Here is a 288358-nt window from a genome sequence, read left to right as displayed (position 1 = left end):
TGTTTTCTCCATGTCTTCTTCTGCCATGAGAATCTAATTGTATCCCGCATATCCATTCATGAACGATAGAAGTGCATGATTCGCTGTATTATCTACCAAAATATTGATGTGTGGTAAAGGGAAGTCGTCCTTTGGACTTGCCTTATTTAGATCTCGATAGTCGACACACATTCTTACCCTTCCATCCTTTTTTGGAACTGGGACAACGTCGGCCACCCATTCGGGGCATTTGGATACCCTGATAAAACCTGCAGTTATTTGCTTTTGAACGTCTTCTTTTATTTTAAGAGCTACATCGGGTTTCATTCGACGCAACTTTTGTTTTACAGGTTTCATTCCTGGAATTAGCGGTATAGTGTGTTGAGCTATTTCTCTATTAATACCTGACATATCTTCATATGACCAAGAAAATACATCGATAAATTCTTTAAGTAGATTAATTAAATTGGTTTTTTCTTGTTCATTAAGTGTTAATCCAATTTTAACTTCTCTTTTAATGGTTGAATCATTTGAGATACCAACCGTCTCAGTTTCCTCAATTATCGGTGTTTTCTTTTCAAGTGTTTCCATTGCTTTAATAATTTCTTTGTCGTTTTCATTGTTAGTTAAGCAATGCTTGTCATCTTGGGTTAAGGAAAAGCACGAGGAGTAAGCGGAAGAAGACATATTATTAAATTCAGAAATCATTACATCAAAAAGAGAGATGTCCTCAGGGACTTGATTGCTAACTATCCTAGGGGAAGAGGAAGAAGGAGGGGGTGCTACAACTAAAGACTTGGATGACTCTATAGGAAAAGACTCTGACTCTGACTCTAACTCAGACGACTCTTCGAACATCGGTCCTTGCCCTGTCGTTATGGAGATTTTCCTTCCACTTGGAGTAATCACCTTGATTGTCTTGCTCCACCCTTGTAATGATCATTCTGCTGGAGTGATGAGCTTTGAGGGGTCAAAGTTCTCTCTTTGTAGGACCGTTTGGATGAGCAAGGAGTTATCCTCTATGTACTTCGGCTCATCTTTTTCTTGCCCAAATAGTAATCCCATGACATTAAAGTCAAAGCATGGGGGTGCTTTCTCCTTATGGATAGGAGTTGGGATTTCATCTAGAAAATAGCAATCTAAGAAAATTTTGAATCTCGGTTGCCTTATGCCATTTACAAAAAAAGGTTAGGGAAATTCATAGCACGGATAGTCCTCTCCTTTTTTATGAATTGTCCATTGAGAGTCAGAGGATACTGATCCATTGGGATTGCTTTCTTTTGGGTGCGAGCGTTCATACGCGCCTTAGACCTTTCCTGGGCTCGCTTGAGATCTTCCCGAGTCGGTTCGAAACCAAGTCCAAAAGTATCTAACTTAGGGAGGCCAGGTAATTCCAACGGTTTTGCTATTCCTTTCTTCTTTCCTAGAGTCATTCCAGGAAAATGCCCTTGTTTCTTTAGAATAGCGTTTACTGTCATATTGGAGTGGGGGTCGTGGCAGAGAGGGGTCCTTTCATCCTCCTCGATTAAGGAGACCTCTTCATTAAAGCCCCTAAAATCTTCATCATCTTCATCGTGCTCCACATTAATGATTGGATTTTCTATAGCTTTAATCCTCATGGGTGAAGCATCGATCGTGATAGGAATTCCTCCAACTATGGCCTTTTCCTGTTGGTGGAGAGATGAAGGGACGGCCTTTAGGTCATGAAGCCAAGGGCGTCTCAACAATAAGTTGAATGAAGCTTTGGTATCTACCACTTGAAATTTAGTAGCGTGTTCTATTGCTCCCGTCGTTATATTCATGGTAATCTTGCCAAGAGCTTGACGACGAGTGTTGTCATAAGCTCTTATTCCTTGTGTAGACGGGGTTAAATCTTCATCCCTTATGCCTAACATCCTCGCAGTTCTGAGTGGACAGACATTAATTGATGATCCATTGTCTACAAGAGTCATTGGGACGTTCATTCTCTTGCAAACTACTGTAAGGTTTAGTGCCTTATAATGCTTGTCACCTTCTGGAGGTAAATCTTTGTTAGAAAAGGTGATCAAGTTGATAGGACTAGGGAGATCACTCATAAGGAAGTTAGCCAACCCCTCAGGAGTGGTGTCAAAATCTATCCCTATCTTATCCAAGGCATTCATTACTGCCAACCTATGTTCTCGAGATGTTGCTAGAAGCTTCCATACATTCATCTCAACCTTGGTCTTCTTGAACTGCTTGACAATATCATTGTCTTCTATGATAGGTATGGGAACTTGTTGCGTAGTCGGCATAGGTTGTGTTGAAATGGGAGGTTGCGTTGTCCCTGAACTTGTGAGGACGTCTATAGATGAATCCTCTTCATCCCAAAAATCGCTTATTGGATATATGACTGAAAGTGGAGGTTCTTCCATATCCTTAAGATAGACGTCTTCATCATCGCTATCCCAAACCCCATTGATGCTAATGTCTTCTTCTTGTGGAATTTGGACTAGATTTTTATCATCAATCATTTTCTAAATTAAATCTTTAAATTTAAAACAGTTTTCAATAGTGTGACCCCCTGGTTGATGGTATTGACAATATAATCTATCTGTCCTCTTTAGCGATTCAAATGGTCTCGGTTCGAGAGGTTTGACCTTACCACTCTCGGAGAGCATTTTGAACATTTTGGCATATGAAGTCCCAATTGGAGTATAGAGTTTATTACTCTTCTTGGGTCTTTCAGTTACTTGTAGAGCAAAGGGTTTCTTTTTTGTGGGTGGAACCTTATCACACTTTTTCTGAAGCTCCTCTAATTGTTTCTTTGCGACTTCGAGAGCTTTACGTAGAAAACTTGATCCCTCCCACATGGACCATATAAGCATCCGTACATCTTCTTTGCTTGCTGGTTCAGGAAACTCATCCATGGAATCGAAAAAGATCTCCTCCTCTTCTTTGATAGCATGAATTTCCTTAATAGGTTTGATGAGAGATAAGGGATCAACCTCATTTTCTTCATCAGAGATGGCCAAGGAATGAGTGAGAGGTGCATTGTCAATGCTTGGCTTCTTACTGGCAGGAGTCAACAGCAGTTTATTGTTATCAATTAAATCTTGGATAGCTTCCTTAAGCTTCCAACAATCTTCAGTAAGATGGCCCCTACCTTGGTGATATTTGCAATGTGCATTGGGGTTCCAGTTAGCTGTCCTTTTCTCAACTGGTGCGTCCCCAAATGGTCCAATAGGATTTATAAGACCTTTTGCATTTATTCGGTCAAATGCGGTGTCATAACTCATACCTATAGGAGTAAAGTTCCTCCTAAATGGTTTCTTTTGTCCTTGGTTGTTCATAGCAAGGACTTCACTTAAATTAAAGGTGCTAACATTGTTTGAGTGGGTGGTTTTGGAAGAAGAAGGATTGTCATTCTTCTTGCCTTTCCAGCCACTATTGGAGTTATTATTAGTAGCTTTCAGCTTAGCCAGGTCGTCTTCAATATTAATTCCAATGTCATAGACGGCCTTGAAGGTATGGATATTATTTTGGTATTTGAGATGCATGGAGTACTTCTCTTGAAGGTTCTTGATGAACAACCTCACAGATTCCTTCTCACTTCGTACTTCAATCATCTTAGCATAGGTTTCTCTCCATTTGTTAAAGAAAGAAGTGAAACCTTCATTTTCTTTCTACTTGAGTATTTCAAGTTCCCTATAATCAGTTTCAACTTGAATGTTGCACTTGTACCTATCAATGAAAGCGTTTACTATTGACTCCCAAGTAGAGGTTCTTTCTTTCTCAAGAGAGAAGAACCATTGTTGGTAAACGGTTTCAAGAGATAGAGAAAACAAAGAGGGAAACACTTTCTTATCAATACCCTTAATACTCATTATTGTTTCAAAAGCTCTTAGATGAAAGTAAGGGTTGTCAGTTGCTTTGAATTTCGGGATGTCGTTGGCATTGAACTTATGCGGAAGAAGATCCTTGTCCACCGAGACCCCTTGTGAACTAATGCCTTGAAACTTGTAGTCACTAGACAACTTGCTCAAACTTTCTTGCATGAGGTCCATTTGTTGTTGCTTCACACGGTCATCAATCTTGAGGGTTACAACCTTCAACGCCTCAATCACAGTAATCAATTGGTTCCTGAGTTCATTAACTTCCTCTTGAGTTGCCATTATCTTCTTAGCTTTCCTTTTTCAAGCGATTGGCTTTTTGAAAAGTTGAACTTGAATGAAAATGTTGTCTTTGATCAAACGTCTTTCCTTTCTTGACCACACATTATAGATTAAACCATTTTTGTTTTAATGACTTGACTCAAATTGACTTTGACTTTACGGGTTTTATAAAGAAAAAAAGAAAAAATAGGGTGTATATTTTTGGGAATCAAGTTTTGGGTTCAAACAAGTGGTTTAATTGGAGGATTAAAATTCGACTTACCCCCCTAAAAAAATGACGGAAAAACACGCGCATACAAGACTCTCTTAGACATGGTCAAAGTGTGCATACATATTAGTGTGTGCTTTATATGGTGAGTGCAAGTGACATGCTTTGACTCTTGTGTAAGACCATGGGACTTAGTACCTAGACTCGATTAAGGACTTAACAAGGTATTAATAAAAATTAATCGAATTGATTAGCAAACTGTTCAATTAGACACAAAATGATGACTCGAGCAATAAACTGAACTGTCGTCAAAACAAGAGGACTGGCGCCGCACTGTGAAGCGTAGCGCCAGACGACAGAATTGTCGCTAGGCGCTGCAATCCACAGAGTGGCGCTGCAGTCTTAATCTCGGCGCCATTGCTGGAACGTTGATCTGGGACTGCTTTCGGTATTATTACTCTACGGGGTATGCCTAAAGTCGTACTAAGTCAACTCTAATTAAATTATTAAACTTTGATTACTCAAATTAATTAATTAATGAATTAATTAGGCAAAGTTCTTTTAGTCATTAATCAGTTTATTTAGTCTCAACACAAGTCAAACAAACGATTAAGAAAAAACACATAGAGTATGCACAACAAATAATGCAAAATTAGTCAAGTAGGCACAATATGATGCAATGAGTTTGCAACCTAACCATGGCTCTAGTTATCTAAAGTTCGGGATATGGGTTAGTTAAAGAGGGTCCATGGTTGATTGTCCGGATGCACCGAGCGGAAGCCTAACCGTGAAGGGTTGACTCGAGTGGATGGGACATCGCGAGTTAAAAAACTCACTTCCATGGTTTGGTGAATTCAACATTCTCAGATGTACCCTTTGTTAGACAGAGCGTTCAATCAGGTAGATGGAGCATGAATTCCCAGAGGGTTATGTCCATATGTAGAACACATATGGGTTTCAGAAAAGTGAGAAAAACTCAATCAGGAAGTAGGATCGAGCAAACAGTGCTAAAAACTGGTCAAAATTAGAACGCATATTTCTGGCTCGGTATTGGAAGAACTTGGCGCCAGCAAACAGAGGCCGGCGCCGCGATTTGGATTTGGCGCCAGGCGACAGAAGCTATCGCCAGGCGCCAGAGTCAAAGCATCGGCGCTAGACTCTATTTGCTTACGCTAGTTCCTACATGCCTCAGCAGCTTTCTGTGCTCGATAAAATTTTCCAGTTTCGCGCAGCATTATTTCAATCCTAGTTGTGAAAGATATTCCTCAAATTTCCTACGTGTAAAAATCCTATGTTTTTAACTCATTACGGATGCTCTTTCCATTGAGATCTTTTTTGTGCATATGACATTAATGTTAATCAAAATTACGCACATGATTTTCGAGTCTCATCCACTCATTCTAAATCATTGCCAAAATAAATTTCAGGAATTAAAATAGAAATCCTCCCCAGTGGAGTCGCCAAAAACTATAGGGAATATTTGAAGTATTATCCCTATATTGAACCCCACTGTGATCATACACTAAAGTACGGTGGTGTCCAAAGGGAAAGAAGATAGAGCAAAAGAGTCGCCAACAAGTTTTAGGAACTTGTAAACCGTTCACGAGGTGAAGGTTACACCCCTTAACGATCCAGGAGATCGTTAACTCTAATAGGTCTGGAACCAAGACTGGAAGTTCGGGGATGAAGGTACAAATCCAACCTAAAAGAGATTGAACCTGCCCTAATAATAGGCCTCTACTTTATTCTGGTCGTATTCATGTGCGCTTTCTGATTAACATGCAATCAATAGGTTTATCCTAAACCTGTTTAATCTATGTTGGTTGAATATTAATGCATAAATAAAACTATTATTGGCGATCACTTGAATTATTATCAAATTTACCCTAAACAAGATTATTAATTATCTTATTAAGCGTGAATACAAGTACCAATTCCCTTTAAACAGGCATAAAATCATGTTAAAGCATAATATTAAACATAATAATCAAATAACAATAAATATATAATCAAGCAACAATAATAATAATCTTAATCATAGCAACAATAATAATAATCTTAATCATAATTAAAATCATGTTAAAGCATAATATTAATAGCAAGATCCTAAACATGATACTAACAAGATTAATAACAAACCCTAGCATGTCACTAAACAATAAAAATCAAAGCTTTAACCCTAACATGAATATTAGGAAAGAAAATAGGAAGCATCACAATAATCATAATAAGCATATTTGATATTAGAAATTATAGTTATTACCCTAAACATGATACTAGGAATCATTGTTGTCATTCAAAACATCAAGCATCCTAACATGATACTAGGAATCAAAATAACAACCTAGACATGATTTCTATATCATAATAACAATAAAACAATTAAAGCACTTACTTGGATGCCTCGTATCTCTTTCTAATAACAAAATACACGCGTTAGTAACTTCAAGGAAAATATAAAAAAAATAATTAAATTAAATAATTGAAAGAGAAATTTGGGACCAAACCCTCAGAAATTAAAACCTTTCTCATCTAGAGTGAAGGCAACTTTGAACTTGGCTAGGTGTTTCTAGATCTTGTGAATGCGGAATTTTATTTGCAAAAGCTAGAGAGAGAAAAGAGAAAGATATCTTGAAAACTAGAGAGAATAAGAAAATTAATAGTTGTTGATGATTCTTGATGAGAATTGATGATAAAAAACGGAGGTTTTAGGAGGCTATTTATAGAGAAAATCAGCCAGACGGATAGAAAAACAAATCAGTGTTTCGAAGAGAATAAAACATATTAGCACCAGACGCTGGACATTAGCGCCAAGCGCTAAGGCTAGCGCCAGACGCCAAGCATTAGCGCCAGGCGCTAATCCTGTCGTCAGGCGCCAGACACCCGCTTCACGTGTTTTCTTAATTTTGATAAAATTTAGCCGTACAGAAGAGCAAAATCGTATTTTCCTTAAAAACACTTCTTTTATTCCGATTAAAACTCTAAAAAGTCAACCAAAGTCAATTTATCAATGCTAATTAAATTAGGAATGAAAAGAACCTTCTAGAAGAATCTAGAAGACTAAATCAATTCTAATTGCATTAGGAATGATAAATCAATATTAGGCCCTCCTCTAGATCATTGGGCCGCAAATAAAAATCAAAACGGGCCCAGTTTAGTAATTTGACCATAACTTTCTCATTATTCATCGGAATTGGGCTTATAATATATCGTTGGAAAGATCTTTTCAAACCCCATCCAACTACGCTATTATTGGACCGTTGCCATGGACCAAACCAAACTGGATTGGCTGCTTTCTTAAAATAAGTTTTCAAAAACAGAGAGAAAAAAAAAAGAATTAAAACTAAACCGCAACACTAGACTGATATGACATGAAACTCTTGTTGCAGATACTGCAGACATTCTTCTGGCACTCTTCAGAGGAAGAAGTTTCCATTGCTGATTCACTAGCCCTTGATTTACATTTATCAGTTTGATAAGCAACTCCCATATTCTCATGGTTATTTTCTTTAATCACAGGATTAGTGCACTTTGGACTCAACTTATCAACCATTTTATCTTCTTCTGAAACCACACTAGTCTCATCATTGATTTTGGCATCAAACAACACAGATTCTCGCTCAATATGAACACTAGGTTCAATTCCAACATTATCTTGATCTATTGGACCACAAATTCTTAAAATCAACTCATCATACATTTGATCATTAACATCGACAGACCCATACTTTGTTTCTTCAGTAGTAGGAACACGAGTAATAGCATTCGAATTACTAAACAATGTACCATCAATAAGAACCCCAATAACACCATCCTTAATTCCAGCAGAATATCAGACTGAACCTCAACATCAGAAACAGGTCCATGTTCAATATTCTCAGGCTGATTCAAAGACAACCCACACTCAAAACCCTGAAAATCTTTTCTGTTCTCATTTACAGAATCACCCCCACTACTCAAAACATCAACATATAACCCTGATTTAACAGCAGCAGCGTGCTCGTTAGGTTGTCATATTTATATAAATGGGTTGAATGCATAATCTATAAATTATTAAAAAAAACAAAAATTACGAAAATATGGCAACATATTTTGTTTATCTCTTTAGTATATAACTACCCAATCGGATGATTTGCAGCTCTAAACAGAGAAAAAGTATTGATCATAGAAAAATGAGTAGAAGAGTTCTATCAAATGATAAAAGCATTCAAAATCTAACCAGTTGCCAAAAGTGGAGTTCTCATATTTTCCATAACCCTTAAAAGCCAAATTCAAGGTTTAAGGTTGCATTTTTTTTACTTTTGCTTATGAACAGTAAACTACCGGTTATTCCCTTAATTCATGTCTATTTTTTTGCTCAAAATCCTTATGAACAGTGATTTGGCATTCCTGCCCTTCTTATTTTTATTTTCTTTCGTTTTTTTTTTTTTTACTTTTTCTTGATTTCTGATTATCATTTTCTTTTTTGTTGTTTTTTTTAAATGCAGGTTGCACATGGAGCTGTTGGTTAATGTATTTGATGAGCTGTTAGATTGTGCAGATGAGAGAGGAATTTTGTAAATATTTAGGCAGAGGAGATTGTTAAGTGGCAGTTGTAAATAGATAGATTAGTTTTGGGAGTTTTGATCATAATAATAGTTGGGTTGTAATTAGTTAGTTACATGTATTGTAATGAGAGTGTGTGAATTCTTAGTTAATGTAATTTGGTTTTTAAAAATTAGTTATTGTGGTTATTATTGTCGGATTACTGTTATACATTGTAGTAGGAATTTGTGGATAATTTTAATATTAGTTGCTGCTTCATTTATTATATTAAAGTGGTGGTTTTTTTGTGTGTAGAGGGAAATTGATTCCATTAGTTTCTCTTAATGTTGATTAGCAAGTTTACAATTATATAGAATTAATGTTGATTATTTAGTTATTGTCATCTGTTAGTGTGAAGATTGATGTGATACGTGGGTTGTAGTTTATTGTTTGGTGGGTAAAAGGTGGTTACTTGGATATTAGGGTGATTAGCTCAGTTCAATCTAATATCCAATAGATTTTAAGGTGATTGCGCATGGTGTTGTTGTGTTTGACGGTGTGGGTAATGATGTTTGGTGCCTTTTCAATAGGTCTTTAGTTTTTTTTTTTTTTTTTTTTTTGAGGGAATCAATACTTTTTTAGTTCACAAGTTGAGGTATGCATTTCAGGATTATATAAAGGGTGCTGTGGGACTGATTTTACATCATCAAAACAAAAGCAATTTAACTAGAAATATAGAAGGAGGGGTTTAGATATAGGTAAGAAGCTTATCAGCTTAATTAGATGTTTTTTTTTTGGGTTAAAATATGTGGAGATTAATATACGGTTGTCTGCTTTTTCTGCTAATTGCAATGGATTGTATAACCAAAATATTGTACTAAATCTTGACAAAAAAAAAACTTGGACATTGTATGCAAAGATCAGACCAGATTTATTAAATAGCCCATGGATTGTATTTAAGAATTGTAAAGATCAGGACATATTGGAGTAATTATGGATTGTATTTAAGAATTGTAAAGATCAGGACATATTGGAGTAATTTTGGGGTTGAAATTGTAATTTGGATTTTAATTAGTGTCAAAACTGCTATGATTTATAATACAGTGAAAATGATGATCATGAATTCTTTAAAATTATAGTATTCTGGTTGTAATGGTCTTCATGTTGTTTGGGATAGCTAGAAATTAGATTGTGTAATGCATAAAGTGACATACAAAAATTAGATTATATGGTGTTATGAATTAATAAAATTAAATGTTTCTGTTTGGTTTGAATGTTTTATATCTTATTAGCTATGTTGATTAGAGGCTTGAGATAATTATTATTATTGTAGCTACCTAGGATATGTGACTGTTGGTTTCAAATGGCTTGTTATGAATTTTTTTGGATGTTAATGAATAATTTTGAAATTTGCAGGGTGATTAATTATTTAATTTTTAATCTATTTTAATTTCAGGTGTAGGTTTTATAAATGAATAATTTTGGATGTTTGGTTTGAATGTTTTATATCTTATTAGCTGGATTCTTGCTATTGTTGGAGAATCTGTTGTGAGTGTTCATGATCATTTCTTTTTTTATTTGTTTAAATTGTTGGGTGATGTTTGTTTGAAATATTATTGTTTAGTTTGTGCATGTGTTGTTGTGGATGGGTGTGGTTATTTTTTTATATTATTGTTGTGTGTTTTGCAGCTTGTTTGTTGTATGTTTGTATAGAGTTGTAGTTGTTGGTGTTGTGGGGGTGTTAGGAGGGTGTATGTTTATTGTGGTTAGTGTAGTTTAGATTATTGAATTCCAAGTTGGTATTGGGTTAGAGTAGCAATAGCTTTTGTTATGGGTTTAATATACTTGTAAGGCTTGCTAGGGTGTAAGGGGTAATAGGCGGGTTCCGTAACTTGCTGTCACGGTGCATTGTAGTTACTTAGGTTCTGATGATATATATTGGTTATGCACACAGGTTATGAGGCCAGAATCGTTGAAAGTTACCATTTCGTTTCAGCGCTTGCTGAATCAGGTTATTGGGTTCTTGAAGTTGGCAGCCCCTACTTACAGTTTGGCTGGTGTTACTGGGAATGCTGTTAACCTTACTTTGGTTACTGATTGTGTTCTTTCTCCTTACATTTTTGAGGGTGGGCCTGTTGTTACCCTTGATGCTTCTCGTGAGAGTGCTGCTGAACAAGCTACTCGCTTCCTGCGTGCAGAATATGGACTGCAGATATTTGATCTTAGTTCAGAGGTTATGTACAGGCTTGAGCTTTGTAGTTTTTTGTATGAGATGAAGCGTATAGTTGTTGAGTCGTTGAACAAGCCTTCTCCTCCAAAAAAGAGCAAGTGGCCTGTTCCACCGGTTAGGCTTCATGGTGATAAATACATATGCATTGATTATGTTGATGTGTTGCGTGTTGTTACTGTTGCAACTAAGGCAAGGGTTTCTACAATTGAAGTGGCTGAACTTGCTGCAGCAAAGTGGGTTTCTTGGTTGACAGTGTATCCCCCTGATAGCAATGGAATGAAGTGTATTTATAGCCAAGTTGTCAGTACTTGTAAGGCTGCAAAGCAGGATGCTGCGAAGCGGGCTATTCAGTTCTTACGTGTTTGTTACAATGTAGACATAATTAATTTGAACTATGAGAAAAATGTCTATTCTGGTATTAAGTGTGCATTATCTAGGGAGAGCTACATGTGTGTTAGGGAGCGTGTTATTGGGAAGCAGGGAGATTTGCATATGGCTCCTTATATTGGTGGGGATGATTGCTTGACACCTAAATCTGGTTATCATAGGATTCCATCTCCGGCATTGCCTCCAGCAGCTCCTCGTAAGCCTAAGGCTTCATCTTCGTTTGGTGAACATGTTGTTCTGCGTTCTGTTCCAGTTCCTGATGAGTTATTTGTTCCAGTTCCTAATAACTTAGAGGCGGTGTTTAAGCGTAGGAAGATGTAGCTTGATTTAGTTAGCCCTAACTAGCTTAGTAGGAGTCTATTGGTATTTGAGTTTATCAGTTCAAGCTTAGTTAGCGTTATTTTGACTTTCAGCTAGATGTGGCTGATTTGGATTCAAGTTGAATTTGCCTTTTTTGTAAGGTTGTTCCATGATATGTAATGCTTAGCATTTTATGCTATGAACTGTGTTGGTTTGAATGAAATGAATTATGGAACATTTCTTTTGTTTGGTTATGTTTTCGTGATTGCTTATTATTAGTCTGAATATATTTGTTGTTTCATATTTAATTGCTTACTTAATGACTTTCATTCTGTAATGTGTTGCAGCATACAGTTTATGTTAGTATGTAGCATTTCAAGTTATTGGATTTGTGACTTTTGAAATGGGTATGTATTGAACCAGTTGTGAGGTTAGCACCTCTTTCAAAATTATTTGTTAAAAGGATGTAATTTTGATTAGAAGGAAAATATTTGTTTGGAAGTAGCTATGCAGTATATATTGTTGATTCTTATGTAATGTATGGTTCCATTATAGATAAGGTTACATATTATGGGAGTAATGTGAAGCAGCGTGCTAGCAAGCGTTCACGTGCTATTAGTGCACTTTTGGAGTCAGATAAACACAGGTTGTGTTAGTTTAATATGAATGTATTTTTTAACTGTTAGTTTTTTGTATGTTAATAGGCTGTGGTTGTGAATTTAGCAAGGTGATTGATAGTGCAAGAAAGGCAAGTAAAAGTAGTGGTGAAAGTAATTCAGTTCCTGACAATGATGCAAAGAAATTGTGTAAGAGTAGTAACCAGGCTAAATCAGGGTCAAGGGCAAAATCTGAACATGCTGCTTTAGAGAGAGATGGTAAGCATGTCTTCTTATTTTGTTCCTTGCTTTAATATGAGTATATTTTTGTAATGAAATAGTGTTTAGAATACCTAAGTCAATTGTTGAGGATATAGTTAGATTATGAGGCGATAAACATGGTTTTTCTATCATAATAAAATAATGTGTATTGCAAAAAAACATATCACTATAATGTGAATTGCCGATCCTAGTGCTTTGTTATGGTTAATTACAGATATGTTTGGAAATGGTGGAAATTATGTCAGACAGCGTGCTAGCAAGCGTTCACGTGCAGTTGGGGCACTTTCAGATGTAGATGTAAGGTTGGAATAGGTTCTTTATAGTGTGATTTTGTTTGTTGGTTCTAAGATTGTTAATAGTTCATGGTTGTGAATTAAGTTTTGTTATTGACAATGATGCTAGGCAAGGACAAATAATCAGTGGTCAAACTAAGACAATGCAAATTACAATGCGTAAACAGCTTCCTCCAACAAAAGATAGTAAGCATGTTGCTTTATAATGATTTTGAATATTTTGTGATCTATTTGTGGTGTTTAATATGCATTTTCAAAACAGAAGGAGTGATAGTTGCTGTTACTTATTTAGAGCGGATAGATGGACTTTCAAAAATCAATTCAATCAGGTTGGGATAGTCATATTTTTTGTTAGATTTGTTTTTGGGATATGATAATGCTTAGTTATTTAATCTATTCATTTTGGTGTATTTAGTGAAGTTGGTGAAAGTAGTGCACAGGGTGCGCGAAGGAACAGTAAGAAGAAATCACAGCAAAAGCCAAAATTGCCAAAAACTACAGTTCCAAGAAAGAAGAGTAAGCTTGTTTTCATTAGTTATTTTTATTGTAGATACATATGTGTTGTATAGTGTGTGATTTTAAAAGCTGTGTTGTATAGAAGAGCCAGTTGCTGTTATTGGTCAACCTCTTCCACAGGCTCCTTTACAGTTAGAGCCTGCACATGATTGTGTTAAATACGGGGCTAAGAAGTTTCAGTCTGAATGGCTTCATTTTTGATGTGGGAATGGAAGTATTCAGATTGCTACAAATGCCTTGCCTGCTGAACTTTATCGGCTCTTTACATCTCAAGATGATGATGCATTGCATTTCAGACAGTATATTCGCATGTACAATAATTTATTTGCATTCTGCTCTCTTGGTGGCGATTATAATGCTAAGACATACAAGGGAATCTATGTTTTCTTATTGCATGGTCAGATTTATCACAACTTGCCTGATTTGTTACCAGAAAATGAAAAGCCTAAGTACTTGCAGTTGTATTTTTATGATGCACATTTTGAAGCCAAGCATAGAACAGAAGCTTTTCCCGAGGTTAGGAAAGAGATAGTTGACATTCTAATGCGCGTCACAAGTGTAAATCCATATGCTCGGTTTTTCAAATCATTGAGTGAGTTAACCATAACTCATAGTACACAAATAGCTATTAATCAGAGCACAGTATTAGATCAACGAGTGTATAATGCACCATCTACTGATGAAGTAGCAGCTATATGGCCAGACAACATGTCTTCTAGTGATTACAGCAGTCCTCATATTGTTGTAACAGGCAAGTCCAATGATCCTCATCGGATATATCATTATTATGGATGTTATGATCCTTTACAGTATCCTCTTCTATTCCCATATGGTGAGTGTGGGTGGACTCAAGGTATGCGGAAGATTTATAAGAATTCGCGAAAGGAGGCTTTAAAGGATGTCGATCCTATTGATTCATGTGTTGTTCATTCAGAGGAGAGCTTTATAAAAGAAGAAGCGAAACGTGAGTGGTTAGTTATGGGTAAATTGATTTATTAAATGAGTGCCTTAAGGTGGTATAGTTGCATTTTAGATCTAATTTAGTATCTTATTTTAACATACAGGTGCAGCAGACTCATCCGGAAGCTCTAAGAGACATATTTCTGCCAGGGAATATTATGCTTACAAGTTGCAGATTAGGCCAGGGAATATGCTTCTTCGTGGAGGACGGTGCTTTCAACAATACATTGTTGATATGTATGTCAAGATTGAAAACACAAGGCTTGATTTTTTTAGAAGAAATCAACAAACAATACGAGCAGATTTGTATCAGGGAATTTTGGATACTGTTGAGGATGGGGAGAAAAGTTCTAGCAATGTTGGTCGGCGTGTTATTTTACCACCAACTTTCATTGGTGGACCTCGTGATATGAAGAAGTGATACTTAAATGCTATGGCTCTTGTGCAGCGATTTGGTAAGCCTGATCTCTTTGTTACTATGACATGTAATGCTAGATGGCCAGAAATAACAGCTGAGCTTTCTGAAGGAGAAGTTGCAGCTGATCGTCCAGATCTCATTGCTCGTGTTTTTAGAGCCAAATTAATTGCTTTGAAAAATAAGATAATAGAAGATTAAGTTTTTGGAAAGGTGGCAGCCATGGTATATGTTGTTGAGTTTCAGAAAAGAGGTTTACCACATGCTCATTTTCTTATCATTTTAGAAAATGGTTATAAACTTTTTGGTCCTTCAGATTATGACAGGTTTGTAAGTGCAGAGATCCCTTCAACTGATTCTCCAGAATTGCGTAAAATCATTCTCAGGCATATGATGCATGGACCTTGTGGTAGTTTACATCCTAACTGTGGATGCATGAAAAAAAAAAAATTGGAGATCAAATTGTCTGTAAATATAACTATCCTAAGTCTTATTTAGAAGAGACCACTACTAATGAAGATGGTTTCCCATTGTATAAAAGACGGAATACAGGAGAACATGTAAGGATACGTGGTGCTACTCTTGATAATCGATGGGTTATTCCTTATAATCCGTATTTATCAATGTTGTTTGATTGTCATTTAAATGTTGAAGTATGTTTGACTATTCAGGCAGTGAAGTACCTTTATAAATATGTTTACAAGGGCCATTATAGGGTGTCTTTCAATATTGGTGGGGAAAATAATCAGGGTGTTGATGAGATTGAGAATTTTCAAGCTGGTAGATGGGTTTCTCCATGTGAAGCAGCTTGGAGGATATTTGGTTTTGACTTATTTGAAATGACTCCATCTGTTATGGTGTTACCAGTGCACTTTCCCAATATGAAAACTATTTATCTAAGGTCTCATGAAAATCTTGATTCAGTAATTCAAAATGAAAAAAGAAGCCAAATTCCTTTAACAGAATTCTTTAGCTTGAATGCACGCATTGCTGGGGACACAGGTTTACGATATACTGAAGTGATTTCAGAATATAGGTGGGATGGCAGCAAGAAGGTGTGGATTAAAAGGAGCTATAAAAAAATGTTGGCCGGATGGTCTTTGTGGTTCCTGCGGAAGGAGAACGTTTTTTCTTGCGGTTGTTGCTTAGTAAAATTATTAGTCCTGTGTCATTTGAACATCTGAGAACTGTTAATGGAGTTTTGTACCCTACTTTTCAAGAGGCTGCAATCAGACATGGTTTATTTCAGGAAGACAATGCCACTACTGCTTGTTTGGAAGAGGCAGCAGAGGCACAGATGCCTTCAGCAATGCGTCAGTTATTTGCAACACTGCTAATATTTTGCCAGCCAAGTAATCCAGGTGCACTTTGGGAAAGCTTTTATAGTGCTTTGTCTGAAGATTTTAAGCATAAGTATCCAAACTGTCAGGCTAAAGTTGTGAGATTAATTGTTAGGGAAGTTGAAAGCAGTTTAGAAGCCATGGGTAAGTCATTGGAAAATTTTGGGTTGGGTCACTTAATAGAGGGATCAGATGATGGGATTCTCGTTACAAAAGATATTGTAGATGCTTTGCAAGCTCAAGCAGATGCATTTAATAACATTATGTGTCATGTTCAAGATGGCAAACCTAGATGTTTCTTTGTGGATGGACCAGGTGGAACTGGGAAAACTTTTTTGTATAATGCCTTGTATGCTGAGGTACGCTCATCAGGGAAAATCGTGTTGCCAACAGCAACATCAAGAATAGCTGCTTCTAACATTCCATCTGGGAGGACAGCACAATCTTGATTTAAGATACCTTTGGATTCTGAAATATCTCTTGCATGTGATGTTCCTAAACAAGCGAGTTTGGCTGCTTTAATAAAAGAAACTGCTCTTATCATTTGGGATGAAGCTTCCATGGCACGTAAAGAAAACATTGAATCTTTAGATCTATTGCTGCGGGATCTCTGTAACCCTGATATGCCTTTTGGTGGGAAAGTGGTTGTTTTTGGAGGAGATTTTAGGCAGATCCTGCCTATTTTGCCTCGTCAAACCCAGAGAGAGGTTGTTGGTGTAAGTGTGGTTAGTTCTCATATTTGGCCTCTTCTGATCAAATTTCGATTAACAGAAAACATCATAGCTAGAGAAGATCCTGTGTATTCATCATTCTTATTGTCTCTTGGGAATGGACAATTACAGTCAAGTGAAAATTCTTATGTTCAGCTTCCAGAGCACATAATTAGATATTATGCTCCTGATGAAGATTCTATTTCTATACTGGCTGCAACAATATTTCCTGAAATAAATGTCCCAAGATTTGATAGCAACATATTTAATGAAAGAGCAATTATCACACCTATGAATGAAGATGTTGATATCGTAAATGAACATCTTATTAGTATGTTTCCTGGTATATCTGCTATATATGAAAGCTATGATTCAGTTGTTGATGATAGTTGCACACTCTATCCTACTGAATTCCTTAATTCACTTTGCCCGGGGGGAATGAGTCCTCATAGACTTGAGTTGAAAATAGGCAGTCCTGTTATTTTATTGCGCAACTTGGCGCCTTCTAAAGGCATGTGCAATGGAACCCGTCTTATTTGTAGACGGTTCCTTCCTAATTCTATTATAGGTGAAATATCATCAGGTCATTATAAAGGCACGTTTTACTTTGTACCTCGTGTGAATTTAAGGCCTTCAGTTTCTTCTAAGTATCCATTTCAGTTTGAACGTGTGCAATTTCCATTGAAATTAAGCTTTGCAATGACAGTAAACAAGTCTCAAAGTCAAACATTAAATCGAGTGTTAGTGTATCTTCCACATCCATGCTTCTCACATGGACAACTATATGTTTCTCTTTCACGTGCTAAATGGTCTGCTATGGTTACTGTCTTCACACCTCAGCCACCAGTTGCTATTCCTAAATCAAGTGTTAAGAATATCGTGTCATATGATGTTTTACGATTAGCAAATATTATTTAAGGGTAGTTTCCTAGGTAAGGTGAGGTGCTTTAAAATTGCTTTGGATGTTTGAAATTCAAGCAGCTTACTTTATCAAGTGTCATTTTGTTTTTTACATTCACTTAATGTTATTGTGTTATTTTGCAGCCTTTGTGAAGGTCGGATTGTACAGGTGTCCTGTTTTGCTAGGAATTTGGCTTATGCAAATTATAGTTGCTGTGTTTAATGGGTTTTTGGAAGAGGCGTCACAAGTTATACATATTTCTTCAATTAGTAGAAGAATTAAGTCGTTTTTTATAGACATGGGAAGGTAAAATGTTGATGCATGTGTTTTTGTAAAAGTGCTTATTGTATTTAAATTCTAATTAAAAGTTCACTATTATATTTTGTTACTTTCTTTATATATATTATTATTGTGTATGCATGGCAACTTAATATACACAGTTATCAAAAATAATCTATTTGAGTATGTAGTACGTTTCTATGTTATTCTTTACAGAAAAAAAATGAAATCAGAAAAAGAAAAAGAAAAGAACACTTTTAAAAAGAGAATTGTAGCTTCATATGTCAATATAGAAGTCAAAGTCACATTGGTTATGTATATTTGAATTAAGTAGTTTACAGCTATGTTACTTATGTCATTGTACAGCTTGAGGTATAAGAAACTTGCAATTATCTAGATAAAGTGAATACATGTTTATATCAAGTAGATATTGAACAGTTTCTTCTTCTGACCAATCAATATCTTACAGCTATACAATTAAGCCAGATTTAAGGTTTTTTTCCCTCTATTTAAAGATCCCTCTTCTTAGTTAAAATTTATTTCTAGGTTCTCTTTTGGAGCTAAGTTTGTTTGTGGATTATTCTTCTGATTTTCAGTAGCAAAGGTCAGTGCATTAATGGATGACTTCTGATGTTCTATAGTTACTAATTTTAAGTTGTGTTGCATTTATTGGTATGTTGTGTTAAATTTACTTTGTTGTCATGTCTTATTATGTATGATTGTTGATGTTCTTTATAATGTGCAACAGATTTTAAGTGAACAATAACAAGTTCAAAGTGAGTAATGTAAGTTGAATTAAGCAAGAATAGCATGTCATATTTAATGTGCTTTAGTATAGTGGGTGCATTTGAGTCTTTCCCATGTTATTGTCTACTTACAGTATATGCATTTATTGTTGTCTATATTTATTGTATTGGGTGTCTTGTATATCTTGTTTATTAACACTGACTTTAAGAATGCTTTTTAAAGGATTCAGTTGTTATTTTCTTACATTTCTTAGTACTGCATCAAGGTCTTCTCTGCTGATTAATTATAATAGTTAGCTTTAAATGCTTTTTTAGACATCTTTTTACACTGAATGAAGTTTCCATTTTTATTTTATGGTTAGGATTTTCTAATTCTATCAACTAAAAAACTCCTTACCAGTACTTTTTATACAGCCTTCAGTTAATAACATGATATGTTAAATATGTTTTAGTATAGTAGGTGAATTTAAGTGCTCATTAGGTTGTTTCTGACTGTACAAGGTGTGCGTTTGTGATTGTTTATGTTATGCTGAATATGTTATGGACTTTGTCAGTTGCAATTGACTTGAGCATCAACTTTACCTAGGCTACAATGATATTGTTTAGATTTGTGATCAGAATATTGATGTTTTGATTACTGATTTATTGTAATAGTGAGCTTATCATTATTTTTAAAACATGCTCTTATGCTAGATGAAGCCTCAGTATGTTCCTTTGGACAAGCTAACTCCCAAATCTAAGAAATACAAGATCAAAGTTAAAGTCAAGGAAAAGTCTCCTGCAAAATACCCTGAAAACAAAAAAGCTTTTCAAAAACTTGTATTTGAAGATGATGAGGTATAATGCTGTGATGATATATCTTTATCTTTAATGTTAGTAAATAAAATTACATTCAATGTAAATTTATTTATGCTATTTGTATAGGGCAACAAAATCAGGGGTACTTTGTTTGATGATGAAATAGAGAATTTCCAGAATATATTGGAGCATGAGAAAGAGTATATCATAGCAGATGCACCTGTGAGGAACACTAATCCAATGTATCGTCACAAAGAAGGTGACTACTACTTGTCATTTGGAGGGTCAACTGCAATTCAATCATTGAATCCTAACACTGGTCCTGTGTTGCCAAACTACATCCCTATTGCTGAAGTTCCACCCACAAGTAGTCCTGATGATCGTTTTGGTATACTTTGCTTTTTACTTTGCTTTATGTAATGTATCTATATTATCAAATGTTCATTAACTTGGTGATTTTTATTATAGACATCCTTGGAGTTGTTGTCTATTTGGAAGAGACAAAAAAGAATAAAGCTGCTGGTGGTTATGAATTGATGTGCTCGATGTTATCGTTGTTGATGATAGTGTGCAAAAGTTAGTTTTTAACATTATATGTAATTATATGTATTACATATCTTTTGTTTAATTATTTGTAACAGTGATAAGTTATTGGATCTGTAGGGTTGGTGATGGGCTTGTGATTTCGTTGTATGGAGAACTTGCTACTAAAGACTGTGCTCAACTATCAGCTTGGTGTGAATCTTTCATGATAGTCAGCTTCCGGCATCTGCAGCCAGCAACCCATACTGGTTTAGTGCTGTCTTTTTACTGTGCATATGTTTGATAAACTATATATATGCCTTAATTGATATTTTGTGATTCAGGGTTCTCATTGTCATCATCTATGTCAACTACTATTGATATTAATCCAGCTGGTCCAGAAGTTAATGCATTAAAGGCTTGGTGAGTTCATATAATGTGTAGATTAAACAAGTATTGATTTAAATGATGACTACTTAGTTTATGTTTAATGTGATATAGGATATTAGAAAACCAGGACCGGGTTTCTGATCATATGGGCCATCACCTATCAGTTAGGGAGGGAATCAGCTCTGATGTTATTATGAGTGTTAAGGACCTAAATAAAAAAACAGTAATTATTCTCTGCTTTAATATATATATAATTTAATTATGTTTACAAACATTCTTATTATTCGTATTACTTGTAGTCTGCTACAGCTACTGCATATGAGCGCCACTGGATCCAGGTTACAATTTCAGACGCTAAGCTGGAAGATGTGAGTGCCTTTATTGGATGCAGTGGATGCAAAAAATGCTGCGATAATGTGGATACTGTTAAATTTTATTGTGATGTTTGCAGTGTTCAGCGCATTGCAGAAAAGAGGTAAAAATATCATATATAAAGCACTTGCTGTAAGTACTTCAAATCACTAACTGAATATGGTTCCTTTTCAGGGTTAGTTTTAGCTTCACTGCAACAGATGATACCGGTATTATTCGCTTAACTGCATATAGGAAAACAATGCGAGACATTGTTTGGCCTTAAAGATGCAGAACTTGTACAGAAAAAGGTACAAAATTTTAATTCAGTTCTTGCAATTATTATTCTATATTGCAGTGTTGTTCCTAATATCAATGTATGAGATTTTTATGCTCATTATAAAATGTGATGTTACATGCAGATGACAGAATGGCCTAAGTTTGAATCTATTGTTGCTGGTTTGAGAGAAAAACCAATTAAGCTTGAAGTAGGTCCAACTGATGCAATTAAGAGAGTTGGCTATCTAAAGTGGGTTGTGAAATCTGTTTCAGTGTAGTGAAGTTGCAGCTGGGTAGACATTGGGCTTTTGGTAGGAACATGCTTCTTCGGGATCGACTACTTGGTCATTTTGGATGTGTTCCGACTTGACACCTTTTGCAACAATGTTATATTTTCAGCAGTTATTCCATGTTCTTATCTATTCCCTAACTTTTGATGATTTAGAACTATTTTAATCATCCTATTTGGTTGTCTTTTGGATTTTCCAAGGTTACTTTTATTTGTTCATATGGACATTGATTTCTTCTTGATGTATTTGGTATCTTATATATTTTCTGCTGTAAGAATGTTCATCATGATTTCTGCTGGTGTATTAATTTATCAATGGATCAAGATTTACTATTATGCATCCTTGAATGATTAATTTACTATAAGCTTATGAAACAATTTATTTGCAAATTGTTAGAATTCAAATGCACATCTTATAAATACCAGCTCAATAACATTAATTTAGAGTTAGAAATCTCATACTTTACTACAAAAATACATGGATTCTTATATAAGCATTCATTGCAACACAGTGCTCCACATAATCTACCAACACTTACATAATTAACTTACATGTGAACTTTTCATACCATTATTAATACTAATCTAAGAGCTTTACCAAAACCAGTAATCAACACTACCTCCTTCATTGTTTTTTGAATTTTTATCTTGATTCTGATTGATTGGTAATTTCTCACTAGGTTCTTGTACTGCCTGAACTGCATCATCTTTGGCTAACATAGTCTCTTCAGTACCATCTGCTCTGCATATTAGAGTTTCTCCTGCTTCAGCTTTAATCTTTTTCTCTTTTTTAAGCACTCTGATTTCAGCAATCTCATTTTCAATTTCATGCAATTGGATTTCTATATTGTCTATTCTTTTTGCAACATCTAAGCAGATGATCCTTGCATCTAATAATTGACCTTGTAAATGAGCTTCTGTATATAAAAGTTCTTGTAGTTTAGCTTCTAAATTGCGCTTCTGGCAAATAGAAGTTTGCATGTGTATTGAAGACACATGCTTTTCTGCCATGTTAAGGGATAAGGTTGAGAGGAAAAACAGGTTTCTCTAGACTAAATAGCATTATATGTTGAGTACAAGTTATTTTTAGATGCATATATAATACTATTTATATCTGAAGCCATTCAAATCTAAGCAGTGCATCAATTTATTATCTGGAAGATAAACAATATCATTTATACTACACCAGCTTTATACACTACAACTTCAATCAAATTGATTGTAAGTGAAAAAAGCATTTGTTGTGTCACACAATAGTTCTTTGTTATATAAAAATAGCATTACATTATTTATTGGATATTTAAGAAAACCATCAGTCAAGTAATAATAGATATCAATATTGATACACAGGGCTCTAAAAAACAAAGTTGAATAAGCCTACACAAGTAATTAGAGTAGTGGATTACTCTTTACAAAAAATTGCTTTTCTTTTGGCTTATGTAAGACTCTTTTTTTGATATATTTTATCTTTCAATTTCAATAGGTGCATATTTTAGTTGAATTTTTTCCCCTAAAGAGCAATTAAATTAGAAATGCATTACAAATATCTTGTAGATAAGCTTCTCTTAACTGATGTCCTAAAAACTAATCTTACATGCTATTCTAATGCACTAAAAAATGCTGCCAATATAAGCTTTAGAAATTCATGCTTTTCTGCCATTTTATATCTTGTTGCAGTAGATTAATAGTATGTTTGAAGAAATCAACTTATTATCCATAAGATAAAACACAAATTCCCACATGTAGAAGCATAGCTAATGTAGTATATACACATTGCTTTTTATCTAACTAAGATGTAATTTAGGTAAAGGTAAAATTCACATCATTTTTCAGAATACATAGAATCAGAACTATATTAACTTATTAAACCAGGGACCCAAGGCAATATTATAGCCTTGGTAGTTTTATAAGCTACACATTGAACTCATTTCTTTTCAACCCAAAAAATCACTTAATATGTAATACATTGATGCTAAATGATATAGTGAATGAAACAATTCAAACCATAAAGAATATTCAAACAAACTTATATCTTGAATATCAATATTAGAACATAATATGTATATAACCACAATAGCTTTGCTTAGACACTTCCTTTTCATCCATATGAAAATCCATATCTATCTTAGTTCAATTTGTATATTTTTAAATTCATATAGTACATTAACAGTTAATTATATAACAAGAGAACACTACATGATAATCAAGAAGGTAATATTGATAATATAATCTATTAAAGATACATACAATAATAAAATATAATTAATCATACTTTAATAACATCATTTTACACTTAATATGTATCAAATAGTTACTGCCAGCATATAGGAGATCATGAGACTAATCTAAGCATTAGAAGAATATAGCCATTATAAAGATACAAAAGAAATCATGAAGAATTACTCATGATCTGTACATAGCTTTGATTCTTAAGATTTAATTATGTAACTCATAATTTATACTTTCTCATTATCATTTTTCAATTCATATTACTCATATAGAGTATTTATATCATTGAACATTGTAAACAATCCCTGCCAATTAAACTCATTCACAATTGCATAAAAACAGAATGCAAAGTAATTCAATAATCAACAGCATAATATATAAAATTCAAATTGTCAAATTTCATACACAATCGTCATAAAGATAATTAAGTTTAAACAAAATATGCTAATTAAAACTTACTGACCTATAAATTCTAATTGTTAGCTTACAAAAATATCAATCTAAAAAGATCAAGACCAAATCTTCCAAAATATTTAACAACTAAATAGCCTTTAAATTTATATATATTCTACTTAAATGTTATAAAACTTTAACACATTAATTAATCGGAATCAAAACCATAAGCACCACTATCAGAGTGAGAAACTTCAGGGGAGTGATAGTGGTATGGATAACCAAAATACTCCTCTAAATTATCATTGTACCATGAATCTTCTTCCTCTTCGTTCTGCTCCTGCTCACTTTCTTCTTCTTCCTCCTCCTCTGACTCTCTTTCTTCATTAGGCACGGGTTGTTGTGGCTCCTACTGCACCAGACTAGCATCTTGTTCAAGAACGATTGGTTGCTGCTGGACCTGCTCGCCTGAAGAGAAATTGTTGTGTCAATAACATGCTTTACATGATCATCTTCATCGCTGATTTCCATATCAGCCTCGCCTTCCTCCATGCCAACACCCTTAATTTCTTTCCCTTTACTTGATTCGCCCTTGCATTTAGATGACTCGCCTCTCAACCCCGCATATCTTCTCATTCTAACTAGTTCATCAGCATCACTGTCGTTGTCAACTTGTATAGCAGTATCAGAATTGCTACCAACTCGAGGCCTTTTTCTATTTTTTTTTTAATTGCTCAACTTCCTCACACTTTTGCACATGTTTATCTGCTTCATCCATCTTTTTCTGTAGGATTTCCATTTTCTGCGTAGCATCTAGACGGACCCTCGCATATGCTGCAAATTGACCTTGAAGATTTTCCTTCATTTTCACCCAAAAATTCTTGCACCAAGTAGAAACTGAGGGCTTATCACCGTTGTCAGCCATAGTTAATTGTTGAAGATAGGATTTTAATGGAAGAAAAAAGGATATCAAAATACGGAGGAGAAAAGATTTTCAGAGAATAATTTTTAGATTTTCACAATTGAAAGAAACTTCCTATTTTTGTGCAAAGCAAACCGTCACTTTGTATTAATGTCTTTTCAATGTGACTAATAACATGCAGAATATGAAGAGATGCATTGCTTGACTCATTTCACATTGACCGAGGAAGTACTTGAGTATTTTTAATTTTTTTTTTTTTTTTTTTTTAAAAATTGTACAAATAATCTTATGTTTTAGTTGATGTTTTGTATAAATGCTACCTATGAATTTGAACGTACTTGAAAATTTACCATGTAATAAAACAGATAAAATACGAGATATTAATTGTAAATAACAAAATACTCCCTCCGTCCCTAAATTACATTCCTCTTTCTAACATTATTCCTCACATAATAGAGAGAAAGAGGAATGTAATTTAGGGACGGAGGGAGTAGTAATTATATTTGTTTTGCTATTGGTATTGCACAATAAGGTAATAGTTTACTACTATTCTATAATAACTTAATTTCTTTCACAAACATAATCTTGTATCTTCTCCTTATTATTTAGTTTTTTCAAGGTTTGATCAAAGAATTTTAATCAAGTTATTTCGAACTTAGTTAGATCTTATATTAAGTTAATCATGTAATTTCGAACTTGGTTAAATTCACCATCTGTACTAAGATATTTAAAAAAAGAAATTATGAATGAATTAACTCATAAATTTTGGATTTGGTTAGTAGGAGTACGAAAAATTTTGAATCGCATAAAATCTATTAGGTAAGATCAAGTATTTTTGGGTATAAATGGTTTTGAAACATTTCATTTTTGGGTTAAATTATATTATAGTTTTCAATTGTCATGTTTAATTGATCTCGAATATATAATTAGTCTATATTAAATTGAGATTGAATAGTTAATTTTTAAATAAAAACGATTTTCTATTAGCTTCATATTGATTCTACACCGAATATAAATGAAATATTTTCATGCTCAATTTATTTGTAAACAATTTATTTTGAAATAATCCTTTTGGGTTAGGTAACGTTTTCATTATAGGTACTTATAATATTTTTCGTTTAAAGTAGCTTATACATTGAAATTCGTTAAGTAATTATATCTTAATAGTGCAATTATTATAACATTGTATACTACATCAAAAGTCATTATTATTCTTTATTTTTTTGTTAATCTAATTTCCTTACAAAATTACTATTCATCAGGATTAACAAAGCAACATGAAAACATTAATTTCTTACAAATTAGTCACTGTAACGGAATTGGACATCACTTTTGCTTTTGAGTTAACTTTCAGTCTTTTTTTAAGTGCATTTAAAATAATCTTTTTTTGTATGTGTAAAAAAAATGTCAATTTTTCTTCAATAAAGGTTGTTGATTTTATGTCAAAAATAGATTGTAAAAAATTAATATGTCACTTTCAACCTTTATCTTTAATATGAGATCAAGGCATACCTAATATAACTTTACAATTATTTAAGCAAGATTCATACATATGCAATATAGTGCATTTAAAGTGCTTTAAATATAAAAAAATATCAATCCCTAAATAAGTCTATGTACTTAAGGTGACCCACACAATTTTAATACATTTAATTTTCACTAAAGAAACAATAAAATTAGATTTAAGTTAAAAGTATTAATTCATCAGGAATGCACTGAAATGGAAATGCGTAAGCAAATTAAAGAGCAACTAAAATCATACAAAAATTAGACAATATAAATCATATACATATATATTTTTTCAATAATAACAACAATTGCAACTTTAAAATGTATATTCCATACCAGCTTATCTTCTTGATTTCCTTCATAACATATTGTAAACGTGGGTGCAAAATTAGCCATCCAAATGAACAAATAGATAGTTAATGTATATGTCTCCACTTAGCTTGTAACAAAAATTTAGTGGCTGATTTCTATATGATAACAGATAACAAACAATTCTATTTATAAAACTCTAACATTACTAGGAATTCATATAACATTAAATACAATTAAATATACCATTGACAAGAAAAGACCTAAGTGATATTCTGTTTTCAGAAATTGAAGCAGAGCTAATATCCAATATTCTTTTCTAATAGTCTTACAAGTCATAATGACAAGTCAATTATATAGAAAAGAGGTATAATAATCTATAAAAATATAGCATTAACTAATATTTCTCTTGGCATACTACAAATTTGTTCAATATGTTACGTAGATTTACATGAAAAATAGTTGTTCATACTTGGTGACTACTATTACTCTACTACTGAATTTTATAAACAAAAGTAAAAATCTATGCATACAAGGAAGGTAATGTTCCTGATGATTTAGATAAGACTAAGTGATTACAATCTATGCATGGATTGTTATCACTTACTATTATGTGTTCAAATACATATCATTTAAAGTCATTTAGATAAGACTAAGTGAATACAACTTCTTCTAAATACATATCTTGCAACTTTCAAACACAATATAATAATACATAATCCAAATATATATTTAGTGCTTCCTAATTAGCATTCTCGATTTGATTAACACCATTAGTCAAAGAGCTTAGTTATGAGTAATTTATATTTACATTTAAAGTCAATGAAAAAAGTTGGAATTTTTAATGACATTAAGTGCATTTTTTTACTTGTGTTTGAACTTTTTGTGTATATATATACCAAGGAGCAGTTATGATTTTATACATAAATAGCTGGTTCAAAATGGTGAATAGAGGTGGTAGCAGTTCTGGAAGGCGTGGACGTAGGCCTTTTCAGAGAGGGTCTCGAGAAATAGTGGCTGAAACGCATGCTTGGTTGAATGACATTACAACGGAATGGGAAGGAACGTATATTAAATTTGTGTTTTCTAAGGCATATCATTCAGAAGGAATTATTGTATGGTTCTTTTTTTAATCTGATTTATATAGTGAATGTTTATTATGAATTAGTGTTTTTTCATTATAATGATAATTAATATTTGAATTGATGCAGAATGTTCCATTGGATTTTGCTAAAGCACACTTTGGTTCATTTCCAAAATCAACCGATGTTATTGTGCAGCTTTACGATACTCGATTTGATGCTCAACTGAAAATTAAGAGACGCGATGACTAACTTATCCAATGTTTTATTAAGAATGGAGTTGCTGCTGTGATTGCCTATTATGAAATCCAAATGAATGAAGGGGCTATTGTAAATTATAACCATGGAAATCCTATAGTATTTGATGTAACATTACAATTGAGTGCTGATTTTTAATATATTTGTGCTATTAGAAGAATAAGCCCAACATATTGGGCTAAGTGAAATAAATATGAATTGAAAGTTTTTAAGAATATTGATATGTTGAATTTTTGGTTTTCTATATAAGGGACAAGTTTTTAAGAATATTGATTAGTTAGAAGTGTGTATTGTTGATTTAAAGTTTATTTATAACATTTGTGTAATTACTATATAATCCAAATATATTTTAAAATAACTTTCAATTAGCACCTAAGGTTTGATTAACAACATGGTGCGCACGCGAGGTGCACCCGACTAGTTAAATAAAAAGTCTTAACTAACAATAATTATTTTTCATCTCTTGAACAAAAATACAAGAACCGGTGCAAGTGGTTTGTTCAACATCTGAATGTGGCTGCAGACCCATTTATCTGCTGGTAACTCAGCTGCAAACGAGCGGACAATTTCATATTCTTCCCTGAATAGAAGAGGAAAAAAAACAATAATATGAGATTACATGTATTTGTAAATGTATACTAATCTGTCGAAAGTAACTTTGAAGAGGCAAAATGGTTTCCATTGATGAATATATTAGCAAAAACAGATGAAGTGTAATTGTATAGTAAAGAAACTAGGCATCGATACTGATGGTTAGGAAGCTTTAAAAAGCGAAAAGGAAAGGGACTCGGCGACATCTATAGTAGTTACAAGTATTGAACAAACAATCAAGCGCAGAGTCTATGTTGTTTTGATTCTTCATTGCTCAAGTACTTGGGTCAAATAATTAACATTATTGGAAATTGACATTTGGTAGTTATTTTTGGAACAAATAAGTACAAACCATTTCACAATATGGCTGAGGCTACATTCTATACTTGGGTCAACTAATCGATACTTGACATGGACGTTAATACTTCACGGTTTATTATGGAACAAAGCTTTGCGAATTGTAGTGTTATCTTCAGCAGAAATATTTGAATGCAGATGCAGATCAAATGCTTTCAATTACTCTGAATGAATACAAAACCGAGAAGGTAGACTCAAATCAAATGCTTTTATTAATAATAACGGTACAGGAAAATCCAATGGTGGGTGATTTGGATATGCAGCACATGGAAGGCAATAGATGAAGAGAGTAGATAATTATGGTCTATAGCTTCTCAAAAGCATATGAGCAAGGTAAGTGTTGGACAGATATAGACTTACTCTTGCAATGACCGAGAGGACGACCCTAGTCCGAAAGCTGAGACAAGTAAATGAGCCAGTGGGGTAGCATCTCAAATGGCAACCAAAATGAAACTAGCAATTTGCTGTACTAGTGACATTCCGTGATAAGATGGAGATTTCCAAGCGTAAAGTGAAAAGAGCTAAATCTAGAGGTGGCAAAAGGGCCATTTGGATTGAGTTTGGATTGGGTTGAATCTAACCAGATACTACATATATACGTACTCCGTATAAGATAAAATAAATACAAATTATTTTAATTTAGAATGGCAACGGGTTGACAAATAACAAAAAGGTTTCTGAAGAGGCACTTTGAAACAACATCATAAAAATATTAAGTGTTCGTAGTAGTTCAACAAAAACACTTAGAATTGCCATAGGTTGCTCCATTTTCCACCCTCTATATCACTTAAAAAGTTAAAATTACTAATAGAAGCATTACCTTCCACCAGGGTGTCCAACATAAGCAACAACACTAATAATTCCTCCAGGAAGTAATAATTCCTTTGCTGCCTTGAGTGCTAGCAAGGTTGTGGCTGAATTTGTGATTAATCCCTTGTCACCTCCAGGAAGGTAGCCCAAATTGAATGCAACAAGCCTAAAGTAAAGTACAAAGCCATTCAAGCATTGTTTAGTAAGAGCTCCAATCTTCATTGGCAATTTTATTAAAAAAAAAGAAATAAACAATAATAATAATAAAAAGAAAAAAGAAAAAAGAAAAAAAAAAAAAAAGTGAAAAAAGAAAAGAAAAGAAGATGATAATTTTAACAATATGCCAGCCAGGCCATTTTTAACATGCACAAAGTATTACATTAATTGATATGGCTAGTAATACAAAAATATCACGGTAACATAAATGGTAGTTAATTATTAATATAGGTACGAGATGGAGAGCTGAATATATAGTTTCAATATTTGAACATCGATTTTGACTAATACAACACATAAATGCATACTGTCTGCAGAGACTACCTCACAGAGATATTCTTAGGAAGCACATCCACCATTCTACTGTGACAAGTTGAAAATAGCTTCACATATCTTCTCTGCATAAAGGATTGAGTGAATATCACAATGCTATAGCAGTTCTCGTGATAATTGAACAGCATTTAATAATGCATTTGAAGCAGAAGCAAACATGAAAGGCACATACATAAACTAAACCAACACTTAATAAGCACTATATAAATTGGATTAATGACAAGCTTCATTTGCATTAATGACAAGCTTCTTTCTGGCTTTCTACTGGACATAATTAGAATCAAAGACTAGAACTTTGCTGTGTGTAAATCAGATGAACACAATCTATATCAAACCAATGACAAGGAAAAAAGTAGGTTTAGTTTCCTATCAAACAGCTGATACAAGTTCAAACTACAAATAAAATGAGTATAGAGAGAAAATTAAAAGAAATATAATGATTTTCTCTAATGACAGCTAGCACTACCCAAGATAAGAGTTTAAATTGTAGACAACTGCACTAATGAGGAGGTGCTTATAGTTTGCAATCAACAAGAAAAGAGCAAATGAAAGCAACCAAAGCAATGTAATCATACCTGGTTTGGATCAAGTGATTGGTCAAGTAAGGATGAAGTATTCTGTACAGCATCTTCCTGAATATCCATCCCATATACGCACCCTTTAGCTTCATCATCTACCACCAACTTGGCCAATGCCAGGGTATCATTGCCATTACCACAAGTAGCATCAACAACAGAATCACCCTTTTGAACCACGAGTTTCCATATCCTATTTTAAGATGATATATTAGCACATGAAAAATGTAAATGGTCATAGTTCAGCAAAAAAATGAAAGCACACACACTCTCAATAAGAGGTCCCAAAGTTCACTAATGAAATAATAGCCTAAAATTGATATTTGAAAGCTTACACGATATACATTTCAGAAGTGATGAAAAATATTATATACTTCCTCCGTTCCATTAATATTGCAACAATGGACTTTTTGCACTATTCATCACTCTTGTTTGACCATATAATTTGAGTTATACGTTAAGCAAAATATAGTCAAGTGGGATCTTGTTGGATTCGTCTCATATAATACTTTCACAATATCAACTTTTTATAATTTTTACTTTTACACAATAATAGATATTTAGCATATAAAAGGTGTTTCGGGATGCGTAATTTCCTCCTTGTTGCAATATTAACAGAACGGAGGAAGTATTTTTTAGGAAATTTTAATTTTTACCACCTTCAAAAACGACTTTTTTGCTTTTACTACCTACATAAAAAAAAATTAATAAAAAAAAATTAATAATAATAATAATAATAATAATAAAAATTATTTTACCACCAATAAAATTTCCAAAAATTGGATTTCACCACCAACTAACGGATTCCGTCCATGAATCCGTTAGTAGGGCCCACCTTTTTGATGTTTCCTCTTCATCTCCCCCGATCTTCCATGTCAACCAGCCGGCAGCAGAATCAACTCACCTCGGTTGGTTAATATTTCGAGTGGGGCTAGGGACGATCGGAATTTGGTGTTGGCTAAGGAGGAGGTCGGAATTAGGTGGTGGTTAAGGTTTAGGAGAGTGCAAAATTTGGTGGTGGTTAGGGTTTAGGAGAGTGCAAAATTTGGTGGTGGCTAGGGTTTTATGAGTGGTCAGAATCCGGTAGGAGGGGGCTTTATGGGTGTTTTTTATGCGGTGCGGTGGCTGGTGCATTGTGGGTGTGGTGGCTAGTGCGTTGTGGGTACGGTGGCTGTGCGGTGTTTGTGTGCGTTGTGTGGTGGTTGTGGCTGTGCGGTGGGCGGTTGCTGTTGTGTTGCGAGTTGGTGGTGGGGTTGGTAGCCGGTTCGGTGGTGGGGCTGGTAGTCGACTCGGCGGTGGCTAGATGTCGGTTGGTGGCTGGGTTTCTTTTTTTACCAATAATATGGTAACATGTGTATATGGTAGGCCCCACTAACGGATTTATAAACGGAATCCGTTAGTTGGAGGTGATTGGTGGTAAAAGTCAACTTTCATTTTTTAATGAGGTGGTAAAATAAAACCTTTTTTTATGTAGGTTGTAAAAGCAAATAAGTCGTTTTTTGGAGGTTGTAAAAATCAAAATTGTCTTTGGCATAGGTGTAGAAGCATGGGTAACAGAACTTAGGTCAAATACCTACAAATGAGCAACTTCAGTTGCCTTTTTCTGGCCAAACATATAGCCCTTCAAAACATCATCTAACTCTGCAAGGAATCATTGAATACATAAATATATGACATTTTTTATTGAATCATTGAATACATCATCTAACTCTGCAAGGAATCATTCAACATAAATAGCATATGACGCAAGATCAAGGGAAATATATGACATTGTGGGGACTAGGGAAGATCGAAAGAGTCAAGAAAATCAAGGAAGAAATAACAACATTAATCCAAAGTTCTCTACTAGCAATAACTTTAACTTGTGTCTATGACTAACGGTAGCTCATCATCTTGTAAAAGTGTTAACACACTTATAATGCTCATTTCCATTAAAATTTTTAAAAAATCAAATTGACATGTCTCATTATGGTTATCAAATTTGTTCTCTTAATAGTATATGGGGCCGTTTGGTTCACTAAACTAGAATAGCTCGGTATGGAACCTCATACCAATCCCATATTAGTATAGAATTCTCCTGCCAGATTGTATTTCAAGTGTTCAAAAAAGTAAGGACGTTAACATTTAAAGCTAACATTTTAGTGTTCCCAACATGTGAAAATTCTATCGGGGATACAAGGAATGTTACCTAAAGGGTATCAATTCTTTATTTCTTTTTGTGAGACTAATCACGACATCTATTACTTGGCTTTGACATGTTCTCACAAATTTTTTCAAGATACTAAGCCATCAAGTTATATCCTCTACATTTTTCTTAGTTCCAATTGCTGATTAGCCATTGTAAGCCTCTTTTATTCAAACATATTACGAAGTACAAATCAACTTACACTGAGTTTAATTTAAAGTTGGCAAAGTTTTGAATATAATTTGCTTATAGCATCAGAACTCCACCCAAAACACATAAGCAAGGCCTCAAAAGAGAGCATGTTTGAAAATAAACAAAATCTTAGTAACGGTAGATACAACTTAAATTAGACGAATAGACAAATAGACAGTTAGACAGCCCCTGAACCATTAGAATAGCCTAATGAAGTTTTAATGAAAATTTGACTTCTGCAACATGGAGCAAAAAGTTTATAAGTTTGGTGTTTACAATCCATTCACTCCTATGGATGTCATCTAGTTTAGTTGGTAAAGTCTTGGGGGCCGTATCTGAGATCAAATCTCATCTATACCATAGATCATTGTGACTCATTAAAAATAAAATTATCAGTGTAATTATTAGTCTCAATCTCAAGAACACTCTAAAACAATACAACTAAAACCAATCATACTATTGCAAGAAATAAATACTCCATAGATAATAATTCCTCGATTTTTTTTTTTTTAAATTGTCACATTGGAAATTTCATACTTACCAATAAACATTTTGTATGATTAATATCTCTGATTATATGTTAATTAAAGTAATAAATATATGTTAATTAAAGTAATAAAAAGTTCTGTAAGAAAAATGATACGAGTATTTAGAAGGTATAAATTGAGACGAATTAACAAATAACAAGATTTCAAGTGACTATTATATAATTAATGTATAAATCACAAAAGAGGGTCAAATGAGTATGTATAAATAGTGCAAAATTCCAGTGCAATTAAAAAAGAACGGATTAAGTATTTCACAAACACATAACAGACTATGATTACCCGAAACACCCAGTTCCAAAAATCAAAAGTACAACAATATAAGACGAAACAACAAACAAAACAAAATAAAAGTGCATTAATGTTGAACAAATAACTGATAAATCGAAAGGGAGGAAAGAAAGTAGAAGTTTTACCAGAAAGATTGGGGACAAAATCAGAGGAAACATTGGTTGAAGACGATGATGATAGTGTTCTACCTTCAAGTGAGAATGCCTGAGATTGTTTTCTTATCCACAAACAGGGAAATGACAAGTTGAAGGGGTTTTGGCGAGCAAAAAAGAGCGGAGTAGGAAGAGGTAAAGGATGCAGCAGACTCCGGAATATTAACATCTTTCTCAATTCTCAATACTACTATTTGTCTGCCACAACAAAAGTGGAAATACAAGAAAATCGATTAGCTATGATAGGGTTTTTTTTTTTTTTTTTTTTTCTTTTTTTGGTAATTGTACAACTTGAGAAGGATAATTTGGGGATAGTGAAATTTATCACCCAAGAGGTCATTTCACTTTATATATAGGATATAACTGATACGAGTAGTTGGTGTATTAAGGGATATATTGGTAATTCCGCAATCAAATTAGGGGTAAATATGTACTCGTAATAAGTAATTGAAATCCTTGTCTTAATGAAATCCTAAATTATTACTCTGTATTAAAATAGTACAGATTACTACTCGTAATTTAGTAATGTATGACAACATTACACGTTGATCGATGGAGTTAATGTTAATTTTACATCACTAATTTTGCTTCTATTATTATCTAATGCCTCGAGGGCGCTCGTTAGCTTTTGTCATCTGATAACTACTTAATTTATAAATTTATAAGTTGTTTCGGACATAAACTTAGCCTCATGTGTTTTTATTGATATATTAGTATTAGTAAATTAGAGTATTTCTATTTTAAAAAAAAATTAGGGTTATTTTTGTTCATAAAGAGATCATGATGATGTGCTTAAGTGAAGGAGGAAGAAAGTAAAAATCACTGACATTTGGTATATTTGTTTTGATGGGTTTTTATTATTGATTTTCATGGTTAAGGTGATAACCAATTTACATTACTTAGTACCTACATTATTTATTATTGTTGATTGTAAATTTGATGGTTTTTATAGAATTGTTTGATACGGTGCATATGTAATTATTCACAAGGCAACATTAGTCAAAGTAAGTCAAGTGAATAGTACAGAAAATACTAATGGAGGACTTATAGATTATGGAGGAAGTTTTATACTTTTAGTTAGTACAATACACTTTATTTAATCTTAGCTTGATTAGTACTCATGAAGCCATTAATATGGTAACAAATACTCTTTCGTCGAGTACCAAATGCATTACGTACATATAGTCATAAACAGAGAGTGAGGGATAGCTCAAGTGGTTAGAGCTTCCCTCCCGATTTCAGGAGATCCTGGGATCGATTCTCACCCCCGCCGTTGTGGCTCTCTAAACACCATAAAAACATATAGTCATAAACAAAAAAAAGGAAAATTTTGACAAGGACTAATCTTTAAGCAATTTGGTGTATTAGTATCAGAAAGATTTTGTTATGAAATAGAACCTTTTTTGGGACTTTGAATTTGATTGAGGAACAATGCAAAGCTAAATGAGAAAGCAATTAAAAATGAACAAAATAAAACACACAAGATTTATAGTGGTTCACTCAAAATGAGCTACATCCACTTTTGGGGAGATTGGAGCTTGTATTACTCTTCAATGGAGGTAGAATTACAATGGAGAAAGATGGTGTTCTTTGTGAGCTAATTTAAGGTCTAAGTCTCACTTGTGTTTCTCTCTCATACTCTCTAAAATGAAAAACAAGAGTATATATAGTGCAAGATGAATCGACGGTTAAGATTACATCCCGAGCAAAATAAGAAGAAATCGCAGCGCTGGAACAGGGGCTCGAAGGTTCGACCGAACCTACCCAGAGTTCGGTTGAACTTAGTGTGGTTCGGTCACACCTCCATAGGTTCGACCGAACCTACTCTAGAAATCAAAAGGGCATCAGTTCTGCCAAAAGGTTCGACCGAACCTATTAAATGGTTCGGTCGAACTCCCCCTGCGCGAACAACACTTCTTTAAACAGTCATAACTCCCTCGATTCTTAACCAAATCAAGCTTATGACCAGTCGTTGGAAAGCTCTTGAGAATAGCTATCACCTCCAACTTGAATCATCTCAATATCACTTCTAGATCTTGAGATATGCTCATTTTAAGTCAGCCCTTTCCATGCTTCTTTGCTTAAAGCTCCAAACACCATAATACTAAAGCATATATCAACATGGAGCATTCGAGGCACACATATAACAATTCTCCACCTTGACTCGCAATCCTCCACACTTCCTCTTAACTATTAATCATCAACAATGAAGCTCCATCCCCAAACAAGCCCTTTAAGGGCTTACATCGAACATAAAGAGAGACCAACTAAGTCCACGCACAAAGTGAACTTAGTTGTAGGCAAAGATTTTGTCAACATGTCCGCGGGATTCTCCTCGGTACCAATCTTTTTCAAGAGTAACTCTTTCTTTGCAATCACATCTCAAACGAAGTTGTACTTAACATCAATGTGCTTGGTTCGTTTATAAAATGTGTTTTGGTTCTTGGCTAAGTGAATTGCACTTTGGCTATCACCAAAAACGGACACCAAGCTTGAATATGAACTAAACTCACCCACTACACCCTTAAGCCACTTTGCTTCCTTGAATGCATCGGTAATGGCCATGAACTCGGCTTCCGTAGTTGAAAGAGCTACAACATCTTGTAGCGAAGATTGCCAACTCACGGCCGTACCACCCAAAGTAAAAACATAACCGGATGTAGATTTCCGATCATCCAAGTCTCCTCCATAATCCGAATCACAATAGCCAAAAAGTCCGTTTGCATCCCTTCCAAATTCAAGGCAAACGTTTGAGATTCCTTTCAAGTACCTCAACAACCACTTCACGGCTTCCCAATGGACCTTTCCCGGTCTTGACATATACCGGCTCACCATGCTCACCGCATGAGCTATATCCGGTCTTGAACATACCATGGCATACATCACACTTCCAACCGCACTTGTGTACGGAATGTGAGCCATATCTTTCTCTTCTTCTTTGGATTGAAGACAAAGCTCTTTTGAGAGCTTAAAGTGAGAACCCAATGGAGTGGACACGGGTTTTGCATGCATCATGGAGAAACGCTCAAGCACCTTCTCTATGTATCTTCTTTGACTAAGATACAATACATCCGCACTCCTATCACGAATGATCTCCATACCAAGAATCTTCTTGGCTTCACCGAGATCTTTCATATCAAACTCACTACTTAACAACCTTTTCAAGTTGTTAACCTCAATCATATTCTTGCAAGCCACCAACATATCATCTACATATAAGAGTAAGTAGATAAAGGAACCACCTTCAAGTTCTTTGAAGTAAACACAACTATCAAATGAACTCCTTGTGAACTCATGTGCCAACATGAACGAATCAAATCGTTTGTACCATTGCCTTGGAGATTGCTTCAAACCATACAAGGACTTCACAAGACGGCATACATGATCTTCCTTTCCAACCACCTCAAACCCTTCCGGTTGTCTCATGTAGATCTCTTCCTCCAATTCACCATGGAGAAATGCGGTCTTCACATCAAGTTGGTGTAGCTCCAAGTCTTCAATAGCTACCAAGGCAAGCAACACCCTTATGGATGAGTGTTTCACAACCGGTGAGAAAACTTCATGAAAGTCAATGCCTTCAATTTGCGTGAAACCCTTTGCAACAACTCTTGCCTTGTAGATAGGACCGCCCGATTCCGGTGTACCTTCTTTCTTCTTATACACCCACTTGCACCCAACAATTCTCTTGCCTTTTGGTGCACAACATAGCTCCCAAGTATTGTTCTTACTCAAAGATTCCATCTCTTGCTTCATGGATATTAACCACTTACCGGCATCGGATTGAGACATTGCTTCTTTAAAGGAGCATGGATCATCATTGTTGGTCTCAACTTGACTTGCAACGGTGAGAGCATATTGGACATAATCACACTCCTCGATGTATCTACTTGGAGGCTTGATTTGTCTTTTTGCTCTCTCTTCGGCAATGGACTTCTTTTGGGTTTGGGGTGTTGCTTCACGAGGTCTCCTTGGAGAGGGACCATCTTCATGATGTGGATGCTCATCATCAAGCTCCACCTCCTCCTCAGTATCATGGTGTGTACCTACATCATCATTACATATAGAAATCTCCTTTTCGGGAGCAATCATACATGTTTCATCAAAGACTACATCTCTAGAAGTTATAACTCTTCTAGATTGGGTACACCATACTCTATAACCCTTAACACCTAAACCATAGCCTATAAAAATACATTTTTTAGCTCTAGGTTCAAGTTTACCATCATTTACATGAATAAAAGCCGGACAACCAAATACTTTCAAAGTAGAATAATCAACGGGTTTTCCGTACCATACCTCTTGTGGTGACTTGAAGTTAAGGGCCGAGTGAGGAGAGCGATTCACCAAGTAACAAGCCGTTGACACGGCTTCCGCCCAAAAAGATTTCCCCATATTTGCTTGTGAGAGCATACACCTTGCTCTCTCTAGGAGAGTTCTATTCATCCTCTCCGCAACCCCATTTTGTTGAGGTCTACCCACACAAGTTCGATGTCGCACAATGCCATTCTTGGAACAATACTTTGTGAACTTCTTTTCAACAAACTCTAGACCATTATCGGTCCTCAAGGTCTTGATTCTTTTCTCGGTCTTCTTCTCAATCATGGTCTTCCAATCAAGGAAAACATCAAATACATCATCTTTATGCTTGATGAAGAATGACCAAACTTTCCTAGAAAAATCATCAACCATAGTGAGCAAATAATTGCAACCACCAATAGAAGGGACTTTAGAAGGACCCCACAAATCCGAATGGATGTAGTCAAGAATCCCTTTGGTGTTGTGAATTGCGGGTTTGAAGCTAACCCGCTTATGTTTACCATACACACAATGCTCACAAAAGCCAAGGTTCCCAAGCTTCAAGCTTCCAAAACGACCTTGCTTACAAAGCTCCGACATACCGTGTTCCCCCATATGGCCAAGTCTCGAATGCCATAACTTGGTCTCACTATCACTCATAGTACCCGTGGAAACATTTGCCGAGCCAACCATGGTGGATCCTTGTAATGTATACAAGCTACCCACTTTTGAACCTTTCATCAACACAAGAGCACCTTTGACAATCTTCAAAACTCCACCTTCCGCTATGTACTTGCACCCATTAGTGTCAAGGGTGCCAAGAGATATCAAATTCTTCTTGAGCTCCGGAACATGACGAACTTTAGTTAAGGTTCTCACAACACCGTCAAACATTTTGATGGCGACCGTCCCAATTCCAATCACTTTGCAAGTAGCATTGTTTCCCATTGTGACATTACCTCCATTATACTCCTCATAAGAGCTAAAGAGATCCTTGTTGGGGGTCATATGAAAAGAGCAACCCGAATCTAAAATCCATTCATCCTTTCCCTTGAATTTCCCATGAGTGGCAACCAATGCACCACTATCACTATCGGTGTCAACATAACTAGCCTCGGCGGTAGTTTGAGAGTCTTTGCCCTTTGTGTTCTTAGCATCACCATTTCCCAATTGTTTCTTTTGCCACTTCCAACATTCCGTTTTAATGTGGCCCTTAATGCGACAATAATTGCAAGTCTTGTTACGATTAGGATTCGGTTTCTTTGACTTAGACCGACCCTTATTCTTCCCCCCATTACCATTACTAGTAGAACCCTTTTCAAAGGTTCTACCTCTCACAAACAAACCATCATTGGAGTTATTAGATGATTTAGAAATTAATTGATTATCAATTAAGTCCCTTTGGGTCAAAGCATCTCTAACATCATCTATACTCAAGTCATCTCTACCATACAAGATAGTTTCACGAAAATGCTTGTAAGAAGGTGGTAATGAACATAACAAGTAAATTGCAAGATCTTCATCATCCAATGTCACATCAATATTTTGAAGATCCATGACAATCGAGAAAAATTCATCTAAATGAGACTTAAGTGAATTACCTTCCTCAAGGCGGAGATCATAGAGTCTACTCTTGAGTAGTAGACGGTTGGTGACACTCTTTGCCATGTAAAGAGACTCCAACTTTGTCCATAGCTCCTCCGCGGTAGTTTCATTGGCAACTTCCCTCAATACTTCGTTCGAGAGACAAAGTTGTATAGCGGACAAAGCCTTCAAGTCAATCTCTTCCCACTTTTCTTCCGTCATGGTTAACGGTTTTTCTTCTTTCCCATCAAGGGCCTTGTGCACACCATTTTGTATCAAAATAGCTTTCATCTTTAATTTCCAAAGGCCAAAATTAATTGACCTATCAAACTTCTCAATGTCTAGCTTCATTGTTGGCATGAGTACTCAATACTCAAAACAAGAAATCAAACAATCAACCCCAAAAACAACCTAAGCTCTTGATACCAATTGTTATGAAATAGAACCTTTTTTGGGACTTTGAATTTGATTGAGGAACAATGCAAAGCTAAATGAGAAAGCAATTAAAAATGAACAAAATAAAACACAAAAGATTTATAGTGGTTCACTCAAAATGAGCTACATCCACTTTTGGGGAGATTGGAGCTTGTATTACTCTTCAATGGAGGAAGAATTACAATGGAGAAAGATGGTGTTCTTGGTGAGCTAATTTAAGGTCTAAGTCTCACTTGTGTTTCTCTCTCATACTCTCTAAAATGAAAAACAAGAGTATATATAGTGCAAGATGAATCGACGGTTAAGATTACATCCCGAGCAAAATAAGAAGAAATCGCAGCGCTGGAACAGGGGCTCGAAGGTTCGACCGAACCTACCCAGAGTTCGGTCGAACTTAGTGTGGTTCGGTCACACCTCCATAGGTTCGACCGAACCTACTCTAGAAATCAAAAGGGCAACAGTTCTGCCAAAAGGTTCGACCGAACCTATTAAATGGTTCGGTCGAACTCCCCCTGCGCGGACAACACTTTTTTAAACAGTCATAACTCCCTCGATTCTTAACCAAATCAAGCTTATGACCAGTCGTTGGAAAGCTCTTGAGAATAGCTATCACCTCCAACTTGAATCATCTCAATATCACTTCTAGATCTTGAGATATGCTCATTTTAAGTCAGCCCTTTCCATGCTTCTTTGCTTAAAGCTCCAAACACCATAATACTAAAGCATATATCAACATGGAGCATTCGAGGCACACATATAACAGATTTTCAACAAAACTCAAGGTAACACTAAAATTTCATTAATTTGGCCGAGGACTACTACTGTTATACATGTTAATCATCTGAACTCGCGCAGAAATGCTCAACTAGAATATCTTGAAGCAGATTCTAGTTTCGAAGCTACAATTTCTAATCACAAGACCAATATCATTCATATCATTGTTTCACCAAACCTAGGTAGCACCATCAGTTTGATTTCTTCCAGTGAATGAAGGAATTGAAGCACGGGAAGAAGGAAATAACACGGTTTCAAAAAAGCTAATGCTAAATGCACCGAGCAATCTCCAGGCTATTCTGAAAAGTATTAAACACGGCTGAGATTGGGCTATTCAGAATGGAACGAACGCTGCACCTAACTGCCAACACCAAACCAGATGGCTGCAATGCTAGATGGAAGTGATCAGCCTCCTACTCTTTGCAGAAATGCCTGGACCTTAATTGGTAGTCACACTCCAAATTCCACTGTTATAACTGTTAACTGTATCCGAAATATTTGCAAGCTTTAATTACTAAAGAAGCAAAGGTCTTGCAGGAAATCACTTTTGATTTCTTTTGCCCTCTGTCAAAAAAAAAAAGGTACAAATACTGTAGATACACAAGAAATTGCAGGACCAATAAAATGCAATAACCAAAAAAGTTCATCAGGTAACTAATAAACAGAAAACTTTCATTTAAGAGTCTAGCTCATCAAACTACATCACATAGCCGTCAACCAGATGTTACAGCAACATTTAACTACAAACGAGAAGAATTCACCAATATAGTTTCTCAATTTTGGATAAATTTGAATTGCTAATCAGAACAGCAAGACTATAACGAGACAAAAAGGAGACAATTTAGAACGAAGTGTTCCACTAAAACAGTCAGAACCTAAGCAACTAGCAGTGTTTCGCCTCCTCCTATCTTTACAAAAACAATGTTGGTAGAAATCAGTCTCACAATTATGCTAAAACTAGACCATCAAGGGTATGTTGCCTTGGGGCACGATGATCATTTGTCTTTCCTTTAATGACTGCTGAATTTTGTTGGAGCAAACATCATTCTCTTGCTTTCTTAGATCTCTGACTGCTGCTAGGATTTTATCATCGTAGGCATCATTCTCTTCTTTTCTATCTTCTTCGATATCTGCCAAGTTTTCTTTGTCACAAGCCACATTTGCTGCCTCGCTGGCCTGATCTTTGCTCTGATAATGAGCCCTCATATGTCCACCCAAAGCTTGGCCTGAACGAAAATCTTTGTCACACATCAGACATTTGTGCTTCTTCCATCTCTTCTTCTTATCATTGTCGTGGTTCCATCTCTTCTTCATTTTGTTATCCCCATCTTCGACACCATCTTTCTCACCAAGCGTAATGTCAGTACTGGTGTTTGCATTCATGTGTGCTTGGTTTTCCAAACGACAAAGCCTCTGACAGTGCAAACGATGGCCTCCCAAAGACTGATATGACAGGAAACTCTTGCTGCAGATACTGCAGATATGCTTCTGGCACTTTTCGGAGGAAGAATTTTCCATTGCTGATTCACTAGCTCTTGAATTACATTTATCAGGTGTTTGATCAGCAACTCCTACATCCTCATGCTTCTTTTCTCCAATCACAGGATCACTGCAATTTGGACTCAATTTATCAACCATTGTATCTGCTTCCAAAACCCCTCTAGTATCATCACTGATTTTGGCATCAAACAACACAGATTCCTGCTCATTATGAACACTAGGTCCACTTCCAACATGATCATGATTTGTTGGACCACAAATTCTTAAATTCGACTCATCATACATTCGATCACTAACATCAACAGACTCATACTTCGTTTCTTCAGCAGCAGGAACACATGTAATAGCATTCGAATTACTAAACAATGTTCCATCCACAAGAACCCCAATAGTCCCATCCTTAATTCCAGCATCATACAGCAGCATATCAGATTGAATCTCAACATCAGAAACAGGTCCATGTTCAATATTCTCAGGCTGATTCAAAGACAACCCACAATCAAAACCCTGAAATTCTTTTCTGTTCTCATTTACAGAATCACCCCCACTTCTCAAAACATCAACATATGACCCTAAATCAACAGCAGCAGCGCACTCGGCCACATGATCATCACCATTATCACCATTACTAACAGAGTTAATAGGCAATCTAGGTTCTATTTTTACTGAAGCATCATTATTATCAGAAACATGATCAACAGAATAAAACCCACCCTTAGAAAGCATCAACAAAGAAGCAGCAATATCTAATAATTCTTCATCATCAGTAACAGCAGAATTTGAGCCATACAAACTACACCAAGAAGTGCTATTAGAGCAATTAGTTTTATCTGTATACCTTCTTCCTGATCTTTTCTTTCGAGGCGTCTCCGGCTGCTTCATTAGTTCTTGCTCCAACAATCCCTCATTGACAGAACAATCCTCAAATTCAGCCTCAGATTTTCTCTTTGAATGACATCTCAAATGCCCAAACACAGCTCTAGCAGACTTAAACCCTTTTCCACATAATTTGCAGACGAATTTTCTGCCATTGTTGTACATTTCAGAGGATACCCACGAAGATTTTATGGAAAATTCTCGCAATTTACTACTCAAATGATGATTTTTTCCAATACCCAGTTGAATTTTGTGTACATTTTCTGAATTTTTTGATGAATCTAAGGGTAGAAGTTGATCTCTGACAGACCCTTCTTTTGCACTGATTTTCTGTAAAGACTTCTTTTTGATATCTTTCTTCTTCATTTTTGAAGTTCTTGGAATCAAAAATAACTCAGAAAAATTAAACAAAGTGATTAATTTTTCAGAAAGATCAGAATGAAATTCTTGGCTCTAACGGGAGGAACAGAGGATACCCAGAAAAGGGTTTGAAAAATCAGAAAAGATTTGAGTTGGGTATTATTTCAGAGGAAGTAAATTCTTGGGTAATAACAAAAATTGGAAGCAAATAAAATCTGGGTTTTGATTCATTTGATAATTTGAAGAGGAAAATCCCAAGAAAAAAGGAGAAGGGTTTCTAGTTTAGTGTAAGAAAAGAGTGAACGTTGGAAGTGAGTGTCAGAAGAGAGGGTGAAAAACTTAAGCTAAGTCGATCAAGTACTCGGCGTCTTTTGATGATACTATGTTGTTGTTATAGGGTATTTCATATTTGGGAGGGAGACTTGTGCATGAAAGTATATAGTGGATTACTGGTACTTTTATTGGGTCAAGGGTCCATAGTTTATGACTCACCTTATTTTTGCTGAATTGAAATTATTTTTGCTGAATTGAAATTATTTTTGCTGAATGAAATTATTTTTTTGCTAAAATTGATACTCCGTATTATATTACTTTCTTTAAGTTTACGGATTTTTTTTAATTGAAATTATTTTTATTGAACTAAAATTATTTTTGCTAAACTGAACTAATTTTTATTGAACTTAAATTAATTTTGCTGAATTGAAATTATTTTTTTACTGAATATTATTTTTTTTTAAAGGTGAAGTGAACAGGACCTTATTCGGACGATCAGACCCCTATTGAATGGTTTTATGGGCGAATTAGTTACTAAGGGATGTTTACTTGTCCAAGACTTTAGGGTTAAACTAAACCGAACTGAACTGAACTGAACTAAAAGCCGAAAACTTAATCAATTACATTATACTAATAGCGAATTTAGCGGGACACTTGGCAATATAATATAAAGAGTTTTCCCTCCAAAATAATTTACTAAAAAACCTTATTTTTATGTTTGTATCTAAATTTTACTTTTGATTTGTACAAAATCTAAAATAAACTTCTTAATTAAATATCACATTGCCCATTATTGTTATTACAATACATATCTAATTATTTTCTTTCACATATATATCATTTTTTTTTTTGAAACAATCAATTACATTATACTAATAGCGAATTTAGCAGGACACTTGGCAATATAATATAAAGAGTTTTCCCTCCAAAATAATTTACTAAAAAACCTTATTTTTATGTTTGTATTTAAATTTTACTTTTGATTTGTACAAAGTCTAAAATAAACTTCTTAAATATCACATTGCCCATTATTGTTATTATAGTACATTTCTAATTATTTTCTTTCACATATATATCTTTTGTTTTTTTTTTTTTTTTTGAAACAATATATTTCAACTTTTTTTTTTTTAAGAAATATATTTCATACTTTTTAATTAATACCGAGTTATACTTTTTTTTTTATAAAATTTATTGTAATTATAATTATTTGAAAACCGTGCATTGCACGGGATTTAATCTAGTTATGTTACTGTGGGTTATTTACTGGTCTAAGATCAAACTAATATAAATTGGACTAGAGACCAAAAAAAAAAAATTTAAAAAACATGAATGGAAGATTGAATTGATTATGCTATGATTATACTTGGTTGGTTTTGATTTGTTTTATATATTTATAATGACTTTAACGCTTTATTTGGATAGCAAAGAAGGAAGGAAAAGAAGGGGAGGGAAAATGGAGGAAGGGAAGGGAAAAGAAAGGAAGGGGGAGGTGAGCTCCATTTTCTCTCCAAATCTCTCCAATTTTGGAGAGATTATGGTTATTGTAGAGAGAGAGAAAATGGATCCCTCTCTCTCCTTCCCCTTCCTTCCCCCAATCTTTTACCCAAACAAGAGATTTTGTCCCCCTCCATTTCTCTTCTCTTCTTTTCCTTCCATTTCTTCCTATCCAAACAAAGTGTAAATGATGAAAAATCTACCGTTATGGAAAAAAAAATGAGATAATGCAAATAGCACATAATACTTCGTATAGAATTTTTGAGATTATATTGAAGATGAAATTGAATCATTCTAGAGATTTTAAAGTATAATTTAAAGCAAACTATCTATTAAGGGCTTGTTCTCTTCAGCTTAAGTTTATTTAGCTCAGCTCCAATATATTCAGTGCAATTCAGTTCAGTTCAGCTCAGTTCAGTAAATCAGAACAGGCCTTAAGTCCAAGACCTTTTTTACTCTGCAAAATATTTGCACTCAATTGAAAAAAGAAAAATCAAAGGCAAAATTGTCGCTTAGCTTGGGCGCGCACAATAGCACAAACTTTAAGTGGAGCAAAATATAACACAAACTTAGGGGTTGGGTGTGGTAAATAGTATGAACTTTAAGTGAAGCAATTAACAACACAAGCTTTGGGTTTGGGTATGGTAAATGACATCAACTATTTCCGGTGTCGTACATTCCACCGTATTCTAACCACTATTTAAAAAAAAAAAAAAAAAAAAAAATCTCACGTTACTACTATAATCTTTGTAATTGATTATTCAGAGGTTTACTAAGATATCAGGCGAACAACTAAACTTGTCCAAATCCTTGATTAAGTTTAGCCCGAATATCTGTACGTCTGCTCAGGAAGGCTTCAAATCTATTTTCCAAATGAAGCATGTTCAGGTGTTCGATCATCATCTAGGAGCTCCAATTGACTTCGTCGGCAGAAAGAAAGATCAATTTCAGTTTATCATCGACAAAATCGCTGGCCAAATTCACTGTTTAAATGCTATACGCCTCTCTCAATCGCAGAAGTTAATTTTTATTAACTCTATCCTTATTGCTATGGCTTCCCACACTACTAGAAAACATGCGAATTACGACGGAAAATTTCCGTCGGAAACACCTTGTTTTCCGTCGGAAAACTGGTTTCCGTCGGAACTGGTTGTCGAAATACATGTTGTCGGAAAAAAGGCCTTTTCCGACGAAATTTCCGTCGGAAATGTGTTTTCCGACGGAAATTACGACGGAATTCTGTCCGCCGGGAGGGAATTCCAAGTTCGGGAAGTCCGTCGGAAATTTCTGACGGACTGTATTCCGCCGGAAATCTTCGACGGAAATTCCGTCGGAAAATGGTTTTAAAAAAACAAAAAAAAATGCCTCCCACCACCCCCACCACCAACCCACACCACTAGCCCCCAAACCCGTACCACCAGCCCACACCAGCATCAGCTCACACCACTAGCCCCCTACCCCGTACCACCCGCCCACACCAGCATCAGCCCCAAGGACTCACCTCACACCAGCCCCAACCTCCACCAGCCCCACAGCCTCACCTCACACCAGCCCCTAACCTCCGTCCACAAAAAATAAATTGACATATACCACAAATAATACGAAATTAGCACCAAACCAAATCGAAACCAGTAGATCTAATACCGATATTAAGTAAAAAAAAAAATCGAAACAGGGGAAAACGAATTACAGTAAATTAAGTAAATAAATATACAATTATCCATAAAATTTATAACCTAATATTACAATTACTTCAAAATTTAAACACAATCAGAAATTAATCAAAAAATAAAACTAGATCTACAACCTATTCTGAATTAAACAAGATCTACAATACTTGTGCAATTGTGCGGTTGACGGTTCTCGCAATTGACGTTGTTGCGCGTAGCCGATGTTGTTGTGGTCGTCGTTGTTGTTGCACGGTGATTGTGGTGTTGTGGTCTCCGTTGTTGTTGGTTGTTGGTGGTGGCGGTACGGTGGTGTTGGTTGTTGTTGGTCAAGGATAGAAGAAAGAGGGGAAAGAAGAGGAGAGAAGAAAGAGGCGGACAGAGAGAACAAAGGAAATAGGGGAAAGAAGAGGAGAGAGAAAGAGAAGAGAGGAAAGAGAAGAAAAGGCGGACCAGGAGGAAAGAGAAAAACTGGAAAGAAGAGAGGGAAAGAAAAATGGGGCGGAAGAGAAAAGGGGGTTAGGGTTAGGGTTTAAATAATTTTTTTTTATTTATATTCCGACGGAAAATCCGTCGGAAATTTCCGACGGAATATTTATCCGTCGGAAATGACCATTTCCGACAAAATATTCCGTCGGAAATTACAAATATTCCGACGGATTTATATTCCGTCGGAAATTTCCGACGGATTTGCGACGGATTACTTAAACTCGTCGGAAATATACGACGGAAAAAAAATCCGTCGAAAATTTCAAACTTTCCGACGGAATTACATGTCCGTCGGAACCAGTCCGTCGGAATTTGCCTGTTTTCTAGTAGTGCCATGTCCTCGCTTGTTATGAGGTCCCCGTCTCTGTGACTGGGAAAATCAAGTCCTTACTGTTGCGCTTCTTCTGGGCGCATTCTAATACTAAAGGTATGCACTGGGTAAATAAGGATACCATGCACCTACCTCGAGGCCTCGGTGGTTTGGGCATTCGCTGCTTGTCTTCCTTAAACAAGGCTTTGCTCATGAAACAAGTTTGGAGACTCTTTACTAACCCGCAGTTGCTAGTGTCTAAAGTTTTTAGTGCTCGAACGACCTTTCTTTCCAACAACCCTAATACTACGCCGCGTTTTTCTGGCCGACACTCTTACGGCCTCCGGGGTTTGCTCAAGGCGGAAACTCTGTTGAATTCTGGTTGTAACTGGAAAACAGGTAATGGAAGGTCGACCCTAGCAGGGTCAGCTAAGTGGGTTAATGGTTGCATTCCTGAGTTCAAACCAGGAATTACTTTGCCAGATTCGGCTCCTCATACTTCAGTTTTTTCATCAATCTTCAGACCAAGGGCTGGGATACTACTAAAGTTCTTAATGCTTTTGTTCCTGTGGATGCTTCTACAATCCTGGCAATGGAGGCCCCTGATACGACTCAGGACGATTTCCGTTATTGGTCGGGTTCCTCTTCTGGAAAGTACTCGGTTAAAACTGGGTATGCTATGCTTCAACAACAAATTTCCCCTCCTTCTACACCTTCCGCTACTGACTCTTTCTGGAAGGTTCTTTGGTCTCTCCCGTTGCAGCCTAAATGGAAGTTGTTCTTATGGAAACTGCTACACCGCGCTCTTGCGGTCAAGGTGGAACTCAATCATAGAGGAGTTCCGATCCTAGACGTGTGCTGTGACCTCTGTCATATAGAACCGGAGGATTTACAGCACCTATTCAGAATGTGCTTTTCTGCACGTTCGGTTTGGAGGGGTGGATGCCTCGGCATTCGCTTAGAATGTAATGGAGACCTTTCTCTCTCAGATTGGATCCAAGATTATATCCGACTTTTTATCAGTTAGGATGGTCTTTCTAGTACTCGCTTATGTACCTTTGTCGGTACGCTGTGGAGCTTGTTGTTATGTCGTAATTCCAGAATTTTTAGGGATTCTTATGTGACTCGACCTTTTCAGGCTTTGTTTCAGGAGGTCATGGATAGTCATTCAATCTTTGTCAATTCAAATGGCCCTACTAGTATCCCTACTACTGCGGCGTCGGATGGGGGAGCCTCTTCCCCGCCTGGGTTTTATATGGCTCAGCTTGGCCTGACTCCCCAGGGGAGTGCTTTACTTTATCTTCAAATCGATGTCTCTTGGTTCAAGGATTCTTGACGAGCTTGAATGGGTTGGTGCTTGGATAATGAGGACCCGCTGGATGATCGGATCAGTGGAGGTAGTAACTTCGGGGTTTGTTCCTCTGCTTTACATGCGGAGGCGTTGGCGTGCATGTATGGGCTGCAGTGGGCGTTTGATCGAGGATTTATGTCTATTGCGGTTTTTTCTGATTCCTTTCATCTTGTCACCCTGCTTCGTGAGAAGGGGCAAGGTAATATCGCTTACATTTGGCTCATTCGGAGAATTTTACACCTCGCCTCAAGGTTCCGAGTCTGCACTATCCATAAGGCGGATCGCCAGCGCATCCACAGAGCTCATCTAATCGCAGGAGAAGCGGCGGTTAACTCTATTTGCTTTAGTATTAATATGTAATTTGCTGTTTGTATCCTTTGTCAAAAAAAAAAAAAAAAGAAAGAAAGAAATTTGTGTAAGCAAATTTTTTTCCCATGTTATTATATAATATGTTAATTTATTTAACTTATGTAATTTATTATGCATACGAGTTTATCATTTTTGTAACAAGGAAAAACTCAAAAAGTACAATCAATTTCATGCATTGCAACCAAATTTACCCTAATCATAATTCAGCAAACAAAACCCAAAATTTACCCCTAAAGTAATCAATATTAATTACAAAAAAAAAAAAAAAAAAAAAAAAAAAAAAAAACAAATTTACTCCTAAAAATCAATAAGAAATTAATCAAACAAAATCCCTATTTACAATCAGTCAAAATTAATTACACCAAACCAAAATTTTTACCGTAATTCAATAATCAAAGGTTTTTTTTTTAAATCATCAAAGTTAATCATACAAAACCCTATTATTATAGTCTTCCTCATCATCTTTTATAAGAATTTTATAGTAGTATAATAATATAGTAGAACAAATAACCATGTATGTTTATTTCTTCAAATTATATATTTTTGGAGTTGGAATCAATAAATAATGGAAATAACCATGTTTATTTCTTCTTTTTTTTTTTAAATAGTGTCCGAAATCCGATGGAATCCACGACACTGGAAATAGCTGATGTCATTTACTGCACCAAAATCCAAAGTTTGTGCTGTTTATCGCTTTACTTAAAGTTCGTGCTACTTACCGCACCCAACCTCAAAGTTTGTGATTTTTTGCTCCACTTAAAATTCGTGCTATTGAGCGTACCCAAACGATAGTTTGTGCTGTTCTAGCCAACTTTGCCAAAATTAAATTATTAGACTCAAAGAATTATTAGTTCTTATTGACTCACTAAAAAAGGTCTAAACCTTAAAAATTCTTTTTACTCAAGACATATATTTAGGAGGGATTAAGGGCCTGTTCTCTTACGTTAAAATTAAGTTCAGTTCAGTTCAGTTCAGCTCAGTTCAGTTCAGTTCAGCTCCTAATTTCCTTCTCTTATAAAATATTCAGTTCAGTTCAGTTCAGCTCCGTTCATTTCATTTCAGTTCAGTTCAGCTAAGTTCAGTCAATGAGAACAGGCCCTAAGTGTACCAAGAGTACATGTACTCTTCATTTTTTAGTGACAAAATATTTCCACATGGAGATTTAAGAAAAACATGTAGTGTTTCAAAAAAAAAAATGTAACACCCCCAAATCTCCCTCTACGGAAATACCAGTATAATACGTATAATTATACCGTAGAGATAGACTTGGGCATATTACCGCCGCGTGATTACGCAAGGCTACTCAAAATACTTAACTCAATAACAAAAACTTGCAGCGGAAACTCAACTTTCTTTTATTAATACTTATGAAATAGTAACATTGTTATGAGTACTCTAAATAAAGACAAGACCAACATTCCTAAACTAGGTGAAGCAAATCCCGGGACTCCCATATGCTCATTCATGACTCCACCTGAAAATAGGCAACACTGCTTACCATTACGGTAAACAGGGCGAACCAAAACAAATAGGAAATACAGATTAGCAAAATATGCTAAGTACGATAAGTGCAAGATAATGTAATCTCAATTTATTTGCAAACATGCTTTTAAAATCGATTCCAATAAATAATCCACTAATTCCAAAACTCATGATTCAAAACCAATTCCAATGATTCAACATTCAAAATAATTGATAAACCATCTATTCCTTTAAAAATCCAATTCCTTTTTGAACCAATTTCTTTAAATCCAATTCCTCACCCAAGTGTGCACACCCCCCAAGCTAGTCTCCTTATATTACAAGGCTATTCTTGAAGAAAGACCCGGTCATACAAAATCCAAGGTCTTATCAATAAACCAAATCCGCATAGTGGGATTACCAACATGCTTATAAACCATTAATAATAATAATAATTCAATGGTTCAATAAATCCTTTTAAGATCCAACAAATCCAATATAATTCAAACTCCTTTTTGATAAATCCACATACTTTCAAAATCAAAACATTTTAAATAAATACTTGAGAATAAAATCTCATATTAATAGCTTTCCAAAATCAATAACTCTTCCTTGAAAAACCTTTTATTTAATTCAACAAACCTTTTAAAAATCAAATCATTTATTTAAACACGATAAGTAATTCAAACCATTTAAAACATGATTTAAAAACCAAAATACTTTTATCAATACCTCCAAACATGATTTATTTCAAAATCATAATTCAAATCAATTTAATTCAATCACCAATCAAATCATATAAAACATGTTATTCAAACCAATCACTTTCAAAGGTATCTAGCCACCTAATGTACCTTGATCCTTGCTTAGCTATACACACCAAAAGAACCTCAAGAATCTTGGTCGAACACACCCTACAAATAAATATAACCTTAATCAATATAAGGTTAACAAATAATTAAAAACCCCCAACTATATGTACATGAACCTTTTAATTAATTTCTCATAAACATCATAAAAATATGATTTTATATAATTAAAACTACTCATAATAATTTTTATAAATCCCCCATAATAAAAATAATAATAATAATTGAATAAGATAAGAGAAGAAGAAAAGATAAGAAACCAAGAAAAAGAGAAGAATTGGATTTGCGTAGGAAATAATAGACAGAACTTGCTGAGGCTATAACTCCTTTGATATAGCTTGGAATTGGGTGATTCTTGAGCCTAACCTCAAGGACTTTTTGAGAGAAACAACTTTCTGTGAAACGTCCATACCCCAAAAACTGAGCAGAAGTGCCCGAAAATTGGCTTCAAAGATAAACGAGATGATTTGTGTAAAATTGAGGAGAAGAAAAGAAGAGAATTGGTGTGAAGAATGTGAGAGGTATGAAGGGGTATTTATAGGCTAGGTGTAGAAAAGGATAGAGTTTAAGGTGTGATATGATTACTAGAAAATGTGATAAGTTTTTTTTTGGGTTTGTTAAGGTACTTGAATCAAATTAAGTCTAGATTAATAGTTGGGTTAAAAGATAAGAAAATTTAAATGGATATACATATGGTCGGGAGAAGAAAGATAGGAACAAAATGAGATAATGAAGAAGAAAATTAGAGGATAATTTAAAATATAATAATTAACAAACTAAAGTGATAACAATCAATAATAATAAAATAATTGAATAAATAAATATTTCAGATAATATCAAAATTAGTTAAATACATAATGTATATTAAATATTTCTCTTGAAATAGTTAGTAAAATATGGACCGACCTTAAAAAGATAATTAAACCTATATTATTAATTTAAAAATCCAAAAATAATTAATTATTCAAATGATTAAATACTTATATTTGGCGCTAAAATTCAAATATTATTTTGGCCCCAAATAATGAAATTACTAAAATACCCTTTTTATAAAATAATTCTTAATTAATTAATTATAAAACATGTATGAAAATACGGGGTATTACAAAAAAAAAAAAAAGAAAAAAAAAAGGAATAACATGTAGTGAACATGCACTTAGGGTTTAAAAAAGTTGGAGTGTTAAAGTAATGTTGTCTAGTTGAATAACTTGAATTGATTAAGTACTCTAAAATATCACAATCTTGCCCCTTAAAATAAATAATCCTAATTTTAAATTATTCTTAAATAATTTGAAGGAAACTTTGCGAATAACTACCATTTAAATGACCACTTTTGATAACAACTACCATTTAAAATTTCTTTTGAAAAAACTACCACAAAAACACAAAAAATTTGAGTAGCACTACCACATTTATTGTTTCCGGCAAGAATCTCCGTTTTTGGGGCATATTTTATAAAATTTCCATCAAAAACCCCAAATTAAATGATAATATTGCACTATATAAACCCTTAATTGGATTATACACTTTAATTGCCCCAAATCCCCCAATTTTCGTAAAGCCCTTAATTCAATTTTTTTACCATAAACCCTAATTTTAAAATTTAATTAAGAAATTAAATAAACTGTAATGCAAAATTAAAGATAATTGACCTATAATTGTGTTTTGCTATTGAAATCTCTTGTGTTTCTATACCACAATTGATTGAAATTTTATAAACTAGGCTTTCTCAACCGGAAATTCTTCCCGGAAAATAAAACATGGTAGTGCTACTCAAAGTTTTTGTGACTTTGTGGTAGTTTTTTAAAAGGAAAATTTTAAGTGGTAGTTGTTCTCAAAAGTGGTCATTTAAAAGGTTGTTGTTGGCAAAATTTCCTAATTTGAACTTTAGGAGTCTTTTGCTTTCTTTGAGGCAGTTGTGTCAAGTTGTCAACCTTAGGGGTGTTCATAGTGCTGTCAAATTTCAAAGCGAAACCGTTTAACTGCCCGAAACCGACCGACCCAAATGAGAACCGAACCGATTAAAAACCGATATTGTAAAACCAAAAACCGACCCGAACCGTATTTAAGTAAACCCGAAACCGAACCGATCCAAATAATGTCAAAACGTATAAGAACCGAACCCGTTAACAAACCGAACCAGTTCTAAACCGAACTGTAATCAAACCGAACCGAAAAGGAACCGAACCGTTTCTAACCCGAAACTGTTTCCAACCCGAAACCGTTTGAACCGAGGTAAAAACCGTTTATACCGAACAGTTAACAATCTGCAACCCGTTTGCACCGAACCGTTTATAAACCGAACCACTTACAAACCAAACCGTCTATAAATCAAACTGTTATTTCGACGTCACAATAACTCATCATATCATGATTATGACACATCAATTAGTTGATTGAATAAGAATCAGCTAATAATGTGATAGTAAAACAATAATAATTCATTAATACACTAAACTTTTATAATCTATGTTACTTCGTAATAAACTAGTAAGATCAGTATGACTAAACTTGAAATAACATGATATGTATTTTTGAAATCGATGAGAATTTGTATATAAAATAATGATTAATGCCTAAATATGAAGTGATGAAGTCTCGGCTTGATATAAAACTTGTTAACCAGCAAAAGGTTAGCAAGTACTATGAAACTTCAAACCAAAATCGTTTAACTGCCCGAATCCAAACGACTCGATTAAAAACCGACTTTTTGAAATAAAAAACCGTTCCGAACCATAATTTAGTAAACGTGAAATGGAACTGATCTGAATAACGTTAAATCGTATAAAAGGCAAACCCGTTAACAAACCGAACCAAAATAAAACTGAACCGAAAAAGAACCGAACCGTTTCTAACTCGAAACCGTTTCCAACCCGAAACTGTTTGAACCGGTATAAAAACCGCTTACACCAAACCGTTAACAAACTGCAACCCGGCTGCACTGAACCGTTTACTTTCCGAACCATTTACAACCTGAACCAAATTAAAACCGCTCAAGAATAAACCGAAACCGAATCGAACCGATAACTATTTAAACCGAACCGAAACCGACCCGCGAGACACTTAAACCGATTTCAAACCGACCCGATTTAATACCGAACCGACTTCAAACCGAACCGAAACCGAACTGTCAAACCGTTTTGACAGTGCTAGGTGTTCATCATTAGATACCTTTGTTGATGGTGGCATATTACACTTCAGAACCTTTGTTGATGGTGGCATATTACACTTCAGAACCTTTGGCCTTCATGCTACGTCACAACTGTTTAATTGAGAATTTGAGATCTACAATTAAGCAATATTTCTCCTTCGTCTATCATTATTTTTTTATTTTCATTATTTTTCTTGCGATCAACCGGTATAAGCTCATTGCATTGGTGAAACCATTGCACTCAAAACTCATCCAAGTCTTCAACCATAAAAACAAGTTTGAACATCTAATTATTTTTTAACTGAATACAAATTACAACAAAATCCATAAATTGGAGATACATATTTCTATCAAAAGGCTGCAGCATCAAAAATACAATTCAAGGTAAAAGATAGGGACGCAACCAAGTCTGCAAAGTTGGTTGTGTTCCTGGTTAATGAACAATTTTTGGGGTACGTCGAACAATATAAAAAAGAAAATTAAAAGTACAACAGCTTAGAAGAGCTCTAGATATGAATGAATGAAACTAAATTGAATCCTGATATGAACTCTCAAATCTGCACCCCAGCAAAGACCTCTTAACCGAAACCTAAGCCACAGCAGGCATGTCCTTCAGCCAGGGATCCAAAGGCTTACCAATCGAGTACACGATGAACCCAATCTGCCTTAGCTCATCAGCATTCACGATGTTCCTTCCATCAAACACAAAAGCTGGCTTCTGCATGTTGTCAAAAATCCTCTTGTAATCAAGTTTCTTGAATTCATCCCATTCTGTCAAAATGCAGACAGCATGAGCATCTTTTGTGGCCTCATAAGCATCCCAAACCACACTGACTTGCTTCACAGTTGTCGGACTTGTGGGTTGGAGGTGAATGGGATGGTCCCAGTCAAACTTTTTCATGGTGAGATCACGCTGAATCTGATCCTCTGTAACTTGCGGGTCATAGATGCTCAACCTTGCCTTGTCTCCCAACAACCCCTTGCACACATCAATGGCAGGTGTCTCCCTAGTATCACCAGTATCCTTCTTGAATGCAAATCCAAGAACAGCAATCTTTTTGTTTGAAACAGTGTTGAACATGGAGGCAACAACCCTGTTCACAAAACGGGTCTTCTGGTAATCGTTGACCTTGATGACCTGTTTCCAGTACTCAGCTACCTCAGGGAGGCCGTTGCACTCACAAATGTATACCAAGTTCAGAATGTCTTTCTGGAAGCAAGACCCACCAAAACCGACACTAGCGTTCAAAAACTTGGAGCCAATCCTAGTGTCCTTACCAACAGCATATGCTACTTCGGTAACATCTGCACCGGTTGCCTCACAGAGTGCTGACATTGCATTAACAGATGAAATTCTCTGTGCTAAGAAGGCGTTGGCAGCAAGCTTTGAGAGCTCAGCAGACCAAAGATTAGTGGTCAAGATCTGGTCCTCAGGAACCCATTGAGCATACACTTCCTTTAATGACTGGACTGCCTTCAGGCCCTCTGGGGTTTCCCGACCACCAATGAGAACTCTGTCAGGGTTAAAAAGGTCCTGAATAGCAGTACCTTCAGCAAGGAACTCGGGATTTGAGAGGATCTGGTATTTGATTCCTTTGCTGTTGTGTGTCAGAATCTTTTCGATTGCCTCAGCAGTTTTCACAGGGACAGTTGATTTCTCAACAACGATTTTGTCAGATTTAGAAACATCAGCAATCATACGGGCAGCACTCTCCCAGTAGGTCAAATCAGCAGCTTTGCCTGCTCCAAGACCTGTGGTTTTGGTCGGGGTATTGACAGAGACAAAAACAATGTCGGCCTCAGCAACGTGCTTTTCAACATCAGTGCTGAAGAAAAGGTTCCTCCCACGGCATTCCTTAACTACATCTTCTAGACCTGGCTCATAGATCGGAAGCTGGTCACTGTTCCATGCAGTGATCCGAGACACAGAGATATCAACCACTACAACTTCGATCTTTGGGCACTTGAGTGCTATCACGGCCATAGTAGGGCCTCCCACATAACCAGCCCCAATGCAGCAAATCTTCACCATTTTTACTATCTGCAATAAAACAGAACAAATTAATCATGCATGAAAATCACAGAATGTAAAGGACAATACAAAAAATACCCCACATGAAAAAAATACAGTCTTAAATTCCAGATTTACTTGGACTTTCTTTCATCAATAAAAATTACCAATGATCACTACATGTTTCACAATATAAACACGATGGATCCAATTTATTTATCAATTTTCACAGGTAGAGAGTAATGATCAACCAGATCTCTAAGCCATCTGACTCAAACGGTCATATACCAACATAATCAAACAAATCTCACCTAATACATTAATTAACAGAGACTACTAATTAATAGCATATACTTTATTCCATGAAACACCAACAACATTCCATAATATTGTAAGCTACAAGTACCACCAGCATTAGGGGCATCATTGTGAGTGAATCAGAATGGATCAAATCCATCAATGTCGGTCAAGCCCGATCAATGCCAATGCTCAATTGAGCATTGAAATTTGAATTGTGATCCAATAAAAGCACCAGGGTGTAAGGAAACAAATCAATCAAATAAACACCTATAACTCTAAGATTTCCAACATTATGGATTTATAACATAACATTCAAGATCCAACATTTACTTCAATATAAACGGAACCCAAATTGCAAATCAACTAAGATTACCTTATTTGTGATTCAAAACAGAATTTCATTCATTATATTATTCAAAATCATATCATATGACAGATCTAAACAGAATGTCAGCATCCATAAATTTGCAATACTTTAATACATCCAATGCATGAATCAATACTAGATCCACAACACTAAATCAAACCAACAATAACAAGCAATAAAACGAAAACAGAACAAATCAAATTCAAATTCAAACAAAATATTCCAAAATTAAGAAAACCCATGAAGCTTAAGATTAAAAAGGTGCATTTAAAATGAAAAATAAGCAAGAAAACAAAAGCTATAGATCAAAGAAGAAGAGAAATTACCTGTAATAAGAGAGTATAGTTGACTAGAGAGAGATGCGGGAGAATAGGAAGAAAGGTAAGAAGGGCGGGGTGAAGAAGTGAGTATTTATATGCAAAATTGAGGAGAGGAATGAAATGCAAGAAAGAGAGAACAGATCTACCCACTGGTAGGAGAAGTGTGGGGACACCTTTACTTTGGTTTCAGCATTTTTGATTGAAACTGTAGCGGCAACCATTACGCGTCATTTTTCTATTGCACGTACATTAACTATTGGAATACTCCCTCCATATTTTATTACAGCACTACTTGCTTCATCTTTCAAAGTTTTAGGGTCTATTTTAATTAACTAAACTTAATTAAGCTGAACTAAACTGAATATTTTATAATTTTTATGCGAGAGGGAAATTATAAACTTAACTGAGCTAGAATGAACTGATTGAAGCTGAATTGGACTGAATTGAATTAAAGTGAACTGAATTGAATTAAAGTGAACTGAATTGAATTAAAGTGAACTGAATTGAAAATAAACTAAAGAGAACAGTACATTAGACGTATTAGTAAAAAACAATAACTCTGGTATAAGACGAGCTTACAATAATGTTATTGTAAGACTTCATGTTAAGGTAACTTTACAGAAATTTATTGTAACTTTAAGGAAAGTTCTCTTTCATAACCCCTAACATCTCTTTTTCTCTTTGATAAATTGGGAAAAAAAAAAAAAAAAAAGAAACAATTATCTTGATAATATTATGTTATTGATTACCAAATATAATAATTATTTGAGAGTGAGGGGTAGCTTAAGTGGCTAGAACTTCCCTCCCAATTTCAGGAGATCTTGGGATCGAATCTTTGACTATAGTTAGTTAATTTTTTTAATAGTTAAATTATTACAAAAATAATTGGAAAAAAAAAAAAATACCAAACTCCCTTCCCCAACTCCACTAAGCCAAAGAGTATCATTCTCTCTCATCTCCCTTCTCTCTTTTTAGTATTTTTAATTTTTTTGGTCGTTAGAACGGAAATAAAAATTAGACTATTCCCGACCCTCTTTCTTGTATTTAATTCGTTTTTTTATTATTTGATTTATTTTGCTTTGTTTTGTTCTCTCCGTTTGTGAGAGTCTATCCCAATTTTTTTGGGTTTTTCCTAATTTTTTGGGATTTTGAATCGCATCTATGGATGAGAATTTTATTTTTAGGATTTTAATAATAATTGAGAAGGTGATTTGGATTCATATGAGTTTAGAGCTCGTCATCAACTCTACCATCAAAACATCAGCGCAGATTGCGAAGGTCTCTCTACTTGGGAAGATGCAAAGACGTCGAAAATCATTGCTCCCGTCAAGTTTGAAGCAATGGAGTGTGAGTTATGCCCGGCATGCAAATTAGTTATGATTTTGATATTAAAAGTTATGTTATTTTCTCTAGATTTGTGGTTTACAAATCTTTATTATTATTGTAGATGTCATATGCCTATTTATTAATGATAATATTTTTCTTCCTATCAAAAAAAAAAACAAAAAAAAAACAAAAAAAAAAACTCCAGCCTCCCCAACCCTGCAAAAGCCTCCCCACCTACTGCTGGTTGTACCCAACCTCTTTCCCCTTACCCCACAACGAATATCCTCTCCTCCCATTTCCCCCCGACCCACCACCCTCACCTTGAACCACCCCGAAAAGGCCCCCTCCCTAATTCACGACCCTTCTCCCCTGTTTTCGGCCCCCAAAACCCTAAAACCCACTCAAACCACCTAAAAACCAACCACCCAAACCGATTTCTAGGTTGTTTAATGGTTTCTAAGTAGTTTTGGGTGGGGCTTAGGGTTTAGGGGGCGGAAAATAGGAGAGGGTGGTCGATTCAGGGAGAGGTTGGTTTTTCGAGGTGGTTTTGGGTAGAGGTGGTTAGATTGGGGTGTGCAATGGGGGGAAAGAAAAGAGGAGTGGGCGGGGGTTGGGGGTGCTGCCAGCCGGGGCTTGCTTGCTAGGGGAGGCAAGGCTAATGGTTAGGTGGGTGGGGGTTGGGATTTTTTTTTTTTAAAAAAAAAAAATTGTAATAATTTTATTACTCATTCCGTTTTTTTTTTTAATTTATTTACATCACTTTCCTTTTATGGTTCGTTGTTTTTTATTTGCATTACGTCTATATATAGTAACTTTATACCATATATTATTTATCTCGCTTACTTTCAATTTCACTCAAATTAATTTATCATTTATCTCTCTCATGGTCCCCACTACTCTCTCTTTCTCTCTCTCTCTCTCTCTCTCTCTCTTACATATACTTTTCACTTTCATGGTCCCCACATTACTTTTAGCATAATAAATTATTCATCCACTCACATTATTATGTTATGGGAGGGACTAAAGGTACACATAATGTACCAAAGAATATTGTACACAAAGCTCCCATTGGTGGAAAGGGTATCTTTTTTTTTTTTTTTAATTATGTGGGTCATCCCTCTTTTCATTTAAATTTCAAACCTTATTTCGAAAATTTTAAAGTTGAATTTCTAATTTACCATAACCTTTCAACTACCTAATTTAATTTAGTATATAACTAGCATAGTGCCCGTGCGATGCACGCTTTATAAATCAAACTATTAAACCCGTAGGGAAAATAAAAATAAAAACAAAGGTAATTCATTTACTATTAAAGGACTTGGTTACTAATGGTCAATAAAAAAAAATTAAAGGAACGTTATTTGAATAGTATTTTATGTTATTTGAATTTCTTTTAATTTTTTATAATGTTATTTTATTAATTGAAAAATAATTGAATAATGCTCCACATAGCTATATAAGAAGTGAACTAATTTATTTATATCTCCCGTTGAGAAAAAACTAAAATTTTCTTATCATACCATCCGCATCAGTAGCTACAATAAATCTAATATATACATGTTTTATTTACCCGTCACACTCATTAAATCTATAAACACAATAATAACCTTATATTTGACCTACCAGAACATATATTTTCCTAAGTTAAGCATTGTACCAAAAACTATATATTATAGGAAAATTGTAATCTAATAATCCCACCTTTAGTCGGTCTTCCATAAACAATCCCACCTTTTGAAATTTCAGAAACAATCCCACCTTTAACATGGATCTTCCATTAACGATCCTTTTGACCTATTACCGGTTAAACCGGTCAAACTTTTTTTATTTTTTTAATTCATCTCCTCCCACCTCCCTCCATGTTTACCACCTGAGCCACCCAAACCACTACCTCCTCAACTCCTCACTCCTTACCAACCACCAGTCACCCAGCACCAGGCACAACCCTCACAAAACCCCACCAGCAACCCCTTACCAGTTACCACCCACGCACTCCTCCACCTGCAACCCTCTTACACCCACGCACTCCTCCACCAGCAACCCCCTAATAACACCCACGCATTCCTCCACCAACCATGAATTCTTTCGCCGCGACAAGTTCAATCCACCATCCCAACCATTTCCCCTGGCTGCAGCCCCACCCCGCCCTCACCTTAGCTGAAACCCGACCCCATTTGAAACCCTAACCCCCACATGAACTGAACATCATCACCCAAAACCATATTTCGCTTGTGAAATTGTACGGTATGAATGAAATTGAATCAATCCAACTGCCATGATTGAGCTTAATTAAACCATTGATGAAAGATGTTGATGATGCGTGGTGATGATGAAGTGCACTACCAAGAAGAAACACGTGTGGTGATGATGATGCGTGGTGATGATTGAATCAATCACTCGCCCATTAGGGTTGTTGAGGAAGAGATGATGCCTGAGTTGGGTTGCCGGGGAATTGAAGGAATGCGGCTGCTACAGTGATGTGGAGGGGCGATGATGACGCCTGAGTTTGGTTGCCGGGAAGGGATGCGGCAGTGGTTTTGTTTTTTTCTTTTTTTTTTTATTTTTTTCTCTTTTTTTTTAATAATTGGAAAAAAATAGAATAAACCTATTAAACATCGACACGTGTCATAAAACCTAAGAAAACCGGTTACCAAAACGATTCAATCGGTCAGGGATCGTTAATGGAAGATCCATGTTAAAGGTGGGATTATTTCTGGAATTTCAAAAGGTGGGATTGTTTATGGAAGACCGACTAAAGGTGGGATTATTAGATTACATTTTTCCTATATTATATAATAGTCATATATATAACCAACAGCTGATTAAATATAGTATACAACACAAATACTTCGTATATAGGTATGGATACTGATAATTTTATATAAATAAAATATACGGAGTATATATTACTAAGATTTATCCCTACCTTAATTATAAAATGGTTAACAAAACTCTTATAATAGCGTATGGACATTTATATATCTAAAAATGTTCTTTTTACATATATTTTCCCCTATTTAATTTTAAAAGCCTTAAAATTGTCTCTTGAATTCGCTAAATTGATTTAAAAGGTTATGTTTATTTCAATATTTAAAGCCATTTACTATTTTCATTTCCTTTTGTTTTAATTTTTCTATTTAGAATTTATTAGACTATTAGGTTTCAAGATCGAAGTCAATATCTTTTTACCGTACAATCACTAAATCAAAGTCACTCAACTAAAGTTTTGGACATTGCATAGCTACACAACATCCAACACATTTAATGATTACATGCAAATAGTTTTAATAAAACTACACATTTGATATAAGTTATTAAACAATTTAACTATATATACATTTTGATAGGTTTATATCTTTCATATTAACAAAAATTTACAAATGTTATTATTATATTTTGAAAAAAAAAAATTAGACTCTGGAGTTTTGTATAAGATAGATAAAGGATAGGTTAATTCCCGTCATATATGCATTGAGTTTTGGGTGTTCTATCCGGTTCACCCTTTGGGCTAATCCAGATTTGAGGATCTGTTCTAGGCTATTAGGTTCCACTCCCCTTCCGATTGTTGTTGCAGGGGAGCGAACACAGGTCCTCCCTACCAAGTGTAGTCTCAATCACCACTACACCAACAACCAAACACTTTGTATGGAGGACACGTGTTATAAAATATTATATTATATACATATAATTTTTATATTATATACACATACTATTATAATTAAAAGTATTATTATAAAACAACATAAATTATTGCACATGATTGTTGTATATCTAGTATAGTACATGAGCAATGCACGATTTTTAAATCAAAATGTTAGTTTTTCTAAAAAAAATTCATAAGTAATAGCATTGTTAATACGAATATTACAATTTAAAACACGGGTAATAGTTATAATACATTTTATATCTATCCCTTTTCCGTCAAATGTCTAATCAATTTAACTTTTATTCTTCTTGTTTTGATTGGTTATTGGTTCAGGTTTTTTTTTTTATTTATTTATTTTTTTTTTATTTATTTTTTTTTATTTATTTTTTAATTTTTTTATGCAAGAAAAACAAAAGGTCATTGTAAAAGACATTGTATAGAAAATGAAAGGCCGATTAAAATTAAATTTATGTTCAAGATTATGTATTTTTTTCCAAGACAACATTTCGGCTCAGCATTCAGTATTTGTCAAGGAGCACAACAAACGATAAAAGTAATTTTTACACTATTTTGTATCTTTATCAAAAACTTTTGTATTCATCCGATTACTTGAATTGAATTTAGGATAATTTGTAGACTATTTGGATAACTTTTATCAATAAAGCATAAATAACTTTCATTCATTACAGGGTAGCTTTTATAATAGGTGCACAATATTTTATTGTACATCTGATTTTTTTTTTAAATGTTTGTATTGATTTCATAATTGACGTCAAACTAAATTCTTATCGATTTTATTTAATTTTCATAAAAAAAAATATTAGCCTTTCAAAATACGAAATATTTGTTTCCTTAATTATGCCACTTTAATCATATTGCTTCAAATTAGTTATTATTCTTTAACTTGACTATAAATAAAGATTGGAAAGACTTTATGGATTATTTGTAGTATTGGAAAGTATATATTTATTATAAAAAAAATTAAATCAATATTTGTGTTAGGAAATCATGAAAATCTTATGCATGTATAGAAACTTGCTTTTATTGTTTGGAGTTTAACAAAAATAACTATGCTTGAATATGTAAACAGTAATTATATAGATATATTTAATACTTAAGATAAGCCAATGAGAGAGTGACATTTGTCATCCTCACATTGAGGCGCTTGTCTTTTAGTATAATATATAGATAGATAGATTCCTAAAAAAAATTGCCTCTGACTTTTTTCTCCTCATTTTTTTTCTATCCATTTTTTTTCTTTCTCTAGTCCTTATAAAGAGCAATAACGAATGAAAAACATTCCAAAATTCCGGAATTCTTAGTTGCGTCATGAAATCGTTTTCCCCACTACGATGGTTGCGAGTTATTTTGCCGTTGATTTGTTTTGTCCTCGGCATGGTTATCGGTCGTTTGCCGTGGTTATAACTATTTAAGATTAGTTTTAACGGAAATTTCACCATATACCACTGAGTTAAAGCTTAATTCACCATATACCACCAAAAGCTTTCTGATACACCAAATACCACTCAGTACTGTACGTCTGTACATTAACACAAAATGCCTTTTTTGGTAACTGTTGTTAGTCTACCGTTTGGGGTAATTTACTAATTCACCATATATCATTATTTTATAAGTTATTTCACCATATACCATTTAGTTTAAAATATACCCATATTTTTACAACGGCTTTTATTTTTAAAAAAACTAGCCGTTGAACAGTTATAACAGCTAGTTTGTGTTTATAAATGTAGTGCTTGAGGGATTCACGTAGCAAGTCACATTTCTAAAAGCATTTGCAAAGATATGTCCACACACTCGAGATCATCATCATCACCATCTTTCGATTCTTTATACGTAAGAGTAATTTTTGTAAGGTCTTAAGGGTTATGTGTTTAGACTTAATGGAACTAACCAAATAAAACACGACACCTGTCAAGACCTTACTTCCAAATAAAAGGGAACAATAAACTATTTAATCATATTCGATTGTAAATTAATCCATTGGGTAATTATAATGGGATATAAGCTTATTTTTATGGAGATGGATAATTGTTTCAACCTTATACACTAAAAAATTAATCTTAAACCTCATGTTTGGAAATGAGGCCATAACCCCATATTAACTATCATTAATTATTAATACAAACAAGCAAAGTTATAATTCATTCTTGCGTCGCGAAAGGGTTTGAAATAAGAAGATTCACAAAATTATAAAAAAATTTAAAGTTTGTTAAAACTCTTATTTTTGAAGTCATCTTTAAAATAAGATTAAAGATTTTAAAACGTATTTTTAGAATTAAAGATTGTGAAAAACTCTTATTTCTAAAGTCATCTCTAGATAAAATTAAATTTACTTACAACTCTTAATAATTAAGGTTCTATAAATATAAATTCATGATATAGTGTAATATAGGTTCCATGACACCATTAGTTTTTTGAAAATAAATTAACACATTTAAAAAAAAAAAAAAAAGATTAAGAGAAAAAACGTGCCTTCTTCACTCTTGAACATCCTTTACATAAACTCTTAATTCCTTAGGTCTGTAAGCTCACTTTAAGAAGAAAATTATTTTTAAAAAATATATCTTAGACAAACACATGAATGTATTAACCTTTCATATTTAAAATGCATTAGAAAAAGATGCAATGCAAAATGCAATTAACCCCCCTCTTTGTAACCTATCACCTCACCAATAGGCTTGGCTTTCTAATGCGGAGTAATGAAAGATTTAGGACTAATTTAGCACCTAATATCGTGATTACCCCTATTGGTATCATCACATGGAAACAAACACATTAATTATCATAATAATAACAATTAAGGAAATTAAGAAAGGAATAAAGATAATACCTTGAGCTAGATGTAGCAATTTTTTGGATAACCTCTTTTGTTTATAAAGGATGAAAAGATGATAACTCCTAAATTAAAATGCAATAAAAGAGACTAAGTGATATTTTTTTGGAATTTTGAGATATTAAAAGAAATTAGTGCAAAATAAAGCTAATGAACTTTTTTTTTATTTTTTTTATTTTTTATTATAGAAAATAAACTTGAAAAATAAAACTAAATCTTAAGAAATAAACTTTTTTTTTTTTTTTTTTTTGTTTTAATATAGAATAGGAATACTTAAATAATTAACTAATTTTTTTAACAAAGATGAAAATAACAACAATACTTGAACTTGAAATATTTTTTTTTACAGGAATTGAAGATAATAACAATACTTAAATAAAATAACAACTTAATTATATGATGCTTTTAATAAGCTAATAATTTAAAAATAAAGCTAAATTAGAGAGATTTTAACTAAAGCAAAATATTAGAGGAGAATTTTTTAAAGAAAATTTTTAGAGAGAGAATTTGTAGGAAATTTTGGTGTGTTAAAATGAGAAAATTAGGGGGGTATTTATAGGAAAATAAAGGGGTTAATTTGTAAATAAAAAAAAGTAAATAAAATATAATTCAAGGATTATAAAGGTAAATATCAAGATTTTGGTGATAATGAGAATCTAGATATTAAATTCTTTCGTTTTATATGTAATAAACTACTTAATTTGTTTTGCAACACTTAAACTGATAAAATAAAGAAAAGCGTAATTAAATCAGACTCTAATATTCATATAATAAAAAGGTTCTAAAATGCCATGGTATTACAAAAAAGAAAATATATAACCAAGTTATGTCACAACTCAAAATTACTCACATGGTGTACGTATGGCAGAGTGGTTAAATTTATTTAGTGACTATTATACTCACCAAGGTACTAAAACAATACTTATAAAATATATATCTCCCTAATATGTCAGCTCTAAAAGTCACACAATGACATTAGGTTACAATACTAGTAGGGTTGGACAAAATATTTTCAGAGCTTAAAAAAAATAAATAAAAAAACATTTGCCCTTACTTAGACAGTACATATAAATTACCAAAGAAACATCTAACCATACGACAAAATCTTATAAATACGAGCATTACAAACAATAACCCTTACTAAAAGTATAAAGTAAGGTAATCATATAAAATCGTAAGATTGACATGGTCAAAGTGAAAATACACATGTAAAATCATATAATATCAAGTCATACGACATAAATTTAAGGTAGTTAAGAGTAAAATATATTCCCTTAATCGAATGACCTTTAAAAAAAGAATAAACTCTTATCTTGCCTCACTCTACTAAACCACAAATTTATATTTATCATAGTCGTAAGAAAAAAAAGATACAAAAGTAGATCAAAACAACAGGAAAACGAATAAAACAGAAGACCAAATTCACATCAGCAAATAAGAGTAACGGAAAATACTATTTGAATAGTGGTATGCAATATGTGACACGTATGAAATCTAGCTGTCCCAATTAGCGTTAGATAAATATTGATACAATTGATCCAAATTGAAATTTATTGTATATAATATTAACCTCGGGGGATAAAAAAAAGGTAACGTTATTTCACTATTGACAATGTTCATCAAAATTGACGAAAGGATACGAAAACTAAAGTGAAATAAACAAGTCATAAAAAAAAAGATAAAAAAAAGAAAAAAAAAGGAAAAAAAGGAAATACCAACCAAAAGAAAGATGTTAGAGCCATGCATGAATCCAGTATCAAAGATGAATAAATGCAGCGAAGGGGTGATAATTTACAGCGATGGAATACGATCCTCAATTAACGCTGAAAAAAAAACTATTCATCTAAAGCTATGCGTAACAAACATACACAATTATACATATGTTTCCCTCTTTTACTCTCGTCCATACAACACCTAGATAAAGTATCGACGAGTTTGGTCTGAACTTGTATTTATCGGACAAGTATTAACTATGGAATAAAAAGACAATGACATTATAACAAGTGTATAAAAGGAGGTCCCTTTAGCACTACAACATGTACTACCTATTTGGGTGTGTGAATGTTTGTCATTTCCCTACATTGGTTGGGCATGAATGTTTAGAGTAGTAGACTTTATAGGTAAACTAGTCATATAATAGGATATTGCACAAATTGCAAAAATCACTAAAAAAAAAAAAAAACTCTAACAGTCTAAGTGAACATACAAATATACTTATTATACTCTAAAGGAGTAAACAATGATTGTTTATAAAGAAAATGACATATTCCCCCGGCGATTCAAAAATATTGTACTTTATACTATATGATTATTATAAATATACGTATAAAAATACGATATCAAATACACACTTTTAACACCAACTTTAATGCACACATAATCGCATACTCAAGTTTCAAACAATTTCAATTCTTTTTATTTTCGAAAATAATAAATATGTACTTGAATCAAGATTAAAGGACGGTCGAGCCCGCGTCTCCTAGGAAAGTTACCTACGACGTTGAGGCGAGCCTTTCCTAGACAGAGAGTCGTACCCATTATAGATTTATAGGCCTCCGTAGAGAACTCAAGAATCATTTTCTCCTTCATCTTTCCACAAATAGGAAAATAGTTTTTAAGTAAAAATAAGGCTTTTGACTCACACACAAATGCGAAACTCTATCTATCCTATATGCCCTCTTAAGTCTACCCACAATTTTAATTCCTATTCCAATTTTAATCTTTTTAGGACCTTGAAATCTGATACCACTTTGTAACACCCCCAAATCTCCCTCTACGGAAATACTAGTATTATCCGTATAATTATACCGTAGAGATAGACTTAGGCGTATTACCGCCACGTGATTATGCAAGGCTACTCAACTTACTAAAAATAACAATACTTTGCAGCGGAAACTCAATTACTCTTCTTTGTTAATAATAACCATAATAGTAACCAATGTTATGAGTACTCAAAATAGATACAAGACCAAATTCCTAATTTAGTGAAAACCAATCCCGGGACTCCAATGCATCATTTATTGACTCCAACCTGAAAATAAGCAACACTGCTTACCATTACGGTAAACAGGGCGAACCAAAGCAAATAAGAAGTACGAGTTAGCAAAATATGCTAAGTACGATAAGTGCAAGATAATTAAACTCAATTTATTCGCAAACATGCTTTAAAACCAATTCCCAATAAATAATCCAATAATACCAAACTCATGGTGTAAAACCAATTCTCAATAATTCCAATATCAACAATCAATAAAACCAATTCCAATTATTTTAAAAAAAACAATTCCTCATATTAAAACCAATTCCTCTCCCAAGTGTGCACAACTGCACACCCCCCAAGCTAGTCTCTTTATGTTACAAGGCTATTCTTGAGGAAAGACCCAGTCATGCAAAGTCCAAGGCCTTATCAATAAACCAAATCCGCATAGTGGGATTACGAACATGCTTATAAAGCATAATAATAAATCAATGATTCAATAAATCCTCTTTTAAATCCAATAATTCAACTTTTAATGAAAACAATCCAAACTCCTTTTCAATAAATCCAACTTGCTTTTAAAATCAATCCTTTTTAAACATGAATAATAAATTAATTAATCAAAACATGTTATAAAAATCAATACTCCAATTCAATTATTAAAACCATCCTTTTAAACATACTTTTATTTCATAAACCATAATTCAAGTCAATTTAATTCAAGCAACATATAAATCATTCAAACATTTTCATTCAAATCGCTCACTTTCAAGGTATCTACCCACCTAACGTACTTTGATCTTCGCTTAGCCAACAACACTTCAAAAGAACTCTCAAGTAGCTTGATCAAAAATACCCTACAAATAAATATAACCTTAATCAATATAAGGTTAACAAATAATCACAAATAATTAAATTAAACCCTCCCAACTATATGTACATGAACCTCTTAAATTAATTCAATATGAACATTATTAAAATATGATTTTATATAATTAAAACTACTCATAATAATTTTATATTAATATCCCATAATAATAATAATAATAATAATAATTGAATAAGAGAAAAGGAGAAGAAAAGAATTGGATTTGCGCAGGAAATAATAGGCAGAACTTTCAGAGGCTATAACTCCTTTGATATAGCTCCGAATTGGGTTATACTTGATCCTAAGCTCAAGGATGTTTTGAGAGGAACAACTTTCTTTGAAACGTTAATACCCCAAAAACTAACCAGAAGTGCCCGAAAATTGGCTTCAAAGATGAACGGGATGATTTGTGTAAAATTGAGGAGAAGAAAAGAAGAGAATTGGGTTGAAGAATGTGAGAGGTATGAAGGGCTATTTATAGGCTAGTATGAGCATGAATTATGGTAGGAAAGTGTAGGAAGAATCATGGTAATTAGGGTTTAAGAGATTACTTGGAGAAGTGAGCAAAGATTTAAGGAAAGTTTTGATATTTGAAGGGATTGTGTATAATTGAATATGGAAGGTATGTATGTCATGAAAAATATTAAGGAAATTGGAATTACTTGGGGAATAATTAAGAAGAATGAATGGCAATAAAATATAATGATTGAATATCAAAAAGATGGAGAATTAGAATTATGGAGAATAGGAGATTTTAAGAAGATAATTAAAAATAAAAATTACCAAAATATTTTCCCAAAATCTTCATGGGATGACCGAAATTTTTGAGCTTTCCTAAGCTCATATTTTAGGCCCTCCTATTTAGTATTTAGGAATATATTTTGCTAGTTTTAAGGAATTAAAAATAATTGTGTAAATAATATTTATTGTAATAAATAATTAAATAATAAAATACCAAATATTCACCAAATAATTTAACTAAATAAAAATCAGATTTTCACATAGGAATATTCGAAATTATTAGCTAATTAATTGGGATTTTCGGACTTATTAAAATAATAATAAAATATAGCTTTTGCCTTAATTAAAATATCCGAAATATATAAATAATCCGGTTTTTAAAATAGGATAAATGGATGATAAATCTTATCCAAAATAATGATTAGTTTTCAAAATACTTTTGGCTCCAAAATTCAAATATCATTTTGGCTCCAAGATTTAAATAGTAAGTTGAATTACTAAAATACCCTTTTTAGAAAATAATAATTAATTAGGAAAATGCGTATGAAAATACGGGGTATTACAGTCTACCCCCCTTAAAATAAGTTTCGATCCGAAACTTAGCCAAAAGAAACGAAAATAATTTTGAAATTATTGGTTCATATACATCCTAACTTGACTCAAGACTCCAACTAAACTTAAATAAGACTCGAAATCACTCAAAAATGACTCGAAAAGTAGACGCGCGAAACTCTATCGCCCTCTACCCCCCTTAAAAGGAGTTACGCCCCCGTAACTTGACCACTAACCTTAGGCAAACAGTTCTGGGTAACGTTTCCTCATATCAGCCTCAGCTTCCCATGTAGCCTCTTCAGTTTTCTGATTTGACCACAATACTTTCACAATGCTCACATCCTTGTTCCTTGTGCTCTTGAGCTTAGAGTCAAGAATCTTTACTGGTCTTTCCTCATAAGTCAAATTCTCATCCATCTCAATGGTTTCTGGTTGTAACACATGTGTCACATCGGGAATATACTTTCGAATTTGGCTCACATGGAACACATTGTGAACCCTTTCAAGCTCGTTAGGCAAATCCAACTTATAAGCCGCTTTTCCCAATTTCTGAATGATCTTATAAGGCCCTATGTACTTTGGGCTTAATTTCCCTTTCTTCCCGAACCTCATTACACCTTTCATGGGTGAAATCTTCAACAAAACTTTCTCTCCTACTTCATATTCCTCTTCCCTCCTTTTCAAATCAGCATAACTTTTCTGTCGATCTTGGGCTGCTTTAATCTTTTCTTGGATCAACTTGACCTGCTTCACCATATCCTCAATCATTTCTGTCCAAGTACCATAGTTTCACTTATATCATTCCACATACTGGGCTTCTACACTTTCGACCATACAAAGCTTCAAACGGTTCCATCCCAATGCTTGCATGGTAACTGTTGTTATAAGAGAACTCTATCAAATCCAAGTGGTCTTCCCAAGACCCTTGATACTCCATCACACAAGCTCTTAACATGTCCTCTAATGTCTGAATCGTTCTTTCTGTCTGACCATCTGTCGCCGGATGAAATGTTGTGCTCATTAACAACTTAGTTCCTATCGCCTTTTGCAAACTTTGCCAAAAGTTAGACAAAAACCTTGAATCTCTATCCGAAATGATATCCGTGGGTACCCCATGGTACTTCACCACAAACTTCACATAAGCTCTTCCTAACTGATCCATGGTCCAAGTACTTCTCATGGGTATGAACGCTGCTGACTTCGTCAACCTGTCCACTATCACCCAAATAGTGTCATTTCCTGCCTTGGTATTTGGCAAAGCTCCCACAAAATCCATAGAAATCGAATCCCATTTCCACTTGGGCACCTCCAAGGATTGGACCTTTCCTTGAGGCCTGCGATGCTCAATCTTCACCTTCTGGCATGTCAAACACTTAGCCACAAATTCAGCCACTTCTCTCTTCATATTGGGCCACCAAAATGTCTTCTTCATGTCCTTATACAACTTATCCCCTTCAAGATGCATTGAATAGGGAGAATTATGGGCTTCTTCCATCAATCTTTGCTTCAAATCACCACGATTCTGCGGTATACACCATCTTCCCTTAAAACGAATACTTCCCTCATCACCAATGGTGAAATCCAACACTTGCCCTTCATCAATCTTCTTCTTGATTGCTTTCAACTTCTCATCTTCCAATTGGCTATCCCTTATCTCATCATAAATGGATGGTTGAACCACCAAGGAATTCAACATCCTTGCCACTCCACCATGTTCCATCACCTCCAAGTTCAACTTATGAAATTCCACACACAACTGATCTGGGACTACCATCACATTCACCGTATGTTCTGACTTTCTGCTCAAAGCATCTGCCACCACATTAGCCTTTCCTTCATGATATTGAATATCCAATGTATAATCACTCATATACTCCAACCATCATCTCTGTCTCCCATTCAAGTGCGTTTGGGTGAAAATGTACTTCAAACTCTTATGATCCGTGAAAATCCTACAAGTCACCCCATACAAGTAATGTCTCCAAATCTTCAAGGCAAACACTATTGCAGCTAACTCCAAATCATGGGTTGGGTAATTCCCTTCGTGAACCTTCAACTACCTCAAGGCATACGCAATCACCCTTTGATTCTGCATCAACACACATCCCAATCCCAACCTCGATGCATCACTATACACGTCATATAGATCACTCCCATCCGGCAAAGCCAGCACAGGTGCTGTGGTCGACCTTTCTTTCAAGATGTTAAATGCCTCCTCACACTCTTGGGTCCATGATAATTTATGCTCCTTTTTCATCAAACTTGTCATGGGCTTCGCGATCCTTGAAAAATCCTTCACAAACCTTCTGTAATAGCCTGCTAAACCCAAGAAACTTCTTACATCCGACACATTCTTTGGGGTTGGCCAATCACTCACAGATCGAATCTTGCTTGGGTCCACTGAAACTCCATCCTTGGAAATCACATGGCCTAAAAATGCTACTTTCTCCAACCAAAACTCACACTTAGACAACTTGGCATACAACTGATGCTCTCTTAAACATGACAACACTTGTCTCAAATGCTCCTTATTCTCTTCTTCATCCTTTGAATATATAAAAATATCATAAATAAACACCACTACAAACTTGTCCAAGTATGGCCTGAAAATCCTATGCATCAAGTCCATGAACACTGCAGGTGCATTGGTCAAACCAAATGGCATAACTGTGAACTCATAATGACCATAACGGGTCCTGAAAGCACTCTTTGCAATATCTTGCTCCGCAATTCTCAACTAGTGATAACCCGATCTCAAATCTGTCTTTGAGAATACCCCTGCTCCTTTCAACTGGTCAAACAAATCATCGATCCTTGGTAATGGATACTTATTCTTCACTGTCACCTTGTTCAACTCTCGATAATCTATACACAACCTCATACTTCCATCTTTCTTCTTCACAAACAATACTGGAGCTCCCTAGGGTGATGAACTAGGCCTAATATAACCTTTCTCCAACAAATCATCCAACTGGGTCTTCAACTCCCTCAACTCAGCTGGAGCCATCCTATATGGAGCCTTAGAAATAGGTCTAGTTTTAGGCACTAGATCGATAGTGAACTCAACATCCCTCACTAGTGGCACACCAAGAATCTCATCCGGAAACACATCTAGAAACTCTTCTACAACAGGAATACCCTCTTCACCTTTCTTTTCCTCACTTTCAACCTCTTGAACACTACACAAAAACAAAGGACAACCCTTCTAGACCAGCTTCTGTAGTTGCATTGCAGACACAATTCTCAACCCCGAGCTTTTCCCTTCCTTTTTATACACCACTTTGGTCTTACTTGGGCTAGTCAAGGTGACCTTTTCAGCCGCACAATCAATTTTTGCTTCATACTTTCCCAACCAATCCATACCCAGAATCACATCAAAGTCATTCAAGTCAAACTCGATCAAATCAGCCAGAAACTCAACCCCAGAGATAGAAATAGGCACACTTAAAAACAATCTCGAATAACTCCTCACTTCCCCAGACAGAATAGACACATCTAGAGAAACTGACTCAGGACTCTCTAACCCGAGACTCCCAACTACTTCCTCAAAAATAAAATAATGCGACGCCCCTGAATCAAACAAAACTTTCACAGGAGAAGAACTTATAAAGAAAACACCAATTACCACATCATTAGCAGACTCAGCCTGCCGACTGTTCATCACAAACACACGACCCTTTGGGGCACCTCCCGCACCGCTACTGGTTCCAGCCTTGGTTGTAGGTCCACTAGACTGAGGTGGTTTACTAGGTGCACTAGACTCTTTCACCTTCCCAGACTTAACATCATCTTCCTTCTTGAAACACTCATACTCACGGTGTCCCAACTTCTAACAGTAACGACAAGTTACCGGGTTTCCCTCACAGTCCTTCCCTGGGTGGTCTTTCTCACACCTCTTGCAGAAATACTTCCTCTTGGGCTCCTCACCCCTTTGGTTCCCATTCCCTTTATGGTTGGACGACTGTCCCCCATTCCTCTTCCCAAAGTTCCCCTTGTTGTCCCTCTTATCTCCAGAATTCCCTTGGTAATTTCCATTAGACTTGTGCCTCTTTTCACCCCCGTGAAAAGAGTCTGGGTTCTTCCTTTTCTCTCCTACATGCTCCATCTCCCTCCCCTTAATTCCATACAGATGGGCTGCACGGCCATAGACTTCATCTAGGGTCTCAAAAGTCACTCCCCCTAGCTTCCCTTGGAGGGTCAAGGTTAGGCCTTGCTCAAATCTTTGAGCCTTAATGGTTTCAGTACGGACTACTTCCGGGGCAAACCTCATCAACTCAATGAACTTGTTGTAGTATTCACTGATTGACATGTTTCCCATTCTTAGGTTGGTAAACTCCATACACTTCTGCTTTCTAAGGTAGGAAGGGTAAAACTTCTCTCTCAAGTCTTCCTTAAACTCATCCCACCCAAAGTTTGGTCTTTTTAGCAACTCATCCTTTCTTTGGGCCCACCATAAGTCAGATTCCTCCCTCAAGTAGTAAACCCCATTGTTCACCCTCAGCTCACTTGGGCAATTGATAGCATCAAACAACTTGTCAAACTCCCTAATCCAGTTTTCAAGGCTGGCTGGGTCCTCTTTTCCCAAGTAAAAAGGTGGTTTAGCTGCAGCTACTGTTGCCCTTGATGTTTTGATGATAATACAAGACAAATAAGTGGACTAATGATTTCTGTGAGTCTTGTGGTTTATTTATAAGTTGCAGGAAAAACTCAAGGCAAAGGAACACGATGAGCTAAAAATAAAAGAGATCAGTTGCAGAGTTCCTATAAAGGAACTAAAGCTTCGGAGCAGAAGCTAAGGAAAGAAGACTCAAAGCACAGACTTCTTAGAGAAAATAAAGTCTGAAATATTTTCTATTTTAGGTTTTATGTAAATGAAAATTAATTAGGGATTAATGCTTAGTGGAATGCATTTAAAAATATAGGTATTATTGACTTGATAAAAAATAGGATAATTTGTTTGGAAAAATATCTTTTCTGATTTTATCTTTTAAAGTTGATATTTTTATTTTCAGAAAAATATCTTTGAAAACTAACTCCCTAAACTTGCACAACTGACTGTTGATTCGGTCTTCACTACTTACGAATACACTGCTTCCTTGAGGCTCAACGTGTCCTAGTTTTTAGGACATGATTTGAAACATTTGGAAGTAGTGGATAGTAGTGGCGTTGATATGCAGCAGTGGTGGCGTAAGTAGTGGGAGGTATGGCGTTTTCTCCAAGCAATGTTTTCTTATAAATATCGAAGTTATTTTCTGGACAACTTTACCTTGCTCAAATACTTTTATCTTTCTTTCTAGTTTACAAAAGAGTCAAGAGTCGCATTCCACTTAAGTGTTTTTCTTAATTACTTTCACTAGAGTTTTATAATTGAGTTGTATTTTGGGAATTGGGAGTTTGAGTGAACTCTAAGAGAATTCAGTAAGAGAAAGAGAGAGAAGAGAAGAGTGGCAAGTAGAGGGACTTGCTGCTGGGAACTTCAAGTTCATAGAGGAACTTGAAGATTGATTCTTTAGTTTGTAATAGGTTGTTTTCCCTGTTATAGTGAAGAATCTTTCCTAAAATCCCAAGTGGTCGTGGTTTTTCCTCTTGTTAGGGCCAAGAGGTTTTCCACGTAAAATCTCTCTGTGTTTACTTTGAGTTCCTATAGCTTAGATATATCAATTCCGCAAAAAAGTTAGCTCAATTCTCTCAAACTATAATTCACCCCCCTCTTGTAGTATTCTTCTAAAGTAACTACCCTCTTAAAGACTTCACTATAGGCATCAAGCTCAGGATTTCGGTGTTCCCTGTTCACCACCTTCGTGATGTTCTCAGTAATTTGGGTTAACTGCTTAAGGACCTTTCCAACTTTGGAACCAGTGCGCTTACTCCTTAAATGTTCCCTCATTCTTGGAGACATAATTCATGGGTATGATTATTACACTTGGAAATCAAAACAAGTTCTACTCATACAAGAATTTAATTCACTTAATAACATAGAGAAATTTCAAATAATTCATTTTATTTTATTAATAATTAATGAAAATACAACTTTGTCACTTAGGACAATTATTGAAACATGAAACAAAAACATAGTTCAAAAACAATCAAATAACACTATGGGAATAATCATCTTCAATAGGATCATAATCCGGATCATCACATCTAATGCTTGGATCGGCCATGAGAGTTGGGTTATAACCACTATAGCTTCGAATAAGGCCTGATGAGCTTGACCTAGATTTACTTATATTTCTGTCTGAGGCAAGAGTGTAACTTGGGCTTTTTGTTGGGCTTACATCCCCACAAGGTTGGCTTGAAGAAGCTTTGGGGTTTTAGGCTCTTTCTTTTGCAGTTTGAGAACGAGTTATGGGCCTTTTTGCCACATGGAAATGGGCTTTTGGGCTAGGTTGTTTTGAAGATTCATAGCTTAGAGTTTGGCTAAGAGAACGGTAATGTCTGCTCCTACCAAGAGGTGGTATGGACTCATCACTAGATTCCACATACTCATGTCGCTTCTTTGGGCATGAAAAAGGTACTTGGGCATTTAAGAAGTACATTTGGTCATTAGGTCCAAAGGTGCGGTCTTTTGGGATCGTGGGAATTTTCACAACTTTCCTCTTAGGTTCATACTTGCGCTCCACATAGTGCAAGTCCCTCTTAAAACTAGACATGGTTGCTAACCACTTCCCTTCATGATGGTGCTTCTCATTCCACATTGTTCCATCTTCCTTGATCACATCCCCATATTTGTCAAAAAGAGGCTGGTGTTTCTCAATTCTAGGCAAATGGGCCAAGGATAGAAGAACCATCTAAGGTTGTTGGGTCAAGGCTTCCTTACCATTCTTCTCATAAAGGTTCAAGGCCAAAGTACAAATTCCAGTTATGAAATCACTAACTGTGACTCCACTATCTTTCAAGTAATGAATGTCAAAATATTGGTGTCTCATTGCATCAATCATTTTCATCTGTTTCACACATACATGCAAAACAATTAATTAAGTGTCAAATCACACAAACAATCCAATTCAAAATCCATTTGCAATAAGCAATTCATAACTCAACCAAACATAACTCAAGATTACCCAACCATGGGTAATAACTAAAAAATTCGGACCTCTAGACCACACTCTAAGGTGTTTTAACACCAACTTTAATGCACACATAATCGCATACTCAAGTTTCAAACAATTTTAATTCTTTTTATTTTTGAAAATAATAAATATGTACTTGAATCAAGATTAAAGGACGGTCGAGCCCGTGTCTCCCAGGAAAGTTACCTACGACGTTGAGGCGAGCCTTTCCTAGACAGAGAGTCGTACCCATTATAGATTTATAGGCCTCCGTAGAGAACTCAAGAATCATTTTCTCCTTCATCTTTCCACAAATAGGAAAATAGTTTGTAAGTAAAAATAAGACTTTTGACTCACACACAAATGCGAAACTCTATCTATCCTATATGCCCTCTTAAGTCTACCCACAATTTTAATTACTATTCCAATTTTAATCTTTTTAGGACCTTGAAATCTGATACCACTTTGTAACACCCCCAAATCTCCCTCTACGGAAATACTAGTATTATCCGTATAATTATACCGTAGAGATAGACTTAGGCGTATTACCGCCGCGTGATTATGCAAGGCTACTCAACTTACTAAAAATAACAATACTTTGTAGCGGAAACTTAAATACTCTTCTTTGTTAATAATAACCATAATAGTAACCAATGTTATGATTACTCAAAATAGATACAAGACCAAATTCCTAATTTAGTGAAAACCAATCCCGGGACTCCAATGCATCATTTATTGACTCCAACCTGAAAATAAGCAACACTGCTTACCATTACGGTAAACAGGGCGAACCAAAGCAAATAAGAAGTACGAGTTAGCAAAATATGCTAAGTACGATAAGTGCAAGATAATTAAACTCAATTTATTCGCAAACATGCTTTAAAACCAATTCCCAATAAATAATCCAATAATACCAAACTCATGGTGTAAAACCAATTCTCAATAATTCCAATATCAACAATCAATAAAACCAATTCCAATTATTTTTAAAAAAACAATTCCTCATATTAAAACCAATTCCTCTCCCAAGTGTGCACAACTGCACACCCCCAAGCTAGTCTTCTTATGTTACAAGGCTATTCTTGAGGAAAGACCCGGTCATGCAAAGTCCAAGGCCTTATCAATAAACCAAATCCGCATAGTAGGATTACCAACATGCTTATAAAGCATAATAATAAATCAATGATTCAATAAATCCTCTTTTAAATCCAATAATTCAACTTTTTAATGAAAACAATCCAAACTCCTTTTCAATAAATCCAACTTGCTTTCAAAATCAATCCTTTTTCAACATGAATAATAAATTAATTAATCAAAACATGTTATAAAAATCAATACTCCAATTCAATTATTAAAACCATCCTTTTAAACATACTTTTATTTCATAAACCATAATTCAAGTCAATTTAATTCAAGCAACATAAATCATTCAAACATTTTCATTCAAATCGCTCACTTTCAAGGTATCTAGCCACCTAACGTACTTTGATATTCGCTTAGCCAACAACACTACAAAAGAACTCTCAAGTAGCTTGATCAAAAACACCCTACAAATAAATATAACCTTAATCAATATAAGGTTAACAAATAATCACAAATAATTAAATTAAACCCTCCCAACTATATGTACATGAACCTCTTAAATTAATTCAATATGAACATTATTAAAATCTGATTTTATATAATTAAAACTACTCATAATAATTTTATATTAATATCCCATAATAATAATAATAATTGAATAAGAGAAAAGGAGAAGAAAAGAATTGGATTTGCGCAGGAAATAATAGGCAGAACTTTCAGAGGATATAACTCCTTTTTTATAGCTCTGAATTGGGTTATTCTTGAGCCTAAACTCAAGGATTTTTTGAGAGGAACAACTTTTTGTGAAACGTTAATACCCCAAAAACTAACCAGAAGTGCCCGAAAATTGGCTTCAAAGATGAACGGGATGATTTGTGTAAAATTGAGGAGAAGAAAAGAAGAGAATTGGTGTGAAGAATGTGAGAGGTATGAAGGGGTATTTATAGGCTAGTATGAGAATGAATTATGGTAGGAAAATGTATGAAGAATCATGGTAATTAAAGTTTAAGAGATTACTTGGAGAAGTGAGCAAAGATTTAAGGAAAGTTTTAATATTTGAAGGGATTGTGTATAATTGAATATGGAAGGTATGTATGTCATGAAAAATATTAAGGAAATTGGAATTACTTGGGGAATAATTAAGAAGAATGAATGGAAAGAAAATATAATGATTGGATATCAAAAAGATGGAGAATTAGAATTATGGAAAATAGGAGATTTTAAGAAGATAATTAAAAATAGAAATTACCAAAATATTTTCCCAAAATCTTCATGGGATGCCCGAAATTTTTGAGCTTTCCTAAGCCCATATTTTCGGCCCTCCTATTTAGTATTTAGGAATATATTTTGCTAGTTTTAAGGAATTAAAAATAATTGTGTAAATAGTATTTATTGTAATAAATAATTAAATAATAAAATACCAAATATTCACCAAATAATTTAACTAAATAAAAATAAGATTTTCACGTAGGAATATTCGAAATTTTTAGCTAATTAATTGGGATTTTTGGACTTATTAAAATAATAATAAAATATAGCTTTTGCCTTAATTAAAATATCCGAAATATATAAATAATCCGGTTTTAAAAATAGGATAAATGGATGATAAATCTTATCCAAAATAATGATTAGTTTTCAAAATACTTTTGGCGCCAAAATTCAAATATCATTTTGGCTCCAAGATTTAAATAGTAAGTTGAATTACTAAAATACCCTTTTTAGAAAATAATAATTAATTAGGAAAATACGTATGAAAATACGGGGTATTACAGTCTACCCCCCTTAAAATAAGTTTCGATCCGAAACTTAGCTAAAAGAAACGAAAATAATTTTCCCTCCAAAATAACTTAATACTAAAACAAACACCGGGAGTGACACATGTCACATCTTGGTGCTGTTTTTTCCCTCCAAAATCCCCCATTCCTTTTTAACCATTTTTTTGGTGAATATTTGATACAATTATAATAATATCATTCAAAATCTTTTATATTATTTTTATGACAAAAATATTACTTTTATTTGGTGTTCATGATTGATAATTATTCCATATACATTTATCTAAAATATTATTTCAACTCCTTTTTAATTATCTGATAAACGGAGTAATATTAGATTTTGCTAAGGAAGTAATACTCTATAGTAAAATTGATTCATATTATTGATACAAGAGAAATTACTTTAAAGCATCACTTTTATTTGTTATGTATAATTAATTTTTACAGAAAAATTACATTTACCGTGAATGACACGGGCCTAAGCTAGCTAAAGAGTATATATAAAACCAGAATAATTGTAGTTCAATCAATCTAACACATTCCGCTTTCCATTTCACTTCCACAGTGTCAAACACACTACTATATTTTAATTTATTATTGACAAAATGATCCTACGTATAACAAAAGGCAAACAAACCTCGATTTCATTTAACAATTGCTTGCATTACAATGAAACCTAGAAACACTCCTTCTTTAATTAAATAACATTTACATGAAACAATTATAAAATACACAAATCCAAAACAATATGCAAAGCAATTTATTAATCTAAACTATTTACTCTTTCAAATCAATCTTTATAAAATTTCTAATTTTAACTCAAAATTCATTTTTTTTCAAAATCAAACAATAAAAACCCTAAGTTATTAAAAAAAAAAACAAATTAAGAAATTTATACGAATTCAACAACAAACAAGATTACTAGTGAATAATTGTAAATGATTGACGAAATTGATATCCACACTTGAGTAATTTCTTCACACTTCGTTCCCTTATTTAAATTAGTATGTTCTTCGCCGAGAAATTTTGGGGGAGAAGATGAAATTTTTTTACACTTAATTGAGAACTTAATTGTGTATTATCCATTAATTGATTGTTGGTGCCCAGTGAAAATCATCTCGCTTAGCTTCCTCCCAATGGCGCCCAAAGTGAAAATTTTGCCGCCCCTTCTGTCCCTCTTCTTTTTTTCCTTTCCCTAACTTCAAGGCTGAGTTCGTTGGCGATTACTGATTGGTGGTGTACAATATTGTTTTGTACACTATTTTTACCAAATTCATTATCCTAAAACTCCGCGCATTTGTAAGTGATGCAAATTAAAAAAACGAAGGGAGTATTTAAAAATTAAATAAAAATATACCAAACCTTTGACTATAGTTAAAGTTTTAATTAAAACAAAAATAAAATTTGCAAATTGCAGCCATTTAAAGTTCGTATTTTGCAAATTGCAGCCATTTAAAAACATTGCAAATTGCAGCCCAAAAGTTCGTATAAATTGTAAATTGCAGCCCGATTCAACTTTTTCATCGGTTTACATATAAAAAAATCTTCGATAAAGGTTTTAAGTGACATTGTAGTTCTTAGGGGTCCGAACCGAGCTCGGAATTAGCAAAAAAAAAAACCTAGTGTCTCATTTTTACAGTTTTCCATAAATCGATACATTTTTGTTTCGCAAAACGAGGCACTATTGTTATTTTTTGCTAATTCCGAGCTCAATTCGGACTCCTAAGACTAAAATGGCCCTAAAACCATAACCGAAGTTTTTTCAACATTTAATCTGATGAAAAAGTTGAATTGGGCTGCAATTTTCAATTTATACGAACTTTTGGGCTGCAGTTAGCAATTTTTTTTTTTTTTTTTTTTAAATGGTAGCCATTTGCAAAATACAAACTTTAAATGGCTGCAATTTGCAACTTTTCCTTAAAAACATGATAAGTAATGTTATAAATAACTAAATACTATGTATAATAATACAATGTTGCCAAAGATAATTGTTACTTTTTTTCCAATTTACCAAAGAGAAAAAGAGAAAGTTGGGTGTTACTAAACAGTGGCGGATCTTGAAATTTTTTGTTTTGGGGCCGATAAAAAAAACTATAGAATTTGTGTAATAAAACCAAATAATATTAATATTATCAAATCTATTAAAATATCACTATAATTATTAAATTAAAAAGTACTTAAATATGAAACAAAATCTCTAAAATAAAAAGTGTCACAATATCATTCTCAAACCAACAACTAAAGTAACGCACGTCGCTCTTTTAATAATCTAAAATCACCAATAATAGACTTTTTACTAAAAGCCTTTGCTATTTTCCTCTCAATATAAATAACCAAATTGTCTGCAAAAAACTCATCTTCCATCTTGTTACGTAATCTTGTCTTCATAATCTTCATGGATGAAAATGCTCGTTCAGTTGTAGTTATTGAGACAGGTAGGGTACAAATAAGACGTATTAACCTATCAAACAAATAAAATACACTAGATTTTGCAGATTGAGCCAAATTATCACATACCTCCTGTAAGGTAGAAAAGTTTTTAAAATTTGGATCAGTTTTTGCTTCACACATAAAGTGTTGCAATTGATACCTCAAATTAAACCTTTCTTGCTCAGTAAAGTCCATGGGGTAATACTTTTCAACAAGTGCGCATATTTTTCTAGCATCAAAATTTTTTAAAACCATCCTTAGGCTATAACAATGATGACAAGGTTAAGAGCTCTATTGCAATATCATTAAATCTGTGGTTTAACTCTTGTAATTGTTTATCAATCGTACCCAAAAATATGTCAACTCGATAAAAAGAGCTCATTGTAACTTGATCTTGTTGATGACGAGCTCGACCTCTACGAGCTATATAAGGAGCATTCATATCAGGCACCAAAATATCATGTTGCTGGCAAAACAATTTTACAGATTCTAAGAACTTTTCCCATCCATTTTCCCTCATACCCTGCATAAGAGCGACTTGTAGATACTAATTTCACAGCATTCACAATATCTTGGGACTTTTGCTGTAAAGCTTGACAAAGAACATCAGCGATTGCCAAAATTTCTTCCATTCAATAAAGATAAAATTAAAAGAAACCATGAGATTCAAAGCAGCGTCAGCATCCCCACGTTGGGAAGCAATACAAGCCTTATCACCCAAAATGCGTTCAAGCACTTCATAATTGCATCAAACATTTTCATTAAACTTCGGATTGAGTAAAGATGTGAACCCCAGCGTGTATCTCTAGCTCTTTTCAGCGTACCTATCTGATTAGCTCCCCTACCACTTTCAATTTCACCAATTAAATAGCATCTTAATTTCAGTCGCTTTTGTTGCTTGCAATCATCAAGTCGTTTAGAAGATAAAAAAAATTAAAGTTAAATTTGAAAAAAATTGATGTATCGTAGTAACATCTCTAGAAGCAGCAACTAATGCAAGTTGAAAGCGATGGGCAAAACAATGGATATAATAAGCATATGGGAAATCAGAAATAAATAATGCTTGTAACCCATTCCACTTACCTCTCATATTACTGGCTCCATCATATCCTTGACCACGAATATTTGCAACAGATAAACAATGTCGAGCCCAAACTGAGCACAACTCCCTTTTAAGTGTTACAGCAGAAGTGTCTGGGACATGTATGAGATAAAAAAAGCTCCCTAATTGATCCATTCTTATCAACAAACCTTAAAACAAGACCCATTTGCTCTCTTTCAGATTCATCTCGAGCCTCACCTACAAGAATACAAAATTTAGAATCTCCAATTTCATGTCTGATATTATTACGAACCTTATTAGAAATAATATGAAGAATCTCTTTTTGAATCGAAGGAGAAATATATTTGGAATTGTAGGGAGCTTGTCTTATTGCTCTAGCAACCTCTTTATTATATGATACCAACAATTTCCTAAACTCAAGATAGTTTCCTTGATTTTCTGAATTCTTTGATTCATCATGCCCCTTAAAGGACAAGATTGTAAGGTTAACAAGTAAAGAATAACCATAGAGGCTTTCAATCGCAATCGATTTAATTTAATTTGCCTCTCACTTTGTTTGTTTAAAACATTTGGAATATTCCCTTTTTGTTTTGAGAGTGTCCTATAACACTGAGCTGCATTTTTGTGTGTTGAGAAAGGATTTGTTCCAATGTGAGAAAGGAAAGCACATTGCTTACCCTCATTTACCTTTTTTCAATTTCTAAAACCAATTGTAGTAAATACTTTTATACGAGCATTTGGTTTAGCAAACAAATAACAAGGAAGACAAAATGCAGCATCTTTTGAAGGAGAGTATTCTAACCAATCTGGGAACTTATCAAACCAAGTCGATTGAAATCGACGACGATGATTTTCACGCCCTGAAAGAGGATATTCAGGTAAACGGGGTTGGTATGGCTTCAATTTTATGTAAGCTCGTCTTATATCATTTCTTTTCCCAACTGGATAATCCCATATCGATGGGCGTAAACCCGGGTCACGTTCTAGAGTAGAGATATCTACATTTTCTAGTTCAATTCTCTCCTCTCACCCTATAGTAGAACCTGCTCTTGCAGGAGTAGTATCTTCATGCATTGGATTTGTAGATGTTGTATCTTCATTGGTTGGGGTTGTATCATTCTCCGACTCTTTCCTCTTAAAAAAAGAGGTAATTTATTTTTGTTTGTTCATAGGTAATCTGAAATTTATGATAAATTAAATTTATTTATTATTTTGTATCGAATTTTTTTGTCACAACTCACAAATCATATAAATTCATAAACAAATAAATATGAATTTCAGTTTAATATTTCATTAAAAATACCCAAAACAACACTACATGTTTCATAATTCATAGTATAAAAAAATTCAAAATTTTAGAATTAGAAATTGCAAATATCAATATATTAAAAAAAAAGAAGAAGAAGAAGCAATACAATATAATTAAATCTCTTAAATTTTACCTATTGTGTCTTAATATAATTAGTGCCAAAGTAATACTGGGAGTCTCGCTAGTATACTAGTATACTAGTATTGCTCTTCTTCATACATCCCAATAGCAAAATTGATGAAGTATATTATAGTAATTTGCAAGTCTAATACGGAGTAGTAGCTAGTAGTCTAGTACCTAGGGTTTATTAAAAAAAAATAAGAAAATAGGTTACTAGCATTAGGAATCTAGGAGGTAGGTATGTCAGTAGGATTTATCAATTACACCAAATTACGGAAAGCAACAAATTTATAGCAAACTTGGCCCAACTTGCATTTCACCTAGTAGGCTATCTATATTTCTAATACTCAGCCCAATACTCACCCTATGAAACTAATTTTTTTTGGGACGGTACTAGGGCCAGGCCCATGATGGCCCCCATGAAGGTCCGCCACTATTACTAAAGCGAATTTCTCTAACTTTAATCTATCCCTTAAGGATAACTTATAATTTATATGGAGTTGATTGTATTTTAACTAGATTAACCCCATGCGATGCATGGTTTTAAAATAAAAATTGAATTATAGACTTTTAACATGTACTGAAGAAAATAATTTCCTAATTTTTCCTAATTAATTTCTAATTAAATATGAATATAGAATTCGCGAAAGTGCACAATTTCAATTAAATTATATTATTAACTATTGTTAACAACTTGTAAATAACTAAATAGCATAATATGTGTTATTAGAAAACCAAAAATTCAAAATTTAAAAATTCAAATGGTATATATTTACAAAGCTATGTTAAATATGGTTGCTTAAAAAGGAAAAAAATATGACTTCATTCTTGCATTTTGGAGGGAAAAATTAAATAAAAAAGTGACACGTAGGCAATGATGACATCAGTGGTTATTATTTTAGTATATATATAGATAGATGTGTAATTTCTAATAGGTAGGTATGAAGGTGTAGACACCTTATTGTGTCTCCCCAAAAACCAAACCCGGTGATGAGTACCTTTCACGCCATTGAATATCGAACGAGGTGAAATGTTGAAGAGTCTCGTGAATTCTTCCGTTTTCTAAAATGTTTTAATAAAAATAAGGAAAAATTCATTTTATAAATCCCAACTTTGGGCGGTTTACTTTAAAAAATCCAAACTATATATGCGTTATTCTAGAATAATCCCAACTTTCATACCCATTTTCTTTTAGAGGACCTAACAGGTCACCAAACCTACTACTCTAGGATTCTAGGCAACGTGTCACACTATATTGGTCCAAAAAAATCAGAATTTTTTTTTTTAAATTAGAAATTTGTTTATTTATTCATTGATGAGGTCTTTGCTTAGGGACAAGCAAAGGTTTGGCTTGGGGGAGTTTGATATGTCCATTTTATATAGTATTTTACCCCCGTCCCTTGGTCATAATTGGTAGTGTTTTTGGCTCTTTAGAGCCACTTTTATTACTAATTTGTGTTTTCTAGTGTATTCGTAGCTTTGGTTGAGTTTTGTAGGGAATTGCACTTTTGAAGCATTTTTCCAGGATTTTATGGAGTGACTACGAGCATGGGAGGAGCACGACCAATTTTCGTAGCCCAGGGCCGATTAGAGTCATCAAACCGGTGATTAAGGGCTCAACTTATGTGTTACCGAGGCATTTGGACCAAGTATTCAAGACCCAAAGAGGAAATCTGGATTGGGCCGAAGGATCGGAGCCCAATCAAGAGTCCAAGATAGCCCAAGAGCTTTGCCTGGCCAAATATGGCTCCGCCCGAAGGCGCGCTCGGCCGGGCGGGGCGAAAGAAGAATGAACCAGCTCTTCACCCGATCTCGCGCCCGGCCCAGATGCACCTGATGGAAAAAAGGCGGGCCCGATCAGGCTAGGCATCGCCCAATCGGGCGCGTGTTTTGGAGAGTTTGTTTCCAGCGATTTACTTAGTTTTAATTAGGATTATTTTAGGAGCTTAATATAAATACGTTTTAGAGTTATTAGTTTAGTACCTATTCTCTTAGACTTTCTCTCTCTACTTAGTAATATTTTCTCTCTCTACAACTCTATACTTTGCTCTTAATTCAACTCTTTATTTACGTTAATTTCGGTAACGATTTCTTCTCTATTAATTTCAGTAATTCTATTTCTTTTATTCATCATGTTTTATTTAATTTCTTTGATTAGTGTAGATTTAATTATGCGTGAGTAGTTTTCTTTCTAGGGTTTATGGGGATCCATAATAATATGAAGGGGTAATTTATTGTTGTTGATTATCAATGCTTGATTAATATCCTGTTGATTGATTTAATTCTATGCAACTAGATTTGCGCAGATCTTTTATGTATGAGTTTAGCAATATTAATTCGAGATTCGAGAGATGAGAATTGATATTTAGGCTCAGTTTCAATAGGCAGGTTAATTTATAAATGGTTAAGTCGAGACTCGAGAGATGAGATTTAATACCGGTAGATTAATTCTGTGATTGTAATACGTAGCGAAAGCCCTTTATGATCTGATTAATTGATGCATTGATGATTGATTATTATGTTTTACCATGGAATATTATTTATTGGTGAACCTATGCCCTAGGCTTTTATTCCTTGATTTTATCTTTACCCTTAATCTTAGTAGTTTATTTTCCCTTCCATATTATTAATTTGTTACTTAATAATTTAGATTGCTTTAATTAGTTAGGAATAGAAAGACCAGTTTCCATGTGGATTCGACCCTACTTCCCTATCTGCATTAGTTAGAGATTTAGGAATTACTTTTGATTGGGTGATACAACTTTAGCCTGCCAATCATCGTTGTTTTTTCACTTGCTCATTTGTAACATCGTACTATTTTCGTTGTTTATAATTTTTATTTCAAAATATAAGTGTATAAGTTGGTTACTTTGTATTTTTTGACCCTCGATTGAAGCTTAAAATGCATTTTTTGACCCAAACATTACATTTATTGTAAAAAATTAGGCAAAATATATTTGACCCATTTTGGACCTGGGTCTTGACCTGGATCCGTTGGACCCATCAGATTTGGATCCGGGACTCCATTTTCCAGATCCGACGGATCCGAGTTGGATCTGGATCTTAGATACAAAAACGGATCTGGATCGGTCCAGATCCGACCCGTTGTCATTCCTAAGCAAAAGCCCTTAATGATCTGATTAGTTGTTGCATTGATGATTGATTTTTTTTTTTTTTTTTTACCCTGGAATATTATTTACTGATGAACCTATGCCCTAGGCTTTTACTATTTGATTTCCCTCTACTTTAATCTCCTTAGTTTAATTCTTTTTACCGCAATAAATTGGTTACTTAATAATTTAGATTTTTTTTTTTTGAAAAGTGAAGCAAGATCTAACATTAACATAAATCAAGTTCGGCCGAAGTTAAAATACTTTGGGGGAACAAGTCCATACGCACACGCTCATCACTCGTGCCCGTGTCCCACCTAGCAGCAAAATGAGCTACGGTATTTCCCGCCCGTCTAACATGGCTACAATTGAAAGAAATAAAATCATTACTCATTCTAATTATGTCCTCATAAAACAGAAATATGGGAGCAGCCCCCTCTTGCTTTAGTCTGACTGATCAAACCACCTCCATCGCATCGCATTCAAGAATCACCTTACTAAAGCCCATCCTTCTTGCAATCTCCACCCCATACCTTTCTGCAGCAGCTTCAACAATTTTTGCACTCCAATTGCAGCGAGTTTTCTTCGCTGCCACTAGCAGAAGCTTCCCCTGATTGTCCCTGATTACAACACCTAAGCACGCCACTGCAGCCCCTGGCACATAGGCATCCTCATTTACTTTTACCCACACATGAGACGGTGCTTCCACCCAGCATTCGACGGCACAACGGACGCGTGAATGCACCCACTGACCTTTGCATTATATTTCTCATACTCCCTGCAAAAGTTAACAAAACCCACAGCCACACTCACACCATTAATCTGAGCACAACCATCAAAGATAAAAGAGTTTCTAGTATGCCACGCAGCCTAGGCAAGACTCGCAAATGTCAATGTTAATTAATTAGGAATAAATTGACTTGTTTCCCTGTGGTTCAACCCTACTTCCCTATCTGGTTTAGTTAGAGGACTTAGGTAATTTTCTTTTGATTAGGAGATACGACTTTATCCTGTCATGAACCATAACAAAATTACTTTTCAATATTCTAAACCAAATTAAACATTTAGTTTAATTAAACATGCTCACTATCATGCCAATCTACTACAAAAAGAGTGTTTTATCGACGCTTACCCCTCGACGCGTAAGGAGAGTCAGCATATAAATATACTATGCGCGTTTTGTCAACACTTTTTAAGGTCGAAATACGTTTTCACATTTTCGACAGAAAAAGCGTCGAGAATCTCTAGCATGTGCCCCACACGTGAATGAAAATCCACGATTGCAAAATTCTAGAAAATAAAAAACACAACTCCTTACTAAGTTATCAACCCTAACTTTTCTTTTCCCCTTCAATTCATTCGTTATTCTACAAAGAAGCTCACAGGACCATGGATTTTTGTAGGGAATATTTCAAGAATTACCCCTAGCTTGAACCCTACTGTGATCATACACTAAAGTACGGTGGCGTCCAAAGGGAAAAAAGATAGAGCAAAAGAGTCTCCAACAAGTTTTAGGAACTTGTAAACCGTTCACATGGTGAAGGTTACACCCCTTAATGATCCAAGAGATCGTCAACTCCAATAGGTCTGGAACCATGACTGGTAGTTCGGGGATGAAGGTACAAATCCAACCTAAAGAGATTTAACCTGCCCTAATAATAGGCCTCTACTTTATTCTGATCGATGTGCGCTTTCTAACTAACATGCAATCAATAGGTGTAGACACCCATTTGTGTCTTCCCAAAACCAAACCCAGTGATGAATACCTTTCACGTCATTTGATTATCGAACAAAGCGAAAGTGTGAAAAGTCTAGTGATGAGGATGTTTTTATTAATATATCTCTTCTTTCTGTTTTTGAAAATTTTTATTTTCTTACCTTATTTTTGAAAAACGAGAATTTCAGTTTCATTTGATCCATGATAAGGGTCCAATAATGGTGTAGTTGGATGGGGCTTGAAAATACTTTTCCAACGATATATTATAAGTCCAATTCTGATGAATAATGAGGAAGTTATTGCCCAAATACTAAACTGGGTTCGAACCGGATCTTACCTACGGCCTAATGATAATGTGGAGGGTCCAAAGGTTTAATCCTATTCCTAAAATAATTAGGATTAATTAGAAGCTTATATAAGTTTCTAAAAGATCTTAATTATCCTTTTTTGAAAAGATAAGATTAAAGAATTTGAGTTAAATAAAAACTTTCCTTTTTTAAAACTTTCTTTTTCTTTAATCCTAATTCTATTCGAATTTAAAGATATTCAAAGATAGTCAGATATTATTGTCGTGCCTCATAATCTTTATCCAAATTTTATATGGTTGGATAGATCTTTAAATGATCTTTCCAATGATATATTATAATATTAAATCTGAGCTATAACGAAAAAGATATGAATGAGATACAAAACTCTATCCAAAACTGACACCGTCCCACTATTTCAGCCATATCTTTTTATATACAAAATATTTTAATATGATTCTAATTGGGTTGGAAATTAGACTTCAAGAGCTTTCCAACGACATATTATAGTCCTTATTTTAACTTTTGGATCAAAAGATATGATAAAAACAAAATCCAAAAAAACTGCTGTCCATCGAGTTTTATTTCGATTCGAATTCGGATTCTTTTCTTATTCTTCGACCCCCTTTTTTTTTTCTATAAATAAAGGTCATATCTCCCCTTTTTCAATCACCAAATATCATCAAGAATTTCTTGATTCTCTCTATCTTTCTACCTAGCCTTTTACAAACACAATTCCTCATACATTAGCACGAGACACACCTAGCCAAGTTCGAAGTTGCCTTCGCCCTAGACGTGAAAGGTTTTAATTTCTGAGGGTTTGGTCCCAAATCTCTCTTTCAATAATTTAATTTAATTCTTTAATTTTATTATTTTCCTTGAAGTTACTAACGTGTGTATTTTGTTATTAGAAAGAGGTACGAGGCATCCAAGTAAGTGCTTTAATTGATTTATTGATTTTATGATATAGAAATCATGCATAGATTGTTATTTTGATTCCTAGTATCATGTTAGGATGTTTTTATTGATTTCTAGTATCATGTTTAGGATGTTCCTAGTATCATGTTAGGATGCTTTCTTTAGTATGATATTTAGGATGTTCCTAGTATCATGTTAGGATGCTTTCTTTAATATGATATTTAGGGTGATTTGCTTATATCAATCATGATTCCTGCAATGCCTTTTATTCTCTTCCTAATATTCATGTTAGTATCATGTTAGGGCTAAAGCTTTGATTTTTATTGTTTAGTGACATGGTAGGGTTTGTTTTTAATCTTGTTAGTATCATGCCTATGATCTTACTATTATTATGCTTTATTTTTAACATGAACATTATTATTATTATTATTATTATTATTATTATTATTATTATTATTATTATTATTATTATTATTATTATTATTATTATTATTATTATTATTATTATTATTATTATTATTATTATTATTATTATTATTATTATTATTATTATTATCTCAAAAACAAAAGTTATACAACCTACAATATTATTATTATTATTATTATTATTATTATTATTATTATTATTATTATTATTATTATTATTATTATTATTATTATTATTATTATTATTATTGTTATTATTATTATTATTATTATTATTATTATTATTATTATTATTATTATTATTTATTAATGATTATTATTAATATGATTATTATGTTGCTTGATGCTATTTTTATTGTTATTGCTTGATCACACCTTTTATGCATGTTTAAAGGGAATTTGTACTTGTAATCACGCTTAATAAGTTAATTAATAATCTTGTTTAGGGTTAATATGATTATAATTCAAGTGATCGCCAATAATAGTTTTATTTGTGCATTAATATTCAACCAACATAGATAAACAGGTTTAGGGTTAATCCTATTGATTGCATGTTAGTCTGAAAGCGCACATGAATATGATCAGAATAAAGTAGAGGCCTATTATTAGGGCAGGTTCAATCTCTTTTAGGTTGGATTTGTACCTTCATCCCCGAACTACCAGTCATGGTTCCAGACCTATTGGAGTTAACGATCTCTTGGATCCTTAAGGGGTGTAACCTTCACCTCGAGAACGGTTTACAAGTTCCTAAAACTTGTTGGCGACTCTTTTGCTTTATCTTCTTTCCCTTTGGACGCCACCGTACTTAAGTGTATGATCACAGTGGGGTTCAAGCTAGGGATAATGCTTGAAATATTCCCTATAGTTTTTGGCAACTCCACTGGGGAGGATTTCTATTTTAATTCCTGAAATTTATTTCGGCAATGATTTAGAATGAGTGGATGAGACTCGAAAAGTTCTAAGCATTTCATGTGCGTAATTTTGATTAAAATTATTGTCATATGCATAAAAAAGATCTCATTGGAAAGACCATCCGTAATGAGTTAAAACATAGGATTTTTACACGTAGGAAATTTGAGAATATCTTTCACAACTAGAATCGAAATAACACTGCGCGAAACTGGAAAATTTTATTGAGCACAGAATGTTGCTGAGGCATGTAGGAACTACCGTCAGCGAACAAAGATTAGCGCCAGTATTTTGACTTTAGTGCCAGACAACAGCCTCTGTTGCCAAGCGCTAAAGCCAAAAGCTGGCGCCAGCCTCTGTTTGCTGGCGCCAAGTTCTTCCAATACCGAGCCAAAAATATGCGTTCTAATTTCGACCAGTTTTTAGCATTGTTTGCTCGATCCTACTTCCTGATTGAGTTTTTCTCACTTTTCTGAAACCCATATGTGTTATACATATGGACATAACCCTCTGGGAATTCATGCTCCATCTACCTGATTGAACGCTCTGAGCAACAAAGGGTACATCCGAGAATGTTGAATTCACCAAACCATGGAAGCGAGTTTTTCTAAACTCGCGGTGTCCCATCCATTCGCGCCAACCCTTCACGGTTAGGCTTCCGCGCGGTGCATCCGGACAATTAACCATGGACCCTCTATTGAGTAACCCATATCCCGAACTTTAGAGAACTAGAGCCATGATTAGGTTGCAAACTCATTGCATCATATTGTGCCTACTTGACTAATTGTGCATTATTTGTTGTGCATACTCTATGTGATTTTTCCTAACCGTTTGTTTGACTTGTGTTAAGACCAAATAAACTGATTAATGACTAAAGGACTTTGTTTAATTAATAAATTAGTTTGAGCTAATAAATAAACATAAAATCGAGTCATAGTTCCTTTAAGTCAACCCGGATTTTTATTCCCGTATACTGCACAAGCGTCAACTTGTTTTGATCATAACCGGAGTTCTACGAAGAACTACGAGTTGTAAAACTTGTGGATCTGTAGCCCCAAGTTTTATCTTTAATTTGGAGTTGGTTTCATCCCAATCAAAGTCACAGATCAAAAGTTATGACTAAAATACCACAGCCTGTCCAGTTTAATGCATATACATGAAGTCTTAACTTAGTCTTTGCTTGAGTCTAGCCACATAGTCTAGCCACATGGTCATGACACGAGTCTTAACATGTCACTATACTCACTAGTCTTAGTACACACTTTGTATATGTCACCATGACCATGTATTAGGTTCATGCATGAGTCGTTTTCCGTCATTTGAGTTGGGGGTACATTCTATTCCTAATTTTTTCATATCGATCTCTCCATCTACATCATCTATCTATTCTCTACATGCTTTCTCCATATCACATCCTTCATTCTTCCTACCTTATTCCATCCATGCATGTTGAATCGAGTTTGAGTCATGTGATTGACAAAAAAAAAAAAAAAAAAAAAAGAGGGTAATGATGAAACAAATGCACAAGGAAAGCTTCTCACCAAGATTTCATGCTTTCTTCTTTTTTTTTTCAAACCCTTTCCCCAATAAGTCTAGCATAGGCACCCTTCATCCTCCTTGAATTTATTTCTTAGACTTCGTTTTTACCCTTCACTTTTTGAATAAAATGAGCATTTATTTCCTTGCATATGATCATTGCATTGCATTATATTAAAAAAAAATTAAAAAAAAAATCCATGTCGAATTAAGCACAAGGTATACCAATGATTTGAGGCATCCCTTGTAGCCACATCATATCACCTTTCACCCTTCAAATATGCAATCCTTTCTTGATACACAACTTTGAGCCTCGTCTAACGATAGTCCTTTCTTTTTTCAACGCATATCTACCTAACCTTGGGATGGGATGGTGTGTAACTTATGCAGTTTTTTTTTTAAAAAAAAAAAAACTTGAGTGAATTTAAAAGATAAAATAGCAAAAAATAAGCAAAAAAAAAAAAAAAAGTGTACAAAAGGGCAAGTGTTCCAATGTCTTTGACATGAACATGTGTTTGATATGAACACGTCTCAGATTGCGTCTCTTATCGAGTGCTCAGTATCGTGCCTGAGAAACATGAATTCCAAGTGAGTGATAGACCGCATGATCGGGATTGTCCACACTTATAAAAATAAAATAAATGCTAAAGCAAAAAAGAGCTAAAAAAGAGTAGGAACTCAAGCATAAAAATGTAAAGATTCAAAAGCAAGGTTGCACACCTTGGGGGCTTATCTAGGGTCTTGAGCCTTTATCCCCTTCTTTTATAACCTTTAGCCTAACCACGTTACAACCCTTAAAAAGACCTTTTTGAGGTATACACACTTGTGTGAGGTTCGGCTAGAGCTACGTTCGGCCTGATTCCTAACATATACGTAGGCAACCTCACATCGAGGTGCGGCCGTAATAAAATTGCATTCATATTCACATTCACACACTCACACCATGATCATATCAAGGGATCCCCTGTGCTCATCCCTATTCATTTAGAGCTAGACTTGGGGGCTTGATCCCTACATCATTAGCCTACCTAGCCTAAGAGTCACCATTATTTGACTCTTCTAAAAATAATATCTTTCCACACACTTAGCCCTTGTGGCCTAAAATTAGTGTCACTATCACACACATCACAGATACATGACCAAATTTACTTCCCTTAGGAACCCTTTGTCATGAAATCTTAACACAACGTTGAAGCATGCCTTGTCATATCAACATCACTCATCAATCATAATCATCATTGCATCGAAGTATGAAGTGCTTAGCCTCCGTGCCTAAGTTACCCAAATACTTTCATCTTTGAGTCAACTAGGATAGCCTAGATGAATTAACCTTTGCACCTTGAGAGATAGTATCAAATGACATTTGACTAAGCTCATTCAACATGCATCTTCAAAAAAAAAAAAAAAAAAACTTCACTCCGATTCTTTTTTCGCGTCTTTCTTTTTCAGGAGAAAGTCGGCACCCTCCACAAAAATGACGGAAAATTTTTGCTTTTTGCATTTTCGAGTCGCACGATCACAATACAATGCACACACGAGTCATCAGTCACATGTGTCAAGCACTTTGAGTCGAGTCAACCTCGAGTCAGTCAATCATAGTGAGTCAAGTTTATACCTTGAGTCATGTCAAGTCAATGAGTTGAGTCAACACTAAGTCTTTGGTCAACCCTAAATAAATATAAGCAAAGTCCTATGGTCAAAGATATAAATGTAGGTGCATCCCAGCAAGCGAGGACATTCCCGGATTTTTTTCGAAAAAACCGCGAATATGACCACAGGAGATTCTTCCAAGATAAGAGGAGTTACATTGATAAGTAAATCAAAGATGAAGAGCTTTAATTTACAAAAGATTTGAGCGGATTTGGTTGAAAGGAAACGACCAAGCTCAAAGTTTGGAGCAAAACCAAGCAACAGCGACAGCAAGAGCACAATAGGGAAGACCCGACTCCAGCGCCAGACGACAAGGCTGTCGCCTGGCAACAACATTTGTCGTCTGGCGACAAAGTTCAGCTCCAGGCGCTAGATCCCAGCGTCTGGCGATAGAGCCAATTATTGACGCTAGAGAGCAGCGACAGAGCTCGAAGCCTCTCAGAATGGTTATTTCGACCTCATAAAGCAATTTCGGGATCCTTGGTACGCCACTTAGCCCCTATAAGCAAATTGACATGATTAGTAGTCGGTTCGATTACAATCATAGTAAGTGATTGACCTTACAAAAAATCGTCTCACTTTCCCTAAATCGGATTGTCATACATCATACAAGAGTTGTGTTGGCAACTATTCCCAAAGAAAAGAGGATTGTCATCACAGTAAAAGCACCGACATACTGGTTCACAAGCAGCAAAGCACCGACGTACTGGCATAGCAGCATTTAGGATCAACAAGCAGTGGTCTTTTTGAAGACTTTCACGGCGGAATTGGCGGCAGTTACATGCGTAGCAGTCTTCAGACGGTATTCTCTAGCTTGCAGAAGATCGTCAAAACAAACAGCAGGATGGTATTCTCTAGCTTGCGGAAGATCGTCACATCAAATCGGTTACTCTTTCAGAGACGTGTGCTCGACGGTGTAAGATACGCGTTTCTTAACTCTCTTATCTGTTTGACTAACGCTAGTTTGCAGGTATTGGCGTTACAAGAGTGATTTAGGATCGCAGAATGTTCAGAACCATTCTCCGTCCCTAACGATACTTTGACTTTTGTTTTCGATAATTTCGTTTCTCCAAACTCAATCAAAGTGGGGGCTTCTGTAGACACCCATTTGTGTCTCCCCAAAACCAAACCTAGTGATGAATACCTTTCACGTCATTTGATTATCAAACAAAGCGAAAGTGTGAAAAGTCTAGTGATGAGGATGTTTTTATTAAAATATCTCTTTTTTCTGTTTTTGAAAATTTTTCTTTTCTAACCTTATTTTTGAAAAACGAGCATTCCAGTTTATTTTGGTCCATGACAAGGATCCAATAATGGTGTAGTTGGATGGGGTTTGAAAATACCTTTCCAACTATATATTATAAGCCCAATTCCGATGAATAATGAGGAAGTTATTGCCCAAATACTAAACTGGGTTCGAACCGGATCTTACCTACGGCCCAATGATAATGTGGAGGGTCCAAAGGTTTAATCCTATTCCTAAAAAAATTAGGATTAATTAGAAGCTTATATAAGTTTCTAAAGATCTTAATTATCCTTTTTGAAAAGATAAGATTAAAGAATTTGTGTTAAAAAAAACTTTCCTTTTTTAAAACTTTCTTTTTCTTTAATCCTAATTCTATTCGAATTTAAAGATATTCAAAGACAGTCAAATATTATTTTCGTGCCTCATAATATTTATCCAAATTTTATATGGTTGGATAGATCTTTAAATGATCTTTCCAATGATATATTATAATATTAAATCAGAGCTATAAAGAAAAAGATATGAATGAGATACAAAACTCTATCCAAAACTGACACCGTCCCACTATTTAGGCCATATCTTTTTATATACAAAATATTTTAATCTGATTCTAATTGGGTTGGAAATTAGACTTTAAGAGCTTTCCAACGACATATTATATTCCTTACTTGGACTTCTGGATCAAAAGATATGATAAAAACAAAATCCAAAAAAACTGTTGTCCATCGAGTTTTATTTCGATTCGAATTCGGATTCTTTTCTTATTCTTTGACCCTTTTTTTTCTATAAATAGAGGTCATATCTCCCCTTTTTCAATCACCAACTCTCATCAAGAATTTCTTGATTCTCTCTCTCTTTCTAGCCTAGCCTTTTACAAACACAATTCCTCATACATTAGCACGAGACACACCTAGCCAAGTTCGAAGTAGCCTTCGCCCTAAACGTGAAAGGTTTTAATTTCTGAGGGTTTGGTCCCAAATCTCTCTTTAAATAATTTAATTTAATTATTTAATTTAATTATTTTCCTTGAAGTTACTAACGTGTGTATTTTGTTATTAGAAAGAGGTACGAGGCATCCAAGTAAGTGCTTTAATTGATTTATTGGTTTTATGATATAGAAATCATGCATAGGTTGTTATTTTGATTCCTAGTATCATGTTAGGATGTTTTATTGATTTTTAGTATCATGTTTAGGATGTTACTAGTATCATGTTAGGATGCTTTCTTTAGTATGATATTTAGGGTGATTTGCTTATATCAATCATGATTCCTGCGATGCCTTTTATTCTTTTCCTAATATTCATGTAAGTATCATGTTAGGGCTAAAGCTTTGATTTTTATTGTTTAGTGACATGGTAGGGTTTGTTTTTAATCTTGTTAGTATCATGCCTAGGATCTTGCTATTATTATGCTTTATTTTTAACATGAACATTATTATTATTATTATTATTATTATTATTATTATTATTATTATTATTATTATTATTATTATTAATATTATTATTATTATTATTATTATTATTATTATTATTATTATTATTATTATTTACATCATCATTATTATTATTATTATTATTATTATTATTATTATTATTATTATTATTATTATTATAATTATTATTATTATTATTATTATTATTATTATTATTATTATTATTATTATTATTATTATTATTATTATTATTATTATTATTATTATTATTATTATTATTATGTTTTATGAATGATTATTATTATTATGATTATTATGTTGCTTGATGCTATTTTTATTGTTATTGCTTGATCACACCTTTTATGCATGTTTGAAGGGAATTTTTACTTGTAATCACGCTTAATAAGTTAATTTATAATCTTGTTTAGGGTTAATATGATTATAATTCAAGTGATCGCCAATAATAGTTTTATTTGTACATTAATATTCAACCAACATAGATAAACAGGTTTAGGGTTAATCCTATTAATTGCATGTTAGTCCGAAAGCACACATGAATACGATCAGAATAAAGTAGAGGCCTATTATTAGGGCAGGTTCAATCTCTTTTAGGTTGGATTTGTACCTTCATCCCCGAACTACCAGTCATGCAATGGTTCCTGACATATTGGAGTTAACGATCTCTTGGATCGTTAAGGGGTGTAACCTTCACCTCGTGAACGGTTTACAAGTTCCTAAAACTTGTTGGCGACTCTTTTGCGCTATCTTCTTTCTCTTTGGACGCCACCGTACTTAAGTGTATGATCACAGTGGGGTTCAAGCTAGGAATAATGCTTGAAATATTCCCTACAATAGGATTAATCTAAACCTGTTTATCTATGTTGGTTGAATGTTAATGCACAAATAAATCTATTATTGGCGATCACTTGAACTATAATCATATTAACCCTAAACAAGATTATTAATTATTTTATTAAGCATGATTACAAGTACAAATTCCCTTTAAACATGCATAAAAGGCGTGATCAAACAATAATAATAAATATCAAGCAACATAATAATCATAATAAATAATAATTATAAAAATCATGACAATTATAATCATCAAAATAGTAGTCACGTTAAAGCATAATTTTAATAGCAAGATCCTAGGCATGATACTAACAAGATTAATAACAAGCCCTAGCATGTCACTAAACAATAAAAATCAAAGCTTTAACTCTAACATGATACTAACATGAATATTAGGAAGAGAAATAGGAAGCATCACAACAATCATACTTGATTTAAGGAAATTATTCTTTATCCTAAACATGATACTAGGAAGATCAAAACTCCCTAACATGACACTAGGAATCATAATAACCTAGACATGATTTCTATATCATAATATCAATAAATCAATTAAAGTACTTACTTGGATGTCTCGCACCTCTTTCTAATAACAAAATACACGCGTTAGTAACTTCAAGGAAAATAATAAAATCAAACAATTAAATTAAATAATTGAAAGAGAGATTTGGGACTAACCCTCAGAAATATTAAAACCTTTCACGTCTAGGGCGAAGGCAACTTCGAACTTGGCTAGGTGTTTCTAGATCTAGTGAATGCGGAATTTTGTAGAGAAATCTAGAGAGAGAGAAGAGAAATCTTGAAAGCTAGAGAGAATAAGAAAAATAATTGTTGTTGATGATCTAAAACGGAGGTTTTAGGAGGCTATTTATAGAGAAAATCAGCCAGACGGATAGAAAAACAAATCAGAGTTTCGACGAGAAAAAAACTCGATTAGTGCCAGACGTTGGTCCAGGCGCCAAGCATTAGCGCCAGGCGCTGAAGGTTAGCGCCAAGCGCCAAGCCTTAGCGCCAGACGCTAATGCTTGTCGTCAGGCGCTAATATTCAGTTTAACGCGTTTTCTTAATTTTGATAAAATTTAGCCGTACAGAAGGGCGAAATCGTATTTTCCTTAAAAACACCTCTTTTATTCTGATTAAAACTCTAAAAAGTCAACCAAAGTCAATTTATCAATGTCTAGAAGAATCTAGAAGACTAAAATCAATTCTAATTGCATTTGGAATGATAAATCAATATTAGGCCCTCCTCTAGATCATTGGGCCGCATATAAAAATCAAACCGAGCCCAATTTAGTAATTTGGTCATAACTTCCTCATTATTCATCGGAATTGGGCTTATAATATATCGTTAGAAAGCTCTTTTCAAGCCCCATCCAACTACACCATTATTGGACCCTTTCTATGGACCAAACCAAACTGGATCTATCCGCAACACTAGACTTTCCACACTTTCACTTCATTCGATTATGATTCGACGCGAAAGGTGCTCATCACTGGGTTTGGTTTTGGGGAGACACAAATGGGTGTCTACAGAAGCCCCCACTTTGACTGAGTTTGGAGAAACGCCTGTTTCAAAAACGATTGTCAAAGTATCGATAGGGACGGAGAATGATTTAGAACGTTCTGCGATCCTAAATCACTCTTGTAACGCCGATACCTGCAAACTAGCGTTAGTTAAACAAATAAAAGAGTAAAGAAACGCGTATCTTGCACCGTCGAGCACACGTCTCTGAAAGAGTAACCGATTATTTGTGAAGATCTTCCGCAAGCTAGAGAATACCGCCTGAAGACTGCTACGCATGTAACTGCCTCCAATTTCCGCTGTGATAGTCTTCGAAAAGATCACTGCTTGTTAATCCTTAATGCTTCTATGCCAGTACGTCGGCGCTTTGCTGCTGTGATGACAATCCTCTTTTTTTTGGGAATAGTTGCCAACACAACTCTTGTATGATGTATGACAATCCGATTTAGGGAAAGTTGTCAATGCTTTGTAACAATCCATCCTTAGACATGTTTCCACGATGAAGCGACAATCCGTATCTCAAATAAATCCGCGTCGTGGCCTAAACACCGCTCGACCGGGTGAGAAACCACCCAACCAAGCGTTAGGCCAAGGGTCCTAGATCTTGTACATGGTAAGAAGGTCGTGCGGGACATAGATAAACCAGCGCTTTGCGGGAGGCAACCCGTATTTTAATGCTTGTTAGACTAGTTTTTCATTCTTTTTCTTATGAGAGGAGAGAGGAGTGAGTTTGATGAGTTTTATGAGTTTTTGTACAGGTTTGAAGGAAAAGAGTTAGCCAAAGATTGTAGTAAAGAAGAAAATAAAAAAAAAATCGATGTATGGCCTCGGACCCGACCGGGCGAAGCGCGCCCGATCGGGCGCGAGAGTGAGTTTAGAAAAAGCTTAAATTTTGCCCGACCGGGCGAAGGGCGCCCAACCGGGCGCGAAATTTGACGTATACGAACATCTTCGATTGCCCGATCGGGCGAAGCTCGCCCGACCGGGCGCGAGAGGAGAGCAAAATTTAAGCACCAGATCACCCGACCGGGCGAAGGGCGCCCGACCGGGCGCGAGAGCAGCCCACAAAATATACCCAGGCCGCTCGACCAGGCGCGAGCCACCCATCCCCCTTTTTCTTCTTCTTCCTTCTTCTTTCTTCCATCATTTCTCTTTTCCTCCATAACTTTCTCTCTCTAAAACTCTACTTTTCTCTACCTTCTCTCTAAGTTTTCATCTCCATTTCTTACCCTAATCCAAATATTTTTACATATTCTTAATCCTCTCTTCATCCTCTACAATCCTATATAAAATTTTTTAAATTTCATTCAAATTATTTTTCATACCCATTTTGTACTATGGCTTCAAAGAGGGCTCGATCAATTTTCGGTAGGAGTTCTAGCTCGAGGGAGGAGTACGACCCAGATTTACAATTCTCCTACTTGCCAACGATCCGTATTGCTAGCCAGGAGCAAAAGGAACGGCTATTCGGGCGCGAGGTAATTCCTTCACGGTGGTTACACCGCCCTACTCTTGAATCGTATGGTTTGTATGATTTTGTTAAACGATTTTTAAATGATATAGGAATGAGAAAATTCGTTGACATGCACTATCCTACATATCGTGAATTAACATGTGAATTCTTGTCTTCTTTGAAAGTTGTTAATAGTAGAAACGGACCGAATTTATTTTTTAGGTTGAACAATAGGAATATTAGTTTAACATATGTTGAATTTTGTAAATTATTTGAATTGAATTCTGAATTACCATTCCAATGGCATGCTGGTTACAAAATGGGTGATATTTATCATGCTCTGACTGGTTTACCCACCCCCGACCCCCAACATGCTAGCACAAAACCTATCCATCACCCTATCCGATCCCAAAAATCTGGCAGAGATTTGCGAGTTTGTGTTTTCTTGGTAGGAACGAGCCTCATAACGCCCAAACCAACGAACTAGCTGTTATAGGACACTATGTGTATGGGTTTGGGAAACTGAACATGGGTAGATACATCATCCACCACCTGAGTAGACATGCCACAGCCAATACCCAGTCTCGCACCCCTATTAGTATAGGAGGCCTTATCACAAGGACAACAGTTAAAAAGGCCGATTTTGTTGAGAGTGGACCCCACCATATGACCAATTGTGGACTGGATACCTATATGACTGCTAGGTATTATGAGGAGTTGGGTTGGGTACGATCGGATGGTGAGCAGACCACCGACTGGTGTATTAAGACTGGGACCGAGCAGCCATTGTCCATCTTTTCCCTACCTAGTCCTTATTTGACCGCCTTTCCCCCCGGGCAAGCGTCCTACACGTACGACCTTTTAGTTGCCAACGCTAGGGGTCAAGCACCAACAGTACCACCACCAGTTCCACCACCCCAGCCTGAGCCCGAGGTAGCGTTTTCTCCACCTCGCATGTCTCATTCTGTCCCTCATGTTGACTCTGACCCAGTTTGGGACCTTCAGAGTATAGGTTAGGCTTTAGGTCGTATCGAGCATTCTCACACTGACCTTAGGAAGATGGTAGGCTCCATTGACCATAGGTTAGGGTACCTTGAGAGGAACCAGGGTAGAGCTCTCTACCCTATGTATGATGATTATGCTCGTCGGGGCAACATTCCCGACGATGCTATTTACCCTGACTGGTTTAAGCCTCCACCCAAGGGATATGATAGGGATCCCACTGCCCATGGCATTTATACTGACTATTCTACCTTCCCTGGGTACGGCCAGGTCATTCCTTTCGGGGGACCGGCGGGGGGGAGTTTTCATGCTGATTATTTTGGTGGTAGCTCTTCTGGTGCAGGTGGTGCAGGTGGCAGTGGAGGTGGAGGTTTCGGCTCCATGGATGAGGATGATGAGGACTAGCTATGCTAGGCTAGTTCCCGAGCCAATGAGGACAATGTCTGATTCTAGCTTGGGGGAGATTTTGGATTTGGTATATTTCTTTTTCTCTTTTCTTTTGTTTTTGGTGTGTTTTCTTAGTTTTGATTTATTGCTTTCTACGTTAGTTTTATTGCTTTCATATATATGAAAAAATACAAAAATAAATTACAAAAATAAAAAATTATAAAAATACGTTCCAATGAATTGTAGATCATGCTTCCCTGTGCCCCATACTTGGAAATTCGCTTTGATTCTTGGTATATGATAATGAGCATGCATTGTGGATTAGTTGATCATGATTTGATGTTTGATTGCCTTGAAACCTTAACATGCGTCAATTTTGTCCAACTACTTGTGAATATAGTGCTTGATTAGTTGATTTGGTTATGAATGTGTGATAGTTCCTGGTATGTCAATGAATTTGAGTATTGGTTTGCAACTATAAGTAATGTTTATATGACTCATTATTATGCACATTGTGGAGGACGAAGGCGTTCATTCTTTTAGGTGGCCTCCAGATGATTTTAGATACATTTGTTCCCATCTTGCTACCCATGTTATTGCCTTGAATTTTTGTTGTTTATTAACCACATTACAAGCCTATTTTGCCAGTCCCAAGCTTGGCTTGGGGGAGCTATTAGTGAGTGAGGTGAGGGAGTTTGTAGTGTGTTTATTATTTGCACAATTTGGGTGGGTTTTGAGAAGTTATTTTGTTCTTGATAATGTTTATTTTTGATGTGTTTGAAAGTTATATCTTCTTGAAAAAATAAAGTATGATGTATGAAAAAAAACGAGAAGTTCAAGAAAAAAAGAAAAAAAAAAGTGAACTTCAAAAGAAAAAAAATTGTTCAATGTTCAAATGTTCTAGTTGGAGGTTGATCAAAGGGAAGGAAAAAAAATTGAGCTTCAATGAAAAATTCAAGTTTGGAAAATAAAGTTTGTTTATTCACTCCTGTTTTCCATAATTATATTTTTATGAGTGAAATTGTAAGAGTTGGGATTGTTGATATTGTTTGGAGTTGTATTTGGTGGATTATTGTTGGGGTTGAGTTGTGTAGGAGATGTTGATCATCATTTATTTTGATAATGGGTTTTACTAGGATTTGCTCCCTTAAGCATAGCTTTTCTCTCACTTGTTCCCAAATGATTCCTACCCTTTTATCCTAGCCTTACATTAAAATCTTTAAAGACCTTCCGACCTTTGTGCATAGAGTTGTATGAATGTGAAAGTGTTGTTTATCAATGCAAGTTATGATTTGACATATTTCGAGTCGACTAGTAGGTTGAGCGTTAAGCTTTTTATACACACGAGAGTGTGAGTTGGGAGGGCATTGTTCACATAAAGGGGTTGGTTGGAGAGCGATCGAGTACATCTTTTACTCGCCACATAAATGAGAGTTGAGTGTGTGAGCACTAGTCTTGAATTCTATATGCTCTTGTGGTTTTCTCTATTTGACAATTGTTAGGGAGGAAGGGTAATTGGATGGATTTGATTGGTTGGCTTTGAAGCATGTTTATTAGATTTACCTTGAATTGTTTGTGCTTAATTTTTTTACTTTTTGGGGTGAAGCATATTTATTTATTCATTGATGAGATCTTTACTTAGGGACAAGCAAAGGTTTGTCTTGGGGGAGTTTGATGTGTCTATTTTATATAGTATTTTACCCCCGTCCCTTGGTCATAATTAGTAGTGTTTTTGGCTCTTTAGAGCCACTTTTATTACTAATTGGTGTTTTCGTAGATTTGGTTGACTTTTGTAGTGATTTGCGCTTTTGGAGCATTTTCCCGAGATTTTATGGAGCAATTACGAACATTGGAGAAACACGACCAATTTCTATAGCCCAGGGCCGGTTAGATCCATCAAACCGGTGATTACGGGCTTGGTATATGTGATACCGGGGCATTTGGACCAAGTATTCAAGAGCCGAAGAGGAAATCCAAATTGGCCCGAAGAATTGGAGCCCAATCGAAGTCCAAATAGTGGCCCAAGAGTGCCGCCCGGCCAAAGAAGCTGGCGCCCGAAGGCGCGCCTGGTCGGGCGGGGGAAGCAAGGCTAGCGCCCGAACTAGCGCCCGGTCGGGCTCGAGATTTGTATCTGATGGAAAAAGGCGCGCCCGATCGGGCGCGTGTTATTATTAGGAGTTAATTGTCGACGTTTAAGTTTGTTTTAGTTGAGGATTCTTGCTTAGTATAAATACTTTTCCGTTAAGCGAGTTTAGGATCTTCTTTCACTCTTTCTTAATTCTTTCTTAGATTTTCTCTCTCTACTTAGCTTTTAGATTAGTTTCTCTCTCATATACTTTGTTCTTGACTTTATTCTTAATTCCAGATTTCTTTGATAACGATTTCTTTTCTCTTAATCTTAGTTATTTATTTTATTCCTTTTATCATGTCTTGTTTTATTGCTTTGATTAGTTTAGATTTAATTATGTGTGAGTAGTTTCCTTTCTAGGGTTTATGGGGATCCATAAATAATATGAAGGGTTTAGGCGTCGCTCGAAGTGTGCCTACGTTAAAAGCATGTTGTGAATATGCTTGGAACTCATAGGAAGTGGGAATTGACATTACGATTAGGGACAACGATTAGGGACAAATAAAGTAGGGAGCCGCCAACAAGTTTTTAAGGAACTTGTAAACCGTTCACGGATCATAAAAGGCAACCACGATAAGGGACAACGATAGGCAACAACGATTGACCCGTGAAGGTTACACCCCATTCATAATCCATGAGATTACTAACTCCATATGGTTCGGAACCACGAAAGGAGGATCGGGGATGATGGTACGAAGTGTGTCATGGAGTCACATTCGCCCGTATTGGCCTCTACTCGATTCTTAAATTGAAAAGCATTCCTGTGATCTCAAAGGCATACAAACAAAATATTCAATTTGCTCCAAACTATTATTTAACTAAATTGGTTCAATATTAATGCACACATAATTCTAAAAATTTGGTGATCACTTCAATTAATAATAAGATTAAAAAGGATCCTAAACCGGTTGTCCAAATTATCTTATTAGTCGTGATTTTCAATTACATATTCCCTTTAACATGCAATATGGTGATAAAAAAATAAAATAAAATAAACATTAATATTAAAACCAATTTAATCACAATTCCAACAACATAAAAATCGTTAGAAAAATAATAATAATAAAAAGAGCATGATCCTTACTTTGAATCTGTTTGTTTGCAACTACAAAATAATAAACGAGTTAGTAACTTCAAGGAAATAATAAAACAATAACTAAATTAAATTAAATAAAAATAAGGTTGATTTTGGGGCCAAACCCTCAAACGATTCTACCTTTCACGCCTTGGCTTAAGGACAGAACCTCGAGTAAAATATGAACTCCTTTGAGTGCTTGAAGAAGGAATTTTGAAGTGAAAAGGGTAGGCTAGTGTTTAGGCTAATAGCATAGAAGAGAGAAAATAAAAATAATCAAAATTCTCGGTTCCCCCGTACATCAGAAATGAGGGGGTATTTATAGGGAAAATGTGCTGAGGGAGCACACGGAACCCTAAAATGATAAAAACCCTAAAAAAAGTATCCCGTGACACGGTCAGACTGTACCGTGACACGGTCAGACTGTACCGTCAGACGGTACACTTTCCCGTGACACGGTACAGTTTTGGAGTGACGCGGGAAATTTTCAGAAAACGGGATGAAAAACGCGTTAAGGGTTTACGCGGAAAGGACACGGAACGTCCCGTGTCATGGCAGACCTCCCGTGTCACGGGGAGTCCCACCGTCAGACGGGAAGGGTTCCCGTGACACGGTGGCAGTCTGCCGTGGCGCGGGAACTTCCAGTCCATTTTTCCGTCTAAATTCATTTTTAACCCTAATTTCTTTCGGCTTTTTAAGTGCCGATTGATAATTTCGGGCTTTTTTATGACTTTTATTATTCGGGCTAAAATAAGAAAATAATTAAATAAAAATAAAAGGTTTGGGCCAAAAATAAATAATAAAATAATAAAATAAAAAAAAGGTTTGGGCTTAAAATTAATTAGTAAGTTTGGGCTGAAATTAAAACTATGCTTTTACCAAACATCAAGACTAATTTATGGACCTTTTGAAAGTATGAATTTAATAAAATACGATTTTTTAAGCACTCTCGGGATTAAATACTAAACCCGACCAATAGTGGCGGTGAAAGGTTATTTATCATCGGGTTTGGTTTTGGGGAGACATTTTTAGGTGTCTACAGAAGCCCCCACTTTGACTGAGTTTGTAGAAACGTCAGTTTTGAAAACGATAGTCAAAGTAGCCGATAGGGATGGAGAATGATTTAAGACGTTCTGCGATCCTAAATCATTCTGCATACGCCGATACCTGCAGAAAAAATGTTAATTCCACAGATAAAAGAGTAACGGGATAAAATACATATCTGGTACCAATGTATTGGTGACAAACGAATTTGGCAGCTTCCTAAGCTTGAAGGAATCCACAGAGTGACATTTGTTGAAACGCTTTCCATGCTTGAGGAAAGCTGACGATTGCCTGAAGAGCTTGGCAGTTTTCTAAGCCTGAAGAAAGCTACCGGATAATACCTTCCATGCCTGAGGAAAGTCGACGTATGAATTTGGTGTCATTCTATGCTTGAAGAATTCCACCGATAATGCCTTACATGCTTGAGGAAAGCCGACTTGGCGGTTTTCTATACTTGAAGAAAAATCCACCGATAACGCTTTCCATGCCCGAGGAAAGCCGAATTGGCGGTTTTCTATACTTGAAGAAAAACCCACCGATAACGCTTTCCATGCCTGAGGAAAGCCGACTTGGCGGTTTTCTATACTTGAAGAAAAAACCACCGATAACGCTTTCCATGCCTGAGGAAAGCCGACTTGGCGGTTTTCTATACTTGAAGAAAAACCCACCGATAACGCTTTCCATGCTTGAGGAAAGCCGACGATTGCTGAAATTGGTAAGTGTATGATGGTTCGTTATCCCCGAACATGGGCCGCAAATTATTCACAATTTTAAGCCGATTATCCGGCCATATTAAATGCTTAAAATGCCGAAAAAATATCAGTTAAAATTTTTCGCGTAATTCTAGCGAAAAATAACCGCTCAATAATCTCGAAAAATCAGTCAAACTAGTAAAAAAAAAAGGCCAGGAATATTCCCTGACCAGGTGCAGAATTGCCGCGCCACGTCAAATACTTCCCGTGACACGGGAATGACTTCCCGTCAGACGAGACAAGATCCCGTGTCACGGGACTCCCCTTTTCTTTTTTTTATTTTTTTTATTTTGCTGCTTTTTGAATCAGTCACGCATGAATGATTGCAACGGTTACTTTTCCTTTTTGTCTTTTCTTGTCTTTAAATCCGCATTTCTGCTTCACCACTTCTCATCTCATTGCTCATCTCCTCTACATTTCTACATTTTCACTTCTTGCTTACAAAAATTGCCGCGCCACGTTTAAAGTTAACCGCCGGCCGTCGAAACTCACTGTGACACGGTAACGGCGACCGTGACACGGCGGTTCTGCAGATCTGATTTTTTTTCTCTTTCCTCTCTTTTTTTTTTATTTTTGTCGCGGTTTGTTGCCGCTTCGCTGCTGTTGTTTGCTGCTGCTGTTGCTGTTTCCGCCGGAGCTGCCGTCGGAGTTGTTGGTGCTCCGTTGCCTTTGAAGCTCGCCGTGACACGGGACTACCTTGCCGTGTCACGGAATTTGTTGATCGTGTCACGGCGGTCCTGCTGGTGGCCGAAAGTTTTTTTCGAACTTTGGAGTTTGAATTTTCACCAATTTGCTGTAATTTCTCGATATTTTCCTCATTTTCGACCCTCTACAAACATCCACGTAAGTTTCCTTTGATTATTGCTTTGAATTTGCTTCACATAAATAATTTCATGACAAACCCTAAAAAATCAATTTGGGGGTTTTTGATTTTGAAGTTCTATGTTGAAATTCTTGCCATGATTTTACTTGTATATGTATACATGTGTGTTTGTGAGAGATTTGAGACAAAAAATTGCATGATTTGATGGAGAATTGAGCAAATCACCATTTTTGGGTGCTACTTTGTGAAATAATGTTCATGTTTTGCTCTTGAAATGGTGAAGAAATGGTGGTGAATCTTGTGAAATGATGTGTTGATTCATATTTTGCGTATGTACTATATTGTCATGGAGAACATAGTATCATGCGGCTAGGAGAACTGTAGTATTAGTTTGTCATGGAGAAACTAAATACCATAATTTTGCCAATTTTTAGCCTTGAGGTAAAAATTTAGCATATAATTAAATAACTTAGGAAATGATGCTAAGTATTTTTATTTTTGCAACTTGAATTAAATGTTTAGGAAATGATGCTAAACATTTAGATTTTGAAAATAGCATGCCTAGACGACGAAATTGCGATCTTTCTACCCGTGGCCGGCGTCGGGCTTTCCGGGAGGACGCTCCCACTGTCCCTGAGGGCATGGACGACGACGTCTTAAAGTCCGAGCCTCGGACTTCTACGAGTAGGGGTAGGTGGGTTCCACCTCCGTGGACTCCGGACCAGTTGGTTTTCTGCCGTGAAAACCACGTCTCTCATCGCGCACTCTCCGGCATAGTCGATGGCACACTTCGCCAGCATGGTTCTGGAGCCGGCGATTTAATCCCTCGACTTCACCAGGTCATTACGAGGGATCCTGCTACGAGCGCCTTATGGGAGTCGGCTGGCTTGGTAGATTTCTACGCGGCGGTTGTAGGGTTTCGCAGCCCTCGGGGTTGCGGCGCGACGGTCGTTCGTGCATTGTTGGAGTATTTCTGGGATACTACCAACACCTTTCACTTTTCTTGGGGGGAGATGACGGTGACCCCCCTAGACTTCAGCATGATCAGCGGGCTACGTTTCACCGACCGGGCTGTAGGCTAGATGTCCGATCTATCTTGGGGATCGGCTGAGGTAGCTGATTTGTTGGGTCCGATTGTTCAGCACATCAGGACCCGACCAGTGTCTCGAGGTGGTCCTAGAAGTGGACGATCAGAGCTGGCTTCAATTCTAGCTCACGGCTTCGAGATGGAGGATACGACAGCTGAGCAACGGGTGCGGATCTTCATCCTGATCTTGATCTCTATGACCCTCTCTCCCGACAGGAGTTCACGCGTGCTCCTTTGCTACCTCCCTTTTTTGGCCAGGATCCCCGAGATAGGATCCTATAGCTGGGCCAGTCTTGGGTACGCGGATCTTCTTTTGTCTCTTCGTCATGGCTGCCGGCAGCTGAATGACGAGTCCCCTATCACCGTTTATGGCCTGTGGAGAGTCGTAGAGGTGATGATCTTTTCCCTTTTTGCTTCATTTTAGCTTGTTCGACTCGTGTGCTAAATATTACTTTTGTTGCAGCTATGGTTCTACGAGTACTTCCCAGGCTTGGCTCCTCGCCGGCGTCGGGGAGCGGTCCATGAATTCCCTGTCAGGGCCAGCTGGCGTGACCGAGGAGAGTCGCGGGTGGAGTCTGTTCCGGCACTTCGTGGGCTACTACGCCGAGGCACCTCTTCAGTTGGCGTAAGGATTAGTTTTGTTGCGTTCTTTCCTTCTGATGTTGTTTCCGTTGTTTCACGCCTAACTCCCTAACTTTTTATGGTTTCCAGGTTCCCATTGATGTCCAGTACCGTCCTTGGGCCGGGATGACTGATCTACCCGAGGCCCTGCGTCTTTCAGTGTACCGTACCATTTTGGTTGGTACCGGGCGCTTCGTCTGGTATTTGGGGGAGCGAGTCGTCCGTCAGCATAGCGGCGATCGCTTTGTGGTGCCTTCATCCCCGCCAGAGTCGATGCTGGACTCTCGCTTGATCAGGGAGTTGATCAACAGGGGAGAGCGCTACACTCTTCCATGGCAGGAGCTCGTTCACATGGAGAGCGACTATGCGCGGGATTTGCTTCCCTCTCTGGCTCCTCCACCCCGTCTTCCCGAGGTATGATTTCTTTTGAGAATCTTCTTTGCTAATCTCTGTTTTAAATAGTCGAATAACTTGATTATTCGATCATATTTTCAGACGACCATCCACCCTGTGGGGAGGATTCAGATTCCTCCTCAGTCTGTCCGCTACCCCGGGTCGATCGGTATCACGGAGGACCATATTGCTGACGCGCCGGAGGGTTATAGACAGGCGTAGGAGTCTCTGCCCGAGGTCTTTGAGCCGGTGAGTTTTCTTCGACGCATTATCCACCCTTTTAATGCTGCTTATTACTGATTTTTCTTTGTTTTATCCTCAGCCTAACCGCCCGGAGATGAAATCATGAAGCTGGTGGACGCGCTGAAGTATTGCATCATCAAGCTTCGGCGTGGTGCGAGTTGTCGGAGCTCTAGCGACGTTCTTGAGGTATCACTCATATTTTTTTTTTCATTTCTACCATTTGTTTCATTTTGCACTGTTGACACCTTTTGATTTTGTATCTTTCAGGAGCGACGGAGGTCCCGCTCGCGCTCGAGGCCTAGAGGCTCGGACGAGGAGGAGCTTGGTCGTGGTAGACGATCTCCTGAGGCTCACCGGCGTTCTCAGCGAGAGCCTCAGACTACTCAGCCATTTCAGGAGGCTCAGTGGCAGCAGGGTCAGTCTTCTCAGCGTTTTCCGGGCCAGAGTCAGGGGCAGCATCAATCATTTTCAAAGCCTCTAGTTCCCGAGTTTGGGTCTCCTTTGGATCCTGGTTCATTTTCAGCTCCATTATCCGGGATTCCTCCACCGTTGCCGAGCTTGTTCTCGGTTTTGATGTATGGGACGATGCCTTCACCGACGATTCCAGTATCTTTGGGCCAGTCTACTCCGTTTTCTGGCTGGACGGGTCCTGCCTTGAGCTTGGCTACTGCTGGGCCTACGGGGACTAGTAGGGACGCTACTCCCCGTACTCGGATGGTCGAGGGACTCTTCGGTTTGCCGTTCCCATATGCACAAGGTGGACCACATGTGCAGGGTGGAGATGAGACTGATTTTGGCTCTAGGGACTTTTGACCGAGGGTTTTTGTTTGTACATACAATGATGACACTTGACATATTTATGTATTACGACTCTTTGTACATTATTTACGGTTTATGTATTTATTATTGTGTGTTAGTGTGTGTTTGAGACTCCTTGTGTGTGATTGTGTATTTATTAACGACGTGACGAAAAAACATAAGTGGAGTAACGGAGGGTACTGACCTTCCCCAAAAGAAATAAAAAGACAGGCACAATAAAATTAATTTCCCCAAAAGAAAAGAAAAGAAATGAAAAATAAAATAAATAAAAATTACCTTCCCCAAAAATAAAATGATAAAAAAATAAATGAAATTACCTCCCCCAAAATAAAAATAAAATAACAAAACAAAAAATAAATAATGTGATAAAGAAATAAAATAAAGATAAAAATAAAAAAGGTGAGAATTTTATTAGAAATAAAACTCTCAGAAAAGACTGAAAAATAAACGGTGAAGATAAAATATTCAAAAAAATCCGGATAGATACGGGAAAAGATGAAAAAAGAAAACGCGTAAAGTGCCGTGACACGGCACTGTACACCGTGTCACGACAAAACTTGCCGTGTCACGGCAAAGGTTCCCGTGACACGGTGGAATTTCCCGTGTCACGGGAAGCGTATTAGTCAGCGGTTTGTTTTACGCGTATAACAAGATAAATTCTGGGCAGTTTCGAGCGCGTTTGCTATAAAATAAGACCAGATTATTCACGATATGCATAATTACGAAACACAAAATAATTTAGAATTTCATATTTCAATAATCATGTCTCAGAATTTAGATAATACATTGCGCTACTGGTCTTATGCTTTGACCAATGCTGAAAAAAGAGAGTTAGAATTATTTCATGTCAGGGGTTTGCTAGCCCTGCGACATGTAGCTATTGAACATGATTTTCTTAGGGCAGCAGTAGATTATTGGAGTCCAGAAACACACTATTTCAAATTTGATTATGATGAAATCTGTCCTCTGCCGGAGGAATTTGGTGCAATCTTTGGATTTCCAGCTAGAAATCTTATTGCCATGCCTACCCTACGTGAATATTATTACCAAGATTTTGAACGCCATCTGAATCTAACAGATCCAGATTTAAATAGAATTGCTTGTGGTAATGAAGTAGACTTAGAAAAACTTGCTAACTTATATTTTAATCGCCCTATCTCTGAGTCTTATCATGTATATCGTAGAAGGGCATATATTTTTTTGCATGTTTAGCAAGCTACTATTTGCAAACGGTAGGGTAGGACATGCTTGTCTAGCGTCTGTGCTTGAGCATGTTGAATCCGGAAGATCTCCTATGCCGACGTGCCTTGGAGAAACATTTCGTGGTCTTGACGAGGCAAAAGCTGACCGGAAAGCCATCAGGAAGGGCTCGCTGGTACTACTGCAGGTAAAAACACGCTCCGAATAGCCCCCGTGACACAAAACAGGCACCGTGTCACGGTGGGTGTCTGCCGTGACACGGTTAAAACTGCCGTGTCACGGGAATCTGCATTTTTTTTTTATTAATTATATTTGGTTGATGGAGCATTTGGAATTATTTGAAGCCCCCGACGATATTGAAAAATATGGCCCTAACGACTTAGTCCGTAGGAAAAAGAAGGGAATTTTCCATTCGTTGGGTGGTGCCTTGGTGGAGGCTTACTAGGATGGTTGACACGAATGAAACTCCATATTGCCGTGTTCCTAGTATCTCCAAATTGACCTTTTACTGTCCCTCTCGACTGATGCGGCAGTATGGACTTGAACTAGTAATTCCACGCTATAACGATAGTCCTCGAGAAGTATCGTTGCATGAAAGTAACGTTCACAAGTACGAGGCTTATTGGATTGGAAGACCTTTGTGGACCGTTTCTGCAAGTGACCAAGCTCCTCCTCCTTTATCTAGTACATACAAGGCATGGTTGAACCCTAGAAGTAGGAGGGAACGATTCGGATCACGCAAGTCTGATGTAAAGAGTCGTCTTGGAGATAAGAAAGCTCCTCTTAAAGATCGTCTAGGTCCGAGAACACAAGGAATTGAGTTTAAGACTCCTAAGATGCCAAGAAAAAAGACCAATGTGAAAGGAAAGGGTAAAGAAAAGATGGTGTATAGGGAGAAACAACCGAAAAAGTTCAAGAAAGGTGAAAGGGGTGAAAGTTCGACTAGGGGTGTGACGGTTCGGGCTACAAAAGACACATTAATGGTGAAGGCCGACCTAATTGAGCAAGAGAAGGATGTTCCTAAAGAGAAGAGAGATTAGATCAATAGTGCTTTGCTTATTTATAATTTTTATTTAAAATAAGGCATATGATGCCAATACTTGTAGTCGCATTTTTAATAATAACACATTTATTTCAGCCTTAAAAATAAAATTACAATGACTTTTATTTATTATTTATTTATCCGAGTCAAGGAGTCGGACGCAATGGAAGAACGAAAATAAAAACTTGAACAATGAATTCGCAACGAATGCGCCAATATTCTAAAAATAAAACGGGAAAACTGAAATTCCACCGTGTCACGGTGAAAGGGTCCCGTGACACGGTACAAATTCCCGCGTCACGACAAATTTTTTATTTTTATTTTTTTTTGACAGGGGGTGACGTGGCACGGGACATTTCTCCCGTCAGACGGGATAAATTCCCGTGTCACAGGAGTCCCTCTTTCCTTTTTTCTTCGTTCAGGTCCACCGTGTCACGGTGAACAGTACCGTGACACGGTAGGGTATCCCGTGTCGCGACAATTCCTTTTTTTTTTTTTTTTTTTTTAATTTTTAATTTTTACCGTGACGCAATGCTGAATCGACGCGCATATTTGATCAACAGAGGGAGGATTTTTTTATTTTAAAGTGGTCGGGCCCCCTTGAGGGGTTGCATACGTATCCTAAAAAGGAATCAGGCCAAACGTAGCTCTATTGGGTCATGAACCCATGCGACTAGGCATAGAATTTCTTGAGTTGATCCAAGTTGGTCAAATTATGGAAGCCGTTACCATCCATGTCTACCAATTGTGCCGCTCCGCCAGACAGGATGGCTTTAACAATGTACGGGCCTGACCAGTTCGGTCTGAATTTGCCTCTCGGATCTAACACATTTTTACGAAGTGCCTTAAGCACTAGGTCACCCTCTTTGATATTTCTGGTCTTGACTTTTTTATTAAAATGTCGTGCCATACGCTGTTGGTAGGTTTGGACATGATGCAAAGCTGCCAAGATTTTTCATCAAGCAAGACCAGTTCGTCGTATCTTGCTCTAATCCAGTCGACTTCATCTAGTTGGCTTTTCAATGCGATTCGAAGAGAAGGTATTTCGAGCTCGATTGGTTGTACAGCTTCAACTCCATAGACCAAAGAGAAAGGAGTAGCCCTTGTCGATGTACGAACAGAGGTTCTATAACCCCAAAGGGCGAAATGTAGCTTACTTGGCCAATCTTTATAATTTTCCGTCATCTTTTCGATGATGGTCTTCACATTTTTGTTGGCCGATTAGACTGCTCCGTTTGTTTGTGGTCTGTAAGGTGATGATCGGTGATGTTTGATATGATATTTTTGCAATAATTCCGCGCATTCGGCTTGGAAATGTGTTCCATTGTCACTGATCATCTCATGTGGTACCCCATAGTGGCATATGATATTTTTCTCAATGAATTGAGCTACGTGTTTTGCCATCAGCTTGGCATATGAGGCAGCCTCGACCCATTTGGTGAAATAGTCGATTGCTACGAGAATGAATTCATGCCCCCCTTGTCCTGGTGGTGTTATTTTTCCAATGATGTCAATGCCCCAAGTGGAGAAAGGCCATGGAGAAGTATACGTGTAGAGAAGCGAAGGTGGAACATGCTGTAAGTTTGCGTAGATTTGACACTTCATACATTTCTTGACGTATTCGTGACAATCTCTTTCCATAGTAGTCCAATAGTAACCTTGTCGTTGAATCTTTTGGACTAGCATCTTTGCATTCATGTGAGTTCCACATATACCAGCATGAAGGTTTTCCATGGTTTTATGTGCTTCTTTCTTGGCTATACATAAGAGATTCCTTCCCGTTGCAGTTCTCTTGTGGAGTTCTCCTCTGATGAGCCCATACTGTGAGGCCAGGAGCCTCAAAGCACGGTGTGCCCTTTTATCAGTATTAGGAGGGTATTCTCCTCTTTTCACATAATTAAGGATGTCCGTATACCATGGCTCTTCGTCTTCTTGCTGTGGTTCTTGTTCATCGTCAAGTGCATGAACATAAGCTGGTTCATATCTTCTCTCTATGGTCAGTGGCATTCTGATTGTGTCGGCTGGAATTCGCACCATTGATGCTAATTTAGCTAGTGCGTCGGCGAACTGGTTTTCTTCTCTTGGCAAATACGTATATTCCACTTCATCTAGTTGCTCCGTGAGAGTTTCTAAATGAGCTTGATACGTAGCGAGACTTTCACTTCTCACTTTCCATCTCTTGGAGATTTGGTTAATGATTAGTGAAGAATCACCGTAGATTATGAGTTTCTTAATTCCCAAGGCGACAGCTGTTTCTAACCCCAAAATGCATGCTTCATATTCTGCGGCATTGTTGGTGACATCAAAGTCGAGCTTCATGGAAATTGGGATGTGCTCTTCATTGGGTGATACGAGCAAGACTCCTACACCACATCCCTTTTGGTTTGAAGCTCCATCGAAATAGAGAGTCCAGCTATCATCTTCGGTCATGAGTAAATCTTCGTCAGGGAAATCGTACTCATCTTCTTCTTTTTCAGCTTCTTCTAGCGGGAAGTCTGCTAAGAAGTCAGAAACTGCAAAACCTTTGATGGCTTTTTGTGGCACAAATCTCAAGTCAAACTGAGCCAGATTGACTATCCACCTTGATAACCTGCCGTTGAGTGTTGCTTTCTCGAACAAGTATTTGAGGGGATCCATCTTGGACACGACATGCATTGTATGAGTGAGCATGTAATGTCTTAGTTTCTGTGCGGCCAATACAAGTGCGAGAAACAACTTCTCGAGTGGTGTGTATCGCGTCTCATATCCTTGAAGTTTCTTGCTCAAGTAATAAATTGCATTCTCCTTGCTTTCGATCTCTTGTGCTAGCATTGCCCCCATCGTTTCTCTTGTGACCGTAAGGTAGAGTCGAAGAGGAAAGTCAGGTATTGCTGGCGCTAGCACGGGTGGGTTTGCCAAATACTCTTTGATTTTGTCGAAAGCCTTTTGGCAATCATCATCCCATGTGACTGGGACATTCTTCTTAAGCTTCTTGAATATAGGTTCACATATTGCTGTGAGCTTTGATATGAACCTACTTATATACTGCAACCTTCCAATGAAGCCTCGAATCTCCTTCTCATTTTTGGGTGGTGGCATGGTCATGATCGCTTTTACTTTTGAAGGATCTATTTCAATCCCTCGAGAACTGATCACATATCCAAGTAATTTGCTTGACGTGACTCCGAAGGCACATTTTGCTGGATTTAATCTCATGTTGTACTTACGGAGTCTTTCAAAAAACTTGCGAAGTGTAACAATATGGCCTGGGCGATCCTTAGACTTGACAATCATATCATCGACATAGACCTCCACTTCTTTGTGCATCATGTCATGTAACAATGCTGTAGCTGCTCTTTGGTAGGTGGCACCCGCGTTTTTCAACCCGAATGGCATTACCGTATAGCAATATGTGCCCCATTGTGTGATGAATGTGGTTTTCTCCATGTCTTCTTCGGCCATCAATACCTGATTATATCCGGCGTAACCATCCATGAATGACAGGAGTGCATGGTTTGCTGTATTATCGACCAGAATGTCAATGTGAGGTAGAGGGAACCCATCTTTTGGGCTTGCTTTATTGAGATCCCTGTAATCAACACACATTCTGACCCTTCCATCCTTCTTTGGAACTGGAACCACATTTGCTATCCATTCCGGATACTTGGATACTCTGATGAAACCTGCGGCCAATTGCTTCCTGATTTCTTCCTTGATTTTGAGAGCCACATCTGGTTTCATTCGGCGCAGCTTTTGTTTGACAGGCTTCATACCTGGAATGAGTGGTATCGTATGCTGAGCTATATCCCTGTCAATTCCTGGCATATCTTGGTATGACCAAGCAAATACATCAACAAATTCACTAAGCAAGTTAATTAGCTCTTTGCGTTCATCTTGACTTAGTGTTAATCCAATTTTTACTTCTTTAATAGTCGTTTCATTGGAAATGTTAACTGTTTCTGTATCTTCAATAACTGCTGTTTTATTTTCGTGTTCTTCCATTGCTTTTATTATTTCTTTGTCATTTTTATCATTAGCAAAGCAATATTGATCAGGGCTAGGGGAATGGCACACATCGTAAGCAAAGGTACTCATTTCATTGAATTCATTGGCTAATACATCAAAAAAGGCAAGGTCGGCTGCGACCTCACCAGAATTATTAGGACTAGAAAGAGAGGACTCAACAAGAGACTTAGGGTTGAACTCTATAGCAGAAAGAGGGTCGGCCCCAGACTCTAAAGACTCGTCTACAGACTTAGACTCAGACTCGGACTCGGACCCAGACGATTCAGACTCATCAAACATAGGACCCTCGCCAGCGGTTATTTCCAACTTCTCTCCACTCGGCGTAGTGATCTTCAATGTCTTGCGCCATCCCCTTGAAATGTTGTCATCTTGGACGATTAACTTGGAGGGGTCCAAATCCTTGTTCGCTATGACGGCTTGAACGAGCTCGGAGTTATCATTGCAGACCGGCTTGGATTCATTTTTCTCCATTCCAAAAAGAAGGTTGATTCCCAGATCATCCGAGTTCAGGCTAGCTGGCTTCTCGGCTGTGGAGAGCTCTTCATCGATGAAGTCACAATCGAGGAACACCTCGAATCCCGGTTCACGGATCCCATTATGGACAAATGGTTCAGGGAATTCATAGCATGGGAAGTTTTCCCCTTCTTTGATGTACTGACCATTGAGAGTGAACGGATATGGATCCATGGCCATTTCCGTCTTCGTGATTCGAGCGTTGTTGCGAGCCTTCATTTTCAATGCAGCTTGTTTCAGATCTTCTTTTGTTGGCTCGAATCCCAAGCCGAAAGTATCCTTCTTGAGCGCACCAGGATGGCCCCAGGATTTAGCCATTTTCTTCTTGAGCCCAAGGGTCATTCCAGGGAAGTGACCTTGCTTCTTCAGAATGGCGTTGATACTGGTGTTTGAATAGGGATCGAAGTCGAGATGACACTTTTCTTCTTCTTCGATCACAAGAACATCATCTAGTGAAAACCCCCAAAGATCTTCGTCTTCTTCGTCATGTTCAACATGGACGATAGGAGTATCAATAACTTGAATGCGCATAGGAGAAGCATCGATAGTAATCGGAACCCCTCCAACTATGGCTTTCACTTTCTGGTGAAGCGATGACGGAATCGCCTTTAGCTCATGAAGCCAAGGGCGTCCTAACAACAGATTGAAAGAGGCCTTAATATCCACCACCTGAAATTTGGTGCGGCGTTCAATGACCCCAGTAGTTATATTCAATATGATAGTACCCACGGCTCGACGGCGAGTATTATCGTAAGCTCGAATCCCTTGAGTGGAGGGAGTCAATTCTTCATTCTTTATACCCAACTTCTTTGCAGTACGGAGTGGGCACACATTGATTGCAGAGCCATTATCAACCAGGCTCATAGGAACATTCATCTGCCTACACACTACAGTGAGGTGTAAGGCCTTATTATGTTGGTCCCCTTCCGGGGGTAGATCCTTATCAGAAAAGGAAATCAGATTGCTAGTACTAGGCAGCTCAGTAGTGAGAAAGTTGACCAATCCTTGAGGAGTCATGTCATCATCGACTCCTATTTTCACCAGAGCATTCATCACAGCCTTTCGATGCTCGTGGGAAGTGGCCAAAAGCTTCCATACATTCATCTCCACCTTGGTCTTTTGCAGTTGTTTGACCACATCGCTATTCACAAGGTCGATGGGATCAACTATCGGATGTGATTGTGGTGGAGGTGGAGGTGGGTTAGGTTGTTGCAACCGTCCACTTCTGGTGAGAACCTTGACCTCAAAGTCCCCCCAAACATCTCCACTGGTGTCGAGAGATGAACAGGCTATGTCTTTGAGATAGACGTCTTCATCATCACTATCCCAGATCCCATTCACTTCTTCAGTACTTGAGATAAATACAACTTCCGGCAGAGGTTCATTCACAGGTTGAATGAGTATTGACGGATCAAAGGAGACTTCATCTCCCATGATAGCCAAAGCATCAGAAAGAGGACCTGTTTGAATGTTAGGCTTCTTGCCCCCTGGAGGGACAGGAAGTTGGTTAGCATCAATCAGGTCTTGGATTGCATCTTTCAGCCTCCAACACTTCTCAGTGTTATGACCCTTGCCTTGATGAAACTTGCAATAAGCATTGGGGTCATAGCTAGCGGTCCTATTCTCAGGTCGAGGTTCTGGAAATGGTCCGATTGGCATAATCAGTCCCTGACCATGCAAACGGTCATAAGCAGCATCATAAGTCATTCCCAAAGGCATATAAACCCTCCTTTGCCTTTGGAATCTTTGAGGAGGAGCATTAAGGGCCAGCACATCATTGATGTTGATATTGTTGGTAGCATTGTTGGGCTTAGAAGACGAAGAAGAAGGAGTGTCGTTCTTCTTGTTTTTCCAAGTGCTGTTGTTATTGTTGCTACCAACAGACTTCATCAGTTCATCTTCGATATTGATTCCAATATCGTATACAACTTCAAAGGTACTTAGAGGCAGAAACTTCAAGTGTTGCTTGTACTTATAAGTCAGATTGGCAATGAACAAGCGAACCATTTCCTTCTCCTTGGGAGGATCCACTAAGAGCGCAGCTGTTTCTCTCCACCTGCTTAAGTAAGTGGTGAAGCCTTCATTCTCTTTCTGTTTGAGAAAGGAGAGTTCACGTTCAGAAGTCTTGGCCTAGATGTTACACTTGTACCGATTCATAAAGCTTTCAGCAACATCCTCCCAGGTCGCGACATGCTTGGATTCCAAAGAATAGAACCACTGTTGACAGGCATGCTCTAAGGAAAGAGGAAACACCGTAGGGAAGAGTGTCACATCTACTCCCTTAAGAGCCATAGTTGCAGAAAAAGCCTTCAAATGGAAAAGCGGATTATCAGTAGGCTTGAATTTGGGAATGTCAGCAGTGGAAAACTTCTCAGGAAGCTACTCTCTTATGGACGAAGAGGTGACAGGCTGTTCCACATAAGTGAACTCTTCAGAAATCTTGCTCATCTGTTCTTTGATCTTGTCCATTGCAGCAGTAGTGACATTGTTTTGATTGTCTTGCTCTACAGTGCTGACTCTAGTGGTGAGTGTCTGCATCATGTTAGACAATCTTTCGATTGTCCTGTTGAGGTTCTCAATGTCTTCCTTAGTGGCCATTGGTTGAAAGTAGACTGGAGATGGAACTTGTGGAGATGATTGAGGTGGTTTCCTTGTACGCCTCTTTGGTATAAGAGGTTGTTGAGGTATGGACTCGAACCGTAACAATCTACCCCTGCTTCTTGTCCAAGTGCTGTGACACTGAAACAAACACACCTTTAATGACCAAACTTAACCTTAACCTATCCGGATTAAAAAGAAAATTTTTATTTTTATTAAAAAAACTATAATTTTGAAAATCTACTTATTATTATTATTTTTTATTTAAAAAAAAACATGGGAGGATACCATCCGACTTACTCCGAAAAAAAAACGACACAAAAACGAGACTTCCCTAAAATACGGTCAAAAGGTGGTGCGCGACTTAAAAAAAAAAGTGTGTGAACATAATGTGTGAGTGATTTAGTGAGGTTATAGACGCGTGTTTTGACCGTATAGCTAGACACGACACAAAACTGGACACAGCATTCGCACAAAAATCGAGAAAAAGACTGTCAGGACACTTTCCTGGGCACCGTGTCACGGTGCAGACTGTCGTGACACGGTGCAGTCTGCCGTTAGACGGTAGACAGCCCCGTGTCACGGCACTGTTCACCGTGGCGCGGCAGAACATGTCGTGACACGGTGCGCAGTTCCAGGTCAGTTTTGTGATTTTTCCAGATTTTAACCGATTTTAGATCCGTACTAATTACTATGTGAGAATAAAAACCCTCGGTCATGGGTTAAACAAAAGAGCAAACACATGAAGGTTAGCACCAAACAACCACATAGCATTTAGGCACGATGATGTAAAAAGTTCGCAACCTAGAGTCAAGATCTATGTTCAACTATTGGTCAAGCTTTGGGTGTCAAAATGGTACCATGGTTAAGAGTTTGGACGCGTTAGCAAGGCAGCCTCCCTTGAGGGTGTATGCCAACGGGCGGCTCCGCGAGTTCGTGATGAAATCGAACTCGACTCCATGGTTTGGGTGGATTTAATAACTCGGATGAACCCTTATTGCCATGAGCGTTTTTGGGTCGATAGAGCTTAAATCCCCCGGGGCTAAGATGCATGTAGAACACATACGTTTTTTCAGAAAAATCGAAGGAAGTCGACTGTGAGAAAAGAAAATAGGCCAATGGACTGATTTTAGGACTACCGTGACACGGCAGTCAGAAAATCTGACTGGTGCCCTGTTTGCTTTTGCGCGCAACCAAGTTATCCAATTTTTCCTACGGGACAGACCTGAATGCGACGTTAAAACGTCTATGCAGATGCAAAAATGCCAAATTAATCACAGGAATATTTTTTCAAGAATCTTTCAAGTCTCATCCACTCATCTTAATTAAATACCGATCACTCAAATCGATAAATAATTAAGAATCCTCCCCAGTGGAGTCGCCAAATTGTAGGCGTCGCTCGAAGTGCGCCTACGTTAAAAGCATGTTGTGAATATGCTTGGCACTCATAGGAAGTGGGAATTGACATTACGATTAGGGACAACGATTAGGGACAAATAAAGTAGGGAGCCGCCAACAAGTTTTTAAGGAACTTGTAAACCGTTCACAGATCATAAAAGGCAACCACGATAAGGGACAACGATAGGCAACAACGATTGACCCGTGAAGGTTACACCCCATTCATAATCCATGAGATTACTAACTCATATGGTTCGGAACCACGAAAGGAGGATCGGGGATGATGGTACGAAGTGAGTCATGGAGTCACATTCGCCCGTATTGGCCTCTACTCGATTCTTATATTGAAAAGCTTTCCTGTGATCTCAAAGGCATACAAACAAAATATTCAATTTGCTCCAAACTATTATTTACCTAAATTGGTTCAATATTAATGCACACATAATTCTAAAAATTTGGTGATCACTTCAATTAATAATAAGATTAAAAAGGATCCTAAACCGGTTGTCCAAATTATCTTATTAGTCGTGATTTTCAATTACATATTCCCTTTAACATGCAATATGGTGATAAAAAAATAAAATAAAATAAACATTAATATTAAAACCAATTTAATCACAATTCCAACAACATAAAAATCGTTAGAAAAATAATAATAATAAAAAGAGCATGATCCTTACTTTAAATCTGTTCGTTTGCAACTACAAAATAATAAACGAGTTAGTAACTTCAAGGAAATAATAAAACAATAACTAAATTAAATTAAATAAAATAAGGTTGATTTTGGGGCCAAACCCTCAAACGATTCTACCTTTCACGCCTTGGCTTAAGGACAGAACCTCGAGTAAAATATGGACTCCTTTGAGTGCTTGAAGAAGGAATTTTGAAGTGAAAAGGGTAGGCTAGTGTTTAGGCTAATAGCATAGAAGAGAGAAAATAATAATAATCAAAATTCTCGGTCCCCCGTACATCAGAAATGAGGGGGTATTTATAGGGAAAATGTGCTGAGGGAGCACACGGAACCCTCAAATGATAAAAACCCTAAAAAAAGTATCCCGTGACACGGTCAGACCGTGTACCGTCAGACGGTACACTTTCCCATGATACGGTACAGTTTTGGAGTGACGCGGGAAATTTTCAGAAAACGGGATGAAAAACGCGTTAAGGGTTTACGCGGAAAGGACACGGAACGTCCCGTGTCACGGCAGACCTCCCGTGTCACGGGGAGTCCCACCGTCAGACGGGAAGGGTTCCCGTGACACGGTGGCAGTCTGCCGTGGCGCGGGAACTTCCAGTCCATTTTTCCGTCTAAATTCATTTTTAACCCTAATTTCTTTCGGCTTTTTAAGTGCCAATTGATAATTTCGGGCTTTTTTCTGACTGTTATTATTCGGGCTAAAATAAGAAAATAATTAAATAAAAATAAAAGGTTTAGGCCAAAAATAAATAATAAAATAAAAAAATAAAAAAAAGGTTTGGGCTTAAAATTAATTAGTAAGTTTGGGCTGAAATTAAAACTATGCTTTTACCAAACATCAAGACTAATCCATGGACCTTTCGAAAGTATGAATTTAATAAAATACGATTTTTTAAGCACTCTCGGGATTAAATACTAAACCCGACCAATAGTGGCGGTGAAAGTTTATTTATCATCGGGTTTGGTTTGTGGGGAGACATTTTTAGGTGTCTACAAAGGGGTAATTTATTGTTGTTAATTGTCAATGCTAGATTAATTTCCTATTGATTGATTTAATGCTCTGTGACTAGATTTGCGCAGATCTTTTATGCATGAGTTTGACAATATTGATTCGAGATTCGAGAGATGAGAATTGATGTTTAGGTCTAGTTTCAATAGGTAGTTTAATTTATAAATGGTTAAGTCGAGATTCGAGAGATGAGATTTAATACCGGTAAATTAACTGTTTGGTTGTAATACGTAGCAAAAACCCTTTATGATCTGATTAATTTATGCATTGATGATTGATTATTATGTTTTACCGTGGAATATTATTTATTGGTGAACCTATGCCCTATGTCTTTTATTCATTGTTTTCTCTTTACTCTTAATCTCCGTAATTTAGTTTCCTTTAATTATAATATATTGGTTACTTTATAATCTAGATTATATTAATTAATTAGGAATAGAAAGACTCGTTTCTCTGTGGATTCGACCCTACTTCCCTATCTATTTTAGTTAGTGGTTTTAGGAATTACTTTTGATTAGGTGATACGACTTTTAGCCTGTCAACATCAAAGCAAACAATCCTTGGTATGATCATATCCTCCAATATATTACTCATGGCACATAACCCGAAAATACTTCATCGAAAGACCAACGAGCCTTACAAACACTTGCGGCTCAATACGGTCTATTAAATGGTCAATTATGCAAAAAAGGACCTAATGGTCAAAGTTTATTGTGTATAGACCAACCCGAAACCGCACGCCTTATGGAGAATACTCACTAAGGTGTTTGTGGACCTCACATGAATGGTAAAATGCTTGCAAAAATAATTTCACGACAAGGATACTATTAGTCCACTATGGAACATGATTTCATATTTGCTAATTTACAACACCTTCCACCATCCGAACTATAAAATCTTACTTCCCCTTGGCCCTTTTCAACTTGGGGAATTGATATAATTGGAAAAATCTCTCCAACAGGAGCAGGAGGGCACGAGTACGTATTGGTAGTGTAGACACCTAAAAATGACTCCCCAAAACCAAACTCGATGATGAACAACCTTTCAACGCCATTATTGGTCGGGTTTAGTATTTAATCTTTGGAGTGCTTAAATACATATTCAAATCCATATTTCCATTTCATAAACCAAACCAATTTCTAGCCCATTTCCCCAAACCATAACTTATTTTCCTCTTTTCGTGCCTTTAAACCCAAAATAATTCATTTTGTGTCCTTTAAAATCATTCATTTCGTGTCCTTTTTATAAAAATGTTTAATCCAGTTTATATTGGTCCATAATATGGGTCCAATGATTGAATATTTGGATTGTTCTTGAAAAGAGCTTTCCAACGATATATTATAAGCCCAAATCCGAGTTATAACGAATAAGTTATGGCCAAAATATTAAACTGAGCCCAAACCGAACCTAAGCCCACCTTACCTACGACCCAATGATCATGTGGAGGGTCAGAATTATTTAATCCCATTCCTAAACCAATTAGGATTAATTGGAAGCTTCTATAAGTTTCTAAAAGATCTTAATTATCCGTTTTGAAAAGATAAGATTAAAGAGTTTGAAATTGAATAAAACTTTTCTTTTTGAAGATCCTATTTCTATTCGAATTGAAAGACATTCAAAGATATACAGATATTATTTTCGTGCCTCATAGTTTTTATCCAAATTTTATATGGTTGGATAGCCCTTGAAATTATCTTTCCAATGATATATTATAATATCAATTCCAAGCTATAACGGAAAATATATGAATAAAATGTCAAACTCTATCCAAAACTAACACCGTCTCACTATTTCTTCTATATATTTTATTCTATAAAATATTTTAATCTTATTCCAATTGGGTTAGAAATTAGACTTTGATAGATTTCCAACGATATCTTATTCATTGTATTTCGATTTCTGGATCAAAAGATATGATAAAAACAAAATCGCAAAAACTGCAGTCTATCGAGTTTTATTCCGATTTAATTCGGATCTTATCTTAATTCTTCGACCCTTTTTTTTCCTCTATAAATAGAGGTCATATCACCCCTTTTCCAATCATAAAAAATCTTGATCACAAAATAAATCTTTTCTCCCTCTTTAGCCTAAGTATTAGCCTCCCTATTCTTTCATTCCTTCCTTTAAGCACTCCAAGGAGTCCATACATTACCTGAAGTTATATACTTAAACCAAGGCGTGAAAGTTATAATTAACTGAGGGTTTGGACCAAATCAAATCTATATTTATTTAATTTAATTTAATTGTTTCAATTTGATTTATATTTTATTGAAGTTACTAACGGTTTATTCATGATGTAGCAGTTCAAGGAAACACGAAAAGTGAGTAGTTAATCACTTAATTACTCTTATTTTTATTCTTGTTGCTAGTATCATGATTAGGTTTATTATTTGATTTGACTAACGTTATTATTGTTGAATTGCTTTCAATATTAATGTTTATTCTATTATTATTATTTATGATCACCATATTGCATGTTTACAGGGAATATGTAATTGAAAATCACGCCTTTTTAATCTTGTTGTTTAATTCAAGTGATCACAAATATTTTAGAATTATTTGTTGCATTAATATTAAACCAATTTAGCTTAATAATAGATTGGAGCAAATTGAATCTCTGTTTGTATGCCTTTGAGATCGCAGAAATCATTTTTCACTATAAGAATCGAGTAGAGGCCAATACGGGCGAATGTGACTCCATGACTCACTTCGTATCATCATCCCCGATCCTCCTTTCGTGGTTCCGAACCATATGGAGTTAGTAATCTCATGGATTATGAATGGGATGTAACCTTCACGGGTCAATCGTTGTTGCCTATCGTTGTCCTTTTATCGTGGTTGCCTTTTATGATTAGTGAACGGTTTACAAGTTCCTTAAAAACTTGTTGGCGGCTCCCTACTTTCCTTGTCCCTTATCGTAATATGTCAATTCCTACTTCCTATGAGTGCCAAGCATATTCACACATGCTTTAACATAGGCGCACTTCGAACGACGCCTACAGGTAGCCATCGATTACTTCACCAAGTGGATTGAGGTTGCTTCTTACGTGAACATCACTTCTAAACATGTCGCAAAGTTTCTTGAACGAAACGTATTTTGTAGATATGGAGTTCCACATGAACTAATTAGTGATCAGGGATCTCAATTCAAAGCTGAAGTCGAGACCCTCTTAACTCGTTATAAAGTAAAACATCATCACTCATCCCCATACAGACCTCAAATGAATGGAGCTGTAGAATTGCACTACTACAAAAATTGGCAAAGAGACCCGTTGAAATATACCTAAAAGACCGCCTCACAACGGGTCTCTATCTCAGGGGTCTGTTTGATAAAGAGACCCGTTCTTGAGGGGGGTCTGTTTAGGAAGACGAAGAAACCCGTTGTAAGTTATAACAGGTATGTTATGTAAGGTATGAAATTAATAGTTTAGAAGTAAAACAGACCTGTTGTTTGAGTTAGGGGGTCTTTTTAGTGTCATCAAACAAACGTATTATGTTAAATAACGGGTCTGTTTGTTCTCTTACTTTTAAAAATAAATAAATAAAAATTCTTTTCGCTTTAAATTATTTTGTTATTTGGCAGGCTCGTATTTGAATTTCAAAAATGTAGTTTTATGCATTACAAAAATTGACGGAACATACGAAGTAAATTGTAAGAGTACACTATATAAGACCATGGAAAATAATAATGGAATAAATTAAAAGTTACGTGATACAAGAAAACCATCCAACATAAAATTTGAAAAAATAAAATTTAAAGTGAAATTTACTATAATAATTAACATCAATAATGGCTTCAATACTCCATTTCTCCATTGTTTGATGACATCACGCAAACCTGCCCAAAAAAAAATCAATCTAATGAAAATGCTATAAAAGCTCTTGTATTACTCGTATAATGGTTAATTGGTTATCCAACAAAGATAAGAAAAATTATGTAGCTAATTAATAATGTAACATTAATTGATTAAGATAACATAATAGTACTACTAAAACACTAATAAACGGCATACTTATTTAGTTACCCAGTTAATCATAATAAATCAAGAAGAACACCTGCAACTCTGCATTGAAAAAGTGAATGAACTCCAAAAAACTACAACAACAATCTCCGCAAAACCTCCATTAATCAACGTAACCAATTCAAAGAAATTACCCTGCAAGCGAGACCCGAAAAAAGGATTACAGCCACAACAAAGATGGAAGCAATTGTAATAAAGAATTCTACTCGAAAACTAATTTGAAAACATAGTCAATAATAATAATAAAAAAAACCAATTTACAAATCTATTACCTCAATTTTGTTCAGAAGATAGGCCATCAATTAGACAACAAGTCTTTAAAATTCCAGATCCATGAGCATAGGAGGTTGAGCTTCTTTCTACCTTTGAGAAATTGAAGTAGAGCTTGAATAGGGTTCAATATAAGGGAACATTGAATACGATTGATAATTTTTGTAAAGATGATGAATTAATTGTTAGTTTATGTTGTTTATTTTTCCACATCTCCCTTTAACTTGACGATTTCTGAAACTTGAGAAAAAATGGGAGAAAAATGCAGTGTTTTGATTCAATGGAGAAGGGAAGAGTAAGTGAAGGGTTGACGGCGGATCCATAAAAAGAGGATGAGGGTTTTCATTTGGGGTTGGGCTTTGTCTTGGGTGGAGGTTTTGAAGAGAGAATCAGTGAATAAATTTTAACAAAAATAATGATATACGGTAACAAAAAAATAATAATTAAAAAAAAATACCAAAAAATAAAAAGGGTTGGTGTAGTGTAGCTAGGGGGGAAAGGTAAGAGACCCTCAAGATTAAAGAACGGCTCTCTTATCTCTCTCTTTTTTTTACTAACACACATAACAGACCCGTTACAATTAATATAGGATCTCTTACATCAAACAGACCCGTTAGTTAAATAACGGGTCTTTAATTGGGGGTTATTTTTCCAAGTTTTGTAGTAGTGTTGGCAAATAAAAATATAACAGTCATCACTAAGAAAATGGCAGAAAATTATAAAGACTGGCCGAATAAACTACACTTCGCACTATGGGGTTATAGAACGTCTATACGAACATCAATAGGAGTAACTCCATACTCCTTAGTTTTCGGAAAGGACGCAATTCAACCAGTCTAACTGGAAATACCATCCCTACGCATCGTACTCGAAAGTAAGCTGCCGGAAGCTGAATGGGTAAGAGCGAGGTATGAAGAGCTTTTATTGCTCGATGAACGACGATTAAGAGCTTTGCATCATGTACAAGTCTACCAAAGGCGCATTGCGCGTCATTTCAATAAAAGAGTAAAACCCAGAAATATAAAAGAAGGTGACTTTGTACTAAAAGAGGTTAAGGGTCCACCTACCGATCCAAGAGGAAAATTCAAACCTAATTGGATAGGTCCCGACCGCGTAATTGAAATCCTATCAGGAGGAGCCGTCAGATTAATGGACATTGGAGGAGATGAAATTCGCCAATTAATAAACATTGATCGACGTAAGAAATATTACATATGAAATTTAGATTAACTCGTTCATTCATACAACTAACTTTAATTAGCATTCAATTGAAAGATTCTAAGTGTTATGCATTTTACGGAATGACACGATAAAATACATAACACTTGGGGGGGTAATTTAGAAATGATAAATCGTTCTAAGTGTTCTGATTTTTTTATCGAACTACGAGTAATAAAGTGTGAATACGTGAGTTAAACTACGAGTGTTTCGTAGAGAATTAAGAGATGATTGAGAGAACTACGACCTACGAAATTATAATGAAATTCTTGGTGATGTTATTTATTGAGGTGAGTTACGGGGGCGTAACTCTTTTTTTTTAAGGGGGGTAGAATGCGATGTAATTTCGCGCTTTTTAACTAATTCATGCTATTTATTGCTTAATTTTGCATGATTTTTTCTCATTATTGCTTAATAGTATTATGTTTGCATGCTTTTAAAGTATGTAAACTTTGGCCAAGTACGAGTTTATTGAGTATAAGTTCGGTTTGTTGAGTATACATGTTGAGGATCAAGCAATTTATAGCAATACAAAACACAAAATTTTGAATGGTTTTGGAGAAATTATTGTTTTTGAGTTAAGTTTCGATGGCGAAACTTCTTGTAAGAGGGGTAGATTGTAATCCCCCGTATTTTTAAATATTTTATAAATGAAATTTTATTTTATTTATAATATTTATTTGTACTTTTTCGGAATTTAATTACAAAAGTTTCAAATTATTAATATTGATCGAAAATTATTTTAGCACAAACTAATTTATGAACCTATGTTCTACAATTCATGATCATACAAACAAAGCCTAGTCAATTTCATTTACCTAATTGGCCCATTAATATTATGAGGCCCAATCTTCTTACTTACCCTACAACATTCTCTCCTATAAATACCCATTAATCCCCAAAATTTCCCACACAAAAAGGTTAGTCTTATTTTCTTTCTCCTTTGTTTTATTAATTTGTGTAATTATAATTATTGATTTATGGGTTTTAATTTAATTGCTTGAAAGTAATTTAATTAGTATCAAGTTGTATTTTGATGATTAAACTTTATAATTTCAAATTTTATAAATGTTATAATTTTCAGATTTTGTAAATTTTATAACCTAGGGTTTTTAATTATTGAAAATCATGATTTTAGGGTTTTTATGAACAATTGATTTAGGGTTTTTATAGTAATGATGTTTTGAAATTTTGGTGATTATAACTACTGATTATTTTAACTGAATTCCAGATTATTTTGAACACGTAAATTCGTGTTTTAATTTTTAGATTTCCGTTCGTTAATATTAATCCCGTTTTAATCCCGATCAGGTTCTGAACTCATCCAATTTTGATGAAAAAGTAGTGTTTTTCATGTGGAAACAAAATTTTAAGAAAGACTCACTACCTTTGTAAGTGAGCACCACCCTCTCGTGGCCAAATTCAGCCTATAAATATGATTTTCGGGTAATTTTTTTATTTTAACGAAGTTTTTTTATACTTAAAATATTATCCTTGAGTTTGATTAATAAAATTAATTATGTTTAAAGTTAATTTAGCATAAATATATGTTTTTATTGAAGTTTTAATTGCTGGAAATAGTTTCTAAGTAATACTTTTGATGTTTTATAAAAAGGGTTTAATCACCCATTAAAAAGCTAAAGGGAGATTATTAGGGGTTTTAAATAATTTTAAGATTTTTATTAAACTTTAAACTTGCTGTAATTTCATGTATAAGAGTGCATTTTAAGGTTTTTATGAAGAAAATTTAAAGAACTATATATAAGCCTTTAATTTTAACTAAAGGGAAGGTTTTAAAGTGTTGTTTGATTTGGGTTTTGAAGGTTTTAAAGTAAGTTAGTATTTCTGTAAATTTGATTGATTAGGTATTGATTGAGATGTTATTGTTTGGTTTAGGAGAGGAGTTTATTAAAGGTGATTTCTAGATAGTAAAGTGGCATACCAATTCGTTTATTCAAGGTACGTACAAGTTACGAAACCTTTCTTTTAGGTGCAGGTTTAAGGACGGATCGAGAACTTAGTATCATATATAGGGATGACTGAGTTAAATTGTTTGGTTATACATTGTGAATTTTGCATGACGCGCACTATATTATATTGCAAGTATTATTTGTACTCTAATTATGCAAGGTGAGCTTAGAGGCAAAGGTATATGACTGGTGTATTGATTAATTTATTACTCATTCATGATTATGCAAGCAAGATGAGTAAAGGAAGAATTTAAGTCTTATTAGACGAAGTTAAGGTTTTGGGGTGCCTTATGCACTCAAGGTGTTTATACACCGAGGTAGTTAAAGGAATAAATAATAAATGTTGCTTGTCACTAATAAATCAAGAATTGAAATTGGAAAGTTGTTTTACTTGATTGAATTGATATTGGATTGATTGTATTGTTTGCATATGAGTCATCACAGAGTCTAAACCTGTAAATCACGTAAAGTGCGAGATGGATGAGTAGTAAAACTCTGGATTGGTGCACTTCTGGAGTAATGACAATCAGGGGTTGGGGTACACGGGGTATTAGCCGTGTACTTTTATTGAGGCCGTCTGATCTACGAGTCTCCTATTTCAAGTTTTTTTTTTAAAAAACTAGGAGTTAGGTGAGATCTCATACTAACTACGGTCACGGAGTCGCGCCCGTGGTCGTTGGATGTTTATTGATGTTTCCAAAAGGAGGCATGGGGTTTTCTTTATTGATGTTTCAAATGGAGCATGGGTTGGACAACCTTGTCTATTGCTAAATCCAATGAAATAAATAAATGAGTTAGTTAATATTAACTAGTGAAGTCTTGATAAATTTGATGGTTGAGTCATGTGTTGAGTTTATAATTTAATGATGCTTATGCTTGATTATTAGTAGCATGTTTGGTATTTCTTAATTTATTTCGCAGCTTGTATGTACTCAGCTTTTCTGATTGCGTGCTTTTGTGTGTGTCTTTCTTTGGTCATGGCCTTCGCCTTTCAATGACCCCGTGACGATCCAATTTTTACACTTGTAATATTGGGGAGCAGATTAACCGCAGGTTCTTATACATGCAGCATCTGTTTCTAGATGGTGGGATCTTGAGTGGAGTGTTGGTTACTTTTCTTATTTTTATTGCTATTTACAGTTAAAGTTATTCAAACTCAACTTTACTTTCATACTATTTCTATTGGTTTAAGTTTTGAATAAGGGCCTTAAGGGTTCCAAGTTGTCTGAATTAATTTGGTTTTGGTTATTGGTTTTGAAACTTATATATATTTTTTTTAGTTTTTCCGCTGCTATTTTCTGATAAAGCCTTAACGTTTGAACACGTGGCGGTAGCACGCTAGTAATTCTCTTGAATATTGTTCAGGGTCCTCACAGGTTTAAAGAGAGAATTATTGGGATGTTATAGTAACCCAATAGGGAAACGCTCTCCCCGATCACTCAAGAGAGTGACGTACACTGCTGGTCAACCTCGTCAGCCAACAACTCGTCGGCAAGAATCGAGTACGGACAAGACTGAGGATATCCGTGAAGGATCGCCGCCAAACGATCCCCCACGAGATCCCTCAGTCTCAAGTCTTGCCCCGTTACGGCCTCTATGACTACAGGCTCACCTACAAAAGGAAAACTTGTAATCATAGAGAAGTCGTAAGGGGTGACCATCATCTCTCCCCACGGAAAGTGAAAAGTGTTGGTGGAATCCCACCAAAACTCCAGCAATCCGCGGAGGAAAGCCGACGAAGCAGACTGACTCGACAAAATCCCGAAGAGCCGCCACCGTGCGACCGATCCCTAAAAGCTCCACAATCTCCTTTACCACATCGGGTAAGCTCCAAAAACGAGTCCACATGTCATCTGAGCCATATAGACGCATGCTAGACTCACTCTAAAAAAAAAAGAAGAGAGAGAGCCAAAATTATAAAAAAAAAACGGTTATTAAAAGAAAAGAGGGAAATTAAAGAAAGAAGGCGTAGGAAACTCACGATGCCGCGCCACCCTCGAACCGAGACGTGATGGTCTGGATCCCACTTAAGGACCCTAGAGTCCCAGTTGGGAGAAGCCTCTCAAATCACATCCTCCTGGCGACGTCGATCAGAAACGGCGCGTCGCTCTCGAACTTCCTCACGAGGCCGAGTCACCGTCTTTCGAGGGTGAACTACCTCGTCAGGACCGACTAGAATCTCCTCAGCGTCGACTAATGGAGGTGAATCCATGTTATGATAGACGAGATTTCTCTATTAGTTCATTTTTTTCCTAAACTAATAATCGTGTTCTAGATCCATTTCAGCAGCATAACGGCTGCCGATAGGACAAAACACAAAAATCGAATGCCACCCATACTTGAGGGCTACGATACCTGCAGTCAAACACTAGTAGAAAAAGGCTCATTTGCGTCGCCATATTTGCGTCACTCATTCTAAAGAACGAAGCAAATGTATATTTTTACCATCCTTTAAAGTTATTTGCGTCGCTTGTTATTAAAGAAGCGACGCAAAAGTCAAGTGTATGTCAGCTTTCTATCATTTGCGTCGCTCTTATTTATTGAAGCAACGCATATAATAACCTTATTTGCGTCACTCATTTATTGACAAGCGACGCAAATAAGGGAGTGAATAAATTGCGTCACTCTTTTAATAAATGAGCGACGCAAATAACAAATTTTCAGCATTTCAGATTTTGTTATTTGCGTTGCATTTTTATTATTAAGTGACGCAAATAACTCTGTTGCATTTTAGGTTATTCATTCTGCGCTTTTTAGACCTTAGCTTTTCACGCCTACCTTTCACTAATTCACTAAACAAAAAGAAAAAAAACAGAGTTTCTTCCACAGAAAACTCCAATTCGACCCTGAAATCCAACAAATTCGCCCAAAAAACACCCACAAATTCGACCCTGAAATCCAACAAATTCGCCCAAAAAACTGCAATTCCCCAGCAAATTCAACATCCAAAATCGCAATCAAGTTCAACACCCATAATCGGAAGCAAATCCGAGCAATTTGGAGCAAAAATTTAGACCAAAAACCCTAAGTAATTGGAACCCTTAAACCCCAGAAAAATTGATTATTTTCGACCAAAAATCCCCCATTTCGAGCAAAAAATGTACTCAATTCCATACGAATTCGAACCCTAGAAACCCCAAAAAATTCAATTGAAAATCCTGCTTAAAAAATTCGAGCAATAACTGAAATTTTCGAGTGGAAAAATCGCTTAATTTCGCCCCAAAAAACCCGAGGAAGTTCAAGCAAATTACAGCAACAACAATTGAAGTTCGATTTCGGCTCGACATTGTTGAATTTTTGAAGTCAATTTCACCTATGGTAAGATTGCTTCTATTTATGTTCAATCTTTTTATGGTAGATAGAATGTAGCATTTAACTTGAAAAATGACTTAGTTTAATTTCAGGTTTAGTGTTAGTTCATTAATTAGAAATTATATGGCAGATTTAATTATTTTTTATAATTTCAGTCATTGAATTTTCATTGAGGCTCATCTCAATTCTACTGGTTTAATATATTCACCTGCATGTTTTCAGCTAGTACATTTAGTCTGTAGATTTTTACAGTTGCTGTTTTGCAATATACTACTGGTTTGCAGCTGCATCTTTGAGCTGCTTGTTTGCATCTTTGAACATTCATTGTTTTTTCTTTAATTTTATGGGTCATGTGACATCTATGATTCTTTGAATGTCTTATTAAAATTATTTTTTATCATTTAATTTTTTTGTAGGCATCATCATAATGGGCGATGGGAAGCACGAATTGGGCGCGTTTATGAGAACAAGTACCTCTACTTAGGCACTTTCAGTAATGTCCTGAACTCTATTTCTCTCGTGCTCGCTCTTGATCTATGAGATTTAGGATCACGAGCACACACGCAAATACGTGGTCAGACAAAGTGATTATCATAATCACAGGGACAAAGATACTTAATATTTGGACTGACCCTTTTGGTTTGGTCACTTTCTGTGATCATCATATATAGTATATGTTGTATGTATTCCTGTCCACTATAAACAATAAGATATAAAGGAAAGGGGGTGAGTACGGTACCAGTAGATCTGCCATTAATTAAAAAATTGCTCCTACGGACTCACATGGCGTCACGTGAGTCAAATATTGTGAATACCTTTTAGGAATGGGTTGCTTGATCTGATTTTATGAAGAAAATTATTAGTATGATTAATTAATTAGGTAGGGTTTTGGTGAAAATTATGATCCACTAAGATTCCTGCTCTTTGCTTGAACCCCGTCACACCTGACTATTACATATGCAGTTATGTACCCCCACCTTTACTTATAAAGATATGTAATAAAGTCAAATTTGATCAGAAAAGAAAACAAAAAGAGGATTAAAGAATAGAATCAATCTTATGAAAATAAATTTGAGATTTACTGGTATTTTCGGTAGGCCCTTAATTCTGTCTTTCTTTATATAGGGGATGATCTAGAGTAGTTGAGAAATTAGTTTTATGAGAAATTAAGATAAGCACTAAAAGTTTAAGGAAGCAATATACTACTGGTTTGCAGCTGCATCTTTGAGCTGCTGGTTTGCATCTTAGAGCTGCTGATTTTTACAGCATTTAACTTTGATGGCAATAAAACATTATCTTTGCAGCTGTTATAAAGTTGTTAATTCATTGGACTGAAAATTTCACATACTTTAGGCGACAAAAAAGGTACTTCCCATCTGTTGGACCTAGCTAAGGTGACCTTCAATCAGTCATCAAGCTAAGGTGACCTTCAATCAGTCATCAAGTTGAAAGAAGTTTATCAGAAGAGTCATTTGCGTCGCTCCTTTATAAAGAAGTGACGCAAATAAGAGTCATTTGCGTCGCTCTTTTATAAAGGAGTGACGCAAATAACAAAAGAGAAGTTTATTAGAAGAGTCATTTGCGTCGCTCCTTTATAAATGAGCGACGCAAATGACTCTTATTTGCATCGCGCCTAGGAGCGACGCAAATGACTTTTAAGTCATTTGCGTCGCGAGCAGTTGCGTTGCTCATAGAAGCGACGCAAATACACTATAAATGAGCGACGCAAATAAGCCTTTTTCTACTAGTGAAACTCAGTAAATGGGGGCTTTTAAGGCCCACAAAAGCCATCCTATACCAGTTTCAACTAAGCATTCAAGGGATTATGTTTCAAAATATCAAAGAATCAACTATTCCAAGACGAATAATAGTAACACCAACAAAATTATCGTCTACCAAACAATCTTGAAGTTCGAATATGGCGAAAACGAGCTAAGTATACACTTCGCGCCATTTTTTTTTATTTCAAAATTTGCAAAATGTGAATTATGAAAGTATTAATAGTTCTAATACTACACTCTACTTCATAATCAACAAGTATAACCAAAATGAGCAAGAAAAGCAACAGATTCGAGCAAAATTCGAACAAAAAGAGCAAAACAGGTTTAGGGGTAAATCTATTGATTGCATGTTAATTAAAAAGCGCACATGAATACGATCAGAATAAAGTAGAGGCCTATTATTAGGGCAGGTTCAATCTCTTTTAGGTTGGATTTGTACCATCATCCCCGAACCCTTATTTGGTTCTAGACCTTATGGAGTTGACGATCTCTTGGATCGTTAAGGGGTGTAACCTTCATCCTATGAACGGTTTACAAGTTCCTAAAAAACTTGTTAGCGACTCTTTTGCTCTATCTTCTTCCCTTTTGAACGCCACCGTACTTTAGTGTATGATCACAGTCGGATTCAAGCTAGTGGGATTAAAGCTTGAAATTATTCCCTACAGTTTTTTGGCGACTCCACTGGGGAGGATTTCTATTTTAATTCCTGAATTTGTTTCGGCAATGATTTAGAATGAGTGGATGAGACTCGAAACGTTCTAAGTATTTCATGTGCGTAATTTTGATTAACATTATTGTCATATGCATAAAAAAGATCTCATTGGAAAGACCATCCGTAATGAGTTAAAAACATAAGATTTTACACGTAGGAAATTTGAGGAATATCTTTCACAACTAGGACTGAAATAACACCGCGCGAAACTGGAAAATTTTATCGAGCACAGAAAGCTGCTGAGGCATGTGGGAAGTAGCGTCAGGGGCCAGAGCTCGGCGCCAGCATTTTAGTCGTAGCGCCAGACGCCAGTATTGACGCCAGGCACTACAGTTAAAAGCTGGCGCCAGTCTTTGTTTGCTGGCGCCAATTTCCCCCAATACCGAGCCAGAAATATGCGTTCTAATTTCGACCGGTTTTTCGTATTGTTTGCTCGATCCTACTTCCTGATTGAATTTTTTCTCACTTTTCTGAAACCCATATGTGTTCTACATATGGACATAACCCTCTGGGAATTCATGCTCCATCTACCCGATTGAACGCTCCGTGCAACAAAGGGTACATCCGAGATGTTGAATTCACCAAACCATGGAAGCGAGTTTTTCTAAACTCGCGGTGTCCCATCCACTCGCGCCAACCCTTCACGGTTAGGCTTCCGCGCGGTGCATCCGGACAATTAACCATGGACCCTCTATTGACTAACCCATATCCCGAACTTTAGAGAACTAGATCCATGGTTAGGTTGCAAACGCATTGCATCATATTGTGCCTACTTGACTAATTGCGCATTATTTGTTATGCATATATATTCTATGTTTCTCTTAACCGTTTGTTGACTTGTGTTGAGACTAAAAAAATTAATGACTTAAAGAACTTTGCCTATTTGATTAATTAATTAATTAATTAGAGTCAATAAAGTCTAATATTTTAATCTGAATTGACCTAGTACGACTTTAGGCATGCCCCAGTTGGCTAATAACACCGAAAACAGTCCCAGACCGAAGCTCCAATACTGGCGCCAAGTTCTGAGCTGTAGCGCCACATTATGGAGTGTAGCGCCTGACGACATTTCTGTCGTCTGGCGCCAAGCTCCACAATGCGACGCCAGTCTTGTCGTCTGGCCGACAGTTCGAATTATTGGTCGAGTCATCACCTAGAGTCTAATTAATCAGTTTTCTAATTAATTCGGTTAAATTTTGCTGTCAATAGTACTTTTTGAGTCAATGATCGAGTTTAGGCACTAAGTCCCATGGTCTTACATAAGAGTCCAAGCATGTCACTTACACTCAACGCACACACCAATACACATACTTTGACCATGTTTAAGAGAGTCTTGAGTGCGCGTTTTTTCCGTCATTTTTTTAAGGGGGTAAGTCGGATATTAATCCTCCAATAAAAAAAACTATACTTAGTTTCCTAAAAATATGTACGTTATTTTTGCCAAAAAATATGTACCCTTTTCTTTTTTCTTTCTTCCTTAAAATAAACCGTAAAGTCAAGTTGATTCGAGTCGAGTAATTAAAATGCAAAATGGTTTATTTATAGCGCGTGGTCAAGAAAGGAAGGACGATTAATCAAAGACAACCTCTTCGTACAAGTCCAACTTTTCGACAAACCCATAGCTCGTAAGAGGAAAGCTAAGGTTATAATGGAAACACAAGAAGATGTCAATGATCTTAAGAACCAACTGGCTACCGTCACTGAGACACTGAAGCTTCTCGCACTCAAGATCGATGATCCCGTGAAGCAACAACATATGGACCTCATGCAAGAGAGTTTAAGCAAGTTGTCTAGCGACTATAAGTTCCAAGAGATTACATCACAAGGGGTCTCAGTGGACAAAGATCTTCTTCCGCAGAAGTTCAACGCCAACGACATCCCAAAATTCAGAGCAACTGACAACCCTTACTTTCATTTAAGAGCATTCGAAACAATAATGAGTATCAAGGGTATTGATAAGAAAGTGTTCCCTTCTCTGTTCTCACTATCTCTCGAGACCGTTTGCCAACAATGGTTCTTTTCTCTCGAGAAAGAAAAGACCTCTACCTGGGAGTCTATAGCAAACGCTTTCGTTGATAGGTACAAGTGCAACATTCAAGTCGAGACTGACCATAGGGAACTTGAAATCCTCAAACAGAAAGAGAATGAAGGCTTCACCTCTTTCTTTAACAAGTGGAGAGAAACCTCAGCTAAGATGATTAAGGTGCCAAGTGAAAAAGAATCTGTGAGACTATTCATAAAAAATCTCCAAGAAAAATATTCCAAGCATCTCAAATATCAAAATAATCTCCATACCTTTAAGGCCGTTTATGACATTGGGATCAATATTGAAGATGACTTGGCTAAATTAAAAGCTGCCAACAATAACTCCAACAGTGGTTGGAAAGGAAAGAAGAACGACAATCCTTCTTCTTCCAAAACCGCCCACTTAAACAATGTGAGCACCTTTAATTTAGGAGAATTCCTATGACTCTTGTAGACAATGGATCGGCTATCAATGTCTGTCCACTTAGAACTGCGAGGATGCTCGGCATAAGGGACGAAGATTTAACTCCGTCTACACAAGGAATAAGGGCCTACGATAACACTCGTCGTCAAGCTCTTGGCAAGATTACCCTAAATGTAACGGCAGGAGCAATAGAACATGCTACTACTTTCCAAGTAGTGGACATCAAAGCTTCATTCAACTTATTGTTGGGACGCCCTTGGCTTCATGATCTAAAGGTCGTCCCTTCGTCTCTCCACCAACAAGTAAAAGCTATAGTTGGGGGAATTCTAGTCACCATCGATGCTTCGCCTATGAGGATCAAATCTATAGAAAATCTAATTATTAATGTGGAGCACGACGAGGATGATGAAGATTTATGGGGCTTTAACGAAGAAGTCTCTTTAATCCAGGAGGATGAAAGGATCCCTCTTCGCCATGACCCCCATTCCAACATGATTGTCAACGCCATGCTGAAGAAACAAGGACACTTTCCTAGGATGACCTTACGAAAGAAGAAAGGAATGGCAAAACCGCTGGAGTCACCTGGCCTCCCTAAGTTAGACACTTTCGGACTTGGTTTCGAACCGACTCGGAAATATCTCAAGCGAGCCCGGGAAAAGTCAAAAGCACGTAGGGACGCTCGCATTCAAAAGAAAGCAATTCCAATGGATCAGTACCCCCTTACGCCTAATGGTCAGTTCATAAAAGAAGGAGAGGACTATCCATGCCATGAATTTCCCGAGCCATTTATTGTAAACGGCATACGACAACCGAGATTCGAGATTTTCTTGGATTGCTACTTCACTGATGAAATCCTAACTCCCGTCCACAAGGAGAAAGCACCCCCATGCTTTGACTTTAACGTCATGGGATTACTGTTTGGGCGAGAAAAGAATGAGCCAACTTAAAACAGTCCTACAAAGTGAAAGCTTCGATCCCTCGAAGCTAATTACTCCAGCTGAAGGATCACTACAAGGGTGGCGCAAGACTATCAAGGTGACTACTCCAAGCGGAAGGAAGATATCCATCACGACAGGGCAAGGACCGATGTTTGAAGAGTCTTCTGAGTCAGAGTCCGAGTCAGAGTATTTCCCTTTAGAGTCTTCTAAGTCTTTAGTAGTAATACCTCCCCCTCCTATTTCCTCTCCTAAGATAGTTAGTGATCCAGTCCCTGAGGACATATCACTCTTTGATGTAATGATATTTCTCATTCTCCTTACTTCTCGTGTTCTTCTTTAACCCAAGATGACGAGCATTGCTTAACTAACGATGAAAAAGACAAAGAAAACACCGGTAATCGAAGAGACTGAAACAGTTGATATCTCAAATGATTCAACTCATAAAAGAGAAGTTAAAATCGGATTAACATTGGATAAACAAGAAAGAACCGATTTAATTAACTTACTTCAAGAATTTATCGATATATTCGCTTGGTCATATGAAGATATGCCAGGCATTAATAGAGAAATAGCTCAACACACTATACCACTAATTCCAGGAATGAAACTGTAAAACAAAAGTTACGTCGAATGAAACCCGACGTAGCACTTAAAATAAAAGAAGAAGTTCAAAAACATATAACTGCAGGTTTCATCAAGGTATCCAAATACCCCGAATGGGTCGCCAACGTCGTCCCAGTTCCGAAGAAAGACGGAAGGATAAGGATGTGTGTCGACTATCGAGATCTAAATAAGGCAAGTCCAAAGGACGACTTTCCTTTGCCACACATCGATATTTTGGTAGATAACACGGCAAATCACGCGCTTCTCTCGTTCATGGATGGGTACGCAGGTTACAACCAGATTCTCTTGGCAGAAGAAGACATGGAGAAAACAACTTTTATAACGCCATGGGGCACTTACTGCTACACGGTAATGCCATTCGGGTTGAAAAACGTGGGTGCTACTTACCAATGTGCAGCAACTGCCTTACTCCATAACATGATGCATAAAGAAGTCGAAGTATATGTCGACGACATGATTGTAAAATCAAAAGACCGTCCAGGACATCAACTAGCCTTAAGGAAAGTTTTCGAAAGGCTAAGAAAATATAATATGAGGTTGAATCCATCTAAGTGTGCTTTTGGAGTCACCTCAGGCAAGCTCTTGGGTTACGTCATAAGCTCTAGAGGTATAGAGGTAGACCCAACCAAGATCAAAGCAATCATGTCCATGCCGCCGCCCAAGACTGAGAAACAGATTCGAGGATTTATTGGCCGGTTGTAATACATAAGTAGGTTCATATCAAAACTGACGACAATATGTGAACCAATCTTCAAGAAGCTCAAGAAGAATGTACCAGTAATATGGGATGACGAGTGTCAAAAAGCCTTTGAAAAGATCAAAGCCTATCTCGCAAATCCTCCCGTATTAGCACCAGCACTTCCCGGAATACCTCTTAGGTTATATTTAACGGTTACCAAAGAGACATTGGGAGCTATGCTAGCACAAAATGTAGAAGGCAAAGAGAACGCAATCTATTACCTAAGTAAAAAGATGCTCGAATACGAAGCACGCTATACACCGCTCGAGAAGTTGTGCCTCGCCTTGGTGTGGGCCACAACTAAGTTAAGACATTACATGCTGGTGCATACCGTTTTCGTAGTCTCCCGATTAGATCCACTCAAGTATCTATTCGAGAAATCTACACTCAATGGACGTATATCAATATGGATAGTCAATCTAGCACAATTTGATGTAAGGTTCATGCCACAAAAAGCTATTAAAGGATCCGTGGTGTCAGACTTTCTAGCAGATTTTCCAATAGAAGACTCGACGCCAATACAGGACAATGAATTTCCAGATGAAGACCTAATGGTTACTGAAGATGATACTTCGACCTTGTATTTCGACGGAGCCTCAAACAAAAAGGGATGTGGCGTTGGAGTACTACTAGTATCACCTAAAGAAGAGCACGTTCCAATCTCCATAAAGCTTGATTTTGACGTTACCAACAATGCTGCTGAATATGAAGCATGCGTGGTAGGCCTTGAAACAGCTTTGGCATTGGGAGTGAAAAAATTAAGGATATTCGGAGACTCTTCTTTGATCATCAATCAGATATCTAAAAGGTGGAAAGTAAGGAGCGAAAGCCTAGCCCCTTATCAAACCTATCTGGAAACTCTTACCGATCAATTAGACAAGGTAGAATATACATATCTACCTAGAGAAGAAAACCAATTTGCCGATGCCTTGGCAAGATTAGCCTCAATGGTTAGGATTCCCATGGAAATCGAGCAAATGCCCCTAACCATAGAAAAAAGGCACAAACCAGCATACATCCAGGCTATAGAAGACGACGAGGTAGTCCAAGGCGAAGAAGAAGAAGAAGAAGAAGAAGAAGAAGAAGAAGAAGAAGAAGAAGAAGAAGAAGAAGAAGAAGAAGAAGAAGAAGAAGAAGAAGAAGAAGAAGAAGAAGAAGAAGAAGAACCGTGGTACACGGACATACTCAATTATGTCACCAATGGAGAATACCCTCCTCATGCTGACAAAAGAGCAAAACGAGCATTAAGGCTTTTGGCTTCCCAATATGTACTCATAGACAACGAGCTCCATAAAAGGGTACCTAAAGGTCGAGCTCTCTTATGTGTAGGAAAGAAGGATGCACAAAGAGCAATGAGAATAGTCCACGAAGGAATCTGTGGCACTCATATAAATGGCAAAATGCTAGTCCAGAAGATAATGCGAGAAGGATATTATTGGACTACAATGAATAGGGATTGCCATCAATATGTATAAAGATGCCCTAAATGCCAAATTTATGCCAATTTACAACATGTACCTCCATCTTTGCTCTACACCTACACATCGCCATGGCCATTCTCTACATGGGGAATTGACATCATTGGCAAAATTACTCCCCCAGGAATAGGAGGCCACGAATTTATTCTAGTAGCAATTAATTACTTCACAAAGTGGATCGAAGCGCAATCATACGCTAAACTCACTGCGAAACATGTAGCACTCTTTATCGAGAGAAATATTATTTGCCAATACGGAGACCCACATGAAATGATAAGTGGCAATGGAACTCACTTTCAAGCCGAATGTGAAGAATTGCTACAAAAATACGGCATTCAACATCATCATTCTTCCCCTTATAGACCTCAAGCAAATGGAGCAGTCGAGGCATCTAATAAAAATTTAAAGACTATCATCGAGAAAATGACAGAAAATTATAAGGATTGGCCTGACAAGCTTCACTTCGCATTTTGGGGTTACCGCACGTTAATCCGTACATCAACAGGAAATACGTCATTTTCCTTGGTATATGGAATGTATGCCGTACAACCTGTCGATCTAGAAATACCATCTCTACGCATCTCGTTAGAGAATGAACTCGATGAAGTTGAATGGACTAGGGCAAGATGCGAAGAATTGATTCTACTCGACGAAAAACGACTAGAAGCTCTACATCACACTCAGTGTTACCACACTCGTATGGCTAGGCATTTTAATAAGAAGGTCAAGACAAGAAATATCAAAGTAGGGGACTTGGTGTTAAAAGCACTAAGGAAAATGTTTTAGATCCAAGGGGTAAATTTAGACCTAATTGGTCTGGACCCTACATTGTCAAAACAATCCTGTCAGGAGGTGCAGCAAAACTAACTGATATGGACGGCAATGAATTCTCGAACATGACAAATCTTGACCAACTTAAGAAATACTACCCATAATTACTTGAGTAGGATACTCAAGAGAGCTACGTTCGGCCTGATTCCTTAAGAAAGGATACGTAGGCAACCCTTTACGGGTGCGGCCACTTTATTTTTCGACATCTCCGCGTTCCAGAGTTAATTAAAAATTCAACAGAAGATCGGTGAATTATCGGCGTCGCAAAGAAGAGCTTTGCGCCAGCTAACAGCCATCAGTTCCAGCCGATGAAATTGGCGCCTGGCGCCAGACTTCAATGACAGGCGCCAATTGCTAATAACTAGCGCCAATTTGGAAATAAACTCTGGGCAAATTTCGGTGTTTTTCGGAAAATTTTCGACTTCCGTACTTCAAGAATTTCTGGAAAATTGATTTTTTTCGGTTTTCATTGCTTTAATAAAATAAATTTAAAGTAAATAATTTAATTAAAAGCTGAAATTTCATTAATAAAATAAAATTACATTATTGATGGAATTTAAATAAAGCTGAAAAAATTAACTTAAAATGGACTAAGTTTAATAAATTGAAAGTTAAGCAATGCTCCTAATCTTTCTTTTCCTTTCTAGCCCTTTTCCAATTTTTTTCTACTTCCTCCTCCTCATCCATAACTTTAGCTAGTAGGCCCCCTTTAGAGGACCTACATTCAATTTTAGAGTAGATAGTCTCCCCTTTAGCTAACACTCCATGCTTCTTTTCCACCCAAGCCTTTTTATCTGTGGTGTTAGCTTTCCTTTTCCCTTTATCTTTGGTAGCATTTTTCTTCCTAGGCATTGCAGGTGTTTTGAATTCAATTCTTGCACCTAGACGTTCCTTGGCAGGAATCACCCTGTCACCCAGACGACTCTTCACATCAGTTTTACCCTGATCTCTATCCTTTGAAGGTTTCTTCAGCAACCACTTCTTCACATCATTGGGTAAGGAAGGAGGAACCTTTTGGGTGATCACTTCCCATAAAGGTCTAGCACCCCAGTAAGCATCAAATCTGTCTATTTCTTGAGATACAGGGTACTCATAGGGAGGACGAAGATCCCCGGAAGGAATATTCTTAAGCAAGCCGTATTGCCTTTTTACCCTCCATGGGTAATAATAAGTCACACGAGACAAGCTTGGGAGACGGCAGAAAGGTTGCTTGTTAACACCAACCATCCTTTCTATTTTCCACCATGGGACGACCCACTTGATAGCAAAATCACGTGATTCGAAGACTTTTCTCCATCCTTGGCGCCCAATCTTAGGGAAACGTTTCTTCCTTCTCACGAAGCAATTGGGGGTATACTTCTCAATATCGTCCGGAGGGCTAATTAATCCTAGCCTTTCCATTAGCCACATCTGTAAAAAAATTGCAATGCAAATAAATTATTATTACAATACAAAAATATATTTTTTTATTTCTGTAATTAAAATATTATTTTTCTACATGTAATAAAATTGGAGAGCCGCGAAAAGGTGCTTTTGGGTCCCTTTTCAATTCATCTAGAATAATCATAGTCTCTCCAACTATTAATGGCATTGGATTTCTCCCTGATTCAATTTGTTCTAGCTAGTACAGTGGTTATAATTGACTGACATTCATTATTTTTACCACTACTAAGAAAAAATTGGTTAAGCATGCAAAATAGGAACGCCCTTCTTCTATATATATGAAAAGATTCAGAAAGAGGTTTATCAAAATAATGGCGTGCAAATTCTTTCAAATTAATTATGTTGCCATCTAATATTTTTGATAAATCCCTTTCTTTCAAATTAAAGAAGCGCTCAAAATCCTTATAATAGTATGCATCTACTCTAGGGATTACTACGAGGTCTATTGTAGGGAAGCCTAAAATAGCACCAAATTCCTCTGGAAAAGGGCTAATCTCATCATACCCTATTCTAAAACAATGAGTATCAACATTCCAAAATTCTAAAGCGGTATGTATGAAATCTAAGTCAAGATCTACCCCTTTGATGCCATAAATTCCCCCCAAGTGAAATAAATCTAATTCTTTTCTGTCTCTAGCATTAAGAAATCGACACCATTCATGAGTGTATTGGGTGAAGGTTTTGGTGACTAAAGACATGATTATTTTTCTAAAGCAGAGAATTATTTTATTCGCTGGAATTATGAGAAGAATCGGCTGGGCAGGGGGCTACTTATACACAAATTGCGAGAAGTTTTAATCAAAATAAAATACGGCATCAGCGTCAATTGGCGTCAAAATCCCGTTATTGGCGCCAGCCGCCAACGCTTGGCGCCACACGCTAAGTGTAGCGCCTGGCGACACGCGCCATATTGCGGCGCCAAATGGCGCCAAGTTGTCACAGCAGGCGCGCGTGATCAACCTGCGTTTTTAATACTAAACTCGAGTTGACTAATGACTTTATGGCTCCGATTATCTTTCCTAAGCATCTTTTTATCCTTTTTCTTAATTAATTAAAATAGCTTTTATTTTTTATTATATTATTCTTTTTTGGACTTTATTTAAATTCCAAACACCAGACATTTTATTTGACCTTTTTCCTTTTTTATTTTTTTCCTTTTTGGGGGAGAGAGTCGGATACCCTCCATCAATAATAAAAATGACGGAATTTTTTGCGCAAAATTGTTGTCACACTTCTCTTGCACACACAAACATACACATAATAATAAATAAACTCATAATAGCATAAATATACAAAATGTGTCTATAAATAACGAGTCTAAGGCAAAGTTCTATAAAAAAAAGTCAAAATAAAATATACACAGGAACAAAATACGGCGCTGGAGGACGTATGTCCATCATATCATAAAATTGCGCCGTACGAGGAGTCACCTCTCCACCAGCTCCAGCTTCAGCTCCAGTCTCCGTAGGAGGAGGAAGACTCAATATAGGACCACTCCACCCAGGATCAACATGAGGCTGAGGCTGCGGAGGTTGCTGCGATGACGAGCCTATCTCGTACATCCCACCACCTCTGAAAGCCGAGGTAGCCTCTCCTACCGGTGCAACATGAGCAGCCTCAAAAGAAGATCCTGAGCCCTCTGCAACGTCAACACGGGCAACCTCGGAGCGACCACCTCTACCCCCTGACGAAGTACGACGACGTCTCGAGCTGGACCTCGCCGGATCCCTCCGCCCCTCAGGTCTCGCGCGGGTGTGAGAAGCGATAGGCTGGCCCTGCAAAAAGAATTAAATCAGAAACAAGGTAAAATTGAAACGGTAATGCAAGGAAATATATAAAGAAAGACTACCTCTCGGGTGACGTCATCACGATGGCAAGTGGTCGCATTCCTCATCCGGACGAGCTGGCTCCGGAAGGCATCTATGCATCGTGCCATCGCAGAAACCACCTCGCGTGAAAACTGTCAGAAAAATAAGTCAGTAAATATGTGATGTGTCTATTTTATACAGTATTTTACCCCCGTCCCTTGGTCATAATTAGTAGTGTTTTTGGCTCTTTAGAGCCACTTTTATTACTAATTAGTGTTTTCAAGTGTTTTCGTAGATTTGGTTGACTTTTGCAGGGATTTATGCTTTTGGAGTATTTTCCCGAGATATTTTGGAGCAATCATGAACATTGGAGAAGCACGACCAGATTCTATAGCCCAGGGCCGGTTAGAGCCATCGAACCGGTGATTAAGGGCTCGGTATAGGTGATACTGGGGCATTTGGACCGAGTATTCAAGACCGGAAGAGGAAACCCAGATTGGCCCGAAGAATTGGAGCCCAATCGTAGTCCAAATAGTGGCCCAAATGAGCCGCCCGGCCAAAGAGGCTGGCGCCCAGAGGCGCGCCCGGTCGGGCGGGAGAAGCTTAGGCTGGCGCCCGGTGACGCGCCTGACCGGGCGCGAGTTTAGTATTAGGGAGCAAAAAAAAAGGCGCACCCGATCGGGCGGTGCCACGCCCGATCGGGCGCGTGTATTTATTAGTTGACGCTTAACGTCGTTTTAATTTGTTTTAGTTTAGGATTTTTGTACGGAGTATAAATACTCCTTCGTAATACGATTTTAGGATCTTCCTTTTCTTCTCCTTTTTACTCTTTCTTTACTCTCTTAATTGTTCTCTTAGATTTCTTTCTCTCAACTTTTGTTCTTAATTCTTCCATTAATTCCAGATTACTTATTGGTAACAATTTCTTCCCCTTTAGTTTCAATAGGCAGGTTAATTTATAAATGGTTAAGTCGAGATTCGAAAGATGAGATTTAATACCGATAAATTAATTGTGTGATTATAATACGTAGCGAAAGCCCTTTATAATCTGATTGATGTATGCTTGATGAATGATTATTATATTTTACCTTGGAATATTATTTATTGGTGAACCTATACCCTAGATCCTTTCATATATTATTTTCTCTCTATTCTCAATCTTAGTAGTTTAGTTACTTATTCGAATATAAATATTGGTTACTTAGATAATTTATATTATATTAATTAATTAGGAGTAAAAAGACTTGTTTCCCTGTGGAGATCGACCCTACTTCCCTATCTACATTAGTTAGAGGATTTAGGTATTATTTTTTATTAGGGGATATGACTTTACCCTGTCAAAATTTGGCGCCGTTGCCGGGGAAACGGTTCTATTTTTATTTCTGATTGATTTTGTAGTCTAGATTATTTCCCTTTTGTCTCAAAGAGCGTTAGTTCTCTGAGACAAATCTCATATTTGCTTCTAGTTTTTGTTTATGCCCTGGTGTTCCAGATCAGGTTACATCCCATTCGATCCTGAGCTCGAACGTTCCTTCCATAGACAGAAAAATTTCTACAAGCAAATCCTGGCGGATTCTGGTGATAATAACAATAATCACCGCGATCCTCCAACTGGTTCTAGCGATTTAGAGGCATCATCAGACGCAGAATCAGAGATGACGGCTCCAAAGAAGCTTAGTGATTATTCACAATCGAAGCTTACGGATTTTCCACATCTCACCCCTACTCCGGCTCTTGATGGGGTTCAATTTGAAATTAAACCTCAATTTATAACGATGATAAAGAGGAAGCAATTCAGTGGAGCCAAGGGTGAAGACTCGAATCTTCACATTGCCGACTATTGTCAATATTGCAACACCATCAAACAAGCCGGGGTCACTCAAGACCAAATCAGGGAGATTCTCTTTCCTTTCTCATTAACTGGAAAAGCTAAATTGTGGTTTAATGGTTTTAATAGAACTACACTTGGTATAACTGACTGGGAAACTCTTGTTCTGAATTTCTATAACAAGTATTATCCTGCAGAGAGAACAGCCGTACTACGGAGTGCGATCCAAAACTTTGCCCAAGAAGCCGACGAATCTTTATATGAGGCTTGGGAGAGGTTCAAGGATTTACAAAGAGATTGCCCCCACCATAATATAGCACAATGGCAGTTAATCCAAGCCTTTTATAATGTCCTTGGAAATTCTTCACGAATAATTTTAGACTCTGCGGCTAGTGGGAGATTTATGAATCTTGATTTTGATGATGTAGGTCAAGTTATTGAAGACATGGCGATACACAATTCCCAGTATGGGAACCCTAGAGGATTTTCTAACAAGGGGAAGCATAGTGTCGACTCTGTTTCCTTTTTGCAAGCTCAACTAACCTCTATTTGCCAAAAATTAGATAATCTGAGCACTGCTAATGTAGCCAATGTTTCTGCGATTAATAATAATTCTAATGAGGCTTTCTGTGAAAATTGTGGTATCGTAGGTCATTGGGAGCAGGATTGCAGGAGTTCCGTGGAGAAAGTTAATACCTTCCAAGCTTATAGGCAGAATAACCCATACTCCAACACTTACAATCCTGGGTATCGGAATCATCCATACCTTTCCTACCGGAGCACTAATGTTCAAAATCCACCACCACAAGAACCACAGGCGCCACAGCAACAGCAGCAGAAATATTATCATCCCAATGCTAGCCAAAAGAACCAACCACAACAACCCTCCTCATCTTCTGACCCTTCTCTGGTGGAAATTAGAGCAATGTTGGCTAACATGCAAAAGCACATGGAGAGCAGAGATGCGACAATTGATCAAATTCTAGCACATAATAAAATTGTAGATAATCAAATTGCGCAACTCTCCGCTACCCTACAAGCCCGCCAACAGGGAGCTTTGCCGGCACAGCCGACTAGGCCTACGGATCAAGCATTTGCAATTACTCTGAGGAGCGGTTCAAACTATGAAGGGCCCCCTATGCCCAGAGTTGATGAACCTGTTTTATTAAATAATGCTAATCTTGATTCCATTAAACCAAACAATGTAGTTGATAGCCCTGCAGGGCTAAAGGATAATACTAACATATCTAATTCTACATTGCAGGGTACAACTCCAGAGAAGGTGGCTACTCCAGACAAGAATAATAATGCTCCAAAGCCAATTATCAAACTTCCTTTCCCCAATCGTCAATTGAAGACAAACTTGGATAAGCAGTTTGGTAAGTTCCTGGAGGTAGTAAAAGATTTGAAGGTAACAGTGCCCTTTACTGAATTAATCACAGTGAGGTAGAGACGGTAGCTTTCACTGCAGAATGTAGTGCCGTACTTCAAAATACGTCTCCACCTAAATTAAAAGATCTGGGTAGTTTCTCTATCCCTTGTCATATTGGCAATATCTTGATTGATAATGCATTATGTGATTTGGGTGCTAGTGTTAGCGTCATGCCATTATCTGTGTGTTCTAAGTTGAATATGGGTAAATTAAAAGCTACCAATATAACTCTACAAATGGCCGACCGTTCTTTCAAATACCCCTTAGGTGTTTTAGAGGATGTCCCCGTTAGAGTAGGTAATTTTTATATACCTGTAGATTTAGTTGTTCTTGATATGGCTGAGGATATGCAAACCCCAATCATTTTGGGTAGACCATTCTTTAACACTGCAGGAGCAATCATAGATGTAAGAAGTGGTAAGTTAACATTATCAGTGAGGGATGATAAAGTTGTTTTTAATCTGAATAATGCCCCTAAAAGCTCCATGACTGAGGAGAAATGTTTCAGTGTTAATGTGGTTGTAAATTATTCTAACAAGCCCCAAGCTCTTGAAAAAGATCCCGTGGAGGCGGTATCTTGTGTTGCATCCTTTTCAGATGAGATAGACAAATGCCAGAAGGAAGTCGATGCAATAGAAAGAGCACTCTCCAATGTTGGTCTTGGTTTCGAGGATGAACAAGGGGAACCGATCAAGCAAGTTGTGCGAATCGAGCCTACGGTAAGTGTTCCACCAGATCGAGTTACAAGTGTTGAACGCAATGACAATTTGGAGCAACCTTCGATCGAAGGAGGATTTTTAGTGTGTAGCATTGAAGATCCCCCAGTCCAAGTCAAGGAGGATCCGCCAGATAAGGAAATTTGGCGTCCCACAGGGTATGTCAGGAAGCCGTATCGCAGCCTAAACACCGCTAGACCGGGTGAGAAACCACCCGATCAAGCGTTAGGCCAAGGGTCCTAGAAATTGTACTTGGTAAGAAGGTCGTGCGGGACCTAGATAAACCAGCGCTTTGCGGGAGGCAACCCGTATTTTTAATGCTTTTTAGTCTATTTTTTCTTTTCTTTTTCTTATGAGTAGAGATACGAGGAAATTTAACGAGTTCTATGAGTGTTTGTACAGGTTTGAAGGAAAAGAGTTAGCCGAATTTTGGAGAAAAGAAGAAAATTAATATTTCGCCGATTTAGTCTCGGGCCCGACCGGGCGAAGCTAGCCCGATCGGGCGCGAGAGCAAGGATCTGAAAATAAGTTTTTCGCCCGATAAGGCGAGTGGCGCCCGACCGGGCGCGAAATTCGTCATGTACGGACTAATTTATCCGCCCGATCGGGCAAGCCTCGCCCAACCGGGCGCGAGAAGGGCGAAATTTTGAACCTCAAGATCGCCCGATCAGGCGAAGGGCGCCCGACCGGGCGCGAGACCAGGTGAATTTTGGGCAATATAGATCGCCCGACCGGGCGCGAGAATCGGTCGAAATTTAATTGAAAGATAGCCCGACCGGGCGAACGCCGCCCGACCGGGCACGAGGGCTAGCGTACCATTCGTGATTAGATCGCCCGACCGAGCGAGCTGGTGCCTGACCAGGCACGAGCCCTAACCGTGCCTTACCTTCTTCTTTCTTCACCTTTTCTCATTCTTTCTTCTTACCTCCATAACTTTCTCTCTCTAAAACTCAAATTCTCTCTACCTTCTCTCAAAGATTTCTCCTCCATTACCAACCCAAATTCAAAACTCTTTACATATTTGTGATCCTCTCTTCATCCTCTACACTTTCATATAAAAATTTTTCAGTTTTAATTCCATAAATTTTCAAACCCATTTCTTAAACATGGCTTCAAAGAGGGCTAGGTCCATTTTTGGTAGGAGCTCCAGTTCGAGGGAGGAATACGACCCGGACTTGCAACTCCCGTACTGGCCGACGATCCGGATTGTGAGCCGAGAGCAAAAGGAACGGCTAAAGCATTTGATCGGTCGTGAGGTAATTCCTTCTCGGTGGTTACACCGCCCTACCCTAGAATCATTTGGTTTGTATGATTTTGTAAAACGATTTTTGAATGACATTGGCATGAGAAAATTTGTTGATATGCACTATCCTACATACAGAGAACTTACTTGTGAATTCCTGTCCACTTTTCATGTTGTTAGTATTAGAAATGGACCAAATTTATTTTTCAGGTTAAATAATAGAAGTATTAGTTTAACTTTTGTAGAATTTTGTAAAATTTTTGAATTAAATTCTGAATTTTCTCACCAGTGGCATGCGGACTATAAAATGGGTGACTTATATTATGCTTTGACTGGTTTACCTACCCCCGACCCCCAACATGCTAGTACCAAACCTATTCACCACCCCGTCCCAAAAATCTGGCAAAGATTTGCTGGTTTGTGTTTTTTAGGTAGGGCCGAGCCTCATAACGCTCAATCTAACGAACTAGTTGTCATAGGAAATTATATGTACGGGTACGGGAAATTGAACATAGGTAGGTTTATAGTTCACCATTTGAGTAGGCATGCCACAGCCAGCACCACTTCCAAGACCCCTATCCGTTTAGGTGGCCTTATCACTCGAATAGTAGTGAAAAAGACCGGTTTTGTAGTAAACGGACCCCACCAGCTGACCAATTGTGGACCAGATACCTACATGACTGCTAGGTATTTTGAGGATGTGGGGTGGGTTAGAACAGATAGCGAGTAGACACCCTTTTGGTGTATTCGGACTGGGAACGAGCAACCTCTACACATTTTTACCCTACCCAGTCCTGACTTGACCGCCTTTCCCCCAGGGCAACCTTCTTACACTTATGATGTTTTAGTTGCCAACTCTAGGGGGAAGGCACCACCACCACCAGTTCCACCACCCCAGCCTCAGCCCCAGGTGGCTTTCTCTCCACCTCGTATGTCCTACTCCGTCCCTCATGTTGACTCTGACCCAGTTTGGGATCTTCAGAGTATAGGTCAGGCCCTAGGACGTATCGAGCATTCACACACTGACCTTAGGAGGATGGTAAGCTCCATAGACCAGAGGTTAGGGTACCTAGAGAGGAACCAGGGTAGAGCTCTCTACCCTATGTTCGATGATTATGCTCGCCGGGGCAACATTCCCGACGACGCTATTCACCCTGACTGGTTTCAGCCTCCACCCCAGGGATACGATAGGGATCCCACTGCCCGTGGTATTTACACTGACTATTCTTCTTTCTTCGGGTACGGCCAGGACATTCCTTTCGGGGGACCGGCGGGGGGGAGTTTTCACGCTGATTATTTTGGTGGTAGCTCTTCTGGTGCAGGTGGTGCAGGTGGCAGTGGAGGTGCGGGTTTCGGCTCGATGGATGAGGATGATGAGGACTAGCTATGCTGGGCTAGTTTCCGAGCCAATGAGGACATTGTCTGATTCCGGCTTGGGGGAGATTTTGGTTTGGTATTTTTCTTTTTCTCTTTTCTTTTATTTTTGGCGTGTTTTCTTAGGTTAGATTTCTCGCTTTCTAGGTTAGTTTTATTGCTTTTTTATATATATAAAAATACAAAAAATTGAAAAAAAATTAAAATTCAAAAATGCGTTCCAATGAATTATAAATTATGCTTCCCTGTGCCCCTTACTTGAGAAAATTGTTTTGATTCTTGGTATTTGATGATAAGCATTGTGGATTAGTTGATCATGATTTGATGTTTGATTGCCTTGAACCCTTTACATGCGTCAATCTTGCCCAACTACTTGTGAATATAGTGCTTGACTAGTTGATTTGGTAAGGAATGTGTGATAGTTCCATAATTCCAGGTATGTCAATGAATTTGAGTATTGGTTTGCAACTATTAGTAATATTTATATGATTCATTATTATGCACATTGTGGAGGACGAAGGCATTTGTTCTTTTAGGTAGCCTCCAGATATTGTAGATACATTTGTTCCCTTCTTGCTACCTATGTTGTTGCCTTGACTTTTTTTTGTTTATTAGCCATATTACAAGCCTATTTTGCCCCATTGGTTACTAGTCCCAAGCTTGGCTTGGGGGAGCTATTAGTGAGTGAGGTGAGGGAGCTTGTAGTGTGCTTATTATTTGCAAAACTGGGGTGGGCTTTTGAGAAGTTGTTTTGTTGTTATTCATGTTTATTTTTGATGAGTTTGAGAGTTATATTTTCTTGAAAAAATAAAGCATGATATTATGAAAAAAAAAAAGAGAAGTTCAAGAAAAAAATGTGAAAAATAAGTGAACTTCAAAAGAAAAAAAAAATGTTCAAATGTTCTAGTTGGAGGTTGATCAAAAGGAAAAAAAATAAGAGCTTCAATGAAAAAATTCAAGTTTGGAAAATAAAGTTTGTTATTCACTCCACTTCTTCATTATTATATTTTTATGAGTGAAATTGTAAGAGTTGGGTTTATTTATTATGATAGGAGTATATTTGGTTGATGTTAGAGTTGGTTGTGTAGGAGATGTATGATCACTATTTATTTTGATCATGGGTTTTATTAGGATATGGCTCCTTTAAGCATAGCTTTTCTCTCACTTATTCCCAAATTTATCTTACCCTTGACCCTAGCCTTACATTACAAGCTTTAAAGACCTTCCGACCTTTGTGCATAAAATTGTATGAATGTGAAAGTGTTGTTAATCAATGCAAGTTATGATTTGGTATATTTCGAGTCGACTAGTAGGATTGAGCGTTCATTGTTTTATACACACGAGAGTGTGAGTTGGGAGGGCATTGTTCAAACAAAGGGGTTGAATGGAGAGCGATCGAGTACATCATTTACTCGCCACATAAATGAGAGTTGAGTGTGTGAGCACTAGTCTTGAATTCTATATGCTCTTGTGGTTTGCTCTATTTGACAATTGTTAGGGAAGAAAGGTAATTGGATGGATTTGATTGGTTGACTCTGAAGCATGTTTATTTGATTTACTCTGAATCGTTTGTGCTTGATTTTTACTTTTTGGGGTGAAGCATATTTATTGATTCATTGATGAGATATTTGCTTAGGGACAAGCAAAGGTTTGGCTTGGGGGAGTTTGATGTGTCTATTTATACAGTATTTTACCCCCGTTCCTTGGTCATAATTAGTAGTGTTTTTGGCTCTTTAGAGCCACTTTTATTACTAATTGGTGTTTTCTAGTGTTTTCGTAGATTTGGTTGACTTTTGCAGGGATTTATGCTTTTGGAGTATTTTCCCGAGATATTTTGGAGCAATCACGAACATTGGAGAAGCACGACCAGATTCTATAGCCCAGGGCCGGTTAGAGCCATCAAACCGGTGATTAAGGGCTCGGTATAGGTGATACCGGGGCATTTGGACCGAGTATTCAAGACCGGAAGAGGAAACCCAGATTGGCCCGAAGAATTGGAGCCCAATCATAGTCCAAATAGTTTCCTAAATGAGCCGCCCGGCCAAAGAGGCTGGCGCCCGGAGGCGCGCCCGGTCGGGCGGGAGAAGCTTAGGCTGGCGCCCGGTGACGCGCCCGGCCGGGCGCGAGTTTAGTATTAGGGAGAAAAAAAAAGGCGCGCCCAATCGGGCGCGTGTATTTATTAGTTGACGCTTAACGTCGTTTTAATTTGTTTTAGTTTAGGATTTTTGTACGGAGTATAAATACTCCTTCGTAATACGATTTTAGGATCTTCCTTTTCTTCTCCTTTTTACTCTTTCTTTACTCTCTTAATTGTTCTCTTAGATTTCTTTCTCTCAACTTTTGTTCTTAATTCTTCCATTAATTCCAGATTACTTATTGGTAACAATTTCTTCCCCTTTAATTTCAGTTATTTTATTTGCTTCCTTGATTATGCTTTTTTTTATTTATTTGATTAGTTTAGTCATGATGATTTGTGAGTAGTTTAATTTCTAGGGTTTATGGGGATCTAATAAATAATATGAAGGGGTAATTTGTTGTTGTTAATTATCAATGCTAGATTAATTTCCTATTGATTGGATTAATGCTCTATGACTAGATTAGGCCTAATCTTTTATGCATGAGTTTGGCAATATTAATTCGAGATTCGAATAATATTTGGGTCTAGTTTCAATAGGCAAGTTAATTTATAAATGGTTAAGTCGAGATTCGAAAGATGAGATTTAATACCGGTAAATTAATTGTGTGATTATAATACGTAGCGAAAGCCCTTTATAATCTGATTGATGTATGCTTGATGAATGATTATTATATTTTACCCTGGAATATTATTTATTGGTGAACCTATACCCTAGATCCTTTCATATATTATTTTCTCTCTATTCTCAATCTTAGTATTTTAGTTACTTATTCGAATATAAATATTGGTTACTTAGATAATTTAGATTATATTAATTAATTAGGAGTAAAAAGACTTGTTTCCCTATGGAGATCGACCCTACTTCCCTATCTACATTAGTTAGAGAATTTAGGTATTATTTTTTATTAGGGGATACGACTTTACCCTGTCAATATGCGTGATATATAAACACAAAATTCTGAAAAACTAGGCTTACTCGAGTCTGGTGGCGAGGAATCGACCGCTCTACGAAGCGCTCGTCCTCGGGAGCCGGAGGAATCATCTCCTCGATCGGCCCGTACATCCCTTGGTAGTGGATGGAAATACGGGGTGGCACGAACTCAGTAGCACCGTCCTGATAAAACAAGAAAAAGTCAGTAAAACATTACTTAGGGGCTGCTTCATGGAAAGAAATAGCTGAAAAATCTTACCCTCACATCCTCAGCCGGTACGGGGGCTGGAGCTAACAAAGGTAGTAGCTCCTCAGCATAGCACCGTCCAAGGATCACGTAGGACCGCCAAGGGGTACCAGCTCCCTCATACATGCTCGACAAGCGCGCCTCATCGAACATATGACGTGGTGGAGCAGTAGGAACAACGAAGACATTAGAGGAATGTTGTCTGGCAACCCTCTCTCCTAAGTACGCGACCGCTTCGTAAGTCCCCAAGAAATAGCGACGCTCAGCAGAATACTGTGCGGCTAACCCAAGGACTGTCCAACCGCCCCACGGCCGGTACACCACCTCAGGCCCCTACAAAGAACATCCATCCGGCGAGAATATACCTAAAGCACCGTGAAAAAGCAAATGGATAAAAGTCGTACCGCGATGATCCAGTTCCAAACATGTGTAGTAGACATATTCACATGATGGCCGCCCTAGGAGGCGCTCACTGGAAATCCCCGCGGCGATGGTCTCGCCGGCGCAGCAGAAGGAAAGTACTCGTAGAACCAGATCTACAAGGAATTAAAATTGTGAGTAAATGCTAAACTAATATGTAGAGATAAACTTTATAGGGAATAATGTTTACCTCTACGACCTTCCAAAAGGCAGACAAAGCGACGTTCGTCCCAAAGGACCGGTGACGACACGATTCCTAAGTGCACGAACAAAGTCAGCGTAGGCCAAGATGGCCCAGTCATAAGTCCCGATCTGGTTAAGATCACGGACAGTAGGGAGATAGTAAAGCAACGCCCTACTACCTTTGTCAAGGGAGAATGTCCCTGAAAACAACATCAGCGCAAAGATGCGCACCCGCTGCTCTCGGGTGGTCGCATCGTCATCAAGAGCCGCTGCTAGCGTCGAGCGGCGAATTCCCCTAGCGCTAAACTGAGTCGTCTCGACCTCAGCCCGGGCCCGAATAGCGATCGGCCCCAACAGCTCCTCGACCTCCGAAGAAAAGACGTCGATCCCACTGTCGAACGACAGTGGCACAAAAGTGAACTCCAGCCCTGTGATGAGACTGAAGTCCATAGGGGTGACCATCATCTCGCCCCAGGGGAAATGGAAGGTGTTGGTGGTGTCCTAGAAGAACTCCACCAAAGCGCGCACTACATGATGATCCCCGCTGGAGGCGACCATAGCCTCAGAGGTCTCGAACAGAATAGCTAGCCCGCAAGACTCCCATAGGAGTCTCGTCTCAAGATCCCTGGCGATGTACATCATGTACAAATCGCCCAAACCATCACAGCCGGAGCCATGATGCCGCGTCCTCCCAGGCACGATGCCCTGTCTCACCCTCTCATAAATATGGTGGACGAGGGTGAAGAACAGGGTCCGCTCATCCCACTCCAGAAGTCGACCAAGCGAAGTGGAAGGCGTGACGTCATCCTCTACGGGCTCATGCTCCTGTCTGGTGTTTCGGGACCGTGAACCCGAGCCTCGTTGTCTAGCCATCCTACATTGTGCAAAATCATCATGAATTAAGGTTCTATAGTATCTAAGGTTCGCCTAGCCGCATGATACTATGTTCGCAAAAACAGAGTACGTAGTACTAAAATAGAGCACAAATTAAAATTGAGCATAACGACATTTTTTCAAGCAATCAAAATTTCTTGCGACACTATAGTAATTAATGTGACAAATTGGACAAGAATTGCTAGCAAAAACATCAAGAACGAGTCACATTGTTCTTCACGACCTTAAGAGGTCCAACAATGGCAAATTGCTCATTTCTTCACCAAATTGAGTCAAACAAGTCTCAAATTACTCCCGAGGCAATGTACAAACATAATCAAGCAATTTCATGGCATAAAACTTGACAAACAAAGCGAATTAAGCATTATAAGTTTTGAATTAATGAAATTCGTGAATAAAACATGCCAAAAATTCATGAAAACCGATGTGAGTTTGAAGAAAACTTACGTAGATCAGGAAAATAGATGAAAAGAGCTTTGATTTGCAACAAATTTAAGCAAATTCGGTTGAGAAACGAGCAAGAACCGAGCAATTGAAGCTTTCGGATTTTTTCGAGCAAATTTGCGACGAACAGCCAGCAAAATGAAGAGGAAAGGGGTATTTAAGGAAATCCCCATGCTGGCGCCAAGCCCTATGCATTGGCGTCACAAATTAGGCTTGGCGCCTGGCGCTGAGGCTAAATGAGTGGCGATGATGGTTTTTTAGTGGCGCCAGAGCACCCAGTCACTTGTTGAGGTTGTTCTACCTTTCTGCAACATATTTTTGGGTTCCTTGGTACGCCAGTTAGCCCCTCTAAGCAATTTGACATGATTTAGTAATCGGTGATCGACCTGATAAAAGATCGTCTCACTTCGCTTAAAGCGCCTAAGCATTGGCTCATTAACAAAAAGCACCGGCGTATAGGTTCAAAAGCAAAGGGCACCGACATAATGGTTCATTCGCAAGAGGCACCGATGTAAAGGTTCAAAGCAACAGAAGCGTCGACGTACAGGCATAGCGGGAATAAAGTTCAGGCGAACTTTTAAAGATCGACAGGCGTGGATCTTCGGTAATTTCCTTTGGAAAATTATCGCATCAAATGAGGATGACTTCAAGAGAGGATATCTTTGACAGCGTTCCCTAGCTTGCGGAGAGTTGTCACAAACAACTGGAGGTAATTTCGGGCGAAGTTGTCTTTGATCATATTCCCTTAGGCATGGAAGATGGTCATAATGCGGATGGAGATTTGTTTCAAGAGAAGCAATCTTCGATAGTATTCCCTTGGACATGGAGTATTATCAATGCGGATGAGGATTTGTTTCAAGAGAAGCAATCTTCGATAGTATTCCCTTGGACGTGGAATATTATCAAAGCGGAAGAGGATCGTTTCAGGCAAAGCAATCTTCTAATTTGGAAGCAGTTACGGGCGTAGCGGTTTTCAAGCGGGATGGCATTCTCTAGCTTGCAGAAGGTCATCAAAACAATCGGTTACTTTCAAAACGTGTGCTCGACGGTGCAAGATACGCGTTTCTTAACTCTTTTATCTGTTTAACTAACGCTAGTTTTGCAGGTATCGGCGTTACAAGAATGATTTAGGATCGCAGAACGTTTTGAATCATTCTCCGTCCCTATCGATACTTTGACTTTTGTTTTTTGAAACTTGCGTTTCTCCAAACTCAGTCAAAGTGGGGGCTTCTGTAGACACCCATTTGTGTCTCCCCAAAACCAAACCCTGTGATGAGTACCTTTCACGTCGAATCATAATCGAATGAAGCGAAATTGTGGAAAGTCTAGTGTTGCGGATAGTTTTAATTGCTTTTCTCTTCTCTTTGTTTTTGAAAACTTATTTTAAGAAAACAGCCAATCCAGTTTGGTTGGTCCATGATATGGGTCCAATAGTAGTGTAGTTGGATGGGGCTTGCAAAGACCTTTCCAACGATATATTATAAGCCCAATTCCGATGAATATTGAGGAAGTTATGGCCAATTTACTAAACTGGGCCCGGTTTGAGCTTTATATACGGCCCAATGATCTTGGGGAGGGCCTAATATGATTTATCATTCCTAATGCAATTAGGAATGGTTTTAGTCTTCTAGAATCTTCTAGAAGGTTCTTTTCATTCCTAATTCAATTAGCATTGATAAATTGACTTTTTGACTTTTCAGAGTTTTAATTAAAATCAAATAGCATTTTTGAGGAAATTATATGATTTTATCCTCCAGTACGGAAAACTTATCTGATTTTCGAAAACGCGTTAAAATCAGGCTTGGCGCCTGACCCTTGGCTTTGGCGCCTAGAACCAGGCCTGGCGCTAGCCACTGGCGCCTGGCGCTAGTGTTGGTGCCTGGCGCCAGTTAGCTAGGGTATGCGCCAACTCTGTTTTTTGTGCGTCAGACTCTGTTTTGTTTATTTTATCTTTTTGGCTGATTTTCTCTATAAATATCGTATTAAAAACTCCGTTTTCATGGACCAATTCTCACCAATTCTCATCAACAATCAGTTTTCATTCGCAATCATTAATTCTTTAGCATTCTCTACATCATTCATCTTTTTCTTTTTCTTCTAAAATTTGTTTTCTCATACAAAATTCCGCATTCGCAAGATCTAGAAACACCTAGCCATATTCGAAGTTGCCTTCGCTCTAGACGTGAAAGGTTTAATTTCTGAGGGTTTGGTCCCAAATCTCTATTTCAATTATTTAATTTAATTGTTTGTTTATTATTTTCCTTGAAGTTACTAACGTGTGTATTTTGTTACTAGAAAGAGGTACGAAGCATCAAAGTAAGTACTTTAATTGATTAATTGATATTATGATTTAGAAATCATGTTTACATTATTGTTATGATATTCCTAGTATCATGTCTAGGGTATTTTCAATATTAAATATGATTGTTGTGATGCTTCCTATATTCTTCCTAATATTTATGATTGTTAGTATCATGTTATGGTTAAAGATTTGATTTTTATTGCTTAGTGACATGCTAGAGTTTGTTATTAATCTTGTTAGTATCATGCCTAGGATCTTGCTATTATTATTATGCTTTAACATGATCTATGATTATATTTATAATTGTTATGATTATAACTTTATTGTTGTTATAATTATTATTATTGTGATCAACATGATTATTATTTTGGTTATTAATTGTTATTCAAGATATTGATTTTTATTATTATGTTGCTTGATTATTTATTTTTATTGCTTGGTCACGCCTTTTATGCATGTTTAAAAGGGAATTGGTACTTGTAATCACGCTTAATAAGATATTTAATAATCTTGTTTAGGGTTAATGTGATTATAATTCAAGTGATCGCCAATAATAGTTTGTTTGTGCATTAAATTCAACCAACATAGATTAAACAGGTTTAGGGCTAAATCTATTGATTGCATGTTAATTAAAAAGCGCACATGAATACGATCAGAATAAAGTAGAGGCCTATTATTAGGGCAGGTTCAATCTCTTTTAGGTTGGATTTGTACCATCATCCCCGAACCCTTATTTGGTTCTAGACCTTAAGGAGTTGACGATCTCTAAGATCATTAAGGGGTGTAACCTTCATCCAATGAACGGTTTACAAGTTCCTAAAAAACTTGTTGGCGACTCTTTTGCTCTATCTTCTTCCCTTTTGGACGCCACCGTACTTTAGTGTATGATCACAATGGGGTTCAAGCTAGTGGGATTAAAGCTTGAAATTATTTCCTACACATACAGTGAATTGTCACACAAGCAACCAAGTTTCCCAAAAACCCTAACTTTCTCTCTCTCCTCCCTGTCCGTACGGCCCTCCTCCCCGGGTGGCGCGTGTGGTGGCGCGTGGGTGGTGTTGTGGTGTGTTCGTGGCTCAAATCTCCGTTGAAGGTTGATTGAAGTGTTCAGTCACAACTAACTAGCATTAGTGGAGGTTTAATCCGTGCTCGTGGACTAAGTAGAGGAATCACGCTTGGAGTTCTTTATCTCCCATTGTTCTTGCTCGATCGCATGTGGAATCACGCTTCAAAGGTACGATTATATGTTCTTTCTGTGTTATGCATTAGATCTTAGGATTAGGTATTGTATGAATATGATTCATGTTTTTCAGCTGCGTAGTACCTATAATTCCCTACAGTGCTATCAGTTAGCCTATTGCATTTACGCATATTGACTATAATTCTTTGATAGTCCACAATTTTAATTCAATTAGGAGGGAGAATAATTAATTATGGTTCAATCTTTATATTAAATGGAGATTTATTTTTTGGGATATGATTAAATATGATTTAATTGCTCAACAAATCCGAATAAAGCCCTAATTTTTCGAAAATTTTGATTGAAATAAAGCCCTAAAATTTTGATTTTGTGTGCTTAATTTTGATGATTTTCGAATATTTATGCTTCATAAATTTAATCGAATTGATTTTATACATAAAATATGATTTTTGTATAATCAATATTTTAATTTAAAAGTTAAATTAAATTTGAATTAATTTTATGAAGAACCCTAGATTTGGAATTGAATTGTGAATTTGATTTCAAAATTGAATTAGGCAAAGTTATGTTTTAATTCAAAAGACCTAAATTAATTTAATTCAACAAATGTTGTTTAATTAGATTAAATTTCTCAAAAAAAAAAATCAATTTTTGGGAGGGGGCAGCCGTGGCTGGGTGGATGAACCACCGTCAGGTGGCCACGGCGGCTGCCCAGGTGGTCAAAAAGGGTGCAGTAAGGAAGGCACAGGCAGCGGACTGGTGGCAGCAGCGTAGTGGAACTGTTCCACTGCCACCTGCTGCAGCCAACAAACGCAAGTGGCTGGGCTTTTCTGCCTGGTTACGCGCCTGGCTGCGGCTGCAGTTGGGCTCCAGCCTGGCTGCTGCAGTCACATAGAGCAGCTCGATTTTTCCGCGGGTGGTGGCAGGACGATGCAAGCGTTGCACGTCTAGCTGCTACCCTGGTGGCTGCGCGGCTGGGCTTGATGTCTGGCTGCGCTAGCTGACTTTTGCGGTGGCTGGGCACTACGCCTGGCTGCTGTGGCAGGGTACTGCGGTGGTCAGGCTTTGGTCTGGCCGCTGCGGTGGTTGGGACGTGACTGGCAGCAAGCCAAGTCACGGTGTTTCCCAATATTTCAAAAAAAAATATATTTTTTAAAATTATTTTGTTTTGAAGATATTTCAAAATAAAATCTGATTTTATTTTGGGATAAAATCAAATTTTAAAAGTTGGTTTTTGATAATTATCCTTAATTAAAGTTGTTAATTTTGGATAGGATTTGTTAGAATATTTTGAGCATATTCCAAAAAGGATAAAGATTGATTTAAATAATGTGATTATCCCATAATTAATTTTGGATATAATTGTTTTAAAATTTTGTGATTGGATAGTAATTAGGATAGAATTTCCTAACATTGTTAGGATAATCTTTGAGGATAAATATGATTTATCTTTTAAGATTAAAATAAGATTTGATTCTATCTCATGACTAATTTAGAATATATGATATTTTATTGATGGTCATGAATAATATATGATATTATCTAATTGCATTAATTAAAAATATGAGATATTTTGGTGCCATGTTTCCTTAATTGTGAACATTCGATGTTGTAGTTTAGGAAAGCATGATGAGTGATTTATTATGTGGCAATTTTATAATATATGATGTTATTTATTGCTATATAATGACTAGTATGGCCTAGTAGATTACTAAATACGATCTGCGCATCGTGATGTATTTTTATAATCTTAGTACGGTCTACATACCGATAAAGTATTTTTGTAATTTTATTTCATTTTATTTTAGTAGATAGAATAGAGTAAAATTACAGGTTGCATTTAATCCAAGAAATCCATGGAGTGAAGACCCAAAGGAGCAAGATGGATGAGATCCATGAAGGTTCAAGTGGGAGTTTTTTTCTTTATTAGTTTCTTAGGATTAGGGGCCATGCTATGTCTTGTTTATGCATTCAGTATTTTATGCATGTTAGATTTTATTGATGTTTTGTGGTGATGCGCTAGAGTTCACTATTTAATCACAACATAATAAATATAGGTCCCATTAATATTGAGGTTGCTTTTCCAATTAAAAATCCGATGAAACCTTCGATATTTATGATAGGTCATGCCTCAGCTGGGTGTCATATTATATCTTAGGGGAGTGGGGGTAAATCACGTTTTACAATTTTAATTGGTTATACTCAACAAGGTTACCTAAAGCGTGTAGAACCTTGAAGCTAAGGGTAATAATTAAACATGTGATGGGTAATTATTCAACCAAGAATTACAAAGAGTTGGAATCAGTAAAGAGTTTACTCGCCTTAAAAATGCAATACTTGATGGTAGGGCCTCAGTCCGGTCAATTATTGGACAAATAAAGGATCTTGGAATCATTCTATTCAATAGGGATCAATTAAATTGAATGAATGCTTTAAAGTTGCCAGTTTTAAAATCGTTTATGGTACTTTAAATTTTATTAAACATGATTGAATTTTGCGTTTACTCATAAGTAACATGTCGTTCTAATTTTATTATTATATATAATCTCCTCGATTGAAAATAAAGTTGAGAAACGTTCTCAAAAGGTTAAAAGATAATCCATAAACCTATATTCCAATTTTGCTAAGATGGTTCTAGAAGGCAAGTTTTAGAAATCCATGTCATATGTCTAATGTTGGTTTTATTCAAAATGTTTGAGTAAAATTCCAACACATCTACATTTGGAAAAGTGTTTCAAGGGATATAATGAGATGGGAGGTACAAACCCTCTAAAAGACAAGTATAGAAGTCCAATAAAATCTCTTATCCTCAATATGATTGAATATAAGAAGTGATTGGAAGTCTCTATGATCAAAAGTTGATCAAATGACATTATTCTTCATCCATTTCATGTAGAGTTAAATAGTTGATTAAACTCTAATATGAATAATGATTGAATAAGACTTAGAAAAATCATGAAATATGCTTAAAGTAGTTAAGCAAAGCATCATTTTGAACCTAAGAGAAGTGTTCTAAGTGGCTCAAATTGGAAAGGTTTAGGAATATATGAGGATTGCATTAAGAAGTTATAGGCCAAGAAATGCAAACAAGTTGCTACTTCTCAAACCTAGAACTACTTATATGCTAAAAGTTGTTATGAACGACAAATGTTTCAAATTAAATGGACCAATTCCAATTGATTAGAAACTACCTCATATAGTTGGAAGGTAAAAGAATGGAAATGTTCCAATTTAAGAAGTATATTATAGAAATTGATTTAGCACATTGCTACTTCTTGGACATATGATGTCTTGTTTAGTTCTCTCTCCATGAGAATGAGGTTTAACTAAAGGAAGAAGTTATGGCTAAGGGAGAAATAAATCTACAAGTTTAGAAGAAAATGTTGCTACTTCACTAGTAGAATCTACAAGTCTGGAAGCAAAAGTTGCAACTTTACAAGTAGAACCTATATTTCACCTTACCTTGTTATTGGCTAGAATTAAATAAATGTTATTCATTCTTGCCATTATCAAAACACCATTCAATGTTAGTAATGACTAAGCATCGAAGATTCAAAAACGTGGAATAAGTGTTATTCAATGCTTCATTGAGTCATAATGTGTTTTGAGTTGCTAAATAGGTTCAAAGTTCTATATGATAGAAATAATTAAACCATTTCTATATATGAATTGTCTCTAAAATGTCAAATAATTCGAACGAAAATAAACATTGCATGCGAAAGATCCAAAGGGATGGACTTTCAATATCATTGGATTATGAATCCATTGATATATGTAAATATATTTCTAATTTGAAAAGTTTTGACAAAGTCACCATTTAGAGAAATGATGATGCGAACCCAAGGTCGAATACATATCGATGTAAGAAAACCAAAGGTTCAAAGACTAGAGACGCACAATAAAACTTCATTTGTGATATGTGCTTAGTTGAAGCATAAGAGTGAAAATTTTGAAAAGTTCAAAATGTTCAGTATGAAGTTTAGTATCAACTTGGCAAGATAATGATTACATTACAATATGATTTTAATTGTGAAAATTTAAGTCAAGACAAATACTTGGCAACACATTCAAAGTATTGCGATATGATCGTAATAATGAAAATTTAAGCCAAGACCTTTATAAACATCCAAGAGTTGTGAAATCATTTTACAACAAACTCCGAAAGAAAACCTTATGAAATGTTCATAAAAAGGAGATATCAATCTATATGGGATATATTTTGATAATGGATGTAAATTACCTATCTTCCAACCACTGTTCAAGGGATATAATTTTAAGATAAGCTACAAAACTAAACAAAGATACATAGGTCAAATCAAAATGTAGCAAAGGTTTCATATGATATGGATAAGAAGAGTTCTTATAAAGTCTTTCTACAAAGCAAGGAATAAAAGTTTTATTAAATCGCTTAATGCACGATCAATTCCTATACAGAGCACGGGGTACTACTACACAAATCATACTTAGCAAAAAATGTTTGTTGCTCAAGTAGATGCCCTTATGGAAATTGTTCCAAAAGGTCAAGTGGGAGTAGTATAAATCTCAAAAGAGTTCGAGAAAAGAAACAAACAAACATGGTTCAAACCATGGTTGGTTCACCCTATGCTAAATGTGCCTCCTCAAAAAGGCAAGTGGGAGTATAAGAATCTCGAAAAGTTCGAGAGCCTTAAAAGAGTTCAAGAAAATCTAATTTGAATATCTTGAAGAAATTTGAGAAGTAATCGAATCAAGCAACAATATGAGCATGATTCACCTCATGTTACAAATGACAATGCGTGGTCTCATTAAGTGTAATGGGAATAATAACCATGTGTCGAAGGTAGTACATTCCAAGTGCACATCCTCTATTGTCGTTTCTCATTAAAAACTAAACAAAGTTGTTGTATGAGTTTCAATTGTTGCATCAAACCCACAACGATGACTAGCATATGTAAAACTTAGTCAAAGAAATATGATTTCATATTGACTAAGAGTTCTAAAATATTCATTTTGGAACATGATGATTATGCAAGTAATAAAGATGATTTGACAAGTTACGACTCCAAGTGGTTTAAAAACCAGGAAATCTTAAATAGATTCTAAGTCTGTAAGCAAGTGTATAACACTTAAATAATTTGCTTAATTGGGTGAGACCCATTATAAGCAAAACACACAAGAAAGAAAAATTTCTAACTAAACAAAGACTTGTTAAAGGATTCAATTAATTCATAGTATGACTATGACTACGATGAAAACTTTACATTAGTCATGTTTCAAAGATCTATTAAAGATATTTGAGTGATTTCTACCTTATAAGATTTGGTAGATGGACTTCAAAACACTTTATTAAAATTGTTCATGAAAGAAGATTTGTATATGATACAATCAAAAGTTTGAAGATCCAATAATCCTAGGGATGCATAGCATCATGGAGTTAGTGTTCTTAATTTTGTGAGTAAATCAAATCGTTTGATGTTCTCATAAAATGAAGAAAAGGTCTTGTGTGTACAAGATTTTTAGTGGAAGATATGAAGTCTTCTTAGTCTAGTACAGAGAGCAATTGTTCATTCTTGAAGGGTCAAGTGATGGCTAATGCATTTTGTATGAAAATCTTGAAGAAGAAGATGAGTACATTTGGGATTCAAGATCTATAGAGATAGGTCTCGAATGATGTTTGAGTTTGGTTAAGAAGCTTATATTGATAAGATTCTTATAAGGTTCAACATTATATTGAAAGGAATTTCAATCCAATGTAACATGACACATTGATCAATGATTCAATGCTTTGAGAAAGGTTGATGAAATTAAGGTTTTGAGTGATGATCCTTATGCAATATGCAAAGGATGCATCATGCATGTCATGGACTATACTCGTTTATTTGATTCACGTGTTTTTTAAAACAAGTGATGATAGATTTCAATCGAAATCCAATATGAGTTTGGAATACAAATTAGAAATTACTAAGTTCCTTGCAAAAGGGCGAAGGAAAATTCTTAATGTATGGAGATGAATATGATTATAAAATTTACAAATTGCAAAATTCATGTTTATGAGAATGTCTCATGAACTCTACTTACTAAACCCCTTCCATTTCCAAAGCATGAGAAACATGCTAATGAAGTTGGATTGAGGCAAATGATGTAATTGGAAGTTGTATTTGTTTTTGGAGAAACACAAGTTACATGTGTAATACATTCATTTGCAGAATTATGTTTATCAACTGAAACAAAGTTTCAATCTTATTTAATCGTGGTTTCAAGATTAAATAAAATGTCCAAGATAATTATGAATTGATGGGCTCATCGGGTTGATGACCTGTTGAATGAAACCCCATAGGTGAACTAAATTCATACATTATTTAAGTTCCTAGTTCGGAATCATTAAACTGGACATAAATGATTTCAATTAATGGACTAGCATGTAAGATTGATTGGATAGCGCAGTTTCATGGGCTATAGGAGCGTAGTGAAGCTCGGTCAATCACATGGATATGCATGAATGATGCATGATCGAACTATAGACCTACTTTGAAGTTCAAGTATAGAGCTTCCGGATATATTAGTGGATTCCTTTGACATGAGTGGCACACTGATTCCATTCAATGGCTGATTTGACTATGGTACATTCAAACATCTGCCCGTAACTGGAGATTATAAAGGATGTTTCCCGGTTATTTCAAAAGTTGAATGGGAGCTTTGGTTGCCACAAGATTGGATTGAGTCTACCTATTAAATAGAAATGTGTCTTGGCCCCTTGAAGAGGGAGAATTCAGAAAATGCATGGTCGTGCTCAAATGCATTACATAGTAATCATTTGTTCTGTGAATCTAACTCAGTATTTCAAGAAAAGATTTGTAGACTAATATGATCACGACATGAGATGCAATCATATTATCAAATTGACACACATTGACTTAAGGAATTTGAATATTGCGTACTTGTCTCAGACAAGTGGGAGATTGAAGGAGTTATGTCTTCAATAAGAGTGCAATTACTAGATATATCAAGGATCACGATTATGGAGATAATTAGTTCATTCTATAGGGTCGTCAATGTTTGGTGCTAGATATGACAATTGATCTTTGGGCTAGCTTAATGGCTCAAAGCCTTATAGAATGGATCCTACAAGGTCACACATAAGAGTATTGGGTTAAACAAGTTAGAGGCCCATTATTGGGCCTCATGAGTTCATGACATACCATGTTGATAATTGGGCTTGGATAGTGTAAACACCTAAAAATGTCTCCCCAAAACCAAACCCGATGATGAACAAACTTTCACCGCCATTATTGGTCGGGTTGAGTATTTAATCTTGGAGTGCTTAAATCCATATTTCCATTTCATAAAACAACCCAACTTCTAGCCCATTTTCCCAAACCATAACTTATTTTCCTCTTTTCGTGTCTTTAAACCCAAAATAATTCATTTCGTGTCCTTTAAAATCAATCATTTCGTGTCCTTTTTATAAAAACTTTTAATCCAGTTTATTTTGGTCCATAATATGATTAAATATTTTGATGGGTCTTTAAAAGAGCTTTCCAACGATGTATTATAAGCCCAAATTCGAGTTATAACGAATAAGTTATGGCCAAAATATTAAACTAGCCCAAACCGAATCTAAGCCCACCTTGCCTACGACCCAATGATCATGTGGAGGGTCCAAATTATTTAATCCCATTCCTAAACCAATTAGGATTAATTAGAAGCTTCTATAAGTTTCTAAAAGATCTTAATTATCCTTTTTGAAAGATAAGATTAAAGAGTTTGAAATTGAATAAAACTTTTCTTTTTGAAAATTCTATTCTATTATTCGAATTGAAAGACATTCAAAGATAGACAGATATTATTTTTGGGACTCATATTTTTTATCCAAATTTTATATGGTTTGATAGCCCTTGAAATTATCTTTCCAATGATATATTATAATATCAATTCCGAGCTATAACGGAAAAGATATGAATAAAATGTCAAACTCTATCCAAAACTGACACTGTCTCACTATTTCGGACATATCTTTTATTCTATAAAATATTTTAATCTGATTTTAATTGGGTTAGAAAGTAGACTTCAAGAGATTTCCAACGATATCTTATTCATCTTATTCCGATTTCTGGATCAAAAGATATGATAAAAACAAAAACCGCAAAAACTGTTGTCTATCGAGTTTTATTCCGATTTAATTCGGATCTTATCTTTTCTTGATTCTTCGACCTTCTTTTTTTCTCTATAAATAGAGGTCATATCTCCCCTTTTCCAATCATCAACAGTTTTGATCATCAAATCATTCTCTTCTCCCTCTTTAGCCTAAACACTAGCCACCCTATTCTCTCATAATACTTCCCCTAAGCGCTCCAAGGAGTCCATACAATACCTGAAGTTCTATACTTAAACCAAGGTGTGAAAGTTATAATTAACTGAGAGTTTGGAACAAATCAACTCTACATTTATTTAATTTAATTTAATTTTCATTTGCTTTATATTTTTATTGAAGTTACTAACAGTTTATTCATGATGTAGCAATTTAAAGGAACGCGCGGAATGTGAGTAATTAATTAATTTAATTACTCTTATTTTATTTTAATATTGCTAGTATCATGATTAGGGTTATTTTATATTTGATTTGACTAACGCTATTATTGTTAAATTGCTTCCAATATTAATGTTTATTCTATTGTTATTATGATCACCATATTGCATATTAAAGGGAATATGTAATTGAAAATCACGCCTAATAAGATAATTTGGACAACCGGTTTAGGTTCCTTTCAATCTTGTTGTTAATTGAAGTGATCACGATATTTTAGAATTATGTGTTACATTAATATTCAACCAATTTAGCATAATAATAGTTTGGAGCGAATTGAATATTTTGTTTGTATGCCTTTGATATCGCAGGAATCACTTTTCACTATAAGAATCGAGTAGAGGCCAATATGGGCGAATGTGACTCCATGACTCACTTTGTACCATCATCCCCGATCCTCCTTTCGTGGTTCCGAACCATATGGAGTTAGTAATCTCATGGATTATGAATGGGGTGTAACCTTCACGGGTCAATCGTTGTTGCGTATCGTTGTCCCTTATCGTGGTTGTCTTTTTATGATCCGTGAACGGTTTACAAGTTCCTTAAAAACTTGTTGGCGGCTCCCTACTTTCCTTGTCCCTAATCGTATTATGTCAATTCCTACTTCCTATGAGTGCCAAGCATATTCACCACATGCTTAACGTAGGCGCACTTCAAACGACGCCTACAATTTGGCGACTCCACTGGGGAGGATTCTTGGCTATTTATCGATTTGAGTGATCGGTATTTAATTGAGATGAGTGGATGAGACTTGAAAGATTCTTGAAAAATATTCCTGCGATTTAATTGGCATTGTCACATATGCATATGATTTTTTTAGGTTACCTATTTTGCCACAATAGTACGTGTTCTACGTATGTGGCTAGCCCGGGGGATTTATGCTCTATCAACCCGAAAACGCTCATGGCAATAAGGGTTCATCCGAATTTTTAAATCCACCCAAACCATGGAGTCGAGTTCGATTTCATCACGAACTCGCGGAGCCGCCCGTTGGCATACACTCTCAAGGGAGGCTGCCTTGCTAACGCGTCCAAACTCTTAACCATGGTACCCTTTGACACCCAAAAGCTTGACCATAGTGGAACATAGATCTTGACTTTAGGTTGCGAACTTCATTGCATCATTCGTGACAATGTGATTATATGTGCATTTTTTGACTTTTTATTTATTTATTTTTTATCAAACCCTTTTTTTTATTATTAGAGTCGAGCCATAGATTTTATTTTTTTTTTATTTTTGAGTCAACCCGGATTTTTATTCCCGTATACTGCACAAGAGTCAACTTGTTTTGATCATATCTGGAGTTCTAGAAAGAGTTACGTGTCGTGCCACCTATGGATCTGTAGCCCCGAGTTTTATCTTTCATTTGAAATTGGTTTCGTCCCAATCAGAGTCACAGATCAAAAGTTATAACCGATATACTATGGCCTGTCCAGTTTAGGTGTCTTTTTAGCGTCAACTTTTATTTATTTTTTTTATTTTTTTTTTATTTATCTTTTCGTGTCAAGCTAGTCTTAGCCAAGTCCTTTAATCCGTGTCAAATCGTATAACATAGGATTATAGATTTTTTTATTTTTTTCATTTTTTTTATACCCATGAGTCATAACTCTTCTAGAATTCTAGTCCTCTTCCTAGTTTCTTGTGATCAATTTTTATGCTAACCTTAACATGTGTTCTTCGTCTTTGATTGTGGTTGATCTTATTTATGAATTAACGATTGCCAATGGACCGTTTTCACCTAGTAAATAGCATAAACATTAAAATTTGACAAAATTAATCAAGTTAGTTTGTCTTTTAATTAGTCTTCCGTGCTATTTGGTCATTGGGTCCTTTGTTTTTCACAACGTCTTCATGTCTAGCCATGCGATCATACCACGAGTCTTAATAAAATCATCTAATCACACATGTTGAGTCATTGCACACACTTTGTCTTCGAGTAATGCACTATATTGTTTATGATCGTATATTAGGACCATGTATGCGTCATTTTCCGTCGTAATAGGAATGAGTGGAGTTTTCCCATCAGATTTCAAAATTGTTTCTTACACTCTTCCTTTCCAATCTGAGTATTGAGTGAATGCATTAAGTGAGTTCATCCTTACAAAGTACTTGAGTCTAAAATCACTAGGCAATAGTTGGAAGAATAAGGGGAACGTCACTCCTTCCTTCTTTCCTTCCAATCAAAGCATCAACAACAAGAAACTTTTTTTTTTCACCGGGCGGCAAGAAGTTACTCATAAACAGCCATGAAGACAATGCACGATGCATGCTTCTCACCAAGATTTCATTTGTTCTTCTTCTTTTGTTTCAAACCCTTCCCCCTAAAAAGTCTAGCATAGGTTCTCCTTATCCATGTGTCTATATGTCACATTACTTACCTTCTTCATAAATGAGCATCTCTTTCTTACATTCGATCATGTGATAAAAATAAAAAAATTAAAAAAAATCATCAATTGCCGAACTAAACACAAGGTACACCAATGATTTGAGGCACCTTTGCAACCCTGTCATTCCCCATTAACCACTCAATCACATATCCATTTCTTCATTAACCACTTTGAGCCTCGTCTAACGTTTGGCCTTCATTTCTTCAACCCACATTCACTCAACCCTGGGATTTGAAGATGTGTAATTGTATAACATTTAAAAAGCAAGTAAAAAAAAAAGTAGCAAAGCAAAAATAAAACAATATTTAAAGGCAAGTGTTCCAATGTCTTTGATATGAACACGCCTCAAATTGCGTCTCTCATCGAGTGCTCGGTACCGTGCCTGAGAAACATGAATGCTAAGTGAGTGATGGACCGCATGATCTGAGATTGCCTACATTGACTCAAAAGAATGAAAAAAAAAAAGTTCAAAGCAAAAAAAAAAATGTGTTGAAAATAAACTTGCAAAATTCAAAATTTTCAAATTCACAATTACACATCTTGGGGGCTTCTCTCGGGTCTTGAGCCTTTTACCTCTTTCTTCCTTAAACCATCAACTTAACCACATTACAACCCTTGAAAGACCTCTTTAAGGTGTACATACACTTGTGCAAAGTTCGGTTAGAGCTACGTTCGGCCTGATTCCTAACGGATACGTAGGCAACCTCATATTAAGGTGCGGCCACATTCATATTCATATCTATGCATGATCGAGTCAAAGAATATCCAATGCTTATCTCTATATCCCTACCCATTTAGAGCTAGACTTGGGGGCTTGAACCCACATCACATTAGCTTACCCAGCCTAAAGAGTCATCATCTTTGACTCTTCACACATATATTTCCATCACCATAACCTTTGCAGCCTCACCTTAGTATCACTTTCACACACTTCTTTCACACATACATATCCATATCATCTTTCCCTTAGGAACCCTTTATCATGAAATCTTGTATCCCTATCGCGCATGCTTCATCATCTTTCAAGACAACATTCATCAGAAGAAACGTTGTATACTTGCTTAGCTTCTTGACCTGAGCAATGTTCATTGTTTCATGTATCGCATAATATGTTGAGAAACATTTATATACAAAGCATATCGTTCTTAGCTCCTTGACCTAAGCAACGTTCATTATGCAATAATCACTTCATCTATATACGGGCTTAGCTTCCTGACCTAAGTGATGTTCAAGATCGTTTCTTTACACCATGTATGATGCTTAGCTCCATGACCTAAGTTCATTCATCTATCGTGTCACATGATGTAAATGTCCTTAGCCTCCTAGTCTAAGGACATGCATCATGCATACATTACTTTCAAGAAAAGCAATTCAATCCATGCGATTTATTTTGTCTTGCTCAACGAGGAAGTTCAAAACTTCTTTCCTTTTTTCGCGTCTTTTCTTTTGGGGAAGTTTTAAAAAAACTTTTTCAAAATTTTCTCATCGAGGGAAGTTCGAAAACAAAACTTCATTTTTCACGTCTTTCTTTTTCGGGAGAAAGTCGGTACCCTCCACTCATGACAAAAATTGACAGAAAATTTTTGCTTTTGCATATTCGTTTTCTTGTGTCTACACACACACATAAACACACACACACACACTCACAAGTCATACACATGTCATGTCACATCAAGTCAAACTTGGTCAAGTCAGTGGTCAAGTTAATCACAATATATACGAGTCCATTGGAAAATTTTTTTTTGCAGGTCTCAACTACAACCCACGTCCGGGGACAAGCGGACCATCTACAGCCCACGTCCGGGGACGGCGGACCATCTACAGCCCACGTCCGGGGACAAGCGGACCATTTACAACCCATAATCGGGGACAAGCGAACAAACTACAGCCCACGTCCGGGGACAAGCGGACCATCTACAGCCCACGTTCGAGGATAATCGAACCACCATCATTTCATGACGCAAGGTTCTCGATACACAGAGACTTGCAATCTCATCATTTGTCGACTTTCCTCAAGCATGGAAAGTATTATCCAGTGGATTTATTCAAGCATAGAAAACCGCCAAATTCCTTTGTCGGCTTTCCTCAAGCATGGAAAGCATTATCGGTGGGTTTCTTCAAGCATAGAAAAACGCCAAATTCATATGTCAACTTTCCTCAAGCATGGAAAGTGTCATCCGGTAGGTTTCTTCAGGCTTAGAAAGCTACCAAACTCATATGTCGGCTTTCCTCAAGCATGGAAAGCATTTCAATAAACTTCATCCGGTGCATTCCATTAAGCATAGGAAGATACCAAACTCATTTGTCATCGATACACTGGTGTCAGATAAGCATTCTACCCCTTTACTCTTTTATCTGTAGAACTAACATTTTTATGTAGGTATCGGCGTATACAGAGTGATTTAGGATCGCAGAACGTCTTAAATCATTCTCTGTCCCTATCGACTACTTTGACTATCGTTTTTGAAACTGTCGTTTCTACAAACTCAGTCAAAGTGGTGGGCTTCTGTAGACACCTAAAAATGTCTCCCCAAAACAAAACCCGATGATGAACAACCTTTCACCGCCATTATTGGTCGGGTTGAGTATTTAATCTTGGAGTGCTTAAATCCATATTTCCATTTCATAAAACAACCCAACTTCTAGCCCATTTTCCCAAACCATAACTTATTTTCCTCTTTTCGTGTCTTTAAACCCAAAATAATTCATTTCGTGTCCTTTAAAATCAATCGTTTCGTGTCCTTTTTATAAAAACGTTTAATCCAGTTTATTTTGGTCCATAATATGATTAAATATTTTTATGGGGCTTTAAAATAGCTTTCCAACGATATATTATAAGCCCAAATTCGAGTTATAACGAATAAGTTATGGCCAAAATATTAAACTAGTCCAAACCGAACCTAAGCCCACCTTGCCTACGACCCAATGATCATGTGGAGGGTCCAAATTATTTAATCCCATTCCTAAACCAATTAGGATTAATTAGAAGCTTCTATAATTTTCTAAAAGATCTTAATTATCCTTTTTGAAAGATAAGATTAAAGAGTTTGAAATTGAATAAAACTTTTCGTTTTGAAAATCCTATTCTATTATTCGAATTGAAAGACATTCAAAGATAGACAGATATTATTTTTGTGACTCATATTTTTTATCCAAATTTTATATGGTTTGATAGCCCTTGAAATATCTTTCCAATGATATATTATAATATCAATTCCGAGCTATAACGAAAAAGATATGAATAAAATGTCAAACTCTATCCAAAACTGACACTGTCTCATTATTTCCGCCATATCTTTTATTCTATAAAATATTTTAATCTGATTCTAATTGGGTTATAAAGTAGACTTCAAGAGCTTTCCAACGATATCTTATTCATCTTATTCCGATTTCTGGATCAAAAGATATGATAAAAACAAAAACCGCAAAAACTGCTGTCTATCGAGTTTTATTCCGATTTAATTCGGATCTTATCTTTTCTTGATTCTTCGACCTTCTTTTTTTCTCTATAAATAGAGGTCATATCTCCCCTTTTCCAATCATCAACAATTTTGATCATCAAATCATTCTCTTCTCCCTCTTTAGCCTAAACACTAGCCACCCTATTCTCTCATAATACTTCCCCTAAGCGTTCCAAGGAGTCCATACAATACCTGAAGTTCTATACTTAAACCAAGGCGTGAAAGTTATAATTAACTGAGGGTTTGGACCAAATAAACTCTACATTTATTTAATTTAATTTAATTTTCATTTTCTTTATATTTTTATTGAAGTTACTAACAGTTTATTCATGATGTAGCAATTTAAAGGAACGCGCGGAATGTGAGTAATTAATTAATTTAATTACTCTTATTTTATTTTAATATTGCTAGTATCATGATTAGGGTTATTTTATATTTGATTTGACTAACGCTATTATTGTTAAATTGCTTCCAATATTAATGTTTATTCTATTGTTATTATGATCACCATATTGCATATTAAAGGGAATATGTAATTGAAAATCACGCCTAATAAGATAATTTGGACAACCGGTTTAGGTTCCTATTAATCTTGTTGTTAATTGAAGTGATCACGATATTTTATAATTATGTGTTACATTAATATTCAACCAATTTAGCATAATAATAGTTTGGAGCGAATTGAATATTTTGTTTGTATGCCTTTGAGATCGCAGGAATCACTTTTCACTATAAGAATCGAGTAGAGGCCAATACGGGCGAATGTGACTCCATGACTCACTTCGTACCATCATCCCCGATCCTCCTTTCGTGGTTCCGAACCATATGGAGTTAGTAATCTCATGGATTATGAATGGGGTGTAACCTTCACGGGTTCAATCGTTGTTGCCTATCGTTGTCCTTTATCGTGGTTGCCTTTTTATGATCCGTGAACGGTTTACAAGTTCCTTAAAAACTTGTTGGCGGCTCCCTACTTTCCTTGTCCCTAATCGTATTATGTCAATTCCCACTTCCTATGAGTGCCAAGCATATTCACCACATGCTTAACGTAGGCGCACTTCAAACGACGCCTACAGATAGTTAGAAGAGTCTAATGGTTTTTGGACTTGACATGGTTTTATTTCTAGATATGATCTATAAATATAAACCATGCCTAGGGTTGCATGACACAACAATTGACATACAGTAAATTGTCACACAAGCAACCAAGTTTCCCAAAAACCCTAACTCTCTCTCTCTCCTCCCTGTCCATACGACCCTCCTCCCCGGGTGGCGCGTGGGTGGTGTTGTGGTGTGTTCGTGGCTCAAATCTCCGTTGAAGGTTGGTTGAAGTGTTCAGTCACAACTAACTAGCATTAGTGGAGGTTTAATCCGTGCTCGTGGACTAAGTAGAGGAATCGCGCTTATGGTTCTTTATCTCCCATTGTTCTTGCTCGATCGCACGTGAAATCACGCTTCAAAGGTACGATTATATGTTCTTTATGTGTTATGCATTAGATCTTGGGATTAGGTACTGTATGAATATGATTCATGTTTTTCCGCTGCGTAGTACCTATAATTCCCTACAAAACTTACATTGGATTATGGAAAATATGAATTAAGAGCGAGATTTGCTTCCTTTAGCCTCAAAAATCGCAAAAATCCGAGCTCTATAGAGAGAGAAAGGGACGAAAATGGAGGAAGGAAGGAGAGAGAAAGCGAAATGAAAAATCGCGGTTGCGATTTTCTTTTTGTTGAATTGAGTGTCGCGCGCAACTAAAGAAGTTGCGCGTGACATATCAGCGCAACTCAGAATGATGCGCGCGCCTGGCTAGCGCGACCAACTGAGTTGCGCGTGGATACTAGTCACTAAATGACCGGTATCCGGATTTTGATTTGTTTGATCATTTTTTCAACGGTTTTTGCTCATTATTAGACGTAATGGCGCGCAAATTATCAAAATCCTTTTTAATTGCTTTGCATTTGTAGTTTATTTTCTTCTTTGATAGTTTTTTGCATCATTTTGCATGCACATCGTTCTTTGTGCCATCCCCAAGCATACGTTTTGAACGTTTTTCGTAAGCGTGCCTTAAGACGTTCCGTGGTGGTGTTTTACGTAAAAGCACCCATAGACAGGTTTGTCATTTTACTATAATGACGTTATAAGTGTCTGGGTTTTCTTCTTTTCATGTCCGAAGCAAAAGGAAGACGTTTTCATGCAGCGTAAAAATGCAAATGGCGTAGCGTACAGTGTAAAATTGTACGGTGTAGGTGTTGCGTAAAATTTCACCTCAGCCCAAGCTTTGCGAGATCTACCTCTCGGAACTAAAAGGTAGACTATTACTGTAGGCGTTAGCTCACGAGTCGACAGGCGCGCCGAACCTTCAGGAACAGGCACTTCTTGAATGGAAGCAAATACGGTAGTTAGTGAGCTTACTAACTTACCGGACAGTTAGGGTGTCCGTCCACCCCCTGTATAAAGAGCGACGAGACAATGTCGCACCCATGTAGTCACGTGCCCCCAGTCCTGAGATACGTGTACTCATCTTGTGGACAAAACTTCTGAGAGAGTTGATGACTTTCTTCCCTCTTACTGGATTTGGATATATGCCTCCAGTCCTGAGACATATATTTCTATCTTGTGGACATCCGGTTCGAATATCGGACCCGGCTCGAATGTTGGACCCTTTTCGGTTCGAATATCGAAAACCCCTTTTCATTCTTTTTACTTTGTTAAAGTCAGGCTAAAGTTTCAATGACATATCGAGGGACTTTAGACCAACGATGACATGATTGAGAGGAAATCATCCCCTTTTATTCTTTTTAAAACCGATATCTTCTCATGACTTGACATCACCCAGAATACATTTACTTGTAAAAGTATTCTACAATTGCAAAGGATCAATCAAGATTCTTTAGCGCGTTAAGACTAGGGAAAACTTTCTCTAGCCTTAATAGCTACTTGTTTCAAACACTTAGCAAACCGAGGACTGTTTCGACATCCTTAAACATATTGCTGAAAGATTCTCTAACCTTAGAGAACTTCGCAGAATGAGTCTCGGATTTTTCCTTGACTAATTTGATCATTGTCAATCCTAGACTCGATCAAAGTGGGGGCTAACTGTAGACATCTAATTTTGGCCTCCTGTCCCGACAGGAAGTGCAATGACAATAAATAAAGCCATCTTCGTGTTGGATCAAAGTGAAGAATACTTATGGATAACTGGTTAAGCCACAAAACACAAAAGACTAGCCCGAATAAAAGAACAAGGCCAATACAAGGACCAATTAATTAAACCCGATCATAATTAGGCTTAAGCCTGTGCTTAAAACCCAATAATGACGGATTTAGGAGCGCCTAGGTTAAAATTAAAGCTGCCGCGGAAAATGTCGCGCGCATCTCATAAAGTCGCGCTGGGAAGTTGCGCACAACTTATTCAGTTGTGTGCGACACTCCGCACAACTTCTGGAGATGTGCTTGCAAAAGATTCAAAATATCAAAAAATCGGAAAATCGAATCTTACCATAGAGCTGCGCGCAAGACAAATAGTTGCGTGCGTAATCCGCACGCGACTTATTCACTTGCGCGCGATGGCCGCGCACAACTCATCCAATTGCGCGCGACACCTGCTGCGGTAGAATGCTCTTAACCCTAAAACTAATCATTCCATATAAATAAGACCCTAATTCGAGGCTTAAACACACAAAAAATAACCTAAAATCCTGGCAGAATACTTGTGAACTTGTGCTTCCTAACCCTCTTGTCCTAAACACTCACCCCTTTTGATACTTTGTTACTACGGTGGAGGTTCCCCAACAAGAAGGAATCCATAAGTGTTCTAAACGGAGATCTAGCAAAGAGAAGTGGTAAATTCCCGAGCACTTAGTTAAATCACATTTATTTTCTTGTTTAAAAGAACCTTAATTAATTAATTAGTGTTGTTTGATCACCTTTAAATAATTAATTAATCAATTCCACATAGTATCTTTCGTTAAATAAAGATTAGAATTGAATAAAATAATTGTTGGTTGATCACTTAAGAAAAGGCGAATATTGTTTATTTTCTTGTTCTTTTCACGAATTTGATTAAATAAGAATAACGACCTTACGATGTAATTCCTACGTGAATTGATGTGTGTAAATAAAATCAATTAACATAGTTTTAGGTATCACGTAGCATACATTGTTTGGTGATGAAATTGTGCAAAGGAAGAGCTAGTAGAGGCCGCACTAGGGCTAGGATCGTGATTCCCCTCTAAAGGGAACTTTATCTTGGTACCCTCGCTCCCGAAATCATTTCTGGTTTATGTAGACCAATTTGGGCATGGTTAAACTTATGATTCATGCTAAATATCCCTTGAACTCTACTTGGGAGAAAGGCATGAACGAGGTTTATGGGTTTTCCTAAAACTCATTGGCGACTCCTACTTGTTCCTTACAAAAAAGCGTGTATGATGGAATCATTTCTAATTCAAGGTTCCCCAAACAGTCAGGAATTCAAATCCTAATACACCCTAACAAGTGCAAAGTCCTAGGCTTTTAAAGGGCCATGGGCATCTAAGGAGAAGGATCCCCTACAATGGGAACACCCTCCTTACACTAACCTAGGTGTATTGGGTTGTTCGGCAAGGGGAGAAGAGGGCAAAGTGGGTAAATCACTATTCATTAGGAATCTTAAATTTGGCATAGTAAGGGTGCATGGGGCTTTTATATTGGTTAAAGAGGTTTTTATAGATTTTAACGAGAAATTCCCTCTAAAAAATAATTTCCAATGAAAAATTGTTTTCTTTCTTTAAAAATTAATAAATAAATAATTGTTTCCAGTAACTTAATATTTGTAACTGACGTTTGTAAGTTAGTTACAAACTTTTTGGTCAAAGTTTCTTTGACTTAATATTTGTAACTGACGTTTGTAAGCTAGTTACATATGTTTTGGTCAACGTTTCCTTGACTTAATATTTGTAACTGGCGTTTGTAAGCTAGTTACTAACTTTTTAGTCAAATTTCATTTGACTTAATATTTGTAACTGACATTTATTTAGTCAGTTACTAATAAAACTTCAAACAATGATAAACCACATATTAGTAACTGACATTTACTACGCCGGTTACTAATGTCATAAAATTTGTAACTGCATTATCTTAGTCGGTTACTATTGATGTTTTCGTAACTAGTATAACATACGCCAATTACTAATAGGGCGTTACAAATAGCATTTTTTGTACTAGTAAAATACTTATTTAAATTAAAATACGTATAAATACGGGGTATTACAGATGCCATGCACGCCCAACAAAAACGTGCGAACAATGTTTTCTTCAAAGCTCAACACACCTTGTAGGTAGTCGAGGAGTTGAGATTGTGATTTTTCTGATCGATCTTATAGTTTGGCGACTCCACGCACTAAGGAGACTCTGCAAACCCAAGCAGTGGTTGTAAAACTGCTTTGCATGGTGTATTCTTCACCTAAGTTTATTTCATTCCATTTTTCAAAAAAAAAAAAAAGTTTATTTCATTCCAAATGCCTTAGGTTTTTATTAAGAGTAAACTTGAAGAGTGTCGCTTTCAACTTTTCATTAAATGGTGGAAAAGATTCAATTTTGCATCACATTTCGAAATTCTCAATTCTTAGGTATTATGTCTCATGTTATTAATATTATTCTACGGACTTCTAGCCTCACATGGACATGTTTTATGTCTGAGATTCAGCTACAATGGTTTTTGGTAGAAACTATTATGATTAAGGTGTTTTCTTACATAAAATATAAATTTAAAGATGGCTTATGCCTAAAATTAAATATTTAAAATGAGATTTGTGACAAAAAAAAAATAAAAATAAAGTATGTTTAAAGTAGTCTTGTGACTAGCACGCAATGAGTCCACGCCTGCGGGATTGAATCCAACCAACGGTGATGTCACATATATGTTTTACTACTTTTTTAAAATGAGATTTTCCACAAAAATATGTAATTTAAAAAAGGTTCTTGACAAAATTTAAATATCATAAGATTGTAAACACAAAAATTTGAGTCTGGAAAATAAAGAGTCAAAATAAATGCAACAAATGTAGTTTTATTATTCTAACAATTTTGAGTAAAATCTCTAATATAATCCGCTGATTCAATCTCCACATTATGAAGTCGTTTGCTGACTCGCTTAGTCGCTTTGATTTTCCCGAAACTCTGGCTCAAATTCCTTGATATATAGAGGGTCAATGAGGCTTGATCTCGATCAAGATTTGTCTCTAAAATGAAAAGACGCGCCTGATGCGGTGTTTGTTGTTGATGTGTCCGTTTTATATAGTATTTTACCCCCGTCCCTTGGTCGTAATTAGTAGTGTTTTTGGCTCTTTAGAGCCACTTTTATTACTAATTGGTGTTTTCTAGTGTTTTCGTAGATTTGGTTGACTTTTGCAGGGATTTATGCTTTTGGAGTATTTTCCCGAGATATTTAGGAGCAATCACGAGCATTGGAAAAGCACGACCAGAGTTTATAGCCCAGGGCCGGTTAGAGACATCGAACCGGTGATTAAGGGCTCGGTAGAGGTGATACCGGGGCGTTTGGACCGAGTATTCAAGACCCAAAGAGGAAACCCAGATTGGCCCGAAGAATTGGAGCCCAATCGAAGTCCAAATATTGGCCCAAATGAGCCGCCCGGCCAAAAAGGCTGGCGCCCAGAGGCGCGCCCGGCCGGGCGGGAGGAGCGCCCGGTGACGCGCCCGGCCGGGCGTGAGATTGCTTTTAGAGGTGAAAAAAGGCGCGCCCGATCGGGCGGTGCCTCGCCCGATCGGGCGCGTGTATATTTAGGAGACGATTAGCGTCGTTTTAATTTGTTTTAGTTTAGGATTTTTGTACGGAGTATAAATACTCCTCCGTAATACGATTTTAGGACCTCCCCTTCTTCTTCTCTTAATCTTTTCTCTTAGACTTTCTCTCTCTACTTAGTTTTCTCTCTCTAAATTCTCTCCCTAAACCTTTGTTCTTATTTCTTTGATTAATTCCAGATTTATTTTGGTGACGATTTCTTTTCCCTTAATCTCAGTTATTTATTTTATTCCCTTGATCATGATTTATTTTATTGCTTTGCTTAGTTTATATTTAATAATGTGTGAGTAGTTTAATTTCTAGGGTTCTTGGGGATCTAATAAATAATATGAAGGGGTAAATTATTGTTGATGATTATCAATGCTAGATTAAATTCCTATTGATTGATTTAATGCTCTGTGACTAGATTAGGCCTATCTTTTATGCATGAGTTTGACAATATTGATTCAAGAATCGAGAGATGAGAATTAATGTTTAGGTCTAGTTTCAATAGGCGAGTTAATTTATAAATGGTTAAGTCAAGAATCGAGAGATGAGATTTAATACCGGTAAATTAATTGTGTGATTGTAATAAGTAGCGAGAGCCCTTTACAATCTGGTTAATTGATGCATTGATGATTGACTATTATTGATTGTTGGTATTGCAAGATGATTTCTTATTGGATTGTTTTAATGTTTTACAATTGCGGCTTGTAAAAGTATAGCAATATTAAATTTATGAATCGAGCAAATGTTAATTTGATATTAAAGGCTATTTTCAATAAGAACTTAGATCTAGTAAATTGCGAGAGCCTGTTAGGTCTATGTTGGTTAATAAATTGCGAGAGCCTGTTAATCATGTTATTTATGCAATGTCAATGATTGATTACCCTATTTTACCCCGGAGTATTATTTATTGGTGAACCTATGCCCTAGATCCTTTTATATATTATTTTCCCCCTATTCCTACTCTTTTTAGTTTAGCTTCTTATTCATTCATAAATATTGGTTACTTAAATAATTTAGATTATAATATTTAATTAGGAGTAAAAAGACTTGTTTCCCTGTGGAGATCGACCCTACTTCCCTATCTACTTTAATTAGTGATTTAGGTAATTATTTTTGATTAGGGGATACGACTTTACCCTGTCAAAATTCGGCGCCGTTGCCGGGGAAACGGTTTTATTTTTATTTCTGATTGTTTTTGTAGTCTAGATTATTTCTCTTTTGTCTCAGAGAGCGTTAGTTCTCTGAGACAAATCTCATATTTGCTTCTAGTTTTTGTTTATGCCCAGGTGTTCCAGATCAGGTTATATCCCATTCGATCCTGAGATCGAACGTTCCTTCCATAGACAGAAAAACTTCTACAAGCAAATCCTGGCGGATTCTGGTGATAACAACAATAATCACCGCGATCCTCCAACTGATTCTAGCGATTTAGAGGCATCATCAGACACAGAATCAGAGATGGCGGCTCCAAAGAAGCTTAGTGATTATTCACAACCAAAGCTTACGGATTTTCCACATCTCACCCCTACTCCGGCTCTTGATGGAGTTCAATTTGAGATCAAGCCCCAATTTATAACGATGATAGAGAGGAAACAATTCAGTGGAGCCAAGGGTGAAGACCCGAATCTTCACATTGCCGACTATTGTCAATATTGTAACACCATAAGGCAAGCCGGGGTCACTCAAGACCAAATCAGGGAGATTCTCTTTCCCTTTTCTTTAACTGGAAAAGCTAAATTGTGGTTTAATGGCTTAAATAGAACTACACTTGGTATAACTGACTGGGAAACTCTTGTTTTGAATTTCTATAACAAGTATTATCCTGCAGAGAGAACAGCAGTACTACGGAGTGCGATTCAGAACTTCGCCCAAGATGCCGATGAGTCCTTATATGAGGCTTGGGAGAGGTTCAAGGACTTACAGAGAGAATGCCCTCACCATAATTTAGCACAATGGCAGTTCATCCAAGCCTTTTATAACGGCATTGGAAATTCTTCTAGAATAATTTTAGACTCTGCAGCTAGTGGGAGATTTATGAATCTTAATGTTGATGATGCAGGTCAGGTTATTGAAGATATGGCGATACATAATTCCCAATATGGGAATCCCAGAGGATTTGCTAACAAGGGGAAACATAGCGTAGACTCTGTATCCTTTTTGCAAGCTCAACTGACCTCTATTTGTCAAAAATTAGATAATCTGAGCACTACTAACGTAGCCAATGTTTCTGCGATTAATAATAATTCTAATGAGGCTTTCTGTGAAAATTGTGGTATTGTAGGTCATTGGGAGCAGGATTGCAGGAGTTCCGTGGAGCAAGTTAATGCCTTCCAAGCTTATAGGCAGAATAACCCATACTCCAACACTTACAATCCTGGGTATCGGAATCATCCATACCTTTCCTACCGGAGCACTAATGTTCAAAATCCACCACCACAAGAACCACAGGTGCCACAGCAACAACAGCAGAAATACTATCATCCCAATGCTAGCCAGAAGAATCAACCACAACAACCCCCCTCATCTTCAGACCCTTCTTTGGGGGAAATTAGAGCAATGTTGCTTAATATGCAAAAGCACATGGAGAGCAGAGATGCGACAATTGATCAAATTCTAGCACATAACAAAATTTTAGATAATCAAATTGCGCAACTCTCCGCTACTCTACAAGCACGCCAACAGGGAGCCTTGCCGGAATAGCCGACTAGGCCTACGGATCAAGCATTTGCAATTACTCTAAGGAGTGGTTCAAACTATGAAGGGCCCTCTGTGCCCAGAGTTGATGAACCTATTTTATTAAATAATGCTAATCTTGATTCCATTAAACCAAACAATGTAGTTGCTAGCCCTGCAGGGCTAGCGGATAACACTAACATATCTAATTCTACATTGCAGGGTAAAACTCCGGAGAAGGTGGCTACTCCAGACAAAGAGAAGGATGCTCAAAAGCCAATTATCAAACTTCCTTTCCCCAATCGTCAATTGAAGACAAATTTGGATAAGCAGTTTGGTAAGTTCCTGGAGGTGGTTAAAGATTTGAAAATAACAGTTCCCTTTACTGAATTGATCACATAAATCCCCTCATATGCAAAATTTATGAAAGAAATTTTGACGAGAAAAAGGTCTATTAGTGAGGTAGAGACAGTAGCTTTCACTGCAGAGTGTAGTGCCGTACTTCAAAATAAGTCTCCACCTAAATTGAAAGATCCGGGTAGTTTTTCTATCCCTTGTCATATTGGTAATATTCTGATTGATAATGCATTATGTGATTTGGGTGCTAGTGTTAGCGTCATGCCATTATCTGTGTGTTCTAAGTTGAATATGGGTAAATTAAAAGCTACCAATATAACTCTGCAAATGGCCGACCGTTCTTTCAAATACCCCCTAGGTGTTTTAGAGGATGTACCCGTTAGAGTAGGTAAATTTTATATACCTGTAGACTTTGTTGTTCTTGATATGGCTGAGGATATGCAAACCCCAATTATTTTGGGTAGACCATTCCTTAACACTGCAGGAGCAGTCATAGATGTTAAAAGGGGTAAGCTAACACTATCTGTAGGGGACGATAAAGTGGTTTTTAATCTGAATAATACCCTCAAAAGCTCCATGACTGAGGAGAAATGTTTCAGTGTTAATGTGGTTGTAAATTATTCTAATAAGCCCCAAGCTCTTGAAAAAGATGCCTTGGAGGCGGTATCTTGTGTTGCATCCCTTTCAGATGAGATAGACAAATGGCAGAAGGAAGTCGATGCAATAGAAAGAGCACTCTACAATGTTGGTCTTGGTTTCGAGGATGAACAAGTGGAACCGATAGAGCAAGTTGTGCGAATCGAGCCTACGGTAAGTGTTCCGCCAGATCGAGTTGCAAGTGTTGAACACAATGACAATTTGAAGCAGCATTCGATCGAAGAAGGGTTTTTAGTGCGTAGCATTGAAGATCCCTCAGTCTAAGTCATGGAGGATCCACCAGATAAGGCGACTTGGCGTCCCACAGGTTATGTCAGGAAGCCGCATCGCAGCCTAAACATCGCTAGACCGGGTGAGAAACCACCCGATCAAGCGTTAGGCCAAGGGTCTTAGGAATTATACTTGGTAAGAAGGTCGTGCGGGACATAGATAAACCAGCGCTTTGCGGGAGGCAACCCGTATTTTTAATGTTTTTAGACCAGTTTTTCTTTTCGTTTTCTTAGGTGAGGAGAGATGAGGGAATTTAATGAGTTTTTTTGAGTATTTGTACAGGTTTGAAGGAAAAGAGTTAGACAACTTTTTGAGAACAGAAGGAAATTAGCTCTCCCCGATTTAGTCTCGGGCCCGACCGGGCGAAGCTCGCCCGATCGGGCGCGAGAGCAGGGCTTCAAAAATAAGAAATTTCGCCCGATCGGGCAAGCCTCGCCCGACCGGGCGCGAGAGCAAGATGGAAATCAGGTAGTTAGATCGCCCGACCGGGCGAATGGCGCCCGACCGGGCGCGAGCGACTAAAGAATTTTGCATAGTCAGATCGCCCGATCGGGCGACTGGCGCCCGACCGGGCGAGAGCTAAGTTCCGCGTCTCTTCTTCTTTCTTTCTTCTCTCTTTCTTCATTTTTTCTTTCCTCCATTACTTTCTCTCTCTAAAACTCAAATTTTCTCTGACTTCTCTCTAAGATTTCTCCTCCATTACCAATCCAAATTCAAAACTTTTTATATATTTGTGATCCTCTCTTCATCCTCTCCACTCTCATACAAAAATTTTTCAGTTTTAATTCAAAATATTTTCGACCCATTTCTCTACATGGCTTCAAAGAGGACAAGATCAATTTTTGGTAGGAGCTCCAGCTCGAGGGAGGAGTACGACCCAGATTTACAGCTCCCGTATTGGCCGACGATCCGGATCGTGAGCCGGGAACAGAAAGAACGATTGGAGCATTTGGTCGGTCGTGAGGTAATCCCTTCGCGGTGGTTACACCGCCCTACCTTGGAATCATATGGTTTGTTTGATTATGTTAAACGATTTTTGAATGATATTGGCATGAGAAAATTCGTTGACATGCATTATCCTACATACCGAGAACTCACATGTGAATTTTTGTCCACTTTTCATGTTGTTAGTAGTAGGAATGGGCCTAATTTATTTTTCAGGTTAAATAATAGAAATATTAGTTTAACATTTGTTGAATTCTGTAAAATTTTTTAATTAAATTCTGAATTATCTCACCAGTGGCATGAAGATTATAAAATGGGTGATTTATATTTTGCTTTGACTGGTTTACCTGCCCCCGACCCCCAACATGCTAGTACCAAACCACCCTGTCCCGAAAATCTGGCAAAGGTTTGCGAGATTGTGTTTCTTGGGTAGGGCCGAGCCTCATAACGCTCAAACCAACGAACTAGCTATAATAGGACACTATGTATACGGGTTCGGGAAATTGAACATAGGCAGGTTCATAGTTCATCACCTGAGTCGGCATGCCACAGCCAGCACCACTTCCAAGTCCCCTATCCGTTTAGGTGGCCTTATCACTCGTTTAGCGGTGAAAAAGGCCGGTTTTGTAGTAGACGGACCCCACCAGCTGACTAACTGTGGACCAGATACCTACATGACTGCTAGGTATTTTGAGGATGTGGGGTGGGTTAGGCCGGATAGTGAGCAGACACCCTTTTGGTGTATTCGGACTGGGAACGAGCAACCTTTGCCCATTTTTCCTCTTCCCAGTCCAGACTTGACCGCTTTTCCCCCAGGGCAACTTTCTTATACTTATGATGCTTTAGTTGCCAACGCTAGGGGGCAGGCACCACCACCACCAGTTCCACCACCTCAGCCCCAGCCCGAGGTGGATTTCTCTCCACCTCGTATGTCTCATTCCGTCCCTCATGTTGACTCTGACCCAGTTTGGGATTTTCAGAGTATAGGTCAGGCCCTAGGACGTATTGAGCATGCACAAACTGACCTTAGGAGGATGGTGGGCTCTATTGACCACAGGTTAGGGTACCTAGAGAGGAACCAGGGTAGAGCTCTCCACCCTATGTACGATGATTATGCTCGTCGGGGTAACATTCCCGACGACGCTATCCACCCTGACTGGTTTCAGCCTCCACCCCAGGGATACGGTAGGGATCCCACTGCCCGTGGTATTTACTCTGACTATTCTTCCTTTTTCGGGTACGGGCAGGACATTCCTTTCGGGGGACCGGCGGGGGGGAGTTTTCACGCTGACTATTTTGGTGGTAGCTCTTCTGGTGCAGGTGGTGCAGGTGGTGCAGGTGGTAGTGGAGGTGCGGGCTTCGGCTCGATGGACGAGGATGATGAGAACTAGCTATGCTGGGCTAGTTTCTGAGCCAATGAGGACATTGTCTGATTCTGGCTTGGGGGAGATTTTGGTTTGGTATTTTTCTTTTTCTATTTTCTTTTATTTTTGGTGTGTTTTCTTAGGTTAGATTTTTCGCTTTCTAGGTTAGCTTTATTGCTTTATTAATATATAAAAATTAAAAAAAATTGAAAAATTAAAAAAAAATTTCAAAAATACGTTCCAATGAATTATAAATTATGCTTCCCTATGCCCCTTACTTTAGAAATTTGTTTTGATCCTTGGTACTTGATGATGGGCATTGTGGATTAGTTGATCATGATATGATGTTTGATTGCTTGAAACCTTTACATGCGTCAATTTTGTCCAACTACTTGTGAATATAGTGCTTGACTAGTTGATTTGGTAAGGAATGTGTGATAGTTCCATAATTCCTGGTATGTCAATGAATTTTAGTATTGGTTTGCTACTATTAGTAATATTTATATGATTCATTATATGCACATTGTGGAGGACAAAGACATTTGTTCTTTTAGGTAGCCTCCAGATTTTGTAGATACATTTGTTCCCTTCTTGCTACCCATGTTGTTGCCTTGACTTTTTATTGTTTATTAGCCACATTACAAGCCTATTTTGCCCCATTGGTTACTAGTCCCAAGCTTGGCTTGGGGGAGCTATTAGTGAGTGAGGTGAGGGAGTTTGTAGTGTACTTAATATTTGCACAATTTGGGTGGGCTTTTGAGAAGTTGTTTTGTTGTTGATCTTGTTTATTTTTGATGAGTTTGAGAGTTATATTTTCTTGAAAAATAAAGCATGATGTTATGAAAAAAATAGAAGTTCAAAGAAAAAAAATGTAAAAAATAAGTGAACTTCAATAGAAAAAAAAAAAAGAAAAAAATGTTCAAATGTTCTAGTTGGAGGTTGATTCAAAAGAAAAAAAAATTTGAGCTTCAATGAAAAACTCAAGTTTGGAAATAAAGTTTGATTATTCACCCCACTTATTCATTATTATATTTTTATGAGTGAAATTGTAAGAGTTGGATTTATTTATTATGATTGGAGTATATTTGGTTGATGTTAGAGTTGGTTATGTAGGAGATGTATGATCATTATTTATTTTGATCATGGGTTTTATTAGGATATGGCTCCTTTAAGCATAGCTTTTCTCTCACTTATTCCCAAATTTATCCTACCCTTTACCCTAGCCTTACATTACAAGCTTTAAAGACCTTCTGACCTTTGTGCATAGAATTGTATGAATATGAAAGTGTTGTTTATCAATGCAAGTTATGATTTGGCATATTTCGAGTCGACTAGTAGGATTGAGCATTCATTGTTTTTATACACACGAGAGTGTGAGTTGGGAGGGCATTGTTCACATTAAAGGGGTGGTTGGAGAGCGATCGAGTACATCTTTTACTCGCCACATAAATGAGAGTCGAGTGTGTGAGCACTAGTCTTGAATTCTATATGCTCTTGTGGTTTGCTCTGTTTGACAATTGTTAGGGAAGATAGGTAATTGGATGGTTTTTGATTGGTTGACTCTGAAGCGTGTTTATTTGATTTACCCTGGATCGTTTGTGCTTGATTTTTACTTATTGGGGTGAAGCATATTTATTGATTCATTGATGAGATCTTTGCTTAGGGACAAGCAAAGGTTTGGCTTGGGGGAGTTTGATGTGTCCGTTTTATATAGTATTTTACCCCCGTCCCTTGGTCGTAATTAGTAGTGTTTTTGGCTCTTTAGAGCCACTTTTATTACTAATCGGTGTTTTCTAGTGTTTTCGTAGATTTGGTTGACTTTTGCAGGGATTTATGCTTTTGGAGTATTTTCCCGAGATATTTAGGAGCAATCACGAGCATTGGAAAAGCACGACCAGAGTTTATAGCCCAGGGCCGGTTAGAGACATCGAACCGGTGATTAAGGGCTCGGTAGAGGTGATACCGGGGCGTTTGGACCGAGTATTCAAGACCCAAAGAGGAAACCCAGATTGGCCCGAAGAATTGGAGCCCAATCGAAGTCCAAATATTGGCCCAAATGAGCCGCCCGGCCAAAAAGGCTGGCGCCCGGAGGCGCGCCCGGCCGGGCGGGAGGAGCGCCCGGTGACGCGCCCGGCCGGGCGCGAGATTGCTATTAGAGGTGAAAAAAGGCGCGCCCGATCGGGCGGTGCCTCGCCCGATCGGGCGCGTGTATATTTAGGAGACGATTAGCGTCGTTTTAATTTGTTTTAGTTTAGGATTTTTGTACGGAGTATAAATACTCCTCCGTAATACGATTTTAGGACCTCCTCTTCTTCTTCTCTTAATCTTTTCTCTTAGACTTTCTCTCTCTACTTAGTTTTCTCTCTCTAAATTCTCTCCCTAAACCTTTGTTCTTATTTCTTTGATTAATTCCAGATTTATTTTGGTGACGATTTCTTTTCCCTTAATCTCAGTTATTTATTTTATTCCCTTGATCATGATTTATTTTATTGCTTTGCTTAGTTTATATTTAATAATGTGTGAGTAGTTTAATTTCTAGGGTTCTTGGGGATCTAATAAATAATATGAAGGGGTAAATTATTGTTGATGATTATCAATGCTAGATTAATTTCCTATTGATTGATTTAATGCTCTGTGACTAGATTAGGCCTATCTTTTATGCATGAGTTTGACAATATTGATTCAAGAATCGAGAGATGAGAATTAATGTTTAGGTCTAGTTTCAATAGGCGAGTTAATTTATAAATGGTTAAGTCAAGAATCGAGAGATGAGATTTAATACCGGTAAATTAATTGTGTGATTGTAATAAGTAGCGAGAGCCCTTTACAATCTGGTTAATTGATGCATTGATGATTGACTATTATTGATTGTTGGTATTGCATGATGATTTCTTATTGGATTGTTTTAATGTTTTACAATTGCGGCTTGTAAAAGTATAGCAATATTAAATTGATGAATCGAGCAGATGTTAATTTGATATTAAAGGCTATTTTCAATAAGAACTTAGATCTAGTAAATTGCGAGAGCCTGTTAGGTCTATGTTGGTTAATAAATTGCGAGAGCCTGTTAATCATGTTATTTATGCAATGTCAATGATTGATTACCCTATTTTACCCCGGAGTATTATTTATTGGTGAACCTATGCCCTAGATCCTTTTATATATTATTTTCCCCCTATTCCTACTCTTTTTAGTTTAGCTTCTTATTCATTCATAAATATTGGTTACTTAAATAATTTAGATTATAATATTTAATTAGGAGTAAAAAGACTTGTTTCCCTGTGGAGATCGACCCTACTTCCCTATCTACTTTAATTAGTGATTTAGGTAATTATTTTTGATTAGGGGATACAACTTTACCTTGTCAGTTGTTCTTCTTCTAGGTTGGAGATTGGGTTTTAGATAAGCTTTTAGGTTTCCTGAAAACTTTGTACATAGGGTTTTAGGTCTAGAGAGGTTTTTCTGTAGAGAGATTTTTCTCTAGATTTTCATGTCTGTGGTATGAGAAAAGAGAGCTCTATTTATAGATTTCTCCCAAGCAAAGGTTTCAAGATGACCACTAAATGGGTCTCATAACCATTTTTCACTTCATTTTATGAATAACCCAATTAAATTAAATCCAATTTGTTGAATTTTATCATAAAATAAATGAGTCTAACTAAAATAAACAACATGGACTAAAGTAACCTGGATTAATTATTTAGTCAATATATACTAGTCAACTGTTTGACTTTGACCCGAGTAATACGCAATGATACTTAATAATATAATAATACACTCAACTAATAATATTGGGGAAAAATATACTTTATTAATCCCAACTTTCACCCGTTTACTTTCATTAATCCCAACTTTGGATTATTCCTCAATAATCCCAACTTTAAGGTGGGTTATCTTTCTTCTTACCCAACCAGTCACTTAACCTATTGTAGCAGGTTACAGTCCTACGTGGCACTAGTCGTTATCTTTTTCTTTTTAAAAAAAAAAAATTAATGTAACCCTTTATTAATTCCCCACCCACTCTCTCTCTCTTAATTTCCCGTTGGAACTCTCTCCCTCTGTTTTTCTTTCTTTTTCAGCCTCCTTCTTTTTTTCCCCTTCATAACCATTAGCAATGGCTGGAGGTAAAAGTGTACCAGTTGGTTCCTCTGGGTCTTCTTCGAACTCGCGTGGAGGGTTGTACACCACAACAAAATGCAGCTCTGGTTTGGACATCGTTGTGCGAACTGTGAAGAAGGGTCATAACATTGGATCCAGATTCTATGGTTGCCCAAAATGGCTAGTTATCATTTATATTTAGATAATTAAGCTTAAATTAGTTGTAATTGCTTATTGGATATCCAGATTGTATTTAGGGTTTTGATCAAAAAGGGTATTTTTTCGTACAGGATACCAATTGCAATTTCATGAAGTGGGTTGACTGTAATAATGGGGATGATATGCGATTAGAGATATTTTAAAAGGACACTACAATTGCTGAATTGGAAATGCAGAACAAATTCCTTGAAGACAAATTGAAGATAATGCAAGGACAAAGGGAAAAAATGGAGGTGGTACAGCAAATGAATGAAGAACTTTGTGAGATGAGGACTGAGCTCATCAAATGTTCAAGGAATGAGACTAATTTGTTTATGGCTCTTTTATTTTCTTGGGTATTTTTTTCCATAATGGTTTTGTACTTAAAGTACGGTTGGTGTGTTAGGTTGTAAACCTGTTGTCATGAAATGCAATGAAGTTTGGTTATGTTCCAGAATAAAGTGTATGTTGTATGTTTTTGTTTGCAAAGCATAAACAAATAATCATGTAAATTTGTAACACCCCAATAATTCTCTCTTAAAACCTATAAATACCCTGAACAAAATCCAAGAGAATTACTGGCGTGCTACCGCCACGTGTTCAAACGTTAAGGCTTTTTCAGAAAATAGCAGCGAAAAACTAAATCAAGTATATATAAGTTTCAAAACCAAATTAAATCTTACATCTTGGAACCCTTAAGGCCCTTATTCAAAACCCCACAAAAGTAATAAATAAGTAAAACCATAGTTTAAATAAATTCAAACTTATGAAAAGAAATAAACTGCGAATAATAACCAACCATCTACTCAAAATCCCACAACCCTGATGCGAATGCCGCGTATGTAAGAACCTGTGGTTAATCTGCTCCCCAATATTACAAGTGTAAAAATTGGATCGTCACAGGGTCATTTAAAGGCGAAGGCCATGACCAAAGAAAGACACACAAAGCACGCAATCAGCAAAGCTGAGTACATACAAGCTGCAAAATAAGTTAAGAAAATACCCAACATGCTACTAATACTCAAGCACAAGCATCATTAAATATAAACTCAATTCATGACTCGATTATTAAATTATTAAGACTTCACTAGTTAATATTAACTAACTCATTTATTTATTTCATTGGATTTAGCAATAGACAAGGTTGTCCAACCCATGTCCTATTTGGAACATCAATAAAAGAAAAACCTCATGCCTCCTTTTGGAAACATCAATAAACATCCAACGACCACGGGCGCGACTCCGTGACCGTAGTTAGTATGAGATCTCACCTAACTCCTAGTTTTAGAAAAATAATATGTGAAATAGGAGACTCGTAGATCAAACGGCCTTGATAAAAGAACACGACTAATACCCCGTGTACCCCAACCCCTGATTGTCATTACTCCAGAAGTGCACCAATCCAGAGTTTTATTGCTCATCCATCTTACACTTTACGTGATTTACAGGATTAGACTTGGTGATGACTCATATGCAAACAATACAATCAATCCAATATCAATTCAATCAAGTAAAACAACTTTCCAATTTCAATTCTTGATTTATTAGTGACAAGCAACATTTATTATTTATTCCTTTAACTACCTCGGTGTATAAACACCTTGAGTGCATAAGGCACCCCAAAACCTTAACCTCGTCTTATAAGACTTGAATTCTTCTGTTACTCATCCTATTTCAATCATCATGAATGAGTAATAAATTAATCTTTACACCAATTGCATACCTTTGCCTCTAAGCGCACCTTGCATAATTAGAGCACAAATAATACTTGCAATATAAAATAGTGCACATCATATGAAATTCACAATGTATAACCAAACAATTTAACCCAGTCAATTCTATACATGATACTAAGTTCTCGATCCGTCCTTAAACATGCACCTACAAGCAAGGTTTCGTAACTTGTACGTACCTTGAATAAACGAATTGGTATGCCACTTTACTATCTAGAAATCACCTTCAATAAACTCCTCTCCTAAACCAAACAATAACATCTCAATCAATACCCAATCAATCAAATTTACAGCAATACTAACTTACTTTAAAACCTTCAAAATCAAAATCAAACAACACTTTAAGACCTTCCCTTTAGTTAAAATTAAAGGCTTATATATAGTTCTTTGAATTTTCTTCATAAAAACCTTAAAATACACTCTTATACATGAAATTACAGCAAGTTTAAAGTTTAACAAAAATCTGAAAATTATTTAAAACCCCCTAATAATCTCCCTTTTTAATAGGTGATTAAACCCTCTTTATAAAACATCAAAATTAGTACTAAAAATATATATTTATACTTAATTAACTTTAAACATAATTAATTTTATTAATCAAACTCAAGGATAATATTTTAAGTATAAAAAAAACTTCGTTAAAATCAAAAACTGCCCAAAAATCATATTTAGAGGCTGAATTTGGCCACGAAAGGGTGGTGCACTCTACCAAAGGTAGTGAGTCTTTCTTAAAACGTTGTTTCCACATGAAAAACACTACTTTTTCATCAAAATCGGATGAATTCAGAACCTGATCGGGATTAATATTAATGAACGAAATCTTAAAATTAAAACACGAATTTAAGTGTTTAAAATAATCTGGAATTAAGTTAAACTAATCAGTAGTTATAATCACCAAAATTTCAAAACATCATTACTATAAAAGCCCTAAATACATTGTTCATAAAAACCCTAAAATCATGATTTTCAATAATTAAAAACCCTAGGTTATAAAATTTACAAAAATCTGAAAATTATGACATTATAAAATCTGAAATTATAAAGTTTAATCATCAAAACACAACTTGATACTAATTAAATTACTTTCAAACAATAAAATCAAAATCCATAAATCAATAATTATAATTATACAAATTAATAAAACAAAGGAGAGAGAAAATAAGACTAACCTTTTTGTGTAGAAAATTTTTGGGGATTCATGGGGTATTTATAGGAGAGAATTGTAGGGTAAATAGGAAGATTGGGCCTCATAAAAATAATGGGTCGATTAAGTAAACAAATGGGTTAGGCTTGTGTGATTGGACATAAATTGTAGAATAAAGGTGCATAAAATAATTTGTTCAAATAATTTTCGACCAAGATTAATAATTTGAAACTTTTGAAATTAAATTATGAAAAATAACAAATAAATATTATAAATAAAATAAATTTTCATTTATAAAATATTTAAAAATACGGGGGATTACAAAATTGATGACTAAAATAGGTACATCATGTACCAACCCAACATATCAATTCACTAATCCAAAATAACACTAGCTGCAGCAATTAGTTTGATACACAAAAGCAAATACTGCCCTAGCTTAATAAATATGTTCACAAATCCAAAATTAACCATCATAATTGTAATTAGTCTGATTCTAGTAATTGAAATAAGCCTGCCCTAAATTGTGTTTAACATGAACATAATAATCTTCACTGAGTTGGCTGATGGAGGGTTGATTGCTGACTTGAGATTATGTAATTCAGAGGTTGGTCATTGTTGGGGTTTGGTGAGTCCGACTCACCGCGGAAACAACCCCGACCCAAGGAACCACTCGTAATTAATAAAACCATAAAGCATAAATAAATAAACACAAGAAAAGGAAGAACGAATCATACCCTTGAAGCGAGCTTCGCCCTCTCAAAACGGGCTCTTACTTGAAAGCCTTGAGCACCGCAAATGTCGTGCCTCCAACGGTATCCACCCACAAAGGACGAACACGACTTTTTAGGTCCACTACCTTGGAGTTAGCAAGGTCCGACCAAAACCCAAGTGTTAATGGAGTTTAAGAGTTTTTCCAAAATATGGAATGCTCTTTCTAACTCCCACTCAAGCACTTTACTCCAAATCCCAAGGTTGGTATTTATAGAGGAAAGTATGAGTGGGAATTTTAATCCCATCAATGTGGGATTCATGAAATTCCACAAATTAATTTAAAGCTAAATTAAATTAAATATATAAGCAAGTATTAAATCAACAAGTGTCCTAGTCATATGTAAAGAGGAGTATGGACCACTTGGAGAGGAGGGGACCATACTTGCTCCCCACCCCTTCCTCTCCTTGTGACACTTGTCCACACCAAAAAGCAAGCATACTTACTAGCTTCCCCTTTCTACCCGACCTAGGCCCACGGCCCAGCTAGCCTCGCACAGTGCGGGCTGCTAGCTGCTGCCAGCTCGGACCAGCACGCCCACGCACATCAGTGCGGGCTGCTGATGCCGAGGGCGCTGCTAGCTATCCACGCACATGTGCGGGTTGCTAGCAGCAGCGGACGCCAGCACGCCACGCACTGCTTGCGGGATGCTGGCCGTGTTGTGCTAGCATGCCTCGCACATGGTGCGGGCTGCTAGCCACGCCTTGCTAGCATGTCTCGCACATGGTGTGGGCTGCTAGCTCGGCTAATCCCCTAGCACTCGGGATTCCGATGCTAGGGGTATTTTGGTCATTGTTGATTTATTACTAATTTGTCGTTTCGTCTTTTTATTATTTTTGACTCGATTTCCGACGCTCGGTTTCGACGCTCTAAGCTCGAATTTCCGACGTCTAAATATTTAACACTCGGGCGACGAATTAATTTCTTCCGAATTAATTCGTCGAGTCGGTTCGTATATTTTGCTTGGGTGTGACCCGAAGGGTTCAGTCAAGATTAAGCTGTAATATTAATATTACTGATCAGAAGCGGCCTCCACCCAGGCATTCCGATCACTTAACCTTACTGAATATATTAGCTTTCTAATAATTCTGAACCCGCCATCAGAATAATACACTTGTTCGAAGGACACCATTCCTTTCAATCTCCCACTTGTCCTTCCGGACAAGTGTGCATTTAGTGTATAGCCCCTTTCCTATGTCTCTTCATGAACTACAGAGTAAGATTACTCGTCATCTCTGTTACGTCCAGAAGTGTTTCTCGAAATCCGAGTTTGACTGTCAATAAGCAGATGATTTCTAAAATCCATCTGAGCACGACCATGCATTTTCACAGTCTCGCTCTTCGAGAGGCCTTGTAAACAACAAAACATGTTCCCTATTGTTAGTAGGGGGACATTTTCAATCTTGTAATGTAGCTTCTCTTACTAAGAGGACCTAGCCGCCCGATATCTGTCGTTATAATCCCCAGTTACGGCAGACGTTTGGTGGATACCAAAGCGGACTAGTACTCAAACAAGAGACCTCCCACTACTCATGGTCAAGGAAAAGAGTTCCGATAGTAATAATGAGAAAAATACTTATGACGATTCTTAAATCTCTTAAAGTATTCTCATAGGTTGATCCAGTATGGTTCTAAACCAATACCTGTGCAAATGATTTATATCTCATAGCACAAGAAACGGTGCTATAAATCATACTACACACTAATCTCTAATGGTCATTAATCGTCCACAAAAAATATGACCTTGATTGGGGATAATTTTCGATTAAAATATTCAATGTTCACTTAATAGGTGTTTCTTTATCCAAGCCATTGACTTGATACCCTATTTTGAATATTTATTAAAATCGAATGGACTCATTATTTAATTCTAAACCACAATTAAATAGTTTTGTGGAATATTTAGAAATATTTTATTCCACTATGAAACTTCACAATGTTTCATCTTATGATAAATGGTTTTTCCCAAATGTTTTAAGAGTAGTACTCTTCATAAAACATTCATTGAAATCACACTCTTATTTGATATGCTTGATTTCTTTCATGCAATTATGAATGTTGTCGTTCACTTATTGCATAGGTTTAGTTATAATTACTTTGCAAACCTTAGCATCTTCATTATCCACCATTTCCATAATAAGATGATAAAATTTTGAGAGTGTTAATGGATTACATGTGATTCAGGATTTATTGTCCAAGCAATGGCTCCCGCTCATTTTCATGATTTGAGACCTTCTACTTGACAACCTACAATCATCAATGTTCAACAACGAACTTTTCCATTTAACATCTATCTTATTATTGCCTTTAAGGCAACAATATTCTCAACATATGTTTTAGTAGACTCTCCGATGATGCCTTGCATGGATTTCACTCCAAACGACTCACAATGATTTGGAATACTCAAATCACTTACGATCATGGAAATTTATCTTAAATTTCCGCACATTATACATGGATGCATATCCATGTTACCATTCTCAAGCCACGACACTTCTTGCCTCGTGCTTATAAATGGCTTCCTTGCTAAGGATCTAATCCTTGTTAAGGTTTGTGCTTGCAACATCAAAACTCAAGTTGTATTTGTTTCCATGCGTCAAGAACTCATCCAACTACTTATTTAAGTGCTATGGATGTTCTTGACTATAATCTAATGATCTAATACTTAGATTAATGTCGACTGGTATTATATACGTACTTCAAATGCTCTAAGCAAGTAAGTCGTCTGACGATTCCATATCATAGCTTTACATGATGGATTTAATTCTAGAATGATTCTCAATTCTATTCCATCCATGTGACATTTAGCTCATTCAGTTACACTAAGTCTTGCCAAAATGTTCGCTATGTGATATGGTTGAAAGTCTCTTACTAGAGTCTTTCTTGGTTGACTTAGTATTTAGCCTATCTTATACTTAGTTCAAACATTTACTTAGCTTCATACATATATAGGTCGAAAGCCTTTCAAAGTCCTTCATGTTTAACATGGTAAATTCCTTTACTCATTTAAACATTTAATTAAGTCTATACCATAGAAACTTAATTCCCAACATGTACTAAGTATCGACTTTAGCTTGGTCCATTGTCGAAAATACTTTCAAATCTAAGCATTTAGCATCTGATATTTGTTTCACAATAGAGTTTGTAAACTTCTCGTTGGACCTTTACTTTTGCTCCCACTAAACTTCTTGTTCATCAGAATTTCTATGTTTCTCCATAAGTCAATCCTCTTATTAACTTTATGAGAAAACACGTTCCAATTCCTTCATGCAATGCTTCCTTTAATCCCATGACGGATTCCATGTGCTTGCTTTCAAATCTAGCATTATTTAGATTTTCAAAACCCTTAGACTATTCCATAGTCACTTCCAAGATCCTATTTTGGGAAGGCGGTTTTGGTATCTATTTTGCCATATTTCATATGTGCAATTTTGCTAGAGCAATCACGAAAAGACTTAAGCATTCCGATTGGTGAATAGGTTTTTATTAAAATCAACTCCTTGAAATTAATTATATCCTTTTCAACCAATCTAGCTATGTATACATATACATTTCCACATTTGTTAGTTTTCTCCTTGAAAACTTATTTGCAATTGATGGATCTTTCATCCTTCATGCAAATTAATCAAGTTTTGAACATGATTTTCAAACATGGAGTCTATTTCGGATTTTCATGGCCTCTAACCATCATTCGGAATTTGGATTTGTCGTAACTATCTTACAAGATATTATTCCTTTGCTTGTAAGTCTTAGGTTTATTTCTAACTTAATGGAAAATTTATAGGATTCAATCCAAGCCTTTGGTGAATCTATACCTATACGGGGTAATTGCATCAAACACTGAGTTTTAAGGCGCTTTCAAAGCCCTTTTATCATGTTGATCTTACTCCAACATTTTTAATGTTTTGTGAGTAATGAATTCTCTTTTAAGGCACTTGTAAAGTCCTTTTGAGTATTCTTGATCAAACATTCTCATGAAGTCCTTTAAGGTCTTCCGAGATTCTCAGTTCTAGTTTGTTGCTAAGCTCGATGGTAATCGAGTTCATTTTCCTCCCACTTGTCGTTATGGAAACGTGTTACTTTCCAGAAAGACACCACTTAGAGCAACAAACATTATGTTCTCAATTAGGATGTGGAGGTAATGCCCATAGTCTCACTTCAATGCTTACAAAGAGACATGTATATTGTCTTTGGGTAAAAGTTCGTTGTGAAACAAACAGTTAGCTCCCACTTGAGCTATCTTTAGTCTTTATTGAGCCATTCAGCTCCCACTGAGCCACCTAGCTCCCACTGAGCCACTTAGCTCCCACTGAGCTAGTGAACTCCCACTGAGACTAAGAGCCTTAGACATATACTTGAAAAGACTGTTAGAAGTTATTTCTATCCATAACTGAACATGGCGTCCTTTCTTAGCTTCGACATATTGTTTAGTGTAACATTAGTCATTTGTGCAAATCTTTAAGAACTTTATAGGAAGGGTTGTGAACCATCATCGTTTGAGTCATTTTCCAATGACATCGAGGTCTCCGTGAGGACACACTATGTTCTTTGTGGAGTTCTTTATGAAAATTTCCATTCATAACTTTGAGATGGTCACGCTTGGCTCAAGCAAACATTGCTCGATCTAATCTAGAAGTTTTGATATCTTGCCAAGTTGATTTTGTACTTCACTGGACTCTTGAGCTACTCAGGTTAAGTTTGTTCACATTTGATGAATATAGCCATATCCTTTCAAATTCTTTGTGAAACGTTAAAGTAATTGATTCCTCTTTAGCCTTCGGAGTCAATTGTCTATACCAAGAACAATAGCTCTCTGCTTTGTCAGTTTCAACAACTAAGACTTGCTTGTCTTAGAATGATTCCAAATCGAGCAACTATCAAGAGCCTATCTAATAGAATCTTGAGTACGTTCTTGTCGATATGACATTGCTAAAGATGTTTGGAACGCAAATCAAGCCCATGACTTGAACTTAGTGAGTTAATCATGTTAGGGAAATGTTTGTTTATAATCAAGCATTCTTGACTCAACGCTTGGATAACCATGCCATTCAAATAAATCTCGCAACTATTGCTCATTACTTTGAATGTGAGTCTTTCCGTGTGTAAACGGATCAATTGCTGATTATGGAACATAATAACCATTATTTGTTCCAGCCTTTGGCTTAAAAGGTCTTTAAACAAAACATACGACCTTACAACTGATGTAGCTCTTCTTGCTTCATTCTAAGCTTGTAAGTCGATAACTTAGCTTAACTTCAATAGTTTGAGGTCACTATCATAGTGGAACACTCAAGCAGTATCTGATACTTGTGAAGATAACGAATTACTAAGTTAACTACAATAACATGAACTCATGAGTTGAAATGGAATCTAATTCCTTTTCTTTGTTCCTTCTTTCCTATATTTCTTATCATACAATATCTCATAATCTTACTTTAAGAATTATTTATTTAAGTACCTTGACTCTTATACTTTGTTAGGCATAATCAAGCACCTAGTGCGCTGTAAAACAAAGTTCCATCTTTTCCATTAATTCTTACTCGAATTACTACATCAATGAGTCCTACTCAATTATGTATGATGCGAAAAGATACATTGGTTGTCAAACATTGACAATCTTGAGTTTGCAACTCAATACCTCATGTTTTATCAAAACTACCTAGTATTTTGAATACATGATGTCCAACCGTCCTTTCGGACTTAGTTATAAAAGTCATTTATGAGAATTGTATTTTAGAAATGCTTTTCCTGTCTTTGAGAACTATTCTCAAGGATTTCCTTTACCAATCATGGAAACAATATTATTTGATTTAGAATACTATAAATATAAGTGCAAAGTATAACCATTTATCAAGAACATAATAAGTTTTAAATTTAATAGCATTCATGCAAACTTCAATCTTATTAAACGTCTTATTTACGCATAAAAAATGTCCCTATTTGGCGAAAATAAGGCGATTCCAAGATCCGAAGAAACAAAGAGTGGTTAAGCATGCTTTGGCTTGTCTTAACACTCAATCTTCTAAGGTAATCATTGTCTTGCTAATGGCTCTAAGCCACTCTTATTTAGATAATCGTCGCATCTAATGCATCTTTGACGATGTATCTCTTTTGCCACGGTATGTGAGGACTCCTCACTCATACCGATGAGTTCAACCAAAACCAACATGCACACCCGGTGTGCCTTATGAGCCTTGGAGTAGTGATGGCACCTCGCTTTGGCGTAGCCTACCATCACCCTCGTTCGGTTGGTAAGTGTTGTTTTGGAAAGGCAAATTTGACTCAATATTATTAGGGACCTAGGATTTCTATGTTGGTTGATTTAAGTGAACTTAACTAATCATCGCAACATAAAGAAAACCTAAATATGCATCTAACGAATAATTCACATGTATATAAGCATAAAATATAAAGCGAAATAATATATGCATATTGGCAACTAGCATGACCTCTTGAATTCTTCAAGTCTTCAAAAGGTCTTCATTTGCAATTCAAGGCTTTGTCTTCCAAGATACACCGTCTTCAAGACTTAACCAAACTATGCAAATACTAGTGTCTACGACTAGGAATAATCTAAATATTAAGGTACAAAAATATTTAACGGTGCGTAGACCGTATTTAGATTTACAAAAATACATAACGGCACGTAGTCCGTATTTTCTATCCTAATCGGGTCCCACTAGTTGCCATTTCATAAAACCTGTGAGAGAGAATATATATTCCATTCATCCATTCACTATTTGTGAATGGCCCATGCAATTTACAATATCAAACAAGTAAAATGCATTTAAACAACACGCGCACTAGTAACTAATCTAGGTGGTTAATCCGATTAACACGCCTAATTAAAACTAGTCAAAGTTGTTTAACCGATTATGTCATTGACGTCATTAATAATTGAAGCTCCCACTAAATTCCACATTTCCCTTAATTAATCCAATTAATTAAGTCGGTAGCACCCAAACTTGTCAAAATAAAATTTTGCCAATGCCGCTCAAAACCGAGGTCTAGCCTCCCAAAATTTTAATTAAAATAAACAAAATTAATTAAAATAAATAAAACGGCAAAATAAGCAATATTAAGCCAACCGCATTTCAAGTGGCTTTCGCTTTAAGCGTTTTGCCAAGGAAACTCGAATAATCGCGGCTCATGCAAACCAAGCATACTACGGCTATTCACCTCACCGCACCAAGCATATGCACACACAAAAAAAACTCCGCACACACGGCCCGCGGCAAGCAGCCATGGGCTGCTGCCACTGCCGCACGCACAGCCATGGCTGCTGGTGCGTGGCTGCGGCGGCCGTGTGCTGCTGCCGCGCGTGAAGGCGGGGCAGCCACCTTGGTAGCCACATGCGGGTTGCTATGCAGCCCGGCTAGCCAAGGGTGGTTCTTTGCCTCGTTTTGCGTGCCATGGCCTCGGGATTTGATCCCATTTCGCGAGACATAATTAATTAATTCTAAATTAATTTTAGAACTAACTTAATGAGCAAAAATGAAAAAAATTTAAACAAGTCCAACTTAATAAAATTTCAAAGTGCAAATAACCAAAATAATTCCAAGAACCGTTCTTAATTAAATTGGTTTAGCTTGGTGCAATAACAAAGTTGAGGCAATTTCTCACTTTTAATTTAATCAATTTAAATTAAACTTGAGAATTTGACAAAGTAAGGGGAAGTTGGAAAAATATGAACTTTAATGTTCAAATGAAAATTCCAACATCTAAATTTTGTGAATCCTTGAAAATTATATCTTCCAACATGAAGATAACCAAATTTCTATCACAAAAATTGAAACTTTATGTTTCCAATCAACTCAAAATGATTAAAACAACAAAGTTTAACATAAAATAACATGGAATTTAGTGGTTTTTAAAGTTTCAATCACTTATCACAAATAAAGATTGAATCTTTAACACTTAGGAAGCCTCAAAACAAAAAATTTCACACTAAAAAGCAATTAGTTTGCAATTATGTGAAAATAAATCAACCTTTAAGCATCAAATACTACCAAGTGTGCTTTAAGGGGACTTAAAAATGCAGAAAATAATGCAAATAATCAACCACATAATCAACAAGTTATGCCATTAATTTCAAGGTTAGAAAAGACTTAAAATTTTTCGTCAAAAACGAAAAATCCCTCGAAAAAGGCATTTCTGGTCAGAATTTGGCTAAAATCATAGCCCCAAAGGGGTAAAAACCTTTCCAGAACACCTTTTCCACCCAAAATTCACTATTTTTGGGCGAAAATCTGGTTTCTGGGCCTAATTCGACATTAAAAACGGGATTAAAATAAATAAAACCGAGCTACTAATTTAATTAGCAACTTAAACCAGAAAAATAAGCCAAAATAAACCTTGAAAAACATGATTATAAAAATAAACGAGCGGGGCTCCGATACCGCTGTTGGGGTTTGGTGAGTCCGACTCACCGCGGAAACAACCCCGACCCAAGGAACCACTCGTAATTAATAAAACTATAAAGCATAAATAAATAAACACAAGAAAAGGAAGAACGAATCATACCCTTGAAGCGAGCTTCGCCCTCTCAAAACGGGCTCTTACTTGAAAGCCTTGAGCACCGCAAATGTCGTGCCTCCAACGGTATCCACCCACAAAGGACGAACACGACTTTTTAGGTCCGCTACCTTGGAGTTAGCAAGGTCCGACCAAAACCCAAGTGTTAATGGAGTTTAAGAGTTTTTCCAAAATATGGAATGCTCTTTCTAACTCCCACTCAAGCACTTTACTCCAAATCCCAAGGTTGGTATTTATAGAGGAAAGTATGAGTGGGAATTTCTATCCCATCAATGTGGGATTCATGAAATTCCACAAATTAATTTAAAGCTAAATTAAATTATATATATAAGCAAGTAATAAATCAACAAGTGTCCTAGTCATATGTAAAGAGGAGTATGGACCACTTGGAGAGGAGGGGACCATACTTGCTCCCCACTCCTTCCTCTCCTTGTGACACTTGTCCACACCAAAAAGCAAGCATACTTACTAGCTTCCCCTTTCTACCCGGCCTAGGCCCAAGGCCCAGCTAGCCTCGCACCGTGCGGGCTGCTAGCTGCTGCCAGCACGCCCACGCACATCAGTGCGGGCTGCTGATGCCGAGGGCGCTGCTAGCTAGCCACGCACATGTGTGGGTTGCTAGTAGCAGCGCACGCCAGCACGCCACGTACTGCTTGCGGGCTGCTGGCCGTGCTGTGCTAGCATGCCTCGCACATGGTGCGGGCTCCTTGCCGTGTTGTGCTAGCATGCCTCGCACATGGTGCGGGCTGTTAGCCACGCCTTGCTAGCATGTCTCGCACATGGTGCGGGCTGCTAGCTCGGCTAATCCCCTAGCACTCGGGATTCCGATGCTAGGGGTATTTTGGTCATTGTTGATTTATTACTAATTTGCCGTCTCGTCTTTTTATTATTTTTGACTCGACTTCCGACGCTCGGTTTCGACGCTCTAAGCTCGAATTTCCGACGTCTAAATATTTAACACTCGGGCGACGAATTAATTTCTTCCGAATTAATTCGTCGAGTCGGTTCGTATATTATGCTTGGGTGTGACCCGAAGGGTTCAGTCAAGATTAAGCTGTAATATTAAGTATATTAATATTACTGATCGGAAGCGGCCTCCACCCAGGCATTCCGATCACTTGACCTTACTGAATATATTAGCTTTCTAATAATTCTGAACCCGCCATCAGAATAATACACTTGTTCGAAGGTGTAGACACCCATTTGTGTCTCCCCAAAAACCAAACCCAGTGATGAGTACCTTTCGCGTCAAATCATAATCGAATGAAACGAAAGTGTGGAAGGTCTAGTGTTGCGGAAAGTTTTAATTTCTTTTCTCTTTTCTCTGTTTTTGAAAAATTATTTTGAGAAAACAGCCAATCCAGTTTGGTTGGTCCATGATATGGGTCCAATAGTAGTGTAGTTGGATGGGGCTTGCAAAGACCATTCCAATGATATATTATAAGCCCAATTCCGATGAATATTGAGGAAATTATGGCCGATTTACTAAACTGGGCCCGGTTTGAGCTTTATGTACGGCCCAATGATCTAGGGGAGGGCCTAATATGATTTATCATTCCTAATGCAATTAGGAATGGTTTTAGTCTTCTAGATTCTTCTAGAAGGTTCTTTTCATTCCTAATTCAATTAGCATTGATAAATTGACTTTTGTTGACTTTTCAGAGTTTTATTTAAAATCAAATAGCATTTTCGAAGAAATTATATTATTTTATCCTCCAGTACGGTAAACTTATCGGATTTTTGAAAACGCGTTAAATTTGAGCTTGGCGTCTGACCCTAGGCCTTGGCGCCTGGAACCAGGCCTGGCGCTAGTGCTGGTGCCTGGCGCCAGCTAGCCAGGGTTGGCGCCAGCTCTGTTTTCTGAGCGTCAGACTCTGTTTTGTCTAATTTATCTTTTTGGCTGATTTTCTCTATAAATATCGTATTAAAAACTCTGTTTTCATTCACCAATTATCATAATCTACATTCATTCACCAATTCTCATCATTGACGAATTCTGACCATTCATCAACAATCAGTTTTTCTTTAGAATTCTCTATTTCATTCATCTCTTTCTTTCATTCTTTCTTACCTTATTTTCATACAAAATTCCGCATTCACAAGATCTAGAAACACCTAGCCATATTCGAAGTTGCCTTCGCCCTAGACGTGAAAGGTTTAATTTCTGAAGGTTTGGTCCCAACTCTTTATTTCAATTATTTAATTTAATTTTTTTTATTATTATTTTCCTTGAAGTTACTAACGTGTGTATTTTGTTATTAGAAAGAGGTACGAGGCATCAAAGTAAGTACTTTAATTGTTTTTATTGATATTATGATTTAGATATCATGTTTATATTGTTATTATGATATTCCTAGTATCATGTCTAGGGTATTTTAATATTGAATATGATTGTTACGATGCTTCCTATGTTCTTCCTAATATTTATGATTGTTAGTATCATGTTAGGGTTAAAGGTTTATTTTTATTGCTTAGTGACATGCTAGGGTTTGTTATTAATCTTGTTAGTATCATGCCTAGGATCTTGCTATTATTATGCTTTAATATTAACATGAACATGATTATGATTGTTATAATTTATGATGATTATGAATATGATTATTATTATTATTTTGATGATGATTATTTTATTTATGATTATTTTTATTGTTATTATAATTATTATTCATGATATTGATTATTATTATGTTGCTTGATACATTATTTTATTGTTATTGCTTGATCACGCCTTTTATGCATGTTTAAAGGGAATTTTGGTACTTGTAATCACGCTTAATAAGATAATTAATAATCTTGTTAGGGTTAGTTTGATTATAATTCAAGTGATCGCCAATAATAGATTTATTTGTGCATTATATTTAACCAACATAGATTAAACAGGTTTAGGGTTAATCCTATTGATTGCATGTTAATCAAAAAGCGCACATGAATACGATCAGAATAAAGTAGAGGCCTATTATTAGGGCAGGTTCAATCTCTTTTAGGTTGGATTTGTACCTTCATCCCCGAACCCTTATTTGGTTCTAGACCTTATGGAGTTGACGATCTCTTGGATCGTTAAGGGGTGTAACCTTCACCTCGTGAACGGTTTACAAGTTCCTAAAAAAACTTGTTGGCGACTCTTTTGCTCTATCTTCTTCCCTTTTGGACGCCACCGTACTTTAGTGTATGATCACAGTGGGGTTCAAGCTAGCGGGATTTAAAGGCTTGAAATTATTCCCTACAGAAGGACACCATTCCTTTCAGTCATGGCTTGACCTGGTTGTCACTCCTCCTCTCCTATTGGATTTGCCACGCACCTATTACACGTACACATTAGGCTAAGTCAGAACAATTGGTGCAACACAAAAACAAAGGAAATCAATTTGCAAACTTGAAACACATACATTGGGCTGTATACTCCCATCCTCAGCAATGTACACACCCACTCCACTTGGAATTCTCTGTCTTCCCCTACCACCACTGTACCTACCACCTCTGCCTTGCCCTCTTCCTCTACCTGCAGGGATCTCATCTTGTCCTCTCCCTCTCCCTGCAGAGGTTTGAGATTGTCCTCTCCCTCTCCCAGAAGAAGATGTAGTTGTAGCAGAACTTTGACCACCTCCTCTTGACCCTAACCCTCCTCTTATAGCTCTGCTACCTCTCCCTAGTTGTGTTGGTTAGGCAGTGATTGAGTGGTGTGGAGCTGATTCAGAAATTATGAGCTGAGTTGCAGGGTTGTTAGGTGGTTCAGCATCCCTTCTTGGCCTTCCCCTCGGCTTTTTAGTGGGTGGTTCAATAGGGGGTGGTACTGTGTCCTTGTTAGGAAATCTTCTTTTGTTATGCCCCTTGATTTTGCACAAGGAGCATGTCATCTCAACACCAGACTTAGTCAAAACTCCAGGTTTTTTAGGATTCTCAAAAGGGTCCCTAATTCTGTTCTTCCTTGGCCTCCTGGGACCGATTTTAATTGGTGGTGGGTGCATGGGATAATGCACCTTTGTCCAAAACCTCTCACCTTCTAAAGGTGGAATTGAACCTGTCCCAGTCAATACATACAATTATAACCAGGTTCAGTGGAAGCTTTAAAAGTAATTACAAAGTGTATACAGAGGAGTAGAGTTAGTGTATACCTGCATAAGCCTGTAGATAAGCTTCCCTTGTGTAGCACCTCTCCACATAGTCTTCTACTTCTTTGTTCAAAAAGAATATGCAGGAAACTGCATGGCAACAGGGAATGCCAAGCATTTCCCACTTCCTACAGCTGCAAGTTCTTTGGTGCTAATTTACAACCAACTGGTCCATGTTATGACTGACATTGAACAACATATCAGTGGAAGGCTGCACATCACAGTAGGTTGCTTTGTGTTTCTCCTTGTCCAATTTGGCTTGAATTCTAGGGCACAGAACACCTGTCACTTTCTCCATGTCCTGCCTTTTCTTGAGTAGCCTCTGCATCAAGCATATTCTGATTTCTTCTAACATGAACAAGAGGTGCTTTGTTCTGGCATTTATTATGTAGCCGTTGAAAGTTTCTGCAATATTACTTGTTATTGCATCAGTCTTCATTGTAGTACTCAAGAAAGCTCTATAGATTAGGCTAGGATTATAGGCTTTGAATGCCTGAGCTGCTTTTGGATTCATCACAGTGAGCTCCTCCATTGCCTCATCATAATCAGGCATGTTGTAACACTTAGCAATCTTCCAAAATTGCAATTTTAGTTCATCTCCCCTATAGGTCTTGTGCCAGTTGGCAAGTATATGCCTAGCACAATGCCTATGTTCTGCTTTGGGCAGAACAGAGGAAACAGCATTGACAATAGCCTAACAGCAAAGTAAATGCAATAAATAAGTAAACACTAAACCAATTCAACCTTTTAAAAAGTGAGAAAAGTAGGAGCTAAAATCATAGCATTCATACCTGGTGCTCATCAGAAAGAACTGCAACACCATCAACTTCACCCAACTCCAACACTTTTTGTAGATGAACAAAAAACCATTCCTAACTCAGATTATTCTCTCCCTCAGTAATAGCCCATGCCACAGGGAACATCTGGTCATTGGCATCCCTTCCTACAGCACAGAGCAATTGACCCCCAAGAAAAGTCTTCAGGAAGCTTGCATCAACAGCCAACACTTTTCTACAACCATCTTTCCATCCCTTAGACAAGCCCTCAAAGCACATGAAAAGTCTTTGGAACACAGGTGTACCCTTCTTCTGCTGTACAGTAACAAGCTCAGTTGTACTACCAGGGCTGCTACTCTTCAAAGATGCAAGATAACCTCCTACTTTTTTGTAGTGTTCATGCATTGAACCATGTAGGAGGTTATTGGGCAGCATATTTCACTTTATAAGCAAAGACCCTGTTCACAATGACCTTGAAAGCCCTTTTCTCCACTATTACCTTTGTAGGCCAGTGTGGTCTGCTCTTGAACACTTCAAGGAATTGTTTAGCAACCCATGAAGCTTTCAACTATCTATTCTTCTTCATGTTCCTTTAGCAGGTATGCTCTCCACTAACCCTCTTTACAATCATGGCTGCTTTTCTAGAATGCCAAGATGCATACACATAGAAAGGACACCCTTTAGTGCATTTCACTCCTAACCTCTGGTGTCTCTTCTTATTGCCAAAAAAAAAAGTTAGGTTCTTTCCCTGCAGGACAGCATATTTGGCCACTGCCTCCCTGAAATCTTCTCTTTTGGCAAATCTTCAACCCACTTTCCACTAAAATTGACTGAAATCTGTATTTGGACTTACAAGCAATGCAGATCTTTTCTTACTCAAACCAACACCTCCCTCATCTTCACTCTCAGGTGGTGTATCTATCTCCTCCTCGGAATCCTCATAATCACTCAAATTTCCACCTTCAGTCACTGGATCTTGAACACCTAATTTTCCATGAGCTACTTCATGTATAACTTTTGAAGCAACCTGAACTAACTGTGTACTACAAGCCTTGACCATCTCCCTAGCTGTGTTGTACTCCTCATCACTCACATCAAAATCTGTCTCTAATGTCTCATTAAAAATTGCTACTTCATATTCTTTCTCAACCTCTGGATCTAACTGCTCCAAGCCTACATCCAAATCTTCTACAGCTAAATCACCAGGATTGACTTCATCATAACTTTCTTCATCAGTGTCCTCATCAGTGTACACATCACCAAACACCCTCCCCTCATCAGCTACTGCAACTCCCTTACCTTCGTTAGTGCTAGGATTATAAGGAGGGTCTTTGTCCTCACTACTATCAGTGTAACCTCCTACTAGCTCATTAAAGGGAATTGGAGAATCAGGCCTGTCATCAAACCAACTGTAATATTCAAACACTTGGGGTTCTGTTTGGAATTTAGATTGTGAAGGAAGAGGGTTATCTAAACCCAGATTTGGATTAGAAGTAGTGGGAGGATGAAGACTGGCTGACTTAGATACAAATTTAACTTTAGGTGAGCTGGAAACTGTTTTTTTTTTTTTTAAAGTGTGGGAATAACTTTATCTATTAAATGTGATGGGGTGGGAGCTTTTTCTTTTGGTCTAATAGTCAAAGTACCTTTTGGTGGTCCCCTTTTTGGGTTTGTTTTTTCCTGAGATTTGGGTTTAGGGGAATCACACTCATCAGATTCTTCTTCTTAGGGTAACAGTTGATAATGTGTTTGGACAACAGGTGGGTCTGTGGGGTCCAGCAATGGTGACTCATCACCATGATGTACATATAACTCCACATTCCTATATTTTCTTCCAATTTCAATCACCTCCCTCACATCTTCATCACCACTAATCCTCCTCAAACCATTAGTCAGACTTAGTCCAGGGATCAAATACAACACAGCTTCAACAGATTTCCCACAACAATCAGTCCCCATCTGTATAATGTCCCATAAGCATAACTCATCTGGGTCAACTTGCTTTGTTTTATCCTTCCCTCCCACATACACCAATTCACCATTAGACATAGTACTAAAAGACCCAGAATGCCAAAACTTCAACCCGATCTTGCCAAAAACACTATCCATGTTCAAACTTCAATTTGGAAACTTCAAACTACAACCTAGAATTGCGGTACCAAAGTTCAATTTGGAAACAATAATAAACAAAAATACTACAACTACACAAAACGCAACATAAATCAAATATTCTATTGTTAAACATTCAACCAACAAACAAGCTTAAACAACAGCAAATTTCACATCAAACGAACCCTAATTCCAAGTTTCAATTTTTATTGCAATTTCTTTTCTTAAACATGAATTAACACACATAAAAACCACAATTACATGTCGTAATTGGGTATAATTGCTCATTAAACAAAAAAATGCACAAATTAAACACGATTTTAGGGTTACCTGGCCTCTGTTTGCTAACGTCAACAACTTCGATGTCATCAACTGAGTTGTTCCTTTCCTCAAATGGAAACCCTAGAACGCAATTAGTCCTTCCCTCTGCGATTTTTGGGAAATCTAGAGTAGTACAATGGGTCGTAATTTGGGGGGAAGTGAAATCCGAAGACAGAGAGGTATTAATGGCGGGAGTTTAATTTTGGCAGGGGGAAGTGGTTAGGAGAAGATGCCGACTTGGTCTTAAAAGTCAATATGTAGGTTTGTTGACTATTTGTTCACTTCCTTAGCAGGTTACCAGTTTTTTGTTTTGAAGAAAGATAACCCACCTTAAAGTTGGGATTATTGAGGAATAATCCAAAGTTGGGATTAATGAAAGTAAACGGGTGAAAGTTGGGATTAATAAAGTGTATTTTTCCTAATATTGGTTAAACTTAATAATATTTCCGTACCTACAAAATAATCAAAACACTTAGGGCTTGTTTGGCATCAGTTTTGGTTTTCAGTTTTCTGTTTTTTTGAAACCAAAAACCAAAAACAGGAAACAAGAAAAAGGTGTTTCCACTTTTCTGTTGTCAGTTTTCAAAATTATCATAATTTTAATAAGTTTATATAATTTTTGATTCATTATGGGACTCATATCATATACTTTTTGAAAACAAAAAACCAAAAAACAGAAAACCACAGCAATGCCAAACGAACCCTTAATACACTCAACTAATTATATTGGTTAAACTTACAATTATAAAATATCCACTAATTGTCAAATTTTTAATTACAAAACCTAGCAAATTTATACCAAAGTTTTTCATTTGAAAAACAAATTGTGAAATATAATTAAAAATAAAAAAATAAAAAATAAAAAAATTGTGAAATTTAATAATGTTTATTTATTTATTTTTTTCTGTTTCGTTGATTAGTTTCCTTATAAATTGGGTGTGATTAACAACCTTGATGCACAATATTCCACATTTAACGGCTAGCAAAAACTAATCAACAAAACTTCAAATTTCTTTAATAATTCATATTTGCCCCCATCTTAATCGCTCCCTCCTACAACAGGCTCCAAAAAACTAGCCGTTACGGAGCTCCGTGTCCAACGTTCATCTTATTTCCCTCTTTTTCACTTTCTCACAATCAACGCCTCCAAATTCTCCATTTTTCTCTCTCTCTCCTACTTTCTCGAGTGATTTCAGTTGAAGGAAGCAACAATGGCGACTCCAACAAAAGACCCACAAAGTGTTCGATCAAATGCCGCAAAGAATCAAGAGAATTCTAACCCTAATTTGAAATCATCTCCTTCGATTAAATCTGCGAAATCCCAGAAATCTGCGAGTAAAAACCCGATTTCTTCTTTTGTATCGCCCAAGAAGAAGATCAGGGAGAGGAAATTTGTGGTTGCGAAGAAGAATAATGCGAATAAGCAAGAATTGAATCGGAATTGTAAGTGTAAAGATAGGGTTAATGGAAAGTGTTTGTGTGTTGCTTATGAGAATTTGAGGGTTTCTCAGGAAGAGTTTTTTAAGAGTAGGGATGAAAATGATGGTGGGGTTGAAGAGTATGAAGATTTTGATAAACCCAGTAGTGAGAAATTAGAACTTGGGGGTGTAGATGATGTGGGTGATTGCGAACCGGAGGCGGCTGATTCTCCGAAAGGGGTGGGTAGTTCGACTACGAAACGAAGGCGGGATATATTGTTGCAGGAGGCAAGGGCTAGTGTTCCGGAGCCGGGTTCAGGGAGGGTTTTGCATCTAGTGAAGGCATTTGAGAAGCTTTTGACATTGCCTAAGAAATCGGAGGGTAACAAAGATGATGAAAATGAGGTGGAGGATGAGGAGGATACAAAGAAGGGGATTAAATGGGCGTTGCCGGGTTTGCAGCAGCCTCCTAGAGCACCCGAAACACAGGAATCGTCGTCTGCTTTTTGTCCCGGAGAATTGTTCTTCAATGCTGAAAGCTTGGGGATGGATGCACATGTTACTTCTTCATTAGATAGTAGCAGGGGAAGGTACATTATAATTCAATTGTGTGTGTTTGAGTAGTTGTTTTCGGGTTTGGATGTGTCTTAATTCGGTTTTAATTGTAGTGTTTCGAGCAGAAGTTCGATTGGAAGTCGAAGAAGAAGAAGTGTAAGCATAGTGTTTTGGGCTTTATGTTATATTTGTATGTTTTAGGATGTATGTTATTGTATATTGAGGCTTATGTTTTGGAATATTATGTTTTTCAGGGCTCATTTTCTTCAGGGACTGTTGGTGGAAGCAAGTGGAAGAAGAAGCAACAGCATAGAGTCACTTCCCAGAGACCATTTAGGCTGAGGACTGAGGTATAATCACTGCATAGTTGCTATGTGTTTTTTGCTATTGAATTACTAATGTGTTAGAATGAGGAATTCCTTGCTGGGGGCGGTTACACTCATGCATTAGTGTCGAAAAGATTAGTTAGTCTTCCATGATTGCAGCCCAGGGTAGGGAACAATTTCATCAGATTTTTTGTGTTAGAAGAACTGATAAACATTGGAAGTCTGCTTTGCATTTCTGGATTGATTCTGGTGATCCTTACAGTTTGTTTGGATAAAGAAAGAGGAAGGAAAAGAAGGGGAGGGAGGGAAAGGGAGGGGAGGGAAGAATGGTGAGTTTTGCTTCCAAATCTCTCCATTAATTCTACAATTTAATCCTTTCATTTCTCTCCCCTCCAATTCCCCTCCTTCCTCATTTGCTATCCAAATGAAAGATACTCCATTTCTCCTCCCTTCCTTTCCCTCCATTTCCTTCAATCCAAACACACCCGTTAGTGTATCTTTGCGGCATTTATTGATATGGGATTTCGAGGGGGAAAGGTTAGCTTTCAATGATGCAAACAAGTATTTTTTTCTTTGTTAATCAAAGGACGTGTCTCCGTTATTAATGGAGTGTAGTTGACCCTTTTCAATGCAGAATTTCTAATATTGGATTCTTTTTACAACGTTCCTGTTAGTAGGATACAATAAGTTAAAGCGTCGTCACGTTCTGCTCTAAGCTGTCATATTTATTCTCCGTGTACCAATTTTTTATTATTTGATGAGGGACACAAAGCTATTATTAATATTGCCTTCTGATGATGAGTAATAGAGCACTTAATTTTATGAATGAAAATTAATATTATACATAAAGCAAATTCCTAGGTGAATTCTAAGCCGGATTTCTAGATTGAACTCTCTTTGTATCTGTTAGTGTAAGCCATTAGCCATAGCATTGGAATATTTGGAACTTACAATAGATAGATAGCTTTTTTATACAACAACAGATGTTCTGCTGGAATTTTATTTGTATAAGCTAATGATGGTAATAGGCCTGATTCAGAGAATGATAAAGCTGCAAGGATGAATTTTTAGTTTTTGTTATTTGTTTTTTTTTTTCAGTCAAATTCTTGTGATTATTGAGGGACATTCATGGTAACTTTGGGCTTTGGTTTCAACTGGAAAATTAACTTTCTCTAGATAGTATCTATACTCTAATTAATTTGGCTAAGTTCTGAATTCAGAAGAGATATAGTGCTTTTATGTGATATTATCTGCCACTTTTAATGTCTTCTCTGAACATATTTGAAGTCAATATTTCATCCATTTAAAGTGAGTGATTATCAAGTTCTATCATTACAACGTTGTTTTTGTGTCCTTTTCGACTTTTTTTTCCATATGAGAGGGGTTAGACTAATAGGCTATAACTTCTGGTGGCTGTCTTTTCAAGTTTAATTTCCACCTTTTCTTTTGCAACCTGCAAGTTTGATCACAGAAGAGATGTATTTCTGCAACCTGCAAGTCTCATCTCTTAATTACCCTATGTATGTGTCTATTATAAGTGTGAAATGTTAATGCAGATGATTAAGTAATGGTTCATTTTAATAAGTTACTTGAGGACAGCAAAACTTTTATTTTATTATTAGTTCTATGTAGGTTAGTCATTTCTACTTCCCTTCACCAATGCTTTTTCTTTCCCTTCTCTACGTGTGTGCTGTAAATATTACATCTGCTTCCTCCACCCATAATTTCAGCAAAGAGGAAAAATGAAGGAGGAGGAGTTTGTGAAAAAATTACAAGAAATGATGATTGAAGAGGAGAAGCAGCGGATACCTATTGCACAAGGCCTTCCATGGACAACTGATGAACCAGAAGTGAGTCCTATAAACACTGTTTATCCTCAATAGAAAGACTTCTATAATTGCTCTGTCTAATAGATTATACTTGAATAATTCAGTGAATGCTAATTTGACGTGTACGTTCATATGTAGTGTCTGATAAAGCCACCAATTAAAGACATAACAAGGCCAATCGACCTGAAGCTGCACAGCGATGTAAGGGCTGTGGAACGGGCAGAGTTTGACCACCAGGTATGTTTAGTGATTATTGAATTCATTTCTTTTAAGTACTTTTGGTAATCATAGTTGCTAATGTAATTGTGATTCAATTACCAGATTTCTGAAAAATTGACGTTGATAGAGCAATACAAACTGGATAGAGAGAGGCAACAGAAGGTACACTACTAAATAACTGTGATAAACTGAACATAATCAGAGTATTATTATGATCGCAGTAAATTAAGTGAGAAACTTCTCTTTTGCTCTAACAGCTAGAAGAGGAGGAAGAAATAAGAAGATTAAGAAAGGAACTCGTCCCGAAAGCTCAGCCCATGCCTTACTTTGACAGGCCTTTTGTCCCCAGGAGGTACGGGGTAATATTTACATTGAATACAGATTGAGTTTGTATCTTTTTACTTTAGAAGATAAGCATCTAATTACAGTTGATCATCTCGGGATTTTCAGGTCAACAAAGCAACCAACGATTCCAAAAGATCCAAGGTTTCAATATCCCCAGCAAAAGAAAATTAAGTGTTGTGATTCATGGAATGACTTGAATGATTATATCCATGCAGCATGACTGGAACCAAACTTAAACATCACATTTTCGAAGCAATTCTCAGTGTTGCCTATCCTTGAAGATGTCATAATTCTTTTGTTCATAATATTTTTTTTTTTGTTTTCTTACAACTAGCACACAAGTGTTTCTCAATATGAGTTTGAAGAACAAACGGTTGCCATTAACTCCGTAATTAGTACACAAGATGAATTAATGTATTTCTTGCTATCTTCTACCCTTTTGCCTTTTAACTTCTTCACCCATCTACAATAGGTGGGGGGGGGGGGGGGGGGGGGGGGGGGGGGGGGGGAGCAATTGCAAAAACTGGAAAACTATCACCATCTCTTACTCTAAGAAACATGATTTGATAAAATTAAAAAAACGACATTATGAAGCCGCACACTAACATGAATTTAACAACATGCGTAAAAATAAAACTGGAAGAGGGGGGGGGGGGGGAAGCAATTGCAAAAACTGGAAAACTATCACCATTTCTTACTCTAAGAAACATGATTTGATAAAATTAAAAAAACGACATTATGAAACTACACACTAAGATGAATTTAACATGCGTTAAAATAAAACTGGAAAAAGGGGGGGGGGGGGGGGGGGGGGGGGGGGGAAGCAATTGCAAAAACTGGAAAACTATCACCATCTCTTACTCTAAGAAACATGATTTGATAAAATTAAAAAAACGACATTATGAAACTGCACACTAAGATGAATTTAACAACATGCGTTAAAATAACTTTTTCCTTATAGACTATGTGGTCAAATTTTTTTAAACTACGACTATTAAAAGCAAATGGTGCATGTAGTATAATAATTATCAATAGAAAATATGTGTGGATGTCTTTTATGATATTTTTCCTTCCTCGCATTAGCAAAATAGCACCATCATTTTTTAAACCTTGATTAGGAGAGAATATATGACAGATTAGGAGAGAAAAGATGGGTTTATTATTCCATACAATATTCTATTCTATAGAGTACTTGGATATCATGGGCATCCACAAGTATTTCATAACAAGTATAAATTTATATTATTAACATATAGATGAAGGATCGGATTATCTACACGAAATATTGCACATTGTGACCATTCAACTCGATTTATATATTGACATGTAGAAATGGATTTTTGTACAACATGCAAATACAATATCAAGCCCTCTCTATCTATCAATAAATAAATAAATAAATAAAAGTATTAAACCCTAAAATTATACTATAGTGTGATGCATTTGATCACACAAAAAAATAAATTAACATTGATTGAAAAAAGAAAACCTAAACATGTCATCTTTAACAACGCGTTTTACAACTTAGGATTAATGGATTGGATCACCTAGGGCTTGAATCGACTTCAAATCACCTTGAATAATACTTGATAGGGAGATTTGAGGAGGTTTTTATGATTATAATGCCACTGTTTTACTGTTTAAATAATCGTTATAAAGTGATTTTTTTTTTTGTGTTGAGCTCGGGTGGAAGAAGCATCGTATATATAATGAGCTTAGCTGGCTCGCGAACTACTCGAGCTCGGCTCGTAATTTTTACAAGCCAAGACACAGCCCTGTTCATCTTGAAAGCTCGCGAACAAGCTCGAAATATATTTTTTTTAACATTGTAACCTTAAATATTAGTAGAATATTTTTAGGGAAATTCTCAATGGTAGCCTCATGTTTTTGCTTTTTCTCAATGGTAGCCAACATTTTTTTGGATTCTCAATGGTAGCCTCCAACTATTTAAAAGCTGCAACCGTAACCTTAATCATGGTTTTCCGATAAATTTCTGTTAAAACTAACTTTATTATAAATATTTTTTTTATATTTATTTTTATTATAAATATAAACCAAGGTTAACTTTATTTTTATTATATAAAAAAAACGAAGGTTAACTATTTTAAAAAAATATATAATAAAAAAACCACCCCGGCCTCCTCACACCACCGTCTCCCCCTCCCTTACCGTATGCTGGTGCCTGGCCAAACCTAGCCCGCTAGCGGCCGTCCAACCCTCACCGAAAATTCTGTCCCAACACCACAACAACCACCACCCCGAGACCCCACCCATCCCTTCCACGGTTCCACCCCTTTCCCCAAAACCTGAACTGTCTCTCCCATTTCTCCCAAACTTGATCAAAAACTAGGGAGAGAGCCTCAGATTCGAGAAATTGAACGTCTTAATTTGAATTTACAATCCTTTTTCAATTTCGAAATTAGTATTAAGATTTCCAAATTAATGAGTGCGCGACTTGTGGTGGGTGAAGGGGGAAGGGGGTCGGGCCGTCGAGGCTCATAGTTTGGGGAAATGAAGGGTGGCAGGCTGGCAGCCATGAAGGGAAGGAGAGAGCGAGAAACGGGTTTATTGATCTTGAAGTTGCCGGAGATTTTGTGGCGAGGTAGCGGCGGTGTATAGCTAACCTTAGAAATGGGGTTGCAGATCTCGAAGTTGAAGGGATGGAAATGGGTCTGTTGGTGAGTTTCCAATGGTAGAAAGGGGTTTGGAGGAAGAGAATTGTGTGGGTGTGGCATGTGGTTGCCATGACCATCTCCTCAAAGGAGATACAGTGAGAAGGAGGGGGAGAGGGTGGCTGGGATGGTGGGTATTTGGGGGAAAGATCGTGACAGCCATGAAGTGAAGGAGAGAGAAAAAAATTGAACATAGTTAAATAATTTTTTTTTTAATTTTTGTTTTTTATTTTAAGAAAACATGGTTAAATGCTCTAACTCTAGTTACATTTAACAGTTACTTAACCTTTTTAAGTTAATAAGGTTACGGTTGCAACTTTTAAAAAGTTGAGGGCTACCATTGAGAACCAAAAAAAAAGTTGGCTACCATTGAGAAAAAGCAAAAACATGAGGCTACCATTGAGAATTTCCCATATTTTTAATAAGTCAAAGAAAAATAAATAAACTTAGTTATAATTTATTATATCTTAAAAATTGACATTATATTGTAATGATTTTCGAACCTAAGTCGATTTTTATTGTAATTTAAACTTGATAATTTACGCTCGAAAAAGCTTGAGGCTCGGCTCGAACTCGAGCAATAGTGTAACGAGCCAAGCCTAAGCTACCCAAGCTCGGTCTTGGTTTGGCTCGTTAACATCCCTAGCCGCAAGAAACCATTTTCTGGCACAAATGTGGTAAAGCTAGTTTCCCAACGCTACCTGGTTTTCTTGCCGACATGTTGACTTAATTCCATGTTGATGTTTCATGTGTACCATGATGGGTACAAGCATGGTGCATAGGGTTTTGAGTCGATTTAACTCGTCATAGATAGCTTTAAGCTTTGTGTGAAAGGTTTGCACAAAAATTTGGCCATTGGATTGAGTTTGAAGGTAGGTTAACAACCAAATACATGGTATTAAGAATCAAGTTCTATCTCGATTCTAAATCCATACCACTCTGTGAACAATTGCCCTCGTAAAGGTTTGTTGACATTTCTTTATTCCATTTTCAGTTTTGATCCAAACAAGGGAAGTTATTTGAATTCTTTTGTCAAATTATTTTGGACAGGCAAGGTTATGTCTCACATAAGTAGGGCCTGTTCTGATTTACTGAACTGAGATGAGCTGATTTGAGCTGAGTAAACTGAAATGAACTGAATATTTTATGAGAGAAGAAAGTTAGGAACTAAACTTAACTGAAAATAAGCCGAAGAGAATAGGCCCGTAGTCTTAAGTTTCAACATGGTGAACTAGGAACATAAAGGATGATTTAGGGAGATTTTAGTCCATTATTAAACCCAATACCATTATGCAGTAGTTGTCATTTTTTTTTTGGGTTTCGGTGATTGATTGATTTTCCAATTAAAATAATTCTCATTTAGAAATTTTATTCGAGGAACTTTTGTCGGCCTTAAGACCCGATTTCAAACGCCAGCCAAGTTGCAATTTCAACCGAGAAAGTATCACTTAAAAAAGATTTCTGATAAGGTTCATTCGACATGGACGAGAAACACGAGAGGAGAATACGAAGTACGGAATACCTCTAAATCTCTAATTCAAGCAATGTATCTGAGCTTGAATAGAGATATAACTTCCCAAGTAAAGTCACATCTCCAATCGTACCATACAAGCTTCGCATGGGCAACAAGGCAAGTTAAGTCGGACCTTTTTCCTAAACTAGCTGACCTCTTCTTCAAATCAAACATTCAAACTATGGTTAAATTACTAATTAGTGGACTCAATTTTACTGTAAACCCTCAAAAACTGAACTGCTATTTGTCGCTCCCAAATTACCAGGTAACGCTCCCTTTTTTACTTGAATGGACCACTATGCCCTTTATGCAATTTGGGTTATAAAAAGAACCTTGTTCCCCATTTGGACACCATACATGAAATGGTCCCCTTACTTCACGACATTATTGTCCCGAGCTTCCCAAAATCGGTCCCCACGACCTTGCAACCAAATCGGTCCCCACGACCACCTAAATTTTCTATTTTCAAAAATCGTTAAATTTTCCGACGGGTCTTGGGTCATGGACGGCGAGTGGAACATACGTACGCCGGAGAATGCGTCGGATCATTCTGTAAGTTTTTTTTTTTTTTTTATTTTCGGTAATTAGGACATCCGCCTAAAATTTCCGGATGTCCTAGGTACATCCGCCTAAAATTTCCGGATGTACCATGGAACATCCGGGAATTTCAAGCGGAAGTAGGATCCGCCTAAAAAATCCGGATGTTCCATGGTACATCCGGAAATTTTAGGCGGATGTACCAAGGGACATCCGGAAATTTTAGGCGGATGTCCCTATTAATTTTTTTTTTTTTTAAATGTTAAGTACGTTTATTAAGTTTTTTTTTTATGTATTTTTTGTTCGTGATCTTGTGATTATTGTTGTGATTTAGTATTTGATAAGTAATGTTATTTTGTTGTATTAATATGATTATTAGTAATATGTTTATTTTTTGTTTCATTATTATTATTATTATTATTATTATTGTTATTATTATTGTTATTATTAGTAATATGTTGATATTATTGTTGTTGTTGTAGTTGATATTATTATTGTTGTTGTTGCTGTTATTTTTATTGTTGTTGTTGCTGTTGATATTGTTATTATTAATTAGTAGAAATATAATTTTAATATTAATATTATTATTATTATTATTATTATTATTGTTATTATTATTATTATTATTTATTTATTAATTAATGTTATGGTCTTATAAATTGTTTTGTAGTTGTTGTTATAATTTTTTATTATCATTAATATTGTTATTGTTTTGTATTTGTTGTTATTATTATTAGTATTGTTATTAGTATTGTTATTATTATTATTATTATTATTATTATTATTATTAGTATTGTTTTTATTATTTTAATTATAATTATTATTATTATTGTTTTTATTATTATTATTTTGACATAAAGCATGTTTTGTTTAATTTGTATAGGATATGGAATCTGAGGAAGGCGGTGACGGTGTGAATTATAGTGGGAATTTTGTCACCGATACGTTATTTCCTACATTTGACGATGCTGTTACATGGGCTGATGGTGTTTCCATAAATTTGGGATTTATATTGGTGAAATCGTCTTATAACAAAACCAGAGATGGTCGGCCGTATCGGTATTTGCGATGTGATCGGTCACGAAGGAGCAAGCCGAGAGATTTGGAGAACGCAATACGGAAGGACACCAAAACCAAAGCTAATGGTTGTCCATTCTACATCAAGATATATTATGATGTCAGCACCGAAAATTGGAAGATCATTGCGAAAAATGATCACACCGGGACACATAACCACCCAATGATTGTGTACCCAGAGGGTCACCGTAAAGTGAGCGGATTGAGTCCGGGTGCAAAACAGGTTGTGCGGGACATGACAAAGTCCAAGGTTGCTCCCCGTAACATCATGTCCACTATTGCCGAGCAATTTCCTGATGATCATCCAAACATCCGACATATTTACAATTGCCGAAATGACTTCAGGATGGAGATGTCCGAAGGAAGAGGAGTTGTTCAGCAATTTCTTCATCTGGCGAGAGAGAGTAAATACATTTACTGGTTCACGAACGATGATCACAACGTTTTGCAACATGCATTTATGGTGCACCCGATCATGGTCAACATACTCCGCACATACCCACATGTCATAGGTATGGATTCTACTTACAAGACCAATCAATATAACATGCCTTTCTTTGAGATAGTAGGCGTGACACCGACAAACCAGAATTTTTTAGTTGGATATGTTTTCATGCGCGACGAGTGCACGGCTAGCTATCGGTGGGTGTTGCAGAGATTAAGGGAGTTGATTGGGTTTGATAAAGAGCCATCTGTATTTATTTCAGACCGTGATCTTGGGCTATGTGCGGCTTTGAGAGAAGTCTTTCCAGGGACGTCACATTTACTCTGTCTATGGCACATCAACAGAGATGTGGAGGCTAAGGTGACGAAGATGTTTGGAAACAAGAAGGTTGGTGTCAGTTTTAGAGCTGGGAGATGGTTCAAAATCGTGAATGCAACAACACAGGCGGAGTATGATCGTGCTCTAACTGCCATGCAAGTGAGGTGGGGAAAATATCCGGAAGTGATTCAGTATGTTGAGAGAACTTGGCTTTGTCATAAGGAGAAATTTGTGAAATTTTGGACGAACCAGGTTCTTCATTTTGGTAACACCACCAACTGCAGAGTTGAGAGCCAACATTCAGCAGTGAAAACTTGGTTAGAATCATCCACAGGTTAGTTGTATTATTTTATTAGTTGTTCTCGTTGTTACTTAATTGTAATTGTATTAATTGTAATTGTATTTGAATTTACTAATTAGAATCATTGGCAGGTGCTTTGGATACCGTATGGGCCCGAGTCCATTGTCATATCGGTAATCGCATCATACAAATTCGTAATGACTTGGAGGCATCAAGGTCTAAAATTGGTCAGATGTACAGACAGTTGCCACTGTCACGTATAAATGGCAAAGTGTCTCAACATTGCTTGAAAGTTCTGGATGACGAGACGAAAAGGATGCGAGATTTGAGTTACCAGGTCCATGAACGGTGTGGATGTGCTATGCATCTGACCCATGGTCTTCCATGTGCTTGCCAGATACATGATTCGATAGTTGCACAGACAGGATTGTATAGCAGCCAAATTCATTCTTTCTGGAAGATACTGGTTATTGGTGATGGTGTTAACATTCCTGAAGTGGTAAATGATACGACCGAGGAGGCTGCACATTTTCGGTCCCTAATCGACGAAGTCATGGAAAGTGACCCGGCCGTACGTCGAAATGTAACGCGAATCATTGAAGAGGAGCTACATCCAGATCATTCACACCTTGAAGAACCACATATCAACCTTAACACTCGTGGTCGACCGAAAAGAAATAACACCAGGCGTGATCATAGCTATTTCGAGCATGTGAACCGTCAACACACTCAACGTGGTGGTGACCCAGAACCAGGTATTTTCGAAAATTCTATATTTAATATAAAAATATGTAAACTTAATACTTGTAGCTTTACTAATAATTTATCTTTTAATTTTGTGTTGTAGATCCAAGTGACATTAGTCAATGCAGGTATTTGAACTTGCTTCCAGCCCCAATGTTGCCGTACATTTCGTCTTGGAAGGATGTGATTGGTGATGGGAACTGTGGCTTTCGTTGTGTCGCCGACTTCTTCTTTGGCGATCAAAATAAGTGGTTTGACGCTCGGGAAACAATAGCGAACGAGGTCGCTGGTCATCCTGATTTGTACGAACGGATTTATGGGCTTGGGCGACTTTGGATGAACGTGGAGCGTATTCGATGGGATGGTGGGGCTGTCGGGGAGCGGCATTGGATGGTTACAATTCAAGATTTATTTCCTATTGCTACGTGGTTCAACGCAAGGGTGATTTGTCTCGGAGTAGGCCTAGTACCAACTTGCTACTACCCATGCATCACAGTCTTACCGCTTAGGGCACGCAACGGGGTTTGGTCACCGACTCGAGAGTTTGTGATTGCTACAGTTGGTGGATCACATTTTATCCGTCTTGACCTTGTACCTGATTCACCACTCCCGCCGATCGCCGGTTGGTGGACGCAAAACCACGAGGATAGTGTCAATGGATGGGATCAAGCATATCAGTTGAGAAGGGACATGTGGGATGCATTAGTTAGGTAGTTTGTAATGTACATTTACTAACTTTGAACATTTGTAAGAAAATTAGAATTACAAAATTAATTTTAAATGTATTTGCTTTTAATCTAACATGATATGAAACAAAACATCAAATATAAAATAAAAGAAGTGTCCAGTTTATACAGTACATTTAAAAAACAAAAAATAAAAATAAGTTCATAACATAAGTAAAACCACTAACAGAACATCTAATCAAAATAATCTAAAGTCCCATTTTTGACTTCCAATCAAATACAAGCTGCTCAGTCATTGTTCGAGTCTCACTCGACATTTCAGGATACTCAGCTAGTGCTCTTTGGTGAATCTCCATGGACCGACCCATCCACTGCAAATCAAACAATAACATATTTTAAACACAAAAATTCATATAAGTCATTGTTAATATAATAATAAGCATAAATACTTACGTAATCAGTGTTAGTCCGCTCAGGCAGGTTGCTTGTAACTCCTGGACCTGGAGATACCCGCGGGTGAGAAAACCTGTACAGCCACTGCATGTAACCGGGCGCAACCGAAGGAGCTGCAGCACTAAGCCTGGGTAGGGCACCTAAAACAACACTCTGAGATACCCCAGGGACAAACCTCTTCCACATCACAGCTGTCATCTCAATCGGGAAGTCTACCCGATACATCTTCAAGTTAGTCGGCCTCTTGGCCTTCTCTGGCCTGATGATCTCGCGGGGAATGCCTTGCACGAAACCAAGCTGGCGCACCACTCTATCAGGCATGTACGGCTCAATGATGTTACGGTACTGGATGCAGCCAATGAATAAAGTGGGGGGCACTCGTAATGCAGGATCAACTCCGTACGGTAGCCAGTTCACCTCACGGTCAGTAAGCGCATCAATCCTAGTACGAAAAGCTAATAGGCGCTCCAGGTTCTTGCTAGGACATCCCGCTCCTACATCCCAAGCAGACGCACGAGGCATTTGAAGGTCCCGGGTCAAGGTACCCTGCTGTGGCCGAAAGCACGGAAAGTACTCGTAAATCCACGCTTGCAGAAGCGTGAGACAACCAGCAATCGAATCAGCACCTTTCCGTGATGCCGTGCCCAGTTGCCGATACAAGTAGGCTAGTGCAGCTGTTCCCCAAGCATACTCGTTAATAGGGACATCCGTGTGACATAGCTCGTGGAGGAAGGAAGGATGCGTACGGTTACCACTCTTGTCTACAAACAGTGTACCTCCAAGCACTAACCACAAGTATGCATCAAGCTGCTCACTAAAATCCCGGTCGACCGCCAATGTGGACTCAAAAATCTTATCAGTCAACACCCCACTACCCTGCCAAATGGTCTTTGTGCCGCAAACCTCAGACAGATCATCTGGAGTCATATCCATGGTGACCGAGCACGCGTCCCGTAACACGTCCGTGCTAGGAGTAGTGGACACCATATTGCCTGCAACCCGTAACCCAAGTATGTTGTACACGTCGTGCAGCAAGATCGTAATCTCCCCAAATGGCATGTGAAAGGTGTTCGTATCTGGCTGCCACCTCTCAACAAAAGCAGAAATCAACGGCCAATCAAGTCTCTTAAACATCAGGCCGGGCAAGTGAGACAACCAACTAGCATCAATCGCCGCAATGTCCTCCGCAGATTGACGGCCTCGCCAAGTGAACAAGTCAGAACATAACTTTGTCCTACTCAAACAGCGTAAAACACTACGCTCCTGCTCCATCCAGATATACCGTGCCACGTGACCGCCAAAACTAGGGATAACTGACCCATCCTCAGGCCCACCCGGCATCGGTTCCTGCACTAACCATGCCTCTGCAGAGCTGGAAGTAGGCTGACTCGACCCACTACCAACAAATCTCCCAAACTGACCCCTATATACCATATGGAAATCCTGAGGGTCCTGTTCTTCATCTCGGTCACCAGCATGACTAGCCGAACATTCGTCTTCATCGTCAGATATGGGTGCTCCACTTGCAGAGTACAAGGGCCGACTATTACCAGACTGTTGGTCTCTCGACCAACCACTAGTAGACCCGTATTGCTGCTGCTCCGGCTGAACCGGTGAAGATCGAGATGTCTGTCTCCTAACAGATGCATTCAGACGTCGTGATATTGCATGTCGAGCACCAGAACCCTCGATCTACATAAAATTAAAAAATAATCCGATTTTAGTAATAACAATAACAATAACCATAATAACCATAATAACAATAACAACAATAATAATAATAACAACAACAACAACAACAAATACAAATTAACAACAACAAATATAACCTTAACAACAACAATAACTAACAACAATAACTAAAAACAACAATAACTAACAACAATAACTAACAACAACAACAACAACAAATACAAATTAACAACAACAACAATAACCATAATAACAATAATAATAACACTAATATCAACAACTATAATACTAATCATAATTCAAAATATTAATAATAGTACTACTAATAACAACAACAACAAAAAATTAAACAACAACAATAACCATAAAAACCCTAATATCAAATTAGTTTAATAATAATACTAATCATATTTTTAAAAATAATAACAATAATAATAATAATAACAATAATAACCTTAACATTAATAATAAAAATAACAAAATCCAAAAAAAAAAAAAAAACAATAATTAACAACAACAACAATAACCTTAACATTAATAATAAAAACCTAATATCAACAAAATAATAAAAATTATCATATTTTTTTAAAATAATTACATTACAAAATATAATAAGCACAATAATAACAACAACAACAATAATAATATCAACAATAATCACCATAACACTTCAAAATAACAAAAAAAAAACAAAATCCGAAAAAAAAAATAAAATTAACAATTTTATTAACGGGCCAAAAAAAAAAAAAAAAAAAAAAAAAAAATAGAACTTCCGCCCAAAATTTCCGGAAGTTCCATGGAGGATCCGCCTGGAATTTCCGGATCCTCCATGGAACATCCGAAAATTCTGGGCGGATGTCACTTCCGCCCAAAATTTCCGAATGTTCCATGGAGGATCCGGAAATTCCAGGCGGATCCTCCGTGGAACTTCCGGAAATTTTGGGCGGAAGTTCCATTTTCCGAAATTAAAAAAAAAAAAATACCTCGTCTCTACCATCGCCGCCGCCGCCGCCTCCGCCGCTGCCACCAGCGCCGTCGAAGGTCCTCCCTCCAAATCTCAGCCTAATCCGCCTCGAATCACCCATTTTATTTTGTGTTTATGATGATTGTTGTTTTTTAAAAAAATGAAGAACAATTTTTGAATTTTATTAAAAAAAAAAGAAAAAAATAGTTTTAGAGAGTTAGAGAGTTGAGAGTAAGAGAGTTAGAGAGAGAAGTAAAGAAGTGAGAAATGTTGGTAGGGAAGGAAAAAACCGTATTTATATATTAGGGGTAAAATTGGAATTTCAAGAAAAAAAGGGAGCGTTACTCGGTAAAATGGGAGCGACAAATAACAACCCCCTCAAAAATCAACCACTTAATTTTATTTTTCACATTTTCCCCGCCATTTGTAATTTGTGTAATCTTCATTATTTTCTCTCTCTACCTCACTTTCTCTCTCTAGGGCTTATTCCTTTCAAAATTTCCCAATTTCTTCAACCTCTCTCTCACTCCTTCTCTCTCCTCTAAAGCCCTAATTTTCCAGAAATTGAAATTCCAATTTCACTGAATTTCATCAATTGATGATCAAATTCCAACCAAATTTCAATTCCATTGCTTTAATTCATTGAAAAATGAGCACCAATTTCAGCGATTGGACTCAAAGAGGCGTCACTCTCTCCAACACTCTACACTCCGAGGTTGCGCCTTGCTTACCTCTGCCGTCTCTTCCGCCGTTTTGCGGTGCTTCTGATGAGCAGCTTCGGCTTTTCGATGATCACCTCTCTCGGCCGCTAAATCGCCGTGATATCCTTGCTCAAGCTCCGAAAATCGCTGATCTCTTGCTTCATACTGATGTTTCCTACTTGTATGTGCTTAAATTTTCTCTGTATATCTTTTTTTGCTGTTGAATTTGATTTGGCTTTGAATTTGAATTTGAATTGAGGTGATTTTTTTGAGTGATTGGAATTTTGGTTTGAAATTTTGAATTTATTTGCTGCTGTTGCTGTTAGTCTTACATTGTGTTTAATTCGTCAGGATTCTTAAAAATGATGCGAGTTCAGGTTCTGGTTCTACAATGGCGCCTATGGATCTTTGCGAGGAGGTTTTACGATGCAATCGTGACGCCTTCGAGTGTACACTTCCAGGTAAGCGTAGTTTCATATGGCAATTCATTGGAGGCGTTCCAGCTATACGAATAATTTAATCCGAACGAGAGACAAATGTCGAATATACATCAACAATTTTAAAAATTCTACTCATCAATGTTTGGCTGTGATAAAATCCAATGAGAGACAAATGCTGATTATGAATCTATTTATCTATTTTATTTTTTTGATTTGTAATACTGATAAGATTAATTCTAGGCATTGTGGAACCGGTGCTGATGTATCTCACTTCTAGTTTACTTTCGTGATCATTTCTATCAACGGGCTTATTAGATGTTTCATTTTTTGGTTTAAAATATCAAATGAGGAATCGAGTGTGCAATCTATGCAGCCATTTGAACTTGTGGAGTGTGAATTATATTAGCTGGATAGATATACTCGAGGGTGGGATAGAATGGAGTGCCCAACAAATTAGGTTGGCGTATGGACACTGTTCCTCATACGGCCTTAGCTGAAGGGAAAATAAAGTGGTTATGATGTATTATAACATGACTCAGAAGAAAACTATGTCAAAAGAGTAAAAAAAGGCGAGGAAGCCAATTTTGAGTGATTGGAGGAGGATTTTAGTGAGGAACATCACACCTTTAAACTGGAACAATTTGTTAATATCAATGTGTGCTGTTGTGGATTTTGTGTGAGGCATTCCTAGTGATAATGTTGTTTCGGGGCTATCTCCATTGATGCATCATGTAAGGAGGGTTATTAGCTCATAAAAGGACATAGCATGGAATTGCTGGCTTTCTAAGCCAATGGGCCAAGGAAATCACATATTAGACTTTAGTTGTCTTCCTAGGGATTAGGCAGTTGGATATATATTTCTACCTTTTACTCCCATGACTAGTCTCCTGTGCATTTTGGATGAAAGTGGTGAAGATTTGTCCCTTATTGTTTATCGTCTCGTTCAAGTTTCTCAGGTCCTCTTGAAGAGCGAATCTCTAATGTGGAGTCTGATCGCGACATTTATGAGAAGAATGAGCATGTATCCTGTCAAGTTGATGGAGACCGTGAAGAAAGACACATGCGCCATCATGCTCATGTTGTTGATGTATGCAATCCTTTCATTTTTTTGTCTTTTAATTTTTAAACATTTTGTACAAGACCCTTTTATTTCTTAATTGCAAGCTGAATTTCAGGATGCACCTTCATCATCAAAAAAAACAAGAGCTAAGAAGAAAGGAACCCAGGGAGTGTCATCATCTGCTTTGCCAGATTTCAGTGAACAAAGAGGTTAGTATAGTTTACCAATAACTGGAATTGGCATCTTGGTGTTTCATTCTATAAACTTTTTACACTAAGACTATTGTTGATCAAACTTGTCAGATGCTATGATTGGGCGATTCTGTGATTTTTTGGAGGACTTTTGCAGTAGGGCTGAGATTCCTGGTGAAGAGCGAGAAGAGTCGGAGTGGTTAATGTTACCCACCTCTGACATTCGTATGGTCGTGAAGGAGATATTGACTATCAGAGAAGAAAAATTGGTACATCGAGTTCCTGTTGACTTTCTTGTGAGACTATTGACGGTTTTAGACCATCAGATTCATCGCGCTGAAGGCCTATCAATTGATGAATGTGAAAATGTAAGTTAATATGTAATGCTTTTCTCTAATCCACTGGATGTAAGGGGGAAGGGAGTGGAGGGGGTATATTCTCTTACGCTATAAGAATTCTTGGTGAGTTATGTCCTGTGTTTTCTGACATCCTATTACTTCTGTGAATTTTTTTTCAGTCAGATTCTGATGTTTCATCGATTCTCTGTGCTTTGGAGTCTATCCATGCCGCTCTGGCTGTAATGGCTTTTAATGACATGCCAAAGCAACTATATAAGGAAGAGGTATGTTTTCTTCCAATTTTATTTTATTTCAAAAGTGTAGTATATTGCTTGCTTTCCTTTTTACCCTGATCTGTTATTTGTCAAGTACTGTGAGAATAGCTGTTTGTACCAAATTTAAGTGGTGATCTTCTTACTATTAGATTATTGAGAGAATTCTCGAGTTCACCAGACGTCAGGTCATGGACGTGATGTCAGCTTATGATCCATCATATCGCGCTTTGCATAGACCTGGTGATAACAGAGTTGCTGAAGGTAGGTGGCTTAGAAAAGATGAGTGCTGGACCTTTTTTTTTTTTTTTTTTTTTTTTTTTTTTTTTTTTTTTTTAAATTTGTGTCAATATCTGTTTTGTAAATATATGGCAATTACAACCCACTGTTATGGATCCACATTTATTTACCTTTTATATCTCAAATTTAGGCATGTGCTTTTAGATAATCATTACTAAGAGACTAGCTTTCCAGGGGAAGATGATCCAGATGTCGAGGCTGAGTTTGGTTCTGCAAGCAAAAAACGGCGTATAACTAAAAGTGTAAAAGTGAAAAGAACTATGGCTAGCAGGTGAGTTTGCATCTGCAATTTGCTTTTTATGGTCATTGATTTCTTCTAAGTGATTACACCCAATTCAATGCAGCTGTAAAGTGTTAATTTATACTTTATTTTTATTATTCTGTTATTATTGTTATTGTTCTCTCTGCTTTAAGCTTCCTGTTGAACTGTGTATTGATCTTTAGATATTCTTCTTTGTCTCCAAGAAACAATGACATGCTGTATGTGTTTTTTGACTCCTAGGATTCCAGCTGCTGTGAACACTGTGTTTCAAAAGCTTTGTACTATCCTTGGTCTTCTCAAGGACCTCTTGTTAGTTGAACGCCTCTCAGACAGCTGTATCTTGCAGCTTGTGAAAACGTGTTTGTCAACATTTTTGGTTGACAATATTCAACTCTTGCAAATGAAGGCTATGAGCCTGATCAGTGGGGTATAAAAACAATACATTTTGACTTTCCATTTACCTAGAATTTCCTTAATTTTGCAATGGTTCTGTCCACAGATCTAACTTTTTCTGTCATTGGGATTGCAGGTATTCTATTCATACACTCAGCATAGGAGCTATGTTGTTGATGAAGTAATTCAACTTCTATGGAAGCTTCCATTCTCAAAAAGAGCTGCCAGAGCATATCATTTACCTGAAGAAGAGCAGAAGCAGATTCAAATGATTACTGCTTTACTGCTTCAGTTAGTTCTCCATAGTGCTAATCTTCCTGAAGCCTTGAGACAAACATCAAGTACCAGTGCCATCTTTGAAACTACTATTGAAACAAACTACCTTGTTCAATGCAATGAGGCAGCCACAGAGGCATGCGTTTCATTTTGGACACATGTACTTGAGCGGCTTACAAGTAAAAGTCAAGAGGCATCCGAAGTGAAGGTGATAATGGAGAATATTGTGGTTGATCTGCTAACTACATTGAATCTGCCAGAGTACCCTGCTGCTTCCCTCATTTTAGAAGTAAGAATTCCACCATTGGTGCTTATTGCTTAACGTTTGCTTCTAAAATTTTCCACATCTAAAGATGGTTGCTTGCAGGTTCTCTGTGTCTTGTTGCTTCAGAATGCTGGTCCAAAATCAAAAGATATTTCTATTCGCTCATTGGCGATTGATATTCTTGGTACAATTGCTGCACGGTTAAAGCATGAGTCTGTACTTTGCCATAGTGATAACTTTTGGATAGTTCAGGAGCTGTTAGGTAGGGAAAGTGTAAATGAGAATGAACAGACAGATACATGCTCTGTTTGCTTAGGTGGAGTAGTCGAAAAAGCTTTAGTGATATGTCAAGGTTGTCAGAGACCATTTCATCCTGATTGTGTGGGGTTCAGAGAACATGACATCTCTACACGTGGTTGGCAGTGCCCTTGCTGTCTCTGTAAAAAGCAACTTATAGTGTTACAATCATACTGCAAATCTCAGATCAAGGATGATAGCAAAAACAATCATAATAGATCAGAAAATTTGTCTGATGAGTCTGCTTCAAAGATGGAGATTGTTCAACAGATGCTTCTTAATTACCTTGAGGACATGGGCTCATCTGATGATCTTCATCTTTTTGCCCGTTGGTATGTATCTGCTTAATCTGATCCTATGATACTTGTCATTTAGTCTTTTTTCATTTTGGTACTTAGGTTCTATACTCAACTCCAAGTATCTTGGAAAGGATCATCAGAAGAACCAAGCTGATTTGCTTCTTCTAGTTAAAATGTGATTTTCTCCTGCTGTTGTAACTGTCTACCGCAGCTTGAATATTCACTGTTCGTTAATTGTAGATAAGTGCTTAAGTCTTTGTTATAAAAAATTTACTGTAGTGATGTTTTGATAATGTGGTGCGAAATCTGTTGTGCCTTATAGCTACTATATATTTGCAGGTTGTATCTCTGCCTCTGGTACAAAGATGATCCAAAAAATCAGCAGCAGTCCTGCTATCGCCTTGCCAGATTGAAATCCAAAGCAGTTATTCGTGATTCTGGGGCCTTGTCATCGATGTTAACCAGAGATTCCATTAAAAAGATAACTTTGTGTCTTGGACAGAATAATTCATTTTCCAGAGGATTTGATACTATTCTTGGCATGCTTTTGGTTAGTGTTATCATATTTTCCAGTTATCTTTTGTTGAATGAATCATTCCTTTTTAACTTGGAAACTCATTTCAGGTTAGTCTACGAGACAATTCACCTGTAATTAGGGCTAAGGCATTGCGTGCTGTAAGTGAATTTGATATCCATCTTATTTTGTATCTGTCTCCTTTAATATTGATTTTTGTCCTGATTTCTTACTTTGGTGGATTTTGGACATCTACTAAGTAGCTGACCACTCTTTTTTGCTGCCAACTAAACAGGTTAGTATAATTGTAGAGGCTGATCCTGATGTCTTGCGTGATAAGCGTGTTCAACTTGCTGTTGAAGGAAGGTTCTGTGATTCTGCAATATCTGTTAGAGAGGCTGCTTTGGAACTTGTTGGAAGGCATATCGCATCTCATCCAGATGTTGGGTTGCAAGTATGTATGAGTTCTCCTACATATCCTTTATGTTTGTGTGATTTATTGGAGCAGTTTCTTATTGTGTGTTATGTATCATAGTATTTTGAAAAGGTTGCGGAGAGAATTAAGGATACTGGGGTAAGTGTTCGGAAACGAGCGATCAAAATTATCCGAGATATGTGTACATCAAATGTTGAGTTTGTGGAATCTGCACCTGCTTCCATTGAGATCATTTCCCGTATAAGTGATGAAGAATCAAGTATTCAGGTATAGGCTATACTATGATTTATGATTTTTAAGCTTTTATCCAATATCCAAGCATGTTAAATGTAAATCTTCATTTTTCTTTTTAAAATATTATTGTGGTAATTGAACTCGCTTGTCATAATCTGAAACTGGATAAACTGCCAAGATTCAGGATGTCCCCTCAGTGAAGCGTATTAAATGGAGGTTCAATGAAACAATTACAGTGGATGTGAGTACATATCTAGAAGTAAATTAAAGCAGATAGGAACTATGCCAAAATAAAAGAAAACAGGCTTGTCTTTCTCCACCCTCCCCCCCTCCCCCCCCCCCCCCCCCAAAAGAAAATAAAAGAAAATAGCTTGTATGATTAGGTAATGTTCAATCTGTTCATGTTGCCTAACTCTTTTAAAAAGCTTCACACTGCATGTTCCTATTTTTATTTTGTGCTGTGACTTATCCTGGTTTATGGGTGTACACAACTACAAGGGGATATAAACACAATGGTACATTTTGCATTACTTGGCAATAATGTGTTGCACAGTAGACATTTTAAATGAAAAAGAAAAAATGGAGATTAAGAAGGAAATGAGATTTCTTGGCTGAAACAACTGAATTTGGGGATTTGGCACATGAAAATAGTGGTAGAAAGAAAATCTGAAATTACCGTGGATGGATGCAGGGAGCCGAAAGAAGAGAAGGGGGGGGGGGGGTGCTTGTCTCTCAGTAGTTGGGTGAAGCTTTCATGCAACAGTTGCATCTTCTGTGCTTTTTCTTTGGTTCTTTTTTCCCCCATAGTGTTAACAATTTAATTTTTTTTTTGGAGGGGGGGGGGGGTTTCAATAGGATGAGCATCCAATGAGCCGTATAAGTGGGAATGTGGGATATTGTGGCAGAAGAAAACAATAAATAAAACTTGGCAGGAGGCATAGGAGAGAATATTTTTGGAGGGAAAGAAAAATGCATTGGTCAAACTTGTTTTTAAGTGCTGAAACAGGTTTCTGTCCAAGTGGAAAACCTGGCTGCTTTATGCCAATTTTGCTTTTGTTGGCCCATAGGCCATTATGAAATGTCAAGTCTTTGACATGGATACCACAAATGAATGGAAAAGAAAATGGTAGGGTGAATCTTTTCCAAGTTGAGTGGTGTTAAACTGAATAATCACCACCGTACAGGTAAGCAGTCTGGATCTAGTCATCTTTGAGCAAAGCTGAAGGGTTGAGAAAATGAACAGAGTTTGTCTTGCATTCTAATATGTTAGGCATTTAGCTTACTTCAGTTTATGTCGGAGCTACATAGGATGTCATGTGTTGTTTGAGCCACTAAGCCTGCTCTATGTTGCACCTTGTACTTAGGCATTTGCCAAAACTTTGATAGGTCTTTGTGGATTTGTAGTTATCTAGACTCCTATATCAGAAAGATTGTTATAATGCCGTTGCATGTGTGACTTGAGAACTTTGCATAAATATCGTTATTGTTCTCTGAAAAATTCTACGTGTTGCTGTGCTGATCTTGTTTTCTAGGCTGTTTATAATATGCATCACATTTATCTTGATAACAGGATCTTGTGTGCAAAACATTTTATGAATTCTGGTTTGAAGAACCTGCTGGGAGACAGTACTTTGCAGATGATAGTTCTGTGCCGTTAGAGGTGGCTAGAAAGACTGAACAGATAGTTGACATGTTAAGGAAGATGCCTAATCATCAACCTCTTGTCACTATTATCAAACGCAATTTGGCTCTTGATTTCTTGCCTCAGTCGAAGGGAACTGGGGTTAATCCTGTATTACTGGCGACAGTGCGCAAGCGTTGTGAAATGATGTGCAAATTTTCACTTGAAAGAATTTTACAGGTATTCTTGCTGCATATTTTATGAGTTAACTTGGTATCATTTGTGTGATATGAACATTTTTTAACAGGTAGAGGAAATGAACTCTGAGGAAGGGGAGTTGCGGATACTTCCTTATGTGACGGTTTTGCATGCTTTTTGTGTCGTGGATCCGTCACTCTGTGCACCTGCCTCCAATCCTTCCCAGTTTGTTGTCACACTGCAGCCATATCTTAAGAATCAGGTAATTTGCATATGCTATTCACTAATCACTATTCTATTCCTCTGAGTGTTTGTTGTGTATTTTTTACTTTCATTTGGTGTTTTTTTTTTAGATCGCGTTTGTCATGAGAATACTTAGAAGACTTGTTTCATTTTATATCTTATAATTATAATTTAGATAGAAAATGTTGATGAATGTGTTAAACCTAACTTTTTTTTGTTGTGTGGTTCTAATTTCAGATGATTAAGCTATAAAATAGTTGCTGAGAGCTGGGTATAATGGGCTTGTTCTTTAAATGGTATTTAAAAATATACTTGTAGGACAGACTCTCTCTAACCTGTCGCTTAGATCCTTACTCGGCATGGGAGTCATTATGATCTGTTTTGGAAAACCAGTTGAGGTATAAATTACATGATGTTAGAAGTGGTTGTGAAGAGTTTGAGATCATTTGCTCATCTCATCATACTATCTATGCTCTCCTGGGCAAGGATGGTTGTGGAAGAGTTAAGGGATGGGAATGGTGGAATATTGAGTGATTCCCTTCCTTAGATGTAAAACAAGCAACAAGACAAACTTGACATCTAACCTTTTCTTCCTCATTTTTTTTTGTTAAATATCTTTCCCTTTCTTGAACCATTTGCTCCCTTAATGCTCTAAAAGGCAGGGTTAGGTGTTACTGAAAAGTGCTGTTTTTGCTATTCCCTTGTATAAAAGGGTATGAACTTATCTAACTTATCTACTACCCTGTCAAAAATTAGAAGTAAAGAGCGATGTAATGAGTATTGAAATTTTTTTCCCTGTATTTTCTTAGTGATTTATAACTATACTATCCAAGTAATTTTCACTGAAAGTTCAGAATATTGTATCCCATATCCTCTTGCAAGTTGCAACCTTCTGCATGTCATACGGTCAAGTTCTCACCTTTGTATTTTGTTTCAACGTCCTCTATTGCATAGTGTTAGGAAGTAAAATAATTTATAGAAATTGTAGAGCTAATTCAGCTTAACATATATATTTTTTTTGTGCTGTTTCACAGCCTCCTTCCTTTGGAGGAGGAGAGGGGTGGGGGAGAGGTGATGCTGAAGTTACATTATTCCTTGTTTGATGATTTTTTTGTTCTTGTATAAGGTTGATAATCGAGTTATGGCCCAGCTTTTGGAAAGTGTTATATTTATAATTGATGCTGTTCTTCCTTTACTGCGGAAGTTGCCTCAAAGTGTAGTTGAAGAACTCGAGCAGGATCTGAAGCAGATGATTGTTCGTCATTCCTTTTTGACAGTTGTACATGCTTGCATCAAGTAAACATACTTCCTGCTTGTTTATTATTCAGCTATTCAGTCTTGTATCCTTGTTGCCATTGTAACTGTAATTGCTGGGTCTTTATAGTTGATAATTTTAAAAAAATAGCAAATATAGACAATCTATGACAACTTGACAAGCCATTTATTCCTTCTTGCATATAACTGTCTATCAATGATTTGCACATATATTAAGGAGCTGCTTTCAAAACTGATACTGTTGCATTAATATCTTATACATACAAGTAATAGCACATTCTGTATTCCAAATGGCAGGTTTTATGAAATAGAGTGGTTAGAAAAATATAGAATCAAGGGAGTATGAAGTAGGTTTTGGTGGTCTCTGAAAATAATTAAATAATCAGGCTTCTGTGTTTCGAAATAATTAATAGTGAAATGTCCGAGATACATGAGGCAGTTTAAGGTACATCATTACCCATTAAAAGGAGTTATGTTTAAAAATACTTTGCTTAAGGTGATTTCGAATTTTCATTGAAGTGCTATAAGGTTTGTTGGTTTATTTTGTACTATTGTGATACATTTTAGTTTGACTATAGAGAGTGAAATCTATCTTGGAAGGAGCATTTTATGGTTTCTGTTTTATTTTTGCTGTTGGTTGTATAAACTAAGTTTGACTTTAGAGAGTAAAGTCTAAAGGTGATAAAAATTCTTAATGACCCATAAAACTACCTGTAACTCTTTGGGTCTTCAGAAAATGGGCTATAAAATAATCCCTTTGCTTGTGAGGTGCAGGGATCATTTTAATTTTCTCGTGCATTTAATTTTATGCACAACCTCATCTGATGAAATTACATCCCCATCTGCTGTAGGTGTCTTTGCTCTTTGAATAAAATTGCTGGTGGAAAGGGAGCTAGATTAATTCAGTTTCTGATTCAGGTGTTCGAAAAGCGTTTGGATGCTCTTGGTGTTGATAACAAACAGGTTTGCTCCTGCCAATTTTGTTAGGGTTGTCTCGCCATCTCTAATGCTACTATCCAATATCCTTGATGTTACTTTAATTGAGCAGAAGTTAACTAATTTCCCTAAAACGCTTGTCTAAGGTTTGTCTGATTTGGAATTTATGTGTGTGCACAATGAGTAGTAAAATATCAAAATTTTGTTGTTCATTTGTTTTCATTTGATGTAAGTCATAGCTAACTGAGTATTAACAAGATTACAAGCGTTGAGTATTCGAAATCTGAACAAAAATGCATTTATTATGATTGCTATTAGATTGCTGGGAATGTTTGTATCATATATGTTAAAGTTTCTCATACATGTCATCTTTGTCTAAATGATGACAATTGCTTGGTGATGTGTAAATTGGATGGGCTGGAATGGACTTTGACCCTGTTCATTTAGATTTATTTTGTAGTTTTTCGTTCAATTAATTAGTTTTCAGCTTCATAATTGTTATTACTATTGTTATTGTTGTTGTTAATTGAACTTTTTACGATTACTTAATTGTCAGCTCTTCACCTTTTCAATTCAATTCAGTTTAATTAATCATATTAATTGCTATCACTATTATTTATTATTCACTTTTGTTGATTTAACCTCATTTTTTAACTGCCTGGGATTTGGGTTGGGTAAGCTGATTTGTTCATACTTATTTTGGTAAACTTGAGTCCTACATTGCTTAAAAAGCCCTTAATAGAAAAAAAACACCTTTGGCCTTAAGCCTACATTTGTTTAGTGAATGAGCATGTATCGTGTAAGTTATTTGTGATCATTGATTATCTTAATATAAATCAATTTTATATCCCTCCAGCTATTTTAGTGTAGTTTTTATCTCTTATTCTTTCATTATTTCTACTACACATAAGTGATGCTACCTACTTTGTTACCACAATTAAAGAAACAACTACTAAGAATTAGGTATGTTCGTTAGCAATCTATAATTCTATACTAATAGAGAGCCAACTTCTCTCTCTCTCTTTATTTTTATATTTCAACTTTTACTTTTTGGAAAAGTTTTCTGTTCATTTGACTAGAATCTTATTCTTCCTGGCAGAATTGATCATCTGTTATTCTCCTTGATATTTTTAACTATAAATTTTTTTAAATTTAAATTGTGTAGAAAACTTAAAATTTATTTTACTATATTATTCTTTTCTATATGTGCCAAAATCTTTCGATCCATCTTCTGTTACACTTTCTTAATTAGAAGATTTTGAACCACTTGACTAAAATACAAATACTTTTTTTTTCTTTTCTTTTTCTTTTTTTTTTTCCCTACAATATCCTTTATATTTTTAATAATATAAAAGTACCCACCAAATTGTACCTTTTATCATCATATGTTTTAAACTTTATCCATAATTTGTTCTCCTTAAAAATTCTTTCAAATTATAATTTTCCTAAAGATAATTATTATGGCCGCTACCACAATTATTATGTTATTCCTTTAAAATAGGTCAATGTGTTTAAATTTAAATTTATGACAGTTGAACATTGGATGGAACTTTTACCTTAAAAAAAAAAAAAAGAAAGAAAGAAATGTTCATAAAATTAACTACATGCTTGATTATCATACTTTTAAATTTCATGACTACTGTATTAGATATTGAATTTCTTTGGCCAAAAATTGAAGTATTTTGAGATACCATAGAATATAAATCCATGATTGATTATTAATTGATTCTTTCCTATTGTGGTTCACCTTTATAATTATGTGATTATTTTACTTCGAAATGACAGGGATTGTAAAGTCGTAAATTAGAATACATAGTAATATCTACCAAAAAAAAGGAATATAGTTTTATAAAAAAAGCATAGTAACATATGTTGTAGTCTAATGATAATTCTCTTATTGAAATTTAATATCATAAATCCTTGAACAATTATTAATTGATTCTTTCTTAATATAGTTCCCCTTATAATTATGTGATTATTTTACTTTGAAATGGCAAGGTTTGTAATTATGTAATTTATAACCCCAAAAAAGAAAAGGAATCAAGTCTTTTACAAAAAGCAAATAACAAAAGTTATTGTTTGATGATAACTCACTTATTGTGATCTAGTTTCATAATTTGATGAATAAGTTTCTAAAAAAGGATAATTTTTCAAGGGGTTTAAAAAAGTATTGTTAATATAATTTCGTGTTTGTTATGTCAAAAAAAAAAAAATGAATATTTATGTATATATTCTATATGTAATTTAAGTCATTTTAAATGATTTTGTTTTTACACTAGTTTGGATTTTGATGCTACATGTCATTAATATAATGTTTTTCACTTGTCAAAACTCAAATTTATTTCATTTCCTTACATTTTTTTTTGCAAGCTTCTATTTAGCTAGTAGCATCCATGTGTCGAATGGGTAATAAACTAGTTTCAAGAAATTCAGCCAATACGATTAACCTAGGGAAGGATTAACCACTTGTATTGATGATGTAACCAACAATTACAAATTATCACTGTTTGAAGGCTGATAAATCCTCCCAGTACTTTTTTCTTTCTACATTCAGCACGCCTCGCTTTCAGCTTTCCCTTATTTATATATAACTAATGATTGCCATGACAAAACTTCTTTATGACAAACTCTTAGCTACGAGACCCCTACAGCCTCTTATAAATTCTAGCATCTGTTGACTTCATTTCATTGTCACTTATTCTTTGCGTTTTCTTTGGGTGATTTTCTGCTGTATGTGACGAGCACAGGTGATTTAGGGTGAGTCTTTGCAACAACCATTGAGACAACAATGTATATAGAATCAACCTTATGACTAGAAGAAAGGTAGATGGCAATAAAGGAAATATTCTTCAGATTTAGTAACAAGAGGAATAATCTAGTTATTCTAGTTAAGAGCGTTGGAGTAAAGAGCAAGTTAGGTATTTGTGAAGGAAGAAAGGTGGGTGAGTAGCATATTGAGGGTTAGTGAGAAAAGCTGAAGTAGAATTATTGATTGGGAGAACACCAACCTTGAATGTTGGCAAGTTTGTAATTTGGATTATAGTGTGTTTGGATAAAGAACGTAGAATGAAAAGAAGAGGAGAGAATGGAAAGGGAGGGAGGGAAGAATGATGAGTTTTCCTTCCAAATCTCTCTATTGTTGTAGAGATCAATTCTTACAATTTAATCCCTTTATTTCTCTTCCTCTCAATTCTTTTTCTTCTTAATTTGTTATCCAAATGTAAAATATTTCACATTCACTCCATTTCCTTCGATCTAAACAAAGGGTTAGTATTTTTGTTTCCCAATTACAATGTTTGATTATCTCTATTGAATCAACGAACTCTTAAGGAATTGGTGTCTAATTTTTGAACTTGCTATAATATCTTTTTGAATGTTAAGTTTGTTTAAATGCATAATTATTGAATCTTGGCAAACATCTTTGAAGTATTTGATACCCAATTTTCATTTTGTTTTTTAAGGCGTAGTTGGATTGGAAAAAAAGATATTCATATCACATACTCCTTCCGTCTATATTCATTTGACAAACTTTCTTTATAGGGTTGCCCTATTGTTGACACACTTTTATTTCCTTCCTAAAAAGGAATGGTCCCATTAATTTTACATTGTTTCTTTCACTTGATACGAGTCCCACTTTTTTCCCAACTTCTATGAAAATAATTAAAAAATGATCTCACTCCCACCAACAAAACTAATGGTCCCACAGCACACTAACTACACTAACAAGTTACACCACTACTAACTTTCACATATAAAAGTATTTTTCATGTAAAAATACCAAAATCAATTCAACAAAAAAAAAAAAAAAAAAAACCAAAGTCAATTAATATGCCGTAAACTTTGTGACAGTCCAGTCAACTAAATTGGGACAAAGGGAGTTATTCCCATTGTTATTTGATCCACAATTATTCAAGCTAATGAACAAAATCCTTATTATTTCCCGGGTTGCATATGTTTTCAAATCTATCGTACAGATTTATTTTGCATTGTATTGGTCTTTAAAACCATTTATGGGTTCGTGGTTGATTTTTGGCCCAACCACATGTGATGCCTAGCTATTTAGACAATTACGCAACTTTTCTCTACTCATTAGTCAATACTCTAATAATGTCCTTAAAAACTCTTAATATATTCAAGATTATACTAGATTTTTGTTACTATAATTTCAAAAAGAGAATTTTAAACCACTTTCATGTCACATAATCACGATCTAGTTCATGCATCAACTCCGATACCATAATCATTATCGCATTCGTGATTGTAGTGGCATTTCAAACCATGATTGTGGGTAATTTACAAGGTTTTTCTAAGTTGATTACATAGTTATTTGTGGTCTCTCACCAATTACTCACTTTTTATTCCCCCGTCGCAAATTAATGTGAAGCAAAGGGAATTAGGTAGTAATGTATTATATTGCAAAATTTGCGTACTTTAAAAGGTCAAATTAAGGAAACTTAAAAGCCAAGTGAAACAATTGTCTTATGAAGAGAAGCAAGCTAGCTTTATATTGAAGGAATATTATCCAACAAAACATACGGAGCAATGTTAGGCTAAAATCATTGTGTAGAATATTGTGATCAGTGATCAGTTGTAGTATTAGGAGAGTAGTATTCCTCTCAAAAGATTGGCGAGGCTGCATTTGGTGATTACAACCTTGGTTAGCATTAATTCACTCATTATTGTCCTTTTTTACTCTTTTTTCCTTCTTCATCTCTTGTTTCAGTCCTTAATCTCTTCTCTTTGGTCACTAATCTGAGCTAATTCATATAAATTTTGTTTGATGTACATCATCATTGATGTGCTCTTGAATCTTATTGGATGAAGGATTCCTGGTCCTAAATTTAGCATATACAAAATAATGATTGTTATACTATAATTGGATCCACTGTTTTAAATGTAATGCATTGACTTGGAATATAAAGATATTATGTATTATGTAGCTTTGGTTATGCTACGTATTTGTAGTTTCTACCTTTTCCTACAGTGCATGCATTGTCTATTTTTCAGTTTTTCATGTTCTTTTCTTTTGCTTGTTTTTCTTAGTTGGTAGGATAGAATTTATAACCTTACTGCTTCTGAATCAAATTTACCTTTTCAAATTATGTAGCAGGTTGGCAGGTCACTGTTTTGTCTTGGGCTTCTGATTCGCTATGGTAGCACCCTGTTAAGGGAATCTACTGAAGGTGTTGATATTGGTAGCAGTATCAGTTTATTTAAGAAGTATCTTCTAGCTGATGATTTTGGTATAAAAGTCAGAGCTCTGCAGGTAAGGGTCTTTCTTCTCATAGTGACTGTAGGAAATATTTTAATAAATATGTTCATAGTCTCATAGAGAGGGTGCACTTTCCAGGCACTGGGATTTCTTTTGATTGCTAGACCTGAATGCATGTTGGAGAAGGATACTGGAAAAATTTTAGCTGCAACGCTGTCTTCCAGCTGTGATGCTCGTCTGAAGGTAAGGGCTTGTTTCTTTGCCTACCTGTTCCTCCTACTCTCTTTAGTAAAGGTTATGCTTCGGCCCTTTCTAATATGATATGATCGCCAGCTGCAAGCTCTGCAGAATATGTATGATTATCTCCTTGATGCTGAAAGTCAGTTGGGCTCAGATACAGTTGAAGATAATGTGGTTGACTGCTCCCACGATGGTGGTTCTGTGGTGCCTGTTGCTGCAGGTGCTGGTGATACAAACATTTGTGGTGGAATAGTGCAACTTTATTGGAACCATATCTTGGAAAGATGCTTGGACACAAATGAACAAATTCGCCAATCTGGCCTGAAGGTAACTATTCCTGTCAAGTTTTCACAATCATGGGTTGGTTTCAATTTTACATGTGCCAGCTCTATATCATGATTTGAATTTGAATTCCAATCTGGCCTGAAGGTAACTATTCCTGTCACGATTTTTAATTGTTTCCCAATTAACTCTATTGAAAAAGGTAACAGAAGGAAATATATTGTTATTGCAATGGTTGACTCCAGTAATATGACATAGAAAATCACAATTTCACATTGATAAATTTCTAAATTGCAAATCAAAAAGTGAGAAAAAAGAGAGAACTGTGACAGTGTGAATACTACTGTGCGTGTATGTATAGTATCGCTTTTTTATTTCCTTGTTAAATTGCCTGCTAAAGTATTCTATCATACTATCAAGATTCAAGAATATTGGCATTTACCACCTTTGCTTGGTAATGCAGTGTATGGAAATATATAATTATAACGTGCCAAAGTTTAGATCTTGGTATCTCATGTGCTGTAGATTGTCGAATGCAGTAAGAGGATGTTAATGCTTAATCGAAATACTTTTTATTTTTTTATTTGTTTTTTAAACACCAACACTTTACTTAATCGGCTGTTTTTTTAGTGCAACAATTCCAAATTTGGAAATCTTCTATACTTTTTTATTTATTTATCTATTTTTTTATTGTGTCTATCTCCACCCTCCCCACTTTTTTTTTTTCTTTCCTCTCACATCACTTACTTTTAAATAAACCGTTCACCCACTTTCTCTTTTCTATAATTTTCAATTCCCAAACAAACCCTTCTTACATATTTTCTTAACAAATTCAACTCATGCACTGGAGGGATTATTTCTTACTTTCTTAGACATGTGGAACTGGTATATGTAAAATTTTATCTTCACTAGTTCTTCACGGATGGCTTCTGAGCAGAGAATTCACTTTACCTTGGACTAGGGGTAGTTTAACTTCAAAGAAGGTATTGCTGTAGCCGTTGCAAAGTTATCCTTCATTCGAGCTATCAAGCGTGTGTGAGTATATGTTTGGTATTTGTAAATAAATAGTTTGTGATAGACTGATATATTATCCCTTTTCTTTTCCTTTTTTTTTTTTGGTTTTGTTTTTGGTTTTGCGTTAAACTGGTCATTCAACGGGGCTTTGTTGGCTAATTTTTTTTTACTGACTCATTATTCATTTGTCGGATTGTAATCTGATGATTAATTGGACTCCACCAAATAACTTTGTAGTGTTTTCTGCATTAGATAAATTTGTTTTTCTGTTTTTGGCATTGTATTTTTGGACGGTTCCTTTGACAATTCATATTAGCCGACCCCAAATCATTTTTGGATTAAGATTTTGTTGTTATGTTGTTAATCTATTTTTACATGACATTTCTGCATCAAATATTATAATGATTGTGTAAGGTTTGAACATAACAAATCATACTACCATTTGTTTCAAGCAATTTGTGGTCAATGTTAGATTTAAACATCAATGTGTTTATTTGCCGCTTGAGTTTTTGTTCTGGTCTGAGATTCGCAATCACATTTTATATGTGCTTTTCCTTGCCAAAAGCTTACCTTGTGCCCACTGTTAAAAGGCAATACTGACTGCAAGTCTGCTATTTTTATGTGCCTGCAGTGCATGATTTATTGCTTCATTTTGTATTTTGCTCTGTGCAGATTGTGGAAGTTGCTCTGCGCCAAGGTCTTGTACACCCAATTACTTGTGTTCCGTACCTCATTGCTCTGGAAACAGATCCTTTGGAGGTGAACTCAAAGTTGGCACACCATCTGCTAATGAATATGAATGAGAAGTACTATTCTGACACTTTGTATTTTACATTTATTATTCTTTGCTCCTGCTCACTATCTGATGAATCATTTCAGGTATCCAGCTTTCTTTGAGAGCCGCCTTGGTGATGGACTGCAGTTGTCATTTAATTTTATACGATCAATGAATGAGAATTCTGTAAATTCAAGTTCTAAAATCCAATTCAATGTTGCTGAAAATAAGGGAAAACATGAGGATGCATCATTTGCAAATGCGAGAATAGGAGTTTCTCGTATATACAAGCTTATACGGGGAAACCGTGTTTCTAGAAATAAGTTCATGTCTTCGGTTATTCGCAAGTTTGATAATCCAAGCTGGAGTGAAACAGTTGTCCCTTTCTTGATGTAGGCTATTCTCCCTCTGCTACTTTGTGAGCTTTAATTTTACACTGGTTTGTTAACTCATGTTGCATCTAATATTGTCTAGGTACTGTACGGAAATCCTTGCTTTGCTCCCTTTCACAACCCCTGATGAGCCCCTTTACTTGATTTACACCATAAACAGAGTGAATCAAGTTAGATCTGGGACACTGGAAGCAAGTCTAAAAGCTGAATCCCATTTCTCCCAGCGAAGTTTGCACAAGGTCCTGACAGAAAATGGGAGTGTTTTGCAAGAGTTACCTGTTGGGTCTCTCTCTGCATCTTCTGTATCTTTTGAGTTAAATGGACAAGTTGAGGTTCCTGAAGATGGGCATTTTCATTCTACGGTGAATGAAGAAACTGTGCACACAACTACTGGACCTTGTGTCCTCACAGAAGATGATCAGCAGAGAATACAGGTTGAATTTAAGAAGCAATTTACAATAATTCTGTAGTAGATCAAAGTAGCCTCACACCTAATAATTGGTGTTTGTGCAGGCTCTCTGTCTTGCAGCTACGGCACTTCAGCTTCTCTTAAAGTTGAAGAGGCACTTGAAGATTATGTACAACTTGGATGATGTTCGATGCCAAGTAAGACTACTATAATCTAATTTTTTTTGTGCTTTGCTTAAACTAATTATTAGTTGTCATTTAAATAACCTTGTTTAACCTGGGAGTGCAATTCTTTTTAATAGGCATTTTCACCTGCTGATCCTCCCAAATCTGGAGAGGCCCTTTCCAGACAGAATATTCCTTTTAGCATTGGTGTCATAAACGTTAATATGCCCTCTACGTCTGAAGAGTTGACCCAGAGATATCAGGTACCATTACATGTACACCCCCCCCCCCCCCCCCCCCCCTTCCCCCCTTGGCCAAATACCTGAGTTGAAGGTTGTAACTGCATACCTGCCTTTCCTAGCTTCCTTTTCCAACAGTAAATCGATATAGATCGGAAAAATAATGAGAACTGGAATATTCTAATGGGAAAATATATTGTACAAAGATGAGTAACCAGTATGGAAAATTACTCTACATATTTTTCAGTACCCTTTCACTTCAAAGGGTATGCATAAACATTTCAAGATGTTAGGGACAGGGTTGTATGTGGATTCACTGATCCCTTGATCTATTTGTTTGTTCCCTGCTTTTGTGACTAATAGGAATTCAAGAATGCGCTGAAGGAAGATACTGTTGACTACTCAGCCTACACAGCAAACATTATTAAAAGGAAACGCCCAACCTCCAAAAGAGGAGGTAAAGCAAGCCGAATGATAAGTAGGGAGGATGAAGATGAAGATGATAATGAAGATTGGACTGGAGGGCGGAGGAATCAAAGTGGCCGACAAAGCAACGGTGTTAGAGCAAGCAGGCGGTTGTAGTTTGTACATAGCAGGTTAGGCTAACTTGTACAGTTTTGTAGCACAGATGCAAAGAAAACATACACAAGAACGAAGGAGAGTTAGGTTTGCTGAAACAGAGGTCCAGACTCAAAGACCATAAATCATACTGGCTCTGAGACGACTTTGGGCTGCTGCTCCAGTCTTGTAACTTGGTTATCAATTATACCTGAGTATAGTGCTTGGTAGGAATTCACCCCACATTGGCCCCAGGCTTTGTATGTTGCTATTTGATGTGAATAGGCCAGGCTTACCCCTATTTTTTTTGTACCTTTGGGGTTTGCTTTCATTTATGTTGGGCGGTAATTGTAAAGGATATGAAGTTTCATTGAATGGAATGTAAATACTAGCTTCCGTGCGTTTTCAAGCAATCAATTGGTCTGCCTATCTTTGGTGTAGGTGTAGTTTTTGCTGTTGCTTATTGCAGCTCTGTGTAGGGGTGTTCATAAATCGGTCCGGACCAAAAAAATGGACCGGACCACCCCGGACCGGACCGAATTAATCGGTCCGGTCTTCGGGTTTTGAAATTCATTTTTCCGGTCTTCGGTCCAGTCCGGTCCAAAACCCTATAAAAATCGGTTTTGGACCGGATCGATTTTTTTTATTAAAAATATGTGTGAACCCCTTAAATGGTTAAAATTATCCTTAATAAGCTTAGAAAACTTTAACTTTATAAGTTTTTTTGCAATAAACATACAAAAAAAGACGTAAAAATGACGTTATAATATAGTTTTTTCAATACTTTTTTTGTGTTGTGCTTAACTTTATTAAAAATTTAGTATTCTTTTTAAAAAAATTCTTAAATCGGTCCGATCCGGGTTTTGAAATCAGTTTATCTTTTGTTTTTAGAAAGTTCCAGAGTTTATTTTCCTTATATAATCACTAGAAAGATTTGAGTTTAGATTATCATATGAAAAACGTGAGCTTAGCTTGTATTTATGGTTTGTTAAACCTTGCTGTTGTGCTAAACTTTGATTCTTGAACCGAGGTTTCAATTATCGCATCTCAATCGATCCTTAGGAGTTTTATCATTGTGTCACAAAAATTCTTTAATTAAACACATACATCATAATCGCATAATAAACGTATAAAAATCCAAGCAAAGGTTTAAAGATTTGAGTTTTATTCAAGAAACTCAAAATAGCTCATCATCTTGGTGTGGCTACTACTACTGCTATTTGACGAGGGAAAAGGGTGCAGACTCGTACAAAATCTTGGCATAACTCGGGCCTAAAAAGAACAGCTTTGTAGGTTAGATTGTTTGGCTTTGTTCTCCTTCGTTACTAACGCTTTGTGGGTGATTCTTTTTTCCAAATTGGATAACTTTTTGTCTAGTTTTCACCTATGAAATTTCAGAATGTTTGGAATTAGTTAACTATTAAACGGGTTCGTTTTTGGAAACTGGTTAAAATCAGGCAAATTCTGACTCTTCTGGAAAATTAAAACTGCAACCTATTGGCTAGGAATTTTTGGCTAAAATCTTGGTCGAGTGTTGGAGACATATAGTTCTAGCTTTCCACAATTTTTTAGCAATTTCCGACGTGTTTTGATTGGGTTTTGATCCTCACACTTTCGATCAACTTTCGGGACTGATTTTGTGTTTTCTCATCCACTTTATCATGGAAAATCAAAGTTTATTTGAAGCATTTATGGATGAAATAACGAAATTCAATGACTGTTTGGATAGAATTGATGCACATTTTCAAAGACGTGATGAGAGATGTGGTTTACAAGATATGTCTTGTGAGAAGGAGAGAGTAGAGCAACCTATTGTAGCTGAGAAAAAAATTGTATCTTTACTTAGTGATAATCTTACAAATCCAATTTTAGAGCAATCTTAAGAACAACTAGTAGAAGAAAAAGAAATAATGGAGCACAAAAGTATATATTTGTCTAGTTTCATTGACAAGGATCGGAGGTTACATTTGTGGTTGATATGTCTATTTTATATAGTGATTTACGTGCGTCCCTGGATCATAATTAGGAGTATTTTTTTGCTCTTTAGAGCCAATTTTATTACTAATATGTGTTTTCTAGTGTTTTTCATAGTTTTGGTATTGGTTTATAGAAAATTGCAGGTTTTGAGCATTTTCCCGGATTTATTATGAGCCACTACGAGTATTAGAGAATCACGACCGTCTTTCGTAGCCCAAGGCCGGTTAAAATTTTCAAATCGATGATTAAGGGCTCGACGTAGAAGAAAACGAGGCATTGGACCGAGTGATTAAAGTCCCAAAGAGGAGATTAGAGTTTGGGCCAAGTTATTAAGCCCAAACGGAAGTCCAAGTTGCCCAAGAGGCTCCGCCCGGCCGGGTGATGGCTCGCTCGAAGGCACGAGGCTAATGGTCCAAAGACCTTCTCCGCCCTGGACCGGGCCCGAGAGAAGCATCTCAGAAGAAAAAGGCGCGCCTAACCCCGGCCGCGTGTTTTGGAGAAGCAACTTTCGATGTTTTTTTATTTAGTTTCTAATTAGGATTTTTAAGCTTAGTATAAATACATTTTGTTTAGTTTTGAGACGATTATCTCTTTCATTAGCTAATTCCTCTCTTACTAAATTTTTAAGATTAGACTTCTCTCTTGTTTCTCTCTCTACAGCTCTTGGTTTATTCAATTCATTATTTTCGTTAATTTTGGTAACAATTTCTTCCCTTTTTATTTTTAGTAACTTAATTGCTTTAATTCATCATATTTTGTTTAATTGCTTTGTTTAGTTTAGATTTAATTATGTGTGAGTAGATTATTTTCTAGGGTTGTGGGGATCCATAAATAATTTGAAGGGGTAAATTATTATTGTTGATTATCAATGCTGGATTAGTTTCCTATTGATTGATTTAATGCTACGCAATTAGATTAGGTCTGGTTTAATTGTATAAGTTATGCAATATTGATTCAAGATTCAAGAGATGAGAATTGATGTTAGGCTTAGTTTCAACAGGCAGGTTAATTTATAAATGGTTAAGTTAAAATTCGAGATACAATTTAATACCGGTAGATAAATTCATTGATTGTAATACGTAGCGAAAGCCCTTTGATCTGATTAATTATTGCATTGGTAATTGATTATTATGTTTTACCCTGTAATATGATGAATCACATTTATATAGGATCTATAGGCACGTTTATGCTAAGTTTATAGTTGCTTTTTAGGTCTTTTAATCGCTTTTTAGGACGCAATTGCATAAATAGTTTGTTTTGTGATCTATTACGCTTCGTTTGTGTTTTTTTTAATGTTTCAGGTGATTTCAGAGTCATTTGGACGCTTTCGTAGTGTTTGGAGTTGATTCGGATGATATTTGAATGGAAGTCGATGAATTGAGTTCATTAATCAAAGATCTCATGTTTGTGGATGTTGAATTTGAGGACTTTATGCATGAGAAATGAAAATAGCATTATCAATTATCGTTAGACACTTTTCGGAATTGAATTTGAGTTAGAAACGAAGTTAAACGATGTTTTACAAAGTGGCAAAACTGACTCTTGTTCACTCTTTTGAACATAACTTGAGTTCTACAGATCGGATTGAGGCGATTCAAATTGCGTTGGAAACTAGACTTGAATAGATTTCCAACGATAGGTAACATATCCTTATAAGCTTCCTAGAACTCAAGATATAGCCCCTGAAATACGACCTTGCGAACCAGTTACGACCAGCGCCCGCAGCTCAGCACTCTAAGGCCACGAGCAGCTTCTGCTTGGCCCGATGGATAACTAGCGGCCGCTGGTTTCCGCGCCCAGCAGGAGCAGGCCTCGTATTCCCATCATCGCAACAACCTTCTTCGATTAAGACTCCTTTAAATCGACGACCAATCGTTTATATGACTTATGTAATTGCTATTTTTCTGATTTTATTTTATTTATTTATCTTTAGATTAGTTTTAGGATAATATAAATACTTCAAGGGATTATTATTTCCCCTTATGCCTTTTATATCTTTTATTATTTTACGTTCTTTGGAGTTTTCCCTCGAACCCTAGTTTCTCATGGCATCTTCATGGATTCTTCCATGGATGATTCTTGGGTTTATTATTTCAATTCATTGAGGTATTTTATTTCTAATTCTTGTTTTTAATTATGTTTTATTCCTTAGATCTAGTTTTAATTATTTCTTCCATGTTTGAGTAATTTATTTCTAGGGTTTGGGAATCCATGATTATATGATAAATCTTGATTGATTTTTTTATTATTTTGATTATTCACTTCTCTAATTGATAGTGTTTTATTGTTAATCTTGCAACCTGATCAATTGTTTGATTAATTATAGTTAATAAGAGTTTGAATCGAAGGAGCTTACTTTTAGAGGCTTACCTACAATTAGCAATTCTGATTATGTTAGCGACCAAACTACATATGTTGAATTGGGAGCGTTAAGACCCGACCGTAGGCTTAGCAATTGCTCTAGATAAATGATTGATTGAATTGTTATTGATATATGATTCATTTAGAACTATAAACATGGTGAACCATAACCCTAGATCTTTTTATTAATTGTTTTATTCCTATTATAATTTAGACTACTTTTCTACCCCAATTTCGTGACATAGTTTAGTTTCACCAAATTTTTAAAGGTTAGATTAAATAGCCATCTCTATGTGGATTCGACCCTACTACTATATTGTTAGTTGGTTTTGTTAGGAATTTATTTTTGACAGGTGTACGACAACCTATCAAATTTTGGTGCCGTTGTTGGGGAGACAGCTTAATTTTATTTTGGTGAGACTAATCTGTATATATATATATATATATATATATATATATATATATATATATATATATATATATATATATATATATATATATATATATATATATATATATATATATATATATATTCCTTTACTAATTCTTGTGTTTGCAGGTTTCTCTTGCTCTTTTGTGGATTTATTTTAATGGCTATTTTTTATTTTCCACAATTTGAGAATGAGGTGTTTTGGAGATATTATTATAGGTTTGGTGACTTTGTTGGTCCTAATCATGGAATTGAAGAATGGGATATGTGCTTAGTGATTTATGAGGGTTTAAAGGAAGAAACTAGGTTTATTGTTGAGTCTATATTATGTAGTGGAGGATCTTTTGATTGGGATTTCATTGAGTGGTGATAGAGGAATAATCGCGTTGTTAGACAATTACACCTAAATCAAATACAATTTATAACACTCGACTTATCCTAATACAAGTATATGGCAAGAGGAGGGGTCGAACCACAGGGAGAAGCACATACACACCGTATTCATCACTAGACTTTAAGCTATCTCGGGACAAAGGGTAGGAATGACTAAGAGATTAAACTAAAGATAAAAGAGTTAAAATCAATATAACTAAACACCAAGGAAAATGGGTAGATGTAGATGCCGCTTGATCATGCAATAACATAAAAGAAAATCAATAGTGAACTAAACATGCAAGAATATCGAAATAAGGTCCAATCTAACCGCCTTCCGGGGTTAATCAGTTTCTCCTAACATAGCCTCTATGTTCCCACACTAGAACCATATATTGGGAGGAGCAATCAAAGAACAATCGATAGTAATGAACCTTAAATAAGTCAATTTCCGTTCCTTGTTAGCAAAGATTCATCTTTAATCAACCAACAATGTGCACTTACAAGAAGATCAAAGAATATCAAGCATGCAAAGATTTTAATCACAATTAACTTAATCCCAATATTATAAGCATGAACAATTAGCAACTACACCCACACCCTTGGCTAAGTGACTACTCACAAATCATGTTGAAAACAATATCAATCACCAAATCAATAAGCATCAACATGATTAATAAGCAAAGAAGGAAAATCAAAGTAAACAAGAAAAATTAAATGCAAAACTAAAGAGAAAGAGTAAGAGATTGCTTATTAATTGAAGTTGAAGATCTACAAAAGATTAAACAAGCTTCTTCTTCAAAATCCAAGTTCATCAATGAAGAAATCCACACTTTCTCTCTCTACCAAATGAAGACTAATAGTGTTTTTCTCTCTAGATTAAACTAAAAATGCAGAAAATTAAAACTAAGTTAATCTAATTACATCAAAGCGTTCTCAAAATGGGACTTATATAGTCCATACACAGCCAGCTGAAATAGAGGAGTGGTCCGACCGAACACTGGGAAGGTTCGGCCGACTACAGGGTAGGTTCGGCCGAACCATGGGTAGGTTCGGTCGAACCTCCCCGATCCTGGTCTGGTCAAACTTCTGAGGTTCGACCACTCCTGAAAAATTGCCAAAATGCAACTTAACTCTGCCTCGACGTTCGGCCGGACCACTGAGCAGGTTCGGCCACACCCAGGTTTGGCCACACCTTCAGGAGGTTCGGCCGAACCTCTCCTAAATCTTGCTTCCTTCAGCTTTCCTTGATCTTAGCTTCCTCTTCTTGAAAACCCCGGTGGTTCCTACAAATCATAAGCATGGAAATTAAAGTAAAGAGTAGGAAAAGGGGAAAAATCTAGGAAAGAAGATGCATAAAGGAAAAGGGAACTAAGTGCAAAGAAAAGGATGCAAACAAGCCGCAAATGTGGGAAAATGACCATCAAAATGAACCTTAATCGTAGCATAAATGCCACTCATCAACTTCCCCCACACTTGCCTCTTGCTAGTTCTCAAGCAAGGAATGCCAAAACAAAGAGAAAGTCACAACAAACATAACATGACAAGGGTTAAGGAAAACCACTTAAGCACTTATGTAGAAAAGGATCCATTTGAACTCGAACGAAAAGACATGCACCAAAGAATACTCACATTTCTAAATTTAATGAGGGAAAACACATTATAAGATGCTCGGGGTTGAAAGAGACAAACCTAAGCTAAGCATAGAGAACTATTGACTTCACTCTCCGCCCTAGCCCCAACCAAGACGGTCCATGTCCTCTCCACTAGTTTCAAGTCATCCCCTAGCTAGCTCCTCATGATTCCTCGAGGGAACCGGAAAAATATATTTTTATGTGAAATCATAAGGTCATCCCGACATCTCAACTATGCATACTCTCTCCATAGGGTTGAAATCTATCTCCCTTCACCGGCCTTTGACCGCGCTCCTCCAAGTCCAAGGGTCTTAAATAGGGTTGTAATGTCATGGCTAGGGGTTAAGGTTGGGAATCAATTTGAAAATTTTGGTGGCAAATCCTATGTGAAGCAAAAGAGTGGCCATCTCTCAAGAACAACCTAAGAATTGAACCTAACCTCAAATTACAACCTTCAATACAAACCTCACAACATTACTTCATCCCTTTTCATTTCTTTCATCATCTTTTTTTTTTCATCATCTTTTTTTTCTCTTTCTTTTTTTTTTCTTTTTTTTTTTCAACTTCACTTGGTTTTCATGTGTTGCAACCTTCTTTACAAACTTTTTGCATATTCTTTTCATAACCAACTTTCATAACCTTACTTGAACCGATTTACACAACTTTCTTGCTCAAAACCAACACTCTCAAACTCGAACCTCACAAGCCAATGCTTCACGAACTACAAGGGCCGGTAGAACATAGGCCGATAGGTTTTTAATATGGCTAAGTCAAGAAAGGGAAATAAGGCTCAAATTGGTTAGAAAGTAGGTGGGTGCAAAAATGAAAACCAAATTTGTAACAAAACACAAAGAAAACAAAGAAAAATGAGAAGAAATGCCCTCTTCCTCCTCTAGAGTTGTTTGGTCACGATCTCAAGAGCTAGATACCAATACAAAGATTAAGACATGCATAGTTAAGGATCCAAAATGCCGCTCACAAGAATGATGAAGGCTAGAACAAATGACGCTCACATGGGATAAGAAATAAGCAAATACTAACTAGAGGGAATCCTATCCACTATAGAGAACAACTCCATCTTACCACTTTCCCGTGAACTAGAAGTTCAAATGTCCTCAAAAGTTCTAAACCGGGCTACCTTAGCTTACAATGTGTCTAACTCAACCCTGAGCATTCTCAAACCGTGCAAACCCTCATCAATTAGGAAGATAAACATTCAAAGATGCAACATCATAAAAGGCATACACAACCAAATGAATGAGCACATTCCACATCAAAAATCATTTCAACTTGTCATAGTCATGTTTGTAACACAAAAAGGGAAAAACAAAACAAAATAAAGAGGAAGAATAAAAAAGGTTCACATACGAGGCATATAATCCAATTAAATCCTAATCGTCATACAAGTGATCGTTCGATAACAACATCAACGATCCCAGGTTTCATAGAACCAAAAGCAAACATCCTCGAACCATTCAACTTCTTCCTAAGCTAAACCTAGACTAAACACTCAAAGAAAGAGAAAATAAAAGAAAGGAAAGGTCTCACCAAATGTCGCTTAAAATTGAAGACAAGATAATTCATAAAATCTCACCAAGGGAGCTTGTGTTGCTCCTTAACTTCCTTCGTCTCCGCTTTCAAGCTTCAAGAAAAGTGAGCCAAAACAAAAGAAACTATGACAAAACAAGAAAAAGTTAGAAACCAAAGAAAAAGACTAAAGTTATAAATAAAAAGAAAAATAAATAAAAAGTTATTTACAAAGTTTGGATTAAGGGAAATTAGATTGTCGGGAATTTTGGATTTTTCCTTGGGAGCATCTTCGCCTACACAAAGCTCAATAATCATCAAAAATCAGCAAATATCATCATAAAAACATCATCAAAACATCACCATCATCATCATCACCATCACATCATCATCATCATCATCATCATATCACCACCATCATCATCATCATCACAACATCATCATCACAACATCATCAACTAGAACAAGGCCACTATCCTCAATAGTCCTCCTCATGTACAAGCCACTACCCTACCACACTACCCTCCTATGTACACTTAAACCAACCCAAAAGGAACATCCTCCCCCACACTAGTATTTTGCACGTCCCTAGCAAAAGTTAAAAACGAGAAATTTCAGGGGGGGGGGGGGGGAAGGTAAGGGAATCCTCATCTCGGGTCCCTATTTCCTTCCTCCCTAGGGGGGTTATCAAAATCAAACTTGGGAGTGTCCATGAATGGGTAGAAAGGCTGGTTGAAATGCTCATAGGGCCACCCCTGGTCACCCCAACCACCATCAAAAGGGTTTGGGGTGGATGTAGATGTCGGGTCATAGGTCGAATAGGATTACATCCACCCAGGCGATAAGGATCGTAAGGTGGGGTGCCAATACGTTGAGAAGGGTCGATGGGACCTTCCCAACAAGGGTAGACATTGGGGGTAGGGTTGTTGGGGTCATAGGGGTCCCAATGAGGAACCGAACCCTCTTGAGGAGGGTGGTAGGGGTAGTTAACATAGGGCCCTTGGATGCCCGCTTGTACAAGATTATCATAATTCATCCTCCCGTAGTACCCCCATTGTTCAATGGAAGCTTGGTTATCACGACGGATATCCTCGAGGGTACTACGGAGGTCATTCATATCAAAAGGAGGAAATGAGGAAGAGAAAGATGCCTCACCTCCCCCGCTAAGGGAAAGGGGGGGACGGTTTGCTCCTTGTGGTTGATCGGTAGAGGATGAGGAACTGCACCCCGGGCTCGGGTTCTTCTCAATTCGTCGGGGATGTGCTGCCGGGGGATCTTCCATTTAAGAGGAGTGGAGTGGTCCACCATAGTGAGAGAGGGGTCCGGAAGGACACACCATTCAACCTCTTTATCCACTAAGAGGATGAATTTGCGCTTGCTTGTGGTGTAGTTGATGAAGCGGTTGTGACGGAGATCATTAAGGGAGAGAGAATAGGGAGGAAACTCGTTGGTGACTTCCTCTCGGGTTTGGTGCACAAAGGGGAACATTTCTATTTGTTCCTTGTAAGCTCCATTCTTCAAGGAAAGGGCAATGATAGTGATCATGCCCCCCATAAAAATGTCGTCACCAAGACGGTTGTCCCGAGTATCCAAAAGCCTTTGGATGAAGGTGGAGGAGCATTGGAACTTGAGGCGCTGAGGGTTGTCGGCCAAAAATATACAAGCTACCTCATCCTTAACCATTGAGCCGAGGTTTGCTTTGAAGAACACGACATATTGGAGAAGCCGAGCAAAGTATCTCATGGCTATGTGGATGATGTTGTTGACCTTAGAGGTGTTAGTTCGGAAACTATCCCTGGTGGATATGCTCCTCCACCATTCTTGCTCATTGTAGGGGATGCGGTGAGTGGAAGTCATCTCGCAAGGATGATCTATCCCGGTCGCATGCCAATGGAAGATCTCGTTTAGATCACTCTCGGTGAGGGAGTGATCCTCATTGAGGGAGTGATCCTCATTGAACATGCGAAAATGTATCATAAGCTGAGGTTCCTCATCATTAAACTCCGACTCTATGACTTCCTTGCGGAGAGAGGCAAGGAATTCCAAAGTCACTCGCTCATAGGTGTGAGCATGGAGGTAGATGAAGTCACCCCATCCAAAATTTTGTGCTAGCCGGACTACCTCATCCAAGATACCGAGCTTTTGCAACGTTGTAGGAAAAAAGAACCTTGTTGAACGGATGGGACGATTGATGAGGGTTTTGTAGACGCCCCAAAAGTGCTCATTCGGAGCAATTATTCTATGATCATTTATGCCGGGAGGAGGCGGGAAACTCATTGAAACTCGTTGAAGAAGATTCACCCACTCTCTTCCTCTTTGACTTGATCTTGCCAAATACCATGATTCTACAAAATTACCAAGAGCTATCATTAGGAAAATTTGATAAGAGATGACATAAGAAGCTAGCCACGGTAAAAGTGTATGCATGAAAGTAGTTGCCTTGAGTTGTGAAATAGATGTATAGGATAACAACAATACAATTCAAGGCATAAATGGACACATTTAAACCAAGGCATGAGCAAGAAATCCTATGACATTCATATACAAGTCCTAACAAAGTCTAGGTGAATTTCGGCATGATGTCCCCTAATCACGTGATATTCATTCACCAAACCATCAAAATCAAAACAAAAACAACAAGAATCATTCTCCAACAACATCTAATTCATGAATTTCTCAATCATCAAATAGTAGCATGAACACCCTAGCATGAAATCAACATTTTTAAGCAAAGACATTGAGATCAAATAAAACCAAGGTATACATGCATAATCATGATAACAACATGTTCTACTATAAATTACCAATCAATTGCAACAAGTAAATCCAAAGAACCACATGTATCAAACAAGCCATTACCAACAACTTCAAGAATACCACGTACAATTCATATTTAAACATGCAAAACATGGTAAAACTATGAGAAATTGAAGAAATGAACTTGCAAAAGGTAGGAAAACCATACCACAATTGATTGTAAGGAAGTAGAAACCCAAAACACCAAAGCACTCAAACCCTAGAAATTGGGGAAAAATGAAAAGATAGGATTTTTGTGTAGAATTTTTGGTGGAGATTGTAGAAATTGAGTAGAAGATGGAAAATAATTAAGAAAATAGAAAATTGGAGTGATTTTGATGGAGGTTTGAGGTTGTAGGAGGGGATGACAAAGGGGTTTAGAGTGAGAAGGAGGAGAATAGAGAGAGAGAGAGAGGGTCGAATGAAATGAGCAATTGATAGAAACGACAACCCCCTTTTTTTAAAAAAAAATTCGACAAAGGTTTGGCCGAACCTTGGGTAAGTTTGGTCGAACTCTTGAAAAAGTTTGGCCGAACTTGCTCAAGGTTCGGTCGAACTTGCTCTCTAACGTGGAATTTACAAAATAGACAGAAACTTCCTAGCTTTTGATTGCAGAGGAGGTCCGACTGAACTCAGTGCTGTTTGGGCGAACTAAGGTTCGATCGAACCTACTCTAAATTCTTAATTTCTGCAATTCTGGTAGAAAGTTTTCAAATTTAGGTTCTAGAGGAGGTGCGACCGAACTCAAGAAGGTTTAGGCAAACCTTTCAAAAAGTTCGACCGAACCTTCGGGGAGTTCGGTCGAACCACCTAGTTTTTCAAAAAAAAAAAAAAATGCTCATTTTGCAACAAAATATGCACAAACACCCTTTTTCAAAACACACTAAACACCATACCATCATGTTAAGGCAAAGCATACCAAAAATTCCAACACAATCAAAACTCAAAAATCCAACAATCCAACATTGTAGATAGGAAAATAACAAAGCATCAAGAAAAGAAGAGAGTAGAAAAGGGTTAGAGACTCGGGTTGCCTACCGGAAGCGCTTTTGGTTTACGTCGTTAGCTCGATGTTCCTTGAATCAATCAAGGAGGGTCAAATTGATGATGCACATCAAGAAGAGTCACAGAAATTGGTTCATAACTTGGGAATCCTTCGTAGTAAGGCTTGAGCCGGTGACCGTTCACTTTGAATGGAGTATGCCCGTCTTGGGAAATCTCATAAGCACCATATGGGAACACCTCTGTGATAATGTACGGCCCACTCCACCTTAACCTAAGGTTTCTCGGGAAAAGCTTCAAGCGGGAGTTGAATAGGAGGACTTTTTAGCCTTAGACAAATTCCTTCTTGACAATTTGAGCATCGTGCCAAGACTTAGTCCGTGCCTTGTACATGCTTGCGCTATCGTAAGCATTCATCCTCAACTCCTATAACTCATGTAGCTCGAGAAGCCTTTGTTCACCCGCACTATGGAGGTCAAAGTTGATTTTCTTGATCGCCCAAGGGGTTCGATGCTCCATCTCTACGGGCAAGTGACAATTTTTTCCAATAAACAAGCTTATAGGGAGTGGTTCCTATTGGAGTTTTGAAGGCGGTCCTATACACCCATAGAGAGTCGATGAGTTTAGAAGACCAATCCTTTCTTGTTCTAGAAACCGTCTTCTCCAAGATCACCTTGAGCTCCCTATTGGTGATCTCCGCTTGACCACTAGTTTGAGGGTGGTAAGCAAGCCCCTGCTAATGAGACACTACATATCTATCAAGAAGTCGAACGAAGGTGTGGTGCTTGAATTGTGACCCCCCATCATTAATTATGGCTCTTGGAACACAAAATCTTGGGAAAATCACTTTCTTGAAAAGATTAACCACTACCTTAGAATCATTTGTAGGGGAAGCCACGACCTCCGCCCACTTAGAGACATAGTCAACGGCAACCAAAATATACTTGTTCCCATGTGAAGAGATAAAAGGGCCCATGAAATCTATAGCCCACTTATCAAAAACTTCAAGCTCAAGGATGGGGTTTTGCGGCATTTCATCCCTCCTAGAAATATTCCCCATCCGTTGACATCTATCACAAGTCTTAACAAAAATCCAAGCATCCTTGAATAGAGAAGGCCAAAAGAGCATAGATTGTAGAACCTTTGAGGCGGTCTTTTGAGCACTCATATGCCCACCACAAGGAGAAGAGTGGCACATATGGAGAACACTTTGAACCTCGCCATTAGGGACGCATCTACTCAACAAACCATCGACCCCTCTCTTCAACAAAATCGGATCATCCCAAATGTATCTCTTTGCCTCATGCTTGAGTCTTCGACGTTGTTGTGAAGTGAAATCCGGAGGTATGGCACCACAAGCCAAATAATTCACAATATCCGCATACCATGGCTCTGACTTCACCTCAAGGACATATAGCACATCATCCCTTAGAGCATCCTCTATTGGCAAACCATCATCTTCAAACCTTGCACCGCCCAACCTTGAAAGGTGATTTGCCACCACATTCTCGGCTCCCTTCTTGTCTCTCATCTCATAATCGAAGTCTTGGAGGACTAAAACCCATCTCAAAAACCTCGGTTTAGCTTCCTTCTTTCCTATCAAATATTTGAGAGGCGAGTGGTCGGTATACACAATTGTCCTAGAACCAATGAGGTAGGTTCGAAACTTCTCAAATGAGTGAATAACCGTTAGGAACTCCTTCTCGGTAGTTTTGTAGTTTCGTTGGGCATCATTGAGAGTTTTAGATAAATAATGTACGAAATTAAGTTTCCCATCCTTTCGTTGCCCAAGAGCCGATCCAATAGCCTCGTCGCTTGCATCGCACGTGAGCTCAAATGGAAGAGACCAATCCAGACCTTGGACAATAAGAGCGGTGCAAAGGGCTTCTTTCAACCTACAAAAAGACTCTTGACAAGAATCATCAAACACAAACTCCTTATCTTGTTACAATACGGATGTGAGAGGCTTAGCAATCAATGAAAATTCTTTTATAAAACGCCGATAGAACCTGGCATGGCCAATAAAGGATCTCACTTCCCTCACGTTGGTGGGGGGAGGAAGTTTCTCAATGACATCTACCTTGGCTCTATCTACCTCAATGCCGGTATGGGAAATTTTGTGCCCAAGAACAATCCCACTTTCCACCATAAAGTGGCACTTTTCCCAATTCAACACGAGGTTGGCCTTCTCACATCTTTCTAAGCAACGAGATAAATTGGATAGACAATCTTCATAGGTAGCTTCTCCAACGGAAAAGTCATCCATGAAGACTTCTATCTCATCCTCAATCATATCACTAAAAATTGACATCATGCAACGTTGGAATGTTGCGGGGGCGTTACAAAGCTCGAAAGGCATCCGACGATACGCATAAGTACCGTAGGGGCATGTGAAAGTCGTCTTCTCTTGATCCTTGGGGTCAATCGGGATTTGGAAATATCCCGAGTAACCATCAAGGAGACAATCGAAGGAATGATTTGTAATCCTTTCCAACATTTGATCAATGAACGGTAGTGGAAAATGATCTTTGCATGTACTTGTGTTAAGTTGGCGATAGTCAATACACATGCGCCAACCGGTAACAAGCCTTGTAGGCACTAGTTGATCATGATCATTTTTCACTACCGTCATGCCCCCTTTCTTAGGCACAACTTGTGCGGGAGATACCCAATCACTATGAGCAATTGGGTAGATAATTCCCGCATCAAGAAGCTTAGCCACTTCCTTCCGCACAACCTCTTGCATGGAAGGGTTAAGCTTTCTTTGCCTTTGTCTAACGGGTTTGGCATCTCCCTCTAGATCAATTTTGTATATGCATAAAGATGGACTTATACCTTTGATATCATCAATGGTATAACCCAAAGCTTTCTTGTGTTTTCTCAAAACATTGATCAAGAGGGAGGTTTGCTCCTCCGTTAGGTTAGAATTGACAATCACGAGGAAAGACTCATCGGAACCAATAAATGCATACCTCAAGCCCAAAGGTAGAGGTTTCAAGTCTACCTTTGGTGCTTCCTTACCATTGGGACTCTCTTCTCTTTATTCAACTTGAAAGAGATCATGAATGTAAGGATCCTCTTCTTCCATTCTCGCATCCTTGCACTCCCTCTTGCTTTCCTCAATCAAATCCTCATAGAATTGTATGTCTTCTTTGTGAGTACCTATCTTTGATTCATTCAACAACACACTTTCTAGAGGATCATTAGTATCATGCAAGTGGGAGCGAGAAAATTCATTAAGCACAGTATCAAGAACATCTACTCTAAAGCATTCACCGCTTGAGGAGGGTTGTTGCATGACACTATTCAAATCAAATTCAATGGAATCATTATCAATTTTCAAGGATATCTTACCCTCCTTCACATCGATGATAGATCTAGAAGTATCTAGAAATGATCTACCCAAAATTATAGGAATCCTCTCGTCCTCATCCATCTCTAGCACATAGAAATTCACGGGGAATGTGAACTTTCCTACCCTAAGGGGAATGTCCTCAACCTTTCCCATGGGGAACTTAATGGAACGGTCCGCTAGTTGGAGAGTTATGTTAGTGGGGGAGAGGGTTCCTACACTAAGCTTTTGGTAGACGGAATAGGGCATGAGACTCACACTTGCTCCTAAATCACACAAGGCTTTATCAAACTCAATGCCATTAATAGTACAAGGGATGGAGAAGTTACCCGGATCTTTCAATTTAGTAGGAAGTTTGTTGGAAAGAATTGCATTACAATTGGTGGTCAAACTCACCGCCTCACACTCCCTTCTCCCACTCAAAAGATCTTTCAAGAATTTGGAGTAGTGGGGAATTTTCTTCATAGCATCAACAAAAGGGACAGGAATATGCAAATTCTTAATGACTTCCAAAAACTTCCCAAATTGGGCATCAAGTTTAGCTCTCACAAATCGTTGTGGAAAGGGTAGCTTCTCCTCTTTAGGTTGGCGATTTAGGGGCAAGGGGGTGGCTTATTTTTCCTTTGGCACCTCAACATCTTTTCCCTTTTCAAGACTCAATGGCTCATTGGTTCTCTCACCCTCATTCTCTAACTCCACCTCCTTTTAGGGTTCTTCCTCAACTAAAGGGTCACTCCCTACTACCTTCCCACTCTTAGTTGTCACGACATACAAAGGTTTTGGGTTGACTCCTTGACTTGGAATGGTAGAAGAAGAAGAAGAAGAAGAAGAAGAAGAAAGGAGAAGATGAATTAGATGTAAGTTGAGAAATTTGGGTTTCAAGCATTTTCATGTGAGCATTAGTTCGCCTTTTATCCTCTTCATGCATTTTCATTATAGCATCTAACTTATCTATCACGAGATCAATTGGAGGGGCTTCAAGTTGAAGAGGTTGTTGAGGTGGAGGAATTTGGGGTTGATGGAAACCCAGAGGCCTATTAGTTTGGGCATAGTTAGAAACATATTGACCCCTATTGCCTCCGGTGCCTTGGTTGGGAACATTGCTTTTTTGATTGTTTCCCATTTTACCTTGATCACCAAAATTTTGATTTTGATGGTCATGGTATCGGGAATTAGGTTTTTTGGTTTTGATTACCATACCCCCTTTGGTTAGAGTAACCTCTTCCATTGAAATTGGAAGGGCCTCCCCCACCATGCTATTGGTTATCATAACCACCACCACCTTGGTTCCAACCACGGTTTCCACCTTGATTTCAATTCCCCATTTGAATGGAGTTTGGCCTCAAGTTCCCTACATTCTCCATTCTAGGAGAAAAATTCATAGCATTAACATCTTCCACATTATCATCATGTACATGTTCATGGGGAAGAAATGTTGAACTTCACAAGCATAAACACAATGGGAGGTATCATGATCATAGGTTTCGCAATTAGAACAAAACATGCATCCTTGGGGCATTGTATTGTAAGAAGAGGGGGAAGAAGTGGTCATACCATTGCCTCCTTTGGTTGAAGGGGAGGTATTACCATGAGAATTGGACCTTTCTTTCATCAATTCGTCCATTTGCTTGGTCATTTTGGAGATTTGGATAAAGAGGTTGTTGATTGCGTTGGCTTGCTCCAATGCATAAACACCCTTACTAGAAGTAGCATCCCTTTCTCTTTCATACCAATCATCATAGTGCTTTGCGGCCTCCTCTATGATGCACTCCACTTCATCCTCTCCTTTGTTCATGATCGGACCGCCGGCCGCGGCGTCTAGGCTTGTTCTCCCTTGAGGTGTGAGACCTCCATAGAAAGTGTTAATGAGTTGATACTTGGGTATCCCATGGTGTGGGAATTGACGTTGAAGCTCTTTGTATCGGTCCCATGCCGCACTTAGAGACTCACCACTCTTTTGGCAAAAACCTTGGATCGAAGACCGAGCCTCGGCGGTCATCCTATGGTTATTAAACCTCCTCAAGAAAGTCGTAGTCACTTGGTCCCATGTTGTGAGAGAATTAGGGGGCACCTCCTTCTCTAGCCATTCTAGACCTCTCCCAACTAGAGAAAATGGAAACATCTTGAGGCGAATATATTCTGAGTCAGTCCATTGACCTTTAGCGTGTCACAATATTTCTCAAACTCTTTTAAGTGCTCATAAGGACTCTCAAACTTTCCACCCAAGAATTGTTTCCTCTCAATCAAAGCAATCAAATTAGGCTTGATCTCAAAATTTTTGACTTGAGTAGTAGGAGTTAGGATCCCACTTTGTGCTCTAAAGGCTTAGGGAGCCCCAAGACGACTCAAAGGCGTATTATCTCCCATTTTAGGACCTTCTTCACTCTCGAACTTATAGGTTGAGAAAGGGTTGATTTTCGGACTCGATGATGAGTTAAGGCTATCTAATTCTTCACTTGAGGGTGAAGAGGGTGGAGTATTTTCTAATTCTCTTAATCCTCTCGTCGGGGTGTGAGAATTTATACTCCTTACTCTTGCTTCTCTTCGAAGTAGGGATAAAGATCTCTCTAGCTCTGGATCGATGGGAATCAAAGATCTTGAGTGGGTTTGTCCTCTGTTCATACAACAAAGCTAAGAAGAATTTAAGCACTGACAAGTAACAAAAGTAGCAAACACTAACAAATAAAAGGTGAGATAGTCTCAAACAAGCAATGAAATAACAATGGAAGCCGTCTCCCCGGCAACGGCGCCAATTTGATAGAGGAATAATCGCGTCGTTAGACAACTACACCTAAATCAAATACAATTTATAACACTCGACTTATCCTAATACAAGTATATGGCAAGAGGAGGGGTCGAACCACAGGGAGAAGCACATAAACATCGCATTCATCACTAGACTTTAAGCTATCTCAGGACAAAGGATAGGAATGACTAAGAGATTAAACTAAAGATAAACGAGTTAAAATCAATATAACTAAACACCAAGGGAAATGGGTAGATGTAGATGCCGCTTGATCTTGAAATAACATAAAAGCAAATCAATAGTAAACTAAACATGCATGAATATCGAAATAAGGTCCAATCTAACCGCCTTCCGGGGTTAATCGATTTCTCCTAACATAGCCTCTATGTTTCCACACTAGAACCATATATTGGGAGGAGCAATCAAAGAACAATCGATAGTAATAAACCTTAACTAAGTCAACTTCCGTTCCTTGTTAGCAAAGATTCACCTTTAATCGACCAACAATGTGCACTTGCAAAAAGATCAAAGAATATCAAACATGCAAAGATTTTAATCACAATTAACTTAATCCCAATATTATAAGCATGAACAATTAGCAACTACACCATCCCCACACCCTTGGCTAAGTGACTACTCACAAATCATGTTAAAAACAATATCAATCACCAAATCAATAAGCATCAACATGATTAATAAGCAAAGAAGGAAAATCAAAGTAAACAAGCAAAATTAAATGCAAAAGTAAAGAGAAAGATTAAGATATTACTCATTAATTGAAGTTGAAGATCTACAAAAGATTAAACAAGCTTCTTCTTCAAAATCCAAGTTCATCAATGAAGAAATCCACACTTTCTCTCTCTACCAAATGAAGACTAATAGTGTTTCTATCTCTAGATTAAACTTAAAATGCAGAAAATTAAAACTAAGTTAATCTAATTACATCAAAGCGTTCTCAAAATGGGACTTATATAGTCCATACACAGCCAGCTGAAATAGAGGAGTGGTCCAACCGAACACTGGGAAGGTTCGGCCGACTACAGGGTAGGTTCGGCCGAACCATGGGTAGGTTCAGTCGAACCTCCCTAATCCTGGTCTGGTCGAACTTCTGAGGTTCGACCACTCCTGCAAAATTTCCAAAATGCAAATTGACTCTGCCTCGACGTTCGGCCGGACCCCTGAGCAGGTTCGGCCACACCCAGGTTTGGCCACACCTTTAGGAGGTTCGGCCGAACCTCTCCTAAATCTTGCTTCCTTCAGCTTTCCTTGAGCCTAGGTTCCTCCTCTTGAAAACCCCGGTGGTTCCTACAAAGCATAAGCATGGAAATTAAAGTAAAGAGTAGGAAAAGGAGCAAAATCTAGGAAAGAAGATGCATAAAGGAAAAGGGAACTAAGTGCAAAGAAAAGGATGCAAACAAGCCGTAAATGTGGAAAAATGACCATCAAAATGAACCTTAATCGTGGCATAAATGCCACTCATCAAGTGGTTAGCTAGAGATATATATGAGTGGGAAATGACATTGTATGCTAAATTAATTCTAGAAAATTTCTCTTCCTTCACTAATTTGACCAATACTCCATCCCCTTGCTATTGTCCCCATTGCAATTCATGTGATTATGGTGCCTCTTCTTGTTCTTACAATTACTCTTTCATGCATGTTCCGAATCCCTCTCCCAAGTATGAAGTGCATATTATTGTAAAATCTAGTGCCTTACCATACATTTATGATGATGATGAAGGGTGGATTAAGAATGAAAATTTTCAAGAGAGCGTTTATGAATTAATAGGCATTCAAGATGAGAACAAGGTGCATATGCTAGATATTTTTGAGAATGATGAGTCATTATGTGATGAATTATTGGTTAAGGAATCATTAGATATAAAAATTCAAGCTAAAGACTCTTGTGTTGAAAAGCTTTTAGAAGAACAGGAGATTATAGGTGCAATCAACCATGAATGAGCCAACATTACTTTCTCCTTATGTTCCATTTATTGGGAGTCTTAATCTTGTGAATTCATCCTCTTTGCTATGCTTTTCTGAGATTCTGAAAATATCTCTATTGCATGACAGTGGTAAAGTGGACCTTGATGTTCATTCAAAGAGGTTTATATTTCCCAAAGAACAAGTAGAGAGAAGTTGTAAATTCTTTCCCTTTTCTTGTTATTTTTATTATTCTTCCTCTTCTTTTTCTTTTAATTTATCTTCTGATTTTTCTAATAACTCCCTGTATTTCAAGATTGGTCTGCTTGTATTCAAGCCATATGTGGTGCTCAATGATATGTTTGCAGGGGCGTATGATAAGTTACTCAAGGCATTGGATTCTTCTAATTGACGATTTGAGTAGGGTCGTACGGGACCTTAAAAACCAGCGCCAACTGGGAGGCAAGCCAATATTCTTTTTGTTTTGTTTTTTTTTTTTTCTATTTCCTTTTTTTATTTCAATTTTTTTCATTATTTAAATAATTATGCTAATGTGTGTTCAAGTGTGGAACTTTGTTGCTAGGTACTGTAGACACCCATTTGTGTCTTCCCAAAACCAAACCCGGTGTTGAATACCTTTCACGCCGAATCATAATCGAATGGAGTGAGAGTGTGAAAGTTTAGTGTTGCGATTAGTTTTAATTCTTTTCTTTCTTTCTGTTTTTGAAAACCTATTTTATGAAAATAGCCAATCCAGTTTAGTTTGGTCCATAGCAAGGGTCCAACAATAGTGTAGTTGGATTGGGCTCAAAAAGAGCTTTCCAACGATATATTATAAGCCCAATTCCGATGAATAATGAGGAAGTTATGACCAAATTACTAAAATGGGCCCGGTTTATTTTTATATGCGGCCTAATGATCTAGAGGAGGACCTATTATGATTTATCATTCCTAATGCAATTAGGATTGATTATGGGTTCTAGAATCTTCTAGAAAGTTCTTTTGAATCCTAATGTGATTAGCATTGATAATTGAGTTTTATGAGTTTTATTTAGAATAAAAGAAGTGTTTTAAAGGAAATTACAGTTTTACCCTTCGTACGCTTAAAATTTTATCAAAATATAAAAACGCGTAGAAAAACTGTCTGTAGTGCCGCATTACATGCTGTCGCCCGGCGATAGGCCTAGCACTGCGGCGACAGAGGCGTGTGTGGCGACAGCGTCGTGTTTTATTCTTTTCGAAACTTTGATTCTTTTTTATCATGTTCCGGCTGATTTTCGTTATAAATAGTCTCCTAAAACCTCCGTTTTCAATCATCAACTCTCATCAAGAAATTCTTGATATTCTCTCTCTCTTTCTAAACTAACTTTTTACAAACAAAATTCCGCATTCACAAGATCTAGACACACCTAGCCTAATTCGAAGTAGCCTTCTCCCTAGACGTGAAAGGTTTGATTTATGAGGGATTGGTCCCAAATCTAGTTTAAACTTTCTTAATTCTTTCTTTCAATTATTTAATTTAATTGTTTGATTTTATTTTCCTTGAAGTTACTAACGCGTGTATTTTGTTATTAGAAAGAGATACGAGGCATCCAAGTAAGTACTTTAATTGTTTAATTGATATTATTATATAGAAATCATGTTTAGGTTGTTATTTTGATTCCTAGTATCATGTTTAGGTTGTTATTTTGATTCCTAGTATCATGTTAGGATGCTTTTCTTAGTATGATGTTTAGGGTAATAACTAAAAAGTTCTAATATCAAGTATGCTTATTATGATGCTTCCTATTGTCTTTCCTAATATATCATGTTAGTATCATGTTAGGGCTAAAGCTTTGATTTTTATATGTTTAGTGACATGCTAGGGTTTGTTATTAATCTTGTTAGTATCATGCCTAGGATCTTGCTATTAATATTATGCTTTATTTTTAACATTATTATTATGATTGTTATGATTATTATGTTGCTTGATTATATTAAATTGTTATTGCTTGACCACACCTTTTATGCATGTTTAAACGGAATTCGTAATTGTAATCACGCTTAATAAGATAATTAATAATCTTGTTTAGGACTAATATGATTATAATTCAAGTGATCACCAATAATAATTTTATTTGTGCATTAATATTCAACCAACATAGATTAAAAAGGTTTAGGGTAAACCTAATGATTGTATGTTAGTCAGAAAGCGCACATGAATACGAGAAGAATAAAGTAGAGGCCTATTATTAGGGCAGGCTCTTTCTCTTTTAGATTGGATTTGTACCTTCATCCCCGAACTTCCAGTCATGGTTCCAGATTTATTGGAGTTAACGATCTCATGGATCGTTAAGGGGTTTAACCTTCACCCTGTGAACGGTTTACAAGTTCCTAAAACTTGTTGGCGACTCTTTTGCTCTAGCTTCCTTCCCTTTGGACGCCACCATGCTTTAGTGTATGATCACAGTGGGGTTCAAGTTTGGGTTAATGCTTGAAATATTTCCTACAGTTTTTGACGACTCCACTGGGGTGGATTTCTATTTTAATTCCTAAAATTTATTTTGGCAATGATTTAGAATGAGTGGATGAGACTCGAAAAGTTCTAAGTATTTCATGTGCGTAATTTTGATTAACATTATTGTCATATGCATAAAAAAGGTTCTCATTGGAAAGACCATCCGTTATGAGTAAAAAACATAGGATTTTTTACATGTAGGAAATTTGAGGAATATCTTTCACAAAAATAATGCCGTGAAAAACTGGAAAATTTTACGAACACAGAAAGCTGCTGAGGCATGTAGGAACTGACGTCTAGCAAACAGAGCCTATCGCCGAAGATATGGCTCTGTCACCGAGCGACAATTCTTTCGCCAGGCGAAAGGGATATATCGCGGCGACAGTCCATGTTGGCTGGCGCTGCGTTCTTTCAATACCGAGCTAGAAATATGAGTTCTAATTTCGACCAGTTCTAGTACTGTTTGCTCGATTCTACTTCTTGATTGAGTTTTTTTCTTTTTCTGAAACCCATATGTGTTCTACATATGGACATAACCCTCTGGGAATTCATGCTCCATCTACCTGATTGAACGCTATGAGCAACAAAGGGTACATCCGAGAATGTTGAATTCACCAAACCATGGAAGCGAGTTTAACTCGCGGGGTCCCATCCACTCGCGCCAACCCTTCCAAAGGTAAGGTTTCCGCGCAGTGCATCCGGACTCATAACCATGGACCCTCTTTGACTAACCTATATTCTGAACTTTAGAGAACTAGAGCCATTGTAAGGTTGCAAACTCATTGCATCATATTGTGCTTACTTGACTAATTGTGCATTATTTGTTGTGCATACTCTATGTGTTTTTCTTAACCATTTGTTTGACTTGTGTTTAAGCCTTAAATACTAATTAATGTTTAAAAGGACTTTGCCTAATTAATTAATTAATTGATTAATTTGAGTCCTTAAAGTCTAATAATTTAATCAGAATTGACTTAGTACGACTTTAGGCATGTCCCGTAGAGTAAAAATACTGAAAGCAGTCCCAGATTAATGCTCCAGTAATGGCGCAAAAATTTGGGCTGCAGCGCCACACGCTGCTGTGCAACGCCGAGCGACAACGCTGTCGTCTGGCGCTGCACTGCAGTGTGCGGCGACAGCCCTGTTGCTTTGGCGACAGCTCAGGATCTTTCTCGAGTCATCACGACGAGTCTAATTCAACAGTTTGCTAATCAATTTGGTTATTTTGTTAATAACAGTACCCTTGTTTAGTCCTAAATTGAGTCTAGGCACTAAGTCCCATGGTCTTATACAAGATTCAAAGCATGTCACTTGCACTCACAAATAAAGCACACACTAATATGTATATACACTTTGACCATGTCTAGAGAGTCTTGTTTGCGCGTGTTTCCGTCATTTTTTTAGGGGGGTAAGTCGGATATTGATCCTCCAATTAAACCACTTGTTTGAACCCATATACTTGAATCCTAAAAAGCTACACCCTATTTTTGCTTTTTTCTTTTTCTTTATAAACCCGTAAAGTCAAAGTCAATTTGAATCAAGTCATTAAAATAAAAATGGTTTAATTTACAGCGCATGGTCAAGAAAGGAAGGGCGTTTGATCAGAGACAACCTTTTCATTCAAGTATATCTTCTTGACAAAACCATCAGTCAAAAAAGGAAAGCCAAGAAGATAATGGCGAGTCAAGAAGAAGTTAATGAGCTCAAGAAGAAAATGGCTGGTGTTACTGAACTGCTAAAGGCCTTAACCTTCCAAATTAATGACCCTATGAAGTAACAACAAATGGAGCTCATGCAAGAAAGCTTGAGCAAGATATCTAATGATTACAGGTTCTAGGGCATTAGTTCACAAGGGGTCTCGGTGGACAAAGAGCTTCTTCCGCAGAAGTTTAATGCCAACGACATCCCAAAATTCAAGGCAACTGATAACCCTTACTTTCATTTAAGAGATTTTGAAACAATAATGAATATTAAGGGTATTGATAGAAAAGTATTTCATTCTTTATTTTACTTATCTCTTGTAACCGTTTTCCAACAATGGTTCTTCTCCCTTGACAAAGAGAAAACCTCTACTTGGGAATCAATTGTAAACGCTTTCATTGATAGGTATAAATGCAATATTCAAGTTGAAACTAATCATAGGGAACTTGAAATACTTAAACAGAAAGAGAATGAAGGTTTCACTTCTTTCTTCAATAAATGGAGAGAAACCTCTGCTAGGATGATTGAAGTACCGAGTTAAAAAGAATTTGTGAGGTTGTTTATCAAGAACCTCCAAGAAAAGTACTTCAAGCATCTTAAGTACCAAAACAACCTTCATACCTTCAAGGCTGTCTATGATATTGGGATTAACATTGAAGACGACCTTGCTAAACAAAAAGCTGCTAACAATAACTCCAACAGTGGTTGGAAAGGCAAGAAGAACAACAATCCTTCTTCTTCCAAAGCTACCTACTCAAATAATGTTAGCACCTTTAATTTGAGTGAAGTCCTTGCTATGAACAACCAAAGACAAAAGAAACCATTTAGGAGGAACTTTACCCCTGTTGGTATGAGTTATGACACCACATTTGATCGACTGAATGCAAAAGATCTTATGACTCCTATTAAACCATTTGGGGACCCACCAATCGAAAAGAGGACATCTAACTGGAACCCCAATGCACACTGCAAATATCACCAAGGTAGGGGTCATCTCACTGAGAATTGTTGGAAGCTTAAGGAAGCTATCCAAGATTTGATTGATAATAATAAGCTACCATTGCCCCCTGCAAGTAAGAAGCCAAGCATCAACAATGCACCACTCTCAGACTCCTTGGATATCTCTAATGAGGAAAACCATGTTGATCCCCCATCTCTCATCAAACCTGTTGAAGAAATTCATGTTATTAAAGAAGAGAAGGAAACCTTTTTCGATGCCATGAATGATTTTCCTTCCGAACAAGAACTTGCAACCAAGGAAGAAGTACAGATTCTTATATGGTCAATGCGGGAGGGAATAGACTTGTTACGTGAAGCTATTTAATTAGCAAAGAAACAAGGAGAGAAGCTTCAAAGAAAGTATGCTAAAGTTCCACCTATGAAAAAGAAATCATTCGCTCTCCAAGTAATTGACACATCCAAGAAGTGTAATAAACTATACACTCCAATTGATACTTCCTATGCCAAAATGTTCAAAATTCTCTCCAAGAATGGTAAGGTCAAACCTCTCGAACCGAGACCATTTGAATCACTAAAGAGGCCAAACAATTCAAGAAAACCAAGGTCTAAATGAACGTATGGAAACTTCTAGATACATCTCAAGAACATAGATTGGCAGTAATGAACGCCTTGGATAAGATAGGGGTAGATTCCGATACGACTCCTGAGGGGTTGACTATTTTCCTTACGAGTGATCTCCCTAGTCCTATCAAATTGATTACCTTTTCTGACAAAGATTTACCTCCAGAAGGTGACAAGCATTACAAGGCTCTAAACCTCACAGTAGTCTGCAAGAGAATGAACGTCCTAATGACTCTTGTAGATAACGGATTGGCAATTAATGTATGTTCACTCAAAACTGCGAGGATGTTAGGCATAAGGGATGAAGAGTTAGCCCCCTCAACATAAGGAATAAGAGCCTACGACAATACTCGTCGCCAAGCTCTTGGAAAAATCACTATAAATGTAACGGCGGGAGCAATAGAACATGTCACTACCTTCCAAGTGGTAGATATTAAGGCTTCCTTCAACTTATTGTTGGGACGCCCTTGGCTTCATGACCTCAAGGCCTTCCCTTCATCTCTTCATCAACAGGTAAAAGCCATAGTTGGAGGAATCCCTATTACAATCGATGCTTCACCTATGAGGATTAAAGCTGTTGAAAATCCGATCATTAATGTGGAGCACGATGAGGATGATGAAGACTTGTGGGGCTTTAATGAAGAGGTCTCCTTAATCGAGGAGGATGAAAGGACCCCTCTTTGTCACGACCCCCATTCTAATATAACGGTAAATGCTATTCTCAAGAGACAGGGCCACTTTCCCGGAATGACTCTAGGAAAGAAAAAGGAGATAGCAAGACAAATGGAATTACATGGCCTCCCTAAGTTAGATACTTTCGGACTTGGTTTCGAACCGACTCGGGAAGATCTTAAGCGAGCCCAGGAAAGGTCTAAGGCGCGTAGGAACGCTCGCACCCAAAAGAAAGCAATCACAATGGATTAATATCCTCTTACTCTTAACGAAAAGTTCATAAGAGAAGGAGAGGACTATCCATGCTATGAATTTCCCGAACCTTTTGTTGTAAATGGCATAAGGAAACCTGGGTTCGAAATCTTTCTGGATTGCTACTTTCTAGATGAGATCCCAACTCCTATTCATAAGGACAAAGAACCCCCATGCTTTGACTTTAATGTCATGGGACTACTCTTTGGGCGTGAAAAATATGAGCCGAAATATGTAGAGGATAATTCCTCGCTCATCCAAACGGTCCTACAAAGCGAGAACTTTGACCCTTCGAAGCTCATCACTCCAGCGTAAGTTTTAGTGCAAGGATGACACAAGACGGTCAAGGTGAGTACTCCGAGTGGAAGAAAAATCTCAATAACAAAAGGGCAAGGACCAATGTTTGAAGAGTCGTCTGAGTCAGAGTCAGAGTCAAAGTCTTAACCTGTAGAGTCTTCTAAGTCTTTAGCTATATCACCCCTTATTTCTAATTCTTCTATTTCTACTCCTAGTATAGTTAGTAATCAAGTCCCTGAGGACATTTCCCTTTTCAATGTAATGATTTCAGAATTTAATAATATGTCTTCTTCCTCTAACTCCTCGTGTTTTTCATTAACCCAAGATGACGGGCATTGCTTAACTAACAATGAAAATGACAAAGAAATTATTAAAGCAATGGAAACACTTGAGAAGAAAACACCAATAATTGAGGATGCTGAGATGGTTGATATCTCAAATGATTCAACCATTAAAAGAGAAGTTAAAATCGGATTAACGTTTAATAAACAAGAAAGAACCAATTGAATTAATCTACTCAAAGAATTTATCGATATATTTTCTTGGTCATATGAAGATATGCCAGGCATTAATAGAGAAATAGCTCAACACACTATACAACTAATTCCAAGAATGAAACCTATAAAACAAAAGCTGCGTCGAATGAAACCAGACGTAGCTCTTAAAATAAAAGAAGAAGTTCAGAAACAAATAACTGCAGGTTTCATCAGGGTATCTTTAGACACCCATTTGTGTCTCCCCAAAACCAAACCCAGTGATGAGTACCTTTCGCGTCGAATCATAATCGAATGAAGCGAAAGTGTGGAAAGTCTATTGTTGCGGAAAGTTTTAACTCTTTTCTCTTCTCTCTGTTTTTGAAAACTTATTTTAAGAAAACAGCCAATCCAGTTTGGTTGGTCCATGATATGGGTCCAATAGTAGTGTAGTTGGATGGGGTTTGCAAAGACCTTTCCAACGATATATTATAAGCCCAATTCCGATGAATATTGTGGAAGTTATGGCCAATTTACTAAACTGGGCCCGGTTTGAGCTTTATGTGCGGCCCAATGACCTAGGGGAGGGCCTAATATGATTTATCATTCCTAATGCAATTAGGAATGGTTTTAGTCTTCTAGATTCTTCTAGAAGGTTCTTTTCATTCCTAATTCAATTAGCATTGATAAATTGACTTTTGTTGACTTTTCAGAGTTTTAATCAAAATCAAATAGCATTTTTGAGGAAATTATATTATTTTATCCTCCAGTACGGTAAACTTATCGGATTTTCAAAAACGCGTTGGTATCAGGCTTGGCGCCTAACCCCAGGCCTTGGCGCCTGGCGCTAGCCATTGGCGCCTGGCGCTAGTGTTGGTGCCTGGCGCCAGCTAGCCAGGGTTGGCGCCAGCCCTGTTTTCTGAGCGTCAGACTCTGTTTTGTTTAATTTATCTTTTTGGCTGATTTTCTCTATAAATATCGTATTAAAAACTCTGTTTTCATTCATCATCTACATCTATCATTCACCAATTCTCCTCATTCGCAAGTTTTCATCAACAATCATTAATTATTTAGCATTCTCTAAATCATTCATCTCTCTTAAACATTCAATTCTTTCTTAAACCTTTGCTTCTAATACAAAATTCCGCATTCACAAGATCTAGAAACACCTAGCCATATTCGAAGTTGCCTTCGCCCTAGACGTGAAAGGTTTTAATTACGAAGGGTTTGGTCCCAAATCTCTATTTCAATTATTTAATTTAATTGTTTTGTTTTATTATTTTCCTTGAAGTTACTAACGTGCGTATTTTGTTATTAGAAAGAGGTACGAGGCATCAAAGTAAGTACTTTATGGTTTTAATTGATGTTATGATATAGAAATCATGTTTACATTGTTATTATGATATTCCTAGTATCATGTCTAGGTTAATTTTAATATTAAATATGATTGTTACGATACTTCCTATGTTCTTCCTAATACTTATGATTGTCAGTATCATGTTAGGGTTAAAGACTTGATTTTTATTGCTTAGTGACATGCTAGGGTTTGTTATTAATCTTGTTAGTATCATGCCTAGGATCTTGCTATGTTTGTTGTGCCTTAATATTAACATAAACATGATTATTGTAATTGTTATAATTTATGATGATTATGAATATTATTATTTTGATGTTTATTTTATTATTATGATGATGATTATTATTATTATTATTATTATTATTATTATTATTATTATTATTATTATTATTATTATTATTATTATTATTATTATTATTATTATTATTATTATTATTATTATTATTATTATTATTATGATTATTCATGATATTATTTATTGTTGCTTGATATTTATTGTTATTGCTTGATCACACCTTTTATGCATGTTTAAAGGGAATTGGTACTTGTAATCACGCTTAATAAGATAATTAATAATCTTGTTAGGGTTAATTTGATTATAATTCAAGTGATCGCCAATAATAGTTTATTTGTGCATTAAATTCAACCAACATAGATTAAACAGGTTTAGCGTTAAACCTATTGATTGCATGTTAATTAGAAAGCGCACATGAATACGACCAGAATAAAGTAGAGGCCTATTATTAGGGCAGGTTCAATCTCTTTTAGGTTGGATTTGTACCTTCATCCCCGAACCCTTATTTGGTTCATGACCTTATGGAGTTGACGATCTCTTGGATCGTTAAGGGGTGTAACCTTCACCTCGTGAACGGTTTACAAGTTCCTAAAAAACTTGTTGGCGACTCTTTTGCTCTATCTTCTTCCCTTTTGGACGCCACCGTACTTTAGTGTATGATCACAGTGGGGTTCAAGCTAGTGGGATTTTAAGGCTTGAAATTATTCCCTACAGTTTTTTGGCGACTCCACTGGGGAGGATTTCTATTTTAATTCTTGAATTTGTTTCGGCAATGATTTAGAATGAGTGGATGAGACTCGAAACGTTCTAAGTATTTCATGTGCGTAATTTTGATTAACATTATTGTCATATGCATAAAAAAGATCTCATTGGAAAGACCATCCGTAATGAGTCAAAAACATAGGATTTTACACGTAGGAAATTTGAGGAATGTCTTTCACAACTAGGACTGAAATAACACCGCGCGAAACTGGAAGATTTTATCGAGCACAGAAATCTGCTGAGGCATGTGGGAAGTAGCGTCAGGGGCCAGAGCTTGGCGCCACACTTTTAGCCGTAGCGCCAGAAGCCAGTATTGGCGCCAGGCGCTACAGTTAAAAGTTGGCGCCAGTCTCTGATTGCTGGCGCCAATTTCCCCCAATACCGAGCCAGAAATATGCGTTCTAATTTCGACCGATTTTTCGTATTGTTTGCTCGATCCTACTTCCTGATTGAATTTTTTCTCACTTTTCTGAAACCCATATGTGTTCTACATATGGACATAACCCTCTGGGAATTCATGCTCCATCTACCTGATTGAACGCTCCGTGCAACAAAGGGTATATCCGAGATGTTGAATTCACCAAACCATGGAAGCGAGTTTTTTTTTTCTAAAACTCGCGGTGTCCCATCCACTCGCGCCAACCCTTCACGGTTAGGCTTCCGCGCGGTGCATCCGGACAATTAACCATGGACCCTCTTTGACTAAACCATATCCCGAACTTTAGAGAACTAGAGCCATGGTTAGGTTGCAAACGCATTGCATCATATCGTGCCTACTTGACTAATTGTGCATTATTTGTTGTGCATATATATTCTATGTTTCTCTTAACCGTTTGTTGACTTGTGTTGAGATTAAATAAATTAATGACTTAAAGAACTTTGCCTAATTAATTAATTAATTAATTAATTTGAGTCAATAAAGTCTTTTTTTTTTCTTCAATCGGAATTGACCTAGTACGACTTTAGGCATACTTCAGTTGACTAATAATACCGAAAACAGTCCCAGACCGAAGCTCCACTATTGGCGCCAAGGTCTGAGCTGTAGCGCCACACTATGGTGTGTAGCGCCTGACGACAGCTATGTTGTCTGGCGCCAACCTCCACAGTGTGACGCCAGTCCTGTCGCTTGGCCGACAGTTCGGATTATTTGTCGAGTCATCACCTAAGGTCTAATTAATCAGTTTCCTGTTTAATTCGGTTAATTTTCGCTATCAATAACACCTTGTCAAGTCATTAATCGAGTCTTAGTCACATAGTCTAGCCACATGGTCATGACATGAGTCTTAACGCACCATCTACACTCACTAGTCTTAGCACACACTTTGAGTATATGTCACCATGACCATGTCTTAGGTTCATGCATGAGTCGGTATTTTCCGTCATTTGAGTTGGGGGGTACATTCTATTCCTAATCCTTCATATCCCTCCACCTAATTCTTCTTCACATTCTTCCATCTTTCTTCACTTCCTCCATCCATTGCATGTTGAATAAAGTTTGAGTCAAATAATTAACAATAAGTATCCCCAAATTCCTTTTCCACAGTACTTGGTCAAGGAGAGAAGGGCGATTAATCAAGGACAACCTCTTTATTCAGGTCTCGCTTTTTGATAAACCGATTCGTCAAAAGAGGAAGGCTAAGAAGATAATGGCAACTCAAGAAGAAGTCAATGATCTTAAGAACCAACTGGCTACTATGACTGAGACACTGAAGCTTCTCGCACTTAGGATCGATGATCCCGTGAAGCAACAACAAATGGACCTCATGCAAGAGAGCCTAAGCAAGTTGTCTAGCGACTACAAGTTTCAAGAGCTTACATCACAAGGGGTCTCGGTGGACAAAGATCTTCTTCCACATAAGTTCAATGCCAACGACATCCCAAAATTCAGAGCAATTGACAACCCTTACTTCCATTTAAGAGCATTTGAAACAATAATGAATATCAAGGGTATCGATAAGAAGGTTTTTCCCTCTCTGTTCTCACTATCTCTTGAAACCGTTTGCCAACAATGGCACTTCTCCCTTGACAAGGAAAAAACCTCTACCTGGGAATCGATAGTAAACGCTTTTGTTGATAGGTACAAGTGCAATATTCAAGTTGAAACCAACCATAGACAACTTGAGATGCTAAGACAAAAAGAGGATGAAGGCTTTACTTCTTTCTTTAATAAATGGAGGGAAACTTCTGCTAAGATGATTGAGGTCCCCACCGAAAAGGAGTCTGTGAGGATGTTTGTCAAGAATCTCCAAGAAAAGTATTCAAAGCACTTAAAATATCAACACAACTTGAATACTTTCAAGGCCTTTTATGACATCGGAATTGAAATCGAAGATGACCTCGCAAAGCAAAAAGCTACTAACAATAGTAACCACGGTGGCTGGAAAGGAAAGAAGAGCGACAATCCTTCTTCTTTCGAAAACGCCCACTCTAGTAATAATGTTAGTACCTTTGACCATAATGATGTCTTAGCCATGGACAATCAAGGATCTAAAAGGAAACCCAGGCGAGAGTTCACACCCATTGGAATGACCTACGATGCTGCTTTCGATCGCCTTTACGATCGAGGATTAATCAAACCTATTAGCCCTACCCAGGATCCAACACCAGAAAATCGATCTTCGAGATGGAATCCAAACTCCTATTGCAAGTACCATTGAGGAAACGGTCATACCACTGATGAATGCTACAGGTTCCAAAATCTCATTCAAGATCTCATAGAGGCAAACAGGATCCCATTGCCTCTAGCTAGCGAGAAGAGCGAGTGATGATAAAGCAAATAACACAAGACAAGAGGCGAGCTTCAACGACAGGATTTCATGATCCCTTTTTCTATTTCTTTTTTTTTTTCTTTCCCCAATAAGTCTAGCATAGGCACCTTTTCCTTTCCTTAGATTAATTTTGTAGATTCTTTATTTTCTTTTAATAAAATGAGCATTTATTTCCTTGCATATGATCATCTCATTGCATTGCAAAAAAAAAAAAAAAAAAAATCCATGTCGAGCTAAACACAAGGTATACCAATGATTTGAGGCACCCCTTGTAGCCACATCATATCTCCTTTCACCCTTCGATTTACAATCCTTTCTTCATAAACCACTTTGAGCCTCGTCTAACGATAGACCCTTCATTTTTTCAACCCATATCTTCCTAACCTTGGGATGGGACAGTGTGCAGCTTATGCAATCTCAAAGGGCTTGAGTGATTCAAAAAATTAAAATAGCAAAAATAAGCAAAAGCAAAAAATATATAATAAAAGTGTGCAAAAGGGCAAGTGTTCCAATGTCTTTGATATGAAAATATCTTCGATAAGAACACGTCTCAGATTGCGTCTCTTATCGAGTGCTCGAGAAACATGAATGCCAAGTGAGTGATAGACCGCATGATCGGGATTGTCCACACTTATAAAAATAAAATAGATGCTAAAACAAAAAAAAGAGCTAAAAAAGAATAGAAATTCAAGCATAAAAATATAAAGATTCAAAAGCGAGGTTGCACACCTTGGGGGCTTATCTAGGGTCTTGAGCCTTTATCCCCTTCTTCTTCAAACCTTTAGCCTAACCACGTTACAACCCTTAAAAAGACCTTTTTGAGGTATACACACTTGTGCGAGGTTCGGCTAGAGCTACGTTCGGCCTGATTCCTAACGGATACGTAGGCAACCTCACATCGAGGTGCGGCCGTAATAAACATGCATTCATATTCACATTCACACACTTACACCATGATCATATCAAGGGATCTCCAATGCTCATCCCTATTCACTTAGAGCTAGACTTGGGGGCTTGATCCCTACATCATTAGCTTACCTAGCCTAAGAGTCACCACCATTTGACTCTTTTCAATATATTTCTCCACACACTTAGCCCTTGCGGCCTAGCTTTAGTGTCACTATCACACACTGCACAGATACATGACCAAATATACTTCCCTTAGGAACCCTTTGTCATGGAATCTTAACACAACGCTGAAGCATGCCTTGTCATATCAACATCACTCATCAATCATACTCGTCATTGCATCACGAAGTACGAAGTGCTTAGCCTCCGTGCCTAAGTTACCCAAATACTTTCATCATTTAGTCAACCATTGAGATAGCCTAGGATGAATTAATCCTTGCACCTTGAGAGACAGTATCAAATGACATTTGACTAAGCTCATTCAACATGCATCTCCAACCTTCGATTCCTTTTCGCGTCTTTCTTTTTCGGGAGAAAGTCGGTACCCTCCACACAAAAATGACTCCACACAAAAATGACGGAAAATTTTTGCTTGTTTGCATTTTCGAGTCGCACGATCACATTACAATGCACACACGGGTCATGAGTCACACGTGTCATTTCAATCGAGTCAACCTCGAGTCAGTCAATCATATTGAGTCAAGTTTATGCCTTGAGTCGTGTCAAGTTAATGAGTCAAGCGACGTTAAACCTTAGGTCAACCCTAAGATAATTAAAGAGATTGGAAAAGTTCTATAGCCAAAAATAAATACAGGTGCAGCAGAATAGGGAAGACCCTATCACATCGTTCGGCGACAGAGTTAATTCTTGGCGCCAGAGATATTTCAGCAGCGACAGAGCTCGAAGCCTCTCAGAAAGGTGATTTCGACCTCATACAACAATTTCGGGTTCCTTGGTACGCCAGTTAGCCCCTATAAGCAATTTGACATGATTGAGTAGTCGATTTGATTACAACCGCAAATAAGTGATCGACCTGACGAAAGATCGTCTCACTTAGCATAAAGCGCCTAAGAATTGGCTCATCACGGAGACACCGACATACTGGTTTTAGCAGAAGCAAAGTTCAGGCAAGCTTTAGAGATCGACAAACGTTGGTCTTCGTAAATTTCTTCTTCAGAATATTATCGCAACAAACGTTCAAGTATCGAAGCTCTTTTGTTCAGAGACGCGTGAACATCTTCATCAGAAGCTCTATTTTTCAGAGACGCGTGGACATAACAAAAAAAAAGGGAAGCTCTTTGTTTAGAGATGAGTGAACATTGAAGTAGCAAGACGACATTCACTATGATTGTGGAAGTTTTCACCAAAGATTCGAGAAGATAGCACGAGATGGGCGATCTTCGACGGCATTCGCTAAGATTGTGGAGGTTGTCACCCAAGATTTGAGAAGATAGCACGAGATGGGCGGTCTTCGACGACTTTTTCTATGATTGGAAAGGTTGTCACTATGACTCAAGAAAAGGCTCAAGATGTAGAAACATTGATCGACGGCGTTCCCTAAATTGCGGAAGATCGTCAAAACAAGCAGCAAGATGACGTTCCATAGATTGTGAAAAGTTGTCAAAAAGCAACTGAGGATTGTTTCAAGAGAAGCAATCTTCGATAGTATTCCCTTGGATGTGGAATATTATCAATGCGGATGAGGATTGTTTCAAGAGAAGCTATCTTCGATAGTGTTCCCTAGGATGTGGAATATTATCATAGCGGAGGAGGATCGTTTTAGGTGAAGCAATCTTCCAAATTGGAAGCAGTTACAGGCGTAGCGGTTTTCAAGCGGGATGGCATTCTCTAGCTTGTAGAAGGTCATCAAAACAACAGTGAAGCGGCAACAATCGATTACTTTCAGAGACGTGTGCTCGACGGTGCAAGATACACATTTCTTAACTCTTTTATCTGTTTAAATAACGCTAGTTTTGCAGGTATCAACGTTGCAAGATTGATTAGGATCGCAGAACGTTCTAAATCATTCTCCGTCCCTATCGCTACTTTGACTTTTGTTTTCGAAACTTGAGTTTCTCCAAACTCAGTCAAAGTGGGGGCTTTTGTAGACACCCATTTGTGTCTCCCCAAAACCAAACCCAGTGATGAGTACCTTTCGCGTCGAATCATAATTGAATGAAGCGAAAGTGT

At 36.8% G+C, this 288358-nt stretch overlaps 11 protein-coding genes and 2 non-coding genes across 16 annotated transcripts; 5 read left to right on the top strand and 8 right to left on the bottom strand.

Annotated features, from left to right (window-relative positions):
* The first annotated feature begins 13087 nt into the window (after window positions 1-13087).
* LOC145642828 (uncharacterized) lies at window positions 13088-15024 on the top strand. The gene is made up of 7 exons (XM_081693994.1): window positions 13088-13118; window positions 13195-13261; window positions 13348-13448; window positions 13531-13601; window positions 13671-14430; window positions 14513-14766; window positions 14857-15024. The coding sequence occupies exons 1-7, from the start codon at window positions 13088-13090 to the stop codon at window positions 15022-15024; spliced, it is 1452 nt and encodes a 483-aa protein (XP_081550120.1).
* A 21-nt stretch (window positions 15025-15045) lies between these two features.
* On the top strand, window positions 15046-16612 carry LOC145642827 (uncharacterized). The gene is made up of 3 exons (XM_081693993.1): window positions 15046-15232; window positions 15322-15878; window positions 16073-16612. The coding sequence occupies exons 1-3, from the start codon at window positions 15046-15048 to the stop codon at window positions 16610-16612; spliced, it is 1284 nt and encodes a 427-aa protein (XP_081550119.1).
* Window positions 16613-28477: 11865 nt separating this feature from the next.
* On the bottom strand, window positions 28478-34546 carry LOC145642826 (tRNA (mnm(5)s(2)U34)-methyltransferase, chloroplastic-like). The gene is made up of 6 exons (XM_081693992.1): window positions 34351-34546; window positions 32590-32653; window positions 31013-31205; window positions 30429-30502; window positions 29899-30054; window positions 28478-28710 (listed from the first exon to the last, which is right to left on the bottom strand). The coding sequence occupies exons 1-6, from the start codon at window positions 34544-34546 to the stop codon at window positions 28587-28589; spliced, it is 807 nt and encodes a 268-aa protein (XP_081550118.1). The 3' UTR covers window positions 28478-28586.
* Window positions 34547-42423: 7877 nt separating this feature from the next.
* LOC145642825 (uncharacterized) lies at window positions 42424-44208 on the bottom strand. The gene has a single exon (XM_081693991.1). The coding sequence runs from the start codon at window positions 44206-44208 to the stop codon at window positions 42424-42426; it is 1785 nt and encodes a 594-aa protein (XP_081550117.1).
* An 11687-nt stretch (window positions 44209-55895) lies between these two features.
* Window positions 55896-58796, bottom strand: LOC145641763 (UDP-glucose 6-dehydrogenase 1). Its single transcript, XM_081692706.1, has 2 exons — window positions 58641-58796; window positions 55896-57677 (listed from the first exon to the last, which is right to left on the bottom strand). Exon 2 carries the CDS (start codon window positions 57666-57668, stop codon window positions 56226-56228), a length of 1443 nt encoding a protein of 480 aa, XP_081548832.1. The 5' UTR covers window positions 57669-57677; window positions 58641-58796; the 3' UTR covers window positions 55896-56225.
* A 24950-nt stretch (window positions 58797-83746) lies between these two features.
* LOC145642824 (uncharacterized) lies at window positions 83747-196975 on the bottom strand. Its single transcript, XM_081693989.1, has 7 exons — window positions 196867-196975; window positions 90034-90194; window positions 85190-85464; window positions 85022-85107; window positions 84597-84673; window positions 84327-84461; window positions 83747-84028 (listed from the first exon to the last, which is right to left on the bottom strand). Exons 1-7 carry the CDS (start codon window positions 196973-196975, stop codon window positions 83747-83749), a joined length of 1125 nt encoding a protein of 374 aa, XP_081550115.1.
* LOC145557017 (small nucleolar RNA R71) lies at window positions 151974-152080 on the bottom strand. The gene has a single exon (XR_014092100.1). It is a non-coding gene; the product is annotated as a small nucleolar RNA R71 (small nucleolar RNA).
* Window positions 188334-188440, bottom strand: LOC145556912 (small nucleolar RNA R71). Its single transcript, XR_014092005.1, has one exon. It is a non-coding gene; the product is annotated as a small nucleolar RNA R71 (small nucleolar RNA).
* Window positions 196976-213500: 16525 nt separating the features above from the next.
* LOC145642823 (uncharacterized) lies at window positions 213501-214560 on the bottom strand. Its single transcript, XM_081693988.1, has 3 exons — window positions 214314-214560; window positions 214141-214193; window positions 213501-214043 (listed from the first exon to the last, which is right to left on the bottom strand). The coding sequence occupies exons 1-3, from the start codon at window positions 214558-214560 to the stop codon at window positions 213501-213503; spliced, it is 843 nt and encodes a 280-aa protein (XP_081550114.1).
* Window positions 214561-217510: 2950 nt separating this feature from the next.
* Window positions 217511-221668, top strand: LOC145555915 (microtubule-destabilizing protein 60-like). Of its 2 annotated transcripts, none has more exons than XM_081617627.1 (8): window positions 217511-218563; window positions 218642-218684; window positions 218783-218878; window positions 220585-220704; window positions 220822-220920; window positions 221005-221064; window positions 221160-221254; window positions 221353-221668. In XM_081617627.1, the coding sequence occupies exons 1-8, from the start codon at window positions 217767-217769 to the stop codon at window positions 221465-221467; spliced, it is 1425 nt and encodes a 474-aa protein (XP_081473753.1). In that variant the 5' UTR covers window positions 217511-217766; the 3' UTR covers window positions 221468-221668. The 2 variants fall into 2 exon arrangements, with proteins under 2 accessions (XP_081473753.1, XP_081473754.1); XM_081617628.1 differs by having other exon boundaries at window positions 221160-221261.
* A 5434-nt stretch (window positions 221669-227102) lies between these two features.
* On the top strand, window positions 227103-228515 carry LOC145642822 (protein FAR1-RELATED SEQUENCE 5-like). Its single transcript, XM_081693987.1, has 3 exons — window positions 227103-228143; window positions 228242-228466; window positions 228508-228515. The coding sequence occupies exons 1-3, from the start codon at window positions 227210-227212 to the stop codon at window positions 228513-228515; spliced, it is 1167 nt and encodes a 388-aa protein (XP_081550113.1). The 5' UTR covers window positions 227103-227209.
* A 946-nt stretch (window positions 228516-229461) lies between these two features.
* LOC145555914 (uncharacterized) lies at window positions 229462-230355 on the bottom strand. The gene is made up of 2 exons (XM_081617626.1): window positions 229994-230355; window positions 229462-229911 (listed from the first exon to the last, which is right to left on the bottom strand). The coding sequence occupies exons 1-2, from the start codon at window positions 230312-230314 to the stop codon at window positions 229789-229791; spliced, it is 444 nt and encodes a 147-aa protein (XP_081473752.1). The 5' UTR covers window positions 230315-230355; the 3' UTR covers window positions 229462-229788.
* Window positions 230356-233083: 2728 nt separating this feature from the next.
* LOC145641762 (sister chromatid cohesion protein SCC2-like) lies at window positions 233084-252898 on the top strand. 3 transcript variants are annotated; one of them, XM_081692704.1, is made up of 28 exons: window positions 233084-233531; window positions 233702-233811; window positions 234747-234877; window positions 234966-235059; window positions 235153-235409; window positions 235559-235663; window positions 235804-235915; window positions 236126-236222; window positions 236454-236640; window positions 236743-237171; window positions 237250-237776; window positions 238083-238293; window positions 238368-238418; window positions 238553-238711; window positions 238793-238960; window positions 240498-240788; window positions 240856-241008; window positions 242116-242285; window positions 243116-243227; window positions 248311-248466; window positions 248551-248655; window positions 248746-248979; window positions 250621-250754; window positions 250828-251115; window positions 251198-251549; window positions 251629-251721; window positions 251826-251951; window positions 252291-252898. In XM_081692704.1, the coding sequence occupies exons 1-28, from the start codon at window positions 233299-233301 to the stop codon at window positions 252507-252509; spliced, it is 5304 nt and encodes a 1767-aa protein (XP_081548830.1). In that variant the 5' UTR covers window positions 233084-233298; the 3' UTR covers window positions 252510-252898. The 3 variants fall into 3 exon arrangements, with proteins under 3 accessions (XP_081548830.1, XP_081548828.1, XP_081548831.1); XM_081692702.1 differs by having other exon boundaries at window positions 248308-248466; XM_081692705.1 differs by lacking the exons at window positions 233084-233531; window positions 233702-233811; window positions 234747-234877; window positions 234966-235059 and having other exon boundaries at window positions 235351-235409; window positions 235563-235663; window positions 248308-248466.
* Window positions 252899-288358: the final 35460 nt, after the last annotated feature.

The sequence above is a fragment of the Chenopodium album genome, chromosome 8 (assembly GCF_948465745.1).
Source record: "Chenopodium album chromosome 8, dcCheAlbu1.1, whole genome shotgun sequence".
In the NCBI taxonomy this organism is placed as follows: Eukaryota; Viridiplantae; Streptophyta; class Magnoliopsida; order Caryophyllales; family Amaranthaceae; genus Chenopodium; species Chenopodium album.
The sequence above is the reverse complement of the archived record's forward strand: the minus strand, read 5'-3'. Positions and strand labels throughout refer to the sequence as shown.

What these genes read in the sequence shown, in the direction of transcription:
- LOC145642828 (XM_081693994.1), top strand. Translation starts at nt 13,088, where the DNA reads ATGCGTAAACAGCTTCCTCCAACAAAAGATA. An exon ending in TAGAGCCTGCACATGATTGT is followed by an intron (nt 13,602 to 13,670) that starts GTTAAATACGGG and finishes GGAAGTATTCAG; the next exon opens with ATTGCTACAAATGCCTTGCC. An exon ending in GGGAGAAAAGTTCTAGCAAT is followed by an intron (nt 14,767 to 14,856) that starts GTTGGTCGGCGT and finishes GCTCTTGTGCAG; the next exon opens with CGATTTGGTAAGCCTGATCT.
- LOC145642827 (XM_081693993.1), top strand. Translation starts at nt 15,046, where the DNA reads ATGGTATATGTTGTTGAGTTTCAGAAAAGAGGTTTACCACATGCTCAT. An exon ending in TATGATGCATGGACCTTGTG is followed by an intron (nt 15,233 to 15,321) that starts GTAGTTTACATC and finishes AGTCTTATTTAG; the next exon opens with AAGAGACCACTACTAATGAA. An exon ending in GGTGGGATGGCAGCAAGAAG is followed by an intron (nt 15,879 to 16,072) that starts GTGTGGATTAAA and finishes GGTTTATTTCAG; the next exon opens with GAAGACAATGCCACTACTGC.
- LOC145642826 (XM_081693992.1), bottom strand. Translation starts at nt 34,546, where the DNA reads ATGTTAATATTCCGGAGTCTGCTGCATCCTTTACCTCTTCCTACTCCG. An exon ending in TTTTGTCCCCAATCTTTCTG is followed by an intron (nt 32,654 to 34,350) that starts GTAAAACTTCTA and finishes GATTCCTTGCAG; the next exon opens with AGTTAGATGATGTTTTGAAG. An exon ending in GCAACTGAAGTTGCTCATTT is followed by an intron (nt 31,206 to 32,589) that starts GTAGGTATTTGA and finishes ATCTTAAAATAG; the next exon opens with GATATGGAAACTCGTGGTTC.
- LOC145642825 (XM_081693991.1), bottom strand. Translation starts at nt 44,208, where the DNA reads ATGAAGAAGAAAGATATCAAAAAGAAGTCTTTACAGAAAATCAGTGCA.
- LOC145641763 (XM_081692706.1), bottom strand. Translation starts at nt 57,668, where the DNA reads ATGGTGAAGATTTGCTGCATTGGGGCTGGTTATGTGGGAGGCCCTACT.
- LOC145642824 (XM_081693989.1), bottom strand. Translation starts at nt 196,975, where the DNA reads ATGTCCAAACCAGAGCTGCATTTTGTTGTGGTGTACAACCCTCCACGC. An exon ending in ACCTCCAGCCATTGCTAATG is followed by an intron (nt 90,195 to 196,866) that starts GTTATGAAGGGG and finishes CCTATGTGCCAG; the next exon opens with GGGCTGCAGTGGCGTGCTTA. An exon ending in ACGCTGCTTTGAATCTCATG is followed by an intron (nt 84,462 to 84,596) that starts GTTTCTTTTAAT and finishes GCTCTTATGCAG; the next exon opens with GGTATGAGGGAAAATGGATG.
- LOC145642823 (XM_081693988.1), bottom strand. Translation starts at nt 214,560, where the DNA reads ATGCTGCCCAATAACCTCCTACATGGTTCAATGCATGAACACTACAAA. An exon ending in CCTGAAGACTTTTCTTGGGG is followed by an intron (nt 214,194 to 214,313) that starts GTCAATTGCTCT and finishes ATCTACAAAAAG; the next exon opens with TGTTGGAGTTGGGTGAAGTT. An exon ending in TTCTTTCTGATGAGCACCAG is followed by an intron (nt 214,044 to 214,140) that starts GTATGAATGCTA and finishes CTTTGCTGTTAG; the next exon opens with GCTATTGTCAATGCTGTTTC.
- LOC145555915 (XM_081617627.1), top strand. Translation starts at nt 217,767, where the DNA reads ATGGCGACTCCAACAAAAGACCCACAAAGTGTTCGATCAAATGCCGCA. An exon ending in TTAGATAGTAGCAGGGGAAG is followed by an intron (nt 218,564 to 218,641) that starts GTACATTATAAT and finishes TTTTAATTGTAG; the next exon opens with TGTTTCGAGCAGAAGTTCGA. An exon ending in GGACAACTGATGAACCAGAA is followed by an intron (nt 220,705 to 220,821) that starts GTGAGTCCTATA and finishes GTTCATATGTAG; the next exon opens with TGTCTGATAAAGCCACCAAT.
- LOC145642822 (XM_081693987.1), top strand. Translation starts at nt 227,210, where the DNA reads ATGATTGTGTACCCAGAGGGTCACCGTAAAGTGAGCGGATTGAGTCCG. An exon ending in TTGGTTAGAATCATCCACAG is followed by an intron (nt 228,144 to 228,241) that starts GTTAGTTGTATT and finishes AATCATTGGCAG; the next exon opens with GTGCTTTGGATACCGTATGG.
- LOC145555914 (XM_081617626.1), bottom strand. Translation starts at nt 230,314, where the DNA reads ATGCCTGATAGAGTGGTGCGCCAGCTTGGTTTCGTGCAAGGCATTCCC. An exon ending in AGCGGACTAACACTGATTAC is followed by an intron (nt 229,912 to 229,993) that starts GTAAGTATTTAT and finishes TTTGATTTGCAG; the next exon opens with TGGATGGGTCGGTCCATGGA.
- LOC145641762 (XM_081692702.1), top strand. Translation starts at nt 233,299, where the DNA reads ATGAGCACCAATTTCAGCGATTGGACTCAAAGAGGCGTCACTCTCTCC. An exon ending in AAAAGAACTATGGCTAGCAG is followed by an intron (nt 236,223 to 236,453) that starts GTGAGTTTGCAT and finishes TTTGACTCCTAG; the next exon opens with GATTCCAGCTGCTGTGAACA. An exon ending in CTATGAGCCTGATCAGTGGG is followed by an intron (nt 236,641 to 236,742) that starts GTATAAAAACAA and finishes TTGGGATTGCAG; the next exon opens with GTATTCTATTCATACACTCA.